Source organism: Hypanus sabinus, chromosome 23, assembly GCF_030144855.1.
Source record: "Hypanus sabinus isolate sHypSab1 chromosome 23, sHypSab1.hap1, whole genome shotgun sequence".
In the NCBI taxonomy this organism is placed as follows: domain Eukaryota; kingdom Metazoa; phylum Chordata; class Chondrichthyes; order Myliobatiformes; family Dasyatidae; genus Hypanus; species Hypanus sabinus.
In genome coordinates this window covers 34,994,476-35,278,219 of record NC_082728.1, presented here as the reverse complement: position 1 = coordinate 35,278,219, position 283,744 = coordinate 34,994,476, and the positions used below count along the sequence as shown (strand labels likewise).

The window sequence follows — 283,744 nt, the reverse complement described above, 5'->3', positions numbered from 1 at the left end:
AATCTATCATTTGCCATCATCACCAGCCTCTTCCCCAGCAGTCCCTGGAGTGGGTGAGGGGGGAACTGAAAAGAAAAAAAAAACAGATTTGGAATGCTTAATTGCTTCAGAGCCCTATGCCACCTCTAAGAGTTTATAATTCTATCCATTACATTTAATCTCTTATCATTTCTTCTGAACATACTCTTATCATAGCCTTACATTTCCCCTTTCTGATGGCATGTTACCCTTCATGTTACATCAAACTGTTGATCAAATCATCAGAAATTACATGCCATTATTTTCATCAACATTAGGAAGATTTTCTCTCTTATTTCCAACATGTGGCCATTTTTTGTTTAGCAATTACCTACTATTGTACTATAAAAATGTGTTTATTATGTGCTCATCTTGGGGGGGGGGAAGTATCTCGAGGACTTTATATGAAAATGGAGGGAAGAGGGGGTTATTAGTAAATTGTTATGGGAGCAACAAAAACACAACACAGGAAGTAGAAGCTTAATATGTTTTTGAGTGAAGAGCAAGAGAATAAATGAGAACTTATTGCCAACAATGATCCAGACACATTCAGTGAATATCTATGTGGCAAGTATATTGTGAACTTGGAGCTTTAATTCCAAATGCTGATGTCCTGTCTGGTGGCAAAATCTTTTATAGGAATCTTTTATAAATATACGAGCAATCAGGGTACAGGTTTCAAGGTTAAATTAAGCTTGCGGAGAAGAAGTCAAAAAGGGAAGCACTAGGTAAGGATCTAATGTTACTTTAATTGACATTTTATTTACATTATTTTGAACTAAGTAGAACACTTCTTACAAGGAGTCAACCATATGCCAATACCAGCCCCTAGTGAGCAAGTAGGACGTCATTTGTGGAGAGCCAAAAGTATTTAAGACTTCACTCTGATGGCCATCCTTCAGAATTGTTGGAAATAAGGAAAAAAATCCATCTTTTTTCCAGTGTTGATGAAAGATCATTGACTGAAACATTAACTGTTTCCTTGTCTATGGATGGGACCTGATCCAAGATTAAAGATTATTTATCATGTGTACATCACATACAGTGAAATTCTTCATTTACTTTAATAATCAATCTTCTATTTATTTCAACTTTTCATTTTGGTTTCGGATTTCCATTGTTTGAAACATTTTACATTTGGACTTCAGCTATTAAGTTGCACGTCAGTCAGATGATAAACAGAAGACATCACAAATCTGATTGGCCAGTAGAGTTACCACTTGTGATGGGGGTACTATTTTTGTAAATGGGACTACTGACACCTAGTGAGTAAAAACATCAATGCTACAATCCTTCAGGATTATGAGATCATGATTTGTTTTCAATATATAAATTAGATTGAAACAGGAACAACTTTGTATTTAAGTTACCAACCTTTCCTTCATAAACTTATAGGTAAGGAGAATCAGCAGTCTAGCACCACACTGCAAAAGGCTGCTTGTTTGTTCAACTACTCTTGAGTTGAAGCAAACTGAATATTGCTTAGTGGAGCAAAAGAAATGGTAGCACTCAATCAAAGAGCACCTGAGGGAAGAAATACTGAAGGGAGTGAATGATTCAACATAAGAAAACAGGCTTGCTCAAAGCTGCAGAGAGGGGGATGACAGAGAAAATCTGAGTGTGCTTGTCCACGATAAGGTGTAGATTGAAATTTTCAAGGTACCAATAACATTAAAACCTTGTGGTTAGATGCCGAGTTAAGGGCTATTCTTCAACAAACTGAAACAGAAGATATTGTCACAACCACAGATTCGGCAGCACAGCAGATACTGCAATTGCGCAGCACAGCAGATACTGCAATTGCGCTCATGAACATGCACATGTCAGCTAATTATTATTTCATTGTGATGGTATTTAACTCCATTCTTTTCATCATAGCGCTTGTTTAGACCTGAACAAAGCACAGCAACATTGTGCTGCCTTCTTGCATTTGGCCTTGCCTGAGAAATTGGACTGTCGAGTCTACTGACTCTGAAGACTAGTGCTGTTAGTTTTATATTTAGTTATTCCTTTCAGCTGCAGTGTAGGCCTCATTTTCCATTTGAGAACTTTAGTTAATGGCCCTGTTTAGCCTACCGTGTATTGTTTTCTTTCCCTCTAACTCTGTTCGCATTAAAGTTTGTGAACTTCTGTGTCTCTCACTCCACACTTGGGCCATATCTGAACACAGTGACAGGTATCATTCTATCTGTGGAAAGAAAAATAAAGGGGTGTTTGCCTGAAATTATTGAATTGAATATTAAGTTCTCAATGTTGTAACATGGTCAGATGGAAGATGAGGTGATGTGCCAAGTTCACACTGAGGCCTAAGACAAATGTCAGAATAGGAAAGGGATAGGGTAACTATGGACTGAACAAGGAATTCAGTAAATGGTTCCTGCAGTCTGCAATTGTTTCCACTGGTGTGAAAAAGACCACATTATCAACACTAAATGAAGTACACTAGATTGGAAGTAGTGCAAATTAATTGCTATCTTGCCTGGAATGACTGCTTTGTTGTCTGGATGGTGGAAAGAGGTGAGAAGGTAGATGTTCTATTTCCTGTTACTGTGTGGGATAAAGGTCAGTTGGTTGAGAATAAGAGTGAACAAGGACTTTCAGTGATAATAATCTCTTTGGAATGCTGAAATGGCAGGAGAATGTCAGGCATGTTTGTTAGCAGTATCCCATTTAAGATTGCATTTTCCCCCTCATGGTAGATGTATTTATTCTGAATTTCTAATAACTTACTTATATTTATGAGGCTGCCATGCATATTGTATATAAACTGACTGCCAAGTGACACAAAGTGATGTTCACAGAAAACAGACATGCTAAATGGTAGACTGCTAGAATTTGATAACTACTCAAATGCATTAATCTCTGAATGTATTATTTCTGATATAGGCACAAAATGTGAATAATATGCTGGTGCCAACAGGGTACAATGCATGTATTTCATGGCCATCTCAATGTGAGAGAAGCATGAAGTAATCAGAAGTTACAAGCAGAGACAACGTCAAAAGAGCCACTCCTTTATTTTCTAAAAAAAAAGTGTTTATCATGTAGTTTTAAAATGAATAAACCAGGAAAATTTAGTACAGCAAAATTTGTTCATTGAAAGTTGTAAGGTATTTGAAACTGTTCACAGAATAGATTATCATTAGTTAATATGGGCAATGATGAGATTACGAAATGACAAGCAGGAATTTGGCCTTGCAATTTAGAAATAGAGCAGAATCCTTTAGTAACTGAGAGCCTAGGTTAGAATAAATTAGGTAATTGTGATGCGATTATATAGAGCACAATTTGGTTCTCTTTGAAAATAAGCACCTACATGTACTTTTTCTGTCAATTTTTAAGTCTAATCTAAATGACTTGACAGATTTGGAAACACACACCTCACATCATTCTATATTCACTTCATTATATTCTGTGTTTCCATGACAACAGTACTCCTGTATGCTGAATGCTCTGTTCATAAAAACAGAATGTTTCATATCTTTTAGTCCTTTGACATATACCACCAGCACCATATACAGAAAGGTGCTGGAAAAGGGCCAGTAACATCATGAAGGATCCCACACACCCACACATGGCTGTTTGGCCTACACCCATCAGGGAGGAGGTTATGTAAAATCCATGCTGGGACCATTAGACTAAAAAAAATGGTCAATTCCCCAAGAAGTAGGACTGAACAACACCTCCACCCACTAACTCCACCACTACTTTATTATTTCCCATTAGTCACCTTAACCTCCACCACCTGGATTAACATGTTGATATTACATGGAGGCTTGTGTGCTTAAAAGACTCCATCAGGCAAAGCCAACTCAGGGCCGCACATGTTGGAATGGCTGTGGACAAGGTGGCAGATGAAGATTGATCCAACACCGGCTCCTGAACAGAGAGACTCACCTCAGCCCATCCCAGGCCTTACTTCATCATGAATCAAGCCAACTTTTCAATATCGGCCATGAGCTGAAGGAGTAGCTTGACAAAACCCAATTAGAAGTGTGAAGAGAAAAAAAACATCTGCCATACGAAACAACAAAAGTCACATTATGCACAGGCTAGCCTCTCTTAACGAACATACAATCAACGTATATAAGTTATCTAATACCTTAAGTTTAAATCCACAATCCTGGCTGCCCAAGTAGACCTATTGTCTCTGCCTGCTCCTGCTCCACTCCTCCAAGAGGACCACAAACTTGTGGTAGGGGTAGGAGGCTTGCAATCCTCAAAGACGCAGAGAGCTATGTTGGCTGGAGTAAGGGTTTTATGCTTTGGTTCTTGGTAGAGTCAGCCATGTCAACAGGTCAAAAAGGGTAGAGGCCAGTCTACATGTCCACCAGTCCTCCCGGTTCAGGGGTTCAGCTCAGGTTTAACAACCCTGACTGGTAAAACAAAACAGTTACAGAAACAGCAATGAAGAACCTTTCTACATCTGAATGCGATGGCATTCCACCAGACCCTTGCATGACTAACAGTAGTGGAAAATGAGCTATTGACATGATAAAGGAAGTCCTGAACACCGCCTGAGATGAAGGACATTTATTGCTGCCCTAAACACCAGTGGCATAATGGGCAGTAGGCACCTGCTCCACTGAACTCATGTTCTCATACCGTGACTCCATTCTATCCCCGTTGGTACAGTTTCTTCCTACCAACATCAGCAACCCTTCTCATGCTCTCGATCTCTTCTGGAGCTTTCAATTCCCTGGACCTCACTGTCTCATTTTCAAGATGGATGTCCAGTTCTATCCCCATTTCTATCCCCAATCAAGGTCTTAAATCTCTCCATTTCTTTCTCAATAAAAGAACCAACCAGTATCCCTCCTCCACCACCCTCCTCCATCTGCCAGAACTGGTCCTCACCTTCAACAAATGTTTTCTTTGGCTACACCTACTTTCTCCAGGCTCAAGGAGTACCCACATGAGCCCAAGCTATGCCTGCCCTTTTGTTGGCGATGTATGACAATCCATATTCCAGGCCTTCCTTGGTAATGGTCCCCAAATCTTCCTCCACTACATTGACAATTGGTGCTGTTTCATGCATCTAAGCTGAGCTCGCCAATTTCATCAACTTTGCCTCCAACTTCTACATTGCCCTTAAATTCACTTGTTCCATTTCTGGCACCTCCCTCCCCTTTCTCAAGCTCTCTGTCTCCATCTCTGGAGACAAAATGTCAGCTGACATCTTTTTAAAAACCTACTGATTTCTATGGTAATCTGAACTACAACTCTTCCCACCCTGTCTCCTGTAAAAATGCTATCCCCTTTTCTCAGTTCCTTTATCTCCACTGGATCTGTTCCCAGAATGAGGCTTTCCTTTCCAAGACATCAGAAATATCCTCCTTCAAAGAACACAGTTTCTCTTCCTCCACCCTTGATGTTACACTCTCATGATCTCCTCCATTTCCCAAACATCCATGCTCACCCTATCCTCCTGCCCCTTAACACTGAATTGAATTTACTTTATTTCTTACATCCTTCACTATGAGGAGTAAAAATCTTTACATTACGTCTCTGTCTAAATGTGCAATCATAGTAATTTATAATAAATAGAACAGTCAATGTAACATAGAAATACACTCAGATCAGTGAGTTAATCGGGCCGATGGCCTGGTGGAAGAAGCTGTCCCAGAGCCTGTTGATCCTGGCTTTTAAACTATGGTACCTTTTCTCAGATGGTAGCAGCTGGAATAGATTTTGTTTGGGGTGACTTAGGTCTCCAGTGACCTTTCGGGCCCATTTCTCACGTCTTTGTAAATGTCCTGATGGTTTTCCTCGTCCTTACCTACCATCCCATGAGCCTTCGCAATTTCCGCCATCTCGGAAGGGATCCTACCACTAACCATGTCTTTACCTCCCCCTCCCACTCCACTTTCCACAGGGATTACTCCATCCGTGATTCCTTTGTCCATTCATCCCTTCCCACTAGTCTCTCTCCTGGCACTTATCCCTGCAAACAGCCAAAGTGCTACACCTGCCCATTCATCTCCATTCAGGGCCCAAACAGCTCTTCCGGGTGAGGCAACTGCTAACTTGCAAATCTGCTGGGGTTATCTTTTGCGTCTGGTGCTCACGATGTAGTAAGACCCATCACAAATTGGGGGACCGCTTCATTCACCAAAAACGGAACTTCCTGGTGGCCAAACATCAATTCCCATTCCTCTTCTGACATGGTTCACGACTTCCTTTTCTGCCGAGATGAAGTCACCTTCAGGGTGGAGGAGTGATGCCTTGTATTCTATCTAGTTATCCCCTAAATTGATGGCATGAATATAGATTTTTCATCCCATTTAAAAGAATCCCTCCCCCTTCCCTCTACTTTTATTCCCTATTCTGGCCTCTTACCTCTTTTCGGCTGCCTATCACCTCCGAGTTTCCTCCTCCTTCCCTTTCTCCTACAGTTCACACTCCTTTCCTATCAGATTCCTTCCTCTCCACCCTTTATTTTTCCCACCCACCTGGTATCACCTATCATATTCTAGCCATCCTCCTTCCCCTCCCCATCCACCTTTTAGACTGCTGTTTCCCCCTTCCTTCTCAGTCCTGCTGAAGGGACTCAGCTCAAAACATTGACTGTTTCATCATTTCCATAGATGCTGCCTGATCTGCTAAGTTCCTCTGGCATTTTGTGCATGCTGCTTCAAATTTATTGTATATTTTAAATTATTATTATTCTGTTTCTTGTGTTTTTTTTGTGCTGCATCGGATCTGGAGAAGTAACTATTCTGTTCTCTTTACACTTGTGTATGGGAAACAACATTCATCAAACTTGAATCTTGAAAATGTTAAATCCTGCAGCAACCATCATTAGGGACCCTAGCACCCAGGCCATGCTCTCTTCTTGCTACTGCCATCAGGAAGGTGGTACAGGAGCCTTAGGACCAACATCACCGGGTTCAGGAACAGTTATTACCCCTCAACCATCAGGTTCTTGAACAAGAGGGGATAACTTCACTCATTCCATCACTGAATTATTCCCACAACCTATGGACTCACTTTTCAAGGTCTCTTCATCTTAGGATCTCAATATTTTGTTTTCCCTTTCTTTTTTGGATTTTCAGCTTGTTGTCTTTTGCACGTTGGTTGTCTGTCCTATTGGGTATGGTCTTTCATTGGTTCTATTGTGTTTCTTGTATTTACTGTGGTTGCCTGCAAGAAAATGAATCTGAGAGCTGTATATGGTGACATATAGAGTATGTATTTTAATAATAAATTTACTTTGAACTTTGAAGTAAATTTCTAAAGTATGACTTAAAACATAATTTATAATCAAATGGATATATTTAGTAATCAAGCAACTTTGATCTCAGACTTCATAACTCAACTTACTCACACAAGATTTTACCGTGTCAATAGGTAATGAATTACATTTCTAGAGGAAATAAACAAATCTACAAACCATTTTAAATAACTGATTTTCTAGGGAAGATGCTCTAAACTATAATGGTTGCTGCCATATCAAATGTTGCTTTGGAATTTATTGATATACAGGCCTCAATTGAACATGTTTCATCAACACTCAAGTGTCAGGAAAATACACTTATGAGGAATAAAAAACAATAAAATGTAAGAAATACTCATCAAGCTGCAGCTGTGGGAAGAAAACATTAACATTTTGTATAATAGTTAATTTATATCCTTCATTTGAAGCAATATCATGGGTATGTAATTAGCAAGACTGAATTGTGAGAAAAGTTTACAAAATAAAGCTTCAGGTAAAGAAAATTAGAAGTTGATATAATTAACATGACTAACTGACTTAACTGTGTGGGGAGAATTTTTTTCCTCAACGGACTGGAAATTACAAGTGGAGCTTGGCAAATATCATAGACCCTTTCTGCAGTAAAAATGGGAACCTGGACACACAAGAGTCTTCAGATGTTGAATATGAAGCAAAAAATTAAACACGCTCAGCTGGAGGAAATTGGCAGTTCAGGCAGCATCCATGGAAGCAGAAGGATAACATATTTCAGGTCTGGATGAAGAGTGTATAGGGAGGATCTGGCACCTCCTATCTTTCTGCATCTCTGCCTCCATTTTAAATGGCATTTACTATAAATCCACGGACTCCCACAACTACCAAGACTACAACCCCTCACAACCTGCCTTTTGTTAGAATGCCTTCCTTTCTTTCATTCTCTCCAATTCCACATCTATTCTTGAGAGAAGGTTTTCCATTTAAGAACATCTGCAATGTCCCTTTTTCAGGAAATGTGGATTCCTCTCTAGTGGAGCCCTTAATCGCATCGCCTCCATTTCCCACACTTCTGCTCTCACTCCATGTCCTCAAAAGAGAAGAGACAGAGTTCCCTTGGTCCTTCCCTATCACCCTAACGGTGATCACATCCAGCACATCAATCTTTGATATTTATGTCAGTAGCAATGTGATCCCAGCTAGTTACTTCTTCCGTTCCCCACCCCTTTTCTGCAGAGAGCACTCGTTCGATGATTCCCCAGTTTGCTCATCACTCAACAGCCACTCCTACCATGGCACTTTCTCCTGCAACTGCAGGAGATGCACCAGGCAGGACCCTCCTCCTGAACTATCACCCTTCCAAGTGAGACAAATATTCATATGCAATGGTCTACAACATTTGGAGCTGCCAATGTGACCTCCTCTACATTGGTAAAAACAAGCATAAACAACATAACTACTTTCTGCACTCTTGATTTCAACTCCTCTTCCTATTCCCTTACCAACCTGCCTGTACTTATCATTCTCTACTGCCAGAGTGAGGCAAAACGCAAGGTAGAACTGTTCCTTATACTCCACCAGCATAATCTACAATCCAATGCCATGAACTTTGAATTTTCTGGGATCAGGTAATACAAAACCCCTCGTTCATTTCCCTCTCTCTTTTTAATCCCACCAGGTTCTCTTATCCCTCACCTTGTCTACTATTACCCAGCTCCTTTCACATCCCCTAGTGGTTCCATCTACCTAATTTCCCTCTTTGATCTAGTTCCACCTATCACCTCCCAAGATCTGAAGTAATTTGTTGCCTCCGCTTATCTCCTTCCTATCTCTGCCTCCATCCTCCCATCCCACCTCTATCTACTAATCATTTGCCTTGTCTGATTCCATCTATCACCTGCCAACTTCTGCCTCAACCGCGGCCCCTGCCACCTCCATATTGGCTATCTCCAGATTATAATCAGTCCTGCTGCAGGATCTCGACCCAAAATGTCAGCCATCTCTCTGCCTCCAGAGATGCTGCCTGACTTGAAAAGTTTGTTGGAATGAGCTGTTTTTATTTTTTAAATAAGGTATTAGCTGAATTAATATTTTTTAAGCAATTGTAGTTATACGAACAGTTTAACCAGTGTTTTTCATAATAGCTGGTGTTTGTCTCCACCTACTGGATGCAATGCAGTACAGCAGTTACATAACCATATCACCTTTTCATTTCTCATTGGCTAAGTGTTAGCTCATGACACACGTGCTGTGACTGTGCATCTTTTAATCAACCCTTTCCTTATCTCAGGAATTTGCCTTACTCAGTATAAAAATCTCTGTAAAAATCACCATCTTGTCTTTGCCTTAAGCTTCTTTTAGTTTCATGTGTTCTGTATCTTGTCTTTGCTTAATCTTCCAAATAAATGATAGTGAAGTAACAAGTTTTCACTCATGCTTAGACTCCGTAAAGAACCTGTGGATCAGAAAATCACAGGATCCCTCAACTTCCTCCAGTAGGAATCTGGAACACACTCTCTCAAAAGACACTTGGTTATCAAAAATCAAAACTGAGCTTGATAGATTCTTACAGATTATATGAGTTTAAAATGCAGAACAGCCTTAACTTAATTGGAATATAGATCATGATTGACCGGTGCTTAGAAAGTATGGGCTTCAACTCAAAACTTCGAACTTACTGCACTAACTGCACAAGTAAATTACATGATGTTCAAGTCCTCCCAAGGTCAGGAACACTTATTCTTGGACAATTAGTACATTAAAACTAGCATTTAGGAGACAAGTGAGATGGATTTACAGGCTGCTGTAGGGCTGCAGGTAGTAAATTTGCTGGGTGGGAACAGGATAATTCTCAGTTCTTTGATTAGTTACAGGAGACAGAATGGGAAATGAAAGAAAGGGAAGGCAGTTGACATGAATGGACTCCTTAACTATATTAACTGGCTCATTTTTGGCACTGAACTGGTTTAAAATATTTGCCATAAAGCCTTAGTTTTCTGGGCAAATTGCATCTTAATAACTGGTTGTAAAGAAACAAAGGGAAGTTCTCCTCTTCTCTCCTCTGGAATGAGTACTACTTTAGACAAGGCTATTTAAGCTAAGATGGTGTACCAAAATTAAATTTAGTTTACAATAACACAGTAACATTTAAAAAAATGCAGTTTATAGGGAGTCCAAGAAAATGAGCACCAGTATATTTTATAGAAGTGTAGAAAACAGAGCCTTGGTGAGTTTCAGTGAAGAATGAGAAACAAACCCAGGTGCATTTAAAAGGAAAACAGAAAACATCACCATATGACTAGGCACCAAACCATTGGGATTTCTGAATGCACGGATAACAAATTATCGGTTTTAATGGTTCATTTTGTCACTATGTTCGCAATACTTCTCATCAATCTCACTTCATATATGCTGACTTTGATCATGGGAAACCTAACCCCTGAGCTTTCCATTATCCCTAATAAGACTTGTATTCTAGAGGCTCAGCTGAAAGACTTTCATATTCAACGTAATTCAGACCATCAGTGTTTACCTGATTCAAACATGGCGATAAACACTGTAGTCCCTGATTCGTATGCCAATTTGCTGCACCAATTTTTGGTTTGCTCTGCACTAGAATTGCATTGCCCACATTTCAATGTTCAAAGTAAATTTATTATCAAAGTACATACAGAATATGTCACCATATACACCCGAGATTAATTTTCTCGCGGGCATACACAGTAAATTCACGCAACACAATAAAATCAATAGACCACCCCCAGCAGAAGGGATGAACAACCAATGTGCAAAAGCAATTCAAACACAAAAGAAAATAATAATAAATAAGCAATAAATAGTGAGAACATGAGATGAAGAGTCCTTAGATGGGGGAACAGTTCAATGACTGGGCAAGTGAAGTTAAGTTATCCCCTCTGGTTCAAGAGCCTGATGGTTGAGGGGTAATAACTATTCCTGAACCTGATGGTGTGGGTCCTGAGGCTCCATAACTTCCTGATGGCTGCAGTGAGAAGAGAGCATAGCTGGGTGGTAGGGGTACTTGATGATGAATTCTGCATCAGAATCTGTGACAGAACTTGATGAAGATGTGCTCAATAGTGGAGAGAGCTTTACCCACATTGAACTGGGCTACATCAACTACTCTTTGTAGGATTTTCCATTCAAGGGCATTGGTACTCCATACCAGGCCAAGATGCAACCAGTCAATATACTCTCCATCATACATCTAGAAAACTTTGTCAAAGTTAGTCATGTTGTTTTATAACCCTCCTGGGTTTTTGTCTTTTATCTAAACAGATTATAAGAGTCTCCATTATCATGCAGGTGGAATACTATTCTACATAAGATCCTGTTCACCTTAATGGGAATTATTGGTCTTCCACAAACCAGGCCTGTTTTGCCTAACAGGATTATGTACTTCTCAGTTTTTATGTTTTACGTAGTCTAGTGTAGCCTTATGCCATCTCACATAGTCTAGCGTAGATTTGAGCTTCATGTAGCACCAGGATCCTGGAGGAACGTTGTTTCATTTTTACTGTGTACTGTGTACCAGCAGTTTGTGGTCGAAATTATAATAAACTTGACTTCTTTTGAATTGGTCTCACTGCAATCTGCAGCCTGAAATTTCCATTAACTAATGCACTTGTAAACTGCTGTAATGAACTTCATGATCTTCTGAAGGACTTGATAGATTTAACTCTCAAGCATGCATGCACAGCACTTTTAAGCAGACAAAGGTACATGGACACAGCTGAAAGAGAGGGAGAGGGGAGGTCGCCAAGCCAAAATGAAACACCAAGGAATGAAACTCTCTCGCCAGCACATTGTTAGCAAATGTATAGTTGCCGGAGAACAAGATTGAGGACCCAAGGGCAAGATTGCTGTATCAGCAGGAAATAAGGAATTGTTATGTTCTATGTTTCACGGAGACATGGCTCACTCTGGACATGCCAGATATGTTGGTAAGACCCAAGAGCTTCTTAATACACCAGATAGACTGGGCTGCTCACTTGAAGGTGGCAAAATGTGGGGGTCTGCATTTCATGATAAACTCCTTTCAGACACAATGGTCTTGTTGCACTCTTTTTCCCTGACCTGGAACATCTGATGATTAAGTGTCATCTGTTCTACTGCCAAGAGAGTTCTCTTCTGTGATCCTTACTGCAGTTTATATACTGCTAAAGGCAGATGTTTTTTTTTTAAAAGCACTTGATCAGCAAATAAGAAATAGCCTGCACTGACACCTTTCAAATCATAGTCAAGGACTTCATTCAGGCTTGGTTGAAGAAAGCCCTGCGCAATTATCATTAACATATCACTACCAGCACTTGAGATCCCAACACACTCGACCACTGTTACACTACAATTAGAAATGCTCACCATCACATGCCCAGATTGCATTTTGGGAAATCTAATCACTTAGCTGCCCTCCTCCTACCTCTAGACAGTGGGTAAAGAGCAAGGTTCCAGAAACAAGGACAACAAAGAGGTGGTCCTGTGAGGCTGAGGAGCAGCTGGGGGACTGCTTTGAGTCGATAGACTGAGCCATAGTCAAGGACTCAGAGGGTCTGAACAAATACACCACAGTCGCCACAGACTTTATAAGAACAGTCTTAGATGAGTGTGACATCTTAGATGAAGGATAAAGAAGGCAACATCTGCCTGGAGGCGGAGGAGGTAGGGGAGGTCCTAAATAAATACTTTGCTTCAGAATTCACAAGTGAAAAGGACCTTGAGCAGAGTGAGGTTGAAATAGACAGGCCTGTGTGCTGGACAATGTGGAGATTAAGGAAGAAGTGTGGGATCTTCTTAAAAACATCAAGATTGATGAGTCCCCAGGGCCGGACGTGATATACCCCAGGTTGCTGTGGGAAGTGAGAGAAGAGATTGCTGGAGTAGTAGCTATGATCTTTGAATCCTCTTTGGCTGCAGGGGAGGTACCGGAGGATTGATAAATGGCAAATATAGTACCCTTGTTTAAAAAAGGTAATAGGGAGAATCCTGGGAACTATAGACTGGTGAGTCTTACATTGGTGGTCTACAAACTATTGGAAAGGATTCTTAAGGATAGGATCTATGAGCATTTGGAGAAGTACAGTCTACTCAAGGATATTCAACGTGGCTTTGTGAAGGACTTGCCTCACGAGCCTAATTGAGTTTTTTTGAAGAGGTAACAAAAGAAGTTGCAGGTAGGGCTGTAGATGTGGTCTACATAGATTTTAGCAAGGCACTTGACAAGGTTCCCACACGAGAGACTCATCCAGAAAGTCATGAGGCATGGGATCAGTGGAACCTTGGCTGTTGGATAAAAAATTGGCTTACAGGAAGAAAGCAGAGGGTAGTAGTGGAAGGAAAGTATTCTGCCTGGAGGTCAGTGGCTAATGGCGTGCCACAAGGATCTGTCCTTGGACCTCTGCTCTTTGTGATTTTTATAAATGACCTGGATGAAGAGACGGAAGGATGGGGGAGTAAGTTTGCGGATGACATGAAGATTGGAGGAGTTGTGGATGGAGCTGTTGGTTGTTGAAGGTTACAAGAGGATATAGACAGGATGTAGAGTTGGGTAGAAAAGTGGCAGATGGAGTTCAATCCAGATAAGTGTGAGGTGATGCATTTTGGAAGGACAAACCAGAAGGTTGAGTACAGGATTAATGGTCAGTTACTTAAGAGTGTGGATGAACAGAGGGACCTTGGGGTTCAAATCCATACATCCCTCAAGGTCGCTGCACAGGTTGGTAGGATAGTTAAGAAGGCATATGGGATGCTTAGCTTTATTAATAGGGGGATTGAGTTCAAGAGTAGTAAGGTCATGTTGTAACTCTACAAATCTCTGGTGAGACCACACTTAGAGTATTGTGTTCAGTTCTGGTCACCTTATTATAGGAAGGATGTGGAAGCTATGGGGAGTGTGCAGAGATTTACCAGGATGTTGCCTGGACTGGAAAACAAGTTTTATGAGGCAAGGTTAGCAGAGCTGGGACTTTTCTCTTTGGAGCATAGAAGGATGAGAGGGGACTTGATAGAGGTCTACAAGATTCTTTGGCATAGATAGGGTGGATCGCCAGTACCTGGGGTAGTGTAGGTTTAGTACTTTTTTTAAGGGATATATGGGTCAGCACAACATCAAGGGCTGAAGGGCCTGTACTGCGCTGTAGTATTCTAGTCTTCTAGTATGTCCCCACAAAGTCATTCAGCGTCTTCCCAACCAGAAGCCCTGGATCTGCAATCTGCTGAGAACCAGATTGGTGGTATTCAGGTCTGGTGATCAAGTCAGAATCAAGAGGTCCAGGTACGATCTCTGGAAGCCACCTCACGTGCATAGTGGCAATTCTAGACCAAATTGGAATAATTGAAGGATGGGTAATAGCTTTGGCAAGGCTTGAATGTTATCATCTACTACAAGGTGAAACCAAATGACGAAGGTGACAAGTGTTCATTCTTAAATGAGTTCAAAGACTTTTATGCTCATTTTGACCATCAAAACATAGAGGCACCATCATAAACTCACACAGTCCCTGATGACGCTGTGATTTCAGTCTCTAAGTCTGACGTAAGCGCATCCTTCAGGAGGGTGAACCCATGGAAAGCATCCAACCCAGATGGGGTACCTGGTCAAGTATTAAAGACCTGTGCTGATCAACTGACTGCCGTGTCACCGGCAGCTTTAACCTCTCACTTTGGCAGTCTGAGGTACCCACCTACTTCAAGCAGACTTCAATGATACTGGTGCCCAAGAAAAATGTGGATACCTGTCTCAATGACTATCATTCAGCAGCATTTGCATCCACTGTATTGAAGTGCTTTGAGGGGTTGGTGATAAAACATATCAACTCCTACCTGAGAAGCGACTTGCATCCATTCCAATTTGCTTCCTCTCACAAGTCAACAACAGATGGCATTTCACTAGTGCTTCACTCAACCCCAGTACATCTGGACAGTGAAGATGCATACATTAGGATGGTCTTCATTGTCTACAACTCAACATTCAATACTATCTCTCTCAAAACTAATCAATAAGCTTCACATCCTAGGCCTAAATACCTCTGTGTTCAAATGGATCCTTAATTTCCTCACTTGCACACCTTAGTTTGGACTGGCAAAAGTATCTCACAGGTGAACCACAAGGCTGTGTGGTTATCCCTCTGCTCTAACCGCTTTACAGTTATGACTGTGTGGATAAGCACAGCCCCAATACCATATTTAAGCTTGCCGACAACACCATTGGCCGAATCAAATATGGTGACGTATCATTATATAAGAGGGAGATTGAAAAGCTGGCTGACTGGTGCTATAGCAACAATCTCTTACTCAATGTCAGAAAGATCAAGGCGATGACAATTGACTTCAGGAGGAGGAAACCAGAAGTCCATGACCCAGCCTCATCAGGAGATCAGAGGTGGAAAGGGACAGCAATTTTAAATTCCTCGACGTTATTTTAGAGGACCTGCCTGGGCCAAGCACATGAGTGCAATTACGAAGAAAGCACAATAGCACTTCTATTTCCTTAGCAGTTTGCAAATATTTGGCATGACATCTGAAACTCAACAAACATCTAGATGTATAGTGGAAAGTATGGTGACTGGTTGCATCACGGCCTGGTATGGAAATACCAATGCCCTTGTACAGAAAAGCCTACAAAAGGTAGAGTGTATAGTCCAGTCCTTCAAATAGTCCTCCCCACCATTGAACACATCTATATGAACTGCTGTTGCAGGAAAGCAGCATTGAGGATCACCACCACCCAGGACATGCTCTCTTCTCACTGCTTCCATCAGGAAGATACAGGAGCCTTAGGACCACACCACCAGATCCAGGTAGTTATTACTCCTCAACCATCAGGCTCTTGAACCAGAGGGGATAACTTCACTGACCCAGTCATTGAACTGTTCCCACAACCTATGGACTCACCTTCAAGGTCTCTTCCATCTGTTGTTCTGGATATTTATTTATTCATTATTAGCTTTTTTCTCCTTCTCTTTTTATATTTGCAGTTTGTTGCACATTGTTTGTTTCCCATCCTGTTGGGTGCAGTCTTTCACTGATTCTAATGTTTTCTTGCATTTACTGCGATTGCCCACAAGAAAATGAAGCTCAGAGTTCTATATGGTAACATACATATACTTTGAAGATAAATTTACTTTGAACTTTCTATTGAGAAGTTTAAAAAAATGTTCTGCTTAGGTTAATATTTTCAATTATTTTAGCAACTAGTTTAGTTAATTTTAATTAAAATTTTGTTTTTAATTATCTCCAAAGATCAGAATAATTTAAAAACCATTTTGAATGAACTTCAGAATGTTGACAAAGCTTGGTGCGAGATGCCTTCTAGACCTTCCAGGAGTATTCTTCAGTAGACACAGCCTCAGTGTGTAGACAAAGGCTAAAGTATGTTACCTCTTAGGCCTTTTTAATTTTGCAATGCTTTGGGCCACAGGGACAGCGCATTCACATCCACAACTACCATGTGTGAGCATGGGGTGATGACAGAGTACAATTCTCATTGGGGGATCTGCCTAGCAGGATCAAGTCCTGAGCTTTTACATCAAAGAGATCACTGTGTATTGTTTAGAAGTTGAACATATTTATGGAAGATAGATTGTCAGCTGCATAAAAGATGTAGCTGTCTGAAATAACTTACCCTTTGCAAACATACAGGGTAAATCTGTTAGGGCTCTCTGTGATTAGCTACTGTTTGTTGTAGTACCTGTACAACACTGAGCATCTGAACCAACTAAGTAAAACGAATAAGCCAAATCACTTTAGATGTAAAGCAAATTGTTAAAGACAATTCTCTAGGGGCATTCAAAGGAAACTACAGCCATTAAAAACTATAACTTAAAAGAGTACAATACTTAAAGCTTTTAGTCATTTGAAAATACAATTATTTAGATAATTAAAACATAAGATAACTAATACCTACCCAAGCTGCTCAGTGACGACAGGAGTCACTGCAGTTCTTCAATCCCTCTATAAACTGTGAATTGAGGACACCATAAGATTTCTGCACAGGTACCTCAAAGTCTGGGCTATTGCTGCCCAAGAAAAATCATATACACATAACTGAAGGCCAGACCAATAAAATCCATTTCCATGTGATAGAGCTGTGTCTATATTAAACTATTTTAAAATCATAAAAAATTAGTTCCAAATGCAAACTGGATTCTTAGTAAAATATTTCCTGCTGGTGTGCCTTTTGGCATTCAAACAATGGAAATTGAAAATCATGTTTCAAAATCAGTTGCCAGCTATTAATTCAACTAAGGATATCCACAGATTCCATTCAAATAAATCTCAGATACAAATCTATAAAAGTGACTTTATTGCACATTCCTTTATTAAAACAATCAGTGAGATGATGACCATGTTAATAATCTATAAAATTTCACAATCATAAAAAACTCACTTTGCTGCACAGTGATAACTAGCAGTCATAAAAATGTACATTCATATGCTGCTGAGAACATGGAGCCAAAGAAAATGGCAGACTATGTAACTTAGTGACTTCTCTGGTTGCTTAAAAATATAACTCTTAAGAAAAAAAAAACAAATTTAACAATCCCTCAAATTGTACAGTTAATCAAAGCTGCCTTTTAAAGGTGGAAGAACCCAAATTGATTCTAATTTTCCTTGGCTTATGCTATACTTGTTGGTTAAAATCTCAATATGATACTCAAAGATAGATAATATACCTGAAAAATGCACTTAATGTCCTTTTTTTAAGCCTATAACATTACACTAACACAGAACCTGAACCAGGCTTATTAATTCAGTTAATTTCTGTTGAATAAAACTGACAAACTCAGCAAATAAAACAGGATTAAATAATTTTAATAAAATTAATGATTTAAAATTAATATATCCAGTCACCAACAAAATAAATCTAATACATGACTGATATTTAACCTTCAGAGATCATAAGTATAACCAAATATTACACAATAGTGGTTACTAACTAGTTTTAGTTACCCTCTCCAGGTTTTAACCTGGTAAGAAAAAACATACCATCCTTTTTGCAGCAAGGCACATTCAGCTTTATTTTACCAGTGGAAAAAAAGTTATTCAAATCAAATCACATTTTACAGTATATCATTTTAATATAATTTGAAGAAAATCATTCCTTTCAACCTCATACCAATGGAAGTAAACTTCAACTAAATTTCAGCTAATGCTTCCTACAGTTAAGAGAAACATTTTGTTCTTCCTTACCAGAGAGACAAGCATAGGTGTAGAGCTAAACCTCACCTGAATCTACCAATAATATAGATTACCTCAGAATGGTGCTTTGCCTTCAAAACTATTTTTAACCTTTTTTTAAAAAAAAGAGGAAGTTATGTCAACTAAGTATATTTAAGAGCAGCTCCCTTCACTAAAGGAACTAATTGTTTAAAGAACTCAGCCTTAGAAACAAAAGGTCCTCAACTTGTACTGTTGATGGGAGGGTTTGTTTTTTTAAGGCATCATTGACCTTTATGTCATTAATGTTCTCAATCAACAAAGGGGAGATTATAGAGTTAAGCAATGTATTCTTAAAAATATGTTGTAGATATTACACACAGTTGTCCTTTTTCCAAAAACAACCATAATAGTACTGAAAACTCCCATACACTTACATGCAAATGTTAATTATTTGAGGAAGAATGAAAGGAAATTCCTCATCTACCTCTGCCTATTCCTTGGCTTGTTAGTAGATTGTGGCATAAGGTTCCTGTGCAAAAATTCTCATTTCAAAATTGCATATAAAAATGTGGAATGTTACTGTTCAGAAGTTCTGTAAATTAAAAGTTCCCTGCTGATATGAAGGTAAGAAAATTACTTCTCTATATACCTATTTTTTAACTCAAGAAAATTAGCTATACTGCCATATTTATTAGAAAATCAGTAGTTTGGTAAAATTTCATAGCTGGAATGCATACATTGAAGCACAAAGTATTTATTTTAAATCAACAAAGTATTTATTTTAAAATCAAACGCTGATTTTAAATCAGCGTTAAAGCGGATTGCTTATGTGACTTATTGACAGACAAACAGCTTTGTTTCATTGGACTGTGGAGATATGTGTTACCTGAAGTTCGTTGAGGAAAAGGCACAACATGTAGGAAACTTGCATGATGGAAGAGAGAAAGCAATTCCCCCATCAGCAGCTAAAATGGCTTCACCATTCAACTGAATTTAACTCCAAAGTTAATTGTCGACAAAACTAGCAAAACAGTGCAATATAAATTTGCTTTAACATTTGACTGACATTTAATGCAAGAAAACATTAAACATTTTATTAAAATTGAACAGCATTATGCTAATAACTGCAATTAGCATATGCATATTATTAACTAGTCAAGTCTTTTCTGTGTTAAATCTCTACTTCCTTTATTGGATCATTTTGATCACAAACACTTCCACCCAAAAATCTTGCTTCATCTTTTCATCTGCTGACAGGCTTAAATTATACCTCAAACAATGTGTTATATTTTTAAAATTTTAGATCTAACTCAATATTAACTCCCAGTAAAAATTCTAGCAAGTTGATGTACTTAACTTTAATACATTAGCAGCTTTGAACGGATATATTCTAACCAAGATTTCAAAGTATGACCTTGCATAAAAATTTGTTAGAGACTGAAAAACATGAATCATCTACTTGACATTTTAAATGAAAACTTGTCTCAATTCCCTATTGTTTAAAAAAACACTGCAATTGCTTTTCTCCACCCACAAGGCCATCACAATATTATACATCAATTGCCACAAAAAAGGGATAAACCAGAACTTTGAACCAAACCTCCACCATAGATGCTGAGCAACTAAGCAAGAAACTGAACGTAGGCTTTAGATATATTCAAGGGTATTCTAAAGCATGACAGTGGTGTGAAGGAGACACAAATACAGGTGTGCACACAAACAGAAAGGAGTGAGCAAGAGTATGTACATGTTCAATAAGGGCAGAAAGGAAAATTGAGACAGATACAAAGACAACTATGGCTGTGACATTTTGATAACCCTGAGAGCATAATGTGGAGGTGCTTCATAAATGCATTATTTGTGTAGATATTGATATTTTAAGTGGTGAACTTTGTATGGCATAACTTTTCTATTTAAAACAATGAAACTATGGATCATAATATATTCAGTGTAGAATACTTCTGTTCCTCCTATTGTTCACTGTACATCACATAGGCATGTTTTATATTAGAGACACTGCATAAACAATTACACCCACCTTCACTATTACAGGAATATTTTAAATATTCTAGTTACTCAAAAAAACTATTTTCCGTAATTTATTTTCATTAAAAATAATCTTGCAGTTTTGCAGATAAAAGTGCTTATTTGAATGAGAAGCCCCCTGAAATAGAATTAGTTTGCAATATCTGATAGCATTACTCATTTAATAGAAACTAGGATATCAAATTTAAAAATTTCTATCCCACATCTTGGTCTGGATTCTTAAATGAACCTGACAATATTTGCTAACTATTTAGATTTGTTTATTCAGCAGGGAACACAAAATAAGTAAACTGGTCACTTCATTAAAAAGTTATCATTTTTCAGAGCTTTAACAAGCCAGTCATTATTTTGCTCATCATCTGAGTCACTCAGATCACTAGTATCAGCTAACAGTCGTGAGTAGTTTAACCTCTTTTGTCGAGGGATTTTTGATTGTATAATGAGAAAAAACACTGCCCAAACTATGGCAGTAACAGAGCATGCTTGAAAAAGCCTTTCTATGCCAAAACTATTCACAATGAAGCCACTGCAAAAGCTGCCAGAACACGCACCCAGACCAAAAGATATCCAATGGTAGATCTTATGGAGTGTTCTTTCAGTGCCAGGAGTAGCTATATCACTAGACTGACTCAGAACAGCCAACCACAAGGCACTATTGCTAAATGCATTTAAAACTTGAACAGGCAATACTGCCCAAGAAGACCATAGGAATGAATAGTAGAGCAGCTGAGCTGCCAGACAGATTAGGGCAAATCCCATTGTTCCAGAGAATGAAAGGATATTTAACATTTTGTCTTTGAAATGGAAAAATGAAAACTCAGCCAGAAACCCAATTGCCACAGCAGTACCCATATATGCCTCACTGCTTCCTTTGTCCTGCATTTGCCAAAATAGGAAATTATTTATTGTAGATCCAATAGCTCCTGTGATCAAGACCGTAACTGCATACAAGATAGCTCTTCCATCACTTCCCAATAGATGTAAACCTTTAAAAGTTTGGTTGACTGCATCATTTTTCTTAGCAGTGTGTACTGGATGTAATACTCCAACAATAAGTGCCAATAAAAGTACTGCAGCATAAGCATAGAAGTGCACAGCATTTCTTGAGGTATGCGTATTGAGCAAACAGTCCAGCCTGTCCACAAGGATACCAATGCTAAAAGCTGCTCCAGCTGTACCCAAATATCCCCAAACCCACTGTCTGCCATAGCGATCAACAGCGTCCACAAAATCCAAGTAGTCATACAGCCCATCATCTGTAACCCAATCCAGTGCTGATGCTAGAACCTCCCATAAAGATACAGCTAGCAGAATAAGCACCAATGTCTGCTGCCAGTTATCGAGTATTTTAAAATTAGAATTTGGTGCAAAATTGAGCTGTTGATTTTTATTCCCATCTTCAGAGCTGGTTTTTAGTGTAACATCCCTTTTTACAAGGGGAATATTTGGTGTACTTAAATGGACATCTAAACTGCCATTTTCTTCTTTGTTATCTTTTAGCAAAGGAAATTGCTTGGTAGTTTTTTCCACAGTTCTTTTATAACTGGAGCCTTTAAGAGGCAGAGTCTGTTTTGCTTGAAGATGGTCTATATTGTTTGCACTTCCCACTTCTTCTGATGGTTGAATAGAGATTTCAGAAGTTGTAATATTCTCAGATGGTTGTTTGGTTGAATTTCTAATAGGCAATTCTACAGTTGTCAACAAATGGAGTTTCATTTTCATTTCAGTACTGTGTATATTATGGAGCTCTGAACGAGGATGACTTGTCACAACAATATTTACTGTTCCTGGAAGCATGGTATTAGCAAAATCACCCATGTGGCTTTTGTCTTCTGCTATATTTTGATTCCAATTGTTTTTTGTATACATACTTGTGTTACAATATTTGTACTGAATTTCCTTATTTACAGGTGGAATTAGTGTAAATAGAAAGCTGATTCCTATAGATGAAATCAAGGAACAAAACACAAGCATTCTTCTTTTGTTATAGCGTCCAGCACAGTAAGACCAGAAGGGAGTACAAATCAAGGATATGAAAAACTTTGTTCCAATCACAATCCCAACAAACGGTGCAGACAACCCAAGCTGTCTCAAGTATATGGTAAGAAATGGAATTATACAGCCTTTGGCTGCACAATAGAGAAAATGATAGGAACTGGCAAGAGCCAGTGCTTTGCTGATGTTCCACTGTTTATTCCTCTTCATGGTTCAATCTTTATCTTCCACCACACATCTCTAGTTGGCCATCTGAAAAAACAGGAACATTGATTGATTAACAACATATACTTATGTATCTACAACACATACACTTAAGGCAGAGCTTGATAGATTCTGGATAGGTCAGGGCATAAAGGAATACAGGGAGAAAGCCGGAGATTGCAGCTGAGAGGGAAAATGGATCAGCCATGATGATCCATTCAGGTGAAGCAGACTCAATGGGCCAAATGGCCTAATTCAGCCCCTATACCTTATGGTCTTAATACAAGATATAACTGAGTGACATTATTCACAAACAGCCAAGTTCATAAATGTGATTAAAAGTTGTATGTACATGTTGGACATTCCTGCATAATTTTTAACAATAAAAATAATTTCTCCACTATTAGCCATAAACCTTTATCCAATGTCTCCTCAACCTCATCTCAAAGTGAATTTGAATCAGAGAATTATTAGAGTTCACCAATGTAAATGCCTCTCCTACTCTACATTGTTCTAGAAAGAAATCTGGCTCTCCTGACTTGGAATAAACTCGCGGCCTCTGCTGTTGGTCTTATTTTCCATTCTACCTGCGAAACAGCAAGCACAGATACATTAAGGAACAAGAACTACTGGAGGCTCTCAGAAGGTCAGAAAGTATATACTGGAGGGAAATTAACAGTCTCATTTCAGGCTGAGACCCTTCATAGGAAGTGATTTTATGTCCCTTCACAAATGCTGTGTGACTTCTACGTTCCCGCAGCATTTTATCTGCTGCTCCAGATCTCCAGCACCTGCCGCCTCTCCCTCTCTTTTGTCCCCAAATATCTTAACCCCGATCAATTTACAATACCAGGCCGGGTTACACCGGGCAACAGCGCTCGGCCGAGGGCTGACAGAAAACTTTGGTCACTCCCCACCCTTTTGCAGATACCACGAAGCCCGCGTCTTCCGGCAAGCCGCCCTTCCCTCCCAGCCTTGGCGTCGGCCTGAAGCTCCGCTCTTGGCGCCCCCACGACCCTCCCCCGCCGCCACTAACCTGCAGCCGAGACGCTCTCAGACCAGCGCGCAGGCGCCGTACGTCACAATGAACGTCCCCCTCAACGCCGCCCGCGTACGCGCGCGCTACAGGCACGCGGGCGGCGCGAACCCTCCCGTTCCCTGGCGCGCGCTCGCGGGGCCCGCCTTCTCCGTTCCCGTTTCCCATCCTGGGCCACGTCGATGCGGCAGGTAGCGGTCGCCTGCTTGATTTTTTTTTACAATGCCAGAACAAAACTCTGTAAACAACAGTAACGCACACCATCCAGGTTAAAACATTCCCATCCTCATCTAGGATGCCCGTGGGCTCCGCGTGTTTTCTCTCCAGAGGTCCCCGGGCATGATCATACCCCTAGGAAATGCTCTCACCTGCCTGCTCCAGGACCCGACCAACCCCAGGAGTAAGGCAGCCACCTGTGAGCGGTGAGCACTCAGCTGCTGTCGGCCTGGCTGCCAGAGGGAGAGTGGTTAAGTTCAAGACCAAGCCTGAAGCCAGGGTGAAGTTATGGGCTTGAGTGGAGAAAGGGGGTTCAGGGACGACTGTGCATGAGTCAAGTCAAGTCTCTTTTATTGTCATTTCCACCATAACTGCTGGCACAGTACACAGTGAAAATGAGACAACGTTTTTCAGGACCATGGTGTTACATTACACAGTACAAAAACTAGACTGAACTACGTAAAAACACAACACGGAGAAAGCTACACTGGACTACAGACCTACACAGGACTGCGTGAAGTGCACAAAAACAATGCAGGCGTTACAATAAATAATGAACAGGACAATAGGGCAAGGTGTCAGTCCAGGCTCTGGGTATTGAGGAGTCTAATAGCTTGGGGGAAGAAACTGTTACATAGTCTGGTCGTGAGAGCCCGAATGCTTCGGAGCCTTTTCTCAGATGGCAGGAGGGAGAAGAGTTTGTATAAGGGGTGTGTGGGGTCCTTCATAATGCTGTTTGCTTTGTGGATGCAGCGTGTAGTGTAAATGTCTGTGATGGTGGGAATAGAGACCCCGATGATCTTCTCAGCTGACCTCACAATCCGCTGCAGGGTCTTGCGATCCGAGATGGTGCAATTTCCAAACCAGGCAGTGATGCAGCTGCTCAGGATGTTCTCAAGCCAACTCCTGTAGAATGTGATGAGGATGGGGGATGGGAGATGAACTTTCCTCAGCCTTCACAGAAAGTAGAGATGCTGCTGGGCTTTCTTTGCTATGGAGCTGGTGTTGAGGGACCAGGTGAGATTCTCTGCCAGGTGAACACCAAGAAATTTGGTGCTGTTAACGATCTCTACCGAGGAGCCGTTGATGTTCAGCGGGGAGTGAGGGAAAACAAGTTGCTTTCAACTCATTTAAATAAAGGTGTTCAGTAACCCAGTGAGAGGAAGAATTTATGGATGGTCTCAAAGCATTGCCATACTGTTTGCTAACTGCATGGAATCTTGGGTCTGTTACCTCTCAAAAGAGCAGGAAAGGCACCAATAAATTTAAATCCATAGCACAGCAACACAGGATAAAAGGTACAAACTACCTGTATCAGGTGTCTCCTGCTCTATCTGTTAGAGCCCACAGGTCTCATATTGGCTTTATTTCAATAGTCAAGCTGGAGAATACCAGCAGAACACAGATAGGCAACTCCAGGTCTGAGTCTTTGAAAGGCAGTTTTACTGACCCATCACTCCATAATCAAGATCCTTTCATTCCAGTACTGGTGGAGACAGCAATAGTGCCTTTGATCAATGCTAGTGACTGGCTTGAAGGAATGGTTCAGGCCCATATATAAGCTAGAAAAGGTGATGCTTTTAATGTGAATTTTGTAGTCTGGTCTATTAAATTAATATTTACATTGTAAAGGGTTGTTCTTTGCGTTTGTCCAATGTCTCAGCGCCACTGTGGCTTTGAATGCTTCAGGCGCTTTGGTGACTACTATGAGAATACACCATGGGAATAAAATACTGTGGGAGCAACCGTGGGAACATGAAAGTTAGTCAAACATGGGGATAGGACTCGTGAAGAATATTGACAAGTGATGATTGGTTCTGATTCGATAGTTTGGGATGGTGCTCTGCATTGATTCACTTACTACAGCATTTCATAATCAGTGGAAAGGGTGTGAAACAGCATTCAGGGGAGGGCACTTGAGGGTAGTGTTTTGGGGCCTCGCTGATGGAGCTGGTTGTGACCAACTATCTGGATCAAGTGAGAGGTGCACTGCAGCCTGCACATGCCTAGGTAAGTATTTAAATGCTTTCAATGTTCTGTCCTAATAAATGTAGTTTTGTAGTTCTAAGTAGATGATTGGAGTTTGTGTCTTTCCTTATTGAGTTATATATATATACATTAATGATCTTGATCTGGATGATGGGGTGGTAAATTGGATTAGTAAGTATGCAGATGATACTAAGATAGGTGGCGTTGTGGATAATGAAGTAGGTTTTCAAAGTTTGCAGAGAGATTTAGGCCAGTTAGAAGAGTGGGTTGAAAGGTGGCCAATGGAGTTTAATGCTGATAAGTGTGAGGTGCTACATTTTGGTAGGACTAATCAAAATAGGACATACATGGTAACTGGTAGGTAAATTGAGGAATGCAGTAGAACAGAGTGATCTAGGAATAATGGTGCATAGTTCCCTGAAGGTGGAATCCCATGTGGATAGGGTGGTGAAGAAAGCTTTTGATATGCTGGCCTTTATAAATCAGAGCATTGAGTATAGGAGTTGGGATGTAATGTTAAAATTGTACAAGGCATTGGTGAGGCCAAATTTGGAGTACTGTGTACAGTTCTGGTCACCGAATTATAGGAAAGATGTCAACAAAATAGAGAGAGTACAGAGGAGATTTACTAGAATGTTACCTGGGTTTCAGCACCCAAGTTACAGAGAAAGGTTGACCAAGTTAAGTCTTTATTCTATGGAATGTAGATGGTTGAGGGGGCGACTTGATAGAGGTATTTAAAATCATGAGGGGGATAGATAGATTTTATGCGGATAGGCTTTTTCCATTGAGAGTAGGGGAGATTCAAACAAGAGGACATGAGTTGAGAGTTAAAGGGCACAAGTTTAGGGGTAACATGAGGGGGAACTTCTTTACCTAGAGAGTGGTAGCTGTGTGGAATGAGCTTCCAGTAGAAGTGGTAGAGAATGGAGGGTTATGGACTGAGAGCAGGTAGGTGGGACTAGGTGAGAGTAAGCGTTCAGCGTGGACTGGAAGGGCCGAGTTGGCCTGTTTCTGTGCTGTAATTGTTATATGGTTATATGTTTATATAGTTGGATCTGAGAATGTATTGTTCAAATGAAACATATTTATTTGTTATTAAATGGGTGTTTGGACGCAGCTCAGCTGGAGTGAATCCAGAACTATGAGAGAAATTGGACTAAATCTGACTCTTAACATTTTAGTCAGTAAAATAAAATTTCTCATGCATCCTTTTTATTTTGAAAGATAGTTTCAAAGAGGCTTCATTTTCTTTTAAAATTATGAAAATTATAAACTCTACACTTAAAATATAGTTTGTTTTAAAGAATCCCAAAAGCAAAAAAACATTACAAATGCCAGAAATTTGAAATAAAACAGAAAGTGTGGAAACACTTAATATCAGTAAAGAGTTAACTATAAGCCAGATGGTACAGTGGAAGGAAGGGATAGAGAAACCGGTAGATTCAGTGTGTGGGTGATAGGTAGATGAAGTAGTAGAGTGTGGGTAGAAGATGGGCTTGGGGGGAGGTGTTGGAAAGAATGACTTCTGTGAGAGGTGGGTGGATGGGAGAAGACAGGGGAAAAAAGAGGGGGTGCAGGTTACCTGAAATTAGAAAATTCAATGTTCATGGCTTTGGGCCGAATATAATGCAGTGTTCCTCTACTTTTATGCACAATTTTTGCAAAACCTTTTCTCCACACATCTATCATCCACAACAGAGTAATGAGTACATTGACATAGAGGTATGCAGAGATTAGGTACTTAGTACATCATCAGCATCCACCTTCCCTAAAACTTGCATATTTCATTAAAATATTGGTGAATAATACAAACACGAGGCTTTCAGTTCTATTAAGCATAGTGATATTTTAATGTAAAATATTTTTACAGGACCATATAATAAATACTATACATCTAAGACAAACTTGTAACACTTGGATGTTAGAAATATAGCTAAGTAGCAAGTTAAACAGCATAATGGAATTAAAGTGTAAAATCTTATGGAGAAAGATTTATTTATTCATTGTAGTGAAATTATACTTACAAGCATAAAGAGCATGTTCATGAATTTGCTACCAGAAATTGAGAGGAAATCATTTCTCCCCGATATGTGCAGCACATTTTATCCTTGTAGTGAACTTTGCAATCACAGGTTTATTAATGTTCAATCCAAAATTTAAAGAAAGGCTTTATTTAAAAATAACTGAAGTAATCTCATGTAAATCCTGCATAAATAATTCTGTACTTTTCCCCAAACTTATTTTGTAAGGTGTAATTACACCTTTACCATTCATTATATTCTATCTAAAGTTTGGCTAATGTTCACCATTCTCCAAACTCGATAGTATGCATGCAAATTAAGTAGCCAGTAACAAGCACATGAGCTCTAGAAATTTTCCCATCAATATTGCAATAGTCTTTTCTTCTGACTTCCCATTTATGCAATTGTCTTTTCTTCTGACCCTCCTTGAACTGGTTCAAATAAAATGTTCGATTTCCAAATAATATTCCTCCAAGCACCTACATTTTGATGTCCTAATAACAGGAATAATGATATTTGTACTGTTCAGATCTTGAAAATAATCGTTCCCTCTCCAGAAGATGTTCTTCAACAGTTGAATGTAATTATTGTGCCTCTTTGCTTTACTGTTCTAGCAGCTCCAGATCACTTGTTTCTTCAAGCAATTAATTGGTTAATTATTTTCCATTGGTTACTTTATCTTACAGGATACCTGCAAAGGTATTGAGGGGTAACAACAGGCATTTTGGCATGTATTTTGTTAATCCAATGTTTTCATTTTCAGTCTGATTAAATCTTGATGTCCTCATTTTATGCAAACAGTATCCAGGTTCCAGACAAGGAGACACGTCAATGCTGTGTGTTTTATTAAAAAAATAAGTTAATAAGCAATATTTTCCAAACTTGTTCAAACAATAAACTACTCATTTCATGCAATCTTTTTTAATGTTGATTTGAAATTAAAATGTAAATAACAATCATATTTTAAGATTAAATCAAAAAAGTACATGTGAATCAAGTAAAAATATCTGTGGATTTACTCTCTAGAGATGAGAAACAGAGGAATCTTTACAATTTTTATAGGTATTTACAAACAATTTATATCTATTTCCTGCTTCACCCAATTTAAGTGAGCTGTGCACTGAATTTGAATACTACCAAATACAATACACAATAGGGGAGGTTCTTCAAAAGATCATTGATTTGAAATGGATTCTCCCATAACATGTTGACTAACCTGCAATGTTTCCAGCATTTTTCCTATGTGCCATCACTCATATAATTCATTCAGTTAGTTCCATCTAAGCAGTAAACCAGATACCAAGGAGGCAGCTTTGCAATATTATCATAAGGTGCTAGCTATCCTCTTTGAAGATCCTCTAATTTTTAAATTGAGGCAGAGCAATGGCCAACACTAAGTTTGTATGGTCATATTGTATTCCCTTCAGCCTCTCATAAGACACCCTAAAATGACACAGCAGTTATATTACTCATGTAATTTTCATGCTGTCACATATTTCAGCTATAGCCTTCTCACCTGATCATTTCAGGTTCCAGAACTGCACATTGTTCTCAATGAGGTAGAGACCCAAAAGTATTTTTTCTTTCCAAAACGCTTTGGGAAATGGTGTTCACCAAATAGTAGTTCAGACCATAAATTCCTAGGTTCAAATTGCCTTCATTTTCTAAGTATAATTATTTTATATTACTAGAGATAATTGATGAAAATATTGTATTCAAATAATATTTGAAATATTATTTGTTTGGCATATAAATGGTAGATTAATTGCTTTTATCCATGATTTTACAAGGCAGTATCTAGCTGACTGAAAGCCATTCAAGCCTCAGCGTATCTCAGACTTGTGTGCATACTGGCTCACCTGATGTCCCACTCCACCACCAGGTGCAGTGGCAGAGCACAAACAGGCTGAGTGGAAGGGCCAGCAGCAATACTGTAGCTGATATGTAAATGTGATCCCCTTCATTTCCACTCCATCTTAATGAATAATGAGTTGTTTTCTATGTCAGTCTATCCAGAAAACTATTTTAGGGAGTGTAGGTTTTGGGTAATTGGTGCAATTTTAATGTTGAATTCCATGAAAAGTCAGACACTGGACTGTGATTAGAAAAAGGCTGGTGATATGGTCAGTTGGTTCAGGACTTCTGTACTTTCAAGAAAACCCTGAACTTGATGGCACTTATACCAGGATATACAGGCAGTGCTCTGCAAATTTCAGGCAATGTTTTGATAATTTACACTATTTCTGGAATTCCCTCTTCACCATCCTTCAGTGTTTTTTTTCCCCAATGGAATATTGCATTGTCATTCTACTTTAGCACTCAGTGTCAGGTGAAACAAGGTTCCAATCCTTATCAGTTACATACTATTATTAAGTGTTGCACTTCCTTTCTTTCATGACTCAAGCTCCCTTGCCCAACTCACGTGTTTTTTTTCCTGATTTCCCTTCCTGTCCATGCAACAATACAACCCTGTCTGATATAGCCAATATGGTGTGCTATAAGGGAGTGGGAGAACTTTACTAACCTTACTCTGAATCCCTTTCTCTGATTAACCATTTTTCTGAAAGTCATAGGAATGCACATTATGTTTTATACCTCATCAAAGCAGTCTTAGGAAAATTCAGAATTTGATTTATGAGAATGTGCATCTTCTCTCCTTTGGAATTGTACATACCTCCAACTCCTTTTTGGTAACCCTCAGGGTTAAGAATAACTTGCCTTTACTCTACTTTTGTGGAGCCAGAAGTAATTCATGTGGTTATTGTGGGAACTGCAGATTTCTCTGTAGTTGGCAGGAAATTGTTAAGGGGCAGGTGGGTGGGTGAGTTTGTGTACTGGTTCTGACTCAAGGCTGACATGTTCCCCAATGCATGGCCTTAATTCAAATGCTTCTCCACTTTGAGTAGTCATGGGAATAGAGATTTCCAAGAGTCGGAAGGGATGATGCATTTCTTCAAGGATATTGTCATTTAAAGTAAAATTGGCTGGGTATATGGTGGAAAGGAATGGAGGGTTATGGGCTGAGTGCTGGTCGGTGGGACTAGGCAAGAGTAAGTGTTCGGCATGGACTAGAAGGGTCGAGATGGCCTGTTTCAGTGCTGTAATTGTTAAATGGTTATATGGAAGCTTTTAGGGAATTAATAAACCTTTTCCTCTGTCTACATCAAACCTGTCTTGCCATGATAAGTCTTGAAATAGAGTATCTAGTTCAGGAGTCTGCTACTGGATGTGCAAATAATGTGTCATGGAACAGTCTCAATGGGACTAGAAAAACCTCATACTAAAGTGTTTCTTTAACTATTCAAAGGAAACCTTGCTGATTGGAAACCTTGATGATCTGATTGGATATCCCCAGAGTTTACTGTAAGATGCCCAAAAATGTTCTTAAGTCTACAGAGTGTAGTACAGCCAGGGATTTTATTTTTTTTGTCACCAGTTGCTTAACTTGATTCTCTGGACTTCACTCAACTGTATCATGAATGCTAAAAGCTTCACCCTTTCAAAACAGCAATATTCAAAAATGAAGCATAAAGTTCTTTTGTAATCACTGAGATCCATCCAATTCAGATTTCACATAGAAAGCGAAGATTTCCAGCAAATCATGCCCTCAGTTTTTGGATACTATTTATAATAGTCACTCTTATGGTGTATAGAATGAAGAATTTAAAATTTACTAAACCAAATTTTATGAGTTCAAGGCACTTAAAGTAACTATTTATCTAAACTTGGTTAAAAACTGTCCGAAATACATGTATTACAACTATTTAAATATACCAACCTGATAACATCCTTGTATACCCTTCGAAAATCCTTGTCTAGACAAACAGTCATAGATTTTCCACAATTATCCTGGACTTTAATTTTTATGTAAGATGTCCTCATCATGACATTTCCAGCCTGTAGCAAATAGTGAATGGGTTATTAGCTGAAAAACTAATATCTATTTGTCATCAGAGAAGTGAACTTAAAAGCTTGACATCATAGTCATCATAGAACAGTCTCAATGGGACTAGAAACACCTCACACTAAAGTGTTTCTTTTACCACTCAAAGGAAATAGTGCTGATATTGGATGATCTGAATAGATATCCCAGAATATACTGTAAGATGCTCAAAAATGCTCTACAGAGTGTAGTACAGCCAGGGATTTTATTTTCCCTGAATTTAGCTGCCAGATATTCACTGGTGCCTTAGTGGCGATATCGCTGGCAGAACTCCTTTATGGGAGGCACCATTTCAGAGAGAACTGACCAATCGTGGAAGGTCATGGAATAAGATGCAAAGTTGCACCCACTAGCAAAGGGCCTATTCCAACAAAGTATTCAGAGGGACTCCATTCTACTGGAACTTAAGTAACTGACACTTTCTGGCAAAACTTGTGGCCAATTTCTTGTTCCATGACTACACACTCTAGAGAAGCCAAGGTCATGCTGACTCTCTCCATCCTTGCAACAGATCTTTCTAAGTATCCGTAGCTTTCTCCTAATTTGTTGCTTGCTGCTGCATCAGACAAAATGCTTAATTCACAAAATAAATTATTTTGCCTAATTTCATTTCAGCAAGGAGCAGATGGAGTATTGGGCAGTGAGATTTGCAAGCACTGCCAGCTTCCCACAAGTGTGGGCAGCCATTGACTATATGTGCTTGTAACACAAACTTCCATATCAAAGGAAAAAGTTTCCAATTCCACAATGTGCAGATCACTGTGAGTCATTAGAAGGGTCCTCTCATGAGAAGTACCCATGGTTTCTGGAATAACACAAATTTCCTTCATCCTGCCAAACTACTTAAACAGCTGGATATACCTGAAGGAATAGATCCAGGGGACCAATCACAGTTCTCTACTTGCACTTCCTCAAACCAATGCACTCTCCAACCTTGGCTGATAACCACAGATGGAAAGAGCTACCTGCTTCAAATATAAAAACACATGTTTTCCCTGTCTTGCGGGTGGGATAAGGAGGACATTCAGACCCAGAGACTACTGCTGTGTTAAGTGTGCTGTACTATCTGAAAAACAAAAGACATTATCCAGCTAACAAAATCATCAAGAGGTCCATGAGGTAAATCCTGGAAAACAGTAGGAGCAAGAATTGCCCTAAGGCGGGGTTCCCGAACTGGGGTCTACAAACCCTTTGCTTAATGGTATTAGTCCATGGCATAAAAAAGGATCAACAGTTAGGCCCCCCAGCTCAAACTAACTGATCCTATCAATACAGAATACTAGCCAGGAGAAGACAATTGGCACATAAAAATACTCTTACATGATCCTTAGCAGGTCCATCTGTGTTGTATATAGCAGAAAGCTGCACAAATTAGCAGCAGTTTTGGCAAGGATAATACAGGTTCTGATTTAATATCACCAGCATATGACGTGAAATTTGTTGTTTCGCGGCAGCATTACATTGTAATACATGGAAATAAAAATTATATATTACAAGAAGTATCTATAGAATAATAAATAGTGCAAAAAAAAGAGGGGAAAATACTGAAGAAGTGTTCATGGATTCATTATCCATTCAGAAATCTGATGGCAGAGGGGAAGAAGCTATCTGTGCCTCCTCCTTGATGGTGGCAATAAGAAGAGGCAATGTCTTGATGAGGATTCTTAATGATGGATGCTGCGTTTTCGAGACATCAGCTTTAAAAGATGTCCTGGATGCCAGGGAGGCTGGTGCCCATGATAGAGTATCTGAGTTTACAGCTTTCTGCAGACTTTTCTGATCAGACAGTAGTGCAAACAGAATGTTCTCCATAGTACATCTATACAAATTTGTGTGTGCCTTTGTGATATACTGATTCTCCTCAAACTTCTAATAAAATATAGCTGCTGTTGTACTTTCTTTGTAATTACATTAATGTTGCGCCCAGGATAGATCTTCAGAGATGTTAATACCCTGGAACTTGAAACTGCTCACCCTTTCCACTTGTGATCTCTCGAAGAGGACTGGTGTGTGTTCCCTTGACTTCCCCTTCCTGACATCCACAATTAATTCCTTGATCTTACTGGCAATGAGTGCAAGTTTATTGCTTCAACAGCATGCAACCAGCAGATCTATCTTGTCCTGTATGCCTTCTCATCACCATCTGAAATTCTGCCAACAATAGTTGTGTCATCAGCAAATTTTGAGATGGCATTCAAGCTGTGCCTCGCCACGTGGTTGTGGATGTAGAGAGAGTAGAACAGTGGGCGAAGCATGCATCCTTGAGGTGTGCCAGTACTGACTGTCAACGAGGAGAAGTTATTTTTGATCTGCACAGACTGTGGTCCTTGTTGAGAGAGAAGCAGCCAAGCGTTCAGTTGCAGTGGGAGCTACAGAAGCCCAGGTTTTGGAGCTTTTTGTTCGGGAACAAGCGATTGATTGTATTGAACACTGAGCTATAGTCAATAAATAGCAGCTTGACTTAAGTATTACAAGTGACCAGGTGATCAAAGACTGAATGGGGACCCTCCGTTGTTCAGGGGTGACCCTGGATGTTGCAATCTAGCTGTCTACGTGATATGCAAGTCATTATACAAGCCAGGACAGTACTACGCAGAGCAAGCTCTTGCCCATGTGGTGGGCTTCCCCTCTGATGAATCCGAAGGAGTGGCAAAGACTGATACAGTTTGATGCCAGCAGCATCACAGGAGTTGTCAGTCAGTGTTGGACTCAATGTAGGATTGCCCTAGGGACTCCAGCTCCAGAATTTTCTTCAGTGTTTGCTCCCAATACCTTCCCCATGAGGGGGTATAGCTGGAAAGCAGCGGAAGTTTGAGATTAGTTTTCCTTCTCCTAGATAAGCTGCCAACCACAGCTGATGAGCCCCATCTATGTGAAGAAACTACCTGAGACAGTTACCTGCCTTTGTTCCTCCTCCTGTCGATAGAAATAGTTCCACCGCGCTTAGTAGCTAAGCCACATGTGAAGGCCGAGAGCTGGACTTGGTTGTCAGAGGTTACTTGAGATGCACGCCATTGGGAGCTTTTAATAGGCAGTGGGAGCTTATCCCCAAATTGTCCCCTGACTATGACAACCTAGAATGAACTATGTCATAGCAACACACACAAAGTGCTGGAGGAACTCAGTAGCCTAGACAACACCTATGGAAAAGAGTACAGTTGATGTTTCGGACCAAAACTCTTTGGCAGGCCCGTAATGTCGACTGTACTCTTTTCCATAGATGCCAACTGGCTTGCTGAGTTCCTCCAGCATTTTGTCTGTGTTGCTTGAATTTCCAGCATCTGCAGATTTTCTCTTCTTTGTGAATGAACTATATCATTGTGGAAAATGGCAAATTAAAATATTCCTAAGTAGTTTCACTTGTACTGCATTGCATCAGAACATAGATTTAATTGCATAGAATTATACAGTAGAGAAGGACACTCTCAGGTCTACATAAATTTCCTCCCAAAATTTGTATTTAAATCTTCATTTGGAATACATGTTTTGCTAAACTGTAATTTAAATTCTATTATTATCTTTAATGTTTTCATTTCCTCTACAACTGTTCACAAATAGAATGTGAAAAAAGCCCATTGGTAAAAGTTATCAAGATCGATATTCATAACGTTCTTAAAAATAATGGAAAAGATAAACGACAGTAAGGTTATATACTTCAGAGAGAGTAGGAAGCAGTGGAGAGAACAAAAACAATGGGCGGTTCTGGTACAGATCTAAAGGTGATAAGCTTTTGTTGAAGTATCCGACTGATAGGTTAAGAAGGGAAGTGAGAGAGATAAAAACAAAGAACATGTAAAAACTTGTAAAACCTTGTAAAAAGAAACAGATTAGTTTTATATTGAGTCCGGAAGCTGCAACCCGCCCAAATGGAACTGAGGTCGCTTAAACCTACAAAGTGCAGAAGGCCCCAGACATAACGATTAGAATTTATTTTTGGATTCTACCCCCTTCGCTTCCAGTCCTGATGAAGAGTCCTGGCCTAAAACTGTTGACTGTTCATTTCCCTCCATACAGTACAACAAAAGATAAAGAAAACACTGCTTGACTTTGACTGGCTACTTGAATGCAGTATTTATTTCCGTAGCCCAGTAATTTGACCTAATGGGACAGATTTTCTATGTTGAAATTATGCACGATACCCTGGGTGAAATTGTGCATGGAATCATTTCTGGATTAAATAGTGCCCATCAGGGAAAAGGTCTGAGCAATTACATACATGATTCATCTTAACACTTCATCTTAGCAGTATGTATATTGCTCCACTTTTGCACCAAATTCCATAATCATGAGGGGATTGGTCATTTCCATAAATTACCAACATAAGTACTATATAGTATAAAGGGAATCTACAACCTTCCTCCTTAGTCACTAAGTAATAAACAATGCCTTCTTAGACTTGAATTAAATGGTCACTAATATAACTTCAGTCTTAGCATCTGCCAGACTAATTATTAATTACTCTATATAAATGGAGAACTATCACTGATGAATGTAGCATTTGCATTATGTACCTCAGAAGTAAAGACCCTTCATCAGGACTGGAAGACAAGTGGGCAGAAACCAGAATAAATCCTGATGAATATGTTTGCATCCTCCTGCACTTTTCAAAGGTGATGATTGTTCTGGAGTTATCAGGTTATCAGAATCAGGTTTATTTTCACCAGCATGTGACGTGAAATTTGTTAACTTAGCAGCAGCAGTTCAATGCAATACATAATCCAGCAGAGAGGGAAAAAGATAAATAAAATAAAACATAATAATAAATAAACAAGTAAATCAATTACATATGTTAAATAGATTTTTTTAAATGTGCAAAAACAAATACTATATATTAAAAAAAAGTGAGTTAACGCCCAAAGCTTCAATGTCCATTTAGGAATCGGATGGCAAAGGGGAAGAAGCTGTTCCTGAATTGCTGAGTATGTGCCTTCAGGCTTCTGTATCTCCTACCTGATGGTAACAGTGAGAAAAGGGCATGCCCTGGCTGCTGGAGGTCCTTAATAATGAACGCTGCCCTTCTGAGACACCGTTTTCTAAAGATGTCCTGGGTACTTTGTAGGCTAGTGCTCAAGATGGAGCTGACTAGATTTACAACCTTCTGCAGCTTCTTTAGGTCTTGTGCAGTAGTCCCCACATACCAGACAGTGATGCAGCCTGTCAGAATGCTCTCCACGGTACAACTATAGAAGTTTTTGAGTGAATTTGTTGACGTGCCAAATCTCTTCTAACTCCTAATAAAGTATAGCTGCTGTCTTGTTTTCTTTATAACTGCATCAATATGTTGTGACCAGTTAAGATCCTCAGAGATCTTGATACTGAGGAACTTGAAGCTACTCACTCTCTCCACTTATAATCCCTCTATGAGGATTCCTTCATCTTACCCTTCCTGAAGTCCACAATCAGCTCTTTCCTTTTACTGACATTGAGTGCCAGGTTGTTGCTGTGGCACCACTCCACTAGTTGGCATATCTCACTTCTGTAGGCCCTCTTGTCACCACCTGAGATTCTTCCAACAATGGTTGTATCATCAGCAAATTTATAGATGGTATTTGAGCTGTGCCTAGCCACACATTTATGTGTAAACAGAGAGTAGAGCAGTGGGCTAAGCACACACCCCTGAGGTGTGCCGGTGTTGATCATCAGCGAGGAGGATATGTTATCAACAATCTGCACAGACTGTGGTCTTCTGGTTAGGAAGTCAAGGATCAATTACAGAGGGAGGTACAGAGACCCAGGTTCTGCAACTTCTCAATCAGGAGTGTGGAAATGATGGTATTAAATGCTGAGCTATAGTCAAACAACATCCTGACATAGGTGTTTGTGTTGTCTAGGAGGTCTAAAGCCACCTAGACAACACAATATTTATTTAATATTAATTAAAGCAAGAGCCAGTCTTAAGTTCTTAATGTAAATTGTAAATTGCAAGCAGTAAAGAAGTTAAAAGCATACCTTTGCTGATAAACAATACTGTTTGTGGAGCACAAACTAAGATATATGGTTTGCAAAATGGTGATTATGAGACATTCCCATATACATCAGCCAAACATTAAATCAATGGGGTAATGTTAATTGGCCTGCATCAATTCAGGCAACTATGGGTTTAAGCAATTTGTAGCATTATGACTTGAGTTAAAGGAAGCTTTCAGACCAGATTGGTATTATCACTTGCACCTCAAATAGCTGATCTATCAACAGGTTTGAGTGCCTACTATCTCTGTCCCCAGAAGCTTTTAGACTTACTTGTGTATTACTTTGCCCCAGCAAAAGTGTTTGAAATTCACAGGCATCTGTGACTGTAGATACGAAATTGCCAACACAAAATATTGAAGTAGACAATATCATTGTAGTTACTGAAATTGTATTGTATCACCTGCCATTACTATTAAGGTTATAAAATGTGATGAACTTTTAAATTTGTGAGACTCTACCCTAAGGATCTCCAGAAGAAAGTCTGCTGTTTGTGATGTATAAAGATTTCTATATCACCAGCATCAGTATCCCTCTAATTACTTTGATCACAGTCACAACAGTGACAAATTGGCATACAGGAAGGAGACTGAAAATGTGATTGAGTGGAGTCACAACAACAACCTCTCACTCAAGGTCAGCAAAACCAAAGAGCTGATTATTGACTACAGGAGGAAGAAATTAGTGGGCAATGAGCTAGTGCTCATTAGGAGATCTGAGATGGAGAGGGTCAGTAACTTTAAATTCCTGGGCATTATCATATCAGAGGATCTGTCTTGAGACCAGCACATAAATGCTTTCTCAAAGAAAGCGTGGTAGTGGCTTAACTTTCTTAGAAATTTATGCAGATTCAGCATGTTATCTAAAACTCTGACAAAGTTGTGTAGGTCAGCAGTGGGAAGTATCTTGACTGGTTGTATCATGGTCAGGTATGGAAACACCAATGCCCAAGAACAGAAAAACCTGCAAAAGGTAGTGGATACAGCCCAGTTCATCACATGAAAAGCTGCCCCCCTCCCTGAAACCCCACCAGTGAGCACATCTACAAAGAGTGCTGCCACAAGAAAGCAGAATCTATCATCAAAAACTTGCACCATCTGGGCCATTATCTCTTCTCAATGCTACCACCAGGAAGAAGGTACAGGGGTCTTTGGTCCCATACCACCCAAGTTCAGGAACAGTTATCACTCTTCAACCATCAGGCTCCTGGACCAGCATGGACATCTGCACTCACCACAACAATGAACTGATCATTGAACACAACCACTGAACTCACTTTCAAGGCTTCTACAATTCATGTTTTCAATTGTATTTATTTATTTATTTGTCTGTTTATTTATTTATTATTATTTGCTTCTTTTTGTATTTGCACAATTAGTCAATCTTTGCTTTTCATTGATTCCATTGAAGTAATCTGTTCTACTGTAAATGCCTGCAAGTAAATTAATTTCAGGGTAGTATTTGGTGACATATACATACTTCGTTAGTAAGCTTACTTAGAACTTTGGTACAAGATGCTGCCAAATTTACCAGGCTGATCACCTCATCCCAATTATGGAATAGGACTTGATCAGGACATTGGAACTTTGGTAGGAATGGAATGCTTACCACACACACTGCTGGTAACTACCACATCCTCCCTTGCCACTGTTCCTTTCTTCTTTAAGGCAACTATTTATGCAACTGGCTTGAGATTCTTTAAAGTCTCAATACTTTCCCAGTGGTCAGCATAACAACGATACTCAAAGTTGTGAGCTCCAAAAACACTGACCTTAGGCCACTATTTGGCATGGATCTGTTTGAAAATAAAAACTAGCATTTTTAAAACTACATTTTTGCCCAGTTTTGCAATCTTTTATTTACAGGTGACCCACCCACAATGGCATGTGTTTATTGCTTCATAAAGATAATCTATTTCCAATGTGATAGTGTCTTAAAACTGTGTTTGGAGCCCTAAGGGGTTATACACTCTAATTATCATAATCAACACATTTACAGTTTGAAAGAAGTTGGAATTATCATTATTCAAAGAAAGTGTCTTACGAAATCAGAGTATTAACAGACTGTAGGCCCATTTTAAATATCTCAGTAACTCTGGCCAGTTAAAATTAGTCTGATTAATTATGATGGAAGCCTTTTACTTGAAATATTCACTTATTACATTGAAACATAAGATATAAATGCTCAATTTTTGGAGTATATTAATAAGCTAGTTACATAGGAAAAGTTCAATAGGCATTTTTGTGGTAGGAACCATTGATGACCAGTAGATCTATTTGTTCAGTACTGCTATCTCCATTCTGGCCTAGGATTATCTATCGTCGCAACTCTCATTGTTACTCTAGGTTTGACTTGTCCAGTCCTCTCCCACTTAGCTTTCTATTTTTCAACCCTGCAAAATTACCTCATTCAAAATTTGTTACCCTTATTTTATCATGCACCATATCTTGTTCTTTCATTATCCCAGTGCTTGTAAACAATATTATTTTCTGATCTGACACCTCATTTTAGCTCCCTTAATGGGCTCATCCTTCCGTTGTTTTCTCGGATTCTCTTGCTCTAAAACCAACAGATGCTGAAGCTCATTTCTGGTCAATGACTTGTGCATCATGGTTTTTCCAATCCCATTTTTCTTTCTAGAGTCTTGGCCACAAGCATTGAAATTTCCTGTAGAATCTACTCCTCAATTCTACCTCTTCTTTTAAACTTCTTAAACGTATCTCTGTCTAAACCTTTTTTTTATCTGTCATCTTATCTCCATATGTAGCTTTGTACAAAGTTTTATTTTATGATATTTCTCTGATGGCATTTGGAGGTAGAACACAGAACGGGAACCGGCCTTCTGGCCCACAATATTGTACCTATCTACTTAAATTAGTAATTAAATGCCAAACAATGTCCATATCTCTATAATCAGTAGATTTATGTGCCCACCTAAGAACCTCATAAATTTTCTATTTTTTATTTTCAGGTCTTTTTCAATTTTTCATGAATGGGATGTGAACTTATATTTTATTCAGCCACGTAACTGCTGAAGATTTACTGCTGTAGATTTGCGACCAGTTCTGAAAGCTATACCTGAGACTGTGGGTGATGACAAAACAGGCTTTGACTGTGAAGTCCTGTGAGCTCTTGATTTTGCTCACAATGGAAGAATTGCCACTTGGGTTGAGTCATCAGGGACCGATGAATTGTACATTGTGAACAACTTGGGGGAACAGGTAGGAGCAGAACACTTTTTCTTCTATCTGAATAGTCCAGTCTTTTGTGGCCTGATCCCTCTGATGCGTTCATCTCCCTCTCACCTTCCTGTTACTGCTACTTGGGAAGAGAGTAGAAAAATTCAAGGCCCAGACTTACCCTACTGAGCTGCCAGGACTTGAGAAGATGCAAGCAGAGGAAAGATAAGTAAACAGCCATTGTGTTTTGTAAGAATCTTTAAAAAAAGCAGTTGCTCAATCAGTCTTCCATCCTCTGGCCTTGTGCCCACTGTTAAGCTTTCCTTCCACCCTCTTAGATTGGTGGAGTGATTATTGATAGGAAATTCCTGCTATTTTGAGTGTTGGTCTGTCCACATTAACAAATTTCATGACACATGCTGGTGATATTAAACCTCATTCTGATTTTGATTCAATGTGTATCAGCAAACAAATTTGACCTGTTTATGTCATTATATTTTGTTTTAACATGTAATACTGTATATCTGCTGAAGAAACATGGTCATTAACAAAAGTTACACATGCTAACAGAATTTCCAAAAGGGCAAATGTAATCTTGGTTTATCACCTGATCAAAGGCAGCTTTAACCACAATTATCAACACTTCAGTGGAAGTCAAGGTAGATTACATGTCACAGTGAAACATAAGATGACTTTTCCAGACAACCTGCAAGCCAATTTCATCACTCTATGGTTAAGTATGTCCTTTTTTAATGATAATTTTCACTAACCAAAGATGTTTTTCCAGATAGGTTTGTCTTACTTGTTACTTCTGATATGCTTACAGCCAGACAGACAAGATCTGCAAAATAAAATTACAATGCACTCTGAGGCTATGAAATTAAATATCTTCAGATATATTTTATGGCTACATGTCATTGATACTCAGTCTATAACATGTTATACTAAGATCTGCCAGACTTCCTAATAATTCTACAATGTTTTCAATTTCTTCCCAATTTGTGTCATTATAAGATTTCTGCAAATATTGTTCAAAGAACAGTGGTCATATAATCTGGTTAACTAACAATTTAGCTCTTCCAAACCTTATTTTATCATTTGTCATAATAATTGTCATAATTATTTTGTGACAAACTTCATATTTCTCTGATCTGAATTTAAATGTTATAAGAGTTATAAAACATGATCATAAATATATCCTCAATTCATGGTAATTACCTCTAGTAAGATGATATATTGTACCATCAGGTCTGTTTTTCTCTTTGCATGGCTAGGGAAGAGGACTGCAAATTAATGTGATTTGAACCAGGAAACCCTATAATCACTAAACTTCATGTCACTATATCTTATTTTATAATTATTTAATGGTTATCTGTTCTATTATCCATGCATTACACAAGGACCTCCCGAGAATGCAAAAATAACATGTACGTATCACTAAATGGACCTATGGAAGGGTCCAACTTTACTAATTTGGTAACAGTTACCCAACCATTTCAGGATTGTTCAGTGTGATAAAGTAGAAGTAAGTTACACCTAACTATTTAAAGTGTTAAAATGCAAGAAACATCTTGACACTTTAATCTAATAAAACCTACCCTAGAAATTGAATTACATGGCATCATGTTTCAGTTTGTTACCTGTATCAAATTTTATAAAACAATTCTACAAATGAACTTATCTGTGAGATCCCCAAGAGTCTACTATTTTACTTCTGGGTTCTCTATGTACCCTATTGTACTAATAAATGAAAAAGGCTGGAGATGTATAATGGCTTTCATTAGCATCCACTGCACAGCAAGATTGCACTTCCAGGATTTTAGATCACCTACGCATGGCTTATAGACCACTCAGCCAAATGAAGACTTTCATGGTATTATTAAAGTAAAATAAAACTCACAGTAAAATTATCAAAGAATGTACATATTAACATATGCACCTGTCAGTGCATAACCCAGCACTGGAAGCATTTCTTCAGTAAGTCCACAAATAGTACTGCTCTTTGGAAACGCCATCAAAAGTCTGTGCAAAATGAAGATTGATTCCCTGACTCTCTCTCTCTCTACTCTTAACAACCAATCACAGGAACATACACCCTCCTCCACCCAACCAATTGTGCTCTACATTCAGACCCAGAACTTGCCTGTTTCCCTTAGTTTCTTTAACTAAGGGCACAATGGGAAGGCTTTTAAGAGGGGAAGGCCAATTCCTTTGAGCATGATGCCCTACTCAGCAGTAACAGAAATAACAAATTCTCATACAGGTTGGCTCACTGTCACCATCTATTTAATATACTTTACAGGCCCCTTTCAATTTCTAACTGTGTTATAATAGTAAATCTATTTTAAAAGAGTCAAAATTATTAATCATCAACTCTGCCTCCTTTCATGTTTCTCAGGCAATTAAAAGGAGTTTGTCACTTGATGCTCAAGAATAGTTTTTGTCAAGTGGGAGGAGCCATCTTCAAGGCAATAAGTTGATAAACTGGTTTCTGTTTTCTTTTAAACCAAGAGGAACACTGGCAACAAACCGGAAACTTTAGTTGGTTTTTATTTAAGTATAGTTTTTCATAAATCTTATTGTATTTTCCTTTTCCGTGCAGCCATTTACAGGAAAATAAAGAATCTCAGGGTAGTATATGGTGACATAAATGTACTTTGATAATAAATGTATTTTGTCTTGTTCTCTTTGTTGTTAAAATATAGGCAGCATTGGGAGGAAGTATGCAGGAGAAAAATAATTTAAACATGGCCCTAATTTAAAATGAAATAACTTCTGTATCCAAAAAAGTAGTGCTTTATATATTTATACATATAACAAACACTAGTTATCTGCAAACTAAGTTATCACAATTGCTAACAGATTCATGACATACCTTCAGTTCCATTTGAAGGAATTGCTTTTATTGCTATGCCTGTGCAATGGCATGCAAGTTGTTTTGTATGTTCCCTGTTGCTCAATGCAATCTAAAATGGGAAATGATAAAAAAAAAGTAATGGATGTAATACCTATCATGAAAGTAAATGCTTTCAATAAACATTAAAGGCAATGGGTTTGAAATCAAGATTTTCCTTTCTTCATAGTACTTTGCCAGCCATGTACAGTATATAATAAATTCTGCTAAAGAAAAAAACTAAATTTTCAATTATATCTACTTCATTATATAAACATAAGTTTCTTTATAAATGTGCAAGATAAATCCTGTTTTGACCATGCTTGGAAAATTTTGTTTAATTCTGGTCACTTCATTATAGGAAGGATATGGAAGCTTTAGAAAGGGTGCAGAGGAGATTTACCAGAATGCTGCCTAGATGAGAGAGCATGTCTTATGAGTATAAGTTGAGCAAGCAAAGGCTTTTCTCCTTGGAGTGAAGGAGGATGAAAAGTGACTTTATCAATAGAAGTGTACAAGATGATAAGAGGCATAACAGCCACAGACTTTTTGCCAGGTCAAAATGGCTCATAAGAGGGGGCATCATTTTAAGGTGATTGGAGGAAAGTATAGTGGGAGGGGGGATGTTAGAGGTTTACACAGAGAGTGGTGAGGGCTTAGAATGCACTTCCTGGGGTGGTGGTGATAGCAGATACATTAGGGACTTTTAAGAAACTCTTAGATAGGTACATGGATGATAGAAAAATGGAGTGTGGGAAAAGTTAGATTGATCTTACAGTAGGTTAAAATATTGGCACAACATCGTGGGCTGAAGGACCTGTACTGTGCCATAATATCCTATAAAAATATACCATTTTAAATATATCCACCAACATAAAACAAGATAATTTCAATCTATAATTGTAACAGATGGGTATTGTGAAAGCTGAGGTTGTGGGATACCTAAAAGTTGAGGAATTGTAAATTTCTCATATAACTATTTTAATTATTACATACATTCATAAAATATTTTGTAATAAACTTTTTAAAGATTGTTAGGTGTACTTTCATCAGATTTCATTGATCATAGTTTCCTGATGATGAAGTCACTTCCTGCATTGAGTTTTCACCTACATCTGATTAACAAGATGCTAGAATTCTGACTGTGCTTCTGAATAAACAGTGTGAGTTTGGACATATTCAGGCCATAAACAGCATTGCTTAAATGCAAGTTTGTTGCCTTCCTGTGCTATCGTTGTATAACAAAGTGACACAGCATGGAAAGCAATCCGTTATTCATAAATTGAAGGTAGCACCAGTGCTCTGCTGAGTCTATCTGATAACCTTCACTACTCCCTTTAAGAGTTCCTGTTGGGGGTCTGACATAATTACATACTAGAAACTGGACCTGCCGAGGAAGCTAGCTATTCACCAGTTTTGGCAAATAAATGATGGTTGACTCAATGCTTTCACATGGCATTCAGAACCCCGAAAGTGCTGAATAAGTGGGTGTATACTGCATTCCATTTGGATCAATCTGTCACCTGAAAATGAGTGATCCAATTACTTGTTAAAAATGTCCAGTGGCATAATCTTTTTCTTCTTCAGAAAGCCCTCCTGCATATTGGTTGTGATGGAAAAATCAAAATGAACTCCAATTAAATGTATGCAATTAGGATAGAAATGCACAGCTATTATTAGCCTTCCTCTTTACAACCATGTCTAAATAAGTATACACAAATGAATGTATTTTGAAGCTATCTCTACGATCTAAAAAGTGATAGCACAGTAGCCGTGAAGAGCTGAATGGTTTACCCTTTCCTGTCCCTGTATACTGTTCATAATCTAAGCAAAAATGTGGCCGCACACTGAGTTCCCATCATGCCTGCAGCCCTGAAGAAGCTGGTAAATCCATTCTGCCAGTCCTCTGAAATCCTGTTCCTGCGTACAGGCTGTATATAAGCTGGATAACTGTCAGCTGGGGAGAACCTATTTTAAGTCCGTACATTCAAGAATATTGCTTGTTTGAATATTCCTGATGATGCTTCACCACACGAGAACTATCCGGTGCCTGAGGTAGAAATAGCATTTACAAAGAGGGTGTGTTGGGTACATAGCCAACACTTAATTGTCCCAGTTCTTCCACTCGTTTTCAATGATTATAACCTTCTAGATTTGACAACATGAATTTAGAATGGAGGGTGGGGGGAGGTGGAGAGGAATGTACAAATGTTCAAACTGGCTGCATCAAGAAGCTGGCTTCAGCTATCTGCCTTCTATGTAAGTGTAGCAAATAACCCCTTCAGGATATGCAGATTGGCAGTTTTATCAATTTTCATTAATCACTTGATTGCTGACTTCAAAAACATCACGTGGCAAGATTTCATCACTACATAGTTCTTGGCCCTCACCTCTATCTGCAAGGTTTTCTGACACTGATTAGCTCCAGCACATTCTGACATGGAGACGTACAGCCTTTCAGCCCACCTGTCGGTATTGACCAAGGTGCCTTTCCATGGTAGTCATATTTTCCTGCATTTGGCCCATTTCCCTCTCAACATTTGCTATCTGTGATACCTGTCCAAATGCCTTAACATTGCAATCACACCCATCTCCATCACCTCCTCTGGCAGCTTGTGACACATACCCACCAGTCTCTGTCAAAACACTGTCTCTCAGACTTCTATTAAATCGTTAACCCTCTCACCATAAACCTTTGCCTTCTAGTTTTAGACTCCACTATCCCATGACCATCTGCCATAATGTGATGCCCCAACTTATATACAGAATCCTTTGTCAATGAAGGTTAACATGTTAGTTGCCTTCTTCACATTTATATTTACCCTGCCCTCATCAAGTCACTTCACCTCTTAATAAGTTTAAATTAAATTTGAGAGACACAAATTCCCACACACAGTTGACTATCTCTATTCAATACTTGCCTTTCCAAATGAAGACAGATTGTTCTCTAATGGCTTTCCTACTACTGATGTTCAGTTCACTGGGCCTATAGTTCTCTGGCTTGTCCTTGCAGCCTTTCCTAAATAAAGACAAAAAATAGCTACTTTCTGGACTTCCAGTCCTTACCCATGGCTTTGGAAGACACAAAAATCTCTACCAGGGCTCTAGCAGTTTCTTCCCTTGCTTCCCACAAGGATTAATGTGGCCAGGCCCCAATGATTTAAGCATCCTTATGCACTTCAAGACTGCCAATACTTCCTCTTTTGTGATCATCAATCTTTGTCTTTGGACCCTGAATCTTTCTAATCTTGTAATCAACATAAAACTTAGACCCTGGGATTAATCCTAATGAATGCAAACAATTATTAATCCAAGTTCAACCATTTCACCAATTATTTTATCAGTATTCTTCATATTATAATATTTAATTGGGAGATTAGATGTAGAAATTGGGGCTGAATACACATGTAACCAAGGACAAACATCTATCCTATCATCTTCACTATAAGTAAGTAAAACAACTTTATTTGGTAATTTTAATTTGCTTCTTAAATAGGACAGCAGCTCATGATTACACAGTGACAAAAGGATATGTTGCCTCTTACTTTTTTGTACGTAACTGCAATGTGTCCACCTATTCCTTCTGATATTGCCCTCCTTCTCACCAGAGTGGATTCTGCAAAGAGATAGTGAAAGGTTTCTCATTATCAGTATAGGAAACCGAAAAGTCAGTGAAATGGTGGATTTAAACTAAGGAACACCGGCTTCATGAAAACACATCAGCAAACTTAACTTTATATTTTCTTACAATGTACCTTGTACTGAAAGTCACTTTCAACTTTCACAATTGTAACATTTAATTTATCCTTCTTATTAAAAAAAATTAAAACATTTTTTAGAACATTGGGATTCTTTAAACCTCAGCATTTGAACATCTAAACATAGATGAGTTCAAAAAAAGACAACTGTGTTTTTGGTTTATTTTGATATGAATTTCTTTGGAATTTCTTTTAAATATCAAACGTTTTACAAATTCCTGTCCTGATAAGTCACCTGGAGATTCCCCTTGCACTCCCAGCACGTACATCCAGTTTAAAATAAATCCCAGCAGGTGCAGTGGCCTTTCTACATGACTATATCACACTAGAACAATCAGCATGTTCCATGGTTCCCTGCCTAGTGAGTGGCATTTTCAGTTTTAGTAACACTTGGTGTGTGTTTGCCAGCCTGATGCATTCAAAGCTAGTGACTGGGATGATGACTAACATTTTTCCGGAGATATGCATCTGAGTTTTACTGTTTGCTATTTCCCTACCTATTCTTTAGTACCTTGCTATTGATGCATGTGTTATGCAGTCACACCCTATTGTGGACTCCTTCCACAAGACACCATTTTGGAGAACATACGCATGTTGCATATACACTCAGTGGCCACTTTTTTTATATGCAGGAGGTACACTGAGTGTATTTCTGTATGTCCATGGTTTTCTGCTGCTGTAGTCCATCCACTTCAGTGATGCTCTTCTGTACTCCATTGTTGTAATGTGCGGTTATTTGAGTTACTGTTACCTTCCTGTCAGCTTGAGCCAGACTGGCCATTCTCTGACCTCATTACGAAAGCATTTTCACCCACAAAACTGCTGCTGACTTTTTTTTTGCTTCTCACACCATTCTCTGTAAACTCTGGAAAATGTCGTGCATGAAAATCCCAGCAGTCCTTGATATACTCAAACCATCCCATCAAACCCACCAACTTTGGTGGTCCATGGTCAAATTCACTTAGATCACATTTCTTCCCCATTCTAATGTTTGATCTGACAACAAATGAACGACTTGACCATGTCTGTATGATATGAGATGCTGCCACATGTATTGTATTAACGAGCAGGAGTACTGGTGCACCAAATAAAGTGGCCATGTATAATATTCTTTCAAAGTATTCTCTTGATCCAAGTTGACTAAGCAAGTGCCCATTCTTTCTTGTACATACAGATAACTGTATCTCTGAACTGCAGAAGGTCAGAATAGTCAGAGATCGATCTATCTGCAGTATACAGAATGACTAACCTAGCTGAATCACCATTTCAAACCTTACATGTCATGATTGATGATGGTCTTTTGCAGAATCTTGTAATCCACATTATGCAGCAAGGTGATAAATTTATTTATTGTCACATGTACCGATGTACTGTGAAAACTGTATGTTGTATAATGTTTGTAGAGACTAATTCATTATAACACTGAATTGACGTAGTACAAGGCAAAACAATAAAATAATGCAGAATCAAGTCGTCACTTTTTATTGTCATTTCACCCATAACTGCTGGTACAGTACACAGTAAAAATCAAACAACATTTTTCAGGACCATGGTGCGACATGAAACAGTAGAAAAACTACACTGAACTACATAAAAACAACACAGAAGAAAACTACACTAGACTACGGGCCTACCCAGGACTGCATAAAGTGCACAAAACAGTGCAGGCATACCAATAAATAATAAACAAGATAGTAGGCACAGTAGAAGGCAGTATGTTGGTGTCAGTTCAGACTCTGGGTACTTGGGAGTCTGATAACTTGGGGGAAGAAACTGTTACATAGTCTGGTCGTGAGAGCCCGAACACTTCGGGTGCCTTTTCCCAGATGGCAGGAGGGAGAAGAGTTTATACGAGGGATGCGTGGGGTCCTTCTGATGCACCATCAATAACTCTCCGAGACGTGAGGTAAGATATAGGCTTTTATTGGCTGGAAGAAAGAACAAGCAGCAATTGACCACCATACTACATCCTGGAGACTGAGGGCAGGGCTCAGGCTCCAATCGCCTTTATACCGGGGTCCGTGGCAGGAGCAGTCAGCGGGGGGGGGGGGGGGGGCGTGTCCAGACAGGTAAATGTAGTTCACCACACCTTCATAATACTGTTTGCTTTGCGAATGCAGTGTGTAGTGTAAATGTCTGTATGTCTGTAATGGCGGGAAGACAGACCCCAATGACCTTCTCAGCTGACCTCAGCTGCAGGGTCTTCCAATCCGAGATGGTGCAATTTCCGAACCAGGCAGTGAAGTGCTTATAATTCCAGAGATAGTGCAGTGTGGAAATAGGGTGCAAGGAGGTAATGAGGCAGATTGTGTGGTTAAGAGTCAATTTTTATCATGCTAAGGAACTGCTCAGTAGTCTTATAACAGCAGGAGGGAAGCTGTCCTTGAGCCTGATGGTATGTGCTTTCAGGCTTTTTTACGGGCTGCCCGAAGAGGGGTCTTTAGTTATGCTGGTTGCTTTACCAAGGCAACAAGAAGTACTGTATAGACGGAGTCTATGGAGGGGAACACGTGCAAAATGCTGAAGGAACATTTCTATGGAAAAGAGTATAGTCAACGTTTTGGGCCAAAAGGAGAGGAGGCTGGTTTCCATGACGTGCTTAGAACTCACTGCAGTTTTTTGCTGTCATGGCAATGCAGTTGCCATATCAACCATGATGTATCTGGATAGGATGCTTTCTATGATGCATAGGTAAAAAATTGTTCAGGGTCAAAGGAGACACGTCAAATTTCTTTAGCCCCCCTGGGTCACCATGTTCTGACCATTGATTTCTTCCCATTCTAGAGGTAACAGTTCTGTTTTTATCTCCTCCTCTTCAGAGGAACATTGTGAGGATCTCCTCTCTGCATTCTGAAATGTTCTCAGTTAGAACAAACAGCTGGTCCAATCTCTTCCACTTGCCATTCTAAACTTTTTCGATATGAAATAAGAAATTAAGGGAGTCTGTGCTCTCTGTGTCTTCACGTTGTCTGGCTTAGCAATAGAACGATTTTGGATCATGAATGTGCCAGTTTTCAAGCACATTTTTGAGCATTGTCTAACTTAAAGCTGCTGATCAAAAACTTGCCTCTACAAAAGTTAATTTCATGCTCTGGCTTGGAAGATGAAACTGGGGAATCCCAAGGCAAGAGGTTTTTTTGAATCCTTAGCTTTTGGAGCTGCATTTAGATATAAATCAGACCCAATTAGCAACTGAAGGAATAGATCTGAGTACATTTCTTCAGCTGGCACATTTCCCTTTTACTCTCTCTTGCTTTTGCATTGTGGATGGGGAACTTCTTGATGTTTGCTTCGATTGCTTTTGAATATTAAATCAGGGAATTGAAAGGCTTTGTGGTTCTCCCACCTGTGTGTAGACAGAAAGGATTCATGTGGAGTTCAGTTCAGAACAAGCTTTTTCTTTATTACAACTTGGCATCAACAGGGGAGTCACTCGTCCTAGAACATATGCTTCCCATCCAAAGTTTTCATTATTTTAAGCTAATTTTATCTATTTTTCCCCTACTGCTTCTACCCCATGCTTCCTGCATATACATAGAGTAGTAAGCCTTTCGACGTGACAAGATCACAGCACCCATGTTTTATGTCAACTGTATGCAGTTCTGCTTTTACCTTATGTACAATGCAAGCTCCAAACCTGGAGTTTTGTGAAGCTGTTGCTAGGCTTGTGTCCAGTGTTCACTGTAGTTTAGCCTACAACGTGGCTTGGGCTGGTTGAGCCCAAACAGACTTTCACAGCCTGGCACCAACTCTGTAGGGTCCCTCTTTATCTCTCTGCTACATGCTTATCCCAATCTCTCTTTGTTAAACTACAGAACCAAGAATTCTTCTTAAATCAAGAATTGACTCAAGTCAATATGTTTTGGTTGTGTTCTGCATTGAAACATATTTGTAAGTCTATTTTCTCTTCAACACAACACTTAATTCCCTTTTTAAACAGAAATCTATCTAATGGTGTCTTAAATATACTTAATGAGGTAGCCTCTACTGCTTCCCTGGGCAAAGAACTCCGCAGATTCACTAATTTCCAGGAGAAGCAGTTTCTTCTCATCTTTGTCCTAAATCTATTACCTTGAATCTTGAGGTTATGTCCCCTTATTCTAGAGTCTCACTTAGCAGTGGAAACAACTTCCTGCCTCTAGTTTATCACTTCCTATAATTTTATACTTCTCTATAAATTCACCCTGCAATGGGTAGTCAAAACTGCCTCACTGGCACGAGCCTTCCCACCATCAATGGCATTTACAGAGAAAGGTGCCAGAAAAGGGCCAGTAATAACATGAAGGATCCCAGCCACCCTGCTCACCCTCCCAAGGGGCCAACCAAGTATTGAATTAAGACAGAAAGGAAGGACTCCACAGGGAGACCGAGGGAAGAAGAGAACCCCGGAGACATTTGTGTGGGAGGCAGTAAAGACATACCCTGAGACAGATGGGGAGTCAGGTGAGGAGGAGAGCCAGGGCAGTTGGGAAGAAGGAGGAAGAATGATGTCGTTGTTAGTAAAAGGATCAGGACAAGTGCAGTACATCCCTTGGGGATCCCAGGACCTAGAAGGGCTGAAAAACACTCTGCCCAATCTACATGAAGGAGCAGGGAAATGGATTAGAGCCTTTGAAGAAGAAACAGCGGGACGATTATTGGCTATGGGAGATTTGAAGGCACTGTTGATAAAGTTGATGGGAACCTCCAAATTTAATGAACTAATGGAAATGGCTGGCATAGTAAACTCAAATGACCCGAGAACTAATGGAGACGGGTTTGCCAGAGTGAGGCAGAGGGTATGGCAGGCCCTCAGGGTGAGCTTTACCCACCCAAAGTGGACCCCAAAGCCTTAAAAGGGGATCCACTGGGAGACACTGAAAACCCAGCAGCCTACGTAGAAAACCAGTTAAAAAGGTGGAGACTGGAGACTGAGCAAGAGCTTATTTATGACCTCAATGTTCTGACATAGCATTTTGGATGCAATGCTTCCACAAGTAAAATCCAAACTGAAGGAAGTGGTTGGGCTAACGTCAAAGACCCCACAAGAATTTAGAGACCACATAGTCCATGCGGTTGAGAAATACCGGAAAGACAAACAAAGGTTGGCTGAGCAGCAGGAAGAGGTGCAAAGAAAGTTAATACAAATGCAGCTTGAAGAACTCAAAAAGAAGGAAAAAGAGACAAGCAAAAAGATGCTGCCAGCAACCACCAGTCCGAGTACAGCCATTGAACTGGACAAAGCACTGCTATATGGGGGAACCAATCATACTGTAAGACAAGGGCTGGAAAACCCCATGCCAATAAACGTCTTTGGGGGAGCATTCCCACAAATGCCCTATCAGGAACAGACTAAATTCAAACAGCCCAGACAGGACTGGAAGTTCCAAGGAGGGGGACAGAGAAGCTGTGGGCAAAGGGGACCAGTGAGGAAACAGGGGGAAAGAGAAGTAGAGAGATTGTGCTGGGAATGTAATCAGCCAGGTCACATGAGAAGAGATTGTCCGTTTACACTATGGCCTGTCACACACCAGCAGGAACCGATAAGAAGGGAACTAAAGTTTAGCCAAGGACCAGTCCCCACAGGCCCAAGTGGACCTGTGAACCCCTATGCAAGGTATTAGGGGTGCCCAGAGAACTTGAGTGGGAAGGGACATTACTCAATGATAACAAGGGAGGCAGATGAGGAACCCATTGTTCAGGTTATGTTAGAAGGACAACTGACACCAATGATGATAGATACTGGAGCCACATACACTTGTGTACAGCCACAGTATGCTCTTCACCTTCCCATGTCAAGAAAGTTTATTAAGACGGTAGGGTCTCGGGGAAAACACAGTTGACACAGTGCACGGCTCCAGTGCGGTTGAGAACGGGAAATAAAGAAATTGTTTTGCCGGTGCTAGTATTTAAAGGAACTCCAATTAATTTGTTAGGCAGAGATGCCTTATTGAATTGGAATTAAAATTAGAATGCACCAGAAATGGGCTGAGTGTGGGAAGAGCAGGGGCTCAATTGATAGTGCGAGAAGACAAGAAGGCTAATGTCTTTTGGATAGGAGACATCGCAGATCAGATTCAGGAATCCTGGGAAAAATGGAAAAAGGGCGTGCAGGTTATATTACCCAGGGCTGTAATGCCCAAATCTGAGCTACATTGTACAGTGATTTTTGACGAGACTCAGAACAGGGAGTTAGAGGAGAAATGGCACCTAGAGGAATGTACCCAGCAGCGCCTGGAAGGGGAGGCTGTGATAATTGGAAAGCAAGGGGCAGCTTTACAAGTTAAATGGAACACCTTTTTAGAAAAATGGTACAGGATACCGGAGGCTGCGCCCCACGTAACGTTGTTGGTAAACATGGGATATCAGTCTAAAGACTTAGGACCCTTAGTTAAGAGTGCTGAAACCGTAACAGTATGGAGGAAAATCACGCCAGAGGTGTGGATATCAGAAGACACCAATTGCATTAAAATAATGGAAAAACAGAAAGAGCCGGAGACCATACAAGGGGAAGGACCGATTAAAACAGGAGACCAGGTTTACGTGCGAGTTTTTCGGAGAAAGTGGAACGAGCCAAGAAGGGAAGGACCCTTTACGGTAACGAAGGCATCACCCACCGCAGTTCAGGTAGAAGGCCGCTCCACCTGGTACCATCTGAACCATTGCATGAGGGCAGTCCTGCAAGGGCAATCAGGTGAAGTGTCTGAGGTAAGTGATGCGGAAGAGCAGTTAGCGGGAGACAGACAGGGGGAACAACAAGCTGACACTGCACCGCAGGAGTTTGATCAATTAGTAAGGGAGATTTTTGATTCTGAGGACGGGCCTTAAGATGGGGAGCATGGATGACTAAAATAGCAATAACTGTCAGTATTGTATTGTTGAGCTGTGTGCTTGTGCTGTCCTGTTTTCTTCCTTGTCTCAAATCTCTTGTAGTGCATGCTGCAACCAAACAATTTCCGATGCTCGTGGCAATTACTGAAGCTAGCTTAGTGGAGAAAGGAACACTGAAAATGTATCCTTACAGCCTACAACACCTGCGGGATGAACAAGAGCAAAGCGACAGTGTGGGCGTAGATTGTAAGGGCTTCTGAGTTTTTTTCCCTGTCTCAGGTACAAAGGGACAGGTTTTTGGCTCAGCGGCCCAGGGTAACAGGGAGAGAATACTTTGAGGACTTGGCGCAGAAAATTATAGTTTAACCCGAGATTTGGGAATAAGTGCTTGAGTTTATTGGGGCTTTTGTGCACGGACTCTTAGTCTTCTTTCTCTGTTCTGGGTCTCAAAGGGGGGATATATTGGAGTATAAAAATATTATGGAGTATAAAACTTGTATTACTTGCTGTGTAACCAAAACTATGTAGTCAGTTTGCTATGCATGTACCCAAGATGAAATGCTAGGAATGTAGAAGACAATGGTGTGTTAATATATGTTAATGAGAGGTAGCTAAGAGATGTAGTCAGCTTTGAAGTCAGCTATTTGCTATTCATGTATCCAATTGAATGTAGAAGACAATGGTATGGTAATGAGAGGTAGCTAAGAGATGTTTTGCTTTGAACTTGTTTGCTGTGTAACCAAAACTATGTAGTCAGCCTTGATGTAGATTATGTAGTTTGAACTTGCTATTTGCTATGCATGTACCCAATTTAGAAGGAGAATGAAATCTAAAGAATGTAGAAGACAATGGTGTGTTGGTGAGAGACAGCTGGGAGATGTGGATTGGAACATGATCAAGTCAATGGGACATACGTGTGAAACTGGACCAGGATTTTGCTATAAAAAATGCCGTGTCCGAGGATCGGTGGGCAATCAGCGACTAGCTCACTGACTGTCTCAGCTTTGATTTGCAAATTAAAGTTTAACCCTTCTTGAAGAATCTTCTGCGTCTCCTGGTCATTTGTGAGGGACAAAAAACCACAACACCATTCCCATCAGGGAGGATGTCTACATAGCATCCATGCCAGAACCACCAGACTCAAAATAGCTAGTTTCTCCAAGAAGTAAGGTTGATCAGCACCTCCACTCGGTAACTCAACCCTCCAATTACCCCACCACCACTACTTTATCATTTCCTGTCAGTCTCCTTACCTAGAGTCACTCCTGTGCCTCACATTATTTTAAAGATCAATATAAGCTATCTTATATATTTACATTGTTATGCTTTTTTAAATATATTTTTTATATATTCTTTATCTTGTGCTTTTTTTGTGTTGCATCAGATCCAGAGTAACAATTATTTCTTTCACCTTTACATTTGTTTTGGTAATGAAATTAAATAATCTTGAATCTTCTTCTGAATCCCAGGCAACTCAATCTCTCCTGAAAGGCTAACCTCCTCACTTCCTCTGCACCTCCTCCAAAGCCAGTATGTCTTTCCTCAACAACACACACAATATGCTAGATGAACTTAGCAGGTCAAGCAGCATCTATGAAAATAGATAAACATTTGATATTTTGAGCTGAGTCCCTTCATCAGGATGAGAAAGGGGGAAGATGCCAAAATAAAAAGCTGGGGCAAGGGGAAGGAAGATAACTAGAGAGAGCGAGCAGCTTCAAGTTCCTGGGTGTCAAGATCTCTGAAGATCTAACCTGGTCCCAGAATATTGATGTAGTCATAAAGAAGGCAAGACAGCAGCTATACTTTATTAGGAGTTTGAAGCGATTTGGCATGTTAACAAATATGCTCAAAAACTTCTATAGTTGCACCGTGGAGAGAATTCTGACAGGCTGCGTCATAGTCTGGTATGGAGAGGCTACTGCACAGGACTGAAAGAAGCTGCAGAGGGTTGTAAATCTAGACAGCTCCATCTTGGGTACTAGCCTACAAAGTATCCAGGAAACCTTTAGGAAGCAGTACCTCAGGAAGGCAGCGTCCATTATTAAAGACCTCCAGCACCCAGGGCATGCCCTTTTCTCACTGTTACCATAAGGTAGGAGATACAGAAGCCTGAAGGCACACACTGAGCGATTCAGGAACAGCTTCTTTCCCTCTGCCATCCGATTCCTGAATGGACTTTGAAGCTTTGGACATGACCTCACTATTTTTAATATACAGTATTACTGTTTTTGCACTTTTTAAAATTATCTATTCAATATATGTAATTGAATTACTTGCTTATTTATTATGTTTTATTTTATTTATTATTATTACTTTTTTCTCTCTCTCTGCTACATTATGTACTGCATTGAACTGCTGCTGCCAAGTTGACAAATTTCATGTCACATGCCGGTGAAAATAGACCTGATCCTGAGATGATGGGTGAAGCCAGACTGGTGGGAAAAGTAAAAGGCTGGAGAAGAAGGAATCTGATAGGAGGGGAGAGTTGACCATGGAAGAAAGGAAAGAAAGAGGGCACCAGAGAAGGTGATAGGCAGGTGAGAAGAGGTAAGAGGCCAGAGTGAGGTATAGAAGAAGAGGGAAGGGGGTAGGGAAAAGAGAAAAAAATATTACTGGTGGAAGAAATAGATGATCGTGCCAGCAGTTTGGAGGCTGCCTAGACAGAATATGAAGTGTTGCTCCTCCACCCTGAGAGTGGCTTCTTTATGGCAGGAGAGGAGGCCATGGATTGACAATGCGGAACATGAATGGGGATAAGGATTAAAATGGTTGACGACTGGGAAATTCAGCTTTTGGCGGATGGAGTGAAGGCGCATTACAAGTAAGCAGATCAGAACTGCATGCAGGTAAGGCCTCACCACTACTCTGTACAGTGGCAGCATAACTCCCCTACTCTTAAAATCAATCCCTCTAGCAAAGAAGGCCAACGTTTCATTTGCCTTCTTGGATAACCTATGCACATACAAACAAACCTTTTGTGATTCATGCACAAGTACTCCTGAGTCCCTCTCGACAACAAAATGCTGCGATCTTTTACTATTTGAAATGTAATCAGTTTCAATGGTTTTATGTCATATATATTGTGTTTTTCATTTGTTTTTTGCCATTTGAGCAATTTGTTCTTTTTTTGCTTGTTGGGTGTTTGAGGTTTTCTTTGAACAGGTTCTACGTTGTTTCCTTGTTTTGTGGCTGTCTGTGGGAAGATGAATCTCAGTGTTGTATACTGCATTGCGTATTTTGATAAAGGTATGTTAAATCTTTGAATCTTTATAATCTGACCTTTTATTTTCCTTCCAAAGTGGATGACCTCGTAGTTATCAACATTGCACTCAATTTGCCAAAAGCTCGCCCACTCACTTAACCTATCTATATCTCTCAGCAGACACTCCACATCCTCTATACAACATGCATTTCCATTAGATTTAATGTCATCAGCAAACTTAAATACACTGTACTCCGCCACTTGCTCCAAATCGTTAATTATATATTGTGAACTGTTGTAGGCCCAGACCATCTCCTGCAGCACTGTATTCACCACTGATTGCTAACCAAAGAAGCACCCAGTTATCCCAGCCCACTGCCTTCTATTGGTTAACCAATCCTCTATTCATTTAATACATTATCCCCCAAATCCATATACCCTTTTCTTACAGATAAGTCTTTTATGTAGCACCTTATCAAATGCCTTTTGGAAAATTAAATATACAACACTCATCTGTTCCTCGCTGTCTACTGCACTCAGTCTATCCTCAAAGAACTCCACTAACTTTGTCAAGCAGTATTTGCCCTTCATGAGTCCATGCCTGATAGAACCACTTCTGTCCAGATGTCTCACTATTTCTTCCCTAATGATTGTTTCAAGCATTTCCCCAATTAAGCTACCTGCCCTATATTTACCAGCATACTTTTTTTAAACAATAGAGTGATATTTGCTGTCTTCCAATCTGCCGGGGCCTGCCCAGAGTCCAGAGAATTTTATAAATTATCACAAATGCGTCTACTATAACTTCCATCATTTCTTTCAATACCCTGAGATGCATCCCATTAAGATCAGGGGAGTTGTTTATGCTTTAGAGCATAAAGGTAGACAAAGTTTAGGCACACTAGTTTGCCCATCACTACCTTTTTAGTGACAATGATTGAAGTGAGATCTTTACCTCCCATCACATCCATAACATTTCTTTTTGACATATTAGATGCGTCCTCCACTATGGAGATCAACACAAAATAGTCATTCAAGGCCTCAATTATTTCCACATTTCCCAATACTAATTCCTCCTTCTCACCTTCCAAGGATCTACGTTCACTTTAGCCAACTTTTCCACTTTATATAATTATAAAAACTTCTAAGTTTTGAAGGTTGAAGGTTGAGGGGGGACTTGATAGAGGTATTTAAAATTATGAGGGGGATAGATAGAGTTGACATGGATAGGCTTTTTCCATTGAGAGTAGGGGAGATTCAAGCAAGAGGACATGAGTTGAGAGTTGGGGGCAAAAGTTTAAGGGTAACATGAGGGGGAATTTCTTTACTCAGAGAGTGGTAGCTGTGTGGAACGAGCTTCCAGTAGAAGTGGTAGAGGCAGGTTCAGTATTGTCATTTAAAGTAAAATTGGATAGGTATATGGACAGGAAAGGAATGGAGGGTTATGGGCTGAGTATGGGCCAGTGGGACTAGGTGAGAGTAAGCGTTCGGCACAGACTAGAAGGGCTGAGATGGCCTGTTTCCGTGCTGTCATTGTTATATGGTTATATGTTATAATATCTGTTTTTTATATTTTGTGCTAGTTTATTTTCATAATCTATTTTTCCTTTCTTCCTTGCTTGCTCAGTGGCTCTTTGCTACTTTTTAAAGTTTTCCCAATCTTCCAGTTTCCCACAACTTAGCAACTTTGTATACATGAGATTTTAGTTTGATGCCTTCTTTTTTTTCCTTTGTTATCCAAGACAGGCTCTCCTCACCCTTACTGTCCTTGCTTTTAACTGGAATGTACTTTTGTAGAGGACCATGTAAGATTCTCTGAAAGTCTTCCGCTGTTCCTAGTTTCCTACCATATAAGCTGTAGTCCCAGTCTATGCTAGTCCACTCTTAGCTCATCCCGTTGCAGTTTCCCTTATTTAGGCAGAAAACACAGATTTTAGATTGAACTATTACACCCTCCATTTGTATATAAAGTTCAATCATCCTCTTTCCACAAGGATCCCCAACTACAAGATTGTTAATTTTACCTGTCTCATTGCACAGGGCCAGATCTAAGGTAGCAATTTTCCTTGTAGGTATGCTAACATGCTGTTCAAGAAAGCTGTTGTGGAAGTTGTAGCAAGGCAAAGGTTAAGGCAATATGCAGGCAAGGATAGTTTACAGACAGTGTGCAGCCAATCCAGGCAAGAAAGGTCTTTGAAGAGCATAGTTCCCTTCTTCACAGGAGGAATGGGAGTCATTTGGCATATCAAGACAAGATAATGATACAAATGAAGGATTCTAGGGTAACATTTACTATTGGTCCATTATTTTACGAAGTCTGAAGTATTACTGGTCTTTAACATAAGATTTTATTGGTTATTAATCCCTGTATTATCATAGTGCAATCGGTGATTGGTGATTGATCATACAAATAAGATATCTGAACATACACAAGATTACCAGTTGGTCAGTATGTCCAACTAGTCAATTTCTGTAGTATCTAGTATCCCAAAGATATGCCCGTAGGTCCATGACATCTGTAAATTAACCATTTGTGTAGACAGCTGGCAAAAGAAGCAAAAGGGTGTTGATGTATACAAGTCCATAAGATAGAGGAGCAGAATTAGGCCATTTGGCCCATTGAATTTGCTCCGCCAATCATTACTGATATGTTTTCTCAACCTCATTTTCTTGACTTCTACCCATAATCTTTAACCCCCTTATCAATCAAGAACCTATTAATCTCTGCCTTAACTACACATATTGACATGACTTCCGCAGGGCTCTGCAGCCACACAATTCTACATCACCCTGGGGCATGTAAGATAGAATAAGTTCTACTGCTATGCTACTATAGCTGCGAAAGTACCAGAGTTCAGAGTTCAATTCAGGTGCCTTTCTGTAAGGAGTCTCTGTACATCCACCCTGTGGAATGCGTGGGTTTTCTCTGGATCTCCTTGTTTCCCCCCACAGTCCAAATATGTACCATTGCAGGTATACAGGCAAGACAGCTGGGGGGAACGGGACTCACAGAATTCTTCTGCTGGCATCCAACATGGACTTGTCATTTGTGTCCCATTTGCAAGTTCAATGACCTCAGCCCGTATTTAGCTGCTGGAGGACTATCAATGTTGTTTGATTTCCACCAGTAGATGGCTCATGTTAGCAAGCAGCATGCTTCAGTAGCAATGTAGCTTCATACTGGGTGAACAGTTTACAGAAGAGTGAAATGAACGAACCAGTTTAATGGCAGTTTTTAAAATAACTGCTTTACTCAATTATCATCTCCCCATCTTTTAAATTGATCTTGATGTAACAGATGATGTAATTTATCTCTTAATGTTGTAACTTAAATTCAATTCATATTTTCCTTCACTTCAGACAGAATATTCATTTATGTTTAAATATTCAATAAATTATCATTTCAAATTTAAGACAAAGTAGTTATTTGTGTAATATTAACCTCATGGGGTGGCGTGGTTACAAACCGTTGAGCACGTTGCTTTACAGTGCTGGTGTCCAGGGTTCAATTCCCGTCACTGTCTATGGGGTGTTTGTACGTTCTCCATGTGATCATGTGAGTTTTCTCTGAATGCTCCAGCTCCCTTCCTCATTCTAAAGTGTGCAGGTTAGTAGGATAATTGGTTAGATAGGTGTAATTGGACGACATGAGCTCGTTGGCCTGTTACTTTGCTGTATCTCTTTAAAAAAAACTGTCACTTATTCCCTCAGCGTTACTGAATGGAACTGTTATTCCTAAATGAAGAACTCCTACTCAGTAATGTCAATACACTTCAGTAATTGCTCTATAGCAATGAATATCTGATAGTTAAGAATAACTTACCTTTGACACACTTCTGTTCTGGAAACTGAGCCTCAAGCTGAATAAGAAATACATCATCTACAATTTCCTCTGTTTCATCCGAAAAGGTAAGCTGTGGCAGAAAAGGAAATGGAAAATATTATAAATAAAATTTAACTGAGTAATTTCAGTTTGCCTTTTGACCAAATGAAACACCCAAAATTAAATCTACTATCAGCAATGATGCACGTGAAACCCACCAACAGTTGTAAAAATTCAGCCAATTCTGGACTATGTGGATGTACAGATCCACATTAATACAGTTGTCACTTAACTAACCTCTCAGATTGCCTTGGACATTATGCCTGGTCAGTGCTGGCCTTGCCAACGATATTCACAAGCCATAAAAGACCAAAAGGCAAACACTAAGGTTTGCTGGTGCATTGTGAAGTGTCACTTTGTAAATGGTGAAAATAGATTTTGAACTTGAAGATATGCAATCCCAAAAATTAATCAGCAACTTACTATAGTCTTAACTATAAGAGCAAAGGCTGACACAGACTAAAAAAAGTCACTCCACATACAAACCTAAATTGCCACATCAGAAAATATGGCTGAGTGGTCAGGCACAAATAATTTTCTAATGAAGTGGGAACCTCATTCAGCATCTACATTAACTGTTCAGTTTTTGGTCAGTTCAACAGACGTACAATTGTAGTATTATGTAACTGGGTCAAATATGTTGCTTGATATTGGAATAAAAGTACATACCTTCGCACTGTAGATTTGAAAGCAAACAGGCTGACACCCCATTCGTACATAGTATGAAGCAACATCCACAATAAATGGATCAGCGCCAGACTGTTGTCCAGGTGTTGTAGACTGCAAAAATCATTTTAAGCTTGTCAGCTTAACTAGATAGAGATATAAATCTGATTTTTAACTGTTATTTTTAGTTGGGTTAATGTTTAGAGATCTAAAAACTCCTCACTTAAAACATAATTAACCAATTAATAGTAAGGGTTTTGAGCTATTTGCGTGTTCATTGCTTCATTAACTTCCTTCATACTTTAGTTTTGCTGTGAATTATACTGACATACAGTACAGTATTGTGCAGTATTTATTTTGTAAACCAAAATAAATAACACAACAATGAGCATTTGCAATTATTTTGTACCAAGCTTACTGCTGCAATTAACATAAACTTAAAATGGCTATTTCTTCAACACAACTCTAAAGCTGTTCCCAACACTTCTGCTTTAATTACTAGAACAAGCATATTATATTGGATGGTATAATATGAATGACCCAGCCAGAAATGGAAAACTAATGAATTTATGTGTTAACTAAATGACTGACAAAGCATTGTTAATAATTTATACGTTGGGTATTCACATTGAAATCCTTCTTTTACATTAACAAGTACAGTATATCAAATCTTGATTGCGATAATGTCTTAGAATAGTGACAAAGGAATATGATCATTCATCAGCTTATTAAATAATGCTTTATAGATTGATCTGAACTCACATTTGTTCAAGACTGTAATCTTATCTCACATTAACGTTTTGTTCATCAGTGTAGCCAGATTATAAACAAGAATTCAAATCTTCTTCAAAATATATCCAGTACTGCTCACAAGAGGTTATTTTGTAAACAAAATATATATTTTCAAATGAGATCATCTATACATATTCACCTCAATCTTAACCCAAAGCTACATCTTTGATTTAAAATCAGGGGCCATATTACAGAAGTACTGTATCAGCCTTTTTGCTTGAAGCTACTCTTATTTTGCGTCCTCTTTTTGATTTTACATCATATTAGAATATTTTCTCACTTTGCACTTTTATAATTCCAAATTTACTCTCTGAAAGATGAGGTTAAGACTTCATTTCAAGTATTATTAAAAATGATCAATTTTGCAGTTTCAGTATATGACGGACACTCCAACTAAGATAAAATAGACTATGAATATGTGCCAACAGTAATGTGCGTTGTTAGAGCACTGACAATGTATTTTACTGTTAGCACACATTGACAGTCCATTTTCTCATTTATTGACAACTAGTTCACAAGGCAATTAATTAGCACTCTTGCCACGTTGATTTTTGTGCTTGCCAAATGAAACATGCAATTATCACAAAATTAGTTACAACTGCACCCAAATAATGAGGTATGAAATGTAACAACAGACATTACTTATATATAAGTATTCTACTTCATGTATCAAAAAGCACAAAATTATGAATTTACAATTTTTTGCAGAAATATATTTGGTGCCAGTGAGGGTTACAGATTCATAAAGCCACTTTCATATAGCACTTAATCAACGAATCAGAAAATAAACAGTAACCTGAGTTAGGAGTATCACAAACATGAGAAAATCTGCTAATGCTGAAAATCCAAAACAATACACACAAAATGCTGGAGGAACTCAGCAGGCCAGGCAGCATACATGGAAGAGTAAACGGTCAGCACTTAAGTCCTGATGAAGGGTCTCAGCCCTGAATGTTGACTGTTTGCTCTTTTCCATAGATGCTGCCTGAGCTGCTGAGTTCTTCCAGCATTTTGTGTATGTTCCACACAAGTTAGGAGCTGTGTAGGCCCTCCTTCTATTAGCGTGAACATACAGCAATTAGTACCTATGGCAACAAAGAAAAAAATCTAAGGACACTAACTTCGAGGAGGAGGAAATTGTCATTTTCACAAACAGCCTATTAATCTTTTTCCATAGCATGTAATATTTGTTTGTGTACACAACAAGATCCATAAAGCATGTCCTTACCATTTTAGCCAGTTCAGGTATCATGTTGCGCAGGCTGTTGATATTGCTGTTATACCATGGATCTATACTGCCCAAGTACCTGGACAGTTCACAAGAAAGGTCACTATGTAGTAAATGTTTGACCTAAAAATGAATTATAAAGTTTTCAGTATTTACTAATAAAAAGTGTTAACAGTACATCCAATTTTTCAAAATGACATTGTTAACTTATTGCAACACAGTCAATATTACTTCTTTGGATCTACCAGAGTATGTAATCAATATCCTATAAAGAGGGCAGGGATTTCTTAATTAAATTCAGTTAGTTCTTCTATTCCAAACATAATACTGCCCCAAACAATGCCTAGCAGTTGATATGCACCAATATTATGGGGTGAAATTTTTAGAAATGTGTGGAAATTGCATATATCAGTAAATGTTGAAATCTTAAAGGTTCCATTAGCAACAATCTGATTATCCAAAGGCTGCATTAATGAAATCCTTACATGCACAAGCCAATAAAAATAATTGAATATATGTCCTATTTACTTAAATTAAATAATTGAATTTATGCCAGTTAATAACCATCTTATTTATTTATTTTGTGTTAAAATAATGCAGACCAGTGAAGCCTTGTTGACAATGCATATAAGATTTTGAATGATATATCGAGGCATAATGAAGTTTTATGTATATGTATCATATACTATGCTGAGATTCACAATAGTACAATGGAATAAAATAGAATCAATGAAAAACTACACATAAACACTACCAGGCAACTAACACACAACAGACAAATGATACAAATATAGAAGAGCCAAATAATAATGAATGAATGAATAAATAAACAAACAAACAAACTGAGAACATGAGTTATAGAATCACAAACACAAGGAAATCTGCAGATGCTGGAAATCAAGAGCAACACACACAAAATGCTGGAGGAACTCAGCAGGCCAGCCAGTATCTATGGAAATGAGTAAACAGACAACATTTTGGGCAGAGACCATTCTTCAGGATTGGAAAGGAAGGAGGAAAGTCAGAGAAGGAAGGTGGGGGAAGGAGGAAGTAGTATAAGGCAGGTGATAGATGGAATTGAAATGAGTGACTACAGGGAGATCCTGCTTTTTCCTTTGCAGATAAGAGAGTATGTGAAGCTCTCCACTTCTTTCTGGATAACAGACCCAGCCAGTTCCCCTCTGCCACCACTCTCCTCCATCTGATGGAATTGGTTCTCACTCTCAATGATTTCTCCTTCACCTCCTTCCACTACCCTCAAACCAAAGGTATAGCCATGGGCACTTGCATGGGTCCCAGCTATGCCTGCCTTTTTGTCAGCTACATTAGACAGTCCATGTTCCAAGCCTTCAACAGTATTGCTCCCCAACTTTTCCTACACTACATCGACAACTGCATTGGTGCTGCTTCCTGCGGAGCTCATTGACTTCATCAACTTTGCCTGCATCTTCCACCCTGCCTTCAAATTTATTTATTCCATTTGCAAAACCTCCCTCCGCTTTCTCGATCTCACTGTCTCCATCCTTGGAGACAGTCTATCTACTGATATCTTTCATCAACCCACCGGGTCTCACAGCTACCTGGACCATATCTCTTCCTACCCTGTCACTTGTAAAAGTGCCATCCCCCTTCTCTCAATTCCTCTGGCTCCACCATATCTGCTCTCAGGATGAGACTTTTCATTCCAGAACAAAGGAGATGTCCTCTTTCTTCAAAGTAACTTTCCTTCCTCCACCATCAACACTGGTCTCACCTGCATCTCTTCCCTTTCACACGTGTCTGCCCTCACCCCACCCTCCCACCACCACACCAGGGATAAGGTTCCTCTTGTCCTCACCTACCACCGCACTAGACTCCACATGCGGCAGACAATTCTCTGTAACTTCCGTCATCTCCAATAGGATTCCACTACCAAGCCCATCTATTCCTCCCCCCCCCCCAACTCCCTATGCAACTTCCTTGTCCTATTGTCCTTCCACTGATCTCCCTCCTGGTACTTATCTTTACAAACAGAACAACTGACACACCTACACCTCCTCCTCACTACCATTCAAAGCCCCAAACAGTCCCAGGTCACCTGTCACGTCACCTGTGAGTCTGTTGGGGTCATATACTGTGTCCGGTGCTGTCAATGTGACCTGCTGTATATTAGTGAGACCCAGCGTAAACCGAGAGACTGCTTCACCGAGCACATACGTTTTGTCTGCCAGAAGAAGCAATGTCCCTCCATAGCCAATTCCACTTCCCATTCCCATTCTGACATATCAGCCCGTGGCCTCCCCAACTGCCACAATGAGGCCACATTCAGGTAGAAGGAGAAACACCTTATATTCTGTATGGGTAACGATTTCTCAAACTTATAGTAATTGTCACCCCACCCCCTCCGCCCTTCACCATTCCCAATTCCTGTTTCCCTCTCTCACCTTATCTCCTTACCTGTCCATCACCTCCCTCTGGTGCTCCTCTCCCTTCCCTTTCTTCCATGGTCTTCAATCCTTTCTTATTGGATTCCCACTTGTACAGCCCTTTATCCCTTTCATCAATTAACTTCCCCCCTCCCGAACTCTCAGCTGCTATCTCAAACTTCTTCCTCCCCTTCCCCTATGATCTTACTCTGACCTCCACTTCTTTCCAGTTCTGAAGAAGGGCCTCAGCCTAAAATGTTGACTGTTTACTCTTTTCCATAGATGTTGCCTGGCCTGGTCAGCATTTTGTGTGTATGTTACATGAGTTGTAGAGTCCTTGATAACGAGTCCATAGCTTGTGTTCAGTGAATAGTATAGTATCGTGGTGAGTGAAGTTATCCATGTTGGCTCAAGAGCTTTTTTATTGAAGGGCAATAGCTGTCCCTGAAGCTGGTGGTATGGGACCTGTACCTCCTTCCTAATGGTAGCAGCAAGAAGAGAGCATGGCCTGGATGGTGGTGTTTTTAGTGATGTATGGGACTTCGTTATGGCAGCACTCTTTGCAGATATACTCAGTGGTGGGGAGGGCTTTTCCTGTGACAGACTGGGCTGTATCCACCACTTTTTATAGGCATTTCCGTTCTTGGCACTGGTGTTTTCATACCAGGCCATGATGCAACCGGTCAAGGTACATCTAGAGAGGTTTGCCAAGGTTTTAGATGACATGCTGAATCCGTGCAGACCGTTGAATGCACATGTGGTGTAAAATGGAGGACTTCAGGTACATGAATCATTGGGATATCTCCCAAGACAGGTGGGACCTATACAAGAAAGAAGGTCTGAACCTAAACTAGAGATGTAATAATATCCTGGTAGTGAGATTTGCTAGTGTTCTTCAAGTGTGTTTACCCAGCCTGGCAGAGGAGAGGGAATCAGAGCAGGTGGGGTCTTGAAAGAGAAGATAGAGGTTAAGTCAAGTAAGTCTTATTGCAAAGACAGGCAGGGCCAGAATAATGAACACAGCAGAAATGATGGACTGGTATGAATTTATTTTATTCAAGGAGTAAAAAGGCTAAAGCAAATAATTTTAGAGCTTGGTTAAAAAGAGAAAGATTGTAGAGTTATTTGTCACATGCATATTGAAACACACAGAGAAACGTTGGTGTCAATGACCAAAACAGTCTGAAAATTTGCTATGTATGCCCACAAATACCAACCCTAACTGGTACGTCATTGGAATGTGGGAGTAAATTGGAGCACCTGGAGGAAATCCCCGTGGTCAAGAGAAGAACATACAAACTCCTTCAAGACAGCGCAGGAATTGAACCTTGATCGCTGATCAGTAACCCTGCAAAGTATTATAACAACCGCTATGCTGCTGTGCTGCCCACAGAACTACAATATTATAGGAACTGCGTATACTTGTTTGAGAGAATGTTGTCTGCAAAGCGCCTGTGATGCTGCAAGTAAGTTGCTTGTTGTACTTGCACATACATAAACTTTTGGGGTGCCATGGTAGTGTAATGTTTAGCGTAACAGTTTACAGCATCAGTGACCTGAATTTGATTCCTACTGCTGTCTGTAAGGGGTTTATACGTTCTCCCTATGACCGTGTTGATTTCCTCCGGGTGCTCTGGTTTCCTCCCACAGTCCAAAGACGCATGGGTTAGTGAGTTAATTGGTCGCAGTGATGTAAGAGTGGGAAGGGCCTGTTACAATGATGTAACTCCAAATGTAAGAAAAACATTGGCTCTGACAAATCAGCAAACTCTTCAAAGGGCTTGCCTGGTGAAAGCAGCTCTGACATTTTTCAAGAAATGGAATACCATCCAAGAAAACTTGTCTGTTATAATTCCTACCCACCTGGCTTCACTTATCACCTTCCAGCTATCCTCCTTCTCCTCCCCCCCACATATTTATTCTGGTGTCTTCCCCCTTTCTTTTCCAGTCCTGAAGAACAGTCTTGGCCCATAGCATTGACCGCTCATTCATTTCCATGGATGCTATCAGACCTGCTGAGTTCATATTTTGAGTGCGCAGCCTGCTCTACTGCTCGCCCAGCAACCATTCCAAACAAGTGCTCAATGGCTCTGGTTTGGGGAGTGTGCCAGAGGTACACTGGTAGCACCTCCCAAACCTGTGAGCTCATCACTAAAATACAAATGTATTCAGTGCGTGGAAAGATGACAGCTACAGGTAAATTTCTTATCAAAGTACATTTATGTCACCAGATACAACCCTGACATTAGTTTTCTTGCTGGCATACGAGTGAATGAAGTCAATTAGGAATTAGGAAGATTTCACTTTATGCAGGAAACACTTGGAATGTGAAATTTGGTTCCAAAAGGAATGCTGGGGCAAATATCAAATATATTTTGGAGAGGAAGCTGGATAAAAACACAAGGAAGAATTAAGTTGGTGCTAGCAGGAGTAGGTTCATGTGAATTATAAGTAAAAATGTTTGAGTGATTTGATTCTGTGCTGTACATTCAATGTAATTCATAGATGGAACTTGGAACACTATAACACAGTACAGGCTCCTCGGCCCATGATGTTGTTTCTAACCTTTTAACCTAGCTTAAGATCAATCTAACCCTTCTCTCCTACACAGCCCTCCATTTTGCTATCATCCATGTGCCTGTCTAAGAGTTTCTTAAATGTCTCTAATGTAGACGCCTCTACCACCTCCTATGGCAGGACATTCCATGGACCCACGACCCACTGTGTAAACTCTAAATGAATGAGCAGATGGATGTTCACCAAAAGACCGCAGTGGTTCAAGAAGGCTGCTCACCATAACCTTCTCTGTGGCAATTGGTAATAAACACAACCCTTACCAGTGATAGTCTAACACCACAGAAAGAAGTAAATAAAATCATCTGTTCTGTAAATTGCGTGCTAACTTGCAGAGCATTGACCATATTGTGCTAGTAGCCAATTAGCAAGGAACAATTATATCTAACTAGTAATAATCAGAATTATTTTCCTGCCACAGCTTGTGTTTCAGGAAGTAGTAAATGAAAGAGAGAATGGACACACCTGCCCAGCACACATGGGTCTCTGCTTTTCATTAGTTACAGGAATGTAGTAGAACAGCAAGTTCAGTTTTGTAGTCAGAATGCCTCTTCTTGCTTCTCTTTTCCTAAGGGACACAAATATGTTGATTTTGTGGCACTGTTACTGATTATGACAAATCTATCTGACGGCAGTGAGTAAACTTAATAAAATTCCAAACTTGTTCACCTGTGATCATAAATTCGTTGGTACATTCACAAAGAGAAATTGTTGAACTTCTGTCACATTTCTGGAAGAGTTTTTCTGGGAGCAGAAATGTTAATAGGAGCTGATTCTACCAAAATATAACTAAATGGAAAACCTAAATGTCTTTGAAAATTTTAATCGGCACATCTTGCACATCCAAGGATATCAAAGGTTTTGGGGAGAAAGCTGGAGAATGGGTTGAGCGGGATATTAAATCAGCCATGGAGCAGACTCAATGGGCCAAATGTCCTAATTCTGCTTGACAGAGATGGCAATGTCTTTATGGGCGTAACATGGGCTGATTGTGATAGTTTTCCCAAACTTGAAAATTATGTGAATCTCTCATCATAAGTGTAACATGAACCCACAACACAAAAAAGGGATTTTTCAACTATTGTGTCAGCTAAGTCGGCAGTATTTGGATGCTAAGAATTGACTTTAGTGAAGTTTGACTGAGGTGCTGGGGGTGTGGTGGGCAAGCACAAAGTTTTTAAGGGGTTTACAGGGTAGAAGTAGGGATGACATTGCTCTTTGAAAGGAGAAGGCCAGAAACAATTTAATTAATAAATGATACCACATATTTTAATATAAAAATTAATAGACAAATTGCATACAGCAAGATTCTGATTATCTCTACCTATTTGGAAATCCGGATGGTTCTGCATATGTCTTGAAAGGTAATACTACCACACTCCCTTCCCTCTCTCCTCTCATGCAACAGGGCTTCAGTCCCCACAGCCTGACTCTTACACTTCCTTCCACTCATCAACACCCTGATTTCTCACATTTTCATCCTCTCACCAGGGCCCTGTTTCCCTTGCTCCTGGATACTGGATCCTGCACACATATTTCGCTAAGCAGGGCCTGTTTCCTGAACTCCTATTCTACTTACCTGATCCAATGAAAAATTTTATCCTTCTGTTTATCAAATAAAAAAAGTGAATTAACAGAGCATTGAAGTACTTGATAGATATCACATCCAATTGACCAGAAAACCCGCAGTGCAGCACCATCTGAGTTCTGACAATGATGGATTATCAGAGTCTTACTGATATTGAGGAGACTAAAGCTGGAAGCAGATGATGGATGCCCACAATAAGTGGAGCTTTTTCTACTTTAAACACTGCTTTCACAAATTCTGGCTTTTATTTTAATAAATACCTCAAAGAATGAAAAGCCTTCGCTAATCTTCCCAAGATGCAGTCATTTCCAATTACCACGACTCGGGCGGTGTTGGGCTTCAGGTGTTTGATGCCAAATGACATCACATTGCAACCAAACTTCCGATGAAGAGTCATATCATTGCTTGTTGCAGTATTGTCATAAATATCTGGAAAACACAGCACATTTTCTGAATCGTTGTTTCTTTTCCTCACACAGCCTTTTCTGGAAAGTTTGGTCTGATTCCTGTCACTAGTCCTCGAAGGTGATGTGTCATTTCCGACAGTCGGGTCTCCACAATCTCTGACTATGCCACTGTCTGTTGACAGAACTGACAATCGCGTTTGCTCAAAGTTGTGACCATCTGTTGTTTCACTCATCTCAGAAGTGTCTGAGTCACTGTAAATGAAATCCTGGCAACCATCAAGTTGATTTTTAGCAAACTGCACCAATTCCTTCCCTGCAAGAGACAACCCAACAGCATTAGCAAGAGGCAAAACGACCTAAATGGATAATTTTACAGGATATTTCATCAACTTAGCAAGTTATGACTTTGTCTTCACATTAGGCGGCACAACAGCTACAAATAATTATAAGTAAATCTATATGTGGAAGGAAAAACAATTTAAGATTCAAGCCAATGAGCTTCACACTATTTTCTAATTTTAAGCAGTTCACCATCATTTGTACACAATGAAAAGTAAGTAAATTGGAATTTTGATAAGGAGGCAAATTGAACAAGATCATTAGCCCCTCAAATACTGCCTTATTCAATCATTTCACCACACCAAGAGGTTGATTCCTGCGATGGTGGGACTGTCATATGTTGAAAGATTGGAGCGACTGGGCTTGTACACACTGGAATTTAGAAGGATGAGAGGGGATCTGATTGAAACATATAAGATTATTAAGGGATTGGACATGCTAGAGGCAGGAAACATGTTCCCGATGTTGGGGGAGTCCAGAACCAGAGGCCACAGTTTAAGAATTAAGGGGTAGGCCATTTAGAACGGAGTTCAGGAAAAACTTCTTCACCCAGAGAGTTGGGGATCTCTGGAATGCTTTGCCTCAGAAGGCAGTGGAGGCCAATTCTCTGGATGCTTTCAAGAAAATTAGATAGAGCTCTTAAAGATAGTGGAGTCAAGGGATATGGGGAGAAGGCAGGAACGGGATACTGATTGTGGATGATCAGCCATGATCACAGTGAATGGCAGTGCTGGCTCAAAGGGCCGAATGGCCTACTCCTGCATCTATTGTCTATACAACAATAAAGCCAAAGGCACAGGAGCTTATTGAGTTTGCTTCACTCATCAGGGAAGACTTTATATGCAGCACTGGTCCAAAGAATGCAAAAGAATTCACATAACTTCAGGGCTTTCTAGGAAATGAAGAATTGTAAAGCAGGCCACTATGTTGCTGATTAGAAATGGATGCAGGTCGGAGGTTTAGTTTTGAGAAAGGATCTGCTTCTGGTACTAATGAGAATTGCAAATGATGGCTGGAGTGGGGTTTGTAACTAGGGAGCTCCAAAAAGCATTCAGGGGAAATGTTTGTAGAAGAGGTAGGATAACCACATGTTTTACCATATTCTACTTCAGTGTACTGCGTAATGAATTAATCTATATGAATTATATGCGAAACCAGCTTTCCATCGTTTCTCAGTAGATGTGACAATGATAAACCAATTCCAATTCCAGACAGTTTAGGCCAATGGAAAGTGAAAATTCAGTTTCATTCTCTCTCCACAGATGACATGCTGAGTGTCAGGGATTTTATTTCTCCAGATTTCCAACATCTTTTAATTTTTCTTCTTTCGATTTTATGGAGATACTTTGTTTCATCTGGGTGAAACGAAGAAGATACACTAAGCAGATCCAGTTCCTAACATTGCTTGTTTTAAGCAACACACACAAAATGCTGGTGGAACACAGCAGGCCAGGCAGCATCTATAGGGAGAAGCACTGTTGACGTTTTGGGCCGAGACCGTTCAGTCCTGACGAAGGGTCTTGGCCCCAAACGTCGACAGTGCTTCTCCCTATAGACGTTGCCTGGCCTGCTGTGTTCCACCAGCATTATGTGTGAGTTGCTTGAATTTCCAGCATCTGCAGATTTCCTCATGATTGCTTGTTTTAAATTTGTTGCTTGCTTCCAATAGTGGCCAGAGAGTATAGCAACTAATAAATCTGTGAATGGGTTTAAAAACCCATTACTCAAAACAGCTTCAAGCATTGATGCAATATTTGCCCATTGCTGATTGGTCACTGTGCTATGCTCTTCTCATAAAATTACAAATTGAGTTCAGAAACAGAATCAGAATCAGGTTTATTATCACCAGCATGTGACGTGAAATTTGTTAAACCAGCAGCGGTTGTTTAATGCAATACATAAAATAGAAGAAAATATAATAATAATAAATAAACAAATCTTTTTCAGTATACTTTATACAGTGTAGCTATATTGAATAGATTAAAAATCGTGCAATGAACCAGAAATAGTATATATATTTTTTTAAAAAGTGTTCAATGTCCATTTAGGAATTGGACAGCAGAGGGGAAGAAGCTGTTCCTGAATGAGACGTCACCAATGATGTCTGGAAGAGAATGGAATAAAAATCTACCAAGGCCTTCCCTTTTGTCTAATTATTCTTTTATGAGATTGGTGCTTTTGAAATTAGCTCACATTCTTTTTTTATTATTATACTAAATCATCATTTTTAATCCACACATACACAGTATCAGACCAAAGTATACTCACAAAGAAGGTCATCATCCTTCCACATAAAAAAGCTGATATTTGGATTTGGCAATGGAATATTCTGTAGCCTTTCACTTGAAGGAGACACTAAAATACACCAATCAAAAGAAAACTACCTCAGTACTCAGTGTTCTAAAAAAACATTTCAAAAATGGGTCAGGGAATTGCATTGTATAACATTTTATTGACGGAAATGATGACGATAACAACTCAACACATTTGAATTAAATGGACGGACCTTTTAATCCATGAGCAAAATTTATATACTTCTGGGAAGCTCAGCGTGTAGTGTTTATCCTTCATTTCTATTAACTGACTGGCCCCTTGGACATTTCAATGTGCAATTAAACATTGTTTTCAACTGGAATCACACTTAGGCCAGACTGGGTAAGGACAGTGGATCTTATATCCCAGCTGAGAATCGGAAGTTAGTAAGGTTTTCCAGACAATCCACATACGGTCAGTCACAGCTATTGAACTAGTCTTTTAGTCTAGATTATTATATTTAACTAAATTTTAATAGCCCAGCTGCCAAGGAATATTTTTAACTGTTGTCTCCCAAATCATTATTCCTGCTAGAACAAATATCATAGCCCCCTTTCTGATAAGTAGCAAAACAACTACTCTAACCTACCTTGTTGTGCAGAGCTGATTATTGCCCTGTAAAGTTGTTGCAACTTGCTACTGTGCTTCCTGTGGGCTGTAGTAACTTCCTCTGAAGAAAAACATGACTGCTCGGTGACAGCAACCACTTCTTGGAAATAGTGCTCAATCATGTTATAGGGTTTATTCTGTGAAGCAATGCTATTAATAGTCAGTGGGGTCATATTACAATATTTAAAATCACAACAACCTTTGTAATACTTCATTTGAAGAATAAACCAGTCCAATAAGCTTTGATTAAAGTTAAGGATTTAAGTGCATCTTTGATAGATGCTGCAGGCTATATCTTGCACCCTTTCTTGCTGGCAATCAATCAAAGCACATGAAATGGAGAAAATAACTCAGAAATCTTCCACACCACCAGAGGTGTGAACATATATAGATGAGTATGTGACCTTCTGAAAAAGAAACACACACACCACGGTATAAACGTTCAATCATAGTAATGTGTGTCTAGCTTAACAGTGATGCAACAGCTCATAAACTTAAAAGATAAAATTAACTGTAACTACTCAGTATGCTTCAGAAGTATAGAGAGCTGACAAATGTGCAGGATCTCTCAATGCCTATTAAAACAAACATATGAAAAAGTCAAAGTGGAAGCAATTGATTTGTACATGCATTTGAAAAAGATAATGGACCGTCACATTTACAAACTGCATCTTAAAACTTCTAATTAAAATAAACTTTAAAGTATTGATGTTAGAGTTTTTTGCAAAAGTTTAATTAAAACTAAAAAGTAAGCAACAGTGCGCTCATATTTGAAGTTAATGGCAAAAAAGTTTGGTCAATACTCACAAACTTTTATCTTCTGATACCCCATTCTTACTAAAAGCAACAAAACCATATTCCAGAAGCACATGCCAAAATATCTTAAAAATTCCAAACTAGAAACCAATAAATGTGCAAAACATGATGATTCACGTCAGGGACTTAAAATCATTGAGGGTAAAGCTCACTCAGCATTTTAAGAGAAATTAAATCATTGCAAAATTAAAGGCTTGCTTTGTAAAGTGTAATTACAAGCCACTGAGTGGAAGTATTTGTTAAGTGCCAGTTAACTCGAACAGAAATATTTTATTGTTGTCTACCAATGACAGCCGGACAATTTTATCAAAGATTTTAAATTAACATACCACTCTTGTTACAGGGAGAAGGCAAGAGAATGAGGTTGAAAAGGATAATGAATTTGCCATGATGGAGAAGACAAGATGGCCTAATCCTGCTCCTTTGTCTTATGGTCTTATATCATGGAGCCAACAGCAACAAAACAATGTCCTAAAATTCATTGAAAATGTTGAGCTGCCTACACTTATCACTCACTCACTTACATTGTTTGAATCCCCTCACAATAGTTTTCTTGCAAAAGCCAACCATCTTCCTACCAGAGACAGCCTATAGAGTGCATAGAATGTTACACGTACATGCTCCTATCTTGTTACAGTCAACAAAAAGCTTACACGTCAAAATGTTGAAAAAAAATCTTTGACTAAGTTATGCCTCTCCTTTGGTAGATTGTCAAAGCAGTCAGTTTTTAGAAATGTTTCTCAATGGTAGAAACATTTGAAGACAATTAGAATGTGATCAAATTGTCTAGTCCATCATTATAGTTGGTTTTAAAAATTTACAAATGTATACTGCTTTTTAAGGGAGTTTGGGTGTTTCTTAAATTCTACATCAGTATTTCAAAATATCCATGAAAACACATGACTTCAATTCTTGATATTTTTCATCACCCATTTTCACCACAGAGTAGTTGAAGGTTTCTAGCATATTGAAAAAAAATCTCTTTATGCTTATACTAAATTATTGTTGCATGATTTTCATGATTTCATTTTTTTCCAACTTGGCCTTGGGTTTTCTTAAAACATCTAAGCTCAGGTTAATGCTTCCAGCCAAAACTGTAAATTCATTTTGACCTGTGGTGTCTGAGCAGAGATTGCATTGTAGGATTGCTTAATCAGCTGAGCACACAACTTTTTTTAATCAGAAGTTTTCTTTATGGCATTACTTGGCTAATAGATAAATGTCAAAGCTTTATTGGCATTAAACTCATATTCAAACTTCCAGAACAGATAATATGAGATATATAATTTAAAAACCATCTCGTTAGTAACATGATTTAGTCCTGCTATCTGAACTTCAAACTTTATAAACTGAAGTGGCAGATTTTAAATGGGAACTGTGCGATGCAGCTCAATTCTCCTTTTTACTTTTTAATCCTGCTTGAATTGACTGTGTGCAAGACCACAGGTGACTGGCACATTTTAAAGGTCTCTTCACTTGTCTTCTCTAGCTTTGGCAGAAGCTATAAAAGCCACACTATTATGATATGAGAATGCACCATGGAAATGTATTCTTCCTCTGTCTGATACATATTAGTGTAATCATTCTATGCTATTATATTAAAATTGATGATTAAATAATATTCAATTAATACAGTATTTAAAGATTTTTTAAAAATCACCTGTGGGATTTGTCAACTAAGTATCAAGATATATTTGACCAGCATGCCTACCTGCAAAGCTTCATCCAATTTGCTGATGTCACAATTCTCTCCCAGTGTTGCTTGAATGCTGTGCTTTATAACATTACTCATACAATCAGCAGATGTGTCTCTGAGGCTAACTGAGTGGATCTCATTGTGAAGAGCATTAATGACTTCTTCAGAGATAAGATCAGGATCAGCAAAGATGAAAACTCTGCCAAAGGAAAATACATCAAAGCTATCAAAGTATTCCAACTACTTTTGGTAGGCAATGGGCAACATCACAAAAACATTGCTCCCCCTTTATAATTAAGAATTGGAACAGGATTTGAGCATTCAGCCCTCATAATTAGCCTGCTGTTCAGTAAGATCGATCTTCTACTTCAGTTTTATATTTGCACAATAGCCTTAGATTTCTTGAATCATCAAAAACATATCAATCTCTGAATTAAATGTACTGGAACTTGAGCTTTGACAGCCCTGTTATACAGAGAGTATCAAAGAGTTATTACCACAGAATGAAGGAATTTTTTTGTTACTTCAGTCTGAAATGGCCAGCTTTATTTTGACACTGATCACTGGTTTTTGACAACCCAATCAGTGAAACATTATCCCAGTCTCTATGGCAATAAGCCTTTCAAAAATGTTACACATTTCAAGAAGATCATTTCTCATTCTTTTGTTCTGAGAAGACTGTTCAATCTCTTCTCAGAGAACAACCCAATCCTTCTCATAGAAATCAACTTGCTGAATTTCAATTACAAGGTTGGAAGACTGCACCTGTACATAACAATCCAGGTGTGGCCTGACCAGGGTCTTTATATAATTGTAGTGAAATCTCTTTACTCATACATTCAGATAATCTTACACTAAAACACAATATATCATGTACTTCCCAAATTGCTTGCCATAGTAGAAAAACAAATAGTGATATTTGTATACATACATATATACACACTGTATATTCGTCAGAATTAGGGAAATGAGGCCAAACTTCCCACAATATCTGAGCCCATGTGGACATTTACAGATAGCAATCTGCAATTTGCATTCACAAACTAAGTAGAGGGGAAACTAAACTTCCTCACCAGAACTCTTTGCTTTCTCATTATCTTGTGACTCGCCCTCTTTTGTTCCTACTGTTGTTAGTGTTCTAATAAATCTCTTCCTTTGTCATTTTAAGATTTAAGCACAATGTTTAAACACATTGTATATTTTTTCATTACCCACTCATTAGACATGAGAATTGTTACCTTCAGTCTCAAAACTGAAACTCCTGAAATTCATGTTTTCCTTTTTCCTATAACCTAAAATCTTTAAAAATAGCCGCATCCTAAATACAAACAAATCTCAATTTTCTCCTTTACTATTTCAATTACATCGGTAGCTTGCACTTTAATACTTTGTCATTAGCTTCACTCTAAATGGGGAGTAAGATCAAAAGAACAACACCAAATTTATAAGAAACTGCCAAGTGACAAATGATAAAAGGTAAGAAAGATGCTGAAAATTGTGGTTGGTGCCAGTATCATGTCACGTACCCTGCAAAAATAAATCGTAAAATTGGTCAAAAAGGCATTTGAAGTAACATTGAGAGGTTTACAAGAATAACAAGCTGGGGCGCCATGGTAGCATAGTGGTTAGCACACTGCTTTACAGGACTAGAAACCCAGGTTCAATTCCCACCACTGTCTGTAAGGAGTTTCAACATTGTCCACCTAACCACGTGGGTGTTCTGGTTTCCTCCCACAGTCCAAAGACCTACTGGTTGGTAAATTGTAAATTGTTCCATGATTAGGCCAGGATTAAATCAGGGGTTGCTGAGCAGCATGGCTCCAAGGGCCAGTCGGCCTACGCTGCGCTGTATCTCTTTAAAAATTAAATAAAAGCATCCAATATTCTCCTTCACTAGCAGGCAGGCAGCTACAACACTATTTGGCTTCAAGGAAGTGGAATCGACATTTATTTTTACTCAAACAGGTTTGCCAATGAGACACCTGACGAGAGGAGCATTAGTGGTGCTTAGCCACCGGCCAGATCCACTTATGAAAAGCCTGAGATGTACCCCTCAAGTTTTCTCCAGGAATATGATAAGCAGTTTATACCCCCACAATGTATGTTGTAGGAAGAAGAAATATAAAGAATCCTCTGCTGAGGTCAATAAAATGTTCCAATGCATACAAAATAAATGCAATTCAATATTTGCAAAGTGCTATTTACACTTGCAGCCCTTTCATCTGATCTAGTGGTGAGGTAGTTGGTCAATGAGTCTTCACAGAGAGTGATATGGTTCAAGTTCTTTAAATGAAATGTCACTCTTCAGTACCTGTACAAAAAGGACAGGTTGCACTTGAATCCCAGGGGGACCAATATCCTGGCGGGGAGGTTTGCTAAGGCTACTGGGGAGAGTTTAAACTAGAATTGTTGGGGGGGGGGGTGGGAACTGAACTGAAGAGACTGGGGAAGAGGTGGTTGGCTCACAAATAGAGAAAGCTTGTAGAGTGCGAGAGGGAAAATAGGCAGGTGATAGAGAAGGGACGCGCTCCGGCCGAAGGTTTGAGATGTGTCTATTTTAATGCAAGGAGCGTTGTGAACAAAGTGGACGAGCTTCGACTGTGAATCAGTACTTGGAGATATGATGTGGTGGCCATTACAGAGACTTGGATGGTTCAGGGACTGGAATGGTTACTTCAAGTGCCGGGTTTTAGATGTTTCAGAAAGGACAGGGAGGGAGGCAAAAGAGGTGGGGTTGTGGCACTGTTAATCAGAAATAGTGTCACGGCTGAAGAAAAGATGGACGCCATGGAGGGTTTCTCTACGGAGTCTCTGTGGGTGGAGGTTAGGAACAGGAAGGGGTCAATAACTTTACTGGGTGTTTTTTATAGGCCACCTAATAATAACAGGGATATCAAGGAGCAGATAGGGAAACAGAACTTGGAAAGGTGTAATAATAACAGAGTTGTCATGATGGGAGATTTTAATTTCCCAAATAGTGATTGGCTTCTCCCTAGAGCAAGGGGTTTAGATGGGGTGGAGTTGGTTAGGTGTGTTCAGAAAGGTTTCTTGACACAATATGTAGATAAGCTTACAAGAGGAGAGGCTGGGAAATGAATCTGTTCAGTTGTCAGATCTCTCAGTGGGAGAGCATTTTGGAGATAGTGATCATAATTCTGTCTCCTTTACAATAGCATTGGAGAGAGATAGGAACAGACAAGTTAGAAAAGCATTTAATTGGAGTAAGGGGAATTATGAGGCTATCAGGCAGGAAATTGGAGGCTTAAATTGGAAACAGATGTCCTCAGGGAAAAGTATGGAAGAAATGTGGCAAATGTTCAGGGGATATTTGTGTGGAGTTCTGTATAGGTACGTTCCAATGAGACAGGGAAGTTATGGAAGGGTACAGGAACCATGGTGTACAAAGGCTATAATAAATCTAGTCAAGAATAAAAGAAAAGCTTACAGAAGGTTCAGAGAGCTAGGTAATGTTAGAGATCTAGAAAATTATGCCAACAGGAAGGAGCTTAAGAAGGAAATTAGGAGAGCCAGGAGGGGCCATGAGAAGGCCTTTGCTAGCAGGATTAAGGAAAACCCCAAGGCATTCTACAAGTATGTGAAGAGCAGGATGATAAGACGTGAGAGAATAGGATCTTTCAAACGTGGCAGTGTGTATGGAACTGGAGGAAATAGCAGAGGTTCTTAATGAATACTTTATTTCAGTATTCACTATGGAAAAGGATCTTGGTGATTGTAGTGATGACTTACAGTGGACTGAAAAGCTTGAGCAAGTAGATATTAAGAAAGAGGATGTGCTGGAGCTTTCGGAAAGCATCAAGTTGGATAAGTCGCGGGGACCAGATGAGATGTACCTGATGCACCATCAATAACTCACTCTGAGACGTAAGGTGAGATATTGGCTTTTATTGACTGGAAGAAGGAACAAGCAGTGGTTGACCACCATACTACATCCTGGAGACTGAGAGGCCGGGCTCAGGCCTCAATTGCCTTTATACAGGGGTCTGTGGGAGGAGCCACAGGAGCAGTCAGCAGGGGGTGTGTCCAGACAGGTATATGTAGTTCACCACAGTACCCCAGGCTACAGTGGAAGGCGAGGGAGGAGATTGCTGAGCCTCTGGCAATGATCTTTGCATCGTCAATGGGGATGGGAGAGGTTCCAGAGGATTGGAGGGTTGGGAATGTTGTTCCTTTATTCAAGAAAGGGAGTAGAGATAGCCCAGGAAAATATAGACCAGTGAGTCTTCCCTCAGTGGTTGGTAAGTTGATGGAAAAGATCCTGAGAGGCAGGACTTATGAACATTTGGAGAGGTATAATATGATTAGGAGTAGTCAACTTGGCTTTGTAAAGGGCAGGTCATGCCTTAGAAGCAACAGACTGGGAATGATTTGATTCCATGAAGAATCTGGAGTCCCGAAAGAGTCTTCAGGAGCAGGTTCTTAAGCACTTTTCTGCCTCCTCACCTATGGTCCCCAAAACATTCTGAGTAGCCACTACAACATTGGGCCAAGAACTAAACTGATCCTGCAGCACTGCCTTAAGTTGTTATTAATTTATCAGCTATTTGATCATACTTACTTTTCTCGGTGTGAAAAAGTGTCATTCTTTAGCCCATGTTCAGAAATAATTACCCTTTGGTACAAAATGCCTGTAATATAATGGTCATTAATTAGATTAAACAGGTACACATTGAAAACCAACATTAATCAATTTTGTTCTAATCCTTTACATCCATAACAGTTTGTGGTATCAAATCTCAAATATTTTTAATCAAAATAAATCACTTTTCTAAACGGCTTAAAACAGTAAAATTTATCTTATTTTCTGAGAAATGCCATGATTTTTAGCAATGTGAATTTAACAATGCAGTTTGACAAATATAGATGTACATTGAACAAATAAAGCTAATGTTTAATGTCATAATTGATGATGGAAACACATTTGATAGAATAAACTTCTCCATAATCAGAAAGCACATGTTTGAAATTTGCTGGAAATGGTCCAGGTTGTACCAGTTAGTGTAACCGTCTATCCAACAAAAATACATTTCACCAACCAGACCATAAGACCATAAGGCATAGGAGCAGAATTAGGCCATTCAGCCCATCAAGTTCGCTCCACCATTCTATCATGGCTGATTGTGCATTCCACTCAACTCCATACACCTGCCTTCGCGCCACATCCTTTGATGCCCTGACCGAACAGGAAACGATCAACTTCCACCTTAAATATATGCATGGACTTGGCCTCCACCACAGTCTGTGATGGAGCATTCCACAGATTTACTACCCTCTGCTAAGAAAAAGTCCTTTTTACCTCTGTTCTAAAGGGTCACTCCATAATTTTGATGCTGTGCCCTTTAGTTCCGGATGCCCCCACCATAGGAAACATCCTCTCTACAAACACCCTATCTAGTCCTTTCTACATTCAGTAGGTTTCAAGAGACCCCCACGCATTCTTCTAAATTCCAGTGAGTACAGGCCCAAAGCTGACAAACACACCTCATATGTTAACCCCTTCATTCCTGCAATCATCCTCGCAAATTTCCTCTGTATACTTTTCAATGACAACACATCCTTTCTGAAATATGGGGCCCAAAACTGTTGACAATACTCCAAGTGTGGCCTGACTAATGTCTTATAAAGGCTCAGGATTATCTCATTGCTTTTATATTCTATTCCCCTAGAAATAAATGCTGACATTGCATTTGCTTTCTTTATCACAGACTCAACCTATGAATTAACCTTCTGGGATTCTTGCACGAGGACTCCTCAGTCCCACTGCACCTCTGATGTTTGAACCTTCTCCCCATTTAGATAATAGTCCGTATTATTGTTCCTTTTACCAAAATGCATTATTATACATTTCCCAATACTGTATTCCATCTGCTACTTTTTGCCCATTCTTCCAATCTGTCTAAGTCCTGCTACAGTTGCATTGCTTCCTCTGCACTACCTACCCTTCCACCTATCTTTGTATCTTCTGCAAACTTTGCTATAAAGGCATCAATTCCATTATCCAAATCATTGACAAACAATATGAAAAATAGCGATCCTTTCGTTGGATTTTAAAAGCTTCCCAATCATCCAACTTCCCACTCACCTTTGCTATCTTATATGTCCTTTCCTTGGCTTTTAAGCAGTCCTTACCTTCTTTTGTCAGCCACGGTTGCCTACACCTGCCATTTGAGAACTTCTTCCGCTGTGGAACATGTTTATCCTACGCCTTGAACTATTCTCAAAAACTTCAACTACCTCTGCTCTGCTGTCATCCCTGCAAGTATCTTCCTCCAATCCACTTGTGCAAGCTCCTCACTCATGCCACTATAATTCCCTTTCTTCCATTGTGACACTGATCCATGTGAGTTATGCTTCTCTCTCACAAACTGCAGTATGAATTCAATCATATTATGATCACTGCCTCCTAAGGGTTCCTTTACATTAAGCTCCCTAATAAGATCTGGGTTTTTACACAACACCCAATCTAAGATAACCTTTCCCCGAGTAGGCTCAAGCACAAACTGCTCTGGAAAGCCACCTCATAAGTATTCAACAAATTGCCTCTCTTGTGATATGACACCAACATGATGTTTCCAATCCTCTTGCATATTAAAGTCCCCCATAACAATTGTGTCATTACCTGTATTACATGCCTTTTCCAATTGCCTTTGCAATTTCAACCCCACATCTTGGCTATTATCTGGAGGCTTATGTCATTCCCATAATGGCTTTTTTTACCCTTGCAGTTTCTTAACTCTACATAGATTCGACATTCTCTGTCCCTATGTCACCTCTTTCTAAAGATGTCATTCCATCTCTTACCGACAGAGCCACACCATTGCCTATGCCTTCCTGTCTGTCATTTGGATACAAAGTATATCCTTCAATGTTAAGCTCCCAACTATGGCCTTCTTTCAGCCACAACTCAGTGATGCCCAAAATTGCTAATTACACCATGAGTTTGTCCACCTTAATCCAAATGCTTCACACATTTAAACGCAGCAACTTCAGTCCTGTATTCTTTGCCCTTTTGAATTTTACCTCTGTGGTACAATTTAACTCTGTTCTGTCTGCATTTGAACCCAATCATTGGCTTGTCCTTGCTTACATTCATGTTACACCCATCATCTACTTGTAAACCCGCTGGCTCATCCTCAGCTCTATCATACTGGTTCCCATCCCCCGGTCATATTAGCTTAAACTACTCCCAACATCTCTAGCAAACCTGCCCGCAAGAATATTGGTCCCCCTTGGATTCGAGTGCACTTTGTTCTTTTTGTACAAGAGTTGAGAAGTGAAATTAGTGCATGCTGACAAGGACTGAAGTGAGTCTATTCACTGTTGTTAGAAATACATTCATTCAGGTTGGGTAGAAGTGTTTGGGGAGTAGGAAATGAATCACTTGGTTCAGAAAACCTAACACCTTCCTGTAACCACACACACTCGTAAATGCCAAGATGTTGAAGGTGGGGTGATTTAACAAATAAGGCTGCTGGTTGTCAAGGATAGCCATTACATGAAACCCGTAGGCACATACTGCAACACACACAAAATGCTGGTGGAACGCAGCAGGCCAGGCAGCATCTATAGGAAGAAGCACTGTCGACGTTTCAGGCCGAGACCCTTCATCAGGACTAACTGAAAGGAAAGATAGTAAGAGATTTGAAAGTAGTGGGGGGAGGGGGAAATGCGAAATGATAGGAGAAGACCGGAGGGGGTGGGGTGAAGCTAAGAGCCAGACAGGTGATTGGCAAAAGGGATACGGAGCTGGAGAAGGGGGAGGATCATGGGATGGGAGGCCTAGGGAGAAAGAAAGGGGAAGGCGAGCACCAGAGGGAGATGGAGAACAGGCAAGGAGTGAAGGGCAGAAAGAGGAAAAAAAAGGGAGGGGGAAATAAATAAATCAGGGATGGGGAAAGAAGGGGACATTAACAGAAGTTAGAGAAATCAATATTCATGCCATCAGGTTGGAGGCTACCCAGACGGAATATGAAGTGTTGTTCCTCCAACCTGAGTGTGGCTTCATCTCTCCTATCTTTTTGGATTTGCCCCTCCTACTTTCAAATCTCTTACTATCTTTCCTTTCAGTTAGTCCTGACGAAGGGTCTCGGACCGAAATGTCGACAGTGCTTCTTCCTGTAGATGCTGCCTGGCCTGCTGCATTCCACCAGCATTTTGTGTGGGTTGCTTGAATTTCCAGCATCTGCAGATTTCCTCGTGTTTTTGCATTTTTAAGGGCACATATTGTATGCTATGTGGCTCTCAGCAACCCAACCACGAATTCTGCGCCGTCTTTCTGCATGGGTCAGAGAAGTATTTCATAATCTGGACAGCTGTGAATGGGACATTACGCATACCTCCTCATTTCCAGCCTTATGACAAAGTAAAGATCAATGATAAAGCAACAGGGATGCTAAGACCTAGGCGACAACGGTCTACATCACCAAAGATCAAAGGTTCAGGATTCATTTAGATTTTTTCCACATACCTGGTGCTTTTCTTTCAGCTTTTATCATGACTGCATATTGATGTCCAATTGTACAGTAGGGCTTGGGAAAGGATAGGAGCCCTTTGCAAAATGTATATGTTTTTTCATAAAGATTATCAGGAATATATGCAGCCTGGAAAAGAAAGTTGTTCATGACAATGGGGTATTTCTTAAGAAGTTTTGTAAGAAAACTTCTAGGCATCACTTCACTTCAGATAGACGATACAAAACAACTTAGTAAACTGTGGCAGTAAGAGGAACATGTATTCTTAGAAAGCATTGTGCATTGTGGGCCACCTATAAGATTTGAGGCCCTGTTGCTGCAATATTCAACTGACTGCAAAGTGCACAGAGGAACAGATAGGCTGAAGTAAACTGTCGTAAATAGGCTAAAGGCAAGGTTTGTCGACAGAGAGAGCTGTCACAGGGCTTACTAATTACCTTACTCCTTACCAACTATCCCCCAGCCCCAGAATCCATGACGTGGGACCCTTGGCAGCAGAGAGAACCTGCTTCTGCCTGTACAGTGTGGGGCAGTGTATACGGAAATGGGATTTATAGAAGTCCAGCCAAACACTGCAAAAATCCGGGCACCTCCATGTGTGGTCATGCCAAAAGACTGAACAAAAATGGAAGTTATTGTGACTGGTGCTTCTAGATTGCATTTAGCAATGGGTTACCCAGAGTGTATCAATCATTCATCTTACATCAACATTACAATATGGAATAGAAAATCTACACCATAGAGAAACCCAAAGAGATAAAAATGGAAGCATTATATTGAAACTGAAATTAGCTTTTGACAATGCTGTGGTCTGTACTATACATTGTACGGTTTGATTTTATCCTGTTTTTTTAACACACTAAGAAGACCCATTCTTTTATTACTAGGAGTTCTACAAATCTAACTTGGTGACCACTTTGCCTCCAATTCTCCCTCCTCCTTTCATCATGTCCTCTGCCTCTCATAGCAGTGTCACCTTCAAAGTAACATATTACTGTGCCATTCCCAATGGAAATTCATACTTGGTGAGGAAAGCCAATGAAATAAAAGCAGGGTATTACCTATATCCAAAGATAATTGGATTAATAAGTAAATTCCAATTTGTGAAGTAGCTGAATAGATAATATTTTAAAGTAGGGCAACACGGTAGTGTAATGGTTAGCACAATGGTTTATAATACTAGCAATCCGGGTTCAGATGCCACTGCTGCTTGTAAGGAGTTTGTACGTCCTCCTCTTGAGTTTCCTCTGGGTGCTCTGGTTTCCACCCACAGTCCAAAGACATACCAATTTTGTAGGTTAATTGGCTATTGTAAATTGTCCCATGATTAGGCCAGGATTAAATCAGGGGATTGCAGGGCAGTGTGGCTCGGAAGGCTAGAAGGGCCTATTCTGCATTGTAAATTAATAAATAAGTAAGTTTTGTGTAGCATTATCCCTCAAGTTACTACGAGATGGGAAGTGTCCATAGGAGAACTGCAGAGGTAAACGATGGATAGTTTCATTTATTAAGGCAAGGACAGTGGAGGCACCACACACACACACACACACACACTTCCTAAATAAAAAATGTTATTAAGTCAACTATTTATGCTTCTCTTATTCTGTACACAAATACTCACCACTGGTCTTTTTGTACCCACCTGAATAATAGCATACATTAAAATGTTCAGTAAAGGTAAAATGTAGTGCTTATTGTTTTTCTTTGCCTATTAGAGAAAAAAATCCAGTTACTTTAACTCAAGAATCGGTACTTAATTTTTTTTCTATAATACATTAAGGGTATCTCATTTTCATTCATTCAGAAGTTCACAGTGCTGCTGAGAATACCACTTGACTAAATTTAGCCTTGCACAATGGCTTAAGTCAGAGTTTGGACTATTACACTGGCAAGCAGGCTTCACTCTAGATTTCTAATGGCTATTTTTCTGCCATTAGACCAATAAATATATATTGTTGATAGTAATAATATTAAATATAAATACAATTAGTAACTATTTATAAATTAGGATGGCACGGTAGCACAGAGGTTAGCATAAAGCATCACCAGCAACCTGGGTTCAATTCCACTGCTGTCTGTAAGGAGCTTGTATGTTCTTTCCGTGACTGCACGAGTCTCCTCCCACATTCTAAAGATGTACAGTTTAGTAGGTTTGTTGGTGACATGGGTGTAATTGGTTGGCAGGTCATAAAGGCCTGTTAACGTGTTGTATCTCTAAAAAAGTAAATTCACAATGTAAACACCAATGAGGCCAAAACATTCACAGACATTTTTTTGCCAAATGTGTACAATGTTTCTATTCTTGATTTTAAAACACGTTTCCTACTGCCATGGTCTTTAATTAGGAGCCAAAATATATTGAGATTTCTGTCGAAATGACACACTGCTGAAATTGCTACTGAAGGCACATGCTCAGCAATTCAGGAATAGCTTCTTCCCCTCTGCCATCAAATTTCTGATTGGACATTGAACCCATGAACACTACCTCACTACTTTTTATATATTATTTCTGTTTTGCACTATTTTTAATATAACTATTTAATACACATGTATACTTACTGTAATTGAATTTTTTTTTCTTTCTATATTATCATCTATTGCATTGAACTGCTGTGCTAAGTTAACAAATTTCACGACACATGCCGGTGATAATAAACCTGATTTTGATTCAGATTCTGATTCTGATTCTGAAATCAGTAGACAGGATTAATCACTAAAGCATTGTTACTTTCTTCTACATTAGCTGCGAAACAGACTGCAGAAAACCTAATGCTTTTTAAACTGGATCTATTGGTCACAGAACATTTGAATTCAAAGGAGAATTCACAATATGAATTGCAATGATTTCTGATTGAGGAACATTTTCTTTTTAAACTACTGTAAACAACATGCTGTGACTTGAATTCATGGACAATGTGTATGTGTGGTGTTATCTGTGATATAGTGCAGGCATAGCTTGCCATAATAGAACAATCCATATCATCCATTGCCAGGGGATTATCAATTTTCGTGGTCATTGACCATGAAGACCGTTTGAGGTAACTTATTTTTTAATCTTTCTTACTTCTCTTCTAATTATCATATATCTGTATATCTGTGCACTTGTAATGCTACTGTGACACTATAATTTCCTTTGGGATCAATAAAGTATCTATCTATCTATTTTTTACATGTTTTATTTTAAATAGCTTCTCACCAGTTCCAGTTCACCAATGAGAATTTTAACCAGAAAATTGCTGCTGTATGGGTCTCGTCCAGTCTTCTTATGCAATGTCCACCTAAACATACCTGTAAGGAGAAAGGACTGTCATCATTTCAATAAATATTTCTGTATCTCAATTTCAGTCAATAAAAAGTTAAAAAAAACTATTCTAAAAAGAAGCAGAATTCAGCATAAACAATTAGCTTCCCAGGAAAGGATGAAACTTAGCTCATACTTTCTCTTTATAAAGGGAAAAAAACATTTTAACCACGTAGCTGCAACTCATGATAGGTGGATTCTAATATTTAAGCTCATTCAACTGAAGCTTTTCAATTTTTACATGACATACAGTAGTGCTGAGATAATTGCTTTCAATAAAATATAAATGAAATATGGTTTATAATGATGTAAATTTTTAAAAAATGTTTAAAATAAATACAATATCTGAAAAAATAGCTATTTTTTACTTTGTCTAAAATTTTGGTGATGATTTTACATTGATATTGAACCAGAATAATTGGAAAAAACATTCATATATCGTTGGGAATGTATATATTACTTATACCATTGTACTTGGCTATGTGGATCATCAAAAGGGAATAAAAGAATGAAGATATTTGGGTGTAACTTAGTTATGTACTCATCCAATATTTTATGCTGGGAACATTCCCTCTAAGGCACAATTACACTTGTCTCTACACGTAACTATACAAGAAACTCACATGTTATTTGGTTCTGTGAGGAGCCAATTTTATTTCTACTACATGTGTTAAGTTGGGCAAATTAAGTAACTTGGTGCCCCCAAGAGGTGGATATGGCCCAGTCCATTAGGGTTAAAGCCCTTCCTGCCATTGAATACTTTTACACGGACCACTGTCACAGGAAGATAGCATCCATCATCACGGACCCACACCGCCCCGGCCATGCTTACTTATCGCTGCTTCTATCAGGAAAAAGGTACAGGAGTCTCACAAACACACCACCATATTCAGGAACATTTATTAATCTTCACCCATCAAGCACTTGAACCAGTGGGGATAACTTCACTCAATTTCACTTGGCCCATCACCGAACTCTTTGCACAACCTATGGATTCACATTTAAGGACTCCTCATCTCATGTTCTCATTATTTAATGTTTATTTATTTATTGATTGATTTTTTTTCTTATTTGCACAGTTTGTTGTCTTTTGCACATTGGTTGTTTGTCTGTCCTGATGGTCGTGGTCTTATATGTTTTTTGGATTTACTGAGAATGCCCACAAGAACACAAATCTCAGGGTGTATATGGTGACATGTCCATACTTTGGTTATAAATTTACTTTGAACGCCATTCACTGAGTCACCATTTTTTAAATTCATAATGTCCTCCCTCCAATGGCTAATATATAAACAAACTTTGCACACCAAGTCTTTGCATGATCCTCATCACTTTTCCACTATGCTTCCCAACAACCTTTGCCCCTTTTAAAGGCTGTCCATTTAAAATTGCAGCCAGCATTCCAACAAATATCTTCATTAATATTTAATGACTAAAGATGCCAAAGAGATCGGTGAATGTGTACCTTAATATAGGGAATTAGAATTGTTTAAAGATATTTTTTATTAGAGTTTGAAATAGTTTTTTTAAAAAATCTCTGATTTCAATTTTTGAATTTAATCCAAACTTTTGTGATTAAATCGCAGCATTTAGAGTGAACTCGTACCTAAATTACTGCTGGCTGCAAATTGTAGTAAACAATGAAAGATCAAAATAACTTGTTCTGGGGTGGACAATCTTTACTTCCACTTACAGTTACACTATTACGACAACCTACAATTTGATATGCTCTTTCTTTCTCCCTCTATCTCGGCTACAAGCCAAGCCCTTTTAACACAAAGCTATCTTGGAGGCTCATCTGTTGATGATGCAGTGAGGCATGACTTCTGGCAATAGGCTCAAAAGTTCAAATTAAATGTATTATCTAAGTACTTATATGTTGTGATATACTACCCTGAAATTCATTTTGTTGCAGGTAATTACAGGAAAATAAAGAACTACAATGGAATTTATGAAAGACAACTATACATAGACAAAGAGAGATAAACCAATGTGCAAAAGAAGACAAATCATATGAATAAAAACAAGTAAATAAATAATACTGAGAACTTGAGTTGTAGAGACCTTGAAAATGAGTCTATAGATTATGGAGACAGTTCAGTATTGAGGTGAGTGAAGTTAGCAACACTAGCTCAGGTGCCTGATGGTTGTAGGATAATTACTGATCATGAGCCTATTGGTGTGGATCCGTATCTCTGATACGGTAATCTCAAGGATTTGAAAGCTGCCAATCCTCCCCACCTGTGATCCTCTAATGAAATCTAGCTCATGGACCTCTGTGTTCTTTCTTCTGTAGTCAATAATCAGTACCTTTATTTTGCTGATCTCGAGTGAGAGGTTGTTTTGGTGGCACCATACAACCAGATTTTCAATCTCCTTCCTAGGCTGAATCGTAAGCATCTTGGATTGTGTCAACATTAGTGATGTCATGAGCAAATTTACATATGGGATTGGAGTTCTAGTCAGTCACACAATTATAGGTATAAAGCGAGTAGAGCAGTGTGCTAAGTGCCCATCCTTATGGTGAGGCTTTACAGGTAGTGATGGTGGGGGAGATGTTGTTGACTCAGTCAGCCTTCCCTCAGTGCTGTACCAATTTGCCTGAGGAGTTCTTACTTTCATGGTAAGTTCCCCATTAGATATGAGCAACTGAAACTGCAGTGCTCTTTTTGATCGAGCACTGTTTTCACACTTTACACTCATTTCCTTGAATTACAACCTGGAGATAAAACTTAGCGTAGTTTCAATAGTTGCATTTACATGGGGTGTCTTTTCAATGCAGTTCAGGTGAAAGGCTGGATTTCAATGGAATTACATATCCACAACGGTGTTTTCAGGGTCAGAATCAGAATCAGGTTTAATATCACCTGCTTAAGTCATGACATTGTTGTTTTGCTGCAGCAGAACATTGCAATACATAACAATAAAAACTAACAAATACAATAAGTGTATATAAAAATAAATTAGATGGGAAAATACATATTTTAAACAAGCCAATCAGATATTAAAAGGAAATTCTCTCAACGTATGGCTAGGCTTCAAATAGCAGCTTCATTGATTGCATAGCAGAAGCACACTTGGTTGTTTAATTTTCTATGCGATAGTCCCTGCTTATGACCACTGTGAATATCTTAACCTGTGGATTGTCAAGAAGTGCAGCGAGTCAAAGAAGATATTGTTAAACTTCAGCAAACAGACTTATATCCCCTGCCATCCCCAAACCCTCTAAACTTAGAGCTTGTCAGGCTTTTGTTTTCTTAGGGTAGGTTATAAAAGTACACTCATATTCAATTTCTGAATTTCTGGGGGGCAAATTGTCTTTCCTGTACAATTTCCTCATTATGTGATCTTGGTACAGTTCACAGCTCTTCCTGGTGTCCTTTCAGATCAGTAATCCTGTTATATAACAGGATAAAAGGAAAATGGAAATACTTTGTAAAGTACGTCTGAAATCAGAAGTGAGCAATTTCTAGCTCCTGGGTGTCAACGTCTCAGGATCTATCCTGATCTGAGATATATCGATGCAGTTACAAAGACAGTGGCTATATTTCATTAGGAGTTTGAGTAGAGTTGGTACGTCACCAAAAAAGAATCGCAGATTTCTACAGATGCACAGTGGAGATCAATGTAACTGGTTGCATCACTATCTGGTATGGGGTAGGGGGCACTGTGCAGGATCAAAATAAGTTGCAGAAAGTTGTAAACTCAGTCAGCTCCATCTGATGTCCTGGGCACTAGCCTCCCCAGCATCCAGGACATGTTCAAGGAGCAATATGTCAAAAAGGTGGCATCCATAATTAAGGACCCTCATCACCCCAATGTGCCCTCTTCTCATTGCTACCATCAGGAAGGAGGTACAGGAGCCTGAAGGCACACACCTAACAATTCAGGAACAGCTTCTTCCCCTCTTCCATCAGATCTTTGAATGGACAAAAAACTCATGAACACTGCCTCACTACCTTTTTTTCTTCTAGTATGTATTGCAATGTACTGCTGCTGCAAAGTTAACAAATTTCATGACATATGCCAGTGATATTAAACCTGATTCTGAATATAGAACTAACATTCAAATCAACTAGTATTTTTTCCTTAAAAATTCCTTGTAGTAGTCATTTAAGCTTTCAACTGATGAATTAAGATTTAATAACCACTATGTGAGATGTTAACTTTGAAATCATTAATCATGACTTTAAGAATTCGATACCACAAACCCCCTACCTCGACTGCACTGGAATGCTGGATGTTCCTCGTCCAGTTCCCGTATTATTGCTTGCACACTGCGCTGGATGTCAGCTTCAGCATTGGCTGCGATATTGGAGCTTCCACCTGAATGAATTAAAACAGATATCCCTGTAATATGTTGCATCTCTCAGAGTTTAATTGCCACGTAAATGTATTCATACCAATAGAAAATGGTCAGAGCATCAGGTAATGTTTAGAAAATAGATTAGAAAAAATAAATAAGATGTAGGTAATAGAAATAGGAATAGAAAGTAGATGAAGAGAACGTGAAACAAAAACAACTTAATCTGTATTACTATAGCATCTCTAAGATACTATGTTCCAATTCATTAAGAGTATTGTAAAATAAAGTTTTAAAAAAAATTCACTTCTTCATTAAGACTGAAAGACAAACATTGTTCTGTCTATCACTCTGCTCCATTACGACCTTCTGTTTGGAGTCCAATGTAGGAGGCCAATCATGACAGTAATCCCCAGTGTTACCATCTTTATTATTTAGAAGTATAGCATGGTAATAGCCCTTCAAATGCAATGAGTGCATTCAACCACAAACTCATTGTATTGTTATTGGATTCATGTATAAAAGCAGAGCACCTCTGAGGATTTGAGAGCTCTTGCTAACCATTTAATCAAAATTCAAATTCAAGCAACACACACAAAATGCTGGAGGGACTCAGCAGGCCAGGCAGCATCTATGGAAAAGAATACAGTCGATGTTTCCAGCCGAGACCCTTCAGCAGGTGTGTGTTGATTGGATTCCCAGCGTCTGCAGATTTTCTCTTGTTTCAAATCAAAATTCAAGTCACTTACTTGTGCAATGTTCTTGCAATACCCTTGTCTCTCCTGCACAAGCTTTCTCCCACACTGCCCCAGTGCTCATCACCGGATTCTTCACTGTAACAAAGAAGCTAAATTGAAAATCATTTCATAACATAAATACATCATCAGCAGAGAAAAAACAAACAAATCTCCTCCTCGCTCTGAAAGACAAAATCAAGCTGTGCTTTTAAACCTTATCTTTCAAATCTTCAGAAAAAAAACTTTCAAACAACTGGATAGAAGGAATCATCTTGCCTTCTTGTACCTAGCCTGGCTCTGAGAAACAGTTCTCTGGCTCCCCTTCTCCACAGTCCTTCAACTGTATTCCCCCTGAAAGAATCAAATTTGCTCTTGGAAGTTACTATTGAATCTGCAACATTGGCTCTCGGCAGAAGAGTGAAGAAAGGATGTGAAGAGAAAATCATACTGTTACTTTAGCACTCAAAACTAACAGTCCAGTACAAAGCCATGGTTAGAGTTGGTGATTAACTACTCAACTGCTCTTTTATAGACACAGGTAGTGTGCAACAAAAAAGTAAGAGTTAACCATTGATGCACCATCAAAAACTCTCTCTGAGACGTGAAGGCGAGATATCGGCTTTTATTGACTGGAAGAAAGAACAAGCAGTAGTTGACCACCACACTACATCCTGGAGACTGAGGGCCGGGCTCAGGCCTCAATCGCCTTTATACCCGGGTCTGTGGGAGGAGCCACGGTCAGTGGGAGGGGCCACAGGAGCAGTCATCAGGGGGCGTGCCCAGACAGGTATACATAGTTCACCTCAACCATATCATAGGATGATGAGATTTAAAATTTGTTCTGCTGCAGGGGCAAGTATTTTGATGGGCTACCCATAGTAGATGGAAAATGGGTGCACCATGAAGTGTCAGGAAGTCTGCCAATATATGTAATGTGGCCTAAAAAAAATCCATCACTAAATCTTGCACAGGACTTTGTATGGAGCTTGTAATCTGTCTTTCCAGCTTGCAAGTAATGGGTAACTTCACTGTAACTGCTACCTTTGCTTCAATGCAGTACAAACGGATCCGATGTTTGAGAACCTGAGTGGGTCCACGGACTACAGGTCAGCATTTTATGGCGGCATGATTCAGCCACTCCTGTCAGGGAGGTGCAGTCTAAATCTGGGAACTTTGTTGTTTGAAAAATACACAAATGATTCAGATGAAAATGTAGGAGTTATGATTGGTAAGCTTAGGTGACACAGAAGTTGTGTCAGATTCAATGTTTGAGAACCAGGTGGTTCCATAGAGTACAGTCATAGATAGCTAAAAATAGGACCCAAATCACGTGGGAAGCTGGCTGAACCAGTGCTGGATAGAATTTAATCCAGTTATCGAGCTTTGCAAGATTAAATTCTTGTAAGACATATAGAGTCAATGCCAGGAATCTTTACAGCATTCTATATCTCCCTGAAAGCAGCAAAGCACATGGACAGGAAAGTGAAAAACGCATTTTCTACTGTTGCCTTCATAGGCTGATGCACTGAGTACAAGAGCTGGGACATCATACTACATCTGTACAAACCCCCGCTTAAGAGCATTTTGTGCAGTTCCTGTTGGCACACAAGAGGTAGGATGTGGCTGCAGTAGAGAGACTGCAGACGGATGTTGACTGGAATGCAGGGCCGTGGTTATAAGAAATGTCTGGATTTATTCTCACTCGAACACAGGTGCCTTAGAGTGACATTAATAATTTATAAAATTATTTACAGCCTATATAGGACAGATAGACAGAATATTTCTTTTTTGCCCAGACGGGAGAATCTAGAACTACAGGGTACAGTTTGAGGAAGAGAGTTGAGAAATTTAAAAGATGTCACAAGGGTAAGTTTCTCGTATCGAGGTGAATACCTGGAAAGAGCTCCAGCTGTAGGTGGAGGAGTCGATACAATTAGCAATGTTTTGGAAGACTTGCAGGTACTTGGATAGGAAAGGCATAGAGGAATATAGGCCTAATGTGAGCAAATGGCATTGGTGCAGATAGGCATCATAGTTAGCATGCATGAGATGGATCGAAGGGCCCATTTCAGAGCTGTTCGATTTATGACTAGCCCCAGAGCTCCAACACAGCAGTCAAGAAAATGTCAAAAGATCTGCTCAGCCAAGTACTAGAGCTTCCTCCAGAATGGTTATAACTTTGTCATTTAAGTATGATGATGGCCTGCATCATCTCATCTTTCAAGGCAGCATTGAACTTGATTTTATCATGTTTGCTGGAGGGTTTCACACAAAAGCCAAGATGCTCCACCTCTCCCATTTGTGACCCTTTTCTTTACCACATTAGCACAAGTGCAGCTTGCAAAGCAGACTGTGTGGTGATTTCTTTTGAACTTATAGTCCTTTAACATCTTTGCCCATAGTCTGTTTTTTTTTTATCAATTATGCTATTGTTTGCACAGTTGTAACTATGTGGTTTTGTGCGGGTCTTGTAGCTTTAGTTTTTGGTCTTGTTTGTCTGGTGGATTTGGAGCTCCGGAACGCGCTAAGACGGTAGCATGATATTAATACGCAGCAGCCACTCTGGACTCTGGATTGGGGATTTCCAAACATTATGTGGATTTTCTAGTGTGGTCTGTTTTGTCATATGCTTTTGTGATATCATTCTGGAGGAACGTTGTCTTGTTTTTTAACTGCACTGCATTTGTGGTTTCTAAATGACAATAAACTGAATCTTTATCTGAATCTTCTTTATCTGAGACAGTCACAGAAAAAAGGTATCATAGTTGCTTCCAAGGTGCCAGACGATGACTTAGCATTCTATGTGGTGACATCAGATGGATATATTGCTGAATCCCACTCAGTTGCTGTAGACATGAGTCCGGAGTTGATGTGGGATGCTCACAAGGCAAAGTCACCTGTATCATGTGTAAAACCTGTGGCCTACATAAAACCACTTGCTCTCTCTGCTCCCTGCTCTCCATGAGAAGAGAAGGCATCTCATTCTGCTCTCAAGGAACCACAAAGTTTCAAGGACTTTCTTCGAGCAGCTGTAGATTTCAGACAGTTGCTCACTTCAAGTAAAAGACAGTGCATTAAGTTCATGGCCACAATGATCTTCAAACCCATGAGCAAAGCAAGCCATAAGCAAAAGATGTATACAAGAGTGAGACAGATCAGCTTGTTGAGTGGTGTCACAACAACAACCTTGCACTCACCGTCAGTAAGTAGGCCTCCGTTAGTCCATGGATTTGCACCTTGGAAAGTTTCCAGGAAGACCGGCAGTTGCAAGTCTCCCCTCTCCATGCCACCAATGTTGTCCAAGGGAAGGGCATCATGGCCCATACAGCTTGGCACCGGTTTGATTGCAGAGCAATGTGTGGTTAAGTGCCTTGCTCAAGGACACACACACAGCCTCAGCCAAGGCTCGAACTAGCAACCTACAGGTCATAAGACAAACCCCTTAACCACCTGGCCACGTGCCAACACTTGTCAGTAAGACCGAAGAACTGGTTGTGGTTTCTTGGAAGGGGAAGTCAGGAGAACATATGCAAGTCCTCATTCAGGGGCCAGCGGTGGAAAGGGTGAGTGGCTTCAAGCTCCTAAGCATCAACATCTCAACTAGATGAAATCATGAAGAAGCACATTAGTGGCGATATTTCATTGGGAGTTTGAGGGGATTTGGTTATGTCACCAAAGACTAATATATCTTTGCAAACATACCATGGAGAGCTTTCTAAATGGTTGCATCACTGCCTGGAGAGACTCCAGTCCATAGACCTGAAAAAAGCTGCAGAGGGTTGTAAACTCAGTCAATTACATCATGGGCACCACCCTGCCCCGAATGACGACATCTTCAAGACATGGCATCTCAAGAAAGCGGCATCCATTCATTAAATACACTCATCACGCGGGACATGCCCCCTTCTCATTACATCCATCAGTGAGTTGATACAGGAGCCTTAAGATATACATTAAATGTTTTAGAAACAGCTTCTTCCACTCTGCCATCAGATTGCTCAACAGTCCGCGAAACCCATACACACCACCTCACTATTTTTCTCTCTATTTGCATTATTTATTTTTCATGTATTGCTCATTGTAACTTCCAGTTTTTTACAAATCTTTTGCACTGTATTGCTGCCGAGAAACAAATTTCAATTTGCTGGGTGTCAGTATCTCTGTAGACCTAACCTGGACACAACATACTGATGCAGCTATAAGGAAGGCAAACAGTGGCTATATTTAGCTACGGGTTTGACTAGATTTGGTTTATCAACTGAAGCGCATGAAAACTTCTACAAATATATGTGGAGAAGATTCCGACTGGCTGCATCACTGTCTGGTATGGGGCAGCTTCTGCATAAGGGTGAAATAAGTTGCAGAAAGTTGTAAAATTAGTCAGCTCCATCATGGGTACCAGCCTCCGCAGAATGCTTCAATGCCTTGGGAAGGTGGCATCCATCATTAAGGGTCCCCAGAACCCAGGACGTGCCCTCCCCACACTGTTACTATGTGAAAGGAGGTACAGAAGCCTAAAGACACATGCTCAGTGATTCAGAAATAACTTCTTCCCCTCTGGCATCCGATTTCAAAATGGACATATGAAAGCTACCTTTTTATTTCTGTTTTTTTTTTGCACTACTTATTTTAAGTTATCTATTTAGTAGACATACATATACCTAATGTAACTCTGTTTTATTTCTCTACATTTATTTCTCATGTATGTTGTTATACTACTGCCATAAAGTTATTTCATTACATATGATGGTGATATTAAACCTGATTCAGATTTTCACAACCATGCTTTACTGCAACTGCAAGGGACATGCCCACTATATCTATGTATTTTATCATGGATTTGAAATTCAAAAGCTGAAACAAAGTTTGTCAGTACTTGATGTAGCATATTCTGAGGACGCACACTCACTGTTTTAGAAACAGCTTCTTCCCCTCTGCCGTGAGATTTCTGAATGGTTCATGAAACCATAAACGCTACCTCACTATTCCTCTTTTGTATTACTTATTAGTTTAACTTTTTATTGTAATATATAGTAACTTATGGTTTACAGTGTACTGCAGATGCAAATCAACAAATTTCATGACATACTGTATGTCAGTAATATTAGACCTGATACTGATTCTGAGTTTGTGTCCATTGAATCTCATAAACAGAAGGGGAAGTTCTGCTGGTTTTTTCCATGCCTGATCTTTGAAAGCAATGCTGAAATTAAATCCATGTACCATCCACATCCTTAGTAGGCCAATGTAAAAGACTGTTCGAGTTCTGAGATCACAGGGAATACAATTCTCTGAATTTTTCAACTAACAGATAAAACCAATTCGGACTCCGATAAAAACAGAACCCATCTATTAGCTGAGGACTGTCTGTACATAAAGTTCCGTGATATGTAACAGCTGCACTAATTTTATGAGAACTATGATGACAAAGCAGAGAGTGAAATATCCTGAGTTCTGTCAACCACTTACCAAGAAAAGGATCCAGAATATCTTACAAAGTTGCTAAATTATAAGACCATAAGACATGCAAGCTCATTAGGTCTGTTTCCCAATCTGCCATGGCTGATTTAGTTTCCTTCTCAACCCATTCTCCTGCCTTCCCCTTATATCTTTTGACACCCTTACTAATCAAGAAACTATCAATCTCTGCTTTAAATATATCCTATGATTTGGTCTCCACAGCCATCTATGCCAATGAATTCCACAGATTCACTATCCTCCGGCTAAAGAAATTACACCTCATCTCTATTCAAAAGGGATGTTCTTCTATTCTGAGGCTGTGCTCTCTGGTTCTAGACTGTCCCACTATTGGAAACATCTACTCTACCTAGACCTTTCGATAGTCTGTAGGCTTCATTCTTCTAATCTACCTTGAATCCAGGTCTAGAACCATCAACCGCTCCTCACACATTAATCCTTTCATTCCTGGGATAACCCTCATAAACCTCCTCTGGACTCTCTCCAATACCAGCACCTCTTACTTAGATATTCAGCTCAAGACTGCTCACAATGCCCCTCCCAGTGTGGTCTGACCAATGCCTTATAAAGCCTCAGCATTACCTCCTTGCTTTCATATTCTAGTCCTCTTGAAATGATAATTATAATTCACCTCCCTCATAACACTTCCTTGTTGAAAAAATAAACAAAGTATCACATATCATTTAGAGCAACATCCCCTCCCCCCAATGATATAACATAAACAACTCTCAGGAACCTTAGCATATTCTGTTCAGTTCAGACTCCATATTGTAACACATAATATGCTCTGCAAATCTCACATAATCTGAGGTTGTTAAGGTCCCTTAACGACCTCAGAAATATTCTAGACTAACCCAAGTTTTTCGTACATTAATTACTCCATTTAAAGTGTACCCGTCATCCTACCAAGAATCAACATTCAATTATCAGGGTGAAAATATATTCAATCTGACTCATTGGGTTCTATAAAAGAAATCTAATTTAAAGGGACTAACCGTATCAATTAAGCACAGCAACAGATTTCATACAGCAAGTAACAGTTTATGTGAGCCAAACTTCACTTGAACAGACCTCTTGACTCCATGTAAAGGTGTTGCTAGTGTTTTCAGTGCAATCAAGTAGCAACATAGAATGGTCCAAATGCTTAGTTTTCCCTGTTATTGTACATTTGTGACTGTGCATCCAGAAGATGTCTATGCTTAGTTTCGTTGTCCCAGTGTGCAACCTACAAAATAAGAACAAACATTTTTATTTTGGCAGAGTACTTGCATATAGTGTACGTCTGAAGTAAGGCTAGCTGTTAACCCACACATTTAATTTCAGTAGTCAGAACTGTTTTTATATGAAATATTCCTTGCAACATAATCTTGTTGTTTTGTGTGGGTATATACAAAATGATAGCAAGCATATAACTGCAGAATAAATTGCCAGGTTTTACAGGGAAATACCTCAGCAAGGTCTACAGTATTGTACAACTATACAGTCTTCAGTACACTACAAAGGAAGTTGGTGGTGGGGAAGTGAAAACTACACATTTCTGTATGGTTTTTCCCACATGTGTAGGAAGAAATGAGCTCACTATTACGCAATGATGCCATAGAAATCTTGGGAATGGCATAAAAAATTGCCGAACTGGCTTCAAATCTCTGTCACTCTGTTTGGATTGGGATTGAAATAGGCATGACTTTCGCATTAAATAACTGGGACATTAGGGATACTTCCTACTCAATCTTTAAATTACCTGATAAGAAATTTGCTCTTCAAATTCTTCAATTTATAATTTCATCTTCCTCTCTAACGAGCTTTAAACCCCTAACAAAAGACCTTGGCCTGAAACGTTGGCTTTTTATTCCTCTCTATAGACGCTGCTTGAACTGTAGTAACTGATAGTTTGGTTTTATACGTAGCAAAAAAAGCTAGACTGCATTCTGGATCAGAAAAGCAAGGAGAAAACTGAAATTTGTTAACTTCAGAAATTAAAATGGATCTGAACAACTACTCAACAATCCATAATTATTTTGTTTAATAATTGCCTTTTATTTTATTACTCTAAATACAATACGCGAAACATTTACAACTTGACAGAATAATATGAAAGAAAATGGCGAATATTAGAAGATTCTTTAAAGAAAGGAAATGGCCAACTATTAAATCGCAATCTCTTTTATTCTCTCGACTGGATGTAAAGGATCATGTAACTTTGGATAGACTGTCTGAAGTTCTCAACAATATTAATCTTTCAATCGATCTGCTCTTCATCCTGTTTCTTTTTGATGGAGATTGCTTTGCATAAAGTGGATTCCAAGATATTATGACTTTCTCTATTTACAGTAATGACTCACTCTGACAGTAAGAACTAATTTGTTTTAGGAGATGTCAGTCTCTCTTGCATCATTGTTTCCTCTTCATCACTATTTCCTTCCAACTGTAGATGAATTGATCGCATCAGCAATGAATTGACAAGGGTGTCACTTTGTCTTTAGTTCTGCTTTATGTTGAGAAACATTTACAGCATCTTGCTTATTATGATAAAATTTGAGCTGTTTTCAACAAGGGATTCAGAGCCATGAAGAAGAGGTTCCTGAACACATGGCAAGCTTCAAGTTTGATTAAACCCCCAGAACCGGATGAGATTTATCCTAAGCTAGAGCAGGAGATGTGGGATTGATGGGGATCTTCTTGACATTTTTAAATCTTCACTGGACACAAATGAATGAACAGATGATAGTAAACATCGTCTCCCTTTTCAAGAAAGGCAGCAGAAAAAAAGCTTGGCAAAGGAAGATTCTGGAAAAAATTATGAGGGAAATAAAGGATCACTTGGAAAGAAAGGAGCTACTCACAGACAGTGAACGTGGCTTTATCAAGGACAAATCAAGACTGATTTCAATTTGATTGAATTCTTTGAAGATGTAACAAAGTGGTTTAATGAAGCAAGGGCAGTAGATGTTTTACATGGAATTTAGTTACAGTAGACTAGTTCAAAAGGTTAAGGCCCATGAAAGCAATGGCAAGTTGTCAAGCTGGATACAAACATGATAGGATCTAGAGGATGATGGGAAAGGATTGTTTTTAATGATTAGATACAAATGACATGATGTGTCCCACAAAGATTGTTTCTCGGACCCTTACTGCTCATAATAAGCAGGAATGATCTGAATGTAGATCAGTGGGGTATGATCAGTGATTTACAAGCTTAACAAAGAGTGGTGGAGTTGTTGATAGTGTGGATGGTAGAGAAATTGATGTGTTGGTGAAATCGCAGATGAGGTTCATACAGAAATGTGTGAGATGATGCATTTTAAAAGCACTTATGAAGCTAGGACATACATCATGAATGGAAGGGTTTTGAGGAGCACTAGGAACAAAAGAGGAACAGAGAACAAAAGAGGAACAAAAAGAGGAACAAGTCCATAGATGTTTGAAGAGGTAACAAAGTTAGGTGGTATGATTGGTAATGCATGTGAGATTTTGGCCTTTATTAGTCAGGGCTCTGAGTACAAAAGTAGGGAGGATATGGTCCAACGTTATAAAACCTTGGTAAGATATCATCTGGAGCAATTTTAAGCTTTCTGGTCATCAAGGATTAGGAAGGAAGTGATAGTGCTGGAGGGGATGCAGATCAGATCCATTGGGATGTTGTCTGGGATGGAGCTTCAGTTCAGCTTTGAAGCGAGATTGGTGGATCTAGGTCAGTATCTCTGGTGCAGAGGGGATTAAGTGGGTCAAGCAGGATCTCCCGGTAGCCACCCATTTCAATTCTGCTTCCCATTCCAACATGTCAGTTCTTGGCTTCCTCTACTGCTGCAATGAGGCCACGCTCCAGTTGGAGGAGCAACACCTCATAGTCCATCTGGGTAGCCTCCAACCTGATGTCACAAACATTGATTTCTCTAACTTCCAGTAATTGTTCTCCCCCCCCCCCCCCACTTCCCGTTTCCAACTCTCACCTTATCTCCTTACCTTGGGTGCTCCACTTCCTTCGCTTTATTCCTTGGATCTCTGTCAGAGTCACCCTTCTTGAGCCCTTTATCTCTTTCACCAATCAACTTCCCAGCTCTTTACTTCACTCCTCCCCCCTCCAAGTTTCACCCATCACCTACCACCTTTCTCCCCTCCCCCCACCTTCTGACTCTGATTTCTCCCCTTCTTTACCAGTCCTGATGAAAGGTCTTGGCCCGAAACACCAACCGTTTACTCTTTTCCATAAATGCTGCCTGTCCAGTTGAGTTCCTCCACCATTTACATCAGAGCATATGTTTGTCTGAATTATGAATAATTCTGAGTAACGATTAACATCCAAAAAGTAAAATGAATTAAAAAGAAAAGAATTGAAATGGTCCAGATGGGGTGGTGGAAGCACTGTGTGTGTGGGGAGGTGCGGGGGTAATTGGGTGATGAAACAGGAAGAGGTTTAGAGATGTTCTTTGAAAGAATGTCAACTGAAAATTCCACACTGGGGTGTTGGTTTTGCTTGTTGGTATTGCATGCTCACAAGTCAGAAAGCTGTTAGTTCATCACCATTGTTACCACTATCTGTGCTGATGCATCTGTGCAGTCCTGAGGCAATACATTATTGCCAGAAGTGCTATCTTTCAAGTCAGATATTAACTGAGGTCTTATATGTAACATTGATGCAAATGCCATTACTGCCACAGAATCTAAACAGAATAAGAAAATTCTCCTGGTTCAGACCTCAATGAACAATAAAAAATTATCTGAGAGTATTCTGATTATTTGGTGTGGACTGGAACGCTGCTTGCCTCTAATAATATCCATACTTAAAGGGGCTACAAACAGCTTAAACACTATTCTTCACAAAGACATTCAAGGTATTATTGTGCATTTGCAGACTTCACTTATAACCAAACATTGACATCATTTGCTAATACTGGCTTTGAAATATTGTAGCTTTAAGACAGTGCATATATATGAACTTGCTGGGAGATGGATTCACACGTAGTTTGAGAAAGATAAAGAAGGTGTACTTTGACGGAGATGGAAAATACTGTACTTGACCGCCTACTTGTTACTGGGCTAAACTCACGCACCATTTTCCTCCCCAAGACATCCGAAGCCTTGCTTCCTGTGCCGCTTGCACACTCAGTCAATCATGTCAGGCAATTTCAATGAATGTAGATAAAGTTTATTCACTAAAGGGCTCAGTCCAGCAAAATGGAGAGTATACGAGGTGAAGAATGGCAAGATTCTACAAGATCTGAAATTCATGGTGAATCTCAAATGAGGGGTGTGGGGGTAATGTGTGAATCAATACCATATTTTCACTTTCCCACATCAAAGAACAGTGACTGTGGAACTCTTATTGCTGCCTATGAAATTTTTGCAGATAGCAGCAGACAATGGCTGCATTAAAGGCCTTCCAAAGTCCCAGTTGGAAAAAGAGACCAATTACTTTGCAATGATTTGGCAGCAATTGCTTTGGAGCAAACAACACTGGGGTGCTCAGTGCCTGCCCACAGAAATGAAAAGAAATGTATCTTGTCAATATTAATTACATCTCTTATAATTGGAGAAAAATACTCATTTAAATGTGTTCGTTTTAACCATTTCTTTGTGAACTTCAAACCATCAAATGATATAATTAACATTAACAATACTTGAAGTAATTACTTTATACTGGGATTATAAACCTAGAAGCAAAAAAAATAGTCAATTACAACCACTGCCACCTTGCAGAGAATCTTATATTGAAGATTAAAAAACTAATCCGAATAATTTGTTCTTCAATCAATATACAATTGTATAGTCATGCAGAACATACATTGTTTTATTTATTTTTATATATTAATCATCTTAATCTATTTCACTATCAGAAATATAGCAGGAAGATATATTTTGCTCCCAGCATATATGGTGGGAGTGAACAAGGTATGTCACTTTTTAGCCCACTACAAGAAAATATCTTAGAAAGACACAAGAAAACCATTTTATCCTGATCGCTCTAAAAATTAAATGGAACTTATGCAGGAGATGAAAAGTATTTTGAAAGATTGCTGGAAGTAATACAATATAAATTTGATCAGCACACGGAAAGTGCTGGAGGAACTCAGCAGGTCAGGCAACATCTATGGAAATAAATAAACAGTTGACATTTTGAGCCGAGAACCTTCTTCAGGACTGGTAAAGAAGGGGAAAGATGTCAGAAGAATTAGATATTACAATAATGTAATATAAATCATCTTACATATAATATAAATTAAGTTATATATATGAATATGAAGTAATTAGATGTTATCTTGCTTACTGTTTTCCATTCTATAAATGACACTCTACACAGGAGACAAATAATGCATGAAAAATAGCAAGATAATACATCCAAAATATAAGAAAAAAACGTGAAGACCATCATGAAATAAGAACACAATCAGATATAGATCTTATGGGAAAAAAAAGATTTTAATGTTTATGAGTATATGGAGACTAAATATTGCCCGTTTTTCTTTTTTGCATCCTGAAAATCTTTAAGTGAAATGAGAATATTATCCTTTCTCTCAAACCTCAGATTAAACTGTAAATCACTTTACAGATCTTACAGACAAGCATTAGAACTCATAGTGAATAAAACAACACATACAGTATATCTAAATCTTCACATTGATAATAATGGAACATGTACCAATTAAATTCAATTTTTTGCTTTTTCTACCATGTAAATATGACTACCAATAAATGACACTGTGTAAGCCAACTGCTGAGGTCTTTGCAAGCTCCTTACAGCTGAATCTCTTTGAATTAACTGGAAACACACACAGAATGCTGGAGGATTTTTTGTGTGTTGCTTGGATTTGCAGCATCTGCAGGTTTTCTCTTGTAAATAAACTGAATTCGATTGTCAGTACCTTAATGTTCTTGTTCTAAACATTTTAAGAACCTTCAATTCTACTTGTAATGAACATAGCCACATAAGAAATAGAAACAAAAATAGAACTTTCAGTTCATTGTGCGTGCTCTGCCATGCTGTTATATTATGACTGATCTTTTACCTCAGTACCATCTATCAACAGCCCTGCAATCTGCCTTGCTAGTCAGCATATGGCTGATCAGTTCTGGACCTCATCTCTTCTTCAGCGCCAAATCCCCATAAACCACAATTCTTTAATCTTTCAGAAATGTCTTTACTTCTTCAAATACCTCTAAGTAATTTAGTCTCCACAATCCTTTGTGTAAATAATTCCGCAAATCCACCTTCTGTGAGAAGTACCTACACACCTGTTTCAAGTGTCTGCCCCTCCCTCCCCAAACTTGACCCCTCATTCATATTTCTCTCATCCTACCCCCCATTCTCCCCCAAGATGTGCTTTAGTACAATCACTTCTCATTCTTCTAGACTGTGATGGATAGACACCTAATTTCTTTACCTGCTCATGATGTGATAGCTCTCTCATCCCAGGAGTTAGCTTAGTGAACCTCTCAGACTGCCTGCAATGCTAATATCTGTTTTCCTAAAACTTGAGACTGAAATTGTGTGCAGTACTCCAGGTGTGGCCTCACCGATGTAGTACAATCATAACAAGAATTTATCTTCTCCATCCCGAATAGCTGGTTCCTTTAATTGGAGACTACGACACATGTTCTAAGCTCAGTTTTCAGTGTGAGAAACAGCAACCCTGTCAAGCCCTGTCAGAATTTTGTAGAATTCAACAAGATCACCATTAGTGAACATGCTGGTCATGTCCTACAGAGTTTTTCTTAATTTACACATGCCACAAAGTTCTATCCTTTCAGCCTTACCTTAAATTCTACAAGCACTTTGTTGCAAAACAAAGGATGGAAACTTCAGCAAGAGCAAATATCATTTCTGTTTTGTCATTGTCATATATTATTATACAATGCTGTTCACTACATCAATCTCTCGAGTATTCACTCAAGTTGAATCTCTTCAAATCTGAAATGTGGATTCCATCATGCAGGCTGTTAGCTTTTGGCTCCATAACAGCAACAGAAGTGATTCATATGGCAGGCTGCTGTTTATCCATTACAGTTTGGCATTCAACGTCATTATCCCTTCAGTACTAATCAATGAGCTTCAAAACCTGGGCCTCCGTACCTCCCTCTGCAAATGGATCCTTGACTTTCCCATCAGGAGACCACAGTCAGTATGGATCGGTAATAACATCTCCTCCTCACTCACAAACAACACAGGTACATCTCAAGGAGATTAGCTTGGCTTAGGGCTCGACACTCAAGATTGTGTGGCTAGGCACAGCTCAGAAGTCAGCTACAAATTTGCCGACGGCACCACTGTTGAGATAGATTGACCGGTTGAGTGGTGTCACAACAACAACCTTGCACTCATTGTCAGCAAACCAAGGAAATGATTGCAGACTAAGAGGGGGAGGTTGGGAGAGCATACATCAGTCCTCATTGAGAGGTTAGTAGTGGAAAGGGTGAGCAGCATCAATTTCTTGGGTGTTAACATCTCAGAGGTTCGACCCAAGGCGCAACACACTGAAGAAGGCACACCGGTGACAGTATTTCATTTGGTGTTTGAGGAGATTTGATATGGCTCCTAAGTCTCTCGCATACAAGACTTAACCTGGTCGGTGATACAGATGTGTAACACCTCACACTTCTCTACATTAAATTCCATCTGCCATTTCTCAGTTCATTTCTCCAGCTGGTCCAGATCCCACAGCAAGCTTTAATAGTCTTCCTCTCTGTCCATTACACCCCGAATCTTGGTGCCATCCAGAAATCTGCTGTTTCCTCTATCCACCGCCACAGGCAACCAGCCATCTACTACCATTCTCTGGCTTCTCCCATGAAGCAAATGTCCTGTCTGATTTACGACCTTATCTTGAACGCCAAGTGAATGAACCTTCTTGACCAACCTTCATTGCGGGACCTTGTCAAGTGCCTTGCTAAAGTCCAAATAAACAATATCCACTGCCTTGCCTTCATTAATATTCCTGGTAACTTCCTCAAAAAACTTAATAAAATTGGTTAGAAATGATCTACCATGCACAAAGCCATGTTGACTATCCCTTATCAATCCCTTTCTATCCAAATACCTGTACTTAGATATCCAGTCCCATAGAATACCTTCCAATAACTTTTCAACTCATGATGTCAGGGTCACCAGCATATAATTTCCTGGTTTTTTCTTAGAGCCTTTCATAAACAATGGAACAACATTAGCTATCCACTAATCCTCTGGCACCTATGCCATGGTTAAGGATGTTTTAAATATCTCTGCAAGGGACCTCTGCAATTTCTGCACCAGCCTCTCACCGTGTCAGGTCTTGGGGACTTATCCACCCTGATTTGCGTCAAGACAGCAAAATAGTCCTTTGTAACCTGTATAGGATCTGTGACCTCTGCGTCCATCTCCCGAGTAAATACAAATGCAAACAAAAAAATCCATTAAAAACCTCTTTTAGCACCATACATAGATCACCACCCTAATGTTCCAGAGGACCAATTTTGGCCCTTGCTATCCTTTTGCTACTAATAAATCAGTAGAAGCCCTCAGGAATCTTTCACCTTAACTGCTGGAGCAACCTCATGCCTTCTTTTAGCTCTCCTGATTTCCTTCTTAAGTGTTTTCTTGCATTTCTTATACTCAAGTAACTCATGTGTTCCTGCCTGCCTATACCTGTTATACACCTCCTTCATTTTCTTAACCAGGGCCTCAATATTTCTCAAAAACCACAATACATCTTTGATTGAAAACAACCTTGTCCCAATCTACATTTGCCAGATCCCTTCTGATACCATCAAAGTTGGTCTCCCTCCAACTTGGACTCTCAACCCAAGGACCAGTGTGTTGGTCCAGATTCCAGCGTCCATTGTGTCTTGTTTCCCACAAACTCCGACTTGCCCAAAAATCACTTGCATATATCTCGCCCAGTATTATCCCTCCCATTAGGAATCCCATCTTAATTAGCTTCAGAATTTTAAAAGCTTCCTTCTCATATTATTTAACAATGAGGACAAAGATCATACTGGGGACTGTTTGGACTGATTGACTAGTTTTAATGTTGTAACTTCTAAATGCCTTTAAGCCTTTGCATCTCTTGGTCGCCTTGCAGCAGCCTTACTCAATAACTTCTCGCCGATCTAGCACCAGCCTCTTACAAACTACTCAGAGTGCAGCTCACGGACCTATTCATTTTGTTTGTTTATGTCTGATTTTCAATTCCTTTAAAAGAAAACATCTGACAAGTAAAGGAAGCTGAAAATGCGGGGGGGGGGGGGGGGAAACAGATAATTTAAAAACAGGGCAATTACCCTGAACAATGGTGAACTCCTTACAACCACTACTCTGTATTTGTCAAAGTTTTAACTTTTTGACGGCTTCATGAAACTTCCCCTTGAAAAGGAAGATGAGTTTGTACTGATATAGGATTCACGCCCTCAAGCAAAAGAGTGCATTACTGCCAATGAATTATTTCTGGGGTTGTATGCACACAAGGAGTCTATTCACAAGTCCCAGTGACAGAATGGCTAATTAATTTCTAAGTTGAGAGATTTGTGTTAGGCTAGCAGTTCAAATAGTGCTGCGAAATAATTTATGTCTGTGGAAAGTCAGGATCAGATTTAATAACACAGGCATACGTCGTGAAATTTGTTAACTTTACAGCAGCAGTTCAATGAAATACATGATAAGTAAATAGAGAGAAAAACTGAATTACAGTAAATATATATATTAAATAGTTAAGTTAAAATAAGTAACGCAAATAAAAAAAGGTAGTAAAGTAGTGTTCATGAGTTCAATATCCATTTAAAAATCAGATGGCAAAGGGGAAGAAACTGTTCCGGAGTGGCTGAGTGTGTGCCTTCAGGCATCTGTACCCCCTTCCCAATAGTAATAATGCATGTCCTTGGTGGTGGGGATCCTTAGTAATGGATGCCACCCTCCTAAGGCACTGCTCCTTGAAGATGTTGTGGATACGATGGAGGCTTGTACCCATGATCGAACTGAGAAGTTTTACAAATTTCCGCAACTTACTTTGATCTTGTGCAGTAACCCCATACCAGACAGTGAAGCTGCCAGTCAGAAAGCTCTCCACAGTACATTTGTAGAAGTTTTCAAGTGTTTTAGTTGACAAACTAAATGTCCTCAAACCCCTAATGAAATACAGCTGCAGCCTTGCCTTCTTTATAGCTGCATCAATATGTTGCATTCACGTTAGGTTCTCAGAGATACTGACACCCAGGAACTTGAAATTGCTCACCCTCTTCACCTCTGATCCCTCAATGGGGATCGGTTTGTGCTCACAATCAGCTCTTTGGTTTTGCTGATGTTGAGTGCAAGGTTTCTGCTGTGAGCCACGCAACTAACTCCTCTACACCAGTCTGAAATTCTGCCAGCAATAGTTGGCTCATCAGCAAATTTATAGCTGGCATTTGAGCTGTACCTGGCCTCACAGACAATGGGTGTAGAGAAAGTAGAGCAGTGGGCTAAGAGCACATCCCTGTTTGACAGACTCTTGCAGACCTTTCTGTTGACAGCAGTCAACACCACTGCCTGGAAAATGTGATCGATAGTAGCCTACTTGCTCTGTGAATTTCATGCAAGCAAGGAACTCCATTGCACCTGATGCACCATCAATAACTCTGAGACGTGGGTTAAGGTAGGCTTTTATTGGCTGGAAGAAAGCAAGTGACCACCACACAACATCCTGGAGACTGAGGAAGGGGCTGTGGCTCCAATCGCCTTTATACCGGGGTCTGTGGGAGGAGCCACAGGAGCAGTCAGCAGGAGCGGGGGGCGTGTCCAGACAGGTGTATGTAGTTCACCACAGCACCCCATAGTGCATGACAATAAACAACTATTCTGAATCAACAGAAATTGGCATACGGTTGGAATCAACAACCTTCCAATTCAAAAACTACAGTTTAATTACTGAAATAAAACAGGCACAATGCAACTGTTAAACTTTCCTTGTCTTATTCTGATGTGACCATCAGCACTCTCCCCATATATCTTGCTGCTTTAGTAAGGGGGCACCTATCATCAAATGCCTCCACCATCCATTTCATGTCCTCTTCTCACTGCTACTTCAGACAGGAGGTACAGAATCTAGGATGGGCAACTTAATAGGCCATTGCAAAATTGTCTCTGGTTTGAATGTAAGTGGAAAAGTTTGGGGTGGGTGTAGAAAATTGATTGGAATATGGAGATTATATCAATTAGTATAAATTGCAGTTTAATTGACAGTGGCAGTTTCTGTATTTATGATTCTCTGACCAATCTGTGCTATCTCCACTCTGTTCCAGCCAGACATTCTACAGTTCCCTCCATCTATTCTCCCCTTACTCTGCAAGTTGAAACATATCCTGTTTTTAAATAAATCCATTTCTAAAAAGCAGCCATTGACCTGAAACACTAAATCTGTTTTTCTCACCACAGATACCACAAACTATCAAAACTTCTTTGTTTTAATTTCAGATGTAAATGAAACTAGATGAATGGATATAAAACAGATAAAATTAAGTAACTTCACCCCAACCGTCCTAATGATGAAGTACTTCAAACATGTGAAGAGACAGAAGATGTGGTTAACAGAGGATTAAGTAGGAGTGTTTGGAATCATTGATCATGCTGATTGAGTTGGCAGAGGAAACTGTTCAGAGGCAGAAAGTTCATTAAAAGAAAAGTAGAAAAAGGTTCTTGCCAAAAGAAACTGCTGTTCTGTGTCAGTTGAATTGATACACCTTGCAAAGTGTTACCTAAAAAGGTGAGAGAAGCCAATTGTACCTTCAGTTTTTTTTGAAACAGTTATATTGGCCTTCATAAATCAAAGTATTGTGTACAAGAGATGGGACGCTCTGCTGAAGTTGTAAAAGTTGTTGGTGAAGCCTAATTGGAGTATTATGTGCAGTTTTGATCACCTACCTACAGGAAAGATGTAAATAAGGTTGAAAGAATATATAGCAAAATTACAAGGATGTTGCCAGGACTGCAGGACCTGAGTTATAAGGGAAGATTGAATAAGTTTGGACATCATTCCTTGGAATGTAGAAGATCGAGGGGAGATTTGATAGAGGTGTTCAAAATTATGAGTGGTGTAGATAGGGTAAATGCAAGCAGGCTTCTTCCACTGAAGTTTGATGGGACACAAACTACAGATCATGGGTTAAAAGTGAAAGGTAAAATGTTTAAGGGGAACATGAGGGGAAACTTCTTCACTCAGAGGGTTGTGAGAATGTGAATCGAGCTGCCAACGTAAGTGGTGCATGCAAGCTTGATTTCAATGTTTAAGAGAAGTTTGGACAGGTACATGGATGGTAGGGGTATGGAGTACTATGGTTTGGATGCAGGTCGATGGGAGTGGGCAGCTTTAGTGGTTCCACACGGACTAGGTGAGCCAAAGAGCATGTTTCCGTGCTGTACTTTTCTATGACTCTATGACGAAGTACAGAACTATATGGAACGAGAACAACTATATGGACGAGGCAAAATAGCTGAACAATTCAACCAAGGAGGCAACTGAAGCACAAGTGCTAGCTGTTCACTTGTACTCTGAACCTCTGATTATGAAAGAACTTCTTCAATAAGAGCATTTGGAATGTGGAACGCATTACCACAGTGATAGTCAGGGGAAATCCTACTGATGGCTTTAAAGGGAAGCTGCATTTGCATACTAGGAAGAAAGGTAACCTTAGTAGAGTTCAAAGAGGAGTAAAGGAGGAAAGTTGAATAGAGTACAAAGGCTACAAGGAGTTGCTGGGATAGAAGGCCTGTTCTATGCTATATACTCCCTCAGGACTAGCATCATATTTAAGCAAGTTTATTATTTTATTTGCCAACAACTTATGTATGTACTACCTGCCACAGAAGTTCTAAAGAGCTCATCAACAAGATTGCCCTAACCTTTGGATTTCAAATGGCAACAAGAGTTGCGGTAGATAACCTGGTTGAATAACGTTGCATCAGCAATGTCACACACAACATTAGCAAAACCAAGGAAGTGATGGTGGACATGAAGAGAATATTCACTGGTCCTCAATGAGGGTTCAGCGGTGGAAAGGGTGAGCAGCTTTAAGTTCTTGGGTGTCAACACAAATGAGGGTTTGTCTTGGGTCCAGCCGATCGATGCTATCATGAAGAGAAGCCAATGACTCTGCTTCATTAGGAGTTTGAGGAGATTTGGCATGTCACCAAGGACATGCAAATTTCTACAGACCTACAGTGGAGAGCATTGTGACTGGTTGCATCACAGGCTCCAATGCACAGGATTGAAAGAGGCTGCAGAGGGTGGTAGACCCAGCCAGGTTCATCACAGGCACAACCCTCTCCACCATAGAGAACATGCCCGAAAGTAGTGCATCCTAAAGTTGGTATGCATCATTAAGGACCTTCACCATCCAGGATATGCCCTCTTCTCATTACTACCATCAGGGATGAGATACAGGAGCCAGAAGAGCCACAGTCAACAATTCAGGAAGGAGCTTCTTCCTCTCCATCATCGATTTCTGAATGGTCTGTGACACAATGAACATTATCTCATCATTCCTTTTTATCGCACCATTTATTTATAGCGGATTCTGGTTAATTAGGACACATCAGGACCTAATTAAGGACCTAATCAAGACATCTTGGCCTAATTAAGCGGCTGTCCCAATAAGGCGAAGTTTCATGGAAACAGTTGAAAAAGTATAAAAAAGACAAACTACTGTTTAGCTGAGTAACAAATTACATATTCAAATGAAATACAGAACAGGTTAGAATGCCAGCAACACTACTACAGTACTATAAAACTGTACATTACTTCCTAATAATTATCAGTAGAGTTTAGTTTATGCTGCTGTTTTCTTTGATTGACTGTAAATGAAGAAAATTAGTGCAGATAATAGATTGCCTTCATACAATGCTTTCAGCAATTGCATCTTTCAAATCTTCGGTTTTCATTCTAACATTCAAGATGATTGTTGATACTTTCAAATTCTTCATAGTTCCTAACTTGAAGTAGTAAAATTGTTACATTTTCACTCATGGCCATTTATGTCATCTCCAAGCCTGAATGCTTGAAACTGCAGTGATCAAAACAGCTGAATTGTCTTACTGCTTTTTCCTTGTCAAATATCAGTGACAAAAGTCACTGCATTTTGAATACAAACATATGCAATTGACACTATTTAAAACTGTTCGCTCTAAGCACAGTGCAGTGTCTAATGGTCACACAAGTAAATGCGACTGATGCTAATTAGAAACTGTTCTGCAACAGTCTCCTGTCTCAAGTAAGCTGAATCATTAAGGACCCTCACAATTCAGGCGATGCCAAATTAACGAAGGAAATCCCAGCTGCTTTCTCGATTAGCTTCATTATTCTCCACAAAACACAGGGCAGCTCAGGTTTCTAAGGCAGAGCAGATGGGTACGCTTTGTGATTAACTCATTGTGGCACACAAACATAGTAGTTCTTTCTCAATTCTGCTCATCCGAATTCGAACATCTATCAGCCAAGTATCATCCGTTTTATCTGCCGAGGGAGTTTATCGCCATTATCCTGGTGATGGTATATTCCACTTCAGGTCAAAGTTAGGCAGGCATTGGAGAAGTTGAGCAAGTTATCAGCAGGCACAAAAATGTGCACAGCGATGCGTTCACTATCATTGCAGGAGGTTTCAACTCGGCCAGCTTGAAGCAGTTTCTGAACAACTACGGCTAACATATCACCTGTCGAACTGGAAGAACCAAAACACTTGACTACTGTAATTTCCACCATCAAGAACGCTTACTCTGCCATCGCATGGCCACACTTTGGAAAGTCCGATCACGTGGTTGTACAGTACAGTGCAAAAGTCTTAGGCACATATATATATATATATAAATATATATATAAATATATATATATATATATATATATAAATAAAGGGTGCCAAAGACTCTCGCACAGTACGGTAGTAATTTTACGTCTTGCTGGCACAAAACAAAAAAAGAATTCATGACCTGTGTGAGTGATGATACACCTGATTCTGATATGGATCTCTGTTGTGGACTGAGAGTGTGGACAGGAAGAAGGGAGTCATTGGGGAAAGTGGAAGGGAGGTGGGGGAAGGGAGTGGGAAGCAGCAGAGAGACATTCTGTAATGATCAATAAAACAATTGTTTGGAATCAAGTAACTTTCCCTAGTGTCTCAGGTCTGGGTGTGTCTGCACCTGCCCAACCCCCTCCCCTGCTCCTGGTGCACTTCTCTGCCACCTACCCCACACCCCTCCTGCAGCATTCCACCCCCGCCATTACCATCATCCTTTACTCCAGCCAGATTTACAAACTCACTATCCGGTCCATGTTAACAAAAATAGGACACAGCAGAAGTATTTTGCACAGTACTGTATTCCTGCACCCAGCATACAGGCAGAGACTAAAGACCGCAGCACCAGTGGTGAGGACCAAGGAGGTAAGGTCAAGGGAGCCACCAGAGCGATAACAGGCGCTTTGAATCAGTGGACTGGACAATATTCAGGGATTCATCTTCCAGTTTGAATAAATACGCCGTGGTTGTCACTGACTTCATCAAGACCCGTGTGGATGAGTGTGTGCCTTTGAAAACATACTGGATCATACCCACACCAAAAGCCATGGATGAACCACGAGATTCATCTGGTTCAAATCCCAGCTTCAAATCAAATTTGGAGATTCAAATCATGGTCTGCTGTGGGCTAGCTCTGTGGCATTTAAGACCAGTGATCCAGAGCTATGCAAGAAGTCCTGGTACGACCTATGGAAGGCTATTTTAAGGGTGAGAAAACAATTCTGATTGAGGTTAGAGATGGAATTGTATGCATGCCAGCTCTGGCAGGGTTTGCAGCCATTACTTCCTACAAGGTGAAACCTAACATTATAAATAGCTATGATGCTTCAGTCCCAGATGAGCTCAACTTCCATGAAATTTGTTTTGTAGCAGCTGTACATTGCAATGCGTAATAAATACTATAAAATACATAAAAAAATACATATACATATAAAAATAAATAACTAGCATAAAAAGAGGAAGAAATAGTGAGGTAGCATTTATGGATTCATTGACCATTCAGAAATCTGTTGGCAGAGGGGAAGAAGCTGTGCCTGAAACATTGAGTTATGTCTTCAGGCTCTGCCTTTTTGAGGCATTACTTTTTGAAAGTGGCCTAGACGATGAGAAAGCTGGTGCCCATGATGGAGCTATGTATGTTTACAACTTACTGCAATTTAGTCCAACCCTGTAGAGTGTCCCTGCCATACCAGACAGAGATGGAACCAGTTAGAATACTCTCCACAGTACATCAGTAGAAATTTGAGCATCCTTGATGACATACCAAGTTCCCCCTAACTTCTACTGGAATACAACACTGTTGTACCTTCTTTGGAAATGCATCAATATGATGCACCTAGGATAAATCTTCAGAGATGTTGACACACAGGAGCTTGAAACTCTTTTCACTTCTGACCTCTCGATGAGAAGTGGTGCGTTCCCTTGACCTCCCCTTTCTGAAGTCCACAATCTATACTTTTGTCTTACTGACATTGACAAGGTTGTTACCACTCAACCAGCTATCTATCTCGCTCCTATATGCCTCTTTGTCATCATCTGAAGTTCTGCCAGCAATAATTGTGCCATCGGCCAATTTATAGATAGTGTTTGAGCTGTGCCTAGATACACAATTGTGGGTGTAGAGAGAGTAGAGCACTGAGCCAAGTACACATCCTTGAGAGACACCAGTGCCAATTGGCAGCAAGGAGGAGATATTATTTCTGATCAACACTGTGCTCTTCCAATGAGGAAATCAAAGATCCAGTTGCAAAGGGAGGTATAGCGGCTCAGGTTTTATTGTTTGACGATGAGAAATGAGGGCATGATTTTGTTGAATGCCAAGTTGTAATCAATGCACATCAGCCTGATGTAGGATTGTCCAGATGATCTGAGACTTAGTGGAAAGCCAGTGAGATTGCATCCGCTGGAGACCTCTTATAGCAGTAGGCAAATTGCAGTGGGTCCAGGTGCTTACTTAGGTAGGAGGTGATTCTTTCCATGACCAACCTTGCAAAGCACTTCGTTACCGAAGTTGATCCACTGGGTGATAGTCATCGAGGCAGCTCACCCTACTCTTCTTGGGCACCGGTATGATTGCTGCCCTTTCAAAGCAGGTGGGAACGTCCAACTGCAGCACTGAGAGATTGAAGGGGTCCTTGAACAGACTTGCCAGTTGTTTGCCAGGTGGAGCCCTACCAAGTACATCATCAGGGCCTGGCGCCTTGTGAGAGTTCGCCCTCTTGAAAGATGTTCTGACGTCGGCCTGCTATTCACAGATCACAGGGTCAGCAGATCCAGAAGGTGTAGTTTTATTTTTTAAGGGTGGTGTGTATATAGAACAAGCAGCTAGAGAAAGTAGCTGAGGCAGGTACAATAGCAATTTCTGAAAAAAGAAAATTAGTATATGGGCCAAGTACAGGCAAATGGGACTAATTTGGATAGGCATTTTGGTTGGCATGGATCAGTTGGATAGAAGGCCCAGATTGGTGTGGTCTTTCATTGATTCTATTATGGTTATTATTCTATTATGGACTAAGTATGCACATAAGTAAATTAATTTCAGGGTTGTATATGATGACATCTATGTACTTTGATTAAAAATATTTACTTTGAACTTTGAACTGTTTTCTGGGCTGCATGACTCTAAAAACTTCAAATATATGCATGTTTCCTGAGAATTTTTGAATGGTGACATTCCCTTAATGTAACTAAGGGTTCACTATCAATATCTTTGTAAATGGACAATGAACGCAGTTAATTAGTTTATTTATCACTCACTTCAACATAAACTAACTCCGTGAAATCTTGACTGCACTCTTCCCCTTTTAAACTGTTGGGTTGCTCATGACTACTTGTAGCATGTATACATGTATCTATTTCCTGGTATGAACCACAAAATGTTTTTTTATTCCATGTAATTTGAATCTGGAGTTAAATATTAGTTTTCCATTCCCAATTGTTCAGTTACTGTCAAACAAAATTCACTTCCAGTATTGAGATACAAGGCTCAACAATCTTAATTTGAAACTTTTCCTTTCCCCAAAAATACAAGTACAATTTTAGACTGGTGTTCCCAAACTACCAGTAACCAACAATTCTACTAATCCCTCTACATCCTGCCAACAGCTGTAGATCATGAAAAGAGACATTAGCTCTCAAAGAGGCTGATAGTGAACAGGGCAAACAAACCTGTCGAGGAACAAACAAAGAAGTTTGGTTGCCCTAGCTACAACCACTGTTGATTCCAGGTCTCTGAAAGTAATATAAAACTATGAGATTCTGAAGGTGCTGGAAATCCAGAGCAACACGGACAAAAACCCGGAAGAACTCAGCAGGTCAGGCCTGCTGCATTCCGCCAGCATTTTGTGTGTGTTGCTTTGAAAGTAATGCCCGTATGCCATATTGCTCTCATGAATAGAAAGGTTACAGTATCTTCAAATTAATAAGGTAAGAGTAGAATGTTGCCAACCTCAGCTCACGATGGCCATTTGCGAAAGAGGCAAATCTTGAAATAAGTATGACTTGGGCATTGTGCTGATAGGTGAACGTAGTGAGCCACAAAAGCACCTCCATTCATCCTCAAATGGCGACCTTGGTAGTTGCTCTAAAAGTATTTTAGTTTATTGCCTTTTAAAACTGAATAACAGCCCCCTCAGAATATAGGTTTTGCACCTGGCAATGTGTGTAAGTATCCCAGGTTTGACTCTTTGTACCCTTGGAATATATCAGGAGGTTTAATCCATGGTGTGCATGGACCCCAGGGAGTGAATGTTGGGGATAGCAGGAAGAGGATGTGGTTAATCCCTAAGAGCAGGAGAGAAAAGGATTGTGTCTCATCCCAAGGCCATGATATCAAGTGTTGGGAAGCAAGGTACGTTTAGTCTCTTGGATAACAAGGATCTAGTGTAGGTTGGAAATCTTTTTTGCCTGAGGGCAAGTTGGCTGCTACTAGTCCCATATTCAAATCTCTGTAAATCATTGGAAGGTTACCATCCCAGGTCTTTCTTTTATCATTTCAAATTCTGACTCTTACACTGTTCCACAAGCTCACTAATGCCAGACACCCCCAATAATAACAAACAGGTGAATACAGAATGGTCAGGAACGCAGCTTTACCTCAGTGCATCTTTCTCATTAACTATGTGCCTGTCAAACACAGCCTGAACAACTCACTGCATCACAACCACCAAATTCATCAATTACACAAACGTCACAAAGACAGCATTTCTAACAACTGATTTGCAAGTAATCACCGAGCCAATTTTATGAGAAATAAAATCCTGCCATCACATTTCCATCAGTCCACACTTATTTAGAATATATGTTATAACTGGCCACACAGGAAAATGACCTGACGTAAAACTAGTCATCTGCATAAATTAATATTTCCATGCCACATCTCTTTCTGGTTCTCACCTTATTTGGTGCCACATTAAAAGCACAAAATGAACATTCATTTCCTTTGACCTCTTGGCCCCCAAGAAATTGATTTGATGCTGACCAGGTTGAAGCCCTGATAAATAGAATAACATGCAGTCCCCTCCCCTGACATCAAGCCACATTTTTACTGTGAAGGAAGTACATACAGCAATATTACTAATTTGGTTACCAGTTTATAGAGTTTAACACAACCTGCCAAGATCGGGCCACTTTAATTAACCATCCAAATGAGAATACTACAAATGTCTCACATGGATTACTGATTTGAGCATTAAATGCTGGGACGGCTCATGAAAATGAAAATTGTAGTTGCTGGAAATTGTAGATTAGAACCAAAAAGAATGCTGTAGGCACTTAGCAGGTCAACTGCATCTGTATCAAATGTTAATATTTCAGACCCAAAACCCTTTGTCAGTTCTAGCAAAGCATCCCAAACTGAAATATTAACTTGGTTTCTCTTTCTACAGGTGCCTGACCCGCCATTTTAGCATTTCCAGTTTTCATTACAACAAGATGATACTCCTCCTTCATTAAGTAACTGTAACTTTAAAAAAAAACTGACGTGAAAGGTTAAATTAAATTCCCGTCACAGTCATACTGCGCAGAAACAGCCCTTTGGCTCATCTGGTTCATGGCAACAAATAGTTCTGTCTAAATTGGTCCCATTTCTCCATATCTCTCCAAACCTTTCCTAATTGTCCATGCTTTTTTTAATGCTGTTAATATACCTGCCACAACCACGTCCTTTGGTAGCTCACTCCATAAACAGATCATCCTCAAGGTGAAAAAGGTGCCCCTCAGATTCCTATTAAATCTCTCACCTCTCATCTTAAACTTAAGCCTTGGGGTAAAGACTGAGAATACTAACATTATCTATGACTCTCATAATTTTGTGCACTTCTATGAGATCACCTTCATTCTCCTGAGCACAGTATTCCTAATGTAGCCTTACCAGTGTCCATAACCCCCCAACTTTTTTTTTTACTCAGCACCCTGATGGATGAAGATCAGTGTGTCAAAAGCCTTATTCATCACCCTGTCTACCTGTTAGTACACTTTCAGAGAACCACATACTTGTTCTCCTAGTACAGTCAAGAGTACTGGTATCCTGTTTTACAACACTTCCCAGAACCCTGTGAACACCACACACTCACGTTTTCCAAAAACAAATCACCTTGCACTTAATCAAATTAAACTCCATTCTCAGGCTATTTACCCAGCTGATTAAGGTCCCTCTGTAAATGCTGATAATCATTTTCACTGTCTACAACATGCTTATTTTAGTGTCATCCGCAAATTTACTAATCATATCTTGAACATTCCCATCCTAATCATTGGCATTTAAATTGCCTGGTACCTTTTCTCCCTGTATTTTTTTAATCATTTCTCTTCCACTATCCCATAGTTCATCCTTTACCTACCTCTTCTAAAATGCCTCTCGGTATTCCTTCTTGTGCTTGCCTGTTTACATTTGTTAAGAAGCTCTTTCCTCAATGGCCAAAGGTCTGATGCTCTAGTCCACTGGTCTAAATTCACACTCATATGCCAAAACTTCTGATGCATTTCCACCAATGAGTCAGAAGGTCAAGGGATTAGTCATCACTCCAGATGTATCAGTATAAAATCTAGGCTTTCATTTGAACCCTCTACTAAGGAAGTACAAATTTATCAGTGATACCACATTTCAGAGAAGCTTATGTGACCACATCTTCAATTTCAACTCAATGTATGCAATCCCAATGCACCATTAAAAGCAAAATATAGATTGTGATTATTCCCAGTGTCCTGGCCAAACTCATACCCTTCAACCAAACAGATTTCCAAGTTATATATTGTATTTTTGTTTGTGTTTACTGTTTGAAAATTGGTTATTATTACTTCCATTGCACAGTTAATTCAGAAGTAGTTACTTGTGAAATGTGTTGGAACAGCTGAATGACTTTCTTTTTGTTTAAAGCTCTTTTTACAAATATGCCCATTGCCAGCAAAATCTGTATTTATCATTTATCCTCAGTTTCCTTGTAATTGATTCTGTCAGTGGAGTAACTCACTTCTGTACAACCGTACACTGTTCTAAAGCAGGTCACAGTGCCTCAGTAAAAGTTTCCTCCTCCACCATTCTTTCAACATGTGGTTAGCTGTGCAATCTTCCTCCGCTTGCCTGGTTTATAATGTAGCACTCGAGCTTTACATTGCACACTTCTTAAACCTTTGAGTTGAACTATACTAGAATTCTTTTTCAGACTTTCAAACCATGCTGTAACCAGTATAACTCTTACTCATTGAAGTCTCTCAAACCAATGTAGAGATCTCACTGTGGCACTTCAATGGATACTTATAAGTCTGCTTTTTGATTTAGGAATGAAATCTGAGCTCAATTATTGAAACATAACAAATGAACCCCAAAAGAATAGAATTATAGAGTCACAAAGTGCAGAAACAAGTCCTAAGCTAATCTATTTTTCTCTCCCAACATTTTCATCAGAACACCTCTAGATTGTACTATTTACTGGGATCGATTTACAGCATCCAATTAACCTTCCTACTCACAGGCCTTGGGAATGTGGGAAAAAACCAGAACGCCAACATGGAGGAGGGAGAATGTGTAAACTCCACACAAAGTCAGGCTTGATCCTCGATTACTGAGGCAGTGAGGCAGCAGCTCTTCTTGCCACAATGGTGTGACAATATTTGTAATGCAGGATGTTGTGAGACTTAGAGGGGAACTGCTGGTGATAGTGTCCCCATACATTTGCTGATTTTGCCTATCCAGCAAATTATACTGAGGTTATTTCATTTTCTCTTTTCTATGATATTAGAACATGAGGCCATTCTGCCCATTGAGACAATTCCAGACACTTCCATCTACCCCATGCAGCCACTTATTTCCCAGTAGCCTGCCCCCATCTAATATGGCTGTTAACTCCCCTCCCCCAATTTCTCCCTGTAGTCCTGCCATTTGCACTAGGATCAATTTGCAATAATCAATTAAATTACTGACCAATACCTCTGAGGTATTGAAGGACAGCGGAAAACCCAGGCGAAACACTGGAAGAACACAGATAAAACCATAGGTCAGAAATCAATCTGGATCACTGAAACTGAGATGGCTGCACCATGTGAGACAAATGACACAATTAGGAAGTTAACATTGCCTTACTCAAAGGTCAAACAACTGTTTTGAAAACACATGTTGTTTATGGTTTTAACGGTCTTCTGAAGGACATCTATCAACAAATTGTAACTTAACCTTCACTTTTGAGATTATTTTCTGGTGTTATTTTTGTTTCCTACTGGCAGATAAATTTGACCATAAGACAATAAGACATAGGAGCAGAATTAGGCTATCTGGCCTATTGAGTCTTCTCCACCATTTCATCATGGTAGATACGATTTTTCTCTCAGCCCAATCTCCTGCCTTCTCCCCATATCCCTTCCTGCCCTGGCCAATCAAGAATTTATCAACCTCTGCTTTAAATATACATTCAGACTTGGCCTCCACAGCTGCCCATGGCAACGAATTCCATAGGTTTACCACTCTCCGGCTAAAATTGATTATTTCTTTATGGTCGGATTAAAATTCATAACCTTTAAAATACAAATTCAGTTCCAGTCCTACTAAATTGCAATAGCATTCTTCCCATGCATTGGTTATATTTCCTCTTGCCATCTTTTCCAAATCTTTTTTTCCTTTCGCTTTTGCCCAAGCACACCTATGCTAAAAAGTATTTGGTCTAAAATTTAAGTCCCAATGTCTCACATTTGCTTTTTTTCCCCATTGACCATCTTCCCAATTTATTGCCTACCTTTCAACTTTGTTTCTTATTGCTGTCTCTGTCTGTGTCCAAAAATAATTCCAGCTTCTTCTTGTTTCTTCTTTCATTTACGAACAATTTGGACAGACACATGAACAGGTCGGGAAGTAAGGGATTTTCACCATATGCAGGCAGTTTGACAAACTTCTATAGATGCACAGTAGAGGCTATCCTGACTGGTTTCGTCATGGCCTGGTGTGGAAACGCTTGTGTCCAAGAATGGAAAATCCTCCAAAAAAATGGCGGATATAGCTCAGTTCCACACAGGAAAAGCCTTCCAAACTATTGAGCACATCTACAAGGAGAGCTGCCACAAGGGAGCAGGATCCATCATCAAGGGCTCCCACCATCATGGCCATGCTCTCTTCTTGCTGCTACCATGGAGGAGGTGGTACAGGAACCACATCACCGGATTCCAGAACAGTTATTACCCTTCATCCATCAGGCTACTGAACCAGAGTGGGCAACTTCAATCACCACAACACTGAAGACAATCTATGACTCAATTTCAAGGACTCCACAAGTCATGTTCTCAGTATTGTTTATTTACATATTTATCATTATTATATCATTGCAACAGTAACCTTGAGCTGCTTTTGTTCTCAAACTGTCAGGCCTGGGCTAGTTTAAAAAATGAAAAGCTTTGTCCCCATCCAACAAGTCTAATAAATGGAAATATCATCAGTACCGTTCCCAATTCAGTCAAAGTCAAAAACTTGGGAATGGACAGGAAACTGAGAGGAATGAAACACATTTTAAATGCTGCACCCAACCAAGGAGTCATAAAGGGTTAATTTCTCCCACCTCTGCCTGTAAGGAGTTTGCATGTTCTCCTCATGATCATGTGGGTTTCCTCCCACATTACAAAGATGTACAGGCTACAATGGCTTAATTGGTTACATGGGTGTAATTGGGCAATGCAGGCCCATTGGACCAGGAGGGCCTGTTACTGTGCTGTTTATCTAATTAATTAATTAAATTGAAAGATGAAAACAGCATGCTTTTTATACCTTTGGGGATGTTGGAAAATTTCATCTGCCCTATGATACACAACTACCTAGCAAATGTGTGAAATCTGGTTTACCAGTTCACCTTCGAAAATGGAACAAAGAAAACAAGGTACCACTTAGGAAGAGAAAGCCAATAGTTAGAAAAAGGAAACAAATAATTGTATTGCAGATAATTGCATGAGAAGGAGAAGAAATAAGAATTGTAGGACTACTTTTAATATATCTGCTGTATTGCCCAAACTGTTCGAGATGGCAATTCAAAATTAAGTGTAATCATTAGATGATGCTGCTTGGAGTAGGTCACATGGCCCCTTCAGCCCTGTCCACTTCTCAATAAGGTCATGACTGATCCAATACTGTCTTCAATCTGATCTTCCTGTTTTGTCACCTTTGGCCTTCAATCTCATATAGCTCAAAATGTTTCCACCTCAACCTTATTCAATGCTTCAGCCTCTACAGCCCCCTAGGGTAGAAAATTCCAAAGAAATTTTTAAGAAAGAAAAAAATGCTCATTACTTCCACCTAATATGGATCATCTCCTATTTGGAAATTATGCTTGTTAATACTCGATTATCCTGCAGTCTCTCAACATCCATCCTGCCATGTCCCCTGTGAACTTTACATATTTCAGTAAGATCTCCTCTCATTTTTCTAAATTACAGGCCAAATCTGTTCAGTCTTTCCTGATAAGTCAATACCTTCGCCATGGGACTCAACCTGGAATATCTTCTATAAATAGGCTCCAAAGTCAGAACATACCTCCTTAAATATGATAACTCATAAACATACTGCAGTCCCAGTGAAATGTGAACTCACAACCTCAAATATATATGATCGGCCCTCTAATCCCTGCGTCACAGAACTACCTTCTAAGTCCGCATACCCACATTCAAATCTTCTCAGCACACACAATTAGAATATAGAACATAAGAGATAGAACACTACTGCACAGAAGCAGACCCTTCAGCCCACAATATTGTACTGAACCAAATAAACTGGTAAACAATGGCCAACAAACAAATCCCTTATGCCTACACAATTTTCCTCACATTCATGCGCTTGTCTAAATATCTCTTAAGAGTCTCTAATGTATCTGGCTCTACCTCCACCCCAGGCAGTGCATTCCAGGCACCCACCACTCAGTGTAAAAAAGCTTGCCTCGCACATTTCCTTTGAAATCAACCCTCTCATCTTAAATGCATGCCCTCTGTTATTAAACACGTCAACCCTGTCTGCTCTGCTTATGCCCCTCATAATCTTACAATACTATCAGATCTTCCATCAGCCTCCACCACTCCAAAACTACCCAAGTTTGTCTCTTGTATAGCACATAATCTCGCATCCAGGCAGCATCCAGGTAAACCTCCTCTGCACCCTCTCCAAAACCTCGATTTCTTTCCTAAAATGGGGTGACCAGAACTGTATTCAATACCCCAGATGTTGTCCAATAACTAGAGTTTTATAAAATTGTAACATATCTTCCTGATTTTTGAACTCAGTGCCTCGACTAATAAAATCAAACAGGTCATATGCCCTGTTAATCACCCTCTCAACCTGGAGCTATGAACTTGGACCCCAAGATCCCTCTATTCATCGACACTGTTAAAGGTCTTGCCGTTATCAGTGTACTATCTCTTTACATTTAACCCGGTAAGGTGCATCACTTTACATTTGGCCACGGTAGACTCCATCTTTCATTTCTCTACCCATATCTGCAAATGATTTACATCCCATTATATATTTTTGCCAGTCATCTGCGCTATCCATAACACCACCAATCTTCATACCTTTGGAAATCTTACTAAACAAACCATCTACATTTTCATCCAGGTCATCAATATACATCACTAACAGCAAAGGTCCCAGCACAGATTACTGAGGAACACTGCTAATCACGGAATGAATCCCTTTGACCACCACTCAGTCTTCTATGGACAAGCCTGGTGTGAATCTCAATGGCCAATTCACCATTGATCCAATGCATCTTAATCTTCTGCATGAGCATTCCATGAGGGACCTTGTCAAATGCTTTACGAAAATTCATGTAGACAGCATCCAAGGCTCTACCCTCATCAAGCACCTTCATCAGCTCATCAAAAAAACTCAGTCAAATTAGTAAGACACGACATGCCCTGTACAAAGCGATTCTGGCTCTCCCTAATTAGGCCATGGCTTTCCAAATGCTCATAAATCCTATCGCTAAGAATTCTTTCCAGTAACTTACCTACCACTGACGTGATTCTCACTTGTCTATGGTTTCCAGGATTTTCCTTGGTCCCCTTCTTGAACATTAGATATTTGCCAGTCCTCCAGGACCTCAAATGTGGCTGGAGAAGCCACAAAGATATTGGTCAAGACCCCAGCAATCTCTTCTCTTGCCTCCTTCTATAACCTAGGGTACATTCCATCAGGCCCTGGGGACTTATCCGCATTAATCCTCTAAAAGACAAAACCCTACATTCTCTTTTACCCCAACATGTCCTAGCATATCAGTATGCTCGGCACTGCTCTCCCTATCCTCCACGTCCTTCCCCTTGGTAAATACTGATGGAAAGTACACTTTAAGGACTTCACTAACATCCCTCATTACCCCCTTGCTCTTGATGTATATATATAGAATGCCTTGGTATTCTCTTTAATCCAACTTGCCAAAGAATTTTCATTGTACCTCCTGGTTTGCCAAATATCCTTGAGTTCCTGTTCTGGCTTCTTTATAATCCTCAAGTTATCTATTTGATTCTAGCTTCTTAACGTACTTTTCCTTTTTCATTGTGACTAACTTCATCACCTATCACCACACTCAAGGTTCTTTTACCCTTGCATCCTTGTCCTTCCATCTGATTGGAACTTGCCTGTCCTATACGCAGTGCAGTAGATTAAAGGCTACATGTCGGATGTGAACACGCCCAAAAACAATTGTTTCCAAAAAACTCTCTCGTTCCTTCCAAATGCTCTCATAATTTATTCTTCTCCAATTTAATACACTTCCACAAGGTCTATACTTATCCTTACAACAGCTATCTTAAAACTTAAGGAGATGTGGTCACTGTTCCCTAACTGCTCACCCACTCAAAGGTTGATCACTTGGCCAGGCTCATTAGCCAACACCAGGCCTAGTACAGCTCCTCTTAAACTATGCACATATTGATTTAAGAATCCCTCCTGGATGCACCTTATAAATTCTGCCCCATCTAAACCTCTTGCACTGAGAAGGCCCCAGTTTAACTACGTCCAGCTTTGTTGTTTCTGCAACAGTGAGCCACTGAATTTTCCCCTGATGTTGGTAGCTTACTCTGTGGTGTGTGTTCACAGTCCTAACAGGCTTTTGTATCTTTGCCCAGTGGGAATTCTTTAGGTATAAAGCTACCAGTGAGCATTGCCATCAGCCACACTTCACCACAGCCTGGGTATATAACCCAAGCCCAATTTAACCCGCTTATATACTCCAAGGCAACATGAGTAAATCTGCAGATGCTGGAAATAAATAAAAACACAAAGTGCTGGCAGAAATCAGCAGGACAGACAGCACCTATGGGAGGAGATAGTGACGACGTTTCGGGTCGAAACCCTTCATCAGGAGTGAAGTCTTCAGTTCAGGACAGGTCAGATATAAGGAATATTATAGGATCTCAGGCTTGCATTAGGTTTGTTTCATTTATTGTCAGATCAGATTTGAGTTTATATCTGAGCATACCCCCCCAGACTTCACTTCATTTAACAACAGGCTGACTGATTGCATTTCACCATATCTACAAGTGCTGAGGAACTGAATGCAAAACAGTGCACCTTGTTTAATTCCACAACATGCCATACAACACAATGCATTTACCTGCTAAATCCTTTGTGAAACCAACTAAACTGAATATTAACATAATATTCTTAACTGTGGTACCCTCGCTGTATATTCGCTCATTCTTATTGGAAAATTTCACAATCCGAATCTGTTATACAGACATATTATTTAAACTTAATTCAAAGTGCAGGAAGTCAGGTATCTTAGCAAGATCATGACAACTTATTAAAAAATGTACAAAAAATAGAAGCTGGAAACCTAAATAAAAACCAGAATATTTAGGAAACCCTTAGCAATCAAACACCATCTGTAGACAGCGAAAAAGTGTTAACATTTCAGGTTAATGTCTCTGAACAAAACTGGGAAAATATAAAATTCTGGGTTTCTTAGAAATCCAAGTTATCTCAATTGTATTAATAAGTTATCTGAAGTAAAGGCATAAAATCTAAGAGTGTATCCCCCCCAAATAAAAACTGTATTAAAGCAAGGTTTCTGTATATGCACCATAGCATTTTATAGAGCTGATATTAAGATAGAGACAGAGCAACAGAGAGAGAAAAAACAAAATTAATGCTTCAGATCAATGGTATTTGACCAGAACTCATTGAGCTGAAACATTAACTCACTTTCTCGTTTCACAGATGCTACCCACAAGTATTTCAAACATTTACTTTTCATTTTAGATTCTGAAGTTTTTTGATATCTATATTTCATGCCTTCACTGGGAATCTCAGCACATCATAATCATAAAGCATCGTTTTATTGTTAAGTCTTATATCGACCCAATCAGTCAATCTGCTACATACAGTGGCATGCAAAAGTTTGGACACCCCAGTCAAAATTTCTGCTACTGTGAATAGTTAAGTGAGTAGAAGATGGACTGATCTCCAAAAGTCATGAAGTTAAAGATGAAACATTCTTTTCAACATTTTAAGCAAGATTAATGTATTATTTTTGTTTTGTACAATTTTAGAGTGGAAAAAAAAGGAAAGGAGAACCATGCAAAAAGTTTGAGCACTCCAAGAGATTTGAGCTCTCAGATAACTTTTACCAAGGTCTCAGACATTAATTAGCTTGTTAGGGCTATGGCTTGTTCATAGTCATCGTTAGGAAAGGCCAGGTGATGCAAATTTCAAAGTTTTATAAATACCCTGACTCCTCAAACCATGTCCCAACAATCAGTAACCATGGGCTCCTCTAAGCAGCTGCCTAGCACTCTGAAAATTAAAATAAATTATGCCCACAAAGCAGGAGAAGGATATAAGAAGATAGCAAAGCGTTTTCCGGTAGCCGTTTCCTCCGTTCATAATGTAATTAAGAAATGGCAGTTAACAGGAACAGTGGAGGTCAAGTTGAGGTCTGGAAGACCAAGAAAACTTTCGGAAAGAATTGCTCACAGGATTGCTAGAAAGGCAAATCAAAATCCCCGTTTGACTGCAAAAGACCTTCAGGAAGATTTAGCAGACTCTGGAGTGGTGGTGCACAGTTCTACTGTGCAGAAATACCTGCATAAATATGACCTTCATGGAAGAGTCATCAGAAGAAAACCTTTCCTGCATCCTCATCACAAAATTCAGCATCAGAAGTTTGCAAAGGAACATCTAAATAAGCCTGATGCATTTTGGAAACAAGTCCTGTGGACTGATGAAGTTAAAATAGAACTTTTTGGCCGCAATGAGCAAAGGTATGTTTGGAGAAAAAGGGTGCAGAATTTCATGAAAAGAACACCTCTCCAACTGTTAAACACAGGGGTGGATCAATCATGCTTTGGGCTTGTGTTGCAGTCAGTGGCACAGGGAACATTTCACTGGTAGAGGGAAGAATGAATTCTGTTAAATACCAGCGAATTCTGGAAGCAAACATCACACCGTGTGTAAAAAAAAGCTGTAGATGGAGAGGATGGCTTCTACAGCAGGATAATGATCCTAAACACACCTCAAAATCCATAATGGATTACCTCAAGAGGTGCAAGCTGAAGGTTTTGCCATGACCCTTATAGACCACTGACCTAAACATCGAAAATCTGTGGATAGACCTCAAAAGAGCAGTGCATTCAAGATGACCCAAGAATCTCACAGAACTAGAAGCCTTTTGCAAGGAAGAATGGATGAAAATCTCCCAAATAAAAATTGTAAGCTGGCTACAGAAAGCATTTGCAAGCTGTAATATTTGCCAAAATGGGTGTTACTAAGTACTGACCATGCAGGGTGCCCGAACTTTTGTTTCGGGCCCTTTTCCTTTTTTGTTATTTTGAAACTGTAAAAGATGGAAATAAAAAAGTAATCTTACTTAAAAGTATTAAAGAAAGGTGTCATCTTTAACGTTATGCCTTTTGGAAATTAGGTAATCTTTTACTCACTTAGCTATTCATAATAGCAGAAATTTTGAACGGGGTTTCCAAACTTTTGCATGCTACTGTATTTCTGTTGACATAAAGGATTGTTTAAGGAAACTACCCTCTGCATTAGAAGATGAAGATTCCCAGGGCCTGGAATAAAAGGTTTATAACTTCAAAGCCAAAAACCTCTCTTTCAGATAAACTGTAATAACCCCCTGTGCAGAACCAATAAGTGTTGGACCATGTCTTTACCTACTGCTGGTAACCACTCTTGGGGCACAGGACTCGTCAACTTCTGAATAAATAACCACTTGAGGACAGGTTTGTAGATACACTCTCTCTGGCATACACACTCATCTACCCTACACCCTACCCTCTTCACATATCAGAAGTAGAATTCCTAATCAAAATTTCTTCTTCACCCAAGCGTGCTACCAACAACAGTCGCATTTGACATCAATATAATTTAACCCTGAATCGGAAAGCAACTCTCAGACCTTTTTTGAGTGCATAAACCAGTTGCTTATTATGTCGGCAGTCTGACGTATTGTGTGTAATGTTATGATCACAAAGGTGTCGCTTTACCATAAACTAACTTTTAAAGCATTCAACATTTCCCCATGGAAACGCCAGTTTGCCGTCGTTACCAGATGTAAATTAATCAAAAAACACGGGCTGGGTACAAATAAGGAAACATCTTCACAGTAAATTCGGGCATATTGGGTAAAGCCAGTTGAAAATACCTGTCTAATCTACGTGCAAAACTGTTCAAACACGGTTTTAACACAGGCTGTGGTGATATTTTCAGTTGCTCGTAACCTTTCCTCCGCAGTGGGAGAACCGAATGTGATAATGACGCCGGTTTAACAGTCAAACGGCACATTCAGAAATCTGGGCGGTTGCTTATCATGACAGAATCTATTTATTACACTTTACTCGTTTTCTGCAAAAAAAAAATCAGCTGCCAACAGGCAAACCAGGGACCGTGCTTCTTAACAGCAACAATAACAGCCAAAACATCGCATGGCTTCACTTTGCACTTGTTCTCACTGTTTTTCTATTACTTAAACATCTTTCTCAAGACAATCCTACCAGTGACCTCGACTTGGGCCGTATCGTAAAGCGATTTAAAATAAAGATTTCACAGCAAAAGGGCGAATCAATAGTTTCACATCAAAACATAGATCGAATAACTCACTGGATAAATATATCAATAGCCTGCAATTGTCCTTGATTCCCAGTTCCAGCTGTGAATGTGACACTTAATGAAGCCGACTCCACACTTAATCAACACTGGGTCGAAAGCCCGAAGACACATCGCAAGTTACTATGAGCGAGGTCGGACAACAAGCCAAGCTCACTGGTGTAAGAGAATGGCAGAGAATCCATCTGCAGCTTCTCATTGGTCGAACTCATTACAGGAAGTAAATTTAGACATCTTGCAGAATGAAAGTTGGTCGATATTTTTGTCACTTTCCTGTGCATGCTTTTCAAATCAGAGACCACGCATGGATTTAAACAAGCAATTCCAGAATCCCTGAGCTCTGAGAGATGTTATGACTCTGGCGGCGTTTCTATGATGCGGGGTTTAATCAGACTGCAGCCCAATCCAAAATTGAAGTTCACCGAACACTCCATCGTTTTTTTTCGTTGGAAACGTCTAAATGTCGTTTTAGAAGTTATAATACAAGGCAGATTTATGCGACATTCATCGAAACATGTCTATTAAGTCAACTTTAAACATAAATCTGTGCCAGGTAGAGACAGAAAATTAGAATTGTCTGAAAACACAGGAAGTACAGTAAATGCTGGAAATACGAAGTTAAAAAAATTCTGGAACCATTCAGCAGATGACAACGTCCTGCAAATGAAGCAATTTACGTTTCACATCAAGAAGCCTGGGGTCAGAACTGGGAATGAGATGTAAATGGCTTTCAAATGGCAGAAAACGTCCGTGTCTGGTGACAGGTGCGGAAGGGGAGAGGTGGATAGGAAAGAAAAGGGTTACTGTGCAGATTAGATGTTGATGAAGTTATTAAGAGATAAAGTTGATAATTTTATTCTGTTTCACTCATGGCTGTTTCCTTCTTTTTCTGAAATTATATAAACTATAGTGCTATTGACATGAAACCAACTGGCTCGTTTTCTCTACAGATGTTTGATCCCTCTATTCTTCTACCCCGTAGCAGAAAGCCCCGAGTGCCACCTGCCTCTTCCTTGAATGGATATCTCTCACTAGACAAAACATGCTCTTAAACTGAAAAAACTTCTCCTTTAATTTCACTTCCTTGAATCAAGGTAGCCATGGGAACCCAGATGTGTTACAGCTGTCATAATATGTTATTTGTTATGTGGTGCAAACTTTGTTTCTGTCCCATTCGATATCCTCCAACACATTTTTCCCATACCCTATTGAGTATATCAATTACTTTTCATTTCCTACTACAGGATTCAAAGGTTTCGTCACCTTTGCCTCCCAGACAGGCACATTTGCGCCAGGTGCATCCAGCTGCAGCTCCTTAGGGACCGCGTGTCATACAGTGGGCGATGGGAACGGACCCAAATGCAAGACACAGTCTGAAGTACTAGGGACAGGACTAGGTGTGTCAAGAAAGCAAGGGAAGTGGGGAAGAAATGACTCTGGACCAGACACAGGCCCTGGACTACACTAGGAGACAGGACATGGGCTAGGACTAGAGTAGGAAAGTGGGAACTGGATGAGGAATTTGGAACTGGGAACTATGAACTAGGAACCTGGACAAGGATTCCAAGCCAGAGACTGGACAGGGACCCGGAAGCTGGGTCTTGACTCGGGCTCGGACTCCGGATCCAGGCAAGAACTGGACGTGGCAAGGGAACAGGCTTGGATATGGAGGCAGGATGCAGGACTCCAGGGCTGGACGAGGACATGAAGCTCAGATGGTCTTGATCGAGGGAGAGCAGGAGCGCAGAGCCTAGGACGAGGGAGAGCAGGAGCGCAGAGCCTAGGTCGAGGGAGAGCAGGAGCGCAGAGCCTAGGTCGAGGGAGAGCAGGAGCGCAGAGCCTAGGTCGAGGGAGAGCAGGAGCGCAGAGCCTAGGTCGAGGGAGAGCAGGAGCGCAGAGCCTAGGTCGAGGGAGAGCAGGAGCGCAGAGCCTAGGTCGAGGGAGAGCAGGAGCGCAGAGCCTAGGTCGAGGGAGAGCAGGAGCGCAGAGCCTAGGTCGAGGGAGAGCAGGAGCGCAGAGCCTAGGTCGAGGGAGAGCAGGAGCGCAGAGCCTAGGTCGAGGGAGAGCAGGAGCGCAGAGCCTAGGTCGAGGGAGAGCAGGAGCGCAGAGCCTAGGTCGAGGGAGAGCAGGAGCGCAGAGCCTAGGTCGAGGGAGAGCAGGAGCGCAGAGCCTAGGACGAGGGAGAGCAGGAGCGCAGAGCCTAGGACGAGGGAGAGCAGGAGCGCAGAGCCTAGGACGAGGGAGAGCAGGAGCGCAGAGCCTAGGACGAGGGAGAGCAGGAGCGCAGAGCCTAGGACGAGGGAGAGCAGGAGCGCAGAGCCTAGGTCGAGGGAGAGCAGGAGCGCAGAGCCTAGGTCGAGGGAGAGCAGGAGCGCAGAGCCTAGGTCGAGGGAGAGCAGGAGCGCAGAAGTGGGGAGAGGCGTAGCTGGACATGGACACTAGCCCTGGACAAGACTAGGATCAAGGCCCAGGCTATGACTTAGACTTGGACACAGACTGGAACCTCCTCGGAGCCTAGGACATGGACCGGAACCTCCTCGGAACCCAGGACACGGACCGGAACCTCCTCAGAACCCAGGACACGGACCGGAACCTCCTCAGAACACAGGACACGGACCGGAACCTCCTCAGAACACAGGACACGGACCGGAACCTCCTCAGAACACAGGACACGGACCGGAACCTCCTCAGAACACAGGACACGGACCGGAACCTCCTCAGAACACAGGACACGGACCGGAACCTCCTCAGAACACAGGACACGGACCGGAACCTCCTCAGAACACAGGACACGGACCGGAACCTCCTCAGAACACAGGACACGGACCGGAACCTCCTCAGAACACAGGACACGGACCGGAACCTCCTCAGAACACAGGACACGGACCGGAACCTCCTCAGAACACAGGACACGGACCGGAACCTCCTCAGAACACAGGACACGGACCGGAACCTCCTCAGAACACAGGACACGGACCGGAACCTCCTCAGAACACAGGACACGGACCGGAACCTCCTCAGAACACAGGACACGGACCGGAACCTCCTCAGAACACAGGACACGGACCGGAACCTCCTCAGAACACAGGACACGGACCGGAACCTCCTCAGAACACAGGACACGGACCGGAACCTCCTCAGAACACAGGACACGGACCGGAACCTCCTCAGAACACAGGACACGGACCGGAACCTCCTCAGAACACAGGACACGGACCGGAACCTCCTCAGAACACAGGACACGGACCGGAACCTCCTCAGAACACAGGACACGGACCGGAACCTCCTCAGAACCCAGGACACGGACTGGAACCTCCTCAGAACCCAGGACACGGACTGGAACCTCCTCAGAACCCAGGACTGGAGCACAGGAACACTGAACACAGAGTCAGGGCCCATCCTTGGGGACAGGACATAGGGCTGGGACTTATACACAGACACTAAACACAGGGACTCAAAAAGACAGTTCCAAGCTCAACAATAGATAGTTCCTACTGTTGGCGTGGCAAGGCTCTGGTCTCACTCCAGTGGCTGAACTTGACAGCGATGCCTGCGAGGTTGCTGGCAGGGCTACAGGCCCGGCTTCAGAGGGAAGGAAGGGAACAGTCCAGCCTTAGGATAACAGCAAAGACAGCCTGACTTACCCAATGGAGGCAAGGACAGGAAGGGACAGATCCCACCATAGGGTAACAGCAAGACCAGCCTGACTTACCCAACAGAGGCAAGGACAGGATACCAGCAAGTCAAACCAGCAATCATGCTCAAACCCAGGGCCTCTTATATTCCAGCCCCAATATAAGAATCAGGTGCCTGTGATTAAGCCCAAATGAAACAACGGACAGCCAGAATACCTGGAATCCGGACTTCACATTCCAGATCATGACACCGCGTTAGGGAACTGGAGATGGAGCTCATTGATCTTCGTCAGGTCAGGGGGAGTGAGGAGGTGACAGAGAGGAGCTATAGGCAGGTAGTCACACCGGGGCCTCATGAGACAGATAAGTGGGTAACAGTCAGGAGAGGAAAGGGCAAGAGGCAGATACTAGAGAATACCCCAGTGGCTGTCCCCCTTAACAATAAGTATTCCTGTTTGAGTACTCTTGGGGAGGGAAATGGCCTACTTGGTCATGCCTCTGGCATAGATTCTGACCTGTTGCTCAGAAGGGTTGGGAAAGGAAGAGGATGGCAGCAGTAACAGGGGACTCCATAGTTAGGGGGTCAGACAGGTGATTCTGAAAGAAACTCGGATGATAGTTTGCCTCCCAGGTTCCCAGGTCTGGGATGTCTCTGATCGTGTCCAAGATATCCTGAAGTGGGAAGGTGAACAGCCAGAGGTCGTGGTACATATTGGTACCAATGACATAGGTAGGAAAAGGGACGAGGTCCTGAAAACAGACTACTGGGAGTTAGGAAGGAAGTTGAGCAGCAGGACCTCAAAGGTAGTAATCTTGGGATTACTGCCTGTGCCATGTGACAGCGAGTATAGGAATATAATGAGGTGGAGGATAAATACGTGGCTGAGAGATTAGAGCAGAGAGCAGGGATTCAGATTTCTGGATCATTGGGTGGGATCTCTTTTGGGTCAGATGTGACCTGTACAAAAAGGTTGCACTTGAATCCCAGGGGGACCAACTTCCTGGCGGAGAAGTTTGCAAAGGCTATTGGGGAGAGTTTAAACTAGAATTGCTGGGAGGTTGGGTAGGAGCCGAACTGAAGAGACAGAAGAAGAGGCAGTTGGCTCACAGACAGAGAAAGTTTGGAGGCAGTGCGAGAGAGAGGATAGGCAGGTGACAGAGAAGGGATGCGCGCAAACCGATTGTTTGAGATATGTCTACTTTAATGCAAGGAGCATTATGAACAAAGCAGATGAGCTTAGAGCGTGGATCAGTTCTTGGGAACTATAATGTTGTGGCCATTGCAGAGACTTGGATGGCTCAGGGGCAGGAATGGTTTCTTCGAGTGAACAGACTTTAGATATTTCAAACAGGACAGGGAGGGAGGCAAAAGAGGTGGGGGCATGGCACTGTTGATCAGAGATAGTGCACAGCTGCAAAAAAGGAGGAAGTTATGGAGGGATTGTCTACGGAGTCTCTGAGGGTGGAAGTTAGGAACAGGAAGGGGGTCAATAACTCTACTGAGTGTTTTTTATAGGCCACCCAATAGTAACAGGGACATCGAGGAGAAGATAGGGAGATGGATTCTGGAAAGGTGTAATAATAACAAGGCTATTATGGTGGGAAATTTTAATTTCCCAAATATTGATTGGCATCTCCCTAGAGCGAAAGTTTTAGATGGGGTGGAGTTTGTTAGGTGTGTTCAAGAAGGTTTCTTGACACAATATGTAGATAAGCCTACAAGAGGAGAGGCTGTACTTGATCTGGTATTGGGAAATGAACCCAGTCAGGTGTCAGATCTCCCAGTGGGAATGTATTTTGGAGATAGTGATCACAATTCTATCTCCTTTACCATAGCATTGGAGAGGGATAGGAACAGACAAGTCAGGAAAGCGTTTAATTGGAGTTAGGGGAAATATGAAACTATCGGGCAGGAACTTGGAAGCTTAAATTGGAAACAGATGTTCTCAAGGAACCGTACAGAAGAAATGTGGCAAATATTCAGGGGATATTTGTGTGGAGTTCTACAAAGGTACGTTCCAATGAAACAGGGAAAGGATGGTAGGCTACAGGAACTGAGGTGTACAAAGGCTGTTGTAAATCTAGTCAAGAAGAAAAGAAGCTTACAAAGGGTTCAAAAATAGGTAATGATAGAGATCTAGAAGATTATAAGGCTAGGAGGAAAGATCTTAAGAATGAAATTAGGAGAACCAGAAGGAGCCATGAGAAGGCCTTCGTGGAAAAGATGAAGGAAAACCTCAAGGCATTCTACGTACATGAAGAGCAAGAGGATATGATGTGAAAGAATAGGACCAATCAAGTTTGACAGCGGAGAAGTATGTATGGAACCAGAGGAGAGGTATTTAATGAATACTTTGCTTCAGTATTCACTATGGAAAAGGACCTCGGCGATTGTAGGGACAACTTACAGCTGACTGAAATGCTTGAGCCATGTAGATATGAAGGAAGAGTATGTACTGGAGCTTTTGGAAAGCATCAAGTTGGATAAGTCACCAGGACCAGACAAGATGTACTCCGGACTCCTGTGGGAGGCGAAGGAGGAGATTGCTGAGCCTCTGACGATGATCTTTGCATCATCAATGGTGATGGGAGAGGCTCCGGAGGATTGGAGGGTTTCAGATGTTGTTCCCTTATTCAAGAAAGGGAGTAGGGATAGCCCAGAAAATTATAGACCAGTGAGCCATAGTTCAGAGGTTGGTAAGTTGATGGAGAAGATCCTGAGAGGCAGGATTTAAGAACATTTGGAGAGGCATAATATGATTAGGAATAGTCAGCATGGCTTTGTCAAAGGCAGGTCGTGACTTATGAGCCTGACTGAATTTTTTGAGGATGTGATTAAATGCATTGATGAAGTTAGAGCAGTAGATGTAGTATATAAAGGCATTTGATAAGGTACCCCATGCAAGGATTATTGAGAAAGTAAGGAGGCATAGGATCTAAGGTGACATTGCTTTGTGGATCCAGAACTGGCTTGCCCACAGAAGGCAAAGAGTGGTTGTAGACGGGACATATTCTACATGGAGTCCAGTGACCAGTGGTGTGCCTCAGGGATCTGTTCTGGGACCCCTACTCTTCGTGATTTTTATAAATGACCTGGATGAGGAAGTGGAGGGATGGGTTAGTAAGTTTTCTGATGACACAAAGGTTGGGGGTGTTGTGGATAGTGTGGAGGGCTGTCAGAGGTTACAACGGGACATTGATAGGATGCAAAACTGGGCTGAGAAGTGACAGGTGGAGTTCAACCCAGTTATGTGTGAGGTGGTTTATTTTGATAGGTCAAATATGATGGCAGAATATAGTATTAATGGTAAGTCTCCTGGCAGTGTGGAGGATCAGAGGGATCTTGGGGTCCAAGTCCATAGGACACTCAAAGCTGCTGCGCAGGTTGACTCTGTGGTTAAGAAAGCGTATGGTAAATTGGCCTTTATCAATGGTGAGATTAAGTTTAAGAGCCAAGAGGTAATGTTGCTGCTATATAGGACCCTGGTCAGACCCCACTTGGAGTACTGTGCTCAGTTCTGGTCGCCTCACTACAGGAAGGATGTGGAAGCCATAGAAAGGGTGCAGAGGAGATTTACAAGGATGTTGCCTGGATTGGGGAGCATGCCTTATGAGAATAGGTTGAGTGAACTTTGTCTTTTCTCTTTGGAGTGATGGAGGATGAGAGGTGACCTGATAAAGGTGTACAATATGATGAGGGGCATTGATCATGTGGATAGTCAGAGGCTTTTTCCCAGGGATGAGATGGCTAGCATGAGAAAGCATAGTTTTATGGTGCATAGAAGTAGGTATAGAGGAGATGTCAGGGATAAGCTTTTTACGCAGAAAGTGGTGAGTGCGTGGAATGGGCTGCCGGCAACAGTGGTGGAGTCGGATACGATAGGGTCTTTTAAGAGACTACTGGATAGGTACATGGAGCTTAGAAAAATAGAGGGCTATGGGTAACCCCAGGTAATTTCTAAGGTAAGGACATGTTCGCCACTGCTTTATGGGCCGAAGAGCCTGTATTGTGCTGTAAGTTTTCTATTTTTTTCTATGTTTTGCTGCCAATTTCGACCCAAGACTTCATGGACTGTCACGTGATAGTTGTTTCATGTAAGTGTGGTAAGGCAGGGGTCAAAGAATCAAAATCAGGTTCATTATCACCGGCATGTGTCATGAAATTTGTTAACTTAGCAGCAACAGTGCAGTACATAATACAGAAGAGAAAAAATAGTAAAAATAAATAAGTAAATCAATTACAGTGTATGTATATTGATTAGATTAAAATCATGCAAAAAACAGAAAAAATATATATTTAAAAAGTGAGGTTGTGTTCAAGGGTTCAATATCTATTTAGGAATTAGATGGCAGAGGGGAAGAAACTGTTCCTGAGTTGCTGAGTGTGTGCTTTCAGGCTTCTGTACCTCCTTCCTGATGGTAACAGTTAGGAAAGGGCATGTCCTAGGTGCTGGAGGTCCTTAATAATGGATGCTGCCTTTCTGAGACGCAGCTCCTTGAAGATGTCCTGGGTACTTTGTAGACTAGTACCCAAGATGAAGCCGATAAAATTTACAACCTCTGCAGCTTCCTTTGGTCCTGTGCAGTAGCTCCCCCCTACCACGCCACCCACCCCCCATGCCAGACAGTAATGCAGTCTATCTGAATGCTCTCCACAGAACATCGAGAGAAGTTTTTGAGTGTATTTTTTGACATACCAAATCTCTTCAAACTTCTAATGAAGTATAGCTACTGTCTTGCCTTCTTTATAACTGCATCAATATGTTGGAACCAGGTTAGATCCTCAGAGATCTTGACACCCAGGAACTTGAAGCTGCTCACTCTCTCCACTCCTAATCCCTCTATAAGGATTTAACACATCAAACTTTCTTTTCATTACCCAAATGTTCTATCTCTATTTCAGGGGATAAGTTAGAGTAAGATTAATTAAATGTCTTACACAGCCATCCTGGTTATACCTCTTCTTTACCTGCTTCCTGTGAGGACTTCATTCAATTCTCCCAGGTTCTGTGTTCCTGTAAAATTCCATTCTGATGATAATATTTTCCATATTTGCAATTCCATCTTCTATTCATTTTATCTTAACCACAAATTCTCCTTTATGATTATCTCTTCTGTATCTATTCCATTTCTTGCAGTTCTGTCCTTGTGTTCTCTCCTTCATGCAAAACAAGAATAGGAATCACGTCTTTACTTTCCACCGCACCTGAAATCACATTCATAGATCATCCTCTGTAAGGTCCAATCCTTCCAAACGCTCCCCTTCAGCAACACTCACTTCTTCCAGCTCCATCAATACACCTCATCCCTCAGCACCTTCCCGTGTAATCAGAGGAGGCGCACCTTGACCCTTGATTTTTTCACATTTTACCATCCAGCGATACCTTCTTCCCAGTGAAGTAGAAATCCACTTGTTTTCCTTCCAGTCTACATATTTGGTGCTCATAATGTGGTCTCCTCTACTGTAATTTGGGAAAGCCAATTGCAGATATCATGACCACTTTGCAGAACACTTACTTTTAGCTAGGAAGGTTGAACAGGAGGTTTCAGTAGGGTATTTCTTGAATTCTCAGTTTCAGTTTCACTCTGGCCTCAATCTCTGTCTTTATGCTGTGAGATCAAGGAGCAGTACCTTACCTTTCCTCAAGATCAGGGATTCCCAATCTTTTCTCATGCCATGGACTTATGTCCCCTCTAAGCTGTGCGCGTGTGCGCGCACACACATTTTTCAACCAGCGCACAAAGGAAATCAATGTGCACACAAAAGGTTAGTTATCTAAAATAATGTAGTAATTAATCATTATACTTATTGAAAATATTCTTTTAGCTAAATGTTCCTGTTAACTAGTTAGTCAGTTTTTCAAATACCACAATGCACATCACTAATTTATGTCACCTCACCTTTCCTGTTCCGGTTTGTACAGCTGCATCACGGCGGCAGCCATCTTTGGCAGACTGTGTTCATATCGTAAAGTTTACAAAGATCTGTTTCAAGTCCTGTAGATAGCTTACTAAATTTTTATTGAAAACAATATTGATTCACTATGTTGCATTCAAAAGAAGCGAAGGGCATGAAGTGCAAAAGAACTGCAAATTTGTTTAAAGTTGAATGGCTTAACAAAGTAGTAGAAACTGCTACACCAAAAGCTCATGTGGTCATGAACGTTCAGCTACGAGAAATATTTACGTATGATTCGGAAACTGGAGTTATCTGTTTGTATTATCGTGATGTGAAATTTGCTGGAGAATTTGTTGTTAGCTGTTAAAATGAATAACACTTTACATTCAGTTCAACACATTAATGAACATACGGAAAAGTATGTTCAACTCCCAGACAGCTGGCGAAGCAAAAATTATGTGTTCGAATTTCTGGAGACTATCAACTATATTGTTCAGAAAGACGTGTTTCAGTGCGCACATGCTTTTGTCACAGGCAAGAAATTTGCACAACATAAAGATTTTTGTGCACACTGACTACTTAAAAATTAGAGGGAAGATTGCCATGGACCCATACCGGTGAGCAAAGGGTCAGTGGACCCCAGGTTGGGAGCCCCTGCTCCAGGTACATTCAACTCAATGTTAAGTTCATCAGTTTCAGGTAAACACTGCTACAGTTTGTGTGAGAACTGATAAATCACATGAAATCAGTGATGCCTAATCTGTTTCCCTTCATCACAGTGGCTGGTAGGTGTTCCCACTATTCCTTGCATTTAACATTACTAACAACTGCAGTGTTGTATTTTGTCGCTCACAACTCTAGCATACGTCTTAGAAAGCTTTCACCTCTGCCCTCATTTATTTCTTTCTATATACAGTACATTTCCTCCGGAAAGTTTAGTGATACTTTCTGTGACCGACTAAACTGAGCCACATGTAACCGGGAAATATAAAAAAATTTGTTTCACACCGTAGATCTTTTTGATTTATTTTATTTAGAGAGGCAACATGTAGACAGGCACTTCCAATCAAAGGAACCTGTGCTGCCCAATTACGCCCATCTGACCAATTACCCTTCTAACCCATTTGTCTTTAGAGTGTGGGTAGGAACTGGAGCACCCAGAGGAAACCCGGGTGGTCACAGGGAGAACATGCAAGCACTTTACTAACAGCAGCAGGATGTCCCGCAGAGAATCTAGTTCTACTCTCCTGACACAATGTTCAATACTTTTTGAATATAAAGGCAAAAATAAATAATTAACCACCGTTTTACTGGTTATAATTACCTACTTAACTTTAACATTTTCAATGCAGACAGCTAAATTTGCTGAATTATATATTTACAATGGTAGCAAATCCCAACTCGCAGAACACCATTGAATATTCAATGCTGGTGGCTGGTTCAAAAGCCTCTGAGCAAATCTCCAGATACCCAAAATAAACTCCTTTGTTTGAGGGAAAGATGCCTGAATATACAATTGGCCAGTGACAAAACAGACCTGCCCTGAATTGTGCATTAAGTGGCAGGTTTGTCTCTTCAGCGATGCTACATGATGCCTTCCCTGATCTCACCCTGAAGTTTACAATGACCACAAATTAAGATGAACATTTCTTGATCAACTTTTCCTGTATAGTTTCCATGGTACAGAATGTCTCCTACCCAATCATTGGTTTCATTAGCCTTAAAGCATCAGCTGAAGCTAAATTACGAGTAAGTTTTATTTCCTGAAGGCTGCTTGTCATTTTAACTAATATCCTATATCCATAATTTCCTAACCCAGAAAAATCTCAAACAATAATTAACAAGCACTCAGGATCCTCTTTTAACTGCCACCACCATCTATTTCTTTTGGTCTCTACGCAGTCTTTGATCATCGTTCTGTAAACCCCTCCCCTCCTCTGCAACTTAAAGCAAGTTTGTTCTCTAACTTTGAAATTCTGATAAAAGATCATAAACCTGAAATATTTCTCTCTCTCCATAAATGTTGACTGAATTACTGAGTAGGTTCAACAACTTACTGCTTTTAAAATTAAGTTTACTTTAGTTTCATGCTTATTCACTCAAGCTTAAACCTTTATGCAAGGATTTCTGTACCATTTTATTGCTATGCTTAGATTTTTTTTGCTAAAATTTGAATGCTTTTTCACCTACAACAAATTATTTTTATATCAAACAATAAGAAAAATATATTTACTGCCAGGAGAGGGAAATGGAATAGGCAGATACTGCAGAATAACTATGTGGCTATTACCCTCTATAACAGGTATAATGCTTAGGATGTTGTTCAAGGGAACAATCTACCAGGGAAAGCCACAGCATCTAGGTCTCTGGAACTGAGCCTGGCTCTGTAGCGCAGAAGGAAAAGGGGAGAAGAAAAGAGCTGTGGTTATAGGGGATTCCATCGTTTGAAGAGCAGACAAGAGATTCTGTGGTCGTGAAAGAAACTCCTGGTTGGTATGCTGCCTCCCAGGTGCCAGAGTAAGGGATGTCTCACATCAGGTTCAGAGCACTCTAAAAGGAGGAGGATGAGCAGCCAGAAGTAATGGTACATATTGGTTGAGAAAGCAGACGGAAAGATAATAGGCAGATATTGCAGAGTAACACTGTTGCCATTCCCCTCCATAACTTGTACCATGTGTATTGCTTTGGATATTATTAGAGGAATCGACCTGCCAAAGGAAAGACCGGAGGGTTAGATTGGGAGGCAGAATTTGGACCGAAGGGCCTGTACTCTGCTGTAGGTTTTCTATGTTTCTATGGTTCCATAATAAGGTTGTTACCATGGATAATGTCATCTTCCCTAATACACATTGGCACCTCCTTCGTGCAAAAGATTTAGATGGGGTGGATTTTGTTTGTTGCATCTAGGAAGGATTCATGACAAAAGATATAAACAGGGTGACTAGAGGAGAGGCCATACTGGATGTGGTATCTGACAATGAACCTGGCCAGGTGTCCAATTTTGCAGGGGGTGAACATTTCAGAGACTGCGACCACAACTCCCTGATCCTTACCATAGATTTGGAGAGGGTCATCTACTAATCATTACGGACACCCTTTCAGGACGATGCTTCCTGTGTAACACGGGTGCTCAAGTGAATGTGCTGCCAACATCGCCTATTGTTGAAAAGGCACAGAGCCTTTAATTCAAGATGGTGCCAGTGTACAATGCTCCCTTGGTTGACATCTTCCAGATAGTTTCAAAAATCTATTTTTTACTTCTGTCACGTTTGTTTATCACCTTAACTGTCTTTCTGGGACTGATAAAGCTCGTGATTTACAGTTTGATAATCATTTGAATGACTCAGCGCTTTGCTTTCTCTGAGAAGATTCCAGGAAGTGAGCATAGACTCAGACAGTCTCGATGCAAAGAAGCTTTGAGACGAAACGTGAGCCAATGTTCAACACCATTTTGGTGATTAAAGCGTCCGTTAATCGCTGATTAAAGCATTGAGGACAATTGAGACATCAATGCCTTCCTTTTGATCACTTCTGAACAGGGGTCTGTGAGTGGCTTGGTGCTGTGGCGGGTGGGTAGGCCTCTCTGCGCTCGTGCGGTGTCCCTCTCTTTCGATAAGGTCGGTGATATCGGAGGATTGTACTGTGGTTCTGCATTTGTGGATTGGACATTTTCAGACTTATGGTTTTTATATTTTGTGGTTTTTATCACCTATTCCTTTTCCGTTTTATTGTGTGAGTGGATGTGTTTGAGTTCTGTTAGTTTTTTGTGTGGGGGAGGGGTTTTTTTGGAGGTCAATGTTCTTGTACTGATTTAGTGTAGGGTGAGGGTGGGTTTTGGGGTTGATGATTGGGATGCCGTTCTTGTATTGTGTGGGGTGGTGTAGGTTTGATGTTTCTCTCAGAGTGACTTTCATGTTCCTATTTTGTTTCATGGCTATCTGGAGAAGACAGATTTCAGTGCTGTATATGGATATATGCTTTGATAATAAATGAACCTTTGAACTTTGAAGAGCAACGACACCTCACTGAAGGCCACCAATGGCAGCAAAATCCAGGTTTATGAAACACGATGGGTGATGCTCTGCTTCAGTGGGCAACGTTACACATGGGACTTCGTCCTGGCTAAGGTGGCTAGACCTCTGTTCCTGTGTGTCCAAGGAACGTTAGTCAATCTTAAGAACTGCCAGCTTGTGGATGTCAAGGGTTTTGGGTTGTTAGCCTGCTCCCCCAGAAAGTTCCCCACACTGATTCTGTCAAGTGCGTGCACCACCACATGAAAGTTTACTCGATTGCCGGCGAATTGCCAGACCTCATCAAGCCCACAGTCTCAACTACAGTCACAAAACATGGTAAAGAGCATCACATTCTCACAACTGGCCCACCAATCCATGCCCGCACGTGTAGCCTAGACCCAGAAAAGCTGCCAACCACGAAGGCTCAGTTTGCCTACACGGAAAGACTTGGCATTGTATGCCGGTCGAATAGCCTCTGGGTTTCACCCCTCCATATGGTCTCTAGGTCTGATGGTGGTTCCTCCCATGTGGTGATTACCGATGCCTTAATGAGGCCACCACAATGCCCCTGCCTCTCCAATCGTTAGCTGGTCCTACACATCCAGGACGCTTCGGTATGCTTATCCAGAGTCAATATTATCAGGTATTTGTGTGTCTGGAGGGCATCACCCAAACAGCTGTGATATCCCCATTTGGCCCTTTTGAGTATCTGTGCATGTCATTTGGGCTGAAAAATGCTGCACAGACTTCCCAATGGCTGACTGGCTTGGTATTAAAAGGATTAGATTTTCTTTTTGTTTACCTGGATGACATACTTGTTGCCAGTGCATCCAAATCTGAACACGTACCTCATCTCCGCACACTTTTCGAGTGCTAAAGCCAATAGGGGTTGATTATTAACCAAGCTAATCGCCAGTTTGGGTTGTCAACCATTGCCTTTCTTGGCCATCACATCTTTGGAGAAGGTGCAAAACCCCTCCCATCAAAAGTAGCCGCTAGTATGGATTTCCCACCTCCCAGCACTACAAAAAAACTGCAAGAGTTTTTAGTCACAGTGAATTTCTATCATCGCATCATTCTGTGAGATGCTGAACTTAATCTCCTTCTGAGTATTGCATTTAAAGGTAATCCCCCAATCAAATGCTTGACTGGTCAGCTGGCATGACCAGGCATTTGATGATACTAAATGAGATTTTTCTAACACAACTCTATTGCTGCACCTGCCTCCCAATGCACCCATAGCCATTACTGCTGGCAGCTCAGACTTTGCTGTGGGTGCTGTACATGAACAGCTGGTCAGAGGCATGTGGCAGACTCTTGTCTTCTTCAGCTGCAAAGGAAGTACAGCACATTTGACTGAGCTTCTCAGTCTCTATCTGGCTTGCTGCTATTTTCATTTGCTTCTAGAGGGTCGCTGTTTCACAGCGTTCATTGACCACAAACCCCTCATGCACACAATGGCCAAAATATCAGACCTTTGGTCTGCATGGCAGCATAGCAACCTAGCCTGCATATCCAAGTTCACAACTGATATACAACATAGCAAGGGGAAAAATAATGCCTTGGCTGATTGCCTCTCGTGGCCAGCTGTGAGGCTGTACATATAGGAGTTGACTATGCCGGCGTGGTAGCCAGCCAAGTTACTCACCCAGAGGTCCAGGTTTACCGACCAGCAGGGACTAGCCTGTGATTGGCTGGCATTAAGTTCGCGGAAGCTGGGGTTTCTCTCCTGTGCGAGGTCTCAACCAGTCGTCCTTGCCCCATCGCGCCTGCAAACTGCAGACAGACTGCTTTCGACTCCCATATATGGCCTCTCATGTCCGGGCTGGAAGGCCTCACAAAAACTGGTTGCACTGAAGTCTGTTTGGCACGGCCTCCGAAAGGATTGCATGATTGGACCGCAGCTTGTGTGGAGTGTCAGCGGGAAAAAGAAAATTGTCATGTTCAGGTGCCTTTTGAGGTCTCTGAGCAATGATTGATCATGTCAATGTGAACCTCGATGGTCCTCTTCCACCCCTCCCATGGTTTCACACACCTTCTTACCTTGGTGGACTGTGCCACCGGAAGGTCAGAGGTTATCCCTCTAGCATTGATGACAGCTGCAAACGTGGCTCAGGCGTTCATCAGCACCTGCATTGCTCGGTTTGGCATCCCGTCTTATATTTCCTCTGACCGCAGTCCCCTATTCGTTGCAGACTTCTGGGCTGTGATGGCCCGGAGCCTCGGCGTTAGGCTACATCACACCACGGCCTATCACCCGCAGTCAAATGGCCTGTGTGACAGGTTTTCACCGCTCCTTAAAGAATGTTCTGAGGGCTTCCCTGACCGATGAGAGTTGGCGTGATCATTTCCCATCATCCTGCTGGGGCTCAGGACTGCCCCAAAAGAGGACCTGCAGTCATCCGTGGCAGAGTCGGTATACAGACAGCCTTTGAGAGTGTCAGGTGATCTTATTCCTGATGCCATGACAGCGTTCCTCCCTCTTCAGTAAATTCAATTCCTTTGCACCCATTCCTACTTCCCGTCATGGCATACAGCACTCTTGCATTCCTGTTGACCTGCTTCTGCCTCATCTTTGGCCGCCATGGTGTACACCAACATCCACTTAGGCCCTCTTGTGATGGCCCACTCCATGTTTTGGAATGGGGAGAGAAGACTTCTATCATAGATAAGAGGGGTAAACCTGAACATATTCAGGTAGATTGCCTTAAACCAGCCCACCAAGGTTTGGAGGATTCTGCTACCATGCCCTTGGCATCACAACATGACCATGAGTGTGTCAACACACACACGTCTGAATGAGCCAGAGTCACCTGCATTTCTCCCACCCAGGGAACACAGGACCTGACCTCAAATGAGCTGGTTTTTGGTGAATTCTGAGGGTGGGGGGACTGTGTTGGGTAAAGTAACTGGGTGAAATATAAACAATTCACAACCACCAACATTGAGTTGGGGTTTTGCTTAAGTGGCTGGTCTGAGATGTTAACGTTGTTACAGAAAGATTTTTAGCACTCTTCTGTATTTAGGTTTTGGAGTTCAATAGAATATCTTACAAGTTTCATTAAACATTAAATGCCTCACCTTGTTTTATTTGTGAAAACCTACAGAATTAGGCAGGAACATGGGAGCAGAAATTGGGAAGAGATGTATGTATGGAAATGTAAAGGATGTTTAGGGAGCATATGCATGGGGTTCTGGAAGGTTTGTTCCATTGAGGCAGTGAAAAATTGGTATGGTGAAGGAACCATGGTTGACAAGAGATACGGGACATCTAGTCAAAAGAAAGATAGAAGCACACTTAAAGTTTAGGAAGCAAAGATTAGATGGGAATCTTGAAAGTGACAATGTATCCAGGAAGGAGCTTAAGAATGGACTAGAAGGGGACATGCATTTTTCTTTTGATTGGTTTTTGGAGTTACAAAATATTGCAACCTGACTCCACCACAACTCAGCATTATGCAGTTGGCAGCCAGACTCCTTGTTCCTAATGAGATAATGGAGCACAAAATGTAGAGAAAGGAGCAGAACTCGAGATGGCTCACTGCAACCAGTGCAATCAGTGATCAATATGATCAAACCTTCAGTTCTTATCAGCAAGCTCCAAAACCTGAGCCACTGTACCTCCTTCTACAACTGGATCCTTGGCCTCCTCACCGGGAGTCCACAGTCTGTGCAGATTGGAAATAACATCTCCTCCTCGCTTACAATGAAGCCTCAAGGATGCTGCTTAGCCCACTGCTCTATTCTCTTCATACCTACGACTCAGTGGCTAGGCACAACTCCTACACCATCTAAAAATTTGCAACTATTATTGGCAGAATTTAAAAGGTGATGAGGAGGTGTCAGGGAGATCAGTTGCTCGAGTGGTGTTGCAGCAACAACTTTGCACTCCAAGTTCAAAGTTCAAAGTGAATTTATTATCAAAGTACACATATGTCACCATGTATAACCCTGAGATTCATTTTCTTGTGGGCATACTCAATAAATCTGTTGTTGTGTGAATCAAGTCGCTGGAGAAAAGTACTGGTAATAATGAAGCAGCCTCTTTATTCAACAAAACATGATACAGCTGGCAGCATATTGAGATACTTACAGTTAAAATAGGTCTGGTTGACCCACAACACTTCACAAATTCTAAGTGCTAAAGATCAAAGAAATTCAGGACAATTCAAACATATTAACAAAGCTTCATTTGAACTATGAGGGGTGATTGATAAGTTCGTGGCCTAAGGTGGAAGGAGATGAGTTATACAGCTTTAATTACATCTCCTTCTATCTTAGGCCACGAGCTTATCAATCTCCCCGATGAGTTATTAACTTCAAACTTTCTGCATAATCACTCAAAGAGTTGAATTGCATGTGCAGGTAACGAGAGCTGTACAGTATGCTCAATATTCATGTTCTGCAGAATCCATGGCTGCCTCATCAGCTCTTTGAATCACTGCCAAAAAAAGAGCTTTGACCAGTCACCAATCCAGCGTTAGAGATTTTGAGAGGAGAAGATTTCAATCAGGTCCACAGACTGAATACAAAAGGCAGCAGCTGGTTGCTATGGCGAAATGACATTTGGGATTGATTAGCAAGATCAAATTAAAGGAAGATAGGGGCAAGCACTGTGACCATCATCGTACTGGCTGTCATCTGACTGGACAGAGTGGTGATCTTGGGGCTTCTATGAAGAGAGGTTTCAGTCAGAGAAAGCAAAAGAAAGGAAAAGCTCCATTTCTTTTTCCTTCTCTTCTTCATATCTGCTCAGTGAGGACAGTAGAGATGCCTGCAGGATGATTGATGCTCACTTACAAGAAGGCAGGGAGGCTTCCAGTTTCCCTGACGACTACAACTGTGGGAAGTGCATTCAGTTGCAGCTTCTAATAATCCACATTCAGGAGTTGGAGCTGGAAGTGGATGAACTCCAGATCATTCAGAAGACTGAAGCAGTGATAGGTAGGAATATAGGGAGGTACTTACACCCAAGGTGCAGGACACAGGAGACTGGGTGACAATTAGGTAGGGGAAAGGGGTTAAGTAGCCAGTGCAGAGTACTACTGTGGCCATCTCCCTCAGCATCAGGTGTATCACTCTGGATACTGTCGGGGGGAGGGAGCGGAATGAACTTACAGAGGAATGTCACAGAGGTTAGGTTTCTGGCACTGAGTCTGGCTATGTGACTCAGGCGGGAAGGGAGGAGAAGAGGCACACTGTGGTGATAGGGGATTCATTAGTTAGAGGAACAGACAGGAGGTTCTGTGGGCGAGAGCAAGATTCCCAGATGGTATGTTGCCTCCCAGGGGCAGAGTCCAGGATATTTCAGATCAAGTCCTCAGCATTCTTAAGTGGGAGTGTGAACAACTAGAAGTTGTGATCCATGTAGATACCAATGACATGGGTAGGATAAGTGACAAGGTAGTCACATAAGGAGTTCAGGGAGTTTGGTGCTAAGGTAAAGGGCAGGAACTCCAGCGTTGTGATCTCAAGATTGCTACCTGCTAGTGAGGCCAGAATCAGGAAGATTATACAGTTTAATATGACAAAGGGGCTGGTGTAGGAGGGAGGGCAGAAGATTTTTGGATCACTGGGTTCTCTTCCAGAGAAGGTGGACCTATACAGTAGGGACAATTTGTATCAGAACCGGAGGGGGACTAATATCCTTGTGGAAGGGTTTGTTAATGCTGCACAGTGGGGTTTAAACTAGAGTTGCAGGAATATGGGAACCAGAGTGTCAGAACAGTTAGTGGAGAGGTTGTGGAGGCAGATGTTGGTAAGACTTCAGACAAAGTTTAGAATCAAAAAGTTGAGCATGGTGTGACTAGTGTCCTGAGCAAGGAGTGTCGTAGAAAAAGCAGATAATTGTGCTAAAGATTGTTACGTATCCCGTAACTGGATAACTTACCAGCAAAGATAGGTCCGTTGAAGTCTGATGTCACTATTTTCAAACGTTTTTATTTATAAAGGGGCACAAAAGTAAGGTTAATACAAACATTCAGATAATGCACGTTATTCATACTCATTCTAAAGCGCGGGTATAGTAATAATCATCATTAAGAAATGAGCTCTACTGTTGTCTAGGGGATAATATATAGTCCGTTGGAACTATAAAAGTCACTCAGAAGTCTGCAGGCTTCAGCCTTTTGGGAATCGCTGGGTTTCACGTGGGGCGACAGAGTGAGAGAGATTGGGGAGAAGAGGAAAGACTTGCCGGATCTTTATGAAGCTTCCGTTGAATCGGGGGAGCGTGGGTTCCCCCTCCCCGATGTTTGTTAAAAGTGGTTTTCCATGATTCCAGCCACAAATTCCAATCCCGGAATCTAACGCACGTGGCTTCCTTCAGAATGGCTTCCCGCTACGGCGGGATCACTCTCGTGTCTTCTTGGTGCGTCTGAAGGGGCTGTCCCCCTGAGACTCTCCTTTATACTTCCTCACGGGGTCGCAGGTGTCAATCAGGTTGGGATGATGCAATCTCTCTCTCAACCAGCCCACCTTGCCCGAGGGCTTTTCACGTGGTCTCCATGAGACAATAGTCGCTGTCGCCTTATTTGGCATCCCGGTGGAACGTGCAATTCGGCACGTTTCTCTCTCTCCCACTTCCTGTGTCTATTCAGCACGCCTCTCTCTCTCTCCCACTTCCTGGGTCTACTGACCCCCCCCTCAACGGGTGCTCTTGCGATTCTCACAAAGGAGAGGGCTGGGATCATAACAAGATGAAGTATTGTGTTCACAAACAGAGGCAATGTGTAGTGAGAAGAGGCTGCTGATGGGGAAATATTGCAGTCAACAGGAGGAGTTGCAACTTAAAAGGGGGAATACAGGACAGAAGGTGTTGTAATTGAATGTGTGTAGTATATGGAATAAGGGTAGATCTACTTGCAGCATTGTTGCAGGTTGGCAGGTATGATGTTGTAGGTATCACAGAATCATGGCTGAAAGAAGCTTATAGTTGTCCAAGGATACTCATTGTATCAAAAGGAAAGGCAGGAAGGCAGAGAGGGCAGCATTGCTCTGTTGGTAAAAAATGAAATCAAATCATTAGAAAGAGGTGACGTAGGTCTTGAATCATTGTGGATAGATCTAAGGAACTGCAAGGGTAAAAAGACCCTGATGGGAGTAGTAAGGATGTGTTCGACAAATTACAATAGGAGATAGAATATACATGCCAAAAGGGCAATGTTAAGATAGTCATGGGGGTCTTCGATATGCAGGTAGATTGGGAAAATCTAGATTCCAGGAGGGGAGTTTCCAGAGTGCCTCTGAGAGGGCTTTTTAGAGCAGCTTGTGGTTGAATCCACTAGTGGATCAGTTATTCTGGATTGGGTATTGGGCAATGAACAGGAATTGATTAGAGAGCTTAAGGTAAAAGAACCCTTAAGGACAAGTGATCATAATATGATCAAATTCACTCTGAAATTTGAGAAGGAGAAGCTAAAGTCAGATGTATCAGTATTACAGTGGAGTAAAGGGAATTACAGAGGCAAAAGAGAGCAGCTGGCCAGAATTGATTAGAAAAGGACACTGGCAGGGATGATGGCAGAGCAACAATGGCTGGAATTTCTGGAAGCAATTCAGAATCCACAGGATCTATACATCCCAAAGAGGAAGTAGTATTCAAAAGGAAAGATGACACAACCATAGCTAACAAGCAAAATCAAAGCCAACATAAAATCCAAAGAGAGGGCATAGAAAAGAGCAAAAATTAGTGGGAAGGTAAAGGATCAGGAAGATTTTAAAAACCAACAGAAGGCAACTTGAAAAGTTATTAAGAAGGTAAAGATGGAATGCAAAGGTACGCTAGCTAATAATATTAAAGATACCAAAAGTTTCTTCAAATACATAAAGTATAAAAGAGAGGCAAGAGTGGAAATCAGACTGCTGGAAAACGATGCTGGGGATGAAATGGGTGATGAAATGAATAAGTATTTTCCGTCAGTCTTCACTGTTGGAGACACTAGCAATGTGGTGGAATTTCCAGGTGTCAAGGGTCATGAAGTGTGTGAAGTTACCATAACTAGAGAAGAAGTTCTTGGGAAACTGAAAGGACTGAAGGACTGGGGTGAACACCACGTGGACCAGACGGTGTACACCCCAGGGTTCTGAAAGAGGTGGCTGAAGTGATTGTGAAGGCATTAGTAATGATCTTTCAAGAATCACTATATTCTGGAATAGTTTTGGAAGACTGGAAAATTATAAATGTCACACCACTCTTCAAAAAGGGAGAGAGGCAGAAGAAAGGAAACTGTAGGCCAGTTAGTCTGACCTCAGTGGTTGGGAAGATATTGGAGTCAATTAGCAAGGATGAGGTCTCAGGGTACTTGGAAGCACATGATAAAATAGGTCATTGTCACCATGGTTTCCTCAAAGGAACGTCTTGCCTGACAAATCTGTTGGAATTTGTTGAAGAAATAACAAGCATTACAAAGGAGAATCGGTTGATGTTGTGTACTTGGATTTTCAGAAGGCCTTTGATAAGATGCCTCAAATTCTTCATAGTTCCTTTCTTAATTTGTGGAAGGAAGTAGTGAAATTGTTTCATTTTCACTCCTAGCTGTGTTTGACATCTCCAAGCCTGAATGCTTGAAACTACAGCGAGCAAACAGTTCTGAATTGTCTTACTGTTTATTATCTGCCAATGATCAGTGACAAAAACATAAGTATGCAAATGATGCTATTTAAAAACTGCCCAGTGTAGTGTCTAATGGCCACATGACATGTGTGTGATTGGCGCTAGTTAGAAAAAGTTCGGCAACAGTCTCCCGCACAATCAATTGGCAGAGTGACCCTAATAAATGAAGGGAATCCCAGCTGTTTCCTCATTTATTTTTGTTCTTTTTAAGAGTTGTCCTAAATAAGCAGCTGGCTTGATTAATCGAAGGCCCAATTAACCAGAATCCACACCATATATTTCTTATTGTAATTTTTAAATATGTATTGCTTTGTATTTCTGCTGTAAAACAACAGATTTCATGTCATACGTCAGTGATATTGAACCTGATTCTGACTCTACCTTGTGTATGTATGAACACCTATCAATGACATGATGAACAGACAATGTAATAGAATAATTTCCAGACCTATATAGGTAGATACTGAACCCTGGAGACCATTATTGAGAAGTATGCCAGAGACAACTCAGTAGTTCATAAATGAGCTATGGATACTTTCCCCAATAAGAGTGGATGGCAGATCTTAACATAATGTCTACTGGATTGATGGATCAGAGAGGTAGGAAGTCCAACCTAAAGAATGAGAGGATCTCACTCCACTAAATTTGAATATTAGCTTACACATGCGTCAACCCTTGGTCAGACTTGATCATGAATACAGCATCCAGCATCCATCCCCCTCCATTACAAATGCTATAAGAGCTCTGAAGGTTCGGAGATGGTCCATAGAATTGAAACCTAGTTAAAGATGGTTAGTTCTCTGCACTGTGTTAGGGGCCTTTGGCATTTTATGGATAAATGTAAGCTCTGAAGGGATATGATTGGGTCAGTTACATTTATAAAAGAATTGCAATTTGTCCAAAACACTAGCTGCTGGAGGAACTCAGCAGACCAAACAGCATCTGTGGAGGGAAATGTTCTTCTGAACCAATCAAGCTTGAAGATAAAGTCAAATTAAAGATAAAGAGAGCAAAGAGCATTTATAAGTGATTAATTTAAGTCACAATGAGATTTATTAATTCCAAATTTTGAATACCACCAGGTGCTATTTTAGGTATGATAGTAGACCTTACACAATAAAGAGAGCAAAGAGCATTTATAAGTGATTAATTTAAGTCACAATGAGATTTATTAATTCCAAATTTTGAATACCACCAGGTGCTATTTTAGGTATGATAGTAGACCTTACACCATCTTACCATTCACAAATTTTCAGCATTATAGTAAGAATGAATTAGGATTAACCCTGAAGAGGATCAATATTGTCAGAGGAAATGGAATCAGGAACCCCAAACCGAGTTCTACTTCACACCTACTGCCCACAAACCTTCAAGAGTCAAAAATATCTCAGCAACCAGTGCAGGGATCAGCCCCCACGGAAGACAGGCATGTAAAAAGCAGAAAATGAAAAAACTGTAACTCCCAAACACACACGGGTGTTTGACAATGTACAAACGTATTATATGGCTGTATTTCTTCATGGAATTTTGAACACTGAAAACAGTACGTTGAGGTGACCTTTCAATCGACTACAAGAACTATCCGAGGCTTCACTCCCTCGTTGTCCTCCATTTTTCTTTCATACATGTCTCTATCCAATAGTCTCTTAAATGTCCTTCATGTACCAGCCTCAACTATCACCCTTGGTATTGCTTTCCATTCAGTTACCATTCTTGTGTAAAAAACCAATCTCTAACCTACCCCCTCACACATAATTTCTTCCAATCTCCTTAAAAGTAAGTCCTCTCATAATATTCATTATTGGTCTGGGAAAGTGGTCCAATCCATTTATGTGTCTTATCATCTGATACAACTCTATCAAGTCGCCTCTCACCCTCCTCTCCAGAGAGAAAAATCCTAGCTTATTCAACATCTCTTCATAAGACATGTTCCCTAATCCAAGCGGTATCCTGGTAAATCTCTTCTGCACCGTCTCTAAAGCTTCCACATTCTTCCTGTAATGAGGCAGTCAGAACTGAACACAGAACTCCAAGTATGGTCTAACCATAGTTCTATAGAGCTGAAACATTATCTCATGGCTCTTGAACTCAAACCCCTGACTGATGAAGGCCAACTTATCATACACCTTCTTAAATATGGCAATTTTGTGGGATCTATGGGTGTCAACCACAAGATCTCTCTGTTCTTCCATACTGCTGAGAATCCTGAAATTAATCTTGTTTTCTGCCCTTGTTTGACCTTACAAAGTGCATTACTTCACATTTCTTCTAACTGAACTCCATCTTCCACTTCTCAACCCAGATCTGCATTCTGTCAATGTCTCATTATAACATGGATTCTAGCATTGATAAAGCAATGGCTGATTGGCAGCAGGCAAAGAGTGGGAATAAAAGGAGCCTTTTCTGGTTGGCTGTCGATGACTGGTGATGTTCCACAGGCATCTGTGTTGGGACCAACTCTTTTTATGTTATATGTCGATGATTTGGATGATTGAATTGAAGGCTTTGTTGCAAAGCTTGCAAACAATATAGGGGAAAGGGCAGGTAGTTTTGAGGAAGTAGAAAGGCTACAAAAGGACTTAGACAGATTAGGAGAGTGGGTAAAGAGTAGCAGATGGAATACAGTGTCAGGAAGTGAACGGTCATGCACTTTGGTAGAAGAAATTAAAGGGTTGACTATTTTCTAAGTGAAGGGACCATTTTTAAAAAAACAAAGGCAAAAAAGGGTCTTGGGAGTCCTGTGCATGAATCCCTAAAGGTTAATTTGCAGGTTGAGTCTGTGGTGAGGAAGGCAAATGCAATGTTAGTGTTGATTTCAAGAAGATTAGAATATAACAGCAAGGATGTAATGTTAAGACTTTATAAAGCACTGGTGAGGCCTCACTTGGAGTATTGTGAGCAGTTTTGGCCCACTTTATCTTAGAAATTATATGTTGAAACAGAAGAGGGTTCAAACGAGGTTCATGAAAATGATTCCAGGATTGAATGGCTTGTCAGTTGAAGAGCATTTAATGGCTCTGGGCCTGTGTTCTCTAAAATTCAGAAGAATGAGGGGTGACCTAATTGAATCCTATCGAATGGTGAAAGGCCTTGATAGAGTGGATGTAGAGAGGATGTTTCCTGCAGTGGGAGAGTCTCAGACTAGAGTTCACAGCCTCAGAATAGAACGGAGATGAGGAGGAATTTCTTTAGCCAGAGAGCATTGAATCTGTGGAATTCATTGCCACAGGTTGCTGTGGAGGCCAAGTATATTTAAGGCAGACATTGATAGATTCTCAATTAGTCAGGGCTTGATGGATACAGGGAGAAAGCAAGAAACTGGGCTGAGAGGAAAATTGGATCAGCTATGATGAAATGGTAGAGCAGACTTAATGTGCCAAATGGCCTAATTCTGCACTTATATCTTATGGTCTTATTGTCTTATAAACAACGATAGCATCCACAACACCACCAACCTTCATGTCATCCACAATCTTACTAACTTATCCTTCCACTTCTTCATACAAGCCATATATAAAAATCACAGATGGCATGGATCCCAGTACATATCCCTGTGGAACAACATTATTTATGGATCTCCAGGCAGAATACAGTCCATCTACTTCCACACTTTGCCTTCTGCAGGCAAGCCAATTCTAAATCCATAGAGTTAATTTTCCCTGGATACTATGTCTGCTGACACTATGAATGAACCCACTATGAGGAATTTTGTCGAACGCCTTACTAAAATCCATATACACCATATCCACTGCTGTAGCTTCATTAATTTGTTTGTAACTTCCTCAGACCTCATGAGGCATGACCTGCTCCTCGCAAAGTCATTTTGACTATCCCGAATTAGACTTTGACAATAAACAATAGACAATAGGTGCAGGAGTAGGCCATTCAACCCTTTGAGCCAGCACCACCATTCACTGTGATCATGGGTGATCATCCACAATCAGTAACCTGTTCCTGCCTTCTCCCCATATCCCTTGACTCCACTATCTTTAAGAGCTCTATCTAACTCTTTCTTGAAAGCATTCAGACAATTGGCCTCCACTGCCTTCTCAGGCAGAGCATTCCACAGATCCACAACTCTCTGAGTGAAAAAGTTTTTCCTCAACTCCATTCTAAATGGCCTACCCCTAATTCTTAAACTGTGGCCTCTGGTTCTGGACTCCCCCAACATCAGGAACATGTTTCCTGCCTCTAGTGTGTCCAATCCCTTAATAATCTTATATATTTCAATCAGATCCCCTCTCTTCCTTCTATATTCCAGTGTATACAAGCCCAGTAACTCCAATCCTTCAACATATGACAGTCCTACCTTCCCGGGAATTAACCTTGTGACCCTACGTTGCACTCCCTCAATACCAAGAATGTCTTTCCTCAAATTTGGAGACCAAAACTGAACACAATACTCCAGGTGTGGTCTCACCAGAGCCCTGTACAACTGTAGAAGGACCTCTTTGCTCCTATACCCAACTCCCCTTGTTGTGAAGGCTAACATGCCATTAGCTTTCTTCACTGCCTGCTGTACCTGCATGCTTACTTTCAGTGACTGATGAACAAGGACACCTAGATCTCATTGTACTTCCCCTTTTCCTAACTTGACTCTATTCAGATAGTAATCTGCCTTCCTGTTCTTGCTACCAAAGTGGATAACCTCACATTTATCCACATTAAACTGCATCTACCATTCATCTGCCCGCTCACCCAATCTGTTCAAGTCACCCAGCATTCTCCTAACATCCTCTTCATATTTCACACTGCCACCCAGCTTTGTGTTATCTGTAAAATTGCTAATGTTACTTTTAATCCCTTCATCTAAATCATTAATGTATGTTGTAAATAGCTGCGGTCCCAGCACCGAGCCTTGCAGTACCCCACTAGTCTGCCTACCATTCTGAAAAGGACCTATTAATCCCTACACTTTGTTTCCTGTCTGCCAACCAATTTTCTATCCATGTCAGTACCCTACCCCCAATACCATGTGCTATAATTTTGCCCACTAATCTCCTATGTGGGACTTTATCAAAAGCTTGCTGAAAATCCAGCTACACTACATCCACTGGCTCTCCCTTGTCCATTTTCATAGTTACATCCTCAAAAAAATCCAGAAGATTAGTCAAACATGATTTCCCCTTCGTAAATCTATGCTGACTCAGACCGATCCTGTTACTGCTAACCAAATGTTCTGCTATTTCAACTTTTATAATTTACTCCAGCAGCTTCCCCACCACTGATGTCAGGCTAACTGGTCTATAATTCCCTGTTTTCTCTCTCCTTCCTTTCTTAAAAAGTTGGATAACATTAGCTACCTGCCAATCCTCAGCTACTGATCCTGAACCTATAGAACATTGGAAAGTGATTACCAATGCATCCACAATTTCTAGAGTTATCTCCTTAAGTACCCTGGGGTGCAGACCATCAGGCCCTGGGGATTTATCAGCCTTCAGTCCCATCAGTCTACCCAATACAATTTTCTGCCTAATGTGAATTTCCTTCAGTTCCTCCATTACCCTAGGTCCTCTGGTCACTATTACATCTGGGAGATTGTCTGTGTCTTCCCTAGTGAAGACAGATCCAAAGTACCTGTTCAACTCGTCTGCCATTTTCTTGTTCCCCATAATAAATTCACCTATTTCTGTCTTCAAGGGCCCAACTTTGGTCTTAACTGATTTTTTCCTCTTCACATACCTAAAGAAGCTTTTACTATCCTTCTTTATATTCTTGGCTAGCTTACCTTCGTACCTCATCTTTTCTCCCCGTATTGCATTGTTAGTTATCTTCTGTTGCTCTTTAAAATTTTCGCAATCCTCTGGCTTCCCACTTCTCCAAACACTCTTAAATCCTGCCCGTAAGAACCCTTTCTAATAGTTGCCCACCACTGATATAAGACTCACTGGCCTGTAATTTGTACCATTATCCCTATTACCTTTCTTGAACAAAGGAATAACATTTGCCACCTTCCCATCATCTGGTACAACTCCTGTGGCCAGTGAGGCCACAAAGATCATCACCAAAGATGCAGCAATCTCTTTCCTTAGTAACCTGAAGCATATTCCATCTGATCCTGGGGACTTAACTGTCCTAATGTTTTTTTTAACAGTTCTGGAATGTCATCTTTATAAACATCAACATGTTCCAGCATATCAGCCTCCTTTCCGCTGTTCTCACAGACGTCAATGTCCCTCATTCCACACTTCCTCTTTCATAACCTCAACATGTTCCAGCATACTACCCTGTTCTACACTGATCTCACACTCATCAAGTTCCTTCTCACTGGTGAATACTGAAGGAAAATATTTATTAAGGACCTCCACTGACTGCTAAAGATCATGCACTTGTGGTCTCTGTCTCCAAAATACTGTACAGATTTAACAAACTGCTCGTTTTCTGCATCTTGCTCAGCTTGGTGACATAACCTTTGATCTATTTCACTATAAGTACCAACATATTGGGTGGTGGGGTGGAAATCTGTCTCTACAAAAGGTGGTGTAAGGTGCGCTAACCTGCAGGCCACCCTTGGGCACAGTGTAGCACTTTCTTAGCCCCTTGATCATGGTCATGTGAAACCATGGGAGAAGATGGTGGATGGTTATATGAGCAGCTGGCACATATCACAAGTCCTGGTTATGCAACCACTGACACCAGGCAGACATTCTCTGAAGAGTATTGATAATAGCTGGGGTCACCCGGCTTGTAAAGACACTGCTCAGTAGAAGGCAATGGCAAACCAGTTCAGTAGAAAATTTTGCCAACAACTATCATGGTCATAGAAATACCATGATTGCCCACATCTCATGACATGGCACATAATGAGCGAACGAACTAACCATCCTATACCAGGGTGCCCATTGGATGGATGTGTGATGATGACTGGACATGTAATTAGTGCACTACATTGAAGAGTGTAGAATCTGAATAGCGGAACCTTGATGATATACCATTCCATTCAATGCTTATCATTCTATAAGCATTAAAATATTCCTATATACAATAAATAAGAAAGAATGTCAAAACAGTAATATAAAAAATCATCACATACAGATGTTCTTTCTTCTGTTTGTTTTCCTTTTTAATTCAAATGCATCATTAGGTATAGTTGGCTCAGAAGAAAATACTTGGCTAATCTAGGTTGTGCTGTCTTTACGACAGTTATTTAGTTTATAATATTTTTGCTTAGTAATTCATTCGATAGTATTTTCTAGTTAGAATTAGAAGTGTTTAAAGTATATTCATTGCATGTAAAATATATCGGCATGCGATGACGTCACATCCGGTTTCGCCGCGTCTTGTGGGAAAGTACCGGTTTGAAATTAGCGCGAGGGTGGGGGCTTACCACGAGGCACACCTGAGCAGAAGTTGTTTTGCAGGCATTAGAAATCACAGTGAGAGCAACGCTGTAAGTTAATAGATAATCGATATATTGAACTAAGATGTTAATGCCGATCCTGTTAGAAGTAACGACGGTCGATAATGTTTATGCTTTCGTTAGTTAAAGAGTTGCGGATAGTTTGCATGGAAGTGTATTTAAAGTAGTCAATGGAGCAGGTAAACTCTCCCTGTATACTGCACCTTAGTGTAATGTAGTTATAGTCACCTTTACAAGTATTTACAATTGAAATGTGATATTAAGGAAGGAACAAATACTGTATCAATCTTGTATTGTTTTATCAACAGTTTTCACCATATGTTAATGTGAAGAGTGAACAGTAAATGGTTAATCTTACTGCGATCTGGTTCCTATTGACTGTGGTTTATCTCGACGTTTAATTCGGCGTTTCATTACACGCGAAGGAGAACGTTACAGTGAAAAAGCGACATTATCAGGTGTTTCAAGTGCTGCAATGTCAGCACGATCCAGCATCAAGTCGACGCCGCCCAGCGACAAGGGCGGTAAACCGACATCAAGTAAGTCCACCCAGGCAAGAGCCAAGGCAGAAGCCGCCAAGGTGCGACTGCGTTACGCCAGACAAGAAGCAGTTTTGAAAATGAAACAGGCCACCAGAGAAGCCGAAATCCAGAAAGAAAAGGCTGCCAGAGAAGCCGAAATCCAGAAAGAAAAGGCTGCCAGAGAAGCCGAAAGGGCCGCCAGACAAAGAGAATGGGCCACCCGAGAAGCCGAAACCCAGTTGGAAATGGCAAAAATATCGACAGAGTTGCAGGTGCTGCAGCTAGAAAGAGAAGAAGAAGCTGCCATGGCGGAAGCAAAGTACATAGAAGAAGCTGAAGGGTCGCGTGATCTGACCGCAGTAAGATCTACTTTAGAAAGGACCAGACTGGAACGCACAAGTGACTATGTACAATCTCAAATAGACAGGCAGGCTCGTCTCCCCTCTCCATACGTATTCGATAACTTCCCCAGCTACGAGGAACCTCAGAGAGTCACGATTGCATCACATCCATACGAGGAAGGAAATTTACCCTCACGGCTCCGTGATGAAGTCAAGAATGAAAGAACCGACAACGCTCCTTCACCCCCACAACAGGACGGCGGGGAGGGAGAGGTTCACTCCAGGACAACAATTGTCAGCTCGAACTGTACAGAAGTTTGCGGTCAAACTCAGTCAAGCCGTTCTTGTTCCAAGATCTGCCTCACTAAGGTGTACCCTAAAGAAGCACAACAAGACATTACCAAGCGTAAAGTAACCGACGAGACGCTAGGTCAGTCAGTTTTCGTTCAAACCGAGCACGGAAACAAACTTGCACAATCAGCTCAAGATACCATTTCTTTAAAAACCAAAGACACCAAGGTCTTCAGAGATGAAGCAAATAATGGGGCTGCCCCATTGCCTTTCAGAGAACCATGCCAGCGCTCACCAGATAACAAAGAGCAGGCAGTCAAACGGTTCACGCCTTTACGGAAAATCCGGAAAAGGAAACCTGAGATGCAGCAACGCACCCGATTGGCCCACGAGGTACTGTGCACCCTAATGGCAGAGGTCACAGCCATTATAAACACACAATCACTCCTACCTGTGTCTTCTGACCCAGAAAACCCCTTCATACTTTCGCCATCAATGCTCCTTACACAGAAGGCAGGAGCACCTCCTCCACCAGGAGACTTCTCAGACAAGGATTTGTACACAAAGCAATGGAGACAAGTCCAGGCTCTGGCAAATCAGTTCTGGCCTCGCTGGAGACAAAAATATCTACCTTTGTTGCAACAGAGACGAAAGTGGACAGAACCCCGAAGGAATCTTCAAGTTGGAGACTTAGTCCTGCTCAGGGACAAGCAAATCGCCCGCAACAGCTGGACAACGGTCAGAATCACTGCTACATTCCCTCGTGAGGATGGACATGTCAGGAAGATTGAATTGAAGACTACCGACCAAGGCGATGTGAAAATTTACCAAAGGCCAGTTACAGAAGTTATTCTACTTCTACCCAATGACTGATTAAGAGACTAAGTTTTGTACTCTGCTCATTGTGACCTTACGAAGGTCAAGCGGGGAGTGTGCTGTCTTTACGACAGTTATTTAGTTTATAATATTTTTGCTTAGTTATTCATTCGATAGTATTTTCTAGTTAGAATTAGAAGTGTTTAAAGTATATTCATTGCATGTAAAATATATCGGCATGCGATGACGTCACATCCGGTTTCGCCGCGTCTTGTGGGAAAGTACCGGTTTGAAATTAGCGCGAGGGTGGGGGCTCACCACGAGGCACACCTGAGCAGAAGTTGTTTTGCAGGCATGAGAAATCACAGTGAGAGCAACGCTGTAAGTTAATAGATAATCGATATATTGAACTAAGATGTTAATGCCGATCCTGTTAGAAGTAACGACGGTCGATAATGTTTATGCTTTCGTTAGTTAAAGAGTTGCGGATAGTTTGCATGGAAGTGTATTTAAAGTAGTCAATGGAGCAGGTAAACTCTCCCTGTATACTGCACCTTAGTGTAATGTAGTTATAGTCACCTTTACAAGTATTTACAATTGAAATGTGATATTAAGGAAGGAACAAATACTGTATCAATCTTGTATTGTTTTATCAACAGTTTTCACCATATGTTAATGTGAAGAGTGAACAGTAAATGGTTAATCTTACTGCGATCTGGTTCCTATTGACTGTGGTTTATCTCGACGTTTAATTCGGCGTTTCGTTACATGCGAAGGAGAACGTTACATAGGTCATGTCAGGAAAATTTCACCTTGATACCCAAAAGAGTGGAGGGATCCCAGCAACTTGGTGACATCACAGCAAATGACTGGGCTGCTTTTTTCCAATCAGAGATGTCAGTATTTGAGAAAATGGACCCAGATCTCCCTTAAAAGAAAACAATTATTGACATTGCTGTTCCGGCGCCCTTTAGTTCTGTGCATTTATATTCACATATCTTCACTGATATATCCAACTGCAATGGAGACACAAGAGACAGCAGATGCTGGAATCTGGAGCAGAACACAGACTGCTGGAGCATCTCAGTGTGTTAGGCAGCATCTGTGGAGGACGGTGCATACCCAACATGTTGGGGGTTTTGGCTGTTTGATTTTTTTAGATAAGTTGCAATCCTTTTCCAAATGCAACTGACTCAATCCAATAACTTCCCAGTTTACATTTATCCAAAGTCAGAAGCCCTGTCCGTAGAACTAACAGCCATTAATCTAGGTGTCAATCTTATCATTGTCGCTGAACCTCATTTTTTTTTTAGAACTCTTAAATTGTATGTCATGGGAGAAGAGTTAGGTTAAGTGTCGTATTCTTAATTGGAGCCAATGACTTTACAGAAAATAATGTTTTAATTTTAAGTATCAAGGCAAGGCACCCCAACACCTTACTTACTTTTCCAATAATGATGGTACTTGAAGGAATGTTTCACTGTAAGTTCTAGTCTTTTTTTCTATTCAACTGCCCTGTACACACTATCCTGTATGGTGTTTATGTGGTTGATATTGCCCTTAGATAAAATCTATTTGGCTTTGTCGTCAGCATTTCTTGGTTAAACCAAAAAGAGAGTTTTCAGAAACTGGACTATCTTCCCTGAAACTTAGAAAATAAGGTCAGCTCTTCTTTTTTCTTGTAGTAGGCATTGTTATCTTCTGTTTTCAAGTGTATTTACAGTTTTGGGGGTTTGAATGTCCTGATTTATATTCTCTATATTTTGTTGTGGTTGGTCTGGAGTTTTTTGTTGTTGTGGGGCTTGGGGAGGATACTAACTTTACACGACTTCAATTTGGGTGCTTTCTCAATTATCTTTTTTGTATTATATTATTATTGTGTGTTTATTTTGCACTGTATTAATTTTTTTATTTTGGTTTGGGTTTTTTTTTATTTGTAGTGTAGAAAATGCATTAAAAAAATCAATGAAAAAAAAGAAAATAAGGCAATGATTCAGTTGAAATGTCTGAGACATAAAAGGCAACTGAGAGATAGGCTGTGTAGAGAAAAGCCATTTCTGTAACTGTAATTGGGGAAAAGTAGCAATATAATTTACAAAACAAAAGCTAAGCTTTATTGGAGTGACACATACAAAATGCTGGAGGAACTCAGGAGGCCAGGCAGCATCTATGGAAAAACAGTACAGTCGATATTTCAGCCCGCAACGTCGATTGTACTTTTTCCATAGGAAGGGTTTCAGCCCGAAACATCATCTCTACTTTTTTTCCTATAGATGCTGCCTGGCCTGCTGAGTTCCTCCAGCAATTTGTGTGCATTGCTCGGATTTCTGGTATCTGCAGATTTTCTCTTGCATGTGTTTTACTGGAGTGAAATTATTTCTGTGAACCTTTGTGTACGGGTAGGGTGGAAGAAAATCTAGAACTCTCTTTTGCAAGTTTGTTCAGTTGCTATTTCACGTTTTAGTTGAGCTGATCCTTGTTAACCAAATATAATAAAAATATTAATGAAAAATCAGTTACATGGAGTTAGGTCACAAATTACTCACAATCTTACTGAAAGGCAGTGCTGGTTTAAGGGGCTATTAGGCCTATGACTGTTCCCTGGCTCTCAGCTGTATAAGGAGGGAGGAGAAATGGCTAACTTGAATGGCTTTTCATTGAAGAGACAAGCACAAAGCATAATTGCAATACCAGCCAGTCCAATCACAGGCACCTATTAGATTATACCATTACTCGAGCCAGGAACCACAAAAGTTCTTACATCCCACATGGCAAAACTATTGCACAGACTGATGCCTGATTTCCCAGAGCAATCATCAGTATCAACAGAAGCATTTCTGCGAGGTCACAAAGAACCCATCGGGGAGTCTGCTGCTTAAGGACATTTTATAAATTGAAACCCACCTTACCCTACAGTCCATCATAATTGACATCCAAAAGCACAGGGTATACCATTGCACAACTGACTTGTGCCTTGCAGATGGTGTCAAGGCATGGGTGGTTTTTTGTAGGTTAGAACTTAAGTTCCTTTTTGCAGGATAACCAAGATCCTGTAGCCATAGTACTTATATGGTTTGTCTAATTATGCTTTTGCCTTATGGTGACTTTGAGATGTTGATGCCATTAAGATCTAATGTAAATGGTAAGATTCAGCCTTTTTTGTGGTTTGTTAATTAGATATCACTGATCAGCTCATACCAGAATGTGATCTAGATCTTATCAAGCATAACACCCACTGCCTCACTTGCTCAGATGCTGCAAGTGTGGCTGAACATTGTACAATGAGCAGTGGACGTTCAAACTTATGATATTATGGAAAGAGGATCTTTGATGAAGGAGGTGAAGATGGTTAGGCCAAACCTATTGTCCCCTAAAAAAACTATACTGAAATCTTAAAGCTAGAATAATTAATATCCCACAACCACTCTCTGTATGCATCATGATTCTAAACACTGAAGTGTTTTTCTTTTATCTCACATCTTGATACAACATTAGGTGAAAGGCTGCCCCAAGGTTCTGCACTCTCACCTCACCTCTGTTTGATATGTTTGGGACTGGTCAGCTGCAGATCTCAGAAGGGGGCCCAGACTCATATCCACACAGAACCTCTACTAAATATGATTGCAAATGCATTGACTTTTCTTTAGGACTCGCAACCTAGACACCACCGTTACAGGGAACAGGAATATCCTTAAAGCCTCCTTCTCCCAATGGCTGTTTATCTTCCATCACCATCCATGGTGTGAGAACTTTGTCCTGATCTGTTAGGTTTTAAGATTGCTTTCCTCTGTCGTCTGCATGTGCTTTTGCTGTTTAAGATGCACTTTGGTCCAGTGTTGCAGCTTCACTAGTCTAGTTTTAGATATGATTGATGTTCCTCCTTGCATGCTGCTCTACACTCATTGAACCAAATTTCACCCCTTAGGCCTCATTCTACTGCTAGAATGGGGGTTATGTGGAGACCCAAGGCTGTAGTGGAGCACATTCCAGCTGCAGCAGCACATGGATGCCCAGTTTTAAGTGGCTAGAGCTAGATAATGTTATTATAGTGTCATAGAACAAGATGGAGGGTGCTCCACTACACAACGGCAGTGCTATCATCGATAGATACTACATCTGACACAGACAGATGGAGAAGAAAAGATCATGTAAGGTTACCTGTAAATGTGGAAAAGAGAGCGGAATTCCAGAGGCACAGAGAGAAATACCATTTTTATACAATATTTGACTGAACGTGGCTGTGGTGAACTACATATACCTGTCTGGACATGCCCCCCGCTGACAGCTCCTGTGGCTCCTCCCACAGAACCCTGTATAAAGGCAATTGGAGGCACTGCTCCTCCCTCAGTCTCCAGGATGTTGTGTGATGGTCTTTTGTTGCTGACAGTGCTTTCTTCCAGATAATAAAAGCCTATCTCTCACCTCACGTCTCCGAGAGTTATTGATGGTGCATCAGTGGCATTAAGGAACATTGATCCATTTCTCGTATTCAGAACAATTAAACATTTCCTCTAACCCTGCCCTTCCAAAGCTATCAGACCCAATCTCTAATTCTCAGGAACGTTTAAAAATTGCATCATATTTTAACAAAAGCAATCAAACACATTAGCATATGTTGAGTAAATTTTAATAAGTATTATCAAATCATGCTGCAGAAATGTATTGTATAGTGTACCTTAATTATACAAATATTTACAGTTTAGTGTGCAATCAGGTATCACAAAGCAGTGCAATTCATCTGAATCACTGGACATTTTATGTACAGCCCTTCAATAAGGGGAAGTAATAAACTGCCAATGCATTCTCTGCAGCTTCTGGGGAAAACCAGCAGGAAGTCAGAACCAGTAAGAAGTCAGGACATATTATTGCACATGTTATATTATCTCTGCCAAGACAGGAATAGACACGTCATGCCACACTGGCTTATAATATTCTATTTACAAACATCAAATGAAAGTGGTTAATCTAAAAGAGGTCAGATTTGTTTAACACAGTCAGGAATTTTCCCCAGTCTGCTTTCAGATTGGATTGGCAGTAGACAACAATCAACCTGGCCACAATTCCATCATGTTTAATCTTTCTGAACCTCCAAATACCAGGTTAAAACTTACTATATGAAAATCATCTAGAGTAACATTCATATTCAAAATGTGCACGGAACAATTTGATAAATTCTGATACAATCAGTTGACATAACGCAAATTATGAGAGAAAAGAATTGGAGGAAGATACAAGCTTTAGAGGCAAGGGAAGATTTTGTTTGTTAGAATAGTGCATCCCTGATTTTGCTACCTAGAAATGTTAAAGACCGCTGGACGGTCTCACTTCAGCTTTCATTTGAAGGGAGATCCAGAATGCTTGATCTATCATGATCCAACTGAAGTTAGAAACAGAATCAGCTGCAAATCAGCTCAGGCAGGGCTTGCAGGCTATTACTTCCTACAAACAATATCTAACATCTTGAATGGCAGTGATGCTTCACTCACAGATGAACTGAATATCTTTTAAGCATGCTTTGAAAGGGAGAATAAAACTACATCTGTGAGAGTCCTTGCAGCACCTAGTGACCTTGTGATCTTTGACCTCGGGGGCCGATATTGGAACAGCTTTTAAGAGGGTGAACCCTTACATGATGGTGTACCAGGTTGGGTACCAAAAACCTATGTCAACCAACTGGGCAGGAATGTTCAAGGACATCTTTGATCTTTCACAGCTGCAATGGAGGTTCCCACTTGCCAAAAAAGAGCAACAATCAAATCAGTATCCGAGAAGAACAGAGTGAGGTGCATCAATGACTATTGACCAGTTGCACTCACATCTAAAGTGATGAAATGCTTCATGCACTTGGTCATAGCTGGAATCAACTTCTGCCTAAACAAGAACCTGGACCCTATCACCTATCACCACAATAGGTCAATGCAATCTCGCTGGCTCTCTACTTGGGCTTGGACCACATGGACAACATCTATACCTATATCAGTCTGCATTTTGCAATTTGCAGTTCAGCTTTCAACACAATCATACCCTCAATTCTATTCAACAAGCTCCAAATCCAAGGCTTCTATACCTCCCCCTGCAACTGGATCCTTGACTTCCTCACCAGGAGACACAGTCAGTGCGAAACATAAATAACATCTCCTCCTCAATGACAATCAACATCAGTGCTTCTCAAGAATGTGTGATTAGCCCACTGTTCTACCCTGTCTACACCCACGACTGTGAGGCTAGGCACAGCTCAAATGCCAACTATAAATTTGCCGATGACACAACAGTTGCTGGCAGAGTTTCAGGTGATGACGAAGCAGCGTACAGGAGTGAGATAGATCTTGAGTTGAACGTTGAGTGGTATCACAACAACAAGCTTGAATTCAATGTCAGTAAGACCAAGGAATTGATTATGGGCTTCAGGAAGGGGGAAGTCGAAGGATCAGCAGTGGAAAGGGTGATCAGTTTTAAGTCCCTGGGTGTCGACATCTCTGAAAATGTATCCTGAGCCCAATATATTGATGCAGTTACAAAGAAGGCATGACAGTGCTATATTCCATTGGGAATTGGAGGAGGTCACCAAAGACTCCCGCTAGTTTCTGCAGATGTACTGTGGACAGTATTTTAACTGGTTGCATCACCATCTGGTATAGAGAGGACACTGCACCAGATCGGAAAAAGTTGCAGAAAGTTGTAAACTTAGCCAGCTCCAGCATAGACACTGGACTCCAGCATCATGGATACCTTCAAAAGACGAGGCCTCAAAAAGGCAGAATCCATCATTGAGGACCCCCATCACCCAGGACGTGCCCGCTTCTCATTGCCACCATCAAGGAGGTGGTGCAGAGGCATTTAGACACGCTCAAGTTTTCAGGAACAGCTTCTTCCCCTCTGCCATTAGGTTTCTGAATGGACAATGAACCCACGAACACTACTTCACTATTTTTCTGCTCTCTTTTTGCATTACAATTTAATTTTTCTATATACACTTCTTAATGTAATTGATAGTTTTATTATTATTATTATTTCAATATATTGCTGCCGCAAAACAACACATTTCACGACCTATGCCAGTGATATTAAACTGATTCTGATGATAACTTTACATTTATTCATCCTTTGCATCCTTCCATGAATGTATTTAGAGATCACATCTGTGTACAATACTCCAGGTGAAGTCTCACAAAGGTTTGATACAAGCTGAGCCTAACTTTTCTACCTTTCAGTGATATCCATTGAGACACAAAAAAGTAGTGCTTGGTTTGATACTTTTAATGAATCTAATAACATTTTTGCTATGTTTAGCAATTTTTTTATTTATTCTCCCAGGTTACAAAGATTCACCACCTTCGATGAGTACAGTTTTACCAAATAAGTTGTAAACTTCTCATTCATCTTATTAACTGTGTTGTGATTAACTTACTAATTCATATTCCTAGTCAGCAAATTTATGAATTAACCCTTTAATTATCATTATCTCTTCAAAGTCATCACTCAAAACCAAACTCCTGTTCCCTAGTTCACAACCACTGCAGTTACTGACACATGGTGTCATCCACAAATTTTATAACAAATTTTTAATATCAAAATCTAATATAGATGCACTGACCTTATACTTCAATGTATTATAAAGTAGCTAGAAGCCCTTTGGGAAATCTTCATACACTATGTTAGATTAATTACACCACCTTTAAGTATCCCGTCTCTCAGCTAGTTGAAGAATTCATTGAGATTGATAAGACCAGAATTCTTTCATGAAATCCATGCGGTCCCTTGATTATAGGAATATTTATTTCACAAGTATCTTTCTATTTTTTTATTTATTTTAGTGGAATTATATGCTTCCTTTACTGATCTCTGTTCCCTCCAGAAGCTCCATCTCCTTTCAGATATGCAGACGGTGTTAGCTATCTGCCTGCTTTCCAGCAATCATCTATTTTAAAATCAAGTATTATCTGACATCTCATCTAACTTTTCTTTTAAGATATGCTCTGGATTGAAGGATTTTTCACTTTTACTTTGATTATTTCATTTAATATTATTAGTCCTTTTGGATTCAATGTAATTATATTAATTCTAACCTTGCCTTCTGAAGACTTGACAACGTGATCTGTCCCTTGGGTCAATACTGAACCCAAGTAATCATTTAATATTCCTGCCATTCTGCTGTCTTTCCCCATCATACTATCCTAATTAATTTGAATCTTTCTCCATTAGGCTAATTTTAAATGTATGTGCTACATTTAATTTTTACCAGTTTATGTCCTTTGATAATTTAATCCAAAGATCCTCATGGTCAGCTTATTATTTTTGCTGACTTCTCACTGAATCTAATCACTGACAAGATCTCTCTTGCTCTTTTACACGGCTATCTATCTTTCTTACCTTCAGTTATTTTCCTTTCTGCCCTTATACATGCAGTGTATAGGTTTGCTTTTGGCATGTTGTTTAGTATGCTTTTGTTACTACTTCATCCTTTGCACTTTTTCAACTTTTAATCTAAACACCTCACAATCAAATTTTGCCCAATTCACCACCTCATCTTTATTTATACTTCAATTCTTCGAATTACTATCTAAACATCTATTTCATTAATTATTCAATTCAATAATAAAGTCTTCCATTTTTGTTGATCAAAATTCTGAGTTCAAAAGGAGTCGTCTACATATTTCAGGGAGTAATTTCCTTTATACAAGTAATCATTTGTTCCAGCCAATTAATTTTGGAATAATTCATCATTTAATGTTTTAATACACGTCTTCAGTTTACTTGTATATTCCCTCCTCCATTTATTTTCCAGTATTTAATGATGTATGGATATGCAGTTAGTGCAAGAATGTGGGAGCTGAGCTGAAACATATTTGGAAGAGGAGCAAGAAGCTCAAGAAGGGGTAACAGTGACTGAGCAATTTTGTAAGCGTGTTAGAGCACAAAAGTGAGAAGAAATTGCTACCATTGTCGAGAGAACTATAGTGAGACGTCAACTGGAGTATTGTGTACAGCTGTGATGTCTATACCTACGAATTTTTATACCTAGTAATTTTCTTAATGTTTACTTGAAAAGGGACTGATAAATCCATTTTATTCGACAACCTATCATCAACTATGGTCTTGAAGTATCATCTTGCAGAAATTTACCTCATTTCAGTGGAAGCTGATGGTAAACCTTGTGATTTGTGAAATGTAACCTTTTATTTTTGCATTATTTAAATCTTTCAATATTTACCTTTAAGCTTTCTCTATAGAACTTCGTTTTATCTTCTAAATGCTTAAAGTGTTAAAAATGAAAAGAAGCACCTTTTTTTCCCTCTGCACCAAATTCTTATCCTCATCTAATTCTAAATTAGCTAAATTATTCAATTGACCTTTTGACCTCTGGATGCACCATTTGCTTCAGTTCATCAATATGAAAACTGAATGAGTTACTTTGCATTTAAGTTGAAGCATAAGCTGGCCTCTGCTATGGCACTTAAAGTTTCATTTTCTGAAATAGTACTGGAACAAATAGCCACAACTTATCAAGGAACCACGTTCTTTCTTCCTTTGCAAGCAGCCTCATTTGCAATGGCTATTAAACAGCTTATGCTAAACCACTTCTACCAGTTGGAGTTCAATTTCAATTGGTAGTGCCTTTTTATGGCCTAATAAATAATTGTAATAGTGCCAGAACAAAATATAAAATCAAGTCCATTGTTTTGGCAGTATTTTTGGTCAGTAGAGATAATAAGTCATTATCTACCATCCCTAAGGTAAAGCTCCACTGAAGGTTATAATTGGAAGGCAGAGAAGTGAGTAGGACTTTGATGTACGATGCAACTTCTGGAATGAAGATTTTTTGTTCAGTTTCTGTGGCAACCTGTCTTCAGGCTTGTAACATACAGAAACCTCACATCTAAACAAAAGAAAGATTAGTAAATACCATTTCATTTAAAATATTCAAATGAGAAAAAAAGGCATATCTTAAACTAATATGTTACAGATGTTACTGCTTTAACAATTTAATACAGTTTAGCCAAAAAATACCTGATGCTCCAGCAATATTTAACTTGTTTTTAGATACATATGTATAACAACACATCAGCTTGTCACATGATTGTTCATTGGCTACAAAGTACATATGTATGGGATATAGAGGACACCGTATGGAAAGGTGGCTATTTCCTAGTTATCACTGTGTATGTATTTGTGATTGCCCCAGTAAGATACAGGGTGCCAATACATAGAACACAAGATAAATATAGAAAAAGCTAAACACGTCACAGTTCCGACATGATGACGTTTATGCAGTCAATTGCCTTTATGGTAACTTAGAGGTTCAGGTTCTGATCATTCTCTTAAATAAAGTTTTCTAAACTCCATTTAAGATATTTGTGACCATTGTTATTTGGGTATCTTGTATTTGGCTCCCACAAGTGTCAATTTTATCACTTATAATTGCTTTTTCAGCCTGAATCTATGAAAAAAAAACCCAAAGCAAATACATTTTATTGATTCTGATTAGTGGACATGCAGTATATGAAGTTAAAATAATACAATAACTTGCAAATTGAACACTGGGGGTTGTGGAATACAGTGGTAAAGCTGCCTCGGCTAATCCTTGAAGGCTGAATTTGTTCTCTCCTCACTATTGTCTCTGCATCAGAAGTCTGAAGATGCTGGCCTCCGTACATGTAAATAAGGCTAACATCTGGAACAGAACTGGGGGAGACAGGATTATTGCATTATTGTAGGAGTGTACTCTGAGGAGAGTTAAACTAATATTAAATAATGTGAAAGGGTGTGAAATAATTCATGACACATTGGAGGATCAATTGTCCTGATCAATACTGCTTCAGGTAAGATCCCAGAGATTGGATTGACTCGCTACTTACTGAATTTGTAAAAAAAAATGTGGGATGCCTACAAAACATTATGTTGAAATGTTATACCTGCGCAAAAGTAATAACAAACCATCAAATTACAACCATGTTTTTTTATATTAAAATAAATTAGAAAAAATTAACAGGTGAAAATGATGAAATAATTCTCCCACCTGGTTACGCTTTGAATAACTTTTTTCTCATCTTGGTCCAGACAAACTGCAAATGTGGTATTATTAACTCCGACTATCTGTACCTTGTCAATTTTGATCTGTGTTACATTTATTTGCTGAAATATCAGAAAAAAATCATTTGAAATAATTCTGATCATATATGGATTGAACAATCATTCTGTGGAAGATGCACTTATCACCAAATGAACTATTCACCATTAACTAATTTACCTTTTAAAGCATTTGCTCGCTTTAGCTTAGCAATCATAAACTTTAATTCAGTTATTTATAAATTATGTTTATTTCCCTTGGACAAAGGTAACAAACTTTTGCCTCTGGGATGGTAGGGACAATATTTTTCTGCTTTTCCTGTTTGTGCTGACTAAATGCATGTTATATCTCAATTAAGTCTCAATGAAGTGCCTAAATTTTGAAGGGTAATATCAAGTACACTTCCTGCTTCTCTGTGACACACATCAATTGCTCATGGGATGATGATTGGGAGTTATCAGTGCTTCACCCAGACGTGATATCCTTACTATCAGAAAACCCAGGGCAATCATACAAGAGTAATATAGGAATAAAGGTCACTTGTGCATCAGGATAACCAAACCTTAGAAATGCACTTCAGTGATAACATGAAAAATTGAGGTTATAGGTAATAGCTTTTGCAGAAAGATGATAGTAATAGAAATTGGGGTGAAGTATTTTTTTTCCCCTTTGAGGCTGACTTGGAAGGCTGTTTGATAATTTCCTTCACCCAGCAGAAATATTTAGTCCCTGCCTATGTCAAACGCATTCACATAGAATTTCCCAATTGGTAAAACTTTAGGATTTGTACCTCAGAAATACTACTTCCCAACAATATAAACTATCATTTATTTAGAGCATCATGAAGTTTGTTATAAAAAAAATTAACTACTTATTAGCTCTGTTCCATTGTTATTATGTAAATGACATGATTTAATGCCTAATCCTTTACACTTTTTGGGGGTTGATTTTACCAAAGCAAGGCATGCCATTTTGTATAAACAGATACAACTAAAAGCACATTACTTCCGGCAAGTTGCTGCCAATAATGTAAAACAATTAAACCCAGCTACTTCATTTCAGTTAAATATGCTAGTATCATTTACTGTGCTTTAAATAAAGATTTCATTACTCCCATTATAAACAAGAAGACAACAAGAACTTGTATATTATCGTCTGTGTGTATTATGACCATGTATTGCACTTGATCTAGGCTTGCAATAGATAATATTCCCCACCAGATAGTGGACAGTGAGCAAGGTTTTCAAAGCTTGCAGAGGGACTTGGACCAGTTGGAGGAATGGGCAGAAAAATGGCAGATGGATTTTAATGCAGACAAGTGTGAGGTATTGCACTTCGGAAGGTCAAACCAAGGTAGAACATACAAGGTAAATGGCAGGACACTGAGGAGTGCAGTAAAACAGAGGGATCTGGGAGTGCAGATACATAATTCCCTAAAAGTGGGGTCACAAGTAGATAGGGTTGTAAAGAGAGCTTTTGGTACATTGGCCTTTATAAATCAAGTATTGAGTATAAGAGTTGGAATGTAATGGTGAGGTTGTATAAGATATTGGTGAGACCGAATTTGGAGTATTGTGTGCAGTTTTGGTCAACTAATTACAGGAAGGATATTAATAAGGTTGAAAGAGTGCAGAGAAGGTTTACAAGGATGTTGCCAGGACTTGAGAAACTGAGTTACAGAGAAAGGTTGAATAGAAACATAGAAACATAGAAAATAGGTGCAGGAGTAGGCCATTTGGCCCTTCGAGCCTGCACCGCCATTCAGTATGATCATGGCTGATCATCCAACTCAGAACCCTGTACCTGCTTTCTCTCCAAACCCCCCGATCCCTTTAGCCACAAGGGCCATATCTAACATCCTCTTAAATATAGCCAATGAACAGTCCTCAACTGTTTCCTGTGGCAGAGAATTCCACAGGTTCACCACTCTCTGTGTGAAGAACTTTTTCCTCATTGTGAAGAAGTTTTTCCTGTGAAGAAAGGAATAGGTTAGGACTTTATTCCCTGGAGCGTAGGAGAATGAGGGGTGATTTGATAGAGGTGTATAAAATTATGATGGGTATAGATAGAGTGAATGCAAGTAGGCTTTTTCCACTGAGGCCAGGGGAGAAAAAAAAAACAGAGGTCTTGGGTTAAGGGTAAAGGGGGAAAAGTTTAAGGCGAAAATTGGGGGGGTCTTCTTCACGCAGAGAGTGGTGGGAGTGTGGAATGAGATACCAGATGAAGTGGTGAATGTGGGCTCACTTTTGACATTTAAAAAAAACTTGGACAGGTATATGGATGAGAGGGGTTTGGAGGGATATGGTCTAGGTCCAGGTCAGTGGGACTAGGCAGAAAAATGGTTCCGCACAGCCAAGGAAGACCAAAAGGCCTGTTTCTGTGCTGTAATATTCTATGGTTCTATGGTTCTAGATCACAAAGTTCAATGTCAGTGAAATACTAAGTCAAAACATCTTTGAATATTGTTTCATTTCCTGCATTACCCAATGCAGTGGCTAAGCTTTTCTCATCAACCCTGGTTCTTCAAAGCAAATTCCTTGAGTTCCTTAATTGCAAAATAAGTTTATGCTTACCTGATTATAACTTTTTTTGGATTTTGAGTTCTGACGCTTTACCACCTCAGTCATGGACAGATGAAGGTACTCTGTATTAGATTCTAACAAAAATATAGGAATTTATTTTAGAAGCTAGCCATTTTGGCTAAAATAATATAACCGTAAGATACAGAATTTTGTTTAAAATTTATAGTTATGTTGTGTATGCGGCTGAATGGCAATAATAGTATCTGTAAACTGTTAAGTAATGATCTAGCATAGAATGAATCAAATTTCATGAATGAGTGATAAGTGCTATTTACACATTATCATTTTTTTGCAGCAGCAAAAGTCTAAGGTCCTGTTTTTCATTTCAGAAACGCAACATGATTGCATTATAAATATTACCTAGCTCATCATATTTCTGACAAGCCTTGCTTAGATTTACAGATGTGCAGTTTTTTTCCACATTGTTCCATTGGTTTCTTCTGCTGACTGTTGCCTAGTGGAAGAGAAATATCGATTATAAACTACCAGAATGTGAGATAAATAACATGTTGCTGACAGATTTTTAACATAGAAACATAGAAAACCCACAGCACAATACAGGCCCTTCGGCCCACAAAGTTGTGCCGAACATGTCCCTACCTTAGAAATTACTCGGCTTACCTATAGCCCTCTATTTTACTAAGCTCCATGTACCTATCCAAAAGTCCCTTAAAAGACCATGTCATATCCGCCTCCACCACCACCACCGGCAGCCCATTCCATGCACTCACTGCTCTCTGTGTAAAAAACTTACCCCTGACATCTCCTCTGTACCGACTTCCCAGCACCTTAAACCTGTGTCCTCTTGTGGCAATCATTTCAGCCCTGGGAAAAAGCCTCTGACTATCCACACGATCAATGCCTCTCATCATCTTATACACCTCTATCAGGTCACCTCTCATCCTTCCTCGCTCCAAGGAGAAAAGGCCGAGTTCACACAACCTATTCTCATAAAGCATGTTCCCCAATCCAGGCAACATCTTTGTAAATCTCCTCTACACCCTTTCTATGTGTTCCACATCCTTCCTATAGTGAGGCGACCAGAACTGAGCACAGTACTCCAAGTGGGGTCTGACCAGGGTCCTATATAGCTGCAACATTACCTCTCAGCTCCTATATTCAATTCCATGATTGATGAAGGCCAATACACCGTATGCCTTCTTAACCACAGAACATTATTAAAAATTATTGTTCAAACATCTATTTTCTTTCTAAAATACATGCTTGAACTATAATTTTGGTGTTGCAATTTTAGAGCAGCTGTACAAAATTTTACAGCACTATACAAAAGTCAAGAATAAATTCACAGAAAATGGAAGTCTGTAACAAAAACAGTAAATGTTAGAAACACTCAGTAGGGAGGGTAAAACAGTTAATGTTTCCGTGAACCTTCATCATCTACAGATGTTCTTTGATCTCTTCCTGTCACTATGAATTTAAAATGGAGAAAAACTTATTTCAAGTGCAAAAGAATGTGAAAGTGAGTTAATAATCTTACTGCTACATTCATTGACAATATAATCTCTGATAGTTTCTCTACTGGTTCACATACGGACAAAATCTGAGGAGATGTCATCAAATTATAAGCAGTAATTCAGTTATAATCTACCTTCACAGATGCTGCCCAATCTACTGGGTGTTTCCAGCATTCACTTTTATTTCAGATTTCCAGCAGGTGCATTTGGCCATGATCCCAGCCCTTCTTCTATCCTCTGTCCCTATTCATCTTCTACTTTCATCGAAGTTACAGATCAGTTGTAATGAATAAACCTTCTCCACCCTTCCTCAGTTGGCCCTAAGGCTATCTGTGCTATTTAATCTCTCCTGGTCTCCAAACTGTTAACAGACATTAGCTTTGTTATCACCACTTTTCACTACAACTTAACATGTTTGCTCATGTGATTACTAACCTATCGCAGTTCTGATCAAATGCCACGGGTCTCAACTTTCAACCTCTCCACAGATTTACCTGACCTGCTGAGTACTTCCAGTATTCTCTTTCGCTTAAAGTGCTCAGGTCTCTAGACAAACATGAAACCTTCTAACTCAGTTGAAGTTTGTAATGTGTTACTCTTCCCTTTGTATTTTCACAGATGCTCAATTTAAACCAAGGTGTGCATTTTATTTCTGCAGCTCTTTAAGAGCAAAATAAAACGGTTATAAATAATGCTTTCTATATTGTGTAGCATTTTCCCTACTTTTGATTATCAGGGCATGTGCATTTGTCAACTCGGGAGTGATATTAAAATTAAATGCTACTCTATTTGCATAATTTAACTGCTTCAGCTATTCAGACTGTTAGCTTTCCAATGAACAGGAGTCTGCATTGCACGCAAAAACTGATTGCAAAATAGACTGCATGAAAACAGGAACAATTCCTCCAGTTCCTCTTTTTACAGATATATATCTTTAAAAAATATGCATTCCAGATTAAATTATCAAGTATCACTCAATTTTAAAATACTTAATCAAAAATATTACAAAGCAATCCTTTTTTTTACTCTAATCATTCTCCATCATTAAACCTCTACAGTTGCAGGTCCAGGATCAGCACCCGCAGAGGCTGCTCAGCCAGAGATCTAAATAATTAATATAACTCTACTACAGGGGCTCCAATAAATTCTTTCTACTTATTTGAATTCTGGAACTATTTTTTTCTGAATGTGATCCCAACATCATTAATATGATTTCTATACTTCTGTTTTATGAAATCTATAACACATATTAATATCAGATGGAATCAGTAATTAAAATTAGTAACAGCAAATGCAGTCCTGAGGCAGGGCCTCGACACGAAACATCATCAGTTCCTTTCCTCCCACATTGGACCTGCTGAGTTTCTCTAATAGATTTCTTATTGCTCCAGGACTTTTTCCTTTGCGCAGTAATGATCAATGCAGAATTTTACTGAATTGTCTTCCAGAAGTCCACAAATAGTCTGCCTACTACTGGCCCCTTTTTGTTTCCTTTTAATTAATGCTGTTTTTCAAACACTGTTTCATTTTCACAACTTAGCTATGATTTGCAAAGTGCCTTATCGTTATTTCCTTAATAAGGATTTCAGCAGCTTATCAATGTTGAAGACCAGTTTCACTGCCAATAGCTCCCTGACTTCTTCACTCCTCCTCTTTTGAACAGAGCTCTTGTATTACTCTTGAGCTCTTGTATTACTCTTTTTTGGAAGAGGACAGCGAGGCTTGAGAGGAAGTGTGGCGGCGGCCATTTTCAAATTGTCCAATTGCTTCTCAGATTGGAGTTCTGAGAGGCGGGACTGCGCAGGCGCATGAAGGAGGCCCGGGAAGGAGGGAAGATATATAAAGGAGATACTGAGTGAGGTAGTTCTCTTTTGGAAGAGGACAGCGAGGCTTGAGAGGAAGTGCGGCGGCGGCCATTTTCAAATTGTCCAATTGCTTCTCAGATCGGAGTTCTGAGAGGCGGGACTGTACAGGCGCGTGAAGGAGGCCCGGGAAGGAGGGAAGATATATAAAGAACGCCGCCTTAAGAAGCGGGCAGCGGAGTGCGCCGGGAGCAGAGTGTAGGGCTTGGGCTCAGAGGGCTTAGGCGGAAGAGGGCACAGTAGGCTTATCTTTTAGTTCTTGTATTTTCAGTTATTTGGGAGGTATGAGTGTGAGGGCAGCTTGTTGTTCTCGGTGTCGGATGTGGGAGATCCTGGAGTCTCCGAGCCTCCCGGACGTCCACATCTGCGCCAGGTGCGCCGAACTGCAGCTCCTGAGGGACCGAGTTAGGGAACTGGAGCTGCAGCTCGATGACCTTCGTCTGGTCAGGGAGAGTGAGGAGGTGATAGAGAGGAGTTACAGGCAGGTGGTCACTCCGGGACCACGGGAGGCAGATAGGTGGGTTACAGTCAGGAAGGGGAAGAGGCAGGTACTAGAGAGTACCCCAGTGGCTGTACCCCTTGACAATAAGTACTCATGTTTGAGTACTGTTGGGGGGGACAGCCTACCTGGTGGGAGTGACAGTGGCCGAGCCTCCGGCACAGAGGACGGCCCTGTAGCTCAGAAGGGTAGGGTTAGAAGAAAGAGGTCCATAGTAATAGGGGACTCAATAGTCAGGGGCTCAGACAGGCATTTCTGTGGAGGTGACCGGGAGTCCCGGATGGTAATTTGCCTCCCTGGTGCCAGGGTTCGGGACGTTTCTGATCGCGTCCAAGATATCCTGAAGTGGGAGGGTGAAGAGCCAGAGGTCGTGGTACATGTAGGTACCAATGACATAGGAAGGAAAGGGGAAGAGGTCCTGAAACGAGAGTATAGGTTGTTAGGAAGGCAGTTAAGAAGAAGGACCGCAAAGGTAGTAATCTTGGGATTACTGCCTGTGCCACGCGACAGTGAGAGTAGGAATAGAATTAGGTGGAGTATGAATGCGTGGCTGTGGGATTGGAGCAGGGGGCAGGGATTCAAGTTTCTGGATCATTGGGACCTCTTCTGGGGCAGGAGTGACCTGTTCAAGAAGGATGGGTTACACTTGAATCGTGGGGGGACCAATTTCCTAGCGGGGAGGTTTGCTAGGGCTACAGGGCAGACTTTAAACTAGTAAGATGGGGGGGCGGGAGACTATTTGAGGAGACTATGGGAGAGGAGGTTAGTTCACCAGTGGAGCAAGTAAATAGACAGTGTGTGAGGGAGGAAAGGCAGGTGATGGAGAAGGGATGCGCTCAGCTCGAAGATGTAGGGGAGAAGAAAGAAAAGGATAATAAATTTGAATGCATTGTTAGGGATGGAAAGAGAGGAGGAGATGGAGAGTATCTTAAATGTATCTATTTTAATGCTAGGAGCATTGTAAGAAAGGTGGATGAGCTTAAAGCGTGGATTGATACCTGGAATTATGATGTTGTAGCTATTAGTGAAACATGGTTGCAGGAAGGGTGTGATTGGCAACTAAATATTCCTGGATTTAGTTGCTTCAGGTGTGATAGAGTAGGGGGGGCCAGAGGAGGAGGTGTTGCATTGCTTGTCCGAGAAAATCTTATGGCGGTGCTTTGGAAGGATAGATTAGAGAGCTCCTCTAGGGAGGCCACTTGGGTGGAATTGAAGAATGGGAAAGGTGCAGTAACACTGATAGGAGTGTATTATAGGTCACCTAATGGGGCGCATGAGTTGGAAGAGCAAATGTGTAAGGAGATAGCAGATATTTGTAGTAAACACAAGGTGGGAGATTTTAATTTTCCACACGTAGACTGGGAAGCTCATTCTGTAAAAGGGCTGGATGGTTTAGAGTTTGTGAAATGTGTGCAGGATAGTTTTTTGCAACAATACATAGAAGTACCGACTAGAGATGGGGCAGTGTTGGATCTCCTGTTAGGGAATGCGATAGGTCAGCTGATAGATGTATGTGTTGGGGAGCACTTCGGGTCCAGTGATCACAATAGCATGAGCTTCAATATAATTATGGAGAAGGACAGGACTGGACCTAGAGTTGAGATTTTTGATTGGAGAAAGGCTAACTTTGAAGGGATGCGAAGGGATTTAGAGAGAGTGGATTGGGTCAAGTTGTTTTATGGGAAGGATGTAATAGAGAAATGGAGGTCATTTAAGGGTGAAATTATGAGGGTACAGAATCTTTATGTTCCTGTTAGGGTGAAAGGAAAGGTTAAAGGTTTGAGAGCACCATGGTTTTCAAGGGATATTAGAAATTTGGTTCAGAAAAAGAGGGATGTCTACAATAGATATAGGCAGCATGGAGTAAAGGAATTGCTCGAGGAATATAAAGAATGTAAAAGGAATCTTAAGAAAGAGATTAGAAAAGCTAAAAGAAGATACAAGGTTGGTTTGGCAAATAAGGTGAAAGTAAATCCAAAAGGTTTCTACAGTTATATTAAAAGCAAGAGGATAGTGAGGGATAAAATTGGCCCCTTAGAGAATCAGAGTGGTCAGCTATGTGTGGAACCGAAGGAGATGGGAGAGATTTTGAATGGTTTCTTCTCTTCGGTATTCACTAAGGAGAAGGATATTGAATTGTCTAAGGTGTGGGAAACAAGTAAGGAAGTTATGGAACCTATGACAATTAAAGAGGTGGAGGTACTGTCGCTTTTAAGAAATTTAAAAGTGGATAAATCTCCAGGTCCTGACAGGATATTCCCCAGGACCTTGAGGGAAGTTTGTGTAGAAATAGCAGGAGCTCTGACGGAGATCTTTAATATGTCATTAGAAATGGGGATTGTGCCGGAGGATTGGCGTATTGCTCATGTGGTTCCATTGTTTAAAAAGGGTTCTAGAAGGAAGCCTAGCAATTATAGACCTGTCAGTTTGACATCAGTGGTAGGTAAATTAATGGAAAGTATTCTTAGAGATAGTATTTATAATTATCTGGATAGACGGGATCTGATTAGAAGTAGCCAGCATGGATTTGTGCGTGGAAGGTCATGTTTGACAAACCTTATTGAATTTTTTGAAGAAGTTACGAGGAATGTTGACGAGGGTAAGGCAGTGGATGTAGTCTATATGGACTTCAGCAAAGCCTTTGACAAAGTTCCACATGGAAGGTTAGTTAAGAAGGTTCAGTCGTTAGGTATTAATGCTGGAGTAATAAAATGGATTCAACAGTGGCTAGATGGGAGATGCCAGAGAGTAGTGGTGGATAATTGTTTATCGGGATGGAGGCCGGTGACTAGCGGGGTGCCTCAGGGATCTGTTTTGGGCCCAATGTTGTTTGTAATATACATAAATGATTTGGATGATGGGGTGGTAAATTGGATTAGTAAGTATGCTGATGATACTAAGGTAGCAGGTGTTGTGGATAATGAGGTGGGTTTTCAAAGCTTGCAGGGAGACTTATGCCAGTTAGAAGAATGGGCTGAATGTTGGCAGATGGAGTTTAATGCTGAGAAGTGTGAGGTTCTACATTTTGGCAGGAATAATCCAAATAGAACATACAGGGTAAATGGTAGGGCATTGAGGAATGCAGAGGAACAGAGAGATCTAGGAATAACAGTGCATAGTTCCTGAAGGTGGAGTCTCATGTAGATAGGGTGGTGAAGAGGGCTTTTGGAACGCTGGCCTTTATAAATCAAAGCATTGAGTACAGAAGTTGGGATGTAATGCTAAAGTTGTACAAGGCATTGGTAAGGCCAAGTTTGGAATATTGTGTGCAGTTCTGGTCACCGAATTATAGGAAAGATATCAATAAATTAGAGAGAGTGCAGAGACGATTTACTAGGATGTTACCTGGGTTTCAGCAATTAAGTTACAGAGAAAGGTTGAACAAGTTAGGTCTCTATTCATTGGAGCATAGAAGGTTGAGGGGGGATTTGATCGAGGTATTTAAAATTTTGAGAGGGATAGATAGAGTTGACGTGAACAGGCTGTTTCCATTGAGAGTAGGGGAGATTCAAACTAGAGGACATGATTTGAGAGTTAGGGGGCAGAAGTTTAAGGGAAACATGAGGGGGTAATTCTTTACTCAAAGAGTGATAGCTGTGTGGAATGAGCTTCCTGTAGAAGTAGTAGAGGCCAGTTCAGTTGTGTCATTTAAGGTAAAATTGGATAGGTATATGGACAGGAAAGGAGTGGAGGGTTATGGGCTGAGTGCGGGTAGGTGGGACTAGGTGAGATTAAGGGTTCGGCACGGACTAGGAGGGCCAAGATGGCCTGTTTCCGTGCTGTGATTGTTATATGGTTATATATGGTTATTACACAATCTACTGGGATCCACCCAGAATCAAGGAACGTTTGGAATATATATCTACCAATACATCTATCATTTCTGCAGCTGTTTCCTTTAAGACCCAAAGCAGTAGATCACTAAATCCAGGTCCTTTGTCAATCACTATTCCCATTAATTTACTCTCTACCTTTTCTGTAGAATGATGATTGCTTTAAACGCTTCCCTCCCTTTTATCCCTCATCTTCTACTATTAGTCAGAAGCATTTCAGTATCTCCTACCATGCACAAATATGCCTATTTGTTCAAAGTATTTTCTATTTAGTTTTCCCCATAATTACTTCCCAAGTCTCATTATCCTAAAGGACAACATTTACATTACTTGTGTCCTTCCTGTTTATAGACTTATAGGAGCACCCTCTGTTTGTTTTTATATTTCTTGCTTGTTTATCCTCACACGTTTTATCTCTCTATGTTTTTAGTCATCTTTTGCTTTTTTTCTAAATTGTTCTCCATCTTCCACTCATCTTTGATATTATGTGCCTTTTTTTCCCAGTTTGACATCATACCTCTCTTCCTTAGTTTGCCATGCACTTCATTTCCTAACGATATTATCTTTGTTGCAAGTTACAATTTAATTCTGAAACGTATGCAAATCTTTTCCAGGAATTCTAACTGAAGGCTACGTATCACAACGTACCTTGCAATAAGTAATCTGCAGTGCTAATGGTACTGCTTCTCTGTCATCATCGATTCCAAGTCTTTTACATCCGGGTCCTACGTTATTTAAGAATAAACAAGAATCAAATTAAATACAGGAATCAGCAAATCACACCAGGATAAAGCTGTGCAGTTGTTCTTCTCCTTTTTCTAGCAATATAGTTTATACAATAAATGTGGTCAGTATTCAGATCTCCCTCAATTATGACTTTGAATTGCTCTAAGTTGGCACTTCAACATTCAGGAAGTTACTATAATTGAATTAGTGCTGGATTCTAGGCTGGTACAGGCATAAGATGTGGTTGCACCTCATGGCTTCTGAACAGTTACACCCAGCTGCATTATAGATCTCTTATTTCAACACAGCAAATTAATTATGAAATTCTAGGAATTCTAACTGAATTGACTTCAAACAGGGACTAGCATATTTTAACAAAATAAAACTGGTCTAATCGCAGTTAGAATTCTGGTTGGACAGAAGTCTAAATGTAAAACTAAGTTAAATAAATATAACAGCACAGTTCATAATAGATCTAACCTCTACATTTCCAGCTATTTGAGAAAGTATTTCTTAGAAGAATACACACTTTTATAGAGAGAGTGAATGAGCTCATTGAATATCATTATTTGCATTTAAAGGTTATCACTGACTTCAAAAATATAATCAAAAAATAATCCCAGTGTAGCAAAATACAATTATTTTCATTGTCACCCTACTAGCCTTTGGGGATAGACAGGCTCTGTGTATTCAAACTTCCAATGGGTTGTCCAGGGCAACTCCATCTAAGCATCAAGGAATTGCTAATTGGATATATATAGATCTACAAGGGTAGCATATCAGCCTTTGTATAAAGATACAGGAAACAATTCTGAAATCACAGAAAATAAAGCCCACCTGAAGCCTTAATTGCTCTTGTAGCTGCTGATTGTCCAAGCTCAAGGGAATACACAAACACTTCAGATCTCTTCTCTCCTCCAGCCAGAGTTAACTGTCAAACAAAAATGTAATTCATCCTAATTATTCCCATATTTTAGGCTTAGAAACACAATTTTCTCTCACTTGCCTTTGCAAAAGGTCAAGAACAAGTCAAGTCAATCAACATTGTCAAGGGATAGACTGAACTATTTAACTGTTGCACACTGTATACCTGAAATAGATTAACTACGGATGAACAGTGTTTGAATAGATGCTTAAATTGTAAATGGCAATAAAGACTGCTGAATCAAAGTTTTATTGCAATTTTTGAACTAAAAGTAAGTGATTAATTATTTATCATTTTTTGACTGGGGAAGTTGCTTTGGCTATGAATTCTTTTATACGTAGATTCCAATCTGAAAGAAGAAGAAAAGGAAGTAATGTCATGAGTTTAGATATTAGCTAAATGACTGCATTACTTAGTTTGAAACAAAAGACTCGTTACTGTAGGGATAATATATTAGGCCTAGGCATGGGGAGAAATTTCTGCCCTACTATGAATATTGGCATGGGATATTTTATGTCCACTCATGAGTAAAGCAGGTAGTCTCAGCTCAGCACCATCTACCCTGAATTGATAGCATGTTCTCAGATCTCTGACGCTCATTTAATTCACATCCTGATGACTCATGTATGAGGTGTAACCACTACACCAAGACTTGCGTAAGCGGATTCAGAAAGTTTTGCTCTATACCGTTTTACTGGGACAGTGGAAAATAAAAGACAGGCAGAGAGTCTCCCATGCTGACATTTTTTTTCGTCATCTAGCTAGTTTGAGAAAGTGGTAATGAATCTTTAATTACTGGCTCACCAAGCTGTCTGGGTCATCAGTTCTGCACCGCAATCTCTATCTAACTATAAACAATTTTTTTTCATTCCACAAGTAAATTTCTTGATTTGTGAAATGGAGGGTCACTTTGGGCACTAATGTTCCATTTCAGTCAGGTAGTTCAGGAAGTGCAATAAATTTATCTGAGTAAGTTCTAATAGAGCATCATCAATGAGGGCGGGGGAGGTTCCAGAGGATTGGAGTGTTGTGGATGTTGTTCCCTTATTCAAGAAAGGGAGTAGAGATAGCCCAGGAATTTGTAGGCCAGTGAGTCTTACTTCAGTGGTTGGTAAGTTGATGGAGAAGATCCTGAGAGGCAGGATTTATGAACAGTTGGAGAGGCATAGAATAATTAGGAATAGTCAGCATAGCTTTGTCAAAGGCAGGTTGTACCTGACGAGCCTGATTGAATTTTTTGAGGATGTGACTAAACACATTGATGAAGGTAGAGTCGTAGATGTAGTGTATATGGACTTCAGCAAGGCATTTGATTAGGTACCCCATGCAAGTCTTATTGAGAAAGTAAGGAGGCATGGGATCCAAATGGAAATTGCTTTGTGGATCCAGAACTGGCTTGCCCACAGAAGGCAAAGAGTGGTTGTAGACGGGCCATATTCTACATGGAGGCCAGTGACCAGTGATGTGCCTCAGCGATCTGTTCTGGGAACCATACTCTTTGAGATTTTTATAAATGACCTGGATGAGGAAGTGGAGGGATGGGTTAGTAAATTTGCTGATGACACAAAGGTTAGAGGTATTGTGGATAGTGTGGATGGCTGTCAGAGGTTACAATGGGCCATTGACAGGATGCAAAACGGGGCTGAGAAGTGGCAGATAGAGTTCAACCCAGATAAGTGTGAGGTGGTTCATTTTGGTAGGTCAAATATGATGGCAGTATATAGCATTCTTGGCAGTGTGGAGGATCAGAGGGATCTTGGGGTCCGAGTCCATAGGACACTCAAAGCTGCGACACAGTTTGACTCTCTGGTTAAGAAGGCATATGGTGTATTGGCCTTTATCAACTGTGGGATTGAGTTTAAGAGCCAAGAGGTAATGTTGCAGCTATATAGGACCCTGGTCAGACCCCACGTGGAGTACTGTGCTCAGTTCTGGTGGACCTGGAAGGATGTGGAAACCATAGAAAGGGTGCAGAGGAGATTTACAAAGATGTTGCCTGGATTGGGGAGCATGCCTTATGAGAATAGGTTGAGTGAACTCGACCTTTTCTCCTTGGAGTGATGGAGGATGAGAGGTGACCTGATAGAAGTGTATAAGATGATGAGAGGCATTGATCGTGTGGATAGCCAGAGGCTTTTCCCCAGGGCTGAAATGGCTAGCACGAAAGAACATAGTTTTAAGGTGCTTGGAAGTAGGTACAGAGATGTCAGGTGTAAGTTTTTTTACGCAGAGTGTGGTGAGTGCGTGGAATGGGCTGCCAGTGATGGTGGTGGAGGTGGATACAATAGAGTCTTTTGAGATACTCCTGGATGGATGGCTACATGGAGCTTAGAAAAGTAGAAGGCTATGGGTAAAGCCTAGGTAGTTCTAATATAGGGACATGTTCAGCACAGCTTTGTGGGCCAAAAGGCCTGTATTGTGCTCTATGTTTTCTATGTTTCTATTAGAGAGTAAAATAATTGAAAACTCACTTTGCATTGCATAAAACTACAAATATTTCTGAAAATACACATTTTAACAGAATATAATATGCAAACCACACAGACATAAAAAATATACAAATTAAAGTGTCAAATATATTTATTAAAGTGGCAGTGTATTTTGTTTCTAAAAATAAATATAATCTTGCCCTGGTCAGACTTTGATCTCTGATTTCCCATCATTTAGTCATCGTCATGAAGTGCAACTTTGACAAATACAGGTTCATGATTTACCTCTGCTTGGTAGAGCTGGATTAACACTGGGTAAGTAGCATTTCGACAATAGTAAAGGATGAGGTCAGCCATGATGGGAAGTGTTTCTGGCACCCTTTCAGATGGACAATTCTCCGGCTTCGAAGGCTCCTACAGAAAACAGATTACAATGATATGGTAGCAGTAAGATTCATCAGAACACCTTAGTCAATAATATTTAATGTTTGTCAGAATTTCAGTAAAAACGTCTATGACAATAGTCAGCAACAATTTAAAAATCAGCCTTTATTGTATTTCTCCCAATTTTTCCCCTCCCTGCCTCTTTCCATCTCTTGCTTTATTCTTCTCAAGAGAAAACTTCCAATTTTTTGAAATCTTTGTGACTCTTTATTTGTAATCAACCAAGTCCATTCTTTCACCTTCCTGCTTTCTCTTTGGGCCCTCTCCACACATTCCATAAGAGTGGTCCTTAAAACCACTTTTGTGGGATGCACTGATCATAGTTTGCATCACAATTAAGCTGCACTATTTCTCCAGTTTTGGAGCCCATTTTCCTGCCTTGAATGTGCAAAACTAGAATCACCAGTTGTACAGTATTAGTTTCACTTTACACAGATTATACAGCATTAGCAACAAATTACACAAAGGATTATTTTATCTGAACTTCTCCCACTAATTTACTATGTCCAAGAAATTTCCTTTTGCTCTATCTCTTACACTCCCCAGCTTCTCTACTTGGCTCACTTATTTCTGTTTCCCATTTCCACTGAAGGATCCAAGACTTCAAAGACCTTAGCTTCTTCTTCCACAGAAGCCGCCTGACCTTCTGAGTTTTCCAGCATTTTCTACTTCTATTTCAGTTTGCCAGTACCTGCAGTTTTTAAAAATACTTTTTCTATTCCACATATAGTTCACTAACCCTATCTTTATGCCTCTTATTTGTGCATTTTCTTCTCACAAGGGTTTGGAAGCACATAGTACTTTTACTAGCTGTCCCTCCATGAATATCCTAGATTAAATGAGAGCCGAGAGACTAGGACTGGCAACAAGGTCATAGTATGCCTCTCAAGTCAGAGGCAGGTTGAAGGACAAAGAAAGGGAAGTGGGAAAGATTTGAACCAGACGTTAAGTGGGTTTAGTAATTGATCATTAGTAATTGCTTCATTGTTGACACACGTAACCGCGATGCGGTGAAAAGCCTTTTGCTTGCATGCCATCTGGATGGACTATTGCAATAAAATACAAAGGAAAAAACAGTTACGTGATGCAGAATTTAATGTTACAGCTAGACAAAAAGTGCAAGGTAGACAAAAAAGGTGTGAAGACCATGATGAGATAAAAAATTCATCTTCATCTCTGAAGCGGTCGGCTCAAAGTGGCTAGAGTCAATAGAAACTCGTTGAGCCTGGTAGTACATGTTTTCAAACATTTGTGTCTTCTGCTCAATGGAAGGGAGTAGAAGTGTAAATGACTGAAGGGGAAAGGGCCTTTAATTATGTTGGCTGCTTTCCAGAGGCAGCAACAAGTACAGGTAGATTCGATGAAAGAGAAACTCATTTTAGTAATAGACTGAGCTTTAGTCACAACTTTCTACAAATTCTCACGGTGTTCAGCAGAGCAGTTGACGTATCAAGCTGCAATGCCCATGGGTAAGATGACGCACTATAAAAATGAATGGAGCCAGTAGTGCCAGACTTGAGGCTGGGAGAGACCTGGACTCTGTGCTGACTGTCTTCCGTCCTCCTTTGCATTGGTCTGAAGTAGTGATTTTGCTCATCATTATACTACTATAACATTTATGAGAAAACATAACCAGGGGATTGAGGGCCTGGTAGTGGAGACACAGAATGAGTCATAGACCAAGGCTGTGGTCAAGCTGTCATTTAATTAAGTAGAGGTTTGGTATGAATGAATGGTACGGAAATTTTATAAAACATCTATCGAAATATCACTACTATACGGCTCCCATTTTAACAATTCACAGTTACCTTATATTGTTGGAAAATACATATCAAATGTGCTCCAGCCTCCGGATCCAACACATTATCCTCTGCAACTTCTGCCACCTTCAACAAGACCCCACCACCAAGCACATCTTTCCCTCCCTACCCCTCTCAGCTTTTCGCAGGGATCATTCCCTCTGCGACTACTTGGTCCACACATCCCTCCCCACAGAACTCCTTCCTGGCACTTATCCCTGCAAGCGCAAATGCTACACCTGTCCCCACACCTCCCCCCTTACCACCATTCCAGGCCCCAGACAGTCCTTCCAGGTGAGGCAACACTTCACCTGCGAGTCTGCTGGAGTCGTCTATTGTATCCGGTGCTCCCGGTGCGGCCTCCTCTACATTGGCGAGACCTGACGCAGATTGGGGGACTGCTTCGTCGAGCACCTCTACTCCGTCCACCACAACAGACAGGATCTCCCGGTTGCCACCCACTTCAACTCTGCCTCTCATTCCCATTCGGATATGTCCATAAACGGCCTCCTCTACTGCCATGATGAGGCCAAACTCAGGTTGGAGGAGCAACACCTCATCTACCGTCTGGGTAGCCTCCAGCCCCTTGGTATGAACATTGAATTCTCCAATTTCCGGTACTCCCTCCCCCTCCCACTATCCCAGGTCCCTCTCTGCCTCTCTCCCCTTTCAACTTTCTGCTTCTTTATCTCTGCAATTCTTTCATGCTTATCCCCTCCCCCCTTTATCTTTTCTCTGATTGGTTTTCCACCTGGCGCCTCTAGGTCCTACCCCCTCCCCTACCTCTATTACTGGGCTTTGGCCCTCTCTTCCCCCCCCCCCCCATTCCTGATGAAGGGTCTCGGGCCAAAACATTGTCACTACCTCCTCCCATTGATGCTGCCTGAATGCTGAGTCCTTCCAGCATTGTGTACATATTCTTAGATCCACAGCACCTGCAGTTGTATCTTTGAATCAAATGTGCTGTTTGTTGTCATGCAATAATAGGAATAAAAATGAAGCTGTACAATTGTGAAATGATCCTTTAAGAATTCCTAGCTACTTAGCTAGAACAAGATAAAGACTGAAGATTTCACATTGTAAATACGGAGTATGCAATATCTCTTCCCAAAAATAGACCTATCAAGAAAAAGCTGAAAATGAGGTACAATCTTGGTATCCTATGAACAGCAGAGACAATTAGTAATAATATTTCCAGTGGTAGGGTCCAATATTCAAGCAGAGCCAACTGTCACTCTGAACTCAGTATCTGTCGGGACCACAAATCATGCACAGTTTAAAGAGAACAAAGTTAAGGCATCTAGAATATTCCAAATGATTTTCATACAATGTAACCGGACATGAAGCATATTTAAATGATCAAATACAACTTTCTGCTGAACCAGATATAAAGATAGATTAGTATTATACTCATCCTTCCAGCTATTGTCACTGCAGATCAGTTCTTTCCTCTGTTCCTCAAAAAGCAGCCACCGTGTTCAAAAACCCCACCCTCCCTGTCATTCCCTTTTCTCTATTCTTATATCAGGCAGAAGATACAAAAGGCTGAAAGCACGTACCACCAGGGTGGACAGCTTCTGCACCACTGCTTTAAGATGATAAAAGGGTTCTCTCGTACAAAAAGTTAGACATCATGATCTTGCCTCTCTGTGTTATATTTTGTCTATAGCTGCTCTACTTCATTCAGCACTGTTAGTACCTCATTCTGCCTCAATGCAACATGTAACAATTTGATCTGTATGAACAGGTTTCACTGTAATTCAGTAAATGACCAATTCTAATTCCAAATCCATATTCACCAGATACAAGATCAAATAATTAAGAGGAATACTTTAAATAGCAAGCTCTTCTGGGGAAGATCTGGGCAACGTAATTGTTTTCCTTTGAATGGATGAGGAAGGCAAATACAGGGAAATTAAAGCATAGTGAGAAAACAAAGAGTAAAAACTCTTGAGTACAGTACAAGTAATTATGATGTTAACCGTGCATTTAAGTGCCTTTATGCTTACCTGGCAAAGAAGAGTTGTTGGCAAGGTCAGTAAATCTAGAACATTTCGCTCATACCAAGAATCCAACATGCCGATGTATTGGGCAATGTTATTGGTGCTGTCTTCTTCTGCAGGCTCAAGTGAGCTGAAATCCTAAAATAATCATAAACCCACAATAAGCTACTGAAGAACAATGTCTATGCAACTTCATTTCATCTTGAATTATTCCTTTTGTTGAACATGCTGGCACCAATAGACATTCAATTCAAGTTTAAGGAAATAAGTGAACAAATTTCACATTATATCAGAGATTCCCATTTTCTGTTTGGGAAGGAAACCCTTATGGCTTCCACATGCACTTATTTGCTTGTTCTTAGAGCAGATTGCAAAGCCACATTGAAAGTCAGCACAGTGACACAGCTGGTAGACCTGCTATCACACAGCTCCAGCCCCTGAGTTTGAACCTGACTTCCGGTGCTGTCTGCATGGAATATGCACATTCTCCCTGTGTTTCAACTGGGTGCTCCAGTTTCCAGCCAAATCCCAAAGTTGGATTGCTTGATTGGTTAACTACCACCATTATTGTCCCTATATAGGTGAGTGGTAGAATCTGGAGTGGGTTAATGGGAACGTAGAGAAAATCAAATGGAAATAGAGTAAATGTACGCCTGGTGATCAGCTTGACTCAATTACCCAAAGGCCTGCTTTCATGCTCCACAACTCTGTCCCTTTGGCTTTATGAAAGAAAACCTGGGGATTTCTCTAGGTGATGGCTGATCTTTGGTGTCTGTTATAAACCTGCACAGGAAAATAGAAAATCAACCAAGCTGATTTTGACATTTCCTGAAATACACAGTTGACTTAAAAATCCAATTCTCACTTAAGCTTCTCCAAATGATCCCTCTCTACTCTTTGTCTGTGTAGTGGATTTACTCAATGAAAAGTAAAGCACCCACAGAGCTTCTCCCAGCTCATGTTATAGAGTTTGGCAGAAATGCAAATTCATAATTAGAAATCAATTTAATAATTTAATCAGAAACTTTTTTTATCATTTATCTTAAGCCATCTCTTCTGAGAAAACAAATCCAGTCTACTCCAGTACTGCCACTTAAAATTAGCCTAGAGTTCCACACTGTAACAAAAATGTCTATGACCTCAGGAAACTCTTTTGGGAAAGTATTCTCTTTTGTTCCAGAAAATTATGGGAATCCATGGTAAGCAACATTAGAAAAGTCATCAAGTTAGATCAACGGATAAGCAAGTTAATCGAGTTCACCAGGAAAGCAGGAAGTAAAAGGCTCTTTCCTATTAGTTTTTACCATTTTGCAACTATTGTTGGCAGAAATTCAGAAGGTGATGAGAAGGCATACAGGAGCATGATAGACCAGCTGGTTCAGTGGTGTCACAACAACAACCTTGCACTCAGCTTCAGTAAGATGAAAGAACTAATTGTGGACTTCACAAAGGGTAAGATGAGGGAACACACAACAGTCCTCATTGAGAGATCCGAAGTGAAAAGGGTGAGGAATTTCAAATTCCTGAATGTCAATATCTTTAAGGATCTATCCATATCAATGAAGGCATGGAGCAGCTATGTTTCATTAGGAGACTGAGGAAATTTAGTTTATCACCAAAGACAGTCACAAATTAATACAGATGTTTTGTGGTGAGCATTCTAACTGGCTGCATCATCACCTGGTATGGCGGGTGTGGGCACTATGTAGGATTTGAAATAAGCAGCAGGAAGTTGTAAACTCAGCTCCATCGTGGGCACTAGCCTCCCCGACATCCAGGACATCTTCAAGAAGTGATGCCTCAAAAAAGCGGCACCCATCATTTAGGACCCTCAATACCCAAGACATGCCCTCTTGTCATTCTTACTTTTAGAGAGGAGGTACAGGACTGTGAAGGCACACCTTTTTTGGGAACTGGTTTCTTTTCTCCAGAAAATTGAGGGAATTCAGAAAGCTTGAAGGAGAATATTGCTGAATTTATATCCTTAACGTAATGATAACTACAATGAAATACCATTTCTTGGCTTGGAAAAGAAATACAGCTACCTAAAAATTGGTCATTAATAATTGAGTTTAAAAGCAATCCAACTATTAGTTGCTGTTCTATGCAACAAAAGTCAAATTACTTACCATTTGCATTAATGTTTTTTGTTGACTGTCTGAGGGTGAGTTTATGTTCTGTACAGGGCTGCTGATTGAATTTCTTTTGAGAGGAATGTGAAAGAATTGCATCTTGAAGTATTTTGTTAAAAAGGGTGTTTTGCTTTCTTGTAATCTGAAAAATAAAAAGATTTGTAATTTGATATCCACCAAATTTCTAAGAGAGCCAAACGATTTTAACCACAGGAGATTCTGCAGATGCTGAAAATCCAGAGTAACACACACCAGATGCTGGAGGAACTCAGCAGGTCAGGCAGCATCAAGGAAAGGGATAAAGAGTCAGCATTTTGGACCAAGACCCTTCACCAGGACAGTCCTGATGAAGGGTTGTGGCATGAAATATAGACTCTATATTTCTTTCCATAGATGCTGCATGGACCTCCTGCATTTTGTGTGTGTGTTACAAAATATTTTAACCCTTTCAAAGTAGGTAAGATGAAAAGACTAATGTTACAGTTATGCTGCCAAAGACAGGTGAACACAGTGGTAATGTGGCTTGTTTACAGCTTTGGCTGAATTCTCAGAACAACTTTTCACCTTTTGATGAGTTAGATCTTTTGACAAGAATACATCGCTTTTTAGATTCATTCATAAGTACATCAGTTATTTTCCATCAGGGTGATTTTTGTGATTTCCATGGAATTTACTTGACTGACTTGGATTTCTACAGAACCTTAACACAGTTAAAGGTTACTTGTGACTTACTGTCACAATCCTAACTCATTTGTTATGCTATTAACTTTCTGCTCATTTACTTCAAGAAGAAATGACATGGAATTTGTGTTTCTTGTTCTTGTTATTAGGACTTCAGTGTTTCATGTGTGCAAGGCACAATCAGAGATGTAGACAAAGCTTCCAGGTTTTCTAATTTCAAACCATACATGTGGAACAATATGTGAAGGACAAAGTTAAAAATACTTACATAACTCTTAAGACTACTATGTAAAACTTCTCCAATATAATATAATGCAAGACTTTTTGCTAGAACTTCATAATGTCAGGCATGATATTGGCCTTGAGTGAGAGGTTATTAATTATTGCAGGCAATTTAATGTGTCCTCATATTTAAATTAAAATATATAAATGTGAAAACATACTACTCTGAACCATCATATACTGTGTGATTGTAGAAGAATTTCCAAAGATACACATCAACTCCCACTGATGAAGTGGGTAAGCTGCAGAATACAAAGCTACATTTCTGCCAGTAGGAGTGAATACTGGCATTGTAAGCATGGTGATTTCACATCTTGGAGGGCTTTACATCCATTAAAATAACAAATGTAAAATCAATTTGGAGAGGGGTGATGCACACTCAGCTCCATTCTGAAATCCCAAAGATCACATTTTGCATGGAGAGAGGCTCTTGCAAGAGAACTGTTCATTGGGAATATGTCAAATAGTAATTAAGAAACTAAATTGTTAGCAATGGATTTGATTTAATCTCTGGATTCACTTGATAATCTTAAACAAGTTGAATTCTCCTGTGCTGTCATCTATAGGAGCACAGAAACAGATAGCAATCCTAAATTGACTATTAATGGTTAGTGTTTGTTCTGGAAAAGATGGTAACTTTATACAGAACTGGACAGGTTAAAAAAAGTACGTATCTCTTACCTAAGGTTGCTGTAGGCTCTTGCAACTTTTCCTAAAATCCTGTCAGTACCAAATACAACAACCCGCAGTGTCATGGTTTTACAATCGTCCTCAAAGCTGAGATATGGCCGGCGTTTGAAGTATGTCGGCTGTTGTAAATACCTTTCTGACTGGAAATTGTAGCTTGCATGCTGTGGCAGAGAGTTTGAGCGCCTGGACTTCATTGGAGGTTTGGATTTCACTTCAGTGCAGCCCAAACTTTCTGCTCGACGAAGAGGTAGGGTGCCTGACACAGGTATCCCTTTACAAAGATTTGAGTAAGAATTGTTTAAACTGTATTTTGGATCGGCTTTATGTGTCAGGGAATTTCTGGTTTTGAAGAAGTTCGTTAGCTTTTTTGCCAATTTATTTCCCACAGTACTTTGCTTTTCGTCTTTCTGCTCTGACATTCCTGTTGTTTCGGATGAGCTTTCATCTCCATCTTCTACATAACCACTGTCCATATAATCTGAGAGATTTGAGACAAAAGATTTCATATAGTCCTTGGATGTTAGAGATATTGTAGAGAGCACAGAATCTCGCTCACTTTCAATTGCATCATCCTCTTCCTCAACATTGTTGTCTTCCTCAACTTCAATATTTTTGTTGTGCAAAGGAAGTAAGACACTATCAGGAACCTCACACTCTTTCTGGAGAACTTCCTTTAAAATATCTAAAATAAAAAATTAAGATACTGAATTATCTTGTGGCAAACAAATTGATTCAAAAATTTGACAGATTCAAGAACATCATTTCAATAATTCACACTAAACCTAGAGTGTTGCATTAATCAGGCTTTTTCTGGCTCTCTCAAGTATAGCTACGGAATCAAAGAGAGATGCAGCACAGAAAGTGGCTCTTCAGCCCATCAAAGTGGTGTTGACCATTGAGCATCCAATCTCTACCAATCCTACCTTAACCCATTGGAAAAATTACTGTTGCTATTGCTTGTGAGCCATTGAGTGGAAATAGCTTTAAAATACTTAAATAAACAGGACTCTTCACATCTTCGCACTGCAGTACAGTTTAATTTTGTCTTTTGTAATCTTACTTCAATTAGTCCTACTGCTCCAGCAGTGAAGCTTTACAATTTTAGAAGGTCACGAATAAGTGTAATTTACTCCAGTTTGCTGATGATTCAGTGTGCGCTGTGAGGAAGATGCTAAGAGGATTGAGGGGAACATAGACAGGAAAAATGAACATGGCGGAATATAGTGAAGTCACTTTGGTAGAAATGAGGAGAGGCAGAATATTTATTAAAAGGTGAAAGATTGAAAAGTACTTGTGTTCAATATGATTCGGGTGGCATTATATACAAATCAGTTTAAAAATCTTAATTCATCTCAATCTACAAATTCTAATAAAATAAGCTATCCATTCATTTGTTAGATTGTGAGTTGGTATACTTGCAAAATTTAAGTATATTTGTCAAGGTGCAAAGAGGCTAATTTACACAATGATAATAGGATGGCATAAACAAAACAGGTGGAGGTGTAGATTATTACAAGTGTTTGAATTCAATCCACATTGCAGTCTTAGCACTAATTGTATAGCTCCCCTGCCCCCGTTAGATCTTTGATATTTAGAATTGCTTGAATGTTACTGTGTTGCTGCGTGCTTACCAAAGTTGTCCTGGTCCCAGTGATAGCTGTAGCAATTTGCAACTGGCAGTGGAATTGTTTGCAGTTTAGCCATCCCATTCTGGGCTATTGAACGTAACAAGAAAATAGACATTTCAGTTAATATAGTGGCAAATACTAAATTGTTAAGTAATTCTGTTTCAAACCATACTTAGATTGAACATAGGAAAGTACAACACAGGAACAGAGCCTTTGGCACGAGATCTCTGTGCTGACCGAGATATCAGATTAAATTAACCCCATCTGTTTGTTCATGTGCCTCTGAACTGCTTGTCCCTGACTCATTCCAGGCACCAACTTGAGTCTTTATACAAAAAGGGGAACCTGCCTCAGAAATCTACTTTAATCATTCCTCCTCTTGCACTAAAGCTGTGTTCTCCAGTACTTGTCATTTCTACTCTGGCAAAAAGACTATCTACCCTTTCTGTACCCTCTCATGATTTTATAAACCTATATCTGGTCTCCACTCAGACTCCTGTGCTCGATAGAAATCAATCTAAGTTTGGCCAGCCTCTCTCTTAAAGCTAATACTCTCCAAAACGTGAAGCATTCTGTGCAGAAAAAGTTCACCACTCTCCAAACCCTCCACATCCTTCCTGTATTGTGGTGATAGGAAATGCTCACAATACTCCAAATGTGGCTTTATCAAAAGATTTATACAGCCACAACATAACTTCCTGACTCTTGTACTCAGTGCCCCAACTGATGAGCACCAATATGCCACTTGCCTTCTTTACCACCCTACTTAATTGAGTTTTTATTCTCAGGAACCAAAGTGGACTTGGACCTCAAGATCCCCCTGTATATCAATACCCCAGAGGTCTTGAGTAAGATTGTTATAAGAGTGTTTTTTTTCACAATGGCTTTAATTTTTGGAGTAATTTGAATCTTTCAAAAAAACCCACATCCTTTTGTAGACTTTACCCAGGACAGCCAGCAGACTGGGGCATGCAAACTCTCCAAAGGCCCAGCTACCGATGTAAGTGGATAGAAAATCAACAACAATAGTAACAGTACATCATACCTTTAACCAAGGTAAAATATATTTTTCTATATTCTGAAGTACAAATATAGAAAAATCATGTTTTCCCACCCAAAATTGGTTAGGGCTTGACAAACATGGAATCTGGTCTCAGTTATTTATTTATTTATTTATTTGTATTTGCGCAGTGTATTCACTTTAGCATATTCGCTGTTTGTCCATCCTGCTGGGTGGAGTCTTACACTGATTCTATTGATTCTTGGATTTATTGTGGTATGCCCATGGGAAAACAAATCTCATGGTTGTACATGGTGATGGTTATTAACTATGGTAATAAATGTGTCTGGGCCCGGAGTGTGTTGTCCAGGTTTTTTTTGCATTTTGGATTTGGACTTCAGACTATAGTCTCTATTTTTCAGTCTTACAGTTTTTACATTTGTGTTTTTTCGACTGATCCTCTTGATTTTTTTTGTGGGTGGTGGGGGATTTGGGGATCAACGAGGCTGTTCCGTTTTTGTGCAGGATGAGGGATTTGTGGGGTCAATGTGACTGATCCATTTTGCTCATTCTTTGAGCGGGAGAGGGGAGTTGGTGATTGATGTGGCTGCTCCATTTTTGTTTGTTCTTTTTTTTGTGGGCAGGTGGGACTTGTGGTTGATATGCCTGTTCCGTTTTTATTCATTCTTTTTTTGTAGGCAGGTGGGATTTGGCGGGGGTTGATGGTCATGCTGCCTTTCTTTTCTTCTTCTTTCTTGGCTACCTGGAGAATCGAAGAATTTCGGAGGTGTATACTTTGATAATAAATAAACCTCTGAACCTTTGAATTGAAATTAATCCAGTCAAACAATTTAGGATGAGGTCTCAGATTCTCTGCTGCTGCATAGCACTGGGATTATACCTGATTTCAAGCAATATCCTTGTTTTTTTTCCAGAAACTGTTTCTGAACGCTTCACACAAAGGACTGTTTTGCAATTGCAGATCAGTTAGAGATCTGGATCTATAGCTCTTCATCACCCCTAGTGGCTTCATTGGGTAGTGTATGGTGAAGATTTGCCAATATTCCTTCATTAATATAAATATGGTATCTGTTACAATAGATGCACAAATAGAAATTTAAATGTGACAATGTTGAGATTTTATGTAGTTCAGCTTCAGGAACTAACTCTATGAGTGTACTTTGATTTTATAGAGCTGAGGCTTTCAAACAATGTGATACATTCTGTAGCTCACCATTGTGTTTGTTAATGCAGAATTCAAGAAGCCCCATTAACCAGATGGAGGTGTCATTCAGTGTCTTATCTGTCTGACAAATCAATATCACCACTAAGTGGTGATCTAGGGAAACAACATCTCAATGTTTAGGAATAAAACTGCCTTGTAAAATGTTATACAAGTTAATCTGCAGATGCTGGAAATAAATGAAAACACAAAATGCTGGCAGAACTCAGCAGGCCAGACAGCATCTATGGGAGGAAGTAGTGACGACGTTTCGGGCCAAAACCCTTCATCAGGAGTCTTGTAAAATGTTAACTATGATCACAGATTAAGAGGGAAGGATAATATGACAATAACTCATGCAGTCAGCTCTATGCTCCGTCTCATCATATATCTCATTACCCAACACTGAAATGTGTGCCTGTCACCATCTGTGCTGAACTAATTAATATCCAATAATTTAATCAACGCACACCCAGCCTGTCTTCTCAACATCCCCCCCCCCAGCCAACCCAGCACCACTCTAATCACTGAAGCAGAGGTCAATTAATGTTTTCTTCCCCCCAACAAGAATGCTGCCTCCTCATTCTCTCCAAAAGGAGAAGATTTTGCCTGGACCATGGTTCACAGTGGATCCATGCCTTCTAATGCCCTGCTCTAATGTGCATTCTCTGAGGCTGGTGGCCAACTTGTGGGCCAAGACAGATGGACTTGGTCTTGTCCGGAGCTGTTAAACACAAGTACACCTTGGAATTGGATTGTGATCAGGAGAGGGAAATCCAATTTGCAGGAACACTGAAACCGATTATAGGTATATTCACAGCTACCAATAGCCAACACTTGATAACGGACCAAACTTGCAAAGACTCATATTTGGCATTCACCACCTGATATACATTTTGGCTGAATAATTGTGTTAGCTACTATGATATTTGTAAAATCTCAGCAAATCTTATCCTGAGCAAAAAGAAATACTGCCATTGAACTCTAGTATTAAACCTGTAACACTGACGTGATTTTGACTGAGGTAGAAACTCATAAGACAAAAGGTCTACAAAAATAAACCAGTGAATATGAAAATCACAATACAGAATTGTTAATAGCTGCATGCAATATGAGGGTGGGAGGAATCATTAGCATGTCCCGGTCCAACTACAGAGATGCCACAATCAAGAAAGCTCACCAATGCCTCTATCTCCTCAGCTGGCACATCCACATCGACCCTAGCCAATTTTTATTGATTCACCACAGAATGCATCCTCCCTGAATGCGTAAGGTCTTGATATGGCAACTGCTCTGCATGTGACCACAAGCACACGATGGAATCTAGCCTCCCACTTTGTCTAATAATTCCCACTGTCTCAGTAAATCAGCCAGCATAATCAAAGACTTCACCCAGTCCAGACATTCTCTCTTCTCTCCTTTTCCATTTGGCAGAAGATACAAAAGACTGAAAATATACAACCAGACTGAAGGACTGCTTCTATCCTACTGTTATAAAACAATTAAAAAGGTCCCGAGTATGATAAATGGGACTCTTGGCCTCACTGTCGACGTTATGATTTGCACCTTATTTTTTCCTGCTCTTTCTCTGTAGCTTTACACATTATTCTTCATTGTCATTGTTTGATCCTGTTCTATCTCAATGTCCTGTATAATGATCAGATCTGTATAAACAGCGTGCAAGATAAGCTTTTCACTCTACCACAGTACATGTTATGTACAAAGTCAGCAACATGAAGTTCATCAGTATTATCATTTCAGAGGATTTTACCTAGGCCCAGCACATTCAGTGCCATTTTATAACCGTATATAACCATATAACAATAACAACAAGGAAACAGGCCATCTCGACCCTTTTAGTCCATGCCAAACGCTTACTCTCACCTAGTCCCACCTACCTGCACTCAGCCCACAACCCTCCATTCCTTTCCTGTCCATATACTTATCCAATTTTTTTTTAAATGACAAAATTGAACCTGCCTCTACCACTTCTACTGGAAGCTCGTTCCACACAGCTACCACTCTCAGAGTAAAGAAGTTCCCCATCGTGTTACCCCTAAACTTTTGCCCCTTAACTCTCAACTTGTCCTCTTTTTTGAATCTCCCCTACTCTCAATGGAAAAAGCCTATCCACATCAACTCTATCTATTCCCCTCATAATTTTAAATACCTCTATCAAGTCCCCCCTTAACCTTCTATGCTCCAAAGAATAAAGACTTAACTTGTTCAACCTTTCTCTGTAACTTAGGTGCTGAAACCAAGGTAACATTCTAGTAAATCTCCTCTGTACTCTCTCTATTTTGTTGACATCTTTCCTATAATAAAGAAAGCATGACAACACCTCTACTTCCTTAGAAGTTCGCAAAGATTCAGCATGACTTTTAAAACTTTGTCACACTTCTATAGATGTACAGTGGAGAGTACTTTGACTGGTTGCATGACCTGGTATGGAAACACCAATGCCCTCGAACAGAAAATCCTACCAGAAGTAATGGATATGGCCCAGTCCATCACAGGTAAAGCCCACCCCACCATTGAGTACATCCATCATCAAGGATCCCACCACATAGGCCGTGCTCTCTTCTCACTGATGATATCATGAAGGTGGTACCGGAGCCTCAGCAACCACATCACCAGCTTCAGGAATAGTTATTACCCTTCAACCATCATGCTCTTAAACAGAAGAAATAACATCACTCGACCGATCATTGAATTGTTCCCACAATCTTTGGACTCATTTTCAATGACTCCGGTTGGAATTCCAATTAAAGAGCCATAGAACTAAACAGCACAGAAGCGAACTGCCCAACCAAGTTGCCTATCTGAGCTAGACCCAATTACCTGTGGTTGGCTCAAGGACCAGAAGATTAAGGAGTTGCCTGCATTTGGCAGTAGGACAAGGAGATTTAAAACAAAGAAATTAAAAATATAATAAAAACACAAAGTGCTGGCAGAAATCAGCAGGCCAGACAGCATCTATGGGAGGAGGTAGTGACGATGTTTTGGGCCGAAACCCTTCATCAGGAGTGAAGTTAAATTAAAAATATGTTTTTTTTTCTGAAGGCTATTAAGACATAAACCAGTACTGTTTGTACAAACTTAATGTACTCAAAATTGTTAAGAACTTAGGAACTTGTTAATTTCATGGCTTTATCAGTGTTTCCATTGTCATTGCTTGATCAACACAGATTTAATAACACTAGTAATATTGTAGAAAATTTATAGCAAATCATTGGGAAGGTTACATAATAATTAACAGTGGTGCAGAACCAACTGAAATTAAAAAGTCTGAAGCCTCATTATTCTGATCTGGGTTATTTTAATATTGTTCACTTTTCTGTAATGAAAATAGTGTTGATCAGAAACTCTCAGCTCATCCATTCTCCCCCCTTTCCAGATGCTGGCTGTTCTCCTCGAAAATTATTACATCTTTTGCTTTCATTCCAAGTTTATGCAAGTGGCATGATTCTATGAAGATGTTTCCACTTATTGGGGAATTGAGAACAAAAGAGTTAGATAGAGCTCTGAAGGATAGTGGAGTCAAGGGTTATAGGGAGAGGGCAGGAACGGGGTACTGATTGTGGATGATCAGCCATGATCACATTGAAGGGCGGTGCTGGCTCAAAGGACTGAATGGTCTACTCCTGCGTCTATTGTCTATTCCCTGAAAGTTCAATCTTCTATTTAAGATTGAGATATGAAGAGCTTCTTTTTCTAACCCAAAGAACTCAGGAGGGCAAATCACCCAATGCAACTCTCCCCTGCCTAGCAGACACTCACTTGATGAATCTTTGCGACAACAAAGTGTTTTGTTTAATTTACTTTAGCACATAATCAAGGTTTGATTCATTGTATTTAGGGACATGAGAGTATTTGGAGATTATTTTTCAAACACAGGTCCCTGAACATCAGTTGTAGTTAATTGTCAGGTCAGTAGAAAGGAGATTGTTATATAAAGAAGGCTTTTAACATGGTGAAAACAGCTCTATTGAACAGCTGTGCTCTTCCACCTGGCAATAATGGCCATTTGATGAATGAGTTGCATCTCTCAGCTTATCAAATCAGGTACCGTTTGTTTTTGATGCACTTCATCCTTACAAAGAGGAGAGAATGGCCGTTGACTTCTCCACCATCCATTTCAGCGGATAGCTGAACAGCAAACAGAACACTACCAGCACAACACATGATTGTGGGATTCACGGCTCTCAGAATCCGTGGCTGTTCTTCAGCATATACGCCTTGGAAGTTGAGGCTTACTGTACCTACTGGTAGAGATTTTTGCATTACAAGGGATTATTTGTGAGCTTTACCTCTCCATTAACCAGGAGGGAGCTCCACAATCATGGCTGAGATGATCTTTCGTCCAACAGGAGAGTTAGAGATTGGGAGGAACAGGCAGGGGAGTGATGATGAGGTCAAGATTAAGTCAGTCATTATTCTGCCTGAGGCACAAGTGACCAATCTGGAGCAACGAGCAGGAATAATTAAGTAGGTCAATGTCTCTGCATTAGGACTGAGTAGGAAGAGAGCAGGTAGCTGATGTAAAACTAGAGTGGGGGTGGGGAGAGATTGATGATTAGTTTACTGAGAGGAGAGTGAGGTGGGGAGGGGTGTTTGATGGTGGGCAAAATAAGCCAAATAGGGGAAGGGGCAGGGTTGCAAGACAAAAGGCAAGTTTATGGTAAATGGAGGCAGTCAGAAAGAAAGATGTTGGAGCTAGATTGGGTATGGGGAGGATAGAGGTGAAGACAGCAGCTGGGGATGTGAAGCAGGAACAGAAAGGCTACCCGTGCTGAAATCTGATAAGTACTGAGGGTGGTAATTATTCTGTTGAACATTGGAGGGAGATTAAAAAGTCAATATGGACTAGGAAAATGCTTCTAATTCTTACTTTCACACTACTTCTTGCACTATGTGCTTGCAATAGGTTTGGAGCACAAAATGCAAGCTATTCATGATGTTGACAATGAATTACGTACCTGATTTTGCGAGAAGCTCATATCTTTCCTTAAACTCCTCTAATTTGGCCGCTAAATGTTCTTTGGCTTTGGCAATGTCCTTCATAGTAGCTGCAATTTCCATAGTATCAGAACAGTTTGAAAAAATCTCTAAGAGTTCACTTTCAGTTTTACACTGGGAAAAAAAAGCAAAACAGTTTCATGCAAGGAATACAGTTACTAATAAGGTTAAGTAGTAATAGGTCTACCACAATTTAATATCAAAAAACTACTAGACTGTTCACATGGATGCAAAATGAAACTTCAGAGTATGCCTGTTAAAATGTCCCATGTTTATTGTGGATCTAGCATCAGTAAGATAGATGTTACTGGTCCTTCCTGTGGGCTCCTGCTATGTGCCATTTGGCAACCATATTGATTGCAAAATGTTGCTGATCACTCTCAGAAGTAGGGTTGCCTCTTTCTCAAGGATGAATTGAAGGGAAGTGGCTCCAACTACTGACCAGAGTGGGAGCCAAAACTCAGCTTTAAAGATATTGGTGAAAGGGAAATCAGATTCTTCAGCAATGGTGAAGACTATTGAGAAACTATAGCTGACAACTAGTGACAGTGGCTGTGGGTAGGGACACATTGCCATTAAACCAGCACTTCCAGAAGCTCCATTGTAAATACCAGCATCTGAAAGAACACCGCATGTCAACCAACAACATTGGTCTTTGGACATTATTGTGGAAGATGACTCTTCCTTTCCAGAATCAGATTACTTCACCACCTGTGGAAATGCTGCGCGTGAAACCGCCTCACTCGAGTTCCACAAACTACATGGATGGAAGGGGGCCAGGGACAAACCAGTTGTGGTCATTCTGAGGTTATTGGGATTGATGAAAATGTCAGTGTTATTGGCACTGGCATTGGTTTAGTATAGTCACATGTACCAAAAGCTTACCTTGAGTACTGCTCACACAGATCACGCTGTGTACTGAGCTAAAACAAGGTAAGCAATAACAATCCAGAATAAAGTTTAAAAGCTACTGAAAAAAAAAGTGCAGGTAAATGAGAAAACACAAGATCATAACCAGGCAGATTGTGAAGCCGAGAGTCTGTCTTATCCTACAAATCTACAGATTGCTCTTCAGAGTTGTTACAATCAGAATCAGGCTGAATATCATTATGTTGTGAAATTTGTTGTTTCGTGGCAGCAGTACATTGCAATACATGGCAATAAAAACTATAAATTACAAGTACAGTACTGTGCAGAAGTCCTAGGCACATGTAAAAATTAACTAAAGCAAAGATGCTTTCAAAAATAATGAAATGAAAAGTTTCTAAATATCAAAAATATTTACTATAAATAACAGTTAAAAAGTAAATCAACTCAGTATTTGGTGTGACGACCCTTTGTTTTTCAAACTGTATCAATTCTCTCAGGTACACCATTGTGCAGTTTTATAAGAAAATCAGCTGGTAGGTTGTCCAAGCATTTGGAAAACTTGGCACAATTCTTCTCTGTAAGACTTTGGCTGTCTCACTTGCTTCTGTCTCTCCAGGTAATTCCAGATAGCCTCGATGATGTAGAGATCAGGGCTCAGTGGAGGCCGTACCATCTGTTGCAGAGCTCCTTGTTCTTCTTTTCACCGAAGATAGTTCTTTATGACCTGGGCCATGTTTGGGGTCAGTGTCCTGCCATAGAATGAATTTGGGACCAGTCAGAGTCGCCTTGATGATATTGCATGAAGGCTGAGAACCTGCTTGTACTTCTCAGCATTGAGGATTCCATTAATGCTGCCAACTCCATTTGGCAGAAATGCAGTCCTAACCTGCAGGGAGCCTCCACCATGCTTCACTGTGGGCCGCAGATAGTCATCTATGTAGCACTCTCCAGCTCTTCTACAGACAAGCTACATCCTGTGGAATTTCAAGGTTTGACTCGTCAGTCCAGAGCACTTGCTGCCATTGTTCAGTCCTTGTGATTTTGTGCATAGGTGGGTCTTTTGGCTTTGTTTCAGAGGAATGGCTTTTAGGCAGCAGTAGTTCCATGAAGACCACTTCTGACACGACATCTCCAGACTGCAGAGGGGTGTACTTGGGTTCCAGTGGTTTCTGTGACTTCATAGCTGATAGCAGTCCTGGACTTCTTCCGATTTAGAACAGATGTCAGTTTGATGTATCCCTCGTCTGCTGCACTCAGTTTCCATGGTGCCCACTGTGTTTCTGGTCCTCCACCTTACCAGTATCTTTGTGCTTCCTCAGAAGAGCTTGGATGGCACATCTTGAAATTTCTGCCTGCTATGAAATTTCTGCTTGGGAAAGACCTTACTGATGTAGGATAACCATCTCGTGCATTGTTGTTGTGTTCACCCTTGCCACGGTGCAAGATTTAACGATTACTTAATATGTTACTTTCTTTTAAAAAATACAAAAATTCTCTGCAACATTTAATTTTTTGAAAAATGAATGTTTAGAAATCTAAAATACATTTTCCACTGCCACACTAATGCAGAAGACAAAAAATAAACATCTTAAACAAATTTATATAAAAATTCCAGACCGTAAGAGTTATTAGAGTTCCAGAGTTATTATGTATTGCACAGTGCAAAACATAATAATATAAACTACAAATTACAATAAGATATATACATATATAAAAAATTAAATTCAATAAGTAGAGCAAAAAGAGAGGAAAAATAATGATGTTGTATTAATGGGTTCATTGCCCATTCAAAAATCCAATGGCAGAGGGGTAGAAGCTGTCCTGATAGGCTGAGCATGCGTCTTCAAGCTCTGCTGCCTCATCTTTGATGCCAGCAATGAGAGAAAGCATGTCCTAAGTGATCAGGCTACCTAAGGGCAGATGCTGTCTTTCTGAGGCGTTGTCTTTCGAAGGTATCCTTGATGCTGGGGAGTCTAGTGCCCACGATGAAGCTGGTTGAGTTTTCAACTTTTTGCAGTTTTTTCCAATCCAGTGCAGTGGCCCCTCCATACCAGATAGTGATGCAACCAATTAGAATGCTCCTTCTGGTACTTATTTGTGAGTGACATACCAATTCTCCTCAAACTCCTAATGAAATGTTGCCACTGTCATGCCTTATTTGTAATTGATTGCATCAATATGTTGGTCTGGATAGATCTTCAGAGATGTTGACATCCAAGAACTTGAAACTGCTCAACTGCTCTCTTGATTTCTTGATGAGGTCTGGAGTGTGTTCCCTCACTTCATCTTCCTGAATTAGTTAGGGTTGCCTCTTTCTCAAGGATAAATTATAGGGTGAGTGGATCCAAATAATGACCAGAGGGGGACCTAGAGTTCACTGCCCATTGATAATTGCCTCTTGAGCATCCTAAGGCATATTAGAGGCTAGATTGCAGCAGACTGGATAAGCATGACCCATTTCCTTCCCTGAATTACATCATGCAACCAAAAACCGTTCTCTACATTATTTGAGGATTTCACTATCGGAGGACTGCTTTATTTCTGTGAGTTGAACTCTGGGTCACTGGCGCAAGTCGAATTCTAGTCCAATAAAGCAACAGCTAGGGTACTATAGATGGCTGGGATGCAATCCGAAATTAAATAAAATGCATTACACTAGATCAGAACCTTACACAGAAAGCCCTCAATAATACTGTATCAGGGCATATCCCAGATCCATGGCTAATGGAAGTGGACAGTTCTTATTCAGGGTTTTGTTACAAGTGTTTCTTTCCTACAGTCAATGTTGATCAAACATTGGACACATGCGACCGGACCTATTGAGTTCTTCCAGTGCTCCTCTTCTTTCTTCACATTTTCATCATCTGTAGTGTTTTATTTTGAAAGGACAATGCAGGTTGGTTCCTTCAGATACCTGTCTCTTTTTCTGTGTCAATATTCATACTTGATTTATTTCATCTACATGCTTTTGGCCTTCAGCATTAGCATAAATCTACCTCACATTATTCTCTCACTGAGTAACGTCCGGACTGAGTCACTATGATCATATTATTTAACCTTAATAAAAATTCTGCTGCTCTTCTCAAGGGTGTATTATTATTTTAAATCACTGTCATCACATAATGGAATCATTTCATATTCATTTCCATTAACAGGAAGCTTCTTTACCTCAAGGGCACTTTGAATATCATTCAAGTTGTACTTAGCACCAAAAACTGCCTGGTACATGTGCTTAATCAGGGTGATGTAAGAATCTCCTGGGGACTGACGCTTGCTGCTTATCTTCTTGGCGACTGACATAAAGTCACTGGATACTTCAGAGGAATTAAGCAGAAGGACTGTTCTGTAAGGGAGAGAAAAGAAAAATATGTATGAGGTCTCGAGCACACGTTCAATTGCCATGACAATAAAGGATTTGTAGAAAAATATTTGGAAAAGATGTCTTTATTTTTGACATTAAATCTAATTAACTGGAAGCTGTTGCATAAAAAAAGTCGCAAAGAATTGAGACTTGCTGGCTGTGAGTTGGGTGTTTCAAGGGGCCAAGCATTCTGTTACTTCAGCACTGAATTACTATATCAAATCTAGCTTAGTCTATTCACTCTGACTGCTAACATAAATAATGAAGACAGTGTTAAACAAGATGCATCCAAACCAGGGTTCAACCCTGAGATGTTATACTTGAGAAGCTGAAAGATTCAGTCTGTAGAAAACATTGTGGAAATTCAAAATTCAGTGATAGGGGGATTGATGTCTGAGCTAAGACATAGAGCCCTAAACAACAGAGCTGACTGCTTGAAATAGCTAAAAGAATACAATTAAATTTGGAAATCTATTATTTAATTGCCACTTTATTCCTGGTCTTGTTCCTCTGTGTCCTTGGATACTTAAATTAACTGATATTGAAAGACTTTAGAAGGAAATACAGCTGCTGGAAGTTCTGCCATGTTAAGGTGGTGCTTTGTAGTGGGTTGCCATGTTGGAGCTGATTTGAGATGTTAGGACAGAGATGGTAGAAAGTCTGGGAGTGGTGAACAGAATCTAGAGCTGGGGTCCAGGGGGGATTGTCAGGGCAATAGGAACCAAAGGGCACCAATAGGAACTGGAGTTGAGGATGGTCAGGTGTGCAGATTAATGTAAGTGAGGAATAGGGGTCGGATGCTTTCATCAGGTCAATCGAGCATGGGAGGTGTCATCTGTATGATGCATGGGAGAAGCCTGCAGAACAGTGAAGTGGAAGGGTGAGGGGAAACCTGGGAAGTTGTCAAGAATTCTGAGAAAACTACAAAACTGAAATCAATAATTTTGTGAGAAAATGATGAGCGGTATTTAAACAATGGTGAAGGAGATTTTAGTTCTCTACTGCACACAATGTCAAAACATCTGTGGTTTGTTTTTCTCATCATTGTACGTGCTTAGAAATTTCTGTGTACTCTGTTATTATATACAGATAACCCAGACTCAATTTGTTGAAATATATTGCGCACGAAAGAACCAGGGGTCCAGAAAGTGCGATGGATCCTTCAAGGTATGAAACAATTGCTAGTACTCTCAAATAAAGCTGGCATAATGACAGAAAATGCCGGAGGCCAGGCAGCTTTTATGGAGAAAGAAACACAGTTAGCATTTCAAGTTTATGGCCATTCACCAGAACCAGATGAAAAGACCTTTAACTCTGCTTCTCTGCTACTACCTGACCTACAGAGTGCTTCCAGCATTTTCTACGTTAGCTCAGATACTCAAAAAGCACAATTTTTTTTTACATTTCCGTTCCTTACATTGGGATAAATGGTTTACAGCCTTCCCAGAAGGTTTTAGAACGCACATAACTAGACTCAAGGTAAAATGCATCCACGTTATATTCAAAAACATTACACTTTTCCAACATTTCTAGTCTGTAATTTTTTGAAGCAAACATTGTATGATTAACTTAAAAACATGGAACTTTAAATTAAAATAGAACTCAAGAACTGAAGTTGCATAAAGATCCACTGGAACAGTAAGCCTGAAGATTTCATTGATCGATTAACTGGTTTAAGCTCATAAAAGGTTAAAAATTTCAGAAGCAGAACAATTAATTTTTTCAAAGGAAAAACTATGCATTTAATAAGAAAGCAATGCAACAATGCCAGTAGATGGCAGAATTGAGACAAAGAATGTATTCAAGGACTTTTAGAAATCGATCCTTGCTGCATTTTTTTTCCATAATGACGATGGCCTTATTTTGATGTAGGGTCATGACCGGAAATATTACCCATCTCTCTGACTTACAGATGGTGTCTGACCAGTTGAGTCCCTGCAGCAGTTTCCTTTTTCTCTGCAGATTACAGTATCTGCCCTCACTGGGATCTCAATCATACTTCCATATTGAGTATTCTTTGGCTGGTTGCCCAGAGCAATGTAAAATTATATTGTTTTGAATTTCTAAATAGGTGCACCCAAGAAGGTGGAATGTTATAATTCAGATCTGCTTAGAAGCCAGCATGTGCACTGCCACTTAAAACTTCCTGTGGCACAGGGAAAGGAAAAGCACACTATCACAAGCATATACAGAAAAACGTAGAGAAATTTATCCAGTTATGTTGCAAATCTCATTGCTCCTTTCCCCTCAATAGAACATACTTTGACAAAGTCAAAAAAAGGGAAGCTCTAGTCAGTTTGAAGTATTTAGCCATGGTGTTACATTTATATTGAAAGTACTCCTTGAAGCAGTTAGTTCTTACAGTGTTTTATTTTGAAGATTTTTCGTTGTTAATCCTTGTTCAGCTCTCACCAACCTCTGGAATGAGATTCCTAAAGGTGAAACAATTTCATTAATATGAGTAAAACTTACAAGGCAAAATAAACTTCAAATTAAAATCATTGTCAATTAGAAGACAAATGGTTTTTAAAATTATTTATTAATATCATGAAACATTACACTGAGCAGTTTATTCTGAAATATAACTTATGGAAGATCTGTTCATCCTAAACTGTGAAATAATTCAATTCCTTTTCTAAAACTCTTCCTGATTTTGAATACCATCAATATTACTGTTATTCATCAATCACATACAAAAAAAATAAGGACCTTTTCTATCATGTAAAATCTGGTGAATACCAAGGAAGTAAATCTTTCTGAAACATCTTGTCAGTCCAAAAGTATTCCAGCATTTTAGTGTTGAGCAGATGACTGAGGAGCAGTATGCTACATTCCCCAAGTCTCCTTCTTAGACCGTCCCTCAGGTTTGAGGATGACTTGCTTTCCCACTGGTTTAGTGGGATTTGAGGCCAATAAGTGGAAATTACAGTTTCTGCCTGAGCTGGGCAGCCAATGGCGAGTGGTGCACCTCGCCTGTAGATGTGAGAGCATTTAATCCTTCCCACTTAATCAAGAGTTATGTGAGTTTCTATAGCATGGCCTCAAGGTTCTCAGTAACATCCCAAATGCTCCTCAATTTTTTTTTAGCAAACATGGGCTGGAAATCCCCAGGATTCAATGGAATATGGCATTTCTTAAAGGTACAGGTTCGATTTATGTGTCTCAAGTATGTTGAAATATTCAGTGAAAGGCACTGTTTACATCAAAGCAAATCAGTGAGGGGTGTACTGGTGAGAGCACAAGTTGTGACGTGCTTCCACAATTTACTAACTCTGAGCAGTACTCATTTGGAATTTGGGGGGAGCCCCACGTGGTCACAGAGAAAATGTACAGACTCCTGACAGAGCTCTTAGAGGATGCGTTAAGCACAACACAGAATATTTTTCTTTATCTATTTGGTAATCTCTTTCTGTAAAAGATAAGAAATAGAGCGCCTTTTGGGCAGTCTGTGGCCTGTCTAACACTGCTCGTTCAGTGTACCTATGGCCTCAATATGTGGAATGTTCACGTCCCTATCATAACATTCAAATCCCGGTTGACCCATGGAACTAAAGACTAAACACAGCATCATTACAGGGTATTTTGAATCTCGACATCAGAGATTATCAGGAAGGACAGCATGGCATGACATGTTCTGTTGCAGGAAATAAACCTAAACTGTATAAAAAGGACTGAGAATTCCCCTAAGTAAACAGCATATTGTTTGCCCATTCATAAAGATTATTTGCATACCCAATTTTCTATAGTTCGGAATTTTTCACTTCTGCTTCCTGTTTTAAGATTTTAAATTAGGATTTGAAGAATAAATTTTGCTTTGGGGGTGTAAAGATGAAGAGTTTGCAGTTTCATGAATAGATTTTGGTTACGTCCAGCCTCAATTCAGAATGGGGAGGGCCAACCTGCTCGCAGATACACATTGAACTTTCACCCTCCAAATATCCTCCAAACATTTCATGTGAAATAAATTAATCCTTAATAATGCTAGTCATGGCTGAAGTCAACAATATTGGTGGATTCAAGGACTGCTGGATATGGAGTTAGGGAAGAAGGGATGTATAGTTATGGTGACAGGAATTAGACAAGTAAAAATGGGTCCATGGGGAACTTACATGTGGAATGGAGCAATCTGAACAAAATGCAGCAAATGAACAGGTTGAACAGTCCGCTTAGTTGCTCTATCTTGTTTTATGATTCTGATGAACCCTCCAAGAGATTTCGCATCTAACAGATATGTCATTCACTTCAAATTATGAAATGCAGTAAATTCGTGATCATCGAATTGTGGGAAGTAAGTTACAATTTGGTATTCTATAAACGTCACTGATTGCATGCATGCATGCATACAGATTCAAATGGAGAATTGTGAAATTGGAGACCACAGAATTAACTCAAGTGATTCTGTTACCAACATCAAACCAGAACAATCACACTGCCATCACTGGCCAAGTCCTTGAAATGCAAGGTAGTTTTCAGATCTGTGAGCTCCATATTACTTAACAGTAATGGGTGATAAAGATCCACAGACTCTAATGAAGAGTTCAGATATTCTCCTGCTTTTTATATTGTAGGCATGGTTAAAGTCAGGGCTGGTGTCTGGTGTTTCACAGATTAAGCTAGGTATTTAGGTGAAGAATAGGAAGAGTGCTCTCATCTTCATAATCAGAATCCAAGGTTTACTGTCTGTGGCAGAGCAAAAATCCATAAGCCTGAATTTAATTCAATTCCAGTGATTGAAAAGAAACTATGAGTTTAAGATGGAAAGAGCAAAAGTGAATAAACACTTTATCAAAAGACGTTTTTGCTCTCCTAATTAAAAATCAATTGAACCAACATTAGTTTACAAACACTAAAGGGAGGTTTAGAGAAAAACACTTGTTCATTTGGACAAATGGCATGCAAATTGCTATAAGTGGGCAACAATCAGTTGATCTTGGAACAAGAAAAGTTAAACTAGGACCTTCAATTTTTTTTTCAAAAGCAAGATCAGTCTGAAGATACAAATGTATCTGCGGTTCACAGTTGTGACACCTGGATAAAGCATGGGAAAGAGGGTCAGAGAGTTACACCATACAAGTAGGGACTAAAGTCAATTTCAGAAATGGAAACAGACAGGAAGAAAATGAATTAGTCTAGACAGTGTTTATAACATAAATGCCCAGATTTAATACATGAGTGCCTACACTGGATAACAGATGAGCTCTAATAATAGACACTTAATATTCCTGACATATTTGAAACGTAAGGACAGTAACAGTGGAGAGATTATGGCAGAGGTATTGAGTGAAAGTGTAGCATCAGTAATCAGAAAGTTAGATATGCCTTGGGGTCCAAAGAGAAAAGGTTTATCATTAAAAGTAAGCAGGCATAAGGAGCTACCACTTTTCCTATCCCTAGTACTTTCAAGAAATGAAAATTAACTGATCGAAAGAAGACAGAGGAGAAAATTTTCATGCAAGACTTTCAAGTAACAATAATGGGATATTCAATTATCTAAGTGTAAATTTGGACATTGACAATGTTTCAGGGCGAGACCCATCGGCAGGACCCCCACTTGAGTCTTGCCAAAGGCTGTCTGCTCAAAACTCTGACTGTACTCTTTTCCATTGATGCTGCCTGGCCTGCTGAGTTCCTCCAGCATTTTGTGTGTGTTGCTCGGATTTCTAGCATCTGCAGATTTTCCCTTGTATGTGATTAGGAAACAGGCATTATCGGGATTAGAGTAGTCGTGGAAACGAGTAAGGAAACACTTATTGTGGAAATACTCAACTGAAGCATGACTGATTTCCAATATCTTGCAGAAGAATTTGGCCGCAGTAAGAAGGAATCAACGTTTAATAAATTTAACTGTAAAAGTCCAGTGGGATGCCTTGAAAGAAGATATACTGTAGTTCAGGCAAAGACTAGGCACACTGGGGAACTGAGGAAATGCATTCAATGTTCCCTAGATGATTAAAGATATAATTATTATTTTGAAACAGAAAAAGGAAGATAAATTCTAAACTCGTTATTCAGCAGAGAACCAAGTTGAATAGAGGATACTTTATATGATAACTAAAATAGATAACAAAGGGAAGGAGAATGATTGAGTATAGATCTGCGGACAATGTAAAAAGGAAGTTAGATGTCTTATAAAAAATATGCATGAAGAGTAAAGCAGCAATCACATGTTGTGGAGCAGGGCGGGGGGTGAGTACTGACCAGAGAAGAAACCTTATTGAATCGAAGGGTGTGACTGAGGTGCTAAAAAATTGTACTTGTTTTCTATTGTTGCAGCAAGAAAGTATAAACAAGTTGGTTTGGATATGAAAAATAAGATGGAGCCACTTAAAAGGATGACAATATTCAAGGTCAATTTGACATCCAGTCTAAGTGAAGTGTTTTCTAATCTCTTCAGAAGATTCTGGCCACAAACCTTGATGTGACTTTCAGACAGGACTAAAAAGATGACCCCAGTGATCAGTGTTTACTTGAGTTGTAAATGATATATAATCTACACCTGTGGTTACAGAACTTGTTTTCAAAGCCAGCAGATGCCACAAAGCCTGTAAATACTGCTGATGAGAAAAACACTCCACTTCAGGATGATAGCGACAAAGAGTCGAATGACCAGGTGCTGGCCGAGCTAAATGTAGCTGGGGGAAGGGTGAAGAGGATGGAAGAATGCAGACAGGAGATGGGAGGTAGATCGTCCACTCTATAATGGAGCAGGATTACAGAAACCTGGTGTGTGCATCATGTCTGAAGGTGGCAGGCGACATTAAACAGGCTGCTGTGAAGCAGCAAACACATTCTGCAGCTTTGCAAGTAAAGATAAGGATGTTTACTGAAATGTTCAAAAACACAGAAAAGTACACCAAGGTCACAAAAGAAAATAGAATGCAGAATATTGCGTTTAGGGTATAGTGAGAGTGCAATACAGGAAAGCAGATGAACTGACTGGGATGAGGAAGAGTGAGAAATCGCAAATTCAGCTTTGGTGTACGAGAAGTCCATTCAAGAGTCTGAAAGCAGTGGGATAGGAGCTGTCTTTCAGTCTGGTGGCATTGTGCTTTCAGGCTTTTGTATCTTTTGCTGAATGAGAGAGGGGTGAAGAGAGGATGACAGGGGCGGGAGCAGTGTTCGTTTCTGCTGGCTGCTTCCTGGCTGTGAATGGAGACTGAGGCAGTGGAAGGCAGGCTGGTTTGCATGACTCTCTGCTTTCTCTTGCAGGGCTGGGCAGAGGAAGTGCCAGAACAAGCTGATATGCATTCGGATTGGAAGCTCCAAAGGAACAAGAGGTGACCTGACACTCTATATATTTATTTTATTTTTTATATAGTGGTACAGCGCAGTAACAGGCCTTTCCGGCCCAATGGGCCTACACTACCCAATTGCACTCATCTGACCAATTAACCTACTAACCCGTACATCTTTGGTATGTGGGAGAAAACCTGAGCACCCAGAGGAAACCCATGTGGTCACAGGGAGAGCATACAAACTCCCTACAGACGAAGACGGGCATTGAACCTGGGTCAGTGGTGCATTGAGCTACCATGTCACCCACATTTAGAAAGAAAGTTAAACGATTTACGTAATACCCAAAGAAGTGTGAAGTGGTTCATTTTGATAGGTCAAATATGATGGCAGAATATAGCATTAATGGTAAGACTCTTGACAGCGTGGAGGATCAGAGGGATCTTGGGGTCAGTGTCCATAGGACACTCAAAGCTGCTACACTTATTGACTCTGTGGTTAAGAAGGCATATGGTGCATTGGCCTTCATCAACTGTGGGATTGAGTTTAGGAGCCGAGAGGTAATGTTGCAGCCATATAGTACCCTGGTCAGACCCCACTTGGAGTACTGTGCTCAGTTCTGGTGGATGTGGAAGCCATAGAAAGGGTGCAGAAGAGATTTACAAGGATGTTGCCTGGATTGGGGAGCATGCCTTACGAGAATAGATTGAGTGAACTCAGCCTTTTCTCCTTGGAGCGACAGAGGATGAGAGGTGACTTGATAGAGGTGTACAAGATAATGAGAGGCATTGATCGTGTGGATAGTCAGAGGCTTTTCCCCAGGGCTGAAATGGCTAGCATGAGAGGGCATCGTTTTCAGGTGCTTGGAAGCAGGTACAGAGGAAATGTCATGGGTAAGTTTTTTACGTGGGGAGTGGTGAGTGAGTGGAATGGGTTGCTGGCGGCAGTGGAGGTGGAAATGATAGGGTCTTTTAAGAGGCTCCTGGATGGCTATGTGGAGCTTAGAAAAATAGAGGACTATGGGTAAAACCTAGGTAGTTCTGAGGTAGGGACATTTTCGGCACAACTTTGTGGGCCGAAGGGCCTGTATTGTGCTGTAAGTTTTCTATGTTTCTATCTGAGTTGCCTGCTCCGAGAGGTGCAGAAAATAGATTTAATAATAGTGTTTAAGAGTGAGCTGCATGAAAACCAAACTCTTTCAGGACATGGGAAAAGCCAAAGGGAGGCATTAATTGGAGTACTGTTTCATAGGCAAACTGCACTGAAGCACTTCCTCTTTTCTATTATTCTGGGGTCCAATGATTCTTGGTAATTCAGTTTGTTGGGAGCTAAATAAGGTTTGTTTAGATCTGTGAAAATGCAAAGCACATACTGCACAAGGCCTTTTGAAAGCTGCAACTGATATAACATTGTTTAGTTAAGGCAGATCAACCACAAGCCATTACTATATTTATACAGGATGTTCTATTTTTCTCAGAACATCTTTAAAATTCATGTTGTAAGCCCTGAATCTCCGAACTGATATTGTATAGATATTTGAGTGAGTTCATACTACTTTCGGTGAAAATAAATATGCTTTTTCTTGGTGTGACCTTCTGAGGAAAGTTGGTGTGGATGGGCATGTTTCCCAGGTATACGAGGAATGCAACAATTGTGAGAAATAAATGCCTCAGATTTCTTAGTTAATGAACAGTTTCAGAACTGCCGCATTTCAGGAAACAACAGGAGTTTAGAAGTCGAATGCAAGAAAATGCTGCTCCACATGGCTGATGCTTATGCTTTATCCAGTGAAATCTGTCAGTGTAACCCTGTGTTTCCCACTTACATCTCCCAGGCCCCACTTCCAATGCATCCAAACTATTTGCCTCTGTGCGATAAAGAATCACGTTCATACCACCTTTTGCGTAAATAAGCTTCTTCTAGATTTTCTTCACAATTTTTTTGTGATTATTTTATAATGATGGCCTCGAGTTACAGTTTTCCCCAGTCCTGATAAGACAGTTTCTGTCTCCACTCTGTAAGAACCTTTCATAACCATTGAAACCTCCACTGGATCTCCTCCTAGCTTTCTTTCCTCAGAGAAAATTCTTCAGTGTCCACAAAAATGCATTAAATGTGCAAGGAGTGATAAGCCAATGAATCTTGCTTTGTTACAAAGTTCTACTGTGCCCAAGGCCCAAGGACAAAAGAAGACCTGGGTATCAGTAAAGCTGGGTCTGGAGCTTGCTGTGTGAGACATAATTGTCTACAAGGATTAGGGGGTAAGGAGATTACATTTGGAACATTCTGGATGAGGAAATTGTGGGATTGCTAACAGAGCTCCTGTGACCTAGATTCAATCCTGACCACGGGTGCTCTCCGTGTGGAGTTTGCAAGTTCTCCCTTTGGCCATGTGGGTTTCCAGCAGGTGCACCAATTTCCTCCCACATTCCTCATTGTGTGTTGGTTTTAGAAGAATCAATGGGCAAACAATGGGGCATCAATGGTCTTGTGGGAAAATAAGTAACAGGAAAATCCATGCAGCATTGAGGAAAAGCCTCAGGTTTATTTTATATATATATATATATATATATATATATATATATATATATAAAATGTAGTAATTTCATGTATTGCACTGTAATGCTGCAACAAAACAAAAACAAATTTCATGACATATTTGAGTGATGATATACGTGATTCTGATATGGGTCTCTGTGGTGGACTGAAAGCAGGAAGGGGGCAGGGAGAGGGGAATCACAGTTGGGGAAAGGGGATGGGAAAGGGAGGAACCAGAAGCACTAGAGATACAGTATTTTGTATTGATCAATTAACCGATTGTTTGGAATTAAATGACCTTGCCTGGTGTGTCGGGGATAGGTGTGGCTGCAACCACACCACCCCCTCACCCCTGGAACTCCTACTCTGCCACCTGTCCCACACCACCCCCCCCCCACAGCACCCCACCCTCACCATTCCCACCATTCTTTGTTCCTGCCAGATTTACAATCTTGCTCTCTGCTTCATGCTGACAAATGCAGTACTGTGAAAAAGTCTTAGGCACCCTAGCTATATATATATGTGCCTTAGACTTTTGTATGGTTCTGTATCAGTTAGTACTGATGTTAGCACAGCTCCAGGAACCCAGGTTCAATGCAAACTTCTGATACTGACCCAGAGGAGTTTGCACATTCTGGCTGTGACTACATGGGATTCCCCTGGATATCTCAGTTCCCTCCCTCATCCCAAAGACATGTGGGTTTATAGGTTTACCGGTTAATGCAAATTGTCCCTTCTGTGTTGATGATTGGAAAAATGTGGGTATTTTGGAGACTAAAATGGAATTAATGTAGGATTAATGCTTGTGGAAACTTGACGACTGGTACATACCTAATGGGCTGAAAACTTTGACTAAAAGCCTTTACTCTGTTAGCTTTGGTGTTACAAGCATTGTGATATGGAAGTTCGATAAGAAAAATCATAAACAACTTAAGCAAATAATACATGATTAACTGCCTGATAAAATACAGTTACATCGTCCATATGAATGTTGAGTTTTAAAATAAATATTTCTCAGTCTTTGTATACTGTTTGTGTAATATCTCAACGACGCAACAAATAATTTTTTGATGATAAGCTATTCTCACCTGGTGTCTTCATTTCATCATTAATAAACGATAGAAGCTCCTTGCAAATGTGACAATAAGGTAGAGGCCAAGTCATGAGACTGTGGTAGATGCTGTATGCATTTTGTAGCAGGTTAGATTCTGGAGGGAAATATGGTGTCTGCAAACCACCAGACAGAAAATGAAGCAAATGTGAAAAGTCTAAATACATAATACAAAAAATAAAAATCATTTTGAAACAGCAATATTTTCAAGAAAGTGCATTTAATTGGAAAAACATCCTATTTTCATAACTTGTAAAAATATTTTAAATTTAACTTATTTGTAATTTTCTACCATTTAAACATGAAATTGCAATAGAGTTCTTCAGTCACTCTTCTTGATCGTCTTCTTAATTGTAGAATAATATTTTAATGTAGCAAGTTATATCGAGGGGACTTCACAGTGACCAAAACAGAGTCTAAAGAACGATAGGGGGCATTAAGTCGGATGAAAGGAAGGGTGTTTCGGAGGATCTGATGGAGAATGTTCTAATCTACCAGGTGGTATAATGGCACCATTTGTAGAGCTGCTGCCTCTGTAGCAATCAGTTTGGAATGTGCACATTTTCCTTGTGACCATGTGAGATCCCCCACATCCCCTGCCTCCATTGTCCCACCATCCCAGCTCCTCCCACACCCAATAATATACATGTTGGTTGGTTGTTGGCCATTGTAAATTGGTAGAATCAGAGGAGAATATGAGGAAAAGAGGGAATTGGTTATGGTAAGATTACGGTATTTGCTAGTCAACATGCACACAGTGGGCTGAATGGCCTGTTTCTCTGTTGTACCTTCTCTATAATGAGAGGCTGAGAAATTGGAGAAGGAAATTACTGAAAGGACAGCCAGAAAGGAGAAGTGAAAGGAAGTTCACTGCACTGGTAATAGAAAATAGGTGTGTGAATATCTCTCAGAGAAGAAGCCATCTTAAGAAAAAAATCAAACAAAAATCGTCACTATGAAAAACTGGTTATTTTATGAATCACTCTAACTTCCTAAATTTTATGGAAGTACCATCACACAACACAAATCATCCACTACGATGTATATCTTCAGTACTTACTTGCAATGCTGAAGAATAAAACATTAAAGCCAGTGGCACCAATAATTCATATTGACACATCTCTTGCACCTGCAAAACATTATTCATACACGTAAGACATTTTATTACCATCTGAAGTGATTTACCATTTACCAAAGCCATGTTATACAAACAAATGGGTACATAATACTTGCGCGTAAATTGACACTTATTTGTGTCTCAGTTACTCAAAGGCAGTTTTACCATTTTTAAAAAAAATATGAAAGCCTAGAAAGGGTATTGTGTGATTGTGTTTTCCATTTCTTAAACAGGCAGGATGCAGGTTCATGTGTGCAAACCACATAACGGGAGGGGACTTCCTTGGTTTGTTGTGAAGATGTATTCAGAAGTTTACTACAATTTCAGGCAGAGAAGAAATTAGTTGTAGTTAGCAGTCAACCTAGCTACATGCCAATCCACCACAGGTAAAAATAATATAAATAAATGTGCAGGTCCTTATTCAAGTTACCTATATCAATCAGACCCTTGAGAGAATGTCTGAGAACAGATTCTCCCACGTTTCCTACCTGGAAATGGTGCACTGTGATAGGGAGCAGGTAAATATCCCTGTGAGGCACATGGAGTATAATAATCCATTTGAAATGAATGGCCTGATCTGATGCTATAAGTTCAATCTGTTACGAACCCCGTAACTGGGTCAATTACCAGCAAAGATAGAGAGGTCCGTTGAAGTCTGATGGTACTATTTTTAACAGTATTTATTGATAAAGGGGCACAAAAATAAGATCAATGCAAACATACAGATAATATACGTCGTCAATACTAAATCTACAAGCACGGGTATAATAATAATCAATAAGCTATAGTTGTCTAGAGGATACTGTGTTGTCCGATGGAAATATAAAAGTCACTGTTAGTTCATTCAAGCTGCAGCGTTTTGGGTTTGAGAGAGAGACGGGTTAAACTTGCCCAGTTCTTTGATGAAGCTAATCCTTCGAGTCTTTTGGGAGTTGGTTTCCCCGTTGTTAGCTAAAAGCCAGTTTCCCGTGATAAGAGCCACCGGTTCCGGGGCGAATGGAACCGAACGCATGTGGCCTCCTTCCTACTGGCTTCCGCTATTACGGGATCGCTAGCGTTTTTTCTGGTGCGTCTGAAGGGGCTGTTCCCACAGACCCTCTTTTATCCTGACTCACAGGGTCGCAGATGTCAATCAGGTTGGGGGTGATGCAATCCCTCCCTCAATCAGCCCACTCTGCCTGAGGGCTTCCACGTAGCACAGTATGGCAATACACAAGTTTGGCTTCAAGAGTCAATGGCCGTGTCCCGTAGCTTTATATCGCCAGGGAACGCAACATTCCGCATGTCTCTCTCTCATTTCCTGGGTCTCCTGACCCAAATCAATAGTGAGCTTGCGATTCTCACAAAGGAGGAGGCTACAGGCGTAACACCCCCTTTCTTTATCGCGTTTTCACCAGCAGTTAAAACAAAGTAGTACAGAGTCTTACAGGATTGTAGAATCTAACACAATACAAAAGCTTTTCCTTTTCACTACAGATTAATACAGTTATACATTCAATTCAGCATCTAAACAGTTAACGATCACAGCGTCACTTCCTTTAATATCTTAACATCTTGTACCTTACTAAAGTCTTGTAGCATCAGACTTCAATTTAATAACCACCTATTTTTATTTCTTTCCTTCCGCAAACAAAAATTAAGGAGTTGTGATCTTAGCTTACGTGTATCCACAAAAGTTCATGCAAATACTAATCTTTCTGTTTCTTTCAAACTTAACAGGCAGGCTTCCATGGGGTTGTCTTTATTATTCACATGCTTTGTCAAAATCCCGTAAAACCGGCTTTTGCTATTTAAAAATTAACCGTCGCCTCTTTTCCGGTTAGTTCCCACGGGGGGGGAGCTTGGGTACCTTGGCGAAATAAACTCTCGCCCGCTTCTTTCATAGGAGTTATTTTATCAACACCGTGTCCCAAACTTAGACCATCTTCTGAATTTCCACCTAATTCTTTAATTTTTCACAGGTGGCTAGCCCTCTCTTCAGGACCCTTCACCCTATGTGTTTTCAGTTCGAACTCTTTGTTCAAGCAGCATTTCAAATTCTGCCTTTTCACACCACACTCTGGAATAACAATAGCACGGAATCTATTGATGACCTCCCCGCCGTCATCTTCCGACTTAATCTGTAAGCAATCCGCAGGTTTTTAAATTTCTTCATTCGATTTGCGAACTACATGTTTCCCGTTTCCTTCAATAATAATATTTATCTCCCCATTTTTGAGCTCTGCATTAACTTTTAACACACCTTCGAGCACAAACACCTGGGAACCCCCACTTCCCACTATTACCAAGGTTAACCCTTTCTTCACTGAACCAAGTCTATCTGACCCACAAGGACGGCCATCCCTTTCAACTGAATCAAATACCTCAGACTTTTTCTGAGCTCCGTTACTAGGTTCAGTACCACGTGCATCCCCATCTTGCACACACTCAAACTAGACATTGGCCTGTTTCAGGCTTTCAATACCTGTACCCGGTCCAAATTCTAAATTCCCCTGATTCTCCCAGCTACTCTCTGGGCAACTCCCTTCCGGAGTAAACTCGACCCTACGGGCTGAAACAACCTCATCTGCCAACCCAGCAGACTTCTTCAAGGTAAGGGCACCCTTTTCATCTAGGACTGCCCTCATTTCATTATCGGGAACACCTCCAGCATTTCCAACTTCTTCAAACAGTTCTGCCAACCCAGACAAATCATCCAGGTCCAACCCTGGACCTTTTAACAGCTCTAGCTGTTTCTCATCTTTATCTTCTGCCTCTAAAACTTTTCTCCTCGCTAAGGGCAGGTCTACCTCCTCTCCTTTACCCTCTTTCACCTTACTACTCTTCGTTTTACCACCCTCTAAACCCTTGTGGTACAGGGTCGGTAAAAACATCTCGGCCAAATCGAAACTGGCCGGATTTAAACTGCTCCCTTTCTCAGCTGCCTTTCTCGACATGTTGTGAGTGACCGCGCATGCGGGATAGATCTTGGAATCTAGGGGCGGGGCCGCAACACTCACCGGCCGGCTTGTCAGTGTCATTGCTGCCCAAACCTTACCACCTGCTAAATCGTTACCGAGAAGGACGTCCGCGTCAGTTCTCGGGAAGTCTGATCGCACCCCTATTTCAACTGGTCCAGACACCAGCCCACAATCCATAATGACCTTATGTAAGGGCACCATTTCTGTCCCTTTACTTATTCCTTTCACAGCTACCATTCTCGTCTTGCGACCAAACTCTAGTACCTTACTGCTGATCAACGACATCTCAGCCCCCGTGTCTCTCCAGATCCATAGTGGAACTGGTGTGTCTCCCTCCCTCGTAGACACGGTTCTGTTTGACAGACAAGTCTCAGACCCTTCTCGTACTCTGTCTACCCGGGGCTCTCTTGTCGACTTACTGATTACCACGGCACAACTGATAGGGACTGCTGCTTTCCCTTTTCCTGTCTCTTTCCTTGGAAAAAAGAACCTAGATGCAGTATGTCCCCCCTTTCCACACTTAAAACAGGTCAAGCCCGGAAATCTCTGGCTGTCTGGCCTTTCCCCCTCAACCTTACGACTAGCTCCCGGCGGGACCTCTGCCTCAGACGGCGGACTTTCTCGATCGTTCCCACGGTCTCTCTGGGAACTTTTATTCGAGGAAAACTTTGCCTTGTGGGTTAGGGCATATTCATCTGTGAACTTAGCAAATTCTGAGATGGACTTATTCGGCTTCTCATTCAAATACATCCGGATATCCTCCGAAACACAACGTTTAAATTCCTCAATCAGAATTAACTCCCTGAGATGCCAATAATCCTCCCCCACTATCTCTGCTGTGCACCAACGGTCCAAGAGTACCCCCTTCTCATAGGCAAACTCGGTATATGTCTGATTCCATCCTTTCTTTAAATTTCTAAACTTTTGTCTATATGCCTCAGGTACTAACTCATAACTCCGGAGAATGGCCGCCTTTACTTTGCCATAACTCTCCTCCTCTTCCTCCTCCATGGCCAACGCCGTATATGCCCGCTGCGCCTTCCCTTTTAACACACTATGTAACAATGCCACTTCTGATTCACTCCAACCTTTTCAAAAAGCAAGACATAATTATCAACATCTGTCTCCTCGAACGGAGGTACTAACCTCAACTCTCGACTAACATTGAACCGCTCCTCTCGGTCTGACCCCTGAACTCGTGGCTCTTGCCGTAACTTCTCCATCTCCAAGTCATGTTTCCTCTGTTTCTCTGCCTCCCTCTCCTTCTCAGCTCTTTCTTTCTCTTTCTCAGCTGCCTCCAGCTGTTTTAACCGAAGTTCATGCTCTCTTTATTTCTCAGCTCTTCCCTGCTCCTGTCTCACCTCTAACTCCTTTAGCTGGAGCGCATACTCCCTCTCTCTCTCGGCTCTTTCATTCTCCTTCTCAGCTAACTCTAGCTGCTTTAACTTAATTGCAAGTTCCAACTTTAATTTCTCCAACTCTAACTGAGCCGTCCCACTAGCTGGTACCTTTTCAGGGATATTTTCCAATACCTCAGCTGCAAACACATTCGTCTCGATGTAATACTGAGTTATTGCCCTTCGCACCTCCCGCTTTTTCATTGACAACCTCACCTCTGCGAGGTTTAACCCCTTCGCCAAATTTATCAAGTCTGATTTGGTGGCCGCCTCTAGCGCCTCCAGAGTCGGGTTTCCTATAAATTCATCCATGTCCATCTTTGCTGGTTTCCTGTCTGGCTACCTGCGTAACCAGATCCAAGTTTTGGACTTACAAGCCCGATTCACTGGCCTCCCAATTTGGTGTCAAATCTCGAGATGAGAACCCCAATTTTGTTACGAACCCCATACCTGGGTCAAGATAGAGAGATCCGTTGAAGTCTGATGGTACTATTTTTAACAGTACTTATTGATAAAGGGGCACAAAAATAAGATCAATGCAAACATACAGATAATATACGTTGTCAATACTAAATCTAAAAGTGCGGGTATAATAATAATCAATAAGAAATAGCTCTATCATTGTCTAGGGGATAATGTGTTGTCCGATGGAAATATAAAAGTCACTGTTAGTTCGTTCAAGCTGCAGCATTTTGGGTTTGAGAGAGAGACGGGTTAAACTTGCCCAGTTCTTTGATGAAGCCAATCCTTCGAGTCTTTTGGGAGTTGGTTTCCCCGTTGTTAGCTAAAAGCCAGTCTCCCTTGATAAGGGCCACCGGTTTCGGGGCGAATGGAACCGAACGCACGTGGCCTCCTTCCTACTGGCTTCCGCTATTACGGGATCGCTAGCGTTTCTTCTGGTGCGCCTGAGGGGCTGTTCCCACAGACCCTCTTTTATCCTGACTCACAGGGTCTCAGATGTCAATCAGGTTGGGGTTGATGCAATCCCTCCCTCAATCAGCCCACTTTGCCTGAGGGCTTCCACGTAGCATAGTATTGCAATACACAAGTTTGGCTTCAAGAGGCAATGGCCATGTCCCATAGCTTTATATCGCCAGGGAACGCGACATTCCGCACGTCTCCCTCTCATTTCCTGGGCCTCCTGACCCAAATCAATAGTGATCTTGTGATTCTCACAAAGGAGGGGGCTACAGGCGTAACAAATCTAAAATATGATTTTAATGCTTAAATATAAAACGACAAAGTTCAGTCTGGAAAATCGATGCTCTGAAATGGGGTTGTACATATTTTAGTCTGTTAAATGTTTGCTTTTGTAATGCCCATGCCAAAGCTGAAATCACTGAGAGAGAAAAAAAAATTGCAAAAGCAGATTATCTGTGCAATGTTAAAGGATCTCTACATAGTAACTTAACTTTGGGTGGAGTGACATGGGCAGGAAGTAGCATGCTAGGATGGGGGAAAGGGGAAGGAGGAAGGGACAATGAGAAATTGATTGGGTGATGGGAAGAGGAAACCCACAGGTCCCCAGAGCCATGGAGTATCTATATGGGGAGGCGGTGTAGAAAGATAGATGAGTCAGGGAGTATTAGGTCCACAATCAAGGTAGCTGGGCTAAGGAAGGAGGCAGGAGTCCCGATCAGCGGCAATCGGAATGGGCTGAGTCAGAGGTTACAGTCAGACCCCAGACTACAACATAAATCATTTCACTACTTTTATCACAGTGTGTCAATTCATTGTACCATCGCTAATAACAATGGCCCCTTAATCCGTTCTTTGCAAGTAAGAGCTCAAAACATGCTTGCACATTAATGACATCTTTGTGTGCATGAGACGCAGCAGGGAAATGGCATCAGGGAAGTTTTAGTGAAGCACACCACGAAGTTCCTGACCCAATGTTGCAATGTCAGTGGTTTCATCAGAAAATGTGCAATAATAGTAAAACACAGCAAGAGTCATGCTTCACGTGCTTTTAAAGCTCAATAATGGATATAAGTAGAGTTATACTAATCCAGGTTTGCAGCATAAGATTCTTATAAACCATGAACCATGATCCTTAAACCATGAATGCATTTGTGCTTTTGGACACTTTTCAATCTTTTGGTCCTATGGTGTTGCTTCTGTCATACTACTGCTAGTTTACTTCCTTTTGAACCTGGCTGTTAATTTCCAATCAGGACGCTGGTTCTTAACAACTTTTGATCTCTTATCATGGAGAAAATACGCTACCTTTCTGTTTACCTACCAAAGTGGATGGCTCATATAATCCATTTATATCCCCCTAAAAGATGTCTTCAATTTATTCATGGCCCATATTTCCATGTCATTTTCCTTCATCAACAAATCTGAGAGGCCTTCATCTCAACATCCAAGATTAAGTACATTTTGTGAAGCAGTGCCATCTGCAGTGGTATCTCATTTGTCATAAACTCCCAAGCTGAAAATGACCCTATAAATTCAACTTGTTTTCTGTGCTTTAACCAAACTTGAATTCATTCCATTGCAATATTGACAATACTTTGTTTAAACAAGTACTCAACGTTTACCAGTTATCAGTTTCAATATTGTTGTAGGATAACTTGTATTATAATAATATTATTAATAATAATAATAGTTTATAGGTCTCAAGTGGAAAATTATTTTGTTACAGCAACACTTAAAAACACACTTAGCAGTGTGCTTAATTAATAATAAATTTTGAATAATAAGTGTAACATAAAATGAGTACAAAATTGCAATAATAATACATATACAAAATAATAAAAAACATTCTATTGTACTGTGACGTGCGTTCACTTAGAACATAGAACATAGAAAACCTACAGCACAATATAGACCCTTTGGCCCACAAAGCTGTGCCGAACATGTCCTTACCTTAGAAATTATCTAGAGTTACCCATAGCCCTCTATTTTTCTGAGCTCCATGTACCTGTTCAGGAGTCTCTTAAAAGTCCCTATCATATCTGTCTCCACCACCATCGCCAGCAGCCCATTCGACGCACTCACCACTCTCTGCGTAAAAAACTTACCCTTGATATCTCCTCTGTACCTACTTCCAAGCACCGTAAAACTGTGCCCTCCCATGCTAGCCATTTCAGCCCTGAGAAAAAGCCTCTGATTATCCACACGATCAATGCCTCTCATCATCTTATACACCTCTCATCCTCCATCGCTCCAAAGAGGCGAGTTCACTCAACCTATTCTCATAAGACATGCTCCCCAATCCAGGCAACATCCTTGTAAATCTCCTCTACACACTTTCTATGGTTTTCACATCCTTCCTATAGTGAGGCAACCAGAACTGAGCACGGTACTCCAAGTGGGGTCTGACCAGGGTCCTATATAGCTACAACATTACCTCTTGGTTCCTAAATTCAATTCCATGATTGATGAAGACCAATGCATCGTATGCCTTCTTAACCACAGAGTCAACCTATGTTGCAGCTTTGAGTGTCCTATGGACTTCTACCCCAAGATCCCTCTGATCTTCCACACTGCCAAGAGTCTTACCATTAATACTATATTCCATATATTCCATACTATACTTGACATACCAAAATGAACCGCCTCACATTTATTTGGGTTGAACCCCATCTCTCACTTCTCAGCCCAGCTTTGTATCCTGTCAATGTCCTGCTGTAACCTCTGACAGCCCTCTATACTATCCACAATACCCCCAACCTTTGTGTCATTAGCAAATTTACTAATCCATCCCTCCACTTCTTCATCCAGGTCATTTATAAAACTCACTAACAGCTGGAGTCCCAGAACAGATCCCTGCGGCATGCCACTGGTCACCGACCTCCATGCAGAACATGAAACATCCTACAACCACCCTTTGCCTTCTGTGGGCAAGCCAGTTCTGGATCCACAAAGCAAAGTTCCCTTGGGCCCCTGCCTCCATGCTTCCTTACTTTCTCAATAAGCCTTGCATGGGGTACCATATCAAATGCCTTGCTGAAATCCATATATACTACATCTACTACTCTACCTTCCTCAATGTGTTTAGTCACATCCTCAAAAAATTCAATCAGACTCGTAAGGCACGACCTGCCTTTGACAAAGCCATGCTGACTATTCCTAATCATATTCTGATGCTCCAAACGTTCATAAATCCTGCCTCTCAGGATCTTCTCCAGCAACTTACCAACCACTAAAGTAAGACTCAATGGTCTATAATTTCCTGGACTATCTCTAATCTCTTTCTTGAATAATGGAACAACATCCACGACCCTCCAATCCTCCAGAACCTCTCCCATCCCCACTGATGATGCAAAGGTCATTGCCAGAGGCTTAGCAATCTCCTCCCTCACCTCCCACACATCCCACAGTAGCCTGGGATACATCTTGTCCTGTCTCAGTGACTTATCCAACTTGATGCTTTCCAAAAACTCCAGCACATCCTCTTTCTTATCTAGATGCTCAAGCTTTTCAGTCCGCTGTAAGTCATCCCTACAATCACCAAGATCCTTTTCTGTAGTGAATACTGAAGCAAAGTATTCATTAAGTACCTCTGCTGTCTCCTCCGGTTCTATATACACTTTTCCACTGTCACACTTGTTTGGTCCTATTCTCTCACGTCTTTTCCTCTTGCTCTTCACATACTTGTAGAATGCCTTGGTGTTTTCCTTAATCCTGTCTGCCAGGGCCTTCTCATGGTCCCTCATGGCTCTTTTAATTTCTTTCTTAAGCTCCTTCCTGCTAGCCTTATAATCTTCTAGATTACCTGTTGCACAGAGACAAACTGTTGTATATGCTTATTGCATTTGATAGGAAAGATTTTCTGATATAATCCTTGTGACAGCGGAGCTGAATGAGTCTGTTTGAAAAGGTGCTTCTCTGCTTATTCAGTAGGTCATGGATGTGCCAGCTTGTCCATAATGGTAACAAATCATGCTGGTGTTCTAGTACTCATTTGTGCAACATGTTTACTGAGAGGTCAGATGAAAATCAACAAACACATGGGTAAGGTAGAGCTTTACTTATTGTGGTTATGACATCAACTAAAAACTATGAACCATCGAAAATAAGCATTCTGCGGTGAACCATTTACCAAGAATTTTCACACAGACCTTACAGGAAGGTATACCTGATTCAAAGTGTTGTTTATCACTGAGCTGCAAATTTGCAACCAGTTTGCATTTGAAGATAAAGGCATATTAGCATATGTGCAGAATACGTGCCCCACAATATATTCAAACTTTCAGCAGCAAGTCCAGCTTTGCACCTAATTTCAAATTGGGAAAATTTATTTCTGTATTTCAGTTACTTCCAAAACATTGGTACATGGATGAAAGCAAAATGGAGGCCTATGTGGGAGGAAAGGTTACATTGATCTTGGAGTAGGATAAAGGGTTGTCGCAACATCACGGGCCAAAGGGACAGTTCTCAGCTGTACTGTTCTATATTCTGTGTTCATATAACTCTGTAATTATTAAGGTTTGTTTGTTCTCAGTGATATGAAACTATTTGGCCTGGATTATGGTGACAAGAACAAGACAATGTTAGGTTATGAAAGATCAAGAAACTAATCTGGATGGGCAAGAGTTCGCGAACGAAGTTTGGGAATTTAAATACAAAGCAAAAAAAATGAACATTTGTGACAGTGGCCATGAAAGTTATGAATAGTCACCAGAAACAAGCTTCTTTGACACCTTAAAAAAAAGAAAATCTGCAGCCCTTAATTGGAAAAACCCTGGCCCCAACTTTTGATTTTTCTTCTGAAATGGTTCAGCATATTCTGAAATTCAAGAAGAAACTATTTCATCAGTTGCCCCAGAAGAAACAAGAAATGGGAGCTCCATCTGTGAAGATGAACTATCAGTTAAAGGTAACACCAACAACATCAGCAGCAGCACCACCACCAGCAGCAGAAATGTTCAAAATTCAAGGTAAATTTATTATCCAGGTATATATATTACCATATGTTACTTTGAGAATCAATTTCTTGGAGGTGCTTACAAGGAAATTAAAGAAATGTAATAAAATTTTATGACAAACTCTACATAAAAAAATGAAGACTGCCTATCATAAATGTGCAAATCAAAATTAATACAGTGAACGAGTTGACAGAGAGTCTGCAGGTAGTATAGCAGTTTGCACCCGTTGCTACCTTTAAGGAGTTTGTATGTTTTCCCCATGACCCTGTGGGTTTCCTCTGTGTGCTCCAGTTTCTGCCCACAGTCCAAAGACTACAGTTGGTAGGTTAATTGGTCATTGTAAATTGTCCCCTGACTAGGCTACGATTAATTTGGTGGGTTGTTGGGTGGCACAGCTCGAAGGACTGCAAGAGCCAATTCCAACTATAGCTCAACAAATAAATAAATAATTGCCATTGAAGTTATCCATGTTAGTTCAGGAGCCTGATGAATGGAACGAGAGCAGTGACACTAACACAATGGTCTTACTATGCTCTTGCACATGGCTCTTCACAGCAGCGAGCCATGGTTACACTTAAGTCAACAAAATGAAGATGAGAATATTCATTTCTAACTGGTACATTTCTCAATTTCACAGTGATTCAACACTTAACTTTCAGATGCTGGTAAATCATTATTTATCTTGACAAATTCATCTGAAGTGACCTTAGTTGTCACTGCAGACTCTATCGACCACATCAAATTTGACAGAATGGTTGTCCAACATTAAGCCAGTGCTGAAATTTCCCACATCTGAACACCAACAGCCACTATTTTCCCTATGACAGAACTGTTCATGTAGCTCCTTACGCATATTTGTTTTTGTCTGTTATTTCGGCAAAAAAAAACCCAGATGAGTAATCACAGAACGTAGTCTTGATCATTATTTCTCTAAATTCTTGTACACCAGATATCTTGGTCTAAATTGGTAATTATCAAGTGAAAACATCAGATGACTAATGTAAAAATTGTTTTATAATTTTACAAACCTCAGATTCAAGCCTCCAATGAAAAATTCATTTCATGATGCCCAACAACAAGCAAAATACTGCTTGTGAGACAGATTTGGAACTCTGCCCTTTAAAGATACATGTGAGCATAACATCAAACTAGTACTTTGTTTCATTTCTTGATTAACACGCTATAAATTTCACCGGTCAAATCTCCTAATTTCAGAGTTAGAAAATCCCCCAAAACCTCCCTGATGCTGATGTTTTATTATGCTTACCTCTTTAGTTTTGAGCAAAATCTTTTCAATCAAGATTAAGAAGCTCTGGGGATCTCTGCTTACAAGTTCTTCCAGGCTCCAACGGTTCACACAGAGCCCAGCTGAAAAAGAAAAGCAGGTTTATTCACAGTGTAAGAACAGGAATAACTCCTTGCATTAACTTTCTGGGATCAATTGTAAGTGTCCCTTTGAATGGAAATGAAAGAAAAATGGAAGGTATTGCCAGAAGACCATTCAATATAGGATAAAAATTAGGCCATTCAGTCCGTCGATTTTGCTCTGTCATGGTTGATTCCATCATGGTTGATTTATTATCCATCTAAACCCAGTTCTCCTGCTTTCCCTCTATAACCTTTGACACCCTGCCTAATCAAGATCCAATCAGCCGCTACTTTAAATACTGTATAACCAATGACTTGGCTTCCACAGGCGCTTGTGGCAAAGAATTCCACAGGTTCACCCTCTGGTTAAAGAAATTCCCTCTCATTTCTGTTCCAAAGGGACATCCTTCTGTTCTGAGGCTGTGCTGTTTTGTTCTACACTTCCTGACTTTAGAAAGTCTATCTAGGACTTGCAATATTTGACAGGTTTCAAAGAGGTCTCCTCACGGTTCTAAACTCCAGTGAGTACAGGCACAAAGCCATCAAACACTCCTCATACGATAACCCTTTCATTCCTGGTGGAGTCATCGGGGCGCCGTCATGACAAGCTTTTTGCACTCATCTTCAAATGGTGATTGCTCATCGTACAGCATGTCTTGGGCATCTGAAACCTGGCAGAGCCCATCTCTCGCCAGGTTTGTTTTTTTATGAGGTTGAGTTGCTAGCCCGATGCTTGACCCAGCATGGATAGGGAGCGTGCAAGGGTGCCAGCCGGATTCGAACTCGGGACCTCTCGCCCCGAAGTCCTGCGCTGATGTACCACCAGCCATATAGTACAGTCTGACCAATGCCTTACATAGCTTCAGCATTGCATCCTTGCTTTTATATGCTAGTCCTCTCAAAGTGAATGCTAATATTGCATTTGCCTTCCTTACAACTGACTCAACCTGCAAGTTAACCTTTAGGGAATTCTGCGCAAAGTCCCCTTGTACCTCTGATTTCGTAATTTGCTCCTCTTTTAGAAAATAGTCAATGCCTATATTCAGCAGCTCACCAGAATACTCTGTCCTAAGCCAGTATTTCAACCTTTCCCCAAATGTAGCCCATTTTCAAAAATCTTTCCTCTCCTCGGGAGGCTCTGGGCTTTTATGTGTTGGGTTTGCTAGCTGCATGCCCAGCCCTCCTCCTTTTGCAACTGGGCATGACAGATTTTACCACACACTTCCCGACACTATATTCCATCTGCCACTCCTTTGCATATTCTCCAAATCTGTGTGAGTCCTTCTGCAGACTCTCTGTTTCTTCAACACTACCTGCTCCTCCACTCATCTTTGTATCATCCACAAACTTGGCCGCGGACAAGCTTTGCATCCTGGTTGATTCTCACTTCCAGCAGCTTCAATATGTAAACTGGTTATCTAGATCCTGCCCATCCTTTATCTTCAGGTAGCCTCTCCCAGTGATGGTCACCAGATAAGCAGGAGCCAAACAGGTGTCTTGTTCATTCCCATTTTTAATGCTTCCATCACTAATCACTGCACCTTCTGATACCTACGCCAAGGAATCCCCCCCAAATATCATTCTCTCTTTAGCTCTTAAGACTCACATTAAAACTTAGCTCATTTAACAATTTGTATTAAAGTGCCACTATTACTTTATGAAAACACATGTTAGGTGACACTATAGGACATATATCTAATTTAATGTATAATATTTGCTGCTTAATGCCCAAGAATAACACAGCCAGGTTTTAAGGCTTGATGAATTCTTCTCATTATCATCAGCTAATTGCAGATGAATTGCTGCCTGGTGGTGTAGTGGCATTAAGTATGGGACTAGGAGGCATATGGTCCAGAGTTTGAATCTGGCTGGCTCCTTTCATGCACTCCATCTATGCTGAGTTGTGCTTTGGGCTAGCAACTTGGCCTCGTTAAAAAAACAAACAAATGCTAAAAAATGGCAAAAAAAAAGTGCTGCTCAAGGCGCAAAAAGGAATTGCAGACAAAGCTCGAGTTTTAGAGCAACTGAAACTAATACGACAGCCTTTCCTTAACATCAAAACTGCTTGGTTTCACCTTTAAAATAAAACTGTTTGATCAAATCAACAGAAGTGGCAGAATTCATGTTACTTTAAATCTATGTAATGCTTCATCTTTTGGAAATTTGATGATTACTACTGATTTGGGATCATTTAGGGAAAAGGTTTATTTTGTCATGGGGTAATACCAAGACGTAATGACGATGCATGCTTAAAAATTTGTCTATTTTAACATATAACTATGTTGAAAATTGCACTTCAACCCGTTTCCCATTTTCCACACAGATGGTCAAATGCAACCCAATAGTTACAGTGCTGAGTAATTAATGTAGCCCAGAGTAGTCTTACTTACCATCAAGACACTAATTATAGACTTCATTACCGGAGGTTTAGAGCTAAATTTACTCTGTTTTTGTCCTTTGGAATGCATTTATTAACATCCTTAAGTGAAAATATTCATCATGTTTGCTGTTTTCCTTTACCAGTCTCAAAATAATTACAATAAGTATATATATATATATATAGTATATGCAAAAGAGCGGGAAAATACTGAGGAAGTGTTTATGGGTTAATTGTCCATTCAGAAATCTGATGGCAGAGGCTAAGAAGCTGTTCCTGAAATCTTGAGTATGTGTCCTCAGGCTCCTTACCTCTTGGTAGTAATGAGAAGAGAGTACGACCTGGATGATGGTGTGGTGAACTACATATACCTGTCTGGACACACCCCCTCTGCTGACTGCTCCTGTGGCTCCTCCCACTGACCGTGGCTCCTCCCATGGACCCCGGTATAAAGGCGATTGGGGACTCTGCCCCAGTCTCCAGGATGTAGTGTGGTGGTCAATTGCTGTTTGTTCTTTCTTCCAGCCAATAAAAGCCTATATCTCGCCTCACGTCTCCAAGAGTTATTGATGGTGCATCAGATGGAATTCCTTATGAAGGATGCTGCCTTTTTGAGGGTCACCTTTTGAAGGTGTCCTCGATGCTGAGGAGGCTAGGGCTCATGATGGAGCTGACCGAAATTAGAACTTACAGCGGGCTATTCCGATCCCATGTAGGGGCTCCTCCACACCAGACAGTGATGCAACCACTTAGAATGCTCCCAATGGTACATCTGTAGAAATTTGTGAGTACCTTTGGTAACATACCAAATGTCCTTAAACTCCTAATGAAATGCCACTGTCATGCCTTCTTTGTAATTACATCAATATGCTTGACCCAGTATAGATCTTAGGCGATGTTAACACCCAGGAACTTGAAACTGCTCACCCATTCCATTTCTTTCTGCTCAATGAGGACCGGAGAGTGCTCCATCCACTTACCCTTACTGAGGTCCCCAGTCAATTCCTTGGCTTATTGACATTGAGTGCAAGGTTGCTGAGACACACCTCAACTAGCTAATCTATCTTGCTCCTCTACACTTCCTCATCACCATCTGTAATTCCGCCAACAATCCAACAATAGTTGTGTCAACAGCAAATTTATAAATTGCGTTTGAGTTGCGCCGATTCATACGGTCATGGGTGTAGAGAGAACAGGGCAGTGGGCTAAGCATGCATCCTTGAGGTGTGCTAGTGTTGATCCAGATTACTGTGTGTAGAAAAAGTACTTGATATCTTCACAAAAATCTCGAAAAGTCTTAAACCAAAAACCAGACTATTGTAATTATTGTTATAACATTCCCTGTTGCAATGTAGAGATACACCAGCCAGTCTATGCAAATACAAAAATCTTGCAAATGGTGATGAAGTACTGTTCAAATTAATCACGAGGGCCTAAGATAACTTAGTCAAGGATTACTTCAAGTTATCTTTTACATCCAACTGATATAATAAACATCAGCTTGACATCTCATTCAAATGATTGTACCTCAGGCACATCAATGCTCCCTCATCACTGTATTTGGCTATTAGACAACCGGCTCACTGATTTGGAGGGGAACATTAACTCACAACATCCTTATTCAGTGTGGTACTGCTGAGACAAGGCAACAATTTAAACCTTGTTCTATTATGAAAACAAGAAAATATGAAGAATACAAATTATTTCACTAAATGTGAAAAATTAGCCCTGCAAAACTCTACTTTCCATATTTTATTTTGTAAATTAATAAAGGATTGGTATTCTAGAAACATTTCTTCATCACTATCCAAACTTGTATTTGTCTTTACCACCCTCTGACATTAGACCAAAACATGTATAGCTTATGCATGGTAGATAGTGAGAGATATTGCAGGGTCAGATGTGTTCCTAGAAAAGGAGAGGATGTCTACATTAAAATAGAAATATGAATTAACATTGTGTATAGCATTTGGTAAACGTGGCCTTTTATCACTAGCAATCAAAAAGCGTTTAGCAAACAGTCGTTGTAACACTGATAATTAGTATTACACATCATTTCAATGAAGAAAATAGGTACACATCATCCGGTTATCAATCTTCCCATCTTACACCCACAAAGAGTGTGATTAATCAGAGTATAATGAATGCACATTCACTGAGAGACTTAAGAATATTATTAATTTTCTGAAAAACGTCTACAACAGAATATCACAATTGCTAATGTAGTTAACTGAATAGTATTGGTTTAATTTACACACTTTTAAACAACATTTTTCATCACTATCTTTAAGAATTTCAGAATGTATATTGTATACATTCCTCTGACATTAATTGTATCTTTTGACCTATTGTTATCTGAATTTAATGATAGGTTATCAATATTGATTATGTGAAAGGCTATGTTCTGAAGAAAGCCACTGGTATAGCATTTGCCATAAAGTATATCTTCATGGCATTAGAGTCACATAAAGAAAGAAAAATATAAAGAGTGGTGAGGGGATATAGATAGAGAGAAATATTGCAGGGCCATTTGTGTTCTGAAAAATCGATGGCTGAACAAGCTTAGAGAGGGACAAAACGAAAATGGGTATGTTAGATACAGTAAATAAAGAAGGACAGTCAATAAAGTGCTACAATATGTTGTCAAATCAGTAAATGAAAGACTCAGGACATATTATAACCTGTTTATTATATTTTGGCCAAGATTTAAGAGTTGAAGTCCAACAGGTTTTAGAGAGAGTACAGAGGAGATTTACTAGAATGTTAACTGGGTTTCAGCACCTAAGTTACAGAGAAAGGTTGAACAAGTTAGGTCTTTACTCTTTGGAGAGTAGAAGGTTGAGGGGGGTCTTGATAGAGGTATTTAAAAGTATGAGGGGGATAGATAGAGTTGACATGGATAGGTTTTTTCCATTGACAATAGGAGAGATTCAAACAAGAGGACATGAGTTGAGAGTTAAGGGGCAAAAATTTAGGGATAACAGGAGGGGGAACTTCAGAGAGTGGTAGCTGTGTGGAATGAGCTTCCAGTAGAAGTGTTGGAGGCAGGTTCGATTTTGTCATTTAAAAAAATTGGATAGGTATATGGACAGGAAATGAATGGAAGGTTATGGGCTGAGTGCAGGTAGGTGGGACTAGGTGAGAGTAAGCGTTCGGCACGGACTAGAAGGGCCGAGATGGCCTGCTTCCGTGCTGTAATTGTTAAATGGTTGTATGGTTATAGGTTAAAGGACAGCTTCTATCACACTCTTATAAGACTATTGAGCAGTGCCCTTTTATGATCAGATTGACTGGTGCAAAGAAAAGTTTACCTGAAACAGCATTACAGGCACATAGCGTCATATAAGCAGCATTCTCAGGAAAAAAACATCAATTATACACAATCTGACAAGAAAAATACAATTATAATTTTTAAAAAAGCTCTATTTTGTGTAAAGTGATCAAAGTGGTCATGGTGGTGCTAATCTGCAATGATTAGAGTTGTGCTGGTTGGTTGTGGAACTGAATGGCTGGAGGAAAGGAACGTGTTCTTGAACCTGGTGATGTGGGACTTCAGACTTCTTTGCCTCCTACTGACCAGCACTGCAGGAAGAAGGCAACAGTGCAGGTGGTTGGGATCTTTTATGATTGATGTTGCTTCTTGGGATAGCACCTCCTATAAAATCTATTAGTGGTGGGAGGGATGTTGCCTTGCCTAATGTGGAATGTGGAAAAGGTGGAATTCGTGCTTGAGAGAAACTTCAAACTTCTTTCATTTGCATATTTACCAGACCTATGCTAATTAAAATGGTCGCTCATTGAGTAAACACTTGTTAATTTAGACTTCCAAACCAGCACCGCTATCTCACTGCAGAACATGTGATCCAATGAAGAACTATTGCTCTTTGTTTACCTCCACTTTCCACTTAACACAAGCTTAAATTGTACTAAATTATCAAATTCTGCTAGTTTTATTTTTGTTTCTTCTCAGCTCTTGCATGGCATAAAGAACACTGAATAAGCATCATGAATGGGTACTGTTCAATAGTCTTTTAAGCAGCAAGATGCCTTTGAGCCTGATGGTACGTATTCCTGGGCTTTTGTATTTTCCACCCCATGGGAGGGGAAAGAGGGGAAAATGTCCAAGATGGGCAGGGTCTCCGATTATGTTGACTGCTTTACCAAGGCAGTGGGAGTTGGGGTGCCACGTTACAACTGTACAAGACAGCAACAAGACCATGCCTGGAATATTGTCTGGTCACCATGCTATAGGAAGGATTTGACTGAGCTAGAGCAGGTCCAGAAAAGATTCAAAAAGATGATGCAGTGACTGGGGAGCTTGAGTTATAAGGAGAGCCTGGACAAGGTGGGATTGTTTACTAGGGAGCAAAGGAGGTTGAGAGGAGATTTTACAGAAACTTAAAATATCATGATAAGTTGGATTGTAGCACAATATTTCCTAGAGTAGGGGAGTCCAAAATAGAGGGCATATGCTTAAGGGGCATAAAGATTTAAAGAGGACATAAGAAGCATGTTTTTCACACAAAAGTATGGTGGGAATATAGAATGAGCTGCCAGACGAATTGTTAGAGGTATGTACAATTGCAAGATTGACAGTCATTTGCACAAGGATGTGGATAGGAAAGGTTTAGATGGATAAAGACCAAATGTAGATAGATGGGAATAGCTCAAGAAGACATCTTGACAGCATAAATGAGTTTGGCCAAAGGACCAGTTTCTGCATTTTATGACCCCATGACACTAATGGAATTGGCTCAAGGTAAGGCTGGGAAATCTACCACTGAGCCTGTGTCCGGTTATGTTGGCACAGCTCAGCGAGCCCACTAGTTCTTAAAGGAAGAAACATCCATGTAGAGAGGCTTGTAATTCCATGCTCTTGTAATTTATTGCTATTTATTTATATTTGCATTTACACAGTTGTTGTCTTCTATGCTCTACGTGATCTTTCATTGATCTTGCTATAGCTACTGAGCGCATCCGCAGGAGAAAGAATCTCAGGTAATACTATTAATAATACTATTTACTTTACTTTCGACGTGCAAACTTAGTTCCTCATGTTTAGTCATGAGTTGATTTGTTATTTAATTCATTCCTAAGTATACTTAAGGACTGTCTCTAAACAAGGTTGGGGTTTGAGGATATGTGGCCAATGAGCTCAATTGGCTCTTTGGTCATTGAAAGTTCCAATTTATTAAATTTCATTCCTCCTGATGCCTTAAGGCATAACTAGAACCAACATCTCAGCAGCAAGGAAGTAGGTGAAAAAAGTTTCTCAATTTTTCACCACAGCCTATTCATAATCAAATTCAGCTCATTCACAAGTAACTATTTACAGTACATTGTGATGAAATCCCTATAACAGAAAATGGTGTGTCTCACTCAGGTTCATCTATCTTCATATTACAATCCAATGTGATAAAGATCAAAATTCAATGTCTATATTGGCCTCATTCCAAAAGAAGCAATGTTGGCAGAATCTTTTACAGCCTAGTTAATATGTTGAGAAGAAATAGGACACTAGAATACTAAAATAGGATCAGGAGTCTTCTATCCGGTCCATCAGACCTGCACCTCCACTCATTATGAGTACAGATGATATCCCAGTCCTCATCTCTTCTCTTGAGCCAGAGCCCCTTAATCCTGAATCTCTTGATCTTTCAAAAATGTATTCACTTCTTTAAACACCTCCAGTGATTAAGTCTCCACAATCTCCTTGGGTGGGAAGTTCCAGTGTTTCACCTACCTCTACCAGAAGAAATTCGTATATACCTTAACTTCAAATTACTGCCCCCTAATCTTGCAAGTATGTCTTCTTGCTTGAATGGAAGCATCTCCACAATAACCCTGTCAAGCTCTCCGAGAGTTTTCTTTTCTCTATTACAATAAGATCTCCATTCATTCTGCCAAGCTCCAAAAAATATGGATCCACCTTCTTCAATGGGCTATGATAGGACATTCCTTTCATCCCAGGCATTTGCCTAGTGAATCTCATTTGACTGCCTTCAATTCTACCATGTCTTTTCTTAAATAAGGAGTGCACAGTTTTCCAAGCATGGTTTCACCAGTACCTTCTACAATTGAAACAATACCTCCCAATTTCTAAACTCCAATCCCATGATGTTAAATAATCATTTGCCTTCCTAACTATTTGCAGCATTGACTGTTAACGTCTGCATTCCATGTACAAGAACTCCTTAGTCACTCTGTACTTCACTCATTTGTAATTTCTGTTTACACAACAGTCTGCATTTTGATTCCTCTTACTGAAGTGCATGATCTTACATCTTTCTGTATGAGGAACATCTGGCAGCTCTTGGGCTGTACACCCTGGAGTTCAGGAGAATGAGGGGGGATCTCATAGAAACATTCTGAACATTAAAAAGCCTGAACAGATTAGATATGGCAAAATTATTTCCCATGGTTGGGGATTCTAGGACAAGAGGGCACAACTTCAGGATTGAAGGACACCCTTTTAGAACTGAGATGTAGAGAAATTACTTTAGTCAGCGGGTGGTATATCTGTGGAATTTGTTGCCACAAGTGGCTGTGGAGGCCAATTCATTGGGTATATTTAAGGCAGAGATAGATAGGTTCTTGATTAGCTTGGACATCAAAGGGTATGGGGTGAAAGCAGGGGAGTGGGGATGACTGGGAGAATTGGATCAGCCCATGATTGAATGGTGGAGACTTGATGGCCGAATGGTCTACTTCTGCTCCTATATTTTGTGGTCTTATAGTCTTAAACCCTGCCATTTTTTCAGCTATTCACTAAATCTATCCACATCCTGTTATTTGGAAATTGACAACTACCATGCTTACTGAAGCTAGGCTTTCCTCATCTTTTGAAAAAAGTACATCAATATTCAAGTAACTGACAGTCGATCTGTGATTTGTAAGAGCACTGACAACATTCTGTGATGTTGTGAAATTTAACATTTCAAAATGTTACTCTAGGACTCATTGTCTGGAAATTAATGCGGTTGTCATTTCCACTTGCTATGTAATTTCTGTTTAAAAACTTGCATTAATGAGACTGTAAAAATTTTTGCAAGAATTGAAGGAAGATAGATTATTGATGATAAAATAAATAAATGTACTATGCCAATTTCAGATTATTGATCGCTAAAAATCTAAGGAATTTAAAGATAATAGAACAACTTGAGCTGGTCTCACCACATTACTGTGACATGCCTCTCTGGGCTCCCACCCACTCTTTCCTACTTGGGAGTCTGTTTGTGCGGGCTCAGCAACTATGATGAAAGGTGGCATCCGTCATTAAGAACTGCCACCACACAGGACATGCCCGCTTCTCTTTGCCACTATCAGGAAGAAGGTACGGCGGCCTGAAGGCACGTAGCTAACGATTCAGGAACAGCTCCTTCCCCTCTGCCACCCGATTTCTGAATGGACATTGAACTCTGGAACACCACTTCACTACCTTTTTTTAATTTCCTGCTTTTTGCACTACTTATTTGTTTAACTATTATATTGTTTACTGTAAGGTACGGTTTTCTTTTTCTCTCTATTGTCATTCTGTGCAATGTACTGCTGCTGCAAAGTTAACAAATTTCAGGTCATGTGCCAGTGATATTCAACTTGGTTCTGATTCATACTGAGTAGTTTGCAGCAGCATGACAAGTGCTACCTATCAAAGTGGGAAGGAGTTTCAACTGTGGTTGAAACGGAGAGTGAAGTCATGCAAGCTCAGCTGTTATGGTGGTATTTCCAATGTCCAGCAGCAGATATTCACAATAGCTGAGGGAAAACCACCAGTGACTTAGCAGTGATATCATAGACCACTTTTCTTAAGATTGCTTTCTCCACTATTTCCCCATGTTTCCTGTTGGTACCATCTGCCAAACAACCAGCTGTGCTGCCAACCACATCAGAAAGATGCGATGTGTCATTGGCAATTCCAGGATGTGGAGGGTCATCTTTCAAATCCATCTGTAACCTCCTCCACTGAGAACCAGAGATCTTCCACCAGGCCTGCCTCAGCCAGTGGGGTAGCAGTGATTAAGCACACCATCGCAGATTTCAAAGCTAAGCTGCACAGTGGTGCTGTCAATGTCACTGCCTCTCTCCCAGATGAGCTAAGTCTTTTTTATGCTCAGTACGAGATTTCCAACACAGAGCCCGAGGGGAGCCGCTGAAGTGATCTGGTTATCTCTGAAGCTGAAGTACGCAGGTGTTTCCAATGAGTGGACAGTCGCAAGGCCGCAGGACCGGACAGCATCCCAGGGTGAGTACTCAGGATGTCCACAGCACAACTGGCAGGTGTATTTACAGACATTTTTAATCTCTCCCTCTCCCAGTGTAGAGTGCCCTCCTGCTTCAAAACATCCACCATTTTTCCTGTACCTGCAACTACCAAGGTAACATGCCTGAACGATTGGCATCGTGTCACACTCACCTCAATAATAAGCAAATGCTTTGAGAGACTAGTAAAGGCTGGTATCTGCAGCATGCTACCGCCCACACTAGGCCTCCTATAAATCGCCTACTGACACAATCGATAGACAGATAACGCATTAGCCACAGCTCTACACACCGTCCCTACACATCTGGAGAAGGACAATGCTTACGTGAGAATGCTGTTCTTGGACTACAGTTCAGCATTCAACACCATAATTCCCTCCAGGCTTGACAAAAAGCTCAGAGACCTCACCCTGCCTTGTGTTGCTGGATCCTGGACTTCCTGTCAGATCACTGGCAGGAGGTAAGAATAAACTCATTCACCTCTGCCCTTCTGACCCTCAACACAGGAGCCCCTTAGGGCAGTGTCCTAAGCCCCCTCCTTTACTCTCTGTATACCCATGACAATGTCACCACCCACAACTGCAATCTGCTAATTAAATTTGCTGACGATACTATATTGATTGACCTTATCTCAAATAATAATGAGGCAGCCTACAGAGAAGAAGTCATCACCCTGACACAGTGGTGAAAAGAAAACAATCTCTCCCTCAATGTGGCAAAAACAAAGGAGCTTGTTGTGATCTACAGGAAGAATGGAGACAGGCTAACCCCTACTGACACCGATGGAAATGGATTTGGGGTTGAGAGGATGAACAGCTTTAAGTTCCTTGGCATACACATCATCAAGGATCTCACGTGGTCTGTACATACCGGCTGTGTGGTGAAAAAAAAGATCAACAGCGCCTCTTTCACCTCAGACGGCTGAAGAAATTTGGCATGAGTCCCCATATCCTAAGGACTTTCTACAGGGGCACAATTGAGAGCATCCTGACTGGCTGCATCACTGACTGGTATGGGAATCGTACTTCCTTCAATCGCAGGACTCTGCAGAGAGTGGTGTGGACAGCCCAGCGCATCCGTAGATGTGAACTTCCTACTAATCAGGATATTTACAGAAACAGCTGTGTAAAAAGGGTCCGAAGGGTCATTGGGGACCTAAGTCACCCCAGCCACAAACAGTTCCAGCAGCTGCCATGTGGGAAACAGTACAGCAGCATAAAAGCCAGGACCAACAGGCTCCGGGAGCAGCTTCTTCTATCAGGCCATTGGGCTGATTAATTCACACTGATATAAATGTACTTCTATGCTATATTGACTTTCCTGTTGTACATACGATTTATTACAAATTACTAGAAATTGCACGTTGCACATTTAGACAGAGATGTAACATAAAGATTTTTACTCCTCACGTATGTGAAGGATGTAAGAAATAAAGACAATTTAATTCAAGTGGAATAGAACAAGCAAAAACGCCAGGAAGGCAGGCAAGAGCAGAATGCAAAAGGTGCATGCAAAAAAGAGGGCTTTGAATTATATCCTTGCTTGGAATATTTACGTTGTGATGGCTTTCATGTTTGAATTGTGGCTGAGAGGATACAGCGATGGTTAGCAGAAGAGGGAAGATAAGGAGAATGAGCTGCTGATTGAGGATCTGGGGTTGAAGGTTTGAGCTTGATTTTGTTCTTTATGAGCAGCATTGCCAGAAAGAAAGGTCTGACATTGCAGACACCCTTTCTCTTCCATTGCCTCCTCCACCTCCTGTTCCTTAGCTTCCTCTCTGTTGTATCTTAACAAGGTTTGTTTCTTCACAGTAACAAATCTGTGCCACATGCAACCATCATTGCCAAAGGCAACCTAATGGACTAGATGAGGGTTTTCCTTGAGTGCTTTATTTAGAGCACATCATTCCACAGATAATCAATATCAACAAATTTGTTGTGATATGATTGAACTCACTGTAATCTGAGTAGAGTTTTTCTGATAATAGCTCTTATTGCCCAGAAACCAGTCTTTATACATTGTCTTAAATTCATTTGAAGCAGCATAATACCACACAGATTGACAGCATTCATGGCTGTTGCCTGGGTAAGAAGCATTCAACCGCATGAGCTTATGGTCATTGTGTCACTGGAATATCCTTCAGCACCAACATGTAGTGCACACAAATTAACATGTATTTAGTCAATGGCTATCTCACACCATGGGGGTGTCACAAAACCCTCCATGATCACACCATCAATTTTGCTCCACTTGGTAGCATAGCAGTTAGCGTGACATGATTACAGAATGGGTTGTTGAAGTTGGGAGTACAATTCTGACATCATCTGTAAGGAGTTCGTACGTTCCTCCCTGTGAATGCATGAGTTTCCTGTGGGAGCTCCGTTTCAACCCACCGTCCTAAAACCTACTAGTTAGGTTAATTGGTCATTGTAAGTTGTCCTCTGATTAGGCTGGGGTTAAGTTGGTGGGTTTCTGGCTGGTGTGGTTCATTGGGCCTCCAAATAAATAAATAATACCAATCCTACACTGATCGCGTTTTTTCTTCCACATTCCCATTAGCCCCTGCACACATAGATAAGTTAGAGTGGCCAGTTAACATATTATCTCACACTTCTGTTCCGATGCATATGTGCTAAATAAATAAGTCTGAATCTGAAGAATGGCTTCCTGCGCAACCACAGAAAATAGTGTTGCGGTCACACAGCTGCCCTTCTCCCTCCTCCTCTAGCAACTACTCCTAACATACATGATCGTCCATTCATTCCCAATGCCAACTTGGATGCCTTGACTGTGAGCAAACTCTCTGAAGCCTTGAAGTCAGCAAAATCTTCTTTGAGTGGAGCACTACCGTAGGCATTCATTCGAAAGAGCAATCAACCACGAGAAGCACCACGAATTGCAGAACTGTATCAGCAACGTGAAGACATAAAACAGCAACAATCCTGCATGTCTTTGATAGTCCTCTTAAATGATGCTTATGGGAGGTTTGTGTAGGGGTGTGTGGGTGCTTAATGTGGCTTAACAAGCTTTCAGTTGCTCAAACTTAAGTCGTCAGCTGGGTCTTGAAGATTTAAATGACGAGGTGGCATCAAATCAGTATTGCTTGATTAGTATCATGATGTTTGTGCTCTGTATTCTTACAGTAGACTCAATGACAAATCTGGCATTGCATCCCCAAAGCATGCACACAAACATCAGGCATTATTCTGGATTTGCAATAGCATTCATGGGGCTGAAAACATATTTTACTGAGCACAGTTTCTCACCCAGTCGGTAATATACCTGCAACAATGGCCCAGAGTTATTTCCCCAAAATAACAATGAGCTTAATGGAATCAATTAATCCGTAACGTACTTGTGGTGAGGGGGATGAAAATATGCACGGTCTGCTTGATGCTTTTGCATTTTTATGATGTTAGTTAAGGGAAGAACCAACACTGATTTGTTGCTCAGTGACATCCCCACTGGATAAGCAAACATGGCCGCTGACTCAGTCTACTGTGGAACCCATGTGCCATTGTCATCAGGTCGTACAAACCAAACCTGGAAGAAACGGTCGGGAACAAGAGGGAGACATAAGCAACCTTAGGAATCTCTAGCCCATGTCCCAATCTTCCTTGTATTTTCCTTCGGTGGCAGAGTCCAAAAAGGCATAAATCTCTACGAAGTTGTGACAGGCAAAAATAGAGAAGGGAAAACGAACTCCAACAGTGTCCTCTGGTTGGAACATGGTCTTGTCACACCAATACCCCATTTGACAAGTAGAAGACCTCATGTCCAAGTATTGTAAATACTAGATTATGTTATGGACAGAGTGAGGGACCACGGAGATATCCCCATGACTGATTCCTGGCTGGTGCCAATAAGTACTGGACACTACCCAGTCCAGTCAATTATCTCCATCAACATGATCACCAAACAAAAATGGCTATAAAGTACTGCTGCAGCAAAATCAATGTGGAAAGACTCGAGAAATCCTCAAAGTACCTGTACGTGGTCAGCACCTCATGAACAACCCGATGATTCCAATCTAACAAGAGCTGCAGAGTGCCTGCAGTCCCTGTCTGAGAGTCTCAGCATTATATTAAAAACTGGGACAAGTTTGTTGAGAGTTACCAAGAAACTCAGAGTGGTAATTAATGGCAAAATATAACATTCTTGGACAGGCCCTCAGGCATCTGAAAGCAAGGCCCAAAAACAAGAAGACGTTTTTGCTATGTGGAAAGATTGGACAGGCTTTTTTTAAAAAAGAAAAAAACAACAGATGCACAGAAAGCCCTGGAGAAGTTCCATCATGGCTGTATCTGTCAAATCCACCAAATTAATTGGTCAGATGAGTGAACTATCATCAGCATCCTCTCTCAAATCAATATCTCCACATGTGAGAGACTCATTCACCGAGAGAGACCAGGACATGTTGCCTGTCTGGAAACAAGTACTCTAAACAATTTGGCCAGAGGTTTCCAGCATAACAGGGAAAATATTTCAAGGACATTCTCAGAATGCCCTCAACAACTGTATTATTTTTACCTGGGCAAGTGTTTTAAAGGTAAGTTATGTCCAGCAAGTTGTAAGAACAAACATGAAAGTTTTGCTTGATTGTCTTATTCACAAACATTGATGAATAAATTGTTCCATGCCTGGACCAATTTCATAGTCAATGTTTGTGAATAAGAAAATTAATGAAGCACATGGTGCCAATGTATGTTTTGGGTATAAGATTCCACTGTAAATTTCTGGTGTGCTTAAGACCTAAGCTATTGGTTCTGCCCTGCATATAGAGTTCATTTGAGGCCCCACCCATACTGAAGGTCACAGTTAGCTGTGAGGGGAAGGGTGCTAGCCTGGCTCATAATTCGCCACAGAGTCAAGGGACCAAGATCACAGTTAGGTGGTGAAGTGGGTAGGATTGGTTGGAGAATTGGGAGAAGGGGTTAGGTTGCGGTTCGGAATGGTACTGAAACCAGGATTTGCAGAAAACCTTAAACGTGACTTAGCAATAGATTCTCCTGGTACAGTACTCTCAAGCCTTGCCTCTGCAAGAAGTTCACAATTAACTTTCCCTACTGCATAATGAGCTAACACTATAAAAGGGCTATCTTGGATTCTGTTGATATTAACTCTAGCTAAGCTGTTGGATGTCATTGCACTTCCCCTCCGCAGGAGAAAATGTGCACTAGGGACCCTGAAGCAATCTGGTGATCTTTATGAACCACAATATAATTATCTCCAATCATATCTGGCAATTAAATTGTTGATGAAATTGTTTTGCAAAGTGCAGAAAAATCAGATTACTTTTAAAATATAACAGTGAAGGGATTAAGGCAATTAGACAAGTAGCAGGAGGCCACAGTGGGGTGAACCAATACTTTTCTGACAAATTAAAATTACCTGGCAAAGTTTCTTGTGGAATGGTAATAAATGCATTTTTTTTCCAATCTGGACTTAATACTTGATACAGGAAACACAAGATTCATCACACAAAACTTGAAAATAAGTAGCTTGTAGGCAGGATATCAGCGGGCTTCAGTAAAAAGCAGGTAAGATGAACAGACTTGCAGCAAATACAGTTTAATTCTGACCTGCAGATGATGGAAGAATAAAGAGGAATGGTTCACCCTCTGACAGGCTGCTTAACTTAAATAGAACAGGAAAAGGTGGGCAGATGGGGGATGGAGGAGAAGGGAAGATTTGCACACACACACAGTTTTTCAATATGCACATTCACAAATCTTAGAAGCTGGAGGAAATTGAGTAAGAATGTCGACAGTAATTCCACAGCTTACAAATGTATGATTTATGTTTTTTTGTTTTGGATATGACATTATATAAAAAGTTGGTGAGGCCTAATTTGGAGCATTGTGTGCAGTATTGGTCACCTACCTACAGGAAAGATGCAAATAAAGTTGAAAGAGTACAGGGAAAATTTGCAAGGATGTTGCTGGGTCTGGAGGAAAGATTGAATAGGTTAGGACTTTATTCCTTGAACGTAGAAGAATGGGAGGAGATCTGATAGAGGTATACAAATTTATGAAGGGTATAGATAGGGTAAATGCAAGCAAGCTTTTTCCACTGAGTTTGGGTGGGACAACAACCAGAGGTGATGGGTTAAGGGTAAAAGGTGAAAAGTTTAAGGGGAAACGTGACGAAAAACTTCTTCACTCGGAGGATTGTGAGAGGGTGGAACAAACTGCCAGCACATATGGTGCATGGGAGCTCAATTTCAACTTTTAAGAGAAGATAGAATAGGTACGTGGATGGTAGGCATATGGAGGGCTATGGTCCCAGGGCAGGTTGATGGGAGCAGACAGATTAAATGTTTCGGCATGGTTTAGATGGGCCAAAGGCCTGTTTCTGTGCTGTAGTTCTCTATGACTCTATGTGTTTTCGATGTGAAGCTACTTTTTCTGTAAAAGACCTGCCTCTTCCTGCACATCAGAATACACGCATCAAGAGATCCACAATGAATTTTACCCCAACTTCATGCCATACAAAATTCCTTTGTACTTTGTACAAATATTGTGTATACTTTATTGTGTATACTGAATAATTGCTCAAATACAAAGGTAATTTCTAACTAGAGACAATTAATACAAACACCAAAGAGTCTCTGGCTGGACAGAAGCTACTAGGTTGTGCTCAATTTTTAGGCAACAGTCCCAACAAAGTCTGAGCGAGGAATGAAAATGAAGCTGGGATTGTTCTCCTTTGCAAAGAGATTAAGGGAAATTTAGAATTGCATACAGAATTATGAAGGGCTTGAATAGAGCATTTTGGGAGAAATTACTTCCTCTGGCAAGTGGATCTAAAGATCACTGATTTATAATGAACTTGAGGGAAAATTAGCAAATACAGAATGTGAATAAGATCAAAATAGATCACCACTTGAAGGTCTGGAGGAAGCAGTTTCCACAGGAACATTCAAACAACATTTGGACATTTATCTGAAGAGATTTATTTGGCAAGATAAGGAAAATAATGAGTATTCCCAACTGTCCTGCTCTTTAAAAAAAAATACCAGAACTTCTGTATAAAAACAAAAAATATTTTGAAATATCTGTATCAGGTTAATTTTCATGAATGATCTCATTTTTATTACGCACCCAAAAGAGGTGTGGAAATATTTCAGGATATTGCATAGTTTTAAATTGATGAGCACCTATCAAGTCAGCAAGTTTCAATATGAATATCTATAAAACCAATGCTGTACATTCATTCCTCGCCTGACTATGTTGTGACAAGGACAGTGTCCCACTTTAAGCAGATGTTTGTTATAAAGGTCAATCTCACATCAGGTTCTTATCATTTCCTATTTAGACCAGCAGTGTACAAGTGTAATACAGAGGACAGTGCATATCTACAATCTGCTTAAAAATAGGATGTGTTTACAGTTCTATCAATTAACTAATTCTAATATTTTCTATGCAGCAGTTTCATAATTCATTAAACTCCCTTTGAGAACAAAGTTTCAGCCAGACCTTAACTGAGACATTGTAAATCCTACTGAAAAGCATGATTAAACAGTTCATATTCAGAAAGATGAACACACCAGAATCATACAACAGGAGCAACACACATAGAGTGTTGAAGGAACTCAGCAACATCTGATGAAGAGTATCGATCCAAAACAACAAATTTTTATTTCCTTCCATAAATGCTGCCTAAGCTATTGAGTTCTGCCAGCATCTTGTGTGTGCTGTTCAAGGCCTCCAGCATATGAAGAATCTCTTCGGTCTCACATACAACAGGAATATATATTTAAAATGGAGAGGCTTACCCTTCCAATTAGAAGAGGCGCTTCTGTCGAGACCATGCAAACATCTCTCCAAGGCGTGGTGGATACGATCCTCTGTACAGGAGGTATGCTGCATTTTATATCAGCTCCTAAAGAAACCAAAGACAAAAAAAAGAATTCCACTGGTACTCCAATCGAGAAGAACTGACTATTCAGGTTAGCGACCATAAAATAATAGAGGAGCAATCCAGATTCAAAAATCTTAGAGCCACTGCTATGAGGCCTCAGTCTTTTGATTTGCCTTTCTCATTTTTTGAGTCCTTTAAAGAGCATTTTTTTGTGTGGGGGAAAGGACGATATTTCCTTAATTTCATAATCTCAAGTAATTTTACTAAAGTCAGGAAGTCCCATGTAACAATGAGAGCTAACAAGTGATGTCATGGTGTTGAGTACACTGTGTCAAGAAGAATATTAGAACGATGTGTTGATCTCATAATTTTATACTTGGACAAGCCATACCGAAGAAGCACGGAAGAGAGAGAATTGTTCCATCTTTGATCAATAGTTGCAGCCAATTCAAAGCAGGCAACTCTGATAAACAAGATGAGGACACTGAAACTTTTAAGACCTTAATTCCCTTCTCTTTATTTAGAACTGATTTATCAACTCCAACCAAAATGGCTGAGTGTGAGAATTATCGGAAACCGGAAACTGCAGAAGGTCTTCATAAATCCAATTTTTTGCTAATGAATGATAAAATAGATTCAAAGAACAGTGCCAGGACTGACAGGTATAATTCAATTCAGCCGGACCACCCACATCTTAAGAGCAGAGTAGTTAGTCACATTTGACTTTCTCCTATACCCAACAAATACACTCAGTGGCCACTTTATTAGGTACAACAGTGGATTCTGGTGTGATCTTCTGCTGCTGTAGCCCATCCACTTCAAGGTTCAATGTGCTGTGCATTCAGAGATGCTCTTCTGCACACCACTGTTGTAATGCACTGTTATTTGATTTACTATCACCTTGCTGTCAGCTTGAAAAATTCTGGCCATTCTCCTCTGACCTCTCTCATTAACAAGGTCTTTTCACCCACTGAATTGCCACTCACTGGAGTTATAAAATTTTTTTTTTGGGGGGGGAACATTCTCTGTAAACTCTAGAGACTGTTGTTCATGAAAATCCCAGGAGATCAGCAGTTTCTGAGATACTCAAACCACCCCATCTGACACCAACAATCTTTACATGATCAAAGTCACTTAGATTGTATTTGCTCCCCATTCTACTGTTTGGTCTGAACAACAACTGAACTTCTTGACCATGTCTGCATGCATTTATGCATTGAGTTGCTGCCAAGTGATTGGCTGATTAGATATTTGCTTTATTGAGTAGTTATACAGATGTACCTAAAAAAAGTGGCCACTGAATGTTCATTGACTTCACATATTTGTCCTATTTCCTTTTTAAAACCACAGACGCATCTGCATGCACAATACTTTCAGGAAGTGCATTCTAGATCACGATCATGCTTTGTTATGTCTGGTCTACTCTTCTTTAGTGACCGTATATGCAGAAATAAAGATGGAACTGGAGAAGGTACTGGCTGCTACTACTACATCATTAACTTGCCTGGAAACCTCCCAGTGTTTCACAGGGAATTGAACTTTGAGAAACGTGAGTTCCTCTTAAACACACAGTGGAAAGTAACATATTACCAGTATGCATAAAAGAGATCTTATAATCATGTTCCAAATAATAAACAAAGATGATCCTTTATAACCAGCTTTATGAAGATTTCCCCACTTTGCAGGGAAGCTGCTAAAGTTTGGCAGAAGTTATTTAGTTTGATTAATGTGTTGCTCTCATATAATTGCTGTTTGCAAGGAGTGATCACTCTTTTTGACCATGAACATTGTGTTCAAGATTGCTGAATGTATACAGACCATATTATGGTTTCCACTTTCTGAGGTTGTACACCATAGATTCCGGCCTATTACATGTTCACTCAGAGACAACTACATTACCAGCAAGGTGAAGGTTCATTCCTACCTTTCAATATTAACTAACTATCAGGCCACAAAGACAGCATACTTCTAGCATGCTCTTTTGACCACTATTTTAGTGGAAACAGTGGACAATGTAATCTCATAATAATACATTTACTATCAGTGACATAATACTGCAAACAGAAGTTCTATGCTTGGATGTTCTAACTTCTTAAGTTATAGTTTTCCATTGACCTGTGGTCTTTGCAATGGTTGCACACTAATCGCGCATTTTCAGAGGACTGAATTGGATTTTTCAAAGGGAAAGCTTAGCATTAAACTAACAGTTTCAAGGAGGTGTCTAAAACAACTTCTAATGTTTCAGTGGAGGGCTTTAAAATACAGTATATGGTGATACAAGAAAGTAGAATCTGGAGCTATGACATTCTGTTAGACTAGAAGAAAGTGTGGAATTCTTTGCCACAGACAGCTGTGGAGGCAAACTTTATGTATATTTCAGGCAGAGGTGGATGGATTCTTAATTGCTCAGGGCCGGAAAGGATATGGGGAGAAGGCAGGAGATTGAGGCTGAGAGGAAAATTAGATCAGCCATGATGAAATGGTGGAGCGGACTCGATGGATCATATGGCCTAGTTCTGCTCTTATATCTTATGGTGTTATGAACTTGATGGGTCATGTACCATATGTGGATCTAAATGAATTGCATGAAGACATCAACTTTGCATGAGTCCAGCAATCCAGTGTATTGGAAGATTGATCATCCAGAGTTTTCTGAGGTACAGAATTCCAAAGATTTACTTGCTCTGCATGAAGACATTTTTCCCAATCACAGTCATAAATAGTGAACCCCTTATCTTAAGCCCTTTTACACCCTCCCCCGACCCCCAGTCTAGCTTTGCCAGCTCGAGCTTCACAACATCTACCCTGCCAGTCCTTACCTGAAGATGGTAACATAGAATAAAACAATAATATTGTTTGACTTTTCAAAGAGACTTGTAAGTCGGTGGGTGAAGGCTGCCTCTTTAATACTAGAGATACTTTTTGTGATAATTCCTCAGAAAATATCACTGAGTAAGGGGATTTATATGATGATGCCAATAAATGTTTAATTTCCCCTTGGAAACCACCTCCTTTCATGATCTTTGTGACAAACATTGGGTAGAATAGTGACTAAAATATTAGATGAATTACATTTATGAATTAAATATAATTCATTCAACATATTAATTACTACTCATCCTACACTCTATATTCCTGTTAATTTTAAATCAATCATTTCAAACTACAAGATAATTTGATATCATTTGGCACAAAAGAAGCATTTTGAATTGTGCTGACTTAGTAAAACTTTCTATAGCAACTGATCTCAACTGTTGTCAGAAACAGCTGACTCTGTCTGCGGCTTTTCACACTTAATTCCTATAGCACAAGCTTCATATGCAGAAGAGCTTAATAACTCATCCTAACATACATCCTGAAATCATCTTGAAACTACAGTTGTTGACTGAGAGAACCCACAGTGCCAATTTTTTGCTCAACCAATTGAGTCGTCTATATTCCTTTGCAGACTCTGCCCTAGAAATTGGACTTCAAATTCCTATCCTTCAGATCTTACGTGCTACAATTCTGAGTTTACCTTAACTGGATTATAATGGAGAACATTTCCTAGTGAAATTGCATCAGGTGCAAAATCGATCAGATCTGGCACTTCTGTGAGCTTTTCTCATTAACTCACCTGATATTTTCTGAGCACCAATTACATTACTGATGATTACTTGCATCATGTACATCTCCACTGTACCAAAATAAATTGGGAGCAAATTATCTGTACTACAGTCATCATTCAGAAATAATATATCGTATTCATTTGTCACTGGTTTTGTTATTTAAAAGGACACCATGTTCTCACTGGGATACATGACTGCGAACTTTCAAAACTGACCATAGGCTTTTCTGATGGCTTCTCTACATGCAAAAATATGCTAAAATGAAACAAGTAGTTTCTCTTCCGTTTCGCCTCTGGGGCACTGTTCCATGAGTCCCTCACTGATTATGCCACTGTTAGTGGAGATACTGTCTAATTCGCCATTTTCCACACTGTCAAAGCTCAGTAGCTGAGACCACAAAGATTAGAGCCAAGAGCAAGACAGGAACTAGGGAAGTGCTTGAAGGTTTCACTGATCTCCTCAAAATGAGATTTTGTCATCTGCATCATTTCAGAAGTGCCCTGAAACCTGATCTACTTGAGGCAGAGTGGGAGGTACAGGGAGAAGGAAAAGGCTATAGAGAAGAGCAGTGCTTAAACTCTCAGAAGTGCAGAAGAGTCAGATGATGGCTCTACAGGATATAAAGGACTTCCAAACTGAGAGGCAACCTTTATAAGCTACGTAAAATAAAATTTCCCTTTGCAAACTGGGTTAACCCCTCTTCAAGCAAAGCTTAACACCAGTACAATCCACCGATTTAGGCCAGGAGAGGTCAGATGACACATCAAATTCATTCACGTTCTGCCGTGGAGGTCCATCGAACTGAATTTTTTTTAAAAAAACATTGAATAGTAAATCCTGCAACTTCTTCATACTTCTAGATGAATACTTAAAGAAATCAGACATCCACATAAGACACATTTTCTTCCCCAAGCCACAGGTATAAAGTATGGTTTACCAATTGCTTTAATATAGCTTTTGACATCTTGATTTTTAGATTACTCCATTGTGGGGGATTTTCACTGCAGGTAGAAACTCTCGATGCATCACCCTGCAAGACTCTTCTTCTGGAGTACGTACTAGGTCACCTTAACACCTGCTGGATGGAGTCATTCTCTGGAAGTTTATCTCATTAACCAGAATTTTAAAATCCCCTAAGGAACTGTTTTCCTCTGCCTTACAGCCCCACCCAGCCAAAGTGTGTTGCTACTGTGGGGTGGCGTGACTAATCCCTGCACGTTAAAGCATCATTAGGTCTGTGGGTTTGCACTGAGACTTGCACTGGTCTTCTTTCATTACCTGTTGATATATATAAATCATTTCAAACTGGATTTAGGCCAATATTGATAAATACTGTGGTGACCCAACTGGTCTTGAGCACTCAAGTTTTAGCCGTGGGAAATTGGTCCAGTTCAATTTTTAATCAATTGTATCCTCCTTACAATCTGCTTTCCCATCTATCTTTGTCTCTCAGTAAATTTGAATGCAGAAGACTCAGTTCCTGCATCTAAGTTGCAAACAGCGGGGATCCAGTTTTGACCCCAATGGCAAACCATTAGTTACTGGGTGCAGAGACAGGTCTGTTGAGCTGGCAAAACATTGGTTCTGAATATAATATTAACAGTATGAGATCTGGAAGAGCAACACATCTCAAAGGTCTAAGGCGACACATACATATCTGGGGTGGCATGGTAGAATAGCAGTTAGTGCAATGTCAATACAACACCACCCAGCTGGGTTCAATTCCACCACTGGGCTTGCTCCAGATTCTCTAGTTCGCGTCCATATTCCAAAGACGTACAAGTTAGTAGGTTCATCGATCACGTGTGTAATTGGGCAGCACAGGCTCTTTTGGCCAGATGGGCCAATTACCGCGCTGGAGCTCCAAATAAAATAAAAACATCATTTAAATATAATGAAAAGTTTCAAAGCTTCAGCCTCTATTTTGAGAAAGCTAGAGCACAAAACAAAGGATGTTTAGTTCTGATTATGCAGAGTCCTGATTCATTTAGGCATTACGCAGGGATGAATAAGGATGTATTGCCTTCAAGAAACGTATATTAAAAATGATCAGCTTAATACCAAAGCATGTAATTTCAAAGGACATGTAGATATTTGAACAAAATGACACACAATGGAGCAATCACTCTACAGAGCTAATTATACCTTGAAACATTAGCATTTCACCTGTAGCTTGTGAAAATTCCAGGAGTTTTGGAGTCATAGATAAACACAACACAAAAACAGGCCCTTTGGGCCATCTAATCCATGTTGAAACCATTTAAACTACCTACTCCCATTGACCTGCACCGGGACCATAGCCCTCCATATCCCTACTATCAGTGTACCTATCCAAACTTCTCTTAAACATTGAAATCGAGCTTGCTTGCACCACTTGTGCTGCCACACTCTCTCGACCTCCTGAGTGAAGAAGGTTTCCCCTCATGTTCCCTTTCAACTTTTCACCTTTCACCCTTAACCTATGACCTCTAGTTAAAGTCCCACCAAATCTCAGTGGAAAAAAAAGACTCAGTTGTTCTTGTATGATCTTTACATGTGTAGTATTGTCACTGCATTTTCAACAGCAAAAGAAAAGAAAATCAGGTGCACTATTTATGACCCTGAATAAGTTGCTTCCCCTTCTGTTATAAAACACTTAACTTGGATTACCATACATTCAGCTTTGAACAAATAATGAAAAAGAAAAACAAGTTTTGAAACAGAATTGGAAAATACTGGGAAAACTCAGCAGGCCAGGCAGCATTAGGCAGTTAAGTGTGTGTGTGTGTGTGTGTGTGTGTGTGTGTGTGTGTGTGTGTCCCTTTATCAAACTCAAGCAGATAACCTTTCTAAAGAATGAAGACAGTGGAGAAAAAATCTCGCACAAAAATACTCCTATGTATATGTCACAACATAAACCAGAGAAACCAGAAGAGCTGAAAGTAAAGATTACATCTCCTTGGTCACAAGGACAGATGTTTGAACTACGCCATAAGACCCTGTTATGTGAACCTGGAAAATGTACTGGCATGATCAGTAACTTTGCAGCCCACCAACAAATGAAATTGTCAGATAGAGAGAAACCTTTGATACTTTCTTAACAAAGCTGTAATTATTTGCAGATTTTTGAAGAATATTCTCTTCTAATATGTGTATATTTGGATATCTGTGTACTTGTAATGCTCCTGTGACACTCTCATTTCCTTTGGGATCAATAAAGGATCTATCTATTTGGAAATTTGCACGATTTGCCTATCAGAGGCACTGCTCTTTGTGGAATCCTGAAGTTTATCGGAGGATATGACTAACACATAATACAGAATTAAATCTAGAAACCTCATCCAGCTATGCAAAGCTGTGGAACTATTCAAAGCCAAACTGAAATAGTGGTTGGCCAATAGCAGGAAGTGCACATGATTAAGCGTGAGATAAATGGCAAAACAAGGAAAGCACTGCCAAAACATTTTAAATGTTGCAAGCCCTGTGGGCAACAACATGCAAGACTGAAAAAGACACCTATGGACTATAGACGTCAGCAGTTGAGTTTATTGTCATCTGCACAAGTCCAGCCCTATCACATTAATGCATCTCATTTGGAATAACACCCTGATGGTGTACCTTGGTCAGTTTTGTGATATTTTGCACAAGATCAGAATCAGCATCAATGCTACCTGCAGTGACAGTTTGATTCACCAAATTTTGAAAGATGCTATAATAGCAATGAAGCAAGATATGGAGGATAGGCATTAATATTAAATGTACACTAAGTATATTAGGCACAGGAGTGGAAGCTAGTGTGGCCTTCTGCTGCTTCAAGTTTCAATGTTTTGTGCATTTAGAGATGTTCTTCTGCACACTACTGTTGTAACATGTGGTTATGTGAGTTACTGTCACCTTCCAGTCAGCTTGAAGTTTTCATAGAACATTGAAAACCTACAGCACAATACAGGCCCTTCAGCCCACAAAGTTATGCCGAACATGTCCCTACCTTAGAAATTACTAGGCTTACCTATAGCCCTCTATTTTACTAAGCTCCATGCACCTATCCAAAAGACTTAAAAGACCCTATCATATTGGCCCCCACCACCATTGCTGGCAGCCTATTCCACGCACTCACCACTCTCTGAGTAAAAAACTTACCCCTGACATCTCCTCTGTACCTACTCCCCAGCACCTTAAACCTGTGTTCTCTTGTGGCAACCATTTCAGCCCTGGGAAAAAGCCTCTGACTATCCACATATGCTATCAGTTGAACCATTCTGGCCATTAACCTCCAACTCTCTCACTAACAAGATGTTTTCATCCAAAGAACTGCTGCTCACCGTGTGTTAATTTTTGTTCTTTTGCACCATTCTCAGTAAACTCTAGACACTGCCGTGCACAAAAATCTCAGGAGCTCAGTAGCTTCTGAGAAACTCAAAACCACCCTATCTGGCACCAACTATCACTCCACGATCAAAATCACTTAGATCACATTTTGTCTCCATTCTGTTGCTTGGTCTGAACAACAACTGAACCGCTTCACCTTGTCTGTATGTTTTTGTGCATTGAGTTGCTGCCCTATGATTGGCTGATTAGATATTTGCATTAACGAGCAAGTGTACAGGTGTCTGTAATAAAGCAGCCACTGAATGAACAAAACAGCACAGGAGGAAGCCCTTTCACTCACTACATCTGTACACACCATGATGCCAATCTAACTAATCTCATCTACCTGCTCATGGCTCGTATCTCTCTATTCCCTCCTTGTTCACATATGTCTGAAGACCTCTTAAAACTTGCTATCATACCTGCTTACACCACCTTCACAGGTTGTGCACTAGATGCTGTGATAAAACAAAATGTCTTCCACATCTTAGTGCAGGAGGTCACAAGTGGCAATATTGAATTGGGAAGAAGAATTAATATGGCAGTGGATGCGAGCTCGATTTCAACAGTTAAGGGAAGTTTGGATAAGTACATGGATGGTAGGGTATGAATGGCTATGGTCCTGATGTAGGTCGGTGGGAGTAGGCAGCTTAAGTGGTTCAGCACTAACTAGATAGGCTAAAGGGCTTGTTTCTGTGCTGTACATTTCCATGAATCTCTGACTACGTAACAGAAAGCATGGAACCATCCCTGCAGATATGCACAGGCGCTTCTGAAATGCAATCACCCAATTTACATTTGGTAAGCCTGATTTGGAGTGGAGCATCATTATGGACAATGAATGCAAAGTTGGGGTTAGGAAGAGGTGGTGATGAATCACTGCTCTACTTGGGAAGGATATTTTGGTCACTGGATAATGAGCACAGAAGAGGCAAAAGGATTGGAGTACATGTTGAATGAGAAAATGCCAGAAGGTGGGACGTAGTTGGAAGGGTGTGGTGGTAGAATCTTTTTGAATTTGGCAGAAATTGTGAAGGATAATATATTGAATGTGGAAGTTGGTGGGATCAAAGATGAGGATCAAGAGATCTCTATCCTTGCACTGTTTTACAAGGGCACACAAAATGCTGAAGGAACTCAGCAGGGAACAGATCTCCTGGTGGACGCTGAGCTGTAAGCGAAAGCAGAGTGTGAGACTGAGATGTTGTGATGGAGGATCTCCTGAGGAAATGAAGTCAGTGACTCCTGGAAGACAGTATCTTGAAATTCAGTGGAAGGATCATGGCTCAAACAGAGATACTGAAACAGGTCTTACAGCTTATGTTTGGTCTCTGCAAGATTGAAATCAGTTCACAGGACCACAACAGTACCACCCCTGTTGCTATGTTCAGAAGGGAGTAGATTAGAGTGAGGTGAGTGGATGATCAAAAAAATTAATGTTCTAGAGGTGTCCTGCCAAAGGATCTCGGCCTGAAACATCGACTGTACTTTTTTCCATAGATGCTGCCTGGCCTGCTGAGTTCCTGCAGCATTTCATGTGTGCTGCTTGGATTTCCAGCATCTGCAGTTTGTGTCTTGTTTGTGACTGCTTAGGAGGAGTCAGGACGAGCACAGAAGACTTTAAATAGATAACACACAGCTCCACTGGTGCTGAGGGGAAACCACAGTTCAGGAAGGAGGAACAGTTCAGAGGCAGCTGTAAACTACACAATGGAGATAGCAGAAGTGGGAAAATAAAATGGAGACCTGCAAGTGGAAGTGAAGTCAAGATAATGCGGGAGTCAGTATGTTTGTAATGGATGTTTGGTGCCAGCTCATCTCTTGAAACGGAGACGGAAAGACCCAGAAATAGAAGGGAAGTATCAGAGTTGGGCCATGTGAAGGCAAGAGCAGGGCAGAACTTGGAATGAATGCTGAGTGAGTGCAGAAAACAGCGATGAAGCTGCTGATAGATCAGGAAAGGGGTTCAGCAAAGGGGTAGGATAGAGACAAAGACTGGTCCATGTATCTTACAAAATGACTGGTGCAGGTAGGCCCCCTGTGACTCCCTTTGATCCAGCGAAAGTGAGTAGAGCTGAGGACAAGTTATTCAATGGAAGATCCAGTTCAGCCAGGTGAGTGGCTGTGCTGCTGACAGGGATCAGACTGAGTCTTTTCGAGAAAGAATTGGAGGGCCCTCACAGCATCGCAGTGCAGGATTAAGTCGTAAAGGGATTGTACATCCAGATGCGACCAGGAAAGAGTCAGACACTATCAGAGTTTTGGAAATGTAAGGAGGAAGGGCCAGACTAGGAGAAACAATGAAGTCAATACACAAAGAAATTAGTTTGGTGGGCCAAGAGCGAGGTGAAACACTGTGTCTTCCTGAATATACCTCCTGGTGGATGCTGAACTGCAAGTGAAAGCAGACTGTGAGACTGAGATGTTGTGACGGAGGATCTCCTGAGGAATTGAAGTCAGTGACTCCTGGAAGACAGGACTGTATCTTGAAATTCAGTGGAAGGATCATGGTTCAAACTGAGATACAGGAATGTGTCTGACAGCTTATGTGTGGTCTATGCAAGACTGAGGTCAGTTCACCGGACCACAACAGTACCACCCCTGTTGGCAAGTTCAGAAGGGAGTAAGTTAAAGTGAGGTGAGTGGAAGATCAAAAAAAATTAATATCCTAGAGGTGGTTTGGAATTAATAGATCTAGTGTGAGTAATAGGCCAGAGAGAGGCGTCCAGGTGGACTTGGAGCTTTGGAGATGAGATAAAATCTAACGCAAGGATTCCTGATAAACAAGTACCACAGAGGCTGAGGAAGGGTTCATGTCAGACTTAGAGTTAATTAAGATTAAGAAGTAGAGGGAGGATATATGGTCATGCAGAGTCAGAGTTAGTAAAAGATGATAGTGAAAGTACTTCAGGAAGTGAGAAGAAATGGGAGAGATGGGGGTCAGTGGAAAGTGAAGAGAGAAGAAGGTCAGGAAGGATATTATATTTCAAGAGCTGGTTTGGGAATGTTAAGATTTGAAAGGAAGGAAAAAGTCATGGGTTCCAGCACAAATTTGGAACTGTGGTTGATAACAGCTTTGAGATGGTGTTGTGGTGTTGCTGCAGAGAACATACATGCATTTATGCATGGCACTAAAATGGACCTCAGGATGTGTCAACAATATTGCCTATAGAAGTACTAGATAGTTTGAACATGCCTATGATCCAGGTTAGATCCAGTTGGTGGCCGTTAGAATTTCATTTGGAATCCACATGGGGCAAGTTGGAGCCAGAGGCTGTGTGAAAGAGGTGTGACAGTAAAAACAATTGTTGGTCAACAGCTTACTAGAAGAGAAACTGAAACAAGTGAAGGTAAAGATGACAGAAGACACAGATGGAGATAACACCAGGGAGCAAAGGAGAACTTCATCAAGTGGCATTCTTGTAAGAGAAGTGGCAGAGAATTCTGCAGTAAATGAAAATCAAAGAACCACAAATGCGGGAAACACACAGGCAGCTGTGGAAAAAGAAATGGACTTAACATTGCAGATCAAAGATCCTTTATTTGTCCCTTTCCGAGAAAGAGACTGGGGTCTGAAATCTTAACTTTGTTTCTCTTGCTGCACATGCTGCCTTAACTGTTGGTCTTTCCTGGCATTTTCTCTTTTTCTTTCACATTTCCAGCATCGACAGTCTTTTTTCTCTCTGTTTTCATCTGCTGGCTCCTGGAATGTCAACACCTGAGCCAAATTTAAACAATCTGCATTTGTGCAAATTAAGGCAACAAGATGAATCATGTCAACTAATTTATGATGTTTTTTTCCCCCATATTTTCCAACTTCTCCATTTGTGTAGTGAAGAGCCAATGGGCTGCTCTTGCCAATCAAAAAAGGGAAATGACCCTTGTTCCAAGAGGAAGTTTCAAATTGCTTCCTGTTTCAAGGACATAGCTTATTCTGAAAACCATACTTTATTTGTTTTATCTAAATGAATAGGTCTTAAAATCACTCCCTCAGTAATAAATCCATTTGTTTTAGGTTTGATGACTCAAGTAATCTTTTAACATAATTCCAGGTGTTAATTTTGCATAAGCACCACCTGGTGGCACAGGTCACTTTTCTTTTCCAATTCAGTTGTTATAGCTTGTACACTAAGAGTAACAACTGAAGTTATTGATCCCAAATACAGATTCCACTTCACTATTGCAGTCCTGGTGAAGACACTCCCAAACTGCAGGTAAGGAGTTCCACGATTTAGACCCAGCAGCCCTGAAGGAATAGTAATTTATTTCCAAGGTGAACGACTTGAAGAGAAATTTGCAGGCATTGATGTTCGTAGATGCCTGCTGTCCTTGTTCTATTTGATTATAGGTTCAGGGTTTGGAGGTGCTGTTGAAGTGGTTTAGGAGACTAAGTGCAGTCCATTTTGAGGGTGCATTCATGCCTTTCAGTGCTAATGGTTGACATGTTTACACATTGAAATATGTAGCACGGGTGAAAAGGAACCTTTGAATATAAATATGGAGGACATGTAACTGGTTGATACCACTTGTGCACTGGGAAAGTAAAGGAATAATTGTTACTGTTATGTTCATTGTCAAGATAAGAAGTTACACCAAATGTGCAATGAAATGCCACAGGTATTCCAGACTTATATACAGACTGTACGTATAAGAGACAACAGGGTTGATGTACTGGCTGCTGTGGGCTGCAGGCATTTGGAATTGGTTTATTGTCCTGAGATATAGTGAAAAGCTATATCTCATGTACTGAGATATAGTGAAAAGCTTGTCTTGCATACTGTTTATACAGTTCAAATTGTAACACAGCAACTCAGTTTCCAACCTGTACTATCACTTCCTTGTTACATTGTTCCAAGTTTGAATATATAAAATTTGATAACTTTACACCAACTTACATGTTATTCAACAATGAAGCTACCTTATGAGCCTCTTTAGCAGCAATGCCCGAGAATGTCAGCCAACCACTTCTTGCCTAGAGACTCAGTTTGATGGCCTGCAGCTGTAGTTCCTGAGGATCTTTGAGAGTCCACCAAGCAATTTGTAAACTTCGGGTTATCTGCTGAGGCACCCACAACTTACAGTAGACACAAGGTCAAATTGCACCACCAGATCAAGCTTCCAGAGGACACATAGAGGATAATCATTTTAGAGAGACTTTGGCAACACACATTGTTGGTAGAAATTTCACGGTCTGGAATAAATTCCACCATGCTTGTTTTGATGCAGTTATAAAGAAGTCACAACAGCAGCTATATGACAATAGGAGTTTGAGGAGATTTGGTATGTCACCAAACACACTCACAGATTTCTACAGATGTACCATTGGGAGTATTCTGACTGGCTGCATCACCTGGCATGCAGGGGCCACCGCACAGGATTGGATAAAGCTGCAGAAAGTTATAATCTCAGTCAGCTCCATCATGGGCACTAACCTCCCCAGCAGTGAGGACATCTTCAGGGAGCAATGCCTCAAAACAGCGACATCCATCATTAAGGACCCCCATCACACAGAATATGATGCCCTCTTCTCATTGCTACCATCAGGGAGGAGGTACAGGAGCTTGAAGGTGCACACTCAATGATTCAGAAAGAGCTTCTTCCCCTCTGCCGTCAGACTTCTGAATGAACATTGAACCCATGAACTCTAACTCACTATTTTTTTTCTCTTCTTGCACTGCTTATCTAATTTAACTTTTTTTTGCACTTCTTATTTAACAAACTTTAACTTTATACCTTGTACTGTAATTTACAGTTTTTTAATTATTATGCATAGGAATGTATTTTTGCTACATTCAGCAAATTTCACACATATGGCAGTGATATCAATCCTGATTCTGATTCTGCTTGATAACTCAGGCTCAAACCTTGAGGTTGTTTCATCTGAATTTGTCATGTTGGGAAAACCATTATGGTAGAACAAAGGATTTTTGACCTGAAGTGTCGATTCTCTTTTCCTTTCCACAGATGCTACTTGATATGCTGAGTGGTTCTAACATTTTCTGTCCTCTATGTTTTACAGGTTTCTAGCATCTGCAGTGATTTTTTTTATTGGTTTACCAACCTGTCTGCTATTCTGATCCCACAATGATAGAATTCTTAGTGACAGGATACAGTTAGAGCTTGTACGGGCAGTAATGTTAATTTCCAGGGTAAAGAGTTCTTATTACCAATGTGTCATATGACGTCTAGGTACAGGGAAATGCACAGAATCTGCATTTTCAAGAAACAGCATTTGACCCTATAAAGGGAATTAGTAGAAAGAAGACTGATTGAACCTGTTTCTAGGATTTACAAATTCCCAGAAATCTCAATGAGGATAAATGGTGGAGGAGGTTAAGATCCTCATTGGATACTGTTGGTAATCTACAAAATGCCATATTGTTCAACAAAACCTGTTGCTTACCACCACAGCTGACAATACAAATTAATCTGATAAATTAACTCATCACATTTTTGAATTTTTAAACTTCAAAGTCATTTCAGGCAGAAGGTAGATGCATCTATCCATAATATCTGTAAAGTTGCAATAATTGCAGTTATGTATTTAATATTTCAGTAATGTTTGAGTAATATTGTAAATATTATGTTTTATTAAGCATTCTTGTTTGTTTAAATAATTTACTTTGGCTTATATGTTATATGAATGGAATATATCATGACGTTACCACATTATACATGTACACCTCTCTCAAAGTAAAAAAATTGAACTAAGACTCATATCTCTCAGCTCTCTTGTCATTGTTTAAACTAGTTTTATGTTTTAGAGTTCCAAAGCAATAACAGTGGCAACAAGGACAACTACCTACATGTCAAGGTGCAGCAAGATGTTCAAGTTAAAAAGAAGAGCACAATGAGAAATGGTCAAGAAAACAAACCATCACAGCACATGCTTCGGGAACAGACAGAGACTATTAGTATAAAAAATACAAAAAACAGACAAATTCACAGGTTCATAAACAGTGAGTGAAAGGTGATAAGAATCATAAATAAAAAAAAGAGCAGAAATGATGCCACATTGGAAAGATAGACATGTTTGATTGCACAACAGATAACAGGATTTTGTGTGCTGTCAGATTGAACAGTATATTACAGCAAGTGAAATAGCTGATGAGAAGTGGGGGCTAATTTTGCTGAGTGCATTAGGTTCAAAGGCGTAACATTTACTTAACAGATTAACTGCTCTAACCAAATGAACTGAAATGAGATATGCTGATATTATGGAAGTATTACTGGAACATTTAGACCTGGAGTCATCGTTGATTGCAGAATGCTTTAGGTTTCATAAGCAGAATCAAAAGGAAGGGGAATGCGTTTCAGCTCATGGGGTTGAATTGAAGAGATTGTGTGAGCATTGTCAGTTCAGTGATGGCCTTAATGTTGTACTGAGAGATTGGATAGTTTGTTGAATCTGAAAAGAAAGCATTCAAAAATATCTCCTAAATGAAGCACAACTTACATTTAAAAGAGCAGTTTAAATAACCGTATTAAAGGTAACAGCAGAGATGCAATAGAGTTGCAGCCAGGAATGAAAGTGAGCATGAACAAAATTGAAAGGTCTAACCAGAAACTGGCCTGGCCAAACAAATTTTGTTATCATTGTGGCAGGGACTCACTTACACTGGACCAGTGCAGATTTAGAGGCAGAACTTGCAGAAAATACAAAAAAAAATAGGACATAAACAAAGAGCATGTTGGTCAGACATAAACAAATGGATGGCAAAGTAAAAGATAAAAGGTTGGGTTGCAGTTTCAAAAAGAGCACTAATCTGCATGCTGCTGATGAAAAATATGATAATGATGAGAGTAACAGAGGACTAAGTAGCCTTAATATTCACAATGCAAAAATTAATAACAGACCAGCAATGTGACTTACACCAGAATCAAATGGCAAATTAATTAAAATGAAATTCAACGCTGGCTTGGCTGTTTCAGTCATTTCACAAAATGTGTTTGAAAGGCATTTCAAAGATACAGATTTCAAAGATGCAGATATCCGACAAAGAACTTATACTGATGCAGAAATAACTCTTGTGGAATGATATTCATAACAATGAAATACAACAACCAATAAGTATTTGGTAAAAACAGAAGGGTCAGCATGCTGGGGACATGATTGGTTGAGACAACTGCAACTTGATTGGAGATCCATCCACCAGCAGCATGCCACATTTCCTGCAAGACGGTCATCTGGAAGTGAATTAAGCAAGGTACTAGATGATGCCACAGAAGTGTTCAGGGTTGCCATTGGGAAACACAAACATATAGAGGGTAAAATAGTGTTAAATGAAAATGCCACACTAAAGTTTTACAAAGCCTGTCCGGTTCTATATACCATCTGTGATAAAGTAGCCAGTGAGTAGGATTGCCTGGAGTCTGAAGGCATTCTTTCCAAGCCTGTGTGGAGCCCATGGTCAATAGCAGTAGCTCCAGTCACCAAGAAGAACGGGTCTGTCAGGACCTGTGGTGATTTCAAGGTCACTATCTGCCCAGTACCAAAAATAGATCAATACACTCTGCCCAGGATAGTGGATATCCTTGCAATCTTTCTGGTGGGAAATACTTCAGCAAAGTGGACTTAGCAGAGGCCTACCTACAGATGGAGATGGAAGGAAAGTCCAAAGTGTTTCTCAGCATAAACATTCACGAAGGGCTTTATCACCATATGTGGCTTATTTTTGGCATAGCATCTACATCTGCACTTTGGTAGAAAGCTATGGACCAGGTGCCAATAGGCTGCTCAGGCCATCAGTGTAACCTGAATTGTTGCCAGTAAGAACTACAAGGAACATCTCCAAAATCTGGACTGTGTTAAAGAGATTAGAAGATAATGGGCTCAGAACACAAGTGTGATTTCTTCAAACCAAGCATCACTTACACGGACACACCATTGACGCACAAGATTTACATAAGTGTGCGGAGAAAATTCAAACTGTGGTGGATGCCCCAGGGCCAAAGGATGTATTACAAGGCCAATTCTTTTTCAGGATTTCTCAATTACTATAACAAGCTCCAAGCAACCTAGCTAGCGTGCTCCAGCTCTTGGACTCCGTTCTACAGATCAGGAAGAAATGGCAATGGACAAAGTAGTCTGAGGTGGCTTTCCAAAAGGCAAAGAAAATGGATACATCAGGCTGTGTACTCACACAGTATGATCCACACGCCCAGAAGAAGGGTACTTAGAGCTGTCAGAAGCACTTCCTGCAGTCATAGAGTGAACTCCCACAAACACCCAGAATCTGAGATTATTTCACAGCCATGTCTCACCTGCCAGGCAGAGTGATCCCCTTTATCAGGAAAGATATTATCCCACAAGAGTAAGAAAAACCTCCACAGTGATTAAATCTTGAGACCTGAATGGGACGAGTTAAAATTTACTATGCTGTGGACGTCTGTACTTATTAGTTGTATTAAATGGTGTATTTTGTCTACATAGTTGAAGATGCATTCTACATAGAGCTGGAGTTTATAGCCAAGCAGGGAGGAATATTGTGTATTTAATAGTTCAGTAATATTTGTGTAATATTGTAAATATATTATTTAAATAGTTCACTACAGGTTCCATGTAAAAATATCTGAATATATGACATGATATTACCACATTATACATGTGTGCCTCGTTTTGAATAAAATGATTAACCAAGACTCTCAGCTCCCTTGTTTTCCTTTGAATTTGTTTTACGTTTTGGAGTTACAAAACATAACACAAGGCTATAGTGTAGCAGTTAACGATACATTATTACAGCTCGGCTCATAGGAGTTAAATCTGATGTCATGTGAAAGGAGTCTGTGCATCTTCCCTGTGGAATATGTGGGTTTCCTCCGGGTGCTCCCGTTTCCTCCCACAGTCCAAGGATGTACCAGTTAGTAGGTTAATTGGTCATTGCAAACTGTGATTAGTCTAGGGTTAAATTGAGGGTTGCTGGGTGGTGCAGCTCAAAGAGCCAGAAGGGTCTATTCCACACTGTATCTCAATAAATATAATGCAAATAAATAAAACCATTTACAAGGCTATTTATGTTATTAATGAATTCAAAAGCCAGCAATAAGAGGTCAAGGTCCATTTAAGAATGCTACAGAATAGTTTAACAGGGAATCTCCTCTGCAGTAATGGCATAAGACATGACCAAAATCTATGCAGTGGACAAAACTTATGGAAATGTCCTATACCATCTGTCTTCGCTCAACACATGTACTCAGTTGCAGGCTGTTAGAATATCAAAGTAAGTTTTACAGGCAGAGTTTCATTCCACACATCAGTCATTGGATGAGACAGTAACTGTTGGTGTGGTCACACTTGCAGTAACTTCATCATACTCAGGAAAGAACTAAAAGCCATTCACCAGAAAGAGAGGGAGAGATCTGGTTACACAAAATTAGTCAGAGCCATTTACCAGAAGCTTATTGATCACTGCCCTAGACAGAATAACTCCATCCACAAATCACTAAAGAACTCCATTTAAAAGATTCACCATATTCTGGTAAGAACCTTCACAACAAATGACCATCACTTAACACATGCCAAAAGTAGAACTACTAACAAACAGTGGGTATGATCAAAGGGAAAGAATAAATGGGTATTCTGCCATTGTGAAAGTGTAAAATTAACAATGAAAAATCAGCAATTCCATGTCTTCAATTTTTCATTTGCACTGAGTTCTTTATCTGTTCAGTCTCAATACTATGTAATTCCAGCCTAAGAAGCTTGGAAGACAAAAATCTATTAACAATTGTTTTAGAATATCTGGCTTATTACATGCATGGGCTCAGCTACAGAGAGCAGCACCTCTGCTAGCTGTTTCTGAATCTAGCCTAACTGGCATCTTGGTTTTGCATGGTCACTGACACACAAATGGGCATTCCTTGTACATTCTTACAACATCTGCCAGCCAAGTGGTGGTGATGAGTTTGACTATATAGAAACACTAGGCATAATGCCAGAGAACATTAGCATGACCAAATTTCCACTAGCAGAATGTAGGAAATCTTTTGTTGTAACTGAGAGGAGGCAAGGATAGAAGAGTCCAGAAGAAAAATAGCAATCAGTTTGCACTTCAAGCAAACTGGCACTAATGTGAAAATGTACTCTGGCATTATTTTAATGTCTAGTATTTCTATGTAGTCAAGTGCTTAGATAGCATGCATTATGAATGTTCTTTATGGAACTGCTTTTGTCCTCTAAAGCAACATCCAAACATATTGCAATCCTTTTTTCAATCTAAAGTGATTGTGTTTTTTATTCATTTAGTGCATAGAACCATGAGTTAAACCAATTTGACCGCAGTCGTTGTAGTGCATACAATTCGTATAGATGAAGCTTTTCACCTGATAATAGAATAATTTTTGTTTTGTTCAGGTGCACCTGCAAATTGAATATAATATTGATGTATCTGATAACATAATAAGAAGATTTATGGTGTATTGCCATCTCTGACAATTAGACAAAAAAGACTCAAAATTTTCCAAACTCATCAGTCCAATTTCATTGGACAATTTAGCTTTGCCTTTCAGTTAGTTAAAAAAAAAGACCCCTCCTGAAGAATCACAGAAATACTTCCAGTTAACCACAATAGGGGAATTCATTATCTCTGGCTTCAGGCCTGGTATAGAGAATCCCCAATAACGTAGGTAACAAAAATTCAGCTTCAAACCCACACTTTTAATGAACAACAAGCCATTAAAATGTCTCTCTACAGGCATAAATATTACAATCAGGGAATACATTTCCCATTCAGTCGAAGGAATAAGGTGGTAAATATGATCCACCCTCAAAGCACAAATTATGATATTATATTTTTTTAAAGAATATGAATTTTCTAACTAAACAGAGAAATCAGTTAATTAGCTGAATTAACTGCACCCTCTTTTGTGCCATTAAGTGTCTTTTTGGTATGTGCAAACTTCATGCCTGGCCGAATTGCACTTGCTATTTTCTGTTGAATTATTTTCACTTTTATTTTGGGGTTCCATACCATAACTTCATAATTACACAACTTCCGCAACTCTGAGGCCTGGTCAGATTTAGATTAAGACACCCTCATTAAAATAAATTAATTAGAACCTCTGCAGGTGAAGTGAAAATATTCTCACATGTGCACGATGGATTAAAATTTAGGAACTGGTAGTGAAAGTAATATGCAACAATACATTCCATTTTGTTCAGTTTAGCGTTCTTGTAACACTGAGTGTTGGTGGGTGCTGAAAATCTAAAATAGTTTCTGAAGGTATTAAATTGAAAAAATAAGTCGTGATTTAAAATTACACTATCTTGAAATAATATGTGGTCACAGTGTATTGTTAAACACAGGTGCAGCAGGTGGCTGTTTGGCCTTTCAACCTGCACCACCAATCACTGCGTATCTTGTATCTCCATACCCTTTGGAGCTTCTCATGTCTGCAAATTGATCCGCCTCCTCCTTAAGGATGTTCAGTAGTTGTGGCAGAGAACTCCACATTTACCATTTTGAGTGAAGAAATTTCTCCTCATCACAATCCTAAATGTCTCATCTCATACCCTAAGACTTCTACACCTCATTCCAGACCTATCTGGCCTATAGCTCAATATAGGGTGAGATATATAGACAATTCGTTGTTTAATATGCAGTCAAACTTCTGTGAAAGATGTCTCCTAAAGGAGCATTTAAATGGTATTGTCACATATGATCTTAAGAGATTTACCTGTATTATTTTAATACTCTGCAATAATAAGTTCCAAGAACTCATTATTGTTAACTTAAGTGTTTCACGGTGGCATACAATGTAATGAACCAAGTTACTAAACTAACCTGTAGTTTTCAAGACATCTGGAGACTTCCCATTCCCACTCAGATAATTTCCTCTAATTCTTTTTTTGACTGCAGTGTCGCTTCGCGCCCATGTACAGACCCAATGAACTGGAGCTTAACCACATCCTTGATGAAGAAGATATTCAGCAAAAGAAAAATGCTGCTAGGATCTGAACTCCACGGTTTGTAAGCTGTCTGATATCTGTGCAGTTAAAACAAACAGGAACTGAAAAACATATATAGCTTCAAGAACAGGAAGTGGGGGTGGAGGCTATAGTAACTCAGTCAGGAGGAGGTGTGGAGTTTAAGGTTCTAATCCAATCACTCATCTGCTTTTCACGTGATGCTTATCTTCTGTGGATCTGTTTTAAATAACATTCAGTGCTTAATTTACATGCAGCACAGGTGATAAATTCTAGTAAAATTAAACCCGATTTTCTTTGTATTTCAATATTGTTTCATTAAATTTAATATCTAGTTCAGAAGGGCTCTTGATAAATTATTAAATCACAAGCCAGAAATTTATTCTTCCCTAATCAGAAGCACTAATCCTGTGCTTGCATTTTGAACCTATTCTCGTTCACACTGGTTCTTCTGGGAGGTAACATTCTATCGTGATCCTGGGACAAGTGCACTTTTCAATATGGATTTTATCATTTCCTTCACTACCGCCCAATAAGTGATCATAAATCCTGCAGTAATGCGCACCTGTCAAACCATTTGTCTACCACTTGACGTGAGAGCACCAGACTTTCAGGAACACCTGCTCACGAAACCACATGCGTCTGGTAGTCAGCTCTTCGCAGACAGCTGCAGGGAAACCTCAGCTGAGGAGGTTGCTGCTCCAGGGTTAGGGAGCTGATCGTCCCAGCTGTCAAGGTGGAGGGGAAGAGAAAACGTGTGCTTGGCTCCAGGATCGTCAAGAAGTGCCTGCAGATCTGAAAAGAAGCATATTTGGTAAGAGGTGATGGATCAGCTTACACCAGAAACAAGGAATAGGGGGCAATGTAGAAGGAAAATCCCATGACTTCTTTCCATTTTAAAAGGTGGAGCATTCTGTTTGTTATAATTGCAGCTGACAAATTCTTCCTTGCAGGGTGCAGATTCCACCACAGCAGCGTGTACTCCCGCATTATGGCAGCCATCGCTTTAGCAACCCCAATATAACACTAACACCCTCAACACCTCACAGTCACAGACAGCCATATCAAATTAATTAGGGTTGTTGTTTAGTAACAGTCAAAGCACAAACAGAAAATCTGCAGATGCTGGAAATCCAAGCAACACACACAAAATTCTGCAGGAACTCACCAGGCCAGGCAGCACCTACGGACAAAAAAGTAGAGTCGGCGTTTCGGGCTGAGATCCTTTGGCAGGACTGCTTACTGTTTAGTAACAATACTGCTTTCATTTAATTTTGGATAGGGGCACGATCGGCAAGGCTAGGTTTATTGTTCATCCTTAATTGCTTTTGGAAAGGTGGGCTGGGACAGGATGTAACCAGGGATTGTGATGGGACTGTGTCAGGTACACTGTTTGTAAGATATGATTCTGCAGATACAACTACGTTGTGATACTGCGTGACTGATATGTGAGGCAACACTTACTAATTTAGGTAACCAGTTCTCACATGTGTATGAGGAAGACTTCACAAGCTTGAATGGATGGGAGCAGATTTTCCATGTCCAAACTTGGTGTTTATTTTGGAGCTAGATGTTCTGTCCCATTTAATTCCCTTTTTTGTTTCAGCACAGCTGTAATGGTACAAATGAGTCACCCGTTGTAGAAACCGAAGGTTGAAGAATGAATTCTAATTCTTCTTTCTGTCATTCTCCTTGTCATTCCTCACAATTCCCAGTGCTTTCAAATGTTTATTGTTACGTACTCGTGACATATGACAGTGGTACCCTTGTCACGTGACTGGGGTTGAAGCTATACTGGACTTGAGGTAATGGTCTTGTGATGGTGGAGTGATGTCATTTTCCCACCAGTAGAGATCATGTGACAGGTTTTTTTTTTACAGGTTATAAAAGGAAGACCCCACCCTGTGATGGGGGGCAGTTCGTGGCTGGATTTGCCAAGCTGACTTCATGCTACTGCGTGATTTAATGTGATGACGCAGTTTAGTTGAAAGATGAAGTTTTATCTAATGCCTAATGTTTAAAAGGTCATTGTCAGCAGTTTCTATATAATACTGCTAGTTGAGAATCAGTGGAGAGTGAAGATCGGAGTTCAGGAGTTAAAGATCGAGGAGAATCGATTTTCGACGGTGAAACGGGTTCGACCTTGTTTAATCCTTATTCGGAAGGAATTCGGTGACTGTTCTCGTGTTAATCTCTGCGGGATAGCAGAAAGGATTGAGGACAGTGAGATAAAGGAAAGGTCAGTGCCTTGAAGCCATTACATTTCGTAAATTCTTTGTGGGAAAAGTTCGACTTCAGGGACTGAAGCAAAGCGACATGATAGAGAATTTAAATCGTCTTATAAAGTCTCTCCTTTTAAATGGACTGTGGGCATTTTTGAACTTTTGGCAACACTACTTTAAAGAACTGTTCTTGCAACTTCGCATTAAGGACTGTAAGCTTTATTGCGTTGAGAACTGTTCAAGCTGCTGCATAGCAGCTGATTTCCGGTTACGTTAGTGTTTGTTTACTTTTGGGGGGGTTTGTTTTCAGTGTTTAATAAACGTGTTATTTGTTATATAAACCCTTGCCTAACTCATATATTTATTGTTGCCTGAATATGTAACATAAAACTATCTTGCTACTAGTTAACATTATTTGCATGTGATGTTTCTCAGATACGTTTGTTGTGACAAAATAATTCACATAGATGGTCTAAAATCTTCTGGGGACAGAGATCCCAGACCCCCAAAATTAATGCTGTGAGGACTGATTCTCTGACTACACAAATATTCCAATTATTGATTGATGATACCTGTGACCATGTTTGCTGTGGTAAGTGACATAACCCCATTGTCTTGTGGTTGGCTAATGCAGATCAGGAGGTGTTATTTCACTTTGCAAACCTTATCTCTTGAGCAGCTCTGCTCTGTGAACAATGCTGTTTTCAAAACTAGGCTTTAAACTTCAAATTGATCGTTGCCTGCAGCCTACTTAAAGAACTGAAGATTGGTTCTTGTTGACAACATGAGGCTGAGCAAGGAATATTGTTAAAAGTTTAATTTTGTCACAAGCAGTTTCTGACTCTTTGAAAAGTTCATGCTGCTGTGCTGGGAGCCTAAGGTAAGCAATAAGCCTCTTGGTCCCAGAAAGTGAGTATCTATCACATTGGAGAGTGAGGTAGCTTCTCTGCCAGTGATGAATGCCTGTGTATGCTCAGGTCATATTGACTTAGCAGTGCAATCAGGATATACTGCTTGTCCAGCTATCCCACCCCATCTTTTCATCCAGGAGGAATGTCCTTGAGGAGGAGCAGGACAATGTTGATCATGCTTGATACCACCAAGTAGCTTCTCAAATACTATCCTGTAATGTAGGAAGACCGCTACCAAAACAAGTATAGATAAGTTAGTTTGTCATAGTTTGTCAGCTCCCCAGAAGTAGATGTCATGCACTTAGAGACTTTGGTGAGGTCTATAATAAGAAAGTCTTCTGTGAATTTCCATTGATACAATTGCCAAACTAACCATTTTGCATAGTTAGGTCCTCTCCTAATCTACTGGAGGCCTGGAACACATCTTTCACAGTCGGGGTATGGTGTGCACCTTACTGCCACAACAGTTCCAAATCTAATGCAAGTTTGTGGTTCCATCGAGATAACAGAAGAGACCCCCCCCCACCCTACTGTGCCACCCGATGTCAATACGTTTCAGCAGACTTGTTTCATTTCTGTTCTTTCTCAGTTATTCCTGTTGCCACCTATAGCAAACAGCTCTTCTACTGCATCAGGGAGATGTTCCTTGACAATGCACAACTACAATCAGAGATCAGAGTAGCACTATCCAGCAACTGATCATATTCTTTTTGATGGCTTTGGTTTATAACATGACAAAGCTCATTGGGGGTCTTTCTAGGACAGTGTCAGTGGCATCATGGAGCTGGTAAGTATTGACTTCTCTTTGGACCCTATCACTGGTTCTCTCACAATGCTGTTGTATCTGCTTACAGACACTTGACCCAAGACAATGTAGTCAATCAAGCCATTGAAGTCCAGAGACATCGTCTGTCACTGTAAATTCACAGTCTTCCACAAGCTTGGCTGTATCACAATGAGGGATTTTTTGTCTTAACAAGCCAAGTTGGAAAACAGCTATTTACAGACAGGAAAAGAATAATGTACATACGATTCTGGAATTTTTACTTTCCTTTGGAAATTTATCCTCATTAAGACATGGTACGGCACGGGGGAGCATGGTGGTATAGTGGTTAGCACAACACTGTGCAGCACCAGTGACCAGGGTTCAATTCAATTCCTGTCACTGCCTTTAAGGAGTTTGTACATTCTCACCGTGACCGCGTGGGTTTCCTCTGGGTGCTCCAGTTTCCTCTCATGTATCTGTTGATAGGTTAATTGGTTGTTGTCAATTCTCCCATAATTAGGTTAGGGTTAAATTGTGGGTTGCTGGGTAGTGCGGCTTGAAGGGCTGGGAGGACCTATTCCATGCAATAACTCAATCAATCAATAAATCATTCAATATTTATTTACTTGCTTGTTTATTTATCGATCTATTTATTTATTTATTATCAAGCCTAAATGAAATGAGCAGATACAATGTAAACCAAGACATGGTGAATATTACTTGTATAATTCACCTTTACTTTCATGTTTCAGTATCTTCTTTAGACCAAGTAGGAGCCTTTGTGATTAATGGAGTTTCTTAAAGGAGATCTCAAGGATGGCATTCCAATAAAATGTAGTAGTCCCTCAACAAAGGAAGCATCTAATCCTTGTAAATCCATGTGACCTAATTGCCTCCACTCAGCCAGTCATCTGTGCTGTGACTATGTCAACACCTGTTTCGTAGGGATCCCCAAACTCTGAGCTCTACGCAGGTTTTAAAATGTGCAAAGATAAATCCTCTTTTCGATTTTTGTTAGCTTTCAGATGATTTAGATCTTCAAGAAATACTGGAAATCATCATGCAAGGAGCTTTCAGAATGGCTCTATCAATTCCAAGACTTCTTCAATGAGAGACACAAACGTGCTGATGATTTTTAAAGTGCACAATGATTTCTCAATGATGATAGAAAAGTTGCAGCTACTTATTGGAATTCATCAAAAGCCTATATTCAACTTCACTGCTGGAATTACCACAAATGGAAGAAAACATTAAGACTGATTTAACTCAATATGTTTCATGTCGAATGAGTCATATAGAATGCTGTTGTATCTTTCAAACAAAAAAAACAACCATATGGTTAACCTATTAATTTTCATTAACATAAAAGGGAAATTAATTAGTACCAACATCTGTGGAAATTAATTTAGGAAACTGCATATCTAATCCTTATGTTGAGGGCAAAGTTCATCCTGAGTGAATCTAACTGGCTGGAACAGGAATTGTGAGAATAATTTTCAAAAATCAGGAAGCAACGTGAAACCAGACAAGTATTTGCAACTGTTTCATGCAGTTCTGAACTTCTGCTAACCATTTGAAAACTGCTGTAAACATTACCATCACTAAAGTACACCAAGCTTAAAAACAGACTGCACCGATTTCAATGGATTGGTTTTGTAAACAATTTCCACAGACGGTAATGCGCTTCGATGGATATTGCTTTCTTTATATATAAAAACTTCAATTAGTACTTATCAATATTTGGCAAAGTTCTTGTTTCTTTTAACATTTCTTTACAACAAATTAGATTGTGTATTTTAGCTTTGAAATTAGAGAGTATATTCCATTATTCCAAGGAAGATGACCCTGTGGTATAGAAACATAGAAAACCTACAGCACAATACAGGCCCTTCAGCCCACAAAGTTGTGCCGAACATGTCCCTACCTCAGAAATTACTAGGCTTACCTATAGCCCTCTATTATTCTAAGCTTCATGTACCTATCCAATGTTGGTATTTATTGCCCATCCTTAACTTTCTATGAGGTAGTGATGATATGTGAGAGTGATGTGCCATTGTGACTCAAAGTAGTCCTTCTACTCAAGGTACTTTCAGAGTTCTGCAGCATCTCTGCACTTGGATCCAAAAATAATGAGAGAAAGGAGATGCATTTCCAATTGAAATTTTGTTGTGGTGGTGACAGCTTCCTTTGCAATTTATATGGAAAAGATCATGGATTTGGGAAGAATTAGAGCTGAGTTAAACAGACCTTCCTGCTTTATATTGAACAAGCTAATCTCAACTTAAATGTTGGAAGTCCCAAAATTATACCGATTCCAAAGGAGTTGGCAGAATTGACTCATAATTGTTTTCCAACTACAGTTTGTACTTTCTGGAGTGGACACATTGTATAGTGTCATGGAAGCACAAGACCAGCTTTGATTGGAGACAAATATAAATGCTCATTCTCCTTCACAATGAAGAATGGTTAACAAGTTTTCATTGCGGCTATCATTTACCATAAGAGGATAGCACCTTTGGAGGAGCAAACTGAAACAAGTATAAATAGAAACAGAAGAGATATGTGATTGATTTACAATCCTTTCAGTGACAGCCTTTATGGACATCTGAAACTCTCCACATACCACAAAACACAAGTGATTTTTGCCAAACTTGATTGACAGCATCATCCCCAAAAGCTCAAATTAATATGAGCACTTTGAAAAAATGAGGATAAATATTAAAATATTTCCATCTCCATTGGTTTTCCAAACATATTTTAATTTCAAAGATTGTTCAATTAATAACTTGTATTGCTAATAAATGTAAACAGAAATTAAGGTACAGGGAGAAGAGATAGGGTTTAATTTGGTATTGTGTTTTGTCCATACATTGTGGGCCAAGAGGCCTTTTCTTCTGCTACACTGTTCTATGTTCTGTGTGACATCAAATTCTAGATTGTAACTGATAAAAATTAACAAAGATCCTAAGCTGCAACAGCAAGGCAGCAAATTTGAATTGGGGTTAGAAATTAATACTATGCAGATGAAATGAACTTGTTGATAATAATATATCATATACAACATGAGGGAAAGACAACTTAAAATAAATCAGTTGGTGCTCTTAGTCCATCTGAGACAATTGCTCCAAATCTGAAGAGGTGATCGATTTGACATTCTGCAGCTAGCAACCAAGGAGCAAGTGAGCAGATATCAACCATCCCCAAACCCACGAAGTCCAAACCAGCCCCATTTCCAAAATGCCCAAACCAACCAACTTTCACAATGCCCAAACGAGCCCCACTTCCACAATATCCAAATCAACCCCACCTGCACAATGTCCAAGCCAAATCCAGCTTCTCAATGCCCAAACCAAACACACTCCCTCAAAGTCCAAATCAGCCGCACCCCACAACGTCCAAACCATCTGCATCCCCTCAATGTCCATACAATCCACACCTCCACAGTTCAAACCAGCCCCATCCCAACAATATCCAAACCAGCCCCACGCCAACAATGTATAAAACAACCAAACCCAGCTCCACAATGTCTAAACCAACCCAATTCCACAATATTCAAACCATCCCCACCCACTGAATGTCCAAACCATCCTCACCCACTCTATGTCCAAACCATTCCCACTTCCACAATGTCCAAACCATCCCCACCTCACAATATCCAAACCAACCCACCCCCACAATGTCCAAACCAACACACCCCCACAATGTCCAAACTAACCCCATCTCCTCAATGTCCAAACTAACCCCATCTCCTCAATGTCCAAACCATCCCCACCTCCACAATGTCCAAACCAACCTCACCTCCACAATGTCCAAACTAACATCATTTCCTCAATGTCCAAACCATCCTCACCCACTCAATGTCCAAACCATTCCCACCTCTACAATGTCCAAACCAACCCACCTCCACAATGTCCAAACTAACCCACTTCAACAATTTCCAAACCATCCCCACCTCCACAATGTCCAAACCAACCTCGCCTCCACAATGTCCAAACTAACCCCATCTCCTCAAGGTCCAAACCATCCTCACCCACTCAATGTCCAAACCATTCCCACCTCTACAATGTCCAAACCAACCCACCTCCACAATGTCCAAACTAACCCTCTTCAACAATGTCCAAACCATCCTCACCTCCACAATGCCCATACTAACCCCATCCCCACCTCCACAATGTCCAAACCAACACACCTCCACAATGTCCAAACCATCCCCGCCTCCACAATGTCCAAACCATCCCCACCTCCACAATGTCCAAACTAACCGACTTTCACAATGTCCAAACCATCCTCATCTCCACAATGTCCAGACCATTCCCACCTCCACAATGTCCAAACCATCCCCACCCCCTCAATGTCCAAACCATCCCCATCTTCAATGTCCAAACTATCCCCACCGCCTCAATGTTCAAACTAACCCCATCTCCACAATGTCCAAATGCACTTCTACAATATCTAAACCAGCCTCACCTCCAGAATGCCCAAACCAATTCCATACTTACAATGGCCAAACTAACCCCACCACAATATCCAAGCCAGTCCCACCCTTACAATGCCCAATCTTGCTCCGTTCCCACAATGTCCAAGCCAGTTTTGACAGCATTTAGCTGGCTCGTATTGTAAAGACATTAAAATAATTTGAAGAGATATAAATTATTTTAAATTCGTTAAAAGCTTTAAAATAGCAACAAACTAATATACATTAAAATAAGGCAAGATCTTACTTTTTTTAGCCAGGATGGTAATGTCATTCAGGTCAATGAGGGAATAATTCCTAGCCAATTCCTCCTTCATGGAGATTAGCTGTACACGGCCCCTCTCTTCAAAGGTCAGCAGTACATGTCAGTGCTCCAGTACGTCCAATGAGATAACTATCATATGTTCCGGTGTATTAACCTCTAGTCATTACCAATATTTTATGATCGCTGGGCTGCACATAATATGCATGAATTGCAGTTCAGATTCCATTTAATTGGATTTGGCAAAATGGTTTCTTTAGAAACTTGGTTGCGGGAAATTATGATAGTCATTGACATTTCTGACTTTGAATATTTGTGCATAAATATTATGTGGCTTTGACTCCATTGAACATTCAGCTGCTGTGACCCAAAGGGTTGGTATTATGGTATTAACAAACAGCAAGAAGGGAAAGTTGATATAGTCAAATGTAATCCTGTAAAATACATAGATATATGAAAATGATAAGTGATGCTGAGATGGGTTTTTTAATGCATTAACTTCTATAAATCAGTCAGATACTGTGACAGAAATGCATAGTAGCTTAATCAAAGCCAATTTGCCTCAATGTGGAAAGCAAACGTTTGACTGAACAATCATTAAAAGACTGGTGATGTTAAGGGGAAGGCTACAATTTAATTTGTTGTTACCTGGTCTCAGAAAAAGTGCTGAGGATAATATCATAATTGGACAAATTATTATATAAACCATTACCCAAGGTTGTAATACATTCTTAGTTCTTATGGTCTTTACACTGTATGAGCAAGTTATCTATTGAAGCCCAAAATGGAGGGAATTGCTAGACAAATACTGAAGCAAGTTTGTTACCTGATATAATTAAATGGCATATCAAAATAAATTAGTTAACTTGCTTGGTCCTGATCAACATCCCGACATTTCACTGATCAAATAATGTGCAAAGAAAATAGCTATTGCTGTCATATAATATTTGTTAAAATAATGCAAAAATATTATTAACACATTTGTTTCATTTAAAGCTAGTAAGCCAATTATAGACTAGTAAGGTAGCAGAAAATGGTATCGTAGGCAAATAAGAGACGAATTAACTCAGTAGCAAGAAAGGCTAAGCAAACTGAAATGGTGAGAAATTATTAAATGATGGCATTCAGATGGATTTGAGTACTTTCAGTCATAAAAAACAGTGAGTTAACATGAATGCATTAAGACTTTTTCTTGCAAAAGGAATACAATTAGAAGCAAGAACTGGAGAAGGCTCCGTGAGATCTCAGTGAAAGTTCTATCTATGGTCACTTTGTTAGGTACACCTGTACACCTGCTCGTTAATGCTCATCTATTCCCCCAATCGTGTGGCAACAACTCAATGCATAAAAGCATGCAGACATGGTCAAGAGATTCAGTTGTTGTTCAGACCAAGCATCAGAATGGGCAAGAAATGTGACCTAAATGACTTAGACTATGGAATGCTTGTTATTGCCAGATGGGGTGGTCTGAGTATCTCAGAAACTGATCTCCTGGGATTTTCATGCACAGAAGTCTCTAGAGTTTACAGAGGAAAAAAAATCCAGTGCGTGACAGTTCTGTTGGCAGAAATGCCTTGTTAATGAGAAGAGAATGACTATTTTGGTTCATGCTTACAAGAAGGCAACAGTAACTGAAATAACCACACATTACAACAGTAGTGTGCAGAAGGCAATCTCTGAATCCACAGCACGTTGAACCTTGAAGTGGATGGGCTACAGCAGCAGAATACCATAAATAAACACACAGTGGTCTTTTTATTAGGTGCAGAAGGCATCTAATGAAGTGGCCACTATGCATATGCACTATATTTACTGCAACAGCATCTCACTGTATTAATTCCTGTGTTAGGAGGATTGTCCCATGAAAAGAAATGAGTATATATTTCATGGAGTTTAAAAAAAATGGAAAGCTCTTACTAAAATTAATTATTCCAAGCAAATTTGGAAAGGGTACAGAGGAGATTTACCAGGATGCTGTCTGGTTTAGAGAGTATGGATTATGATCAGAGATTAAGAGAGCTAGGGCATAACTCTTTGGAGAGAAGGAGAATGAGAGGAGACATGATAGAGGTGTACAAGATATTAAGAGGAATAGAAAGAGTGGACAGTCGGCACCTCTTCCCCAGAGCATCACTGCTCAGTACAAGAGGACATGGCTTTAAGGTAAGGGGTGGGAAGTTCAAGGGGGATGTTAGAGGAAGGTTTTTTACTCAGAGAGTGGTTGGTGCGTGGAATGCACTGCCTGAGTCAGTGGT

The 283,744-nt window shown here is 40.2% G+C and overlaps 3 protein-coding genes across 6 annotated transcripts; all 3 read right to left on the bottom strand.

Moving 5' to 3' along the window:
* Positions 1 to 17,502: 17,502 nt before the first annotated feature.
* On the bottom strand, positions 17,503 to 23,703 carry mfsd6l (major facilitator superfamily domain containing 6-like). 2 transcript variants are annotated; one of them, XM_059948715.1, is made up of 2 exons: positions 23,664 to 23,703; positions 17,503 to 22,675 (listed from the first exon to the last, which is right to left on the bottom strand). In XM_059948715.1, exon 2 carries the CDS (start codon positions 22,631 to 22,633, stop codon positions 20,723 to 20,725), a length of 1,911 nt encoding a protein of 636 aa, XP_059804698.1. In that variant the 5' UTR covers positions 22,634 to 22,675; positions 23,664 to 23,703; the 3' UTR covers positions 17,503 to 20,722. The 2 variants fall into 2 exon arrangements, with proteins under 2 accessions (XP_059804698.1, XP_059804699.1); XM_059948716.1 differs by lacking the exon at positions 23,664 to 23,703 and adding an exon at positions 23,545 to 23,638.
* A 4,041-nt stretch (positions 23,704 to 27,744) lies between these two features.
* LOC132380119 (phosphoinositide 3-kinase regulatory subunit 6-like) lies at positions 27,745 to 131,985 on the bottom strand. 3 transcript variants are annotated; one of them, XM_059948712.1, is made up of 21 exons: positions 131,850 to 131,985; positions 100,343 to 100,496; positions 93,806 to 93,889; positions 92,972 to 93,079; positions 88,649 to 88,740; positions 87,095 to 87,160; positions 85,449 to 85,581; positions 81,540 to 81,609; positions 76,979 to 77,162; positions 74,432 to 74,588; positions 73,798 to 73,884; positions 71,044 to 71,503; positions 69,661 to 69,763; positions 64,217 to 64,339; positions 62,200 to 62,310; positions 61,471 to 61,561; positions 47,420 to 47,490; positions 43,857 to 43,947; positions 41,752 to 41,822; positions 31,671 to 31,789; positions 27,745 to 28,726 (listed from the first exon to the last, which is right to left on the bottom strand). In XM_059948712.1, exons 2-21 carry the CDS (start codon positions 100,353 to 100,355, stop codon positions 28,573 to 28,575), a joined length of 2,388 nt encoding a protein of 795 aa, XP_059804695.1. In that variant the 5' UTR covers positions 100,356 to 100,496; positions 131,850 to 131,985; the 3' UTR covers positions 27,745 to 28,572. The 3 variants fall into 3 exon arrangements, 2 of the variants coding, with proteins under 2 accessions (XP_059804695.1, XP_059804696.1); XR_009507643.1 differs by having other exon boundaries at positions 28,590 to 28,726; positions 41,784 to 41,822; XM_059948713.1 differs by lacking the exon at positions 131,850 to 131,985 and having other exon boundaries at positions 100,267 to 100,378.
* A 35,985-nt stretch (positions 131,986 to 167,970) lies between these two features.
* On the bottom strand, positions 167,971 to 272,902 carry pik3r5 (phosphoinositide-3-kinase, regulatory subunit 5). The gene is made up of 20 exons (XM_059948711.1): positions 272,712 to 272,902; positions 251,889 to 251,995; positions 233,375 to 233,475; positions 221,818 to 221,886; positions 220,735 to 220,873; positions 212,238 to 212,307; positions 209,683 to 209,857; positions 205,605 to 205,758; positions 198,407 to 198,490; positions 197,332 to 197,457; positions 196,767 to 197,253; positions 195,120 to 195,264; positions 192,997 to 193,128; positions 189,030 to 189,158; positions 186,228 to 186,321; positions 185,313 to 185,389; positions 177,356 to 177,449; positions 176,987 to 177,069; positions 174,363 to 174,478; positions 167,971 to 173,222 (listed from the first exon to the last, which is right to left on the bottom strand). The coding sequence occupies exons 2-20, from the start codon at positions 251,980 to 251,982 to the stop codon at positions 173,075 to 173,077; spliced, it is 2,517 nt and encodes an 838-aa protein (XP_059804694.1). The 5' UTR covers positions 251,983 to 251,995; positions 272,712 to 272,902; the 3' UTR covers positions 167,971 to 173,074.
* Between the last annotated feature and the right edge of the window lie 10,842 nt (positions 272,903 to 283,744).

Excerpts from the sequence above, each read along its gene's own strand:
- mfsd6l (XM_059948715.1), bottom strand. The coding sequence starts at position 22,633 with ATGAAGAGGAATAAACAGTGGAACATCAGCAAAGCACTGGCTCTTGCC.
- LOC132380119 (XM_059948712.1), bottom strand. Across the intron at positions 88,741-92,971 it reads AGCATTCCAGTGCAGTCGAG|GTATGTTTAGGTGGACATTG; the intron begins GTAGGGGGTTTG and ends TTCTCCTTACAG. Across the intron at positions 77,163-81,539 it reads ACTTTTTCACACCGAGAAAA|AGTTTTCATCTTTGCTGATC; the intron begins GTAAGTATGATC and ends TTCCTTTGGCAG.
- pik3r5 (XM_059948711.1), bottom strand. The coding sequence starts at position 251,982 with ATGCAGCATACCTCCTGTACAGAGGATCGTATCCACCACGCCTTGGAG. Across the intron at positions 221,887-233,374 it reads TTTTGCTCAAAACTAAAGAG|GTGCAAGAGATGTGTCAATA; the intron begins GTAAGCATAATA and ends AATGTTTTGCAG. Across the intron at positions 185,390-186,227 it reads AAGAGCAATTAAGGCTTCAG|GACCCGGATGTAAAAGACTT; the intron begins GTGGGCTTTATT and ends TAAATAACGTAG.